The sequence below is a fragment of the Fusarium subglutinans genome (assembly GCF_013396075.1).
Source record: "Fusarium subglutinans strain NRRL 66333 chromosome Unknown NRRL66333_c0000027, whole genome shotgun sequence".
In the NCBI taxonomy this organism is placed as follows: domain Eukaryota; kingdom Fungi; phylum Ascomycota; class Sordariomycetes; order Hypocreales; family Nectriaceae; genus Fusarium; species Fusarium subglutinans.
The window spans coordinates 91,036-360,191 of NW_023502090.1; the positions used below are offsets into that span (position 1 = coordinate 91,036).

The 269,156-nt window shown below is 49.2% G+C and overlaps 89 protein-coding genes across 89 annotated transcripts; 43 read left to right on the forward strand and 46 right to left on the reverse strand.

The window, feature by feature from the left end:
- Positions 1-2,674: 2,674 nt before the first annotated feature.
- FSUBG_3063 (NADPH2:quinone reductase) lies at positions 2,675-3,713 on the forward strand (the record flags this gene model as incomplete). Its single annotated transcript, XM_036680904.1, has 2 exons — positions 2,675-3,409; positions 3,459-3,713. 2 exons carry the CDS (start codon positions 2,675-2,677, stop codon positions 3,711-3,713), a joined length of 990 nt encoding a protein of 329 aa, XP_036541311.1.
- A 170-nt stretch (positions 3,714-3,883) lies between these two features.
- On the reverse strand, positions 3,884-5,247 carry FSUBG_3064 (UDP-glucose 4-epimerase; the record flags this gene model as incomplete). The annotated part of the gene is made up of 4 exons (XM_036680905.1): positions 3,884-4,287; positions 4,337-4,787; positions 4,861-5,071; positions 5,219-5,247. 4 exons carry the CDS (start codon positions 5,245-5,247, stop codon positions 3,884-3,886), a joined length of 1,095 nt encoding a protein of 364 aa, XP_036541312.1.
- A 1,738-nt stretch (positions 5,248-6,985) lies between these two features.
- On the forward strand, positions 6,986-10,137 carry FSUBG_3065 (spindle pole body-associated sad1; the record flags this gene model as incomplete). The annotated part of the gene is made up of 2 exons (XM_036680906.1): positions 6,986-7,307; positions 7,352-10,137. 2 exons carry the CDS (start codon positions 6,986-6,988, stop codon positions 10,135-10,137), a joined length of 3,108 nt encoding a protein of 1,035 aa, XP_036541313.1.
- Positions 10,138-10,480: 343 nt separating this feature from the next.
- On the reverse strand, positions 10,481-12,920 carry FSUBG_3066 (ATP-dependent RNA helicase DBP4; the record flags this gene model as incomplete). Its single annotated transcript, XM_036680907.1, has 2 exons — positions 10,481-12,742; positions 12,792-12,920. The coding sequence occupies 2 exons, from the start codon at positions 12,918-12,920 to the stop codon at positions 10,481-10,483; spliced, it is 2,391 nt and encodes a 796-aa protein (XP_036541314.1).
- A 292-nt stretch (positions 12,921-13,212) lies between these two features.
- FSUBG_3067 (pre-rRNA-processing esf1) lies at positions 13,213-15,291 on the forward strand (the record flags this gene model as incomplete). Its single annotated transcript, XM_036680908.1, has 1 exon — positions 13,213-15,291. One exon carries the CDS (start codon positions 13,213-13,215, stop codon positions 15,289-15,291), a length of 2,079 nt encoding a protein of 692 aa, XP_036541315.1.
- A 445-nt stretch (positions 15,292-15,736) lies between these two features.
- FSUBG_3068 (uncharacterized protein) lies at positions 15,737-16,924 on the reverse strand (the record flags this gene model as incomplete). Its single annotated transcript, XM_036680909.1, has 5 exons — positions 15,737-15,986; positions 16,032-16,151; positions 16,200-16,281; positions 16,332-16,706; positions 16,831-16,924. The coding sequence occupies 5 exons, from the start codon at positions 16,922-16,924 to the stop codon at positions 15,737-15,739; spliced, it is 921 nt and encodes a 306-aa protein (XP_036541316.1).
- Positions 16,925-19,349: 2,425 nt separating this feature from the next.
- Positions 19,350-20,009, forward strand: FSUBG_3069 (uncharacterized protein; the record flags this gene model as incomplete). The annotated part of the gene is made up of 1 exon (XM_036680910.1): positions 19,350-20,009. The coding sequence occupies one exon, from the start codon at positions 19,350-19,352 to the stop codon at positions 20,007-20,009; it is 660 nt and encodes a 219-aa protein (XP_036541317.1).
- Positions 20,010-20,741: 732 nt separating this feature from the next.
- Positions 20,742-22,298, forward strand: FSUBG_3070 (dimethylaniline monooxygenase (n-oxide forming); the record flags this gene model as incomplete). The annotated part of the gene is made up of 3 exons (XM_036680912.1): positions 20,742-20,881; positions 20,952-21,525; positions 21,573-22,298. 3 exons carry the CDS (start codon positions 20,742-20,744, stop codon positions 22,296-22,298), a joined length of 1,440 nt encoding a protein of 479 aa, XP_036541318.1.
- A 1,243-nt stretch (positions 22,299-23,541) lies between these two features.
- FSUBG_3071 (Arginine metabolism regulation II) lies at positions 23,542-25,588 on the forward strand (the record flags this gene model as incomplete). The annotated part of the gene is made up of 2 exons (XM_036680913.1): positions 23,542-23,649; positions 23,705-25,588. 2 exons carry the CDS (start codon positions 23,542-23,544, stop codon positions 25,586-25,588), a joined length of 1,992 nt encoding a protein of 663 aa, XP_036541319.1.
- A 167-nt stretch (positions 25,589-25,755) lies between these two features.
- On the reverse strand, positions 25,756-26,109 carry FSUBG_3072 (ethanolamine utilization; the record flags this gene model as incomplete). The annotated part of the gene is made up of 1 exon (XM_036680914.1): positions 25,756-26,109. The coding sequence occupies one exon, from the start codon at positions 26,107-26,109 to the stop codon at positions 25,756-25,758; it is 354 nt and encodes a 117-aa protein (XP_036541320.1).
- Positions 26,110-26,700: 591 nt separating this feature from the next.
- FSUBG_3073 (alpha-1 2-mannosyltransferase) lies at positions 26,701-27,900 on the forward strand (the record flags this gene model as incomplete). The annotated part of the gene is made up of 1 exon (XM_036680915.1): positions 26,701-27,900. The coding sequence occupies one exon, from the start codon at positions 26,701-26,703 to the stop codon at positions 27,898-27,900; it is 1,200 nt and encodes a 399-aa protein (XP_036541321.1).
- A 296-nt stretch (positions 27,901-28,196) lies between these two features.
- FSUBG_3074 (uncharacterized protein) lies at positions 28,197-29,743 on the reverse strand (the record flags this gene model as incomplete). The annotated part of the gene is made up of 3 exons (XM_036680916.1): positions 28,197-28,668; positions 28,720-29,188; positions 29,239-29,743. The coding sequence occupies 3 exons, from the start codon at positions 29,741-29,743 to the stop codon at positions 28,197-28,199; spliced, it is 1,446 nt and encodes a 481-aa protein (XP_036541322.1).
- Positions 29,744-31,110: 1,367 nt separating this feature from the next.
- On the forward strand, positions 31,111-31,503 carry FSUBG_3075 (uncharacterized protein; the record flags this gene model as incomplete). Its single annotated transcript, XM_036680917.1, has 1 exon — positions 31,111-31,503. One exon carries the CDS (start codon positions 31,111-31,113, stop codon positions 31,501-31,503), a length of 393 nt encoding a protein of 130 aa, XP_036541323.1.
- Positions 31,504-32,215: 712 nt separating this feature from the next.
- Positions 32,216-33,048, reverse strand: FSUBG_3076 (uncharacterized protein; the record flags this gene model as incomplete). The annotated part of the gene is made up of 3 exons (XM_036680918.1): positions 32,216-32,560; positions 32,617-32,970; positions 33,043-33,048. 3 exons carry the CDS (start codon positions 33,046-33,048, stop codon positions 32,216-32,218), a joined length of 705 nt encoding a protein of 234 aa, XP_036541324.1.
- Positions 33,049-34,165: 1,117 nt separating this feature from the next.
- Positions 34,166-35,623, reverse strand: FSUBG_3077 (fructosyl amino acid oxidase; the record flags this gene model as incomplete). The annotated part of the gene is made up of 4 exons (XM_036680919.1): positions 34,166-34,484; positions 34,540-34,765; positions 34,814-35,129; positions 35,180-35,623. The coding sequence occupies 4 exons, from the start codon at positions 35,621-35,623 to the stop codon at positions 34,166-34,168; spliced, it is 1,305 nt and encodes a 434-aa protein (XP_036541325.1).
- Positions 35,624-38,869: 3,246 nt separating this feature from the next.
- Positions 38,870-39,339, forward strand: FSUBG_3078 (uncharacterized protein; the record flags this gene model as incomplete). Its single annotated transcript, XM_036680920.1, has 2 exons — positions 38,870-39,204; positions 39,252-39,339. The coding sequence occupies 2 exons, from the start codon at positions 38,870-38,872 to the stop codon at positions 39,337-39,339; spliced, it is 423 nt and encodes a 140-aa protein (XP_036541326.1).
- Positions 39,340-40,668: 1,329 nt separating this feature from the next.
- FSUBG_3079 (uncharacterized protein) lies at positions 40,669-41,652 on the reverse strand (the record flags this gene model as incomplete). The annotated part of the gene is made up of 1 exon (XM_036680921.1): positions 40,669-41,652. The coding sequence occupies one exon, from the start codon at positions 41,650-41,652 to the stop codon at positions 40,669-40,671; it is 984 nt and encodes a 327-aa protein (XP_036541327.1).
- A 571-nt stretch (positions 41,653-42,223) lies between these two features.
- Positions 42,224-43,008, reverse strand: FSUBG_3080 (integral membrane protein Mpv17 PMP22 family; the record flags this gene model as incomplete). The annotated part of the gene is made up of 3 exons (XM_036680923.1): positions 42,224-42,379; positions 42,427-42,810; positions 42,913-43,008. 3 exons carry the CDS (start codon positions 43,006-43,008, stop codon positions 42,224-42,226), a joined length of 636 nt encoding a protein of 211 aa, XP_036541328.1.
- Positions 43,009-45,012: 2,004 nt separating this feature from the next.
- FSUBG_3081 (acetylxylan esterase) lies at positions 45,013-45,982 on the forward strand (the record flags this gene model as incomplete). Its single annotated transcript, XM_036680924.1, has 2 exons — positions 45,013-45,426; positions 45,479-45,982. The coding sequence occupies 2 exons, from the start codon at positions 45,013-45,015 to the stop codon at positions 45,980-45,982; spliced, it is 918 nt and encodes a 305-aa protein (XP_036541329.1).
- Positions 45,983-47,019: 1,037 nt separating this feature from the next.
- On the forward strand, positions 47,020-47,361 carry FSUBG_3082 (uncharacterized protein; the record flags this gene model as incomplete). Its single annotated transcript, XM_036680925.1, has 1 exon — positions 47,020-47,361. One exon carries the CDS (start codon positions 47,020-47,022, stop codon positions 47,359-47,361), a length of 342 nt encoding a protein of 113 aa, XP_036541330.1.
- Positions 47,362-48,804: 1,443 nt separating this feature from the next.
- FSUBG_3083 (cercosporin resistance) lies at positions 48,805-50,938 on the forward strand (the record flags this gene model as incomplete). The annotated part of the gene is made up of 6 exons (XM_036680926.1): positions 48,805-48,947; positions 48,997-49,065; positions 49,122-49,616; positions 49,662-49,892; positions 49,945-50,231; positions 50,271-50,938. 6 exons carry the CDS (start codon positions 48,805-48,807, stop codon positions 50,936-50,938), a joined length of 1,893 nt encoding a protein of 630 aa, XP_036541331.1.
- Positions 50,939-51,225: 287 nt separating this feature from the next.
- Positions 51,226-51,861, forward strand: FSUBG_3084 (uncharacterized protein; the record flags this gene model as incomplete). The annotated part of the gene is made up of 3 exons (XM_036680927.1): positions 51,226-51,295; positions 51,353-51,739; positions 51,785-51,861. 3 exons carry the CDS (start codon positions 51,226-51,228, stop codon positions 51,859-51,861), a joined length of 534 nt encoding a protein of 177 aa, XP_036541332.1.
- Positions 51,862-52,004: 143 nt separating this feature from the next.
- Positions 52,005-52,941, reverse strand: FSUBG_3085 (uncharacterized protein; the record flags this gene model as incomplete). Its single annotated transcript, XM_036680928.1, has 2 exons — positions 52,005-52,761; positions 52,808-52,941. 2 exons carry the CDS (start codon positions 52,939-52,941, stop codon positions 52,005-52,007), a joined length of 891 nt encoding a protein of 296 aa, XP_036541333.1.
- A 727-nt stretch (positions 52,942-53,668) lies between these two features.
- Positions 53,669-54,658, forward strand: FSUBG_3086 (coq5 family; the record flags this gene model as incomplete). Its single annotated transcript, XM_036680929.1, has 3 exons — positions 53,669-54,022; positions 54,070-54,157; positions 54,207-54,658. 3 exons carry the CDS (start codon positions 53,669-53,671, stop codon positions 54,656-54,658), a joined length of 894 nt encoding a protein of 297 aa, XP_036541334.1.
- Positions 54,659-56,246: 1,588 nt separating this feature from the next.
- FSUBG_3087 (uncharacterized protein) lies at positions 56,247-60,558 on the reverse strand (the record flags this gene model as incomplete). Its single annotated transcript, XM_036680930.1, has 3 exons — positions 56,247-56,954; positions 57,007-60,152; positions 60,201-60,558. The coding sequence occupies 3 exons, from the start codon at positions 60,556-60,558 to the stop codon at positions 56,247-56,249; spliced, it is 4,212 nt and encodes a 1,403-aa protein (XP_036541335.1).
- Positions 60,559-61,427: 869 nt separating this feature from the next.
- On the reverse strand, positions 61,428-62,484 carry FSUBG_3088 (3-ketoacyl reductase; the record flags this gene model as incomplete). Its single annotated transcript, XM_036680931.1, has 2 exons — positions 61,428-62,288; positions 62,341-62,484. The coding sequence occupies 2 exons, from the start codon at positions 62,482-62,484 to the stop codon at positions 61,428-61,430; spliced, it is 1,005 nt and encodes a 334-aa protein (XP_036541336.1).
- A 382-nt stretch (positions 62,485-62,866) lies between these two features.
- FSUBG_3089 (ERG28-like protein) lies at positions 62,867-63,437 on the forward strand (the record flags this gene model as incomplete). Its single annotated transcript, XM_036680932.1, has 2 exons — positions 62,867-62,929; positions 62,988-63,437. 2 exons carry the CDS (start codon positions 62,867-62,869, stop codon positions 63,435-63,437), a joined length of 513 nt encoding a protein of 170 aa, XP_036541337.1.
- Positions 63,438-63,589: 152 nt separating this feature from the next.
- On the reverse strand, positions 63,590-64,833 carry FSUBG_3090 (galactose-1-phosphate uridylyltransferase; the record flags this gene model as incomplete). Its single annotated transcript, XM_036680934.1, has 3 exons — positions 63,590-64,585; positions 64,636-64,687; positions 64,733-64,833. 3 exons carry the CDS (start codon positions 64,831-64,833, stop codon positions 63,590-63,592), a joined length of 1,149 nt encoding a protein of 382 aa, XP_036541338.1.
- Positions 64,834-66,344: 1,511 nt separating this feature from the next.
- FSUBG_3091 (transcriptional adapter 2-alpha) lies at positions 66,345-68,082 on the forward strand (the record flags this gene model as incomplete). Its single annotated transcript, XM_036680935.1, has 2 exons — positions 66,345-66,397; positions 66,606-68,082. The coding sequence occupies 2 exons, from the start codon at positions 66,345-66,347 to the stop codon at positions 68,080-68,082; spliced, it is 1,530 nt and encodes a 509-aa protein (XP_036541339.1).
- A 518-nt stretch (positions 68,083-68,600) lies between these two features.
- Positions 68,601-69,017, reverse strand: FSUBG_3092 (uncharacterized protein; the record flags this gene model as incomplete). Its single annotated transcript, XM_036680936.1, has 1 exon — positions 68,601-69,017. The coding sequence occupies one exon, from the start codon at positions 69,015-69,017 to the stop codon at positions 68,601-68,603; it is 417 nt and encodes a 138-aa protein (XP_036541340.1).
- Positions 69,018-69,434: 417 nt separating this feature from the next.
- Positions 69,435-69,791, reverse strand: FSUBG_3093 (uncharacterized protein; the record flags this gene model as incomplete). Its single annotated transcript, XM_036680937.1, has 1 exon — positions 69,435-69,791. The coding sequence occupies one exon, from the start codon at positions 69,789-69,791 to the stop codon at positions 69,435-69,437; it is 357 nt and encodes a 118-aa protein (XP_036541341.1).
- Positions 69,792-70,312: 521 nt separating this feature from the next.
- FSUBG_3094 (uncharacterized protein) lies at positions 70,313-71,047 on the reverse strand (the record flags this gene model as incomplete). Its single annotated transcript, XM_036680938.1, has 1 exon — positions 70,313-71,047. One exon carries the CDS (start codon positions 71,045-71,047, stop codon positions 70,313-70,315), a length of 735 nt encoding a protein of 244 aa, XP_036541342.1.
- Positions 71,048-71,578: 531 nt separating this feature from the next.
- Positions 71,579-71,948, forward strand: FSUBG_3095 (uncharacterized protein; the record flags this gene model as incomplete). The annotated part of the gene is made up of 2 exons (XM_036680939.1): positions 71,579-71,764; positions 71,907-71,948. The coding sequence occupies 2 exons, from the start codon at positions 71,579-71,581 to the stop codon at positions 71,946-71,948; spliced, it is 228 nt and encodes a 75-aa protein (XP_036541343.1).
- A 153-nt stretch (positions 71,949-72,101) lies between these two features.
- Positions 72,102-72,631, reverse strand: FSUBG_3096 (tyrosin-phosphatase; the record flags this gene model as incomplete). The annotated part of the gene is made up of 2 exons (XM_036680940.1): positions 72,102-72,427; positions 72,517-72,631. The coding sequence occupies 2 exons, from the start codon at positions 72,629-72,631 to the stop codon at positions 72,102-72,104; spliced, it is 441 nt and encodes a 146-aa protein (XP_036541344.1).
- Positions 72,632-73,719: 1,088 nt separating this feature from the next.
- On the forward strand, positions 73,720-74,586 carry FSUBG_3097 (hydrolase-HD superfamily; the record flags this gene model as incomplete). The annotated part of the gene is made up of 2 exons (XM_036680941.1): positions 73,720-73,961; positions 74,010-74,586. The coding sequence occupies 2 exons, from the start codon at positions 73,720-73,722 to the stop codon at positions 74,584-74,586; spliced, it is 819 nt and encodes a 272-aa protein (XP_036541345.1).
- A 1,279-nt stretch (positions 74,587-75,865) lies between these two features.
- FSUBG_3098 (uncharacterized protein) lies at positions 75,866-77,245 on the forward strand (the record flags this gene model as incomplete). Its single annotated transcript, XM_036680942.1, has 1 exon — positions 75,866-77,245. The coding sequence occupies one exon, from the start codon at positions 75,866-75,868 to the stop codon at positions 77,243-77,245; it is 1,380 nt and encodes a 459-aa protein (XP_036541346.1).
- Positions 77,246-80,193: 2,948 nt separating this feature from the next.
- On the forward strand, positions 80,194-81,133 carry FSUBG_3099 (polysaccharide deacetylase family; the record flags this gene model as incomplete). Its single annotated transcript, XM_036680943.1, has 3 exons — positions 80,194-80,474; positions 80,539-80,903; positions 80,955-81,133. 3 exons carry the CDS (start codon positions 80,194-80,196, stop codon positions 81,131-81,133), a joined length of 825 nt encoding a protein of 274 aa, XP_036541347.1.
- A 4,866-nt stretch (positions 81,134-85,999) lies between these two features.
- On the forward strand, positions 86,000-88,410 carry FSUBG_3100 (transcriptional activator acu-15; the record flags this gene model as incomplete). The annotated part of the gene is made up of 5 exons (XM_036680946.1): positions 86,000-86,259; positions 86,326-86,383; positions 86,458-87,716; positions 87,770-87,981; positions 88,031-88,410. 5 exons carry the CDS (start codon positions 86,000-86,002, stop codon positions 88,408-88,410), a joined length of 2,169 nt encoding a protein of 722 aa, XP_036541348.1.
- Positions 88,411-89,403: 993 nt separating this feature from the next.
- FSUBG_3101 (interferon-induced GTP-binding Mx) lies at positions 89,404-91,811 on the forward strand (the record flags this gene model as incomplete). Its single annotated transcript, XM_036680947.1, has 4 exons — positions 89,404-89,517; positions 89,571-89,816; positions 89,871-91,043; positions 91,104-91,811. The coding sequence occupies 4 exons, from the start codon at positions 89,404-89,406 to the stop codon at positions 91,809-91,811; spliced, it is 2,241 nt and encodes a 746-aa protein (XP_036541349.1).
- Positions 91,812-92,325: 514 nt separating this feature from the next.
- On the reverse strand, positions 92,326-94,790 carry FSUBG_3102 (major facilitator superfamily transporter; the record flags this gene model as incomplete). Its single annotated transcript, XM_036680948.1, has 6 exons — positions 92,326-93,375; positions 93,425-93,917; positions 94,027-94,076; positions 94,127-94,259; positions 94,322-94,553; positions 94,610-94,790. 6 exons carry the CDS (start codon positions 94,788-94,790, stop codon positions 92,326-92,328), a joined length of 2,139 nt encoding a protein of 712 aa, XP_036541350.1.
- Positions 94,791-99,698: 4,908 nt separating this feature from the next.
- Positions 99,699-102,097, reverse strand: FSUBG_3103 (homoserine o-acetyltransferase; the record flags this gene model as incomplete). The annotated part of the gene is made up of 4 exons (XM_036680949.1): positions 99,699-100,728; positions 100,806-101,179; positions 101,324-101,377; positions 101,978-102,097. The coding sequence occupies 4 exons, from the start codon at positions 102,095-102,097 to the stop codon at positions 99,699-99,701; spliced, it is 1,578 nt and encodes a 525-aa protein (XP_036541351.1).
- A 435-nt stretch (positions 102,098-102,532) lies between these two features.
- On the forward strand, positions 102,533-109,904 carry FSUBG_3104 (regulatory RLR1; the record flags this gene model as incomplete). Its single annotated transcript, XM_036680950.1, has 3 exons — positions 102,533-107,227; positions 107,275-107,354; positions 107,402-109,904. 3 exons carry the CDS (start codon positions 102,533-102,535, stop codon positions 109,902-109,904), a joined length of 7,278 nt encoding a protein of 2,425 aa, XP_036541352.1.
- A 1,665-nt stretch (positions 109,905-111,569) lies between these two features.
- Positions 111,570-112,622, reverse strand: FSUBG_3105 (1-phosphatidylinositol phosphodiesterase precursor; the record flags this gene model as incomplete). Its single annotated transcript, XM_036680951.1, has 1 exon — positions 111,570-112,622. One exon carries the CDS (start codon positions 112,620-112,622, stop codon positions 111,570-111,572), a length of 1,053 nt encoding a protein of 350 aa, XP_036541353.1.
- Positions 112,623-119,248: 6,626 nt separating this feature from the next.
- FSUBG_3106 (cell wall integrity and stress response component) lies at positions 119,249-120,659 on the forward strand (the record flags this gene model as incomplete). Its single annotated transcript, XM_036680952.1, has 3 exons — positions 119,249-119,378; positions 119,431-119,690; positions 120,069-120,659. 3 exons carry the CDS (start codon positions 119,249-119,251, stop codon positions 120,657-120,659), a joined length of 981 nt encoding a protein of 326 aa, XP_036541354.1.
- Positions 120,660-122,183: 1,524 nt separating this feature from the next.
- Positions 122,184-125,765, reverse strand: FSUBG_3107 (uncharacterized protein; the record flags this gene model as incomplete). The annotated part of the gene is made up of 1 exon (XM_036680953.1): positions 122,184-125,765. The coding sequence occupies one exon, from the start codon at positions 125,763-125,765 to the stop codon at positions 122,184-122,186; it is 3,582 nt and encodes a 1,193-aa protein (XP_036541355.1).
- Positions 125,766-127,668: 1,903 nt separating this feature from the next.
- Positions 127,669-130,504, reverse strand: FSUBG_3108 (uncharacterized protein; the record flags this gene model as incomplete). The annotated part of the gene is made up of 4 exons (XM_036680954.1): positions 127,669-128,486; positions 128,535-130,171; positions 130,225-130,351; positions 130,408-130,504. The coding sequence occupies 4 exons, from the start codon at positions 130,502-130,504 to the stop codon at positions 127,669-127,671; spliced, it is 2,679 nt and encodes an 892-aa protein (XP_036541356.1).
- Positions 130,505-134,672: 4,168 nt separating this feature from the next.
- Positions 134,673-136,076, forward strand: FSUBG_3109 (uncharacterized protein; the record flags this gene model as incomplete). Its single annotated transcript, XM_036680955.1, has 1 exon — positions 134,673-136,076. One exon carries the CDS (start codon positions 134,673-134,675, stop codon positions 136,074-136,076), a length of 1,404 nt encoding a protein of 467 aa, XP_036541357.1.
- Positions 136,077-136,437: 361 nt separating this feature from the next.
- Positions 136,438-136,864, reverse strand: FSUBG_3110 (gmc oxidoreductase; the record flags this gene model as incomplete). Its single annotated transcript, XM_036680957.1, has 2 exons — positions 136,438-136,524; positions 136,574-136,864. The coding sequence occupies 2 exons, from the start codon at positions 136,862-136,864 to the stop codon at positions 136,438-136,440; spliced, it is 378 nt and encodes a 125-aa protein (XP_036541358.1).
- A 144-nt stretch (positions 136,865-137,008) lies between these two features.
- FSUBG_3111 (GMC oxidoreductase) lies at positions 137,009-138,734 on the reverse strand (the record flags this gene model as incomplete). Its single annotated transcript, XM_036680958.1, has 10 exons — positions 137,009-137,226; positions 137,273-137,359; positions 137,404-137,520; positions 137,578-137,617; positions 137,668-137,710; positions 137,765-137,924; positions 137,974-138,103; positions 138,149-138,428; positions 138,478-138,508; positions 138,557-138,734. The coding sequence occupies 10 exons, from the start codon at positions 138,732-138,734 to the stop codon at positions 137,009-137,011; spliced, it is 1,284 nt and encodes a 427-aa protein (XP_036541359.1).
- A 966-nt stretch (positions 138,735-139,700) lies between these two features.
- FSUBG_3112 (pyruvate formate lyase activating enzyme) lies at positions 139,701-140,927 on the forward strand (the record flags this gene model as incomplete). Its single annotated transcript, XM_036680959.1, has 3 exons — positions 139,701-139,873; positions 139,928-140,001; positions 140,140-140,927. 3 exons carry the CDS (start codon positions 139,701-139,703, stop codon positions 140,925-140,927), a joined length of 1,035 nt encoding a protein of 344 aa, XP_036541360.1.
- A 593-nt stretch (positions 140,928-141,520) lies between these two features.
- On the forward strand, positions 141,521-142,498 carry FSUBG_3113 (uncharacterized protein; the record flags this gene model as incomplete). Its single annotated transcript, XM_036680960.1, has 1 exon — positions 141,521-142,498. The coding sequence occupies one exon, from the start codon at positions 141,521-141,523 to the stop codon at positions 142,496-142,498; it is 978 nt and encodes a 325-aa protein (XP_036541361.1).
- A 236-nt stretch (positions 142,499-142,734) lies between these two features.
- FSUBG_3114 (adaptin ear-binding coat-associated 1) lies at positions 142,735-143,502 on the reverse strand (the record flags this gene model as incomplete). Its single annotated transcript, XM_036680961.1, has 1 exon — positions 142,735-143,502. The coding sequence occupies one exon, from the start codon at positions 143,500-143,502 to the stop codon at positions 142,735-142,737; it is 768 nt and encodes a 255-aa protein (XP_036541362.1).
- Positions 143,503-144,099: 597 nt separating this feature from the next.
- FSUBG_3115 (translation initiation factor eIF-2B alpha subunit) lies at positions 144,100-145,246 on the forward strand (the record flags this gene model as incomplete). Its single annotated transcript, XM_036680962.1, has 4 exons — positions 144,100-144,121; positions 144,172-144,220; positions 144,269-145,091; positions 145,145-145,246. The coding sequence occupies 4 exons, from the start codon at positions 144,100-144,102 to the stop codon at positions 145,244-145,246; spliced, it is 996 nt and encodes a 331-aa protein (XP_036541363.1).
- A 491-nt stretch (positions 145,247-145,737) lies between these two features.
- On the reverse strand, positions 145,738-149,025 carry FSUBG_3116 (TAD2-tRNA-specific adenosine deaminase 2; the record flags this gene model as incomplete). Its single annotated transcript, XM_036680963.1, has 11 exons — positions 145,738-146,143; positions 146,191-146,582; positions 146,634-146,709; positions 146,764-147,457; positions 147,697-147,983; positions 148,032-148,053; positions 148,116-148,129; positions 148,178-148,292; positions 148,345-148,583; positions 148,636-148,754; positions 148,807-149,025. 11 exons carry the CDS (start codon positions 149,023-149,025, stop codon positions 145,738-145,740), a joined length of 2,583 nt encoding a protein of 860 aa, XP_036541364.1.
- Positions 149,026-150,945: 1,920 nt separating this feature from the next.
- FSUBG_3117 (transcriptional regulatory) lies at positions 150,946-153,747 on the reverse strand (the record flags this gene model as incomplete). Its single annotated transcript, XM_036680964.1, has 3 exons — positions 150,946-152,959; positions 153,010-153,386; positions 153,727-153,747. The coding sequence occupies 3 exons, from the start codon at positions 153,745-153,747 to the stop codon at positions 150,946-150,948; spliced, it is 2,412 nt and encodes an 803-aa protein (XP_036541365.1).
- Positions 153,748-155,991: 2,244 nt separating this feature from the next.
- FSUBG_3118 (uncharacterized protein) lies at positions 155,992-157,651 on the forward strand (the record flags this gene model as incomplete). The annotated part of the gene is made up of 3 exons (XM_036680965.1): positions 155,992-156,009; positions 156,103-156,751; positions 156,804-157,651. 3 exons carry the CDS (start codon positions 155,992-155,994, stop codon positions 157,649-157,651), a joined length of 1,515 nt encoding a protein of 504 aa, XP_036541366.1.
- Positions 157,652-158,328: 677 nt separating this feature from the next.
- On the forward strand, positions 158,329-160,726 carry FSUBG_3119 (gamma-tubulin complex component GCP4; the record flags this gene model as incomplete). Its single annotated transcript, XM_036680966.1, has 2 exons — positions 158,329-158,955; positions 159,002-160,726. The coding sequence occupies 2 exons, from the start codon at positions 158,329-158,331 to the stop codon at positions 160,724-160,726; spliced, it is 2,352 nt and encodes a 783-aa protein (XP_036541367.1).
- A 963-nt stretch (positions 160,727-161,689) lies between these two features.
- Positions 161,690-163,297, reverse strand: FSUBG_3120 (uncharacterized protein; the record flags this gene model as incomplete). Its single annotated transcript, XM_036680968.1, has 2 exons — positions 161,690-161,915; positions 161,967-163,297. 2 exons carry the CDS (start codon positions 163,295-163,297, stop codon positions 161,690-161,692), a joined length of 1,557 nt encoding a protein of 518 aa, XP_036541368.1.
- A 5,940-nt stretch (positions 163,298-169,237) lies between these two features.
- FSUBG_3121 (SH3 domain protein) lies at positions 169,238-172,971 on the reverse strand (the record flags this gene model as incomplete). The annotated part of the gene is made up of 3 exons (XM_036680969.1): positions 169,238-171,048; positions 171,097-171,141; positions 171,198-172,971. The coding sequence occupies 3 exons, from the start codon at positions 172,969-172,971 to the stop codon at positions 169,238-169,240; spliced, it is 3,630 nt and encodes a 1,209-aa protein (XP_036541369.1).
- A 1,446-nt stretch (positions 172,972-174,417) lies between these two features.
- Positions 174,418-175,224, forward strand: FSUBG_3122 (uncharacterized protein; the record flags this gene model as incomplete). Its single annotated transcript, XM_036680970.1, has 1 exon — positions 174,418-175,224. One exon carries the CDS (start codon positions 174,418-174,420, stop codon positions 175,222-175,224), a length of 807 nt encoding a protein of 268 aa, XP_036541370.1.
- A 386-nt stretch (positions 175,225-175,610) lies between these two features.
- Positions 175,611-176,175, reverse strand: FSUBG_3123 (40s ribosomal s17; the record flags this gene model as incomplete). Its single annotated transcript, XM_036680971.1, has 3 exons — positions 175,611-175,709; positions 175,766-175,966; positions 176,029-176,175. 3 exons carry the CDS (start codon positions 176,173-176,175, stop codon positions 175,611-175,613), a joined length of 447 nt encoding a protein of 148 aa, XP_036541371.1.
- Positions 176,176-176,592: 417 nt separating this feature from the next.
- On the reverse strand, positions 176,593-178,023 carry FSUBG_3124 (mitochondrial ribosomal subunit domain protein; the record flags this gene model as incomplete). The annotated part of the gene is made up of 1 exon (XM_036680972.1): positions 176,593-178,023. The coding sequence occupies one exon, from the start codon at positions 178,021-178,023 to the stop codon at positions 176,593-176,595; it is 1,431 nt and encodes a 476-aa protein (XP_036541372.1).
- An 816-nt stretch (positions 178,024-178,839) lies between these two features.
- Positions 178,840-179,748, forward strand: FSUBG_3125 (queuine tRNA-ribosyltransferase; the record flags this gene model as incomplete). The annotated part of the gene is made up of 1 exon (XM_036680973.1): positions 178,840-179,748. The coding sequence occupies one exon, from the start codon at positions 178,840-178,842 to the stop codon at positions 179,746-179,748; it is 909 nt and encodes a 302-aa protein (XP_036541373.1).
- Positions 179,749-179,990: 242 nt separating this feature from the next.
- FSUBG_3126 (uncharacterized protein) lies at positions 179,991-181,149 on the reverse strand (the record flags this gene model as incomplete). Its single annotated transcript, XM_036680974.1, has 4 exons — positions 179,991-180,289; positions 180,341-180,447; positions 180,497-180,767; positions 180,819-181,149. The coding sequence occupies 4 exons, from the start codon at positions 181,147-181,149 to the stop codon at positions 179,991-179,993; spliced, it is 1,008 nt and encodes a 335-aa protein (XP_036541374.1).
- Positions 181,150-184,032: 2,883 nt separating this feature from the next.
- Positions 184,033-187,491, forward strand: FSUBG_3127 (histone deacetylase HOS3; the record flags this gene model as incomplete). Its single annotated transcript, XM_036680975.1, has 2 exons — positions 184,033-186,441; positions 186,490-187,491. The coding sequence occupies 2 exons, from the start codon at positions 184,033-184,035 to the stop codon at positions 187,489-187,491; spliced, it is 3,411 nt and encodes a 1,136-aa protein (XP_036541375.1).
- Positions 187,492-187,903: 412 nt separating this feature from the next.
- Positions 187,904-192,686, reverse strand: FSUBG_3128 (uncharacterized protein; the record flags this gene model as incomplete). Its single annotated transcript, XM_036680976.1, has 5 exons — positions 187,904-188,128; positions 188,192-188,734; positions 188,794-188,927; positions 189,578-191,908; positions 191,981-192,686. The coding sequence occupies 5 exons, from the start codon at positions 192,684-192,686 to the stop codon at positions 187,904-187,906; spliced, it is 3,939 nt and encodes a 1,312-aa protein (XP_036541376.1).
- Positions 192,687-195,455: 2,769 nt separating this feature from the next.
- Positions 195,456-198,824, reverse strand: FSUBG_3129 (Msb2; the record flags this gene model as incomplete). Its single annotated transcript, XM_036680977.1, has 1 exon — positions 195,456-198,824. One exon carries the CDS (start codon positions 198,822-198,824, stop codon positions 195,456-195,458), a length of 3,369 nt encoding a protein of 1,122 aa, XP_036541377.1.
- Positions 198,825-206,410: 7,586 nt separating this feature from the next.
- Positions 206,411-207,088, forward strand: FSUBG_3130 (Erv1p; the record flags this gene model as incomplete). Its single annotated transcript, XM_036680979.1, has 2 exons — positions 206,411-206,646; positions 206,701-207,088. The coding sequence occupies 2 exons, from the start codon at positions 206,411-206,413 to the stop codon at positions 207,086-207,088; spliced, it is 624 nt and encodes a 207-aa protein (XP_036541378.1).
- A 360-nt stretch (positions 207,089-207,448) lies between these two features.
- Positions 207,449-208,417, forward strand: FSUBG_3131 (PRE3-20S proteasome subunit (beta1); the record flags this gene model as incomplete). Its single annotated transcript, XM_036680980.1, has 6 exons — positions 207,449-207,482; positions 207,548-207,593; positions 207,650-207,664; positions 207,713-207,747; positions 207,799-208,039; positions 208,099-208,417. The coding sequence occupies 6 exons, from the start codon at positions 207,449-207,451 to the stop codon at positions 208,415-208,417; spliced, it is 690 nt and encodes a 229-aa protein (XP_036541379.1).
- Positions 208,418-212,300: 3,883 nt separating this feature from the next.
- FSUBG_3132 (PHO85 cyclin-6) lies at positions 212,301-214,570 on the forward strand (the record flags this gene model as incomplete). The annotated part of the gene is made up of 4 exons (XM_036680981.1): positions 212,301-212,517; positions 212,573-212,643; positions 212,989-214,338; positions 214,397-214,570. The coding sequence occupies 4 exons, from the start codon at positions 212,301-212,303 to the stop codon at positions 214,568-214,570; spliced, it is 1,812 nt and encodes a 603-aa protein (XP_036541380.1).
- Positions 214,571-215,279: 709 nt separating this feature from the next.
- FSUBG_3133 (uncharacterized protein) lies at positions 215,280-216,201 on the reverse strand (the record flags this gene model as incomplete). Its single annotated transcript, XM_036680982.1, has 2 exons — positions 215,280-215,785; positions 215,841-216,201. 2 exons carry the CDS (start codon positions 216,199-216,201, stop codon positions 215,280-215,282), a joined length of 867 nt encoding a protein of 288 aa, XP_036541381.1.
- A 480-nt stretch (positions 216,202-216,681) lies between these two features.
- On the reverse strand, positions 216,682-218,608 carry FSUBG_3134 (tyrosinase precursor (monophenol monooxygenase); the record flags this gene model as incomplete). The annotated part of the gene is made up of 4 exons (XM_036680983.1): positions 216,682-217,767; positions 217,816-218,082; positions 218,137-218,267; positions 218,332-218,608. The coding sequence occupies 4 exons, from the start codon at positions 218,606-218,608 to the stop codon at positions 216,682-216,684; spliced, it is 1,761 nt and encodes a 586-aa protein (XP_036541382.1).
- Positions 218,609-219,734: 1,126 nt separating this feature from the next.
- FSUBG_3135 (DNA-directed RNA polymerase I subunit RPA2) lies at positions 219,735-223,482 on the reverse strand (the record flags this gene model as incomplete). The annotated part of the gene is made up of 2 exons (XM_036680984.1): positions 219,735-222,962; positions 223,012-223,482. 2 exons carry the CDS (start codon positions 223,480-223,482, stop codon positions 219,735-219,737), a joined length of 3,699 nt encoding a protein of 1,232 aa, XP_036541383.1.
- A 3,333-nt stretch (positions 223,483-226,815) lies between these two features.
- Positions 226,816-227,664, forward strand: FSUBG_3136 (uncharacterized protein; the record flags this gene model as incomplete). Its single annotated transcript, XM_036680985.1, has 4 exons — positions 226,816-226,865; positions 226,989-227,061; positions 227,123-227,142; positions 227,253-227,664. The coding sequence occupies 4 exons, from the start codon at positions 226,816-226,818 to the stop codon at positions 227,662-227,664; spliced, it is 555 nt and encodes a 184-aa protein (XP_036541384.1).
- Positions 227,665-230,736: 3,072 nt separating this feature from the next.
- On the reverse strand, positions 230,737-231,867 carry FSUBG_3137 (beta-1 4-mannosyl-glyco 4-beta-n-acetylglucosaminyltransferase; the record flags this gene model as incomplete). Its single annotated transcript, XM_036680986.1, has 1 exon — positions 230,737-231,867. One exon carries the CDS (start codon positions 231,865-231,867, stop codon positions 230,737-230,739), a length of 1,131 nt encoding a protein of 376 aa, XP_036541385.1.
- A 1,132-nt stretch (positions 231,868-232,999) lies between these two features.
- Positions 233,000-234,265, forward strand: FSUBG_3138 (threonine aldolase; the record flags this gene model as incomplete). The annotated part of the gene is made up of 3 exons (XM_036680987.1): positions 233,000-233,075; positions 233,134-233,392; positions 233,443-234,265. 3 exons carry the CDS (start codon positions 233,000-233,002, stop codon positions 234,263-234,265), a joined length of 1,158 nt encoding a protein of 385 aa, XP_036541386.1.
- A 1,412-nt stretch (positions 234,266-235,677) lies between these two features.
- On the forward strand, positions 235,678-237,910 carry FSUBG_3139 (trehalase; the record flags this gene model as incomplete). Its single annotated transcript, XM_036680988.1, has 4 exons — positions 235,678-235,856; positions 235,921-236,580; positions 236,630-236,817; positions 236,874-237,910. The coding sequence occupies 4 exons, from the start codon at positions 235,678-235,680 to the stop codon at positions 237,908-237,910; spliced, it is 2,064 nt and encodes a 687-aa protein (XP_036541387.1).
- A 648-nt stretch (positions 237,911-238,558) lies between these two features.
- Positions 238,559-239,134, forward strand: FSUBG_3140 (DUF74 domain protein; the record flags this gene model as incomplete). Its single annotated transcript, XM_036680990.1, has 3 exons — positions 238,559-238,645; positions 238,702-238,732; positions 238,794-239,134. 3 exons carry the CDS (start codon positions 238,559-238,561, stop codon positions 239,132-239,134), a joined length of 459 nt encoding a protein of 152 aa, XP_036541388.1.
- Positions 239,135-239,894: 760 nt separating this feature from the next.
- On the forward strand, positions 239,895-242,679 carry FSUBG_3141 (dipeptidyl aminopeptidase; the record flags this gene model as incomplete). The annotated part of the gene is made up of 2 exons (XM_036680991.1): positions 239,895-242,505; positions 242,558-242,679. The coding sequence occupies 2 exons, from the start codon at positions 239,895-239,897 to the stop codon at positions 242,677-242,679; spliced, it is 2,733 nt and encodes a 910-aa protein (XP_036541389.1).
- Positions 242,680-243,136: 457 nt separating this feature from the next.
- On the reverse strand, positions 243,137-248,361 carry FSUBG_3142 (clathrin heavy chain; the record flags this gene model as incomplete). The annotated part of the gene is made up of 4 exons (XM_036680992.1): positions 243,137-243,496; positions 243,546-247,778; positions 247,834-248,205; positions 248,275-248,361. The coding sequence occupies 4 exons, from the start codon at positions 248,359-248,361 to the stop codon at positions 243,137-243,139; spliced, it is 5,052 nt and encodes a 1,683-aa protein (XP_036541390.1).
- Positions 248,362-249,695: 1,334 nt separating this feature from the next.
- On the reverse strand, positions 249,696-250,274 carry FSUBG_3143 (uncharacterized protein; the record flags this gene model as incomplete). The annotated part of the gene is made up of 1 exon (XM_036680993.1): positions 249,696-250,274. The coding sequence occupies one exon, from the start codon at positions 250,272-250,274 to the stop codon at positions 249,696-249,698; it is 579 nt and encodes a 192-aa protein (XP_036541391.1).
- A 442-nt stretch (positions 250,275-250,716) lies between these two features.
- FSUBG_3144 (major facilitator superfamily transporter) lies at positions 250,717-255,114 on the reverse strand (the record flags this gene model as incomplete). Its single annotated transcript, XM_036680994.1, has 10 exons — positions 250,717-251,261; positions 251,312-251,812; positions 251,867-252,137; positions 252,191-252,242; positions 252,299-252,375; positions 252,433-252,678; positions 253,108-253,670; positions 253,719-253,993; positions 254,051-254,266; positions 254,321-255,114. The coding sequence occupies 10 exons, from the start codon at positions 255,112-255,114 to the stop codon at positions 250,717-250,719; spliced, it is 3,540 nt and encodes a 1,179-aa protein (XP_036541392.1).
- Positions 255,115-256,051: 937 nt separating this feature from the next.
- FSUBG_3145 (DUF1640-domain protein) lies at positions 256,052-256,883 on the forward strand (the record flags this gene model as incomplete). Its single annotated transcript, XM_036680995.1, has 2 exons — positions 256,052-256,401; positions 256,454-256,883. The coding sequence occupies 2 exons, from the start codon at positions 256,052-256,054 to the stop codon at positions 256,881-256,883; spliced, it is 780 nt and encodes a 259-aa protein (XP_036541393.1).
- Positions 256,884-257,391: 508 nt separating this feature from the next.
- Positions 257,392-258,584, forward strand: FSUBG_3146 (d-3-phosphoglycerate dehydrogenase; the record flags this gene model as incomplete). Its single annotated transcript, XM_036680996.1, has 4 exons — positions 257,392-257,435; positions 257,517-257,731; positions 257,783-258,186; positions 258,243-258,584. The coding sequence occupies 4 exons, from the start codon at positions 257,392-257,394 to the stop codon at positions 258,582-258,584; spliced, it is 1,005 nt and encodes a 334-aa protein (XP_036541394.1).
- Positions 258,585-259,459: 875 nt separating this feature from the next.
- FSUBG_3147 (adenosylhomocysteinase) lies at positions 259,460-260,862 on the reverse strand (the record flags this gene model as incomplete). The annotated part of the gene is made up of 2 exons (XM_036680997.1): positions 259,460-259,908; positions 259,962-260,862. 2 exons carry the CDS (start codon positions 260,860-260,862, stop codon positions 259,460-259,462), a joined length of 1,350 nt encoding a protein of 449 aa, XP_036541395.1.
- Positions 260,863-262,286: 1,424 nt separating this feature from the next.
- Positions 262,287-263,527, reverse strand: FSUBG_3148 (translation initiation factor 3 subunit H; the record flags this gene model as incomplete). Its single annotated transcript, XM_036680998.1, has 3 exons — positions 262,287-262,848; positions 262,899-263,365; positions 263,462-263,527. The coding sequence occupies 3 exons, from the start codon at positions 263,525-263,527 to the stop codon at positions 262,287-262,289; spliced, it is 1,095 nt and encodes a 364-aa protein (XP_036541396.1).
- Positions 263,528-264,164: 637 nt separating this feature from the next.
- FSUBG_3149 (uncharacterized protein) lies at positions 264,165-264,882 on the reverse strand (the record flags this gene model as incomplete). Its single annotated transcript, XM_036680999.1, has 2 exons — positions 264,165-264,378; positions 264,437-264,882. The coding sequence occupies 2 exons, from the start codon at positions 264,880-264,882 to the stop codon at positions 264,165-264,167; spliced, it is 660 nt and encodes a 219-aa protein (XP_036541397.1).
- A 1,353-nt stretch (positions 264,883-266,235) lies between these two features.
- Positions 266,236-267,294, reverse strand: FSUBG_3150 (s-adenosylmethionine mitochondrial carrier; the record flags this gene model as incomplete). The annotated part of the gene is made up of 3 exons (XM_036681001.1): positions 266,236-266,984; positions 267,037-267,217; positions 267,277-267,294. The coding sequence occupies 3 exons, from the start codon at positions 267,292-267,294 to the stop codon at positions 266,236-266,238; spliced, it is 948 nt and encodes a 315-aa protein (XP_036541398.1).
- Positions 267,295-267,872: 578 nt separating this feature from the next.
- FSUBG_3151 (PTC7-2C phosphatase) lies at positions 267,873-268,955 on the reverse strand (the record flags this gene model as incomplete). Its single annotated transcript, XM_036681002.1, has 1 exon — positions 267,873-268,955. The coding sequence occupies one exon, from the start codon at positions 268,953-268,955 to the stop codon at positions 267,873-267,875; it is 1,083 nt and encodes a 360-aa protein (XP_036541399.1).
- Between the last annotated feature and the right edge of the window lie 201 nt (positions 268,956-269,156).

Genomic DNA, 269,156 nt, shown 5'->3' on the forward strand with positions numbered 1-269,156 from the left:
TCACAAGGCTGCGATGATATTGGTATTGTACAATTGAGGAAACAAAACACGACCCGGTACTTCCTGGCTTGACCGAGTGTGCAGTGGCCTCGCCTTTTGTCTCGAGGTGAGGTCCAGTAGGAGGCGGTTCTTAGTGTTACAGAATATGCCTGAAGCCGGGGGGGGAGCCTGGAGGCTGTGATACCCCACTGTGTGGGCACTAAGCCACAGCTGCAACACCCCACACATGTCTGGGTGTCACATCGTGTACTTCACTGGACATGAGAGCCTCCAATGAGACCTGATATCTTGTGTGTAGTCTTGATATCAAGGTTCAATAGCATTACAGACCTGTCCTACTGATATCTATGATCAAGGAAACAATCGCATCAAGTTCGGCAGTGCTGAATGTTTCATGTTTAACGTAAATTACACTTCGTTCTCGGCCTGTTGTCGTATGCGTGGATGCCCTGTCGTTGAGGTAAACGCCCTAAAACATGCACTCTAATTGAGGTGACGTATGGCGGCCCAAGGTCTAATGATAATCACTGACCCTTAGCATTGGACGAAACAATGGTCGCAAATCACCAATTCAACTGCAATGTCTTTCCAATTACCCCAATGAACATCTCAATACAATTATTAGCCGGCCTCAATAAGAATCCTCCGACGCACGCATACAGGGACACTCCCTGGACGAGCTTGCGAAGCTCTTCTCATGCCAAGCCGCCTGCACTGCCACGATCCTCTGTCATGACATCTGCTCCAGCTGCCACTGACACATGAAACCAACGCCCCGACCCCTGGCTGAAAAACTCTCGCGGCGATCACTAGGCCGTAAACAGGCCAGTTCGAGCGACGCCCAAGAATAAACCCGCCGGGAGGTTGGACCGACGCCTCCGTCTAAGAGGAGCTGGCTGGCCACGCGTATGCTGGCGTAGCCCTCAACCTAATTGAGACCTTCTTTCGAGACTAATGTGAGAACTTCTGTAGACGAGGTGTAAATGGGCTGATGTTGGAAGAATCCTTCTCGTTGTTCGTGTACAGTAACTTATAATTAGCGTTGGAAGTTTAGCCAAACTGTTGGAACAACGTTGTAGTTGACGAGGACTAAGCCCTTTGGGGGTAGCATCTCGAACATTCTCTTACACCTCATGGAACAACAAAATTACTACCTCGCTTCCTTATCGTCAATTCGTCATCTTCTTCTCCTCCGATTGTCTCAGTCGGTGTCACCGTACATTGACTTGAGGGAGGCGTAAATGTAATTATGCTTACTAACTCAATCGTTTACCCTAAATCCCAATACTTGGATTGATACTCTACATCCTCTGTTCAAGGCTGGCCTACAGAAATCAGTAAACGACATGAATGACATCGCGTATATTAACCCATTGAGAACTAGCATGGCGATCTGGTCAACAATCGAGATGCAGGTCTCGTCCAGAACTGACCTGGTCCCAGACGTGCCCATATTAGCTGTCAATTAAGTTCGCAACAGCCTTGAAACAAGCAATGCGCAAGCTTAACTTAGGCAAAGCCACACTCGGCATTTGCTTTGGAGTAGTAGCCAATCGACATGCCTCAAATTCATGATATCATAGAGTTGTCATTTCCTAGCCATTGAAGAGGGCTATCTAAATCATGACGACTCAGTCTATCAGTCCACGTTGGCTGAGGCATCACGAGGTCCATCTTATCAAAGCGCTGTAACACTGGCGCATTTCAGTGATACGAGGCCGCGCAAAGATGGATACAATAAAACATCCTCAGGGTTCTAGGCGTAAAATATCCGCGTATCCGTAACTATGGTGTAGACTAGCTCCAATAAGCATTGTGCATGTATCTGTGACCCCGAGAGTATCATTTAATGCCAAGTAGTGATATTTGAGCAGGTATATCACAATGAGGTTCTGAGATTGAAAGTTCCTTATCACTTCCACTACAAGCATGGATACGCATTTAGAGTTCGTTTCACGTTTCAGACCCCAGACTGAATAAGTATGTACCTATGATGATCTTTGAGGTCGGAGCCGGGCTATAGGGTAGCGTACTTGCTGTGTAAGTGATGTGGGTAAGAGCTTAGCCGTCCACCAGCACAGCTCAGTTTCAATCGATATAGTGGACAAGGTGGCTTATAGACTGACAAATTTATGTGTATTGAGTTTCATTATAATTTATTAGTAGACGGAATTACCGATAAGATGCTTACATGTATAAATGCTGGATGTTTATTGATACTATAGTATAGACGTAGTATCCTCCATACTATACCTACCTAGATATCTAAGTATTGTCATCTCCCTTCTGGAAGGGGAACTGTAAGCATCAAGACCGTCACTCATCCGAGTAAGCACTCTATCTAGTACCATATCGACCCTGTAACATAATTCGGGGTATTCACATCAACATCTCTTCTCTTCTATGTATATCCGAAACCGCAATCATGACGTGCAATCACCTCAGTTTCATTACCCCGCCATCATGGGCCCGATCCCCAATCCCCACACTCCTCCATCAAAAACCGCCCTCTTCCGACCCGACACATTAATAATCCCCAGTCCCGACACTCACCCTCATGGCTCAACCTCTCCGTCGCTCCCTGCTCAGAACCAGCACCATATCAAAACAACTCAAACCCTCATTCCCAATCCAGCGAATCTCCAGGATAACATCGCACTTCTCAACAGCAACAATGGCACCTGTACCTCCCAAGATGAAGGCTGTTCAGATTAACAAGAACGGCGGCACTGAAGTCCTCGAGTTCAACGATGTTGCTGTTCCTAAAGCTGGCGAGGGCCAGATCCTTGTCAAGAATCAGATTGCGGGCTTGAACTATATCGATACCTACTTTCGAAGTGGTCTTTACAAAGCGCCCCAGTTTCCTCTTACGCTTGGTCGTGAAGCTGCTGGTACTGTCGTTGACGCTCACTCCTCTGTCAAGGGTTTTGAGAATGGCACGCGCGTGGTCTTCATGGGAACTGTGGGCGCATACGCCGAGTACAGTGTTGTCAACGCTTCTGACGCTGTCAAAATTCCCGATGAGGTTCCCACTGACCAGGCTGTCGCCGCTTACCTGCAAGGTCTTACGGCATGGACTTTCATCCGTGAAGCTGGTCAGGTCAAGGCTGGCCAATGGGTTCTTGTTCACGCCGCCTCTGGAGGTGTAGGTACTCTGCTTGTTCAGCTGCTCCGAATTGTCGGTGCCAAGGTCATTGGTACTGCTAGTTCAGAGGAAAAGCTTGCGCTTGCGAAGAAGAATGGTGCGGAGTGGGTTATCAACTCTCATGATGATGTTGTTGCAAAGGTGAAGGAGATCACTGGTGGTCATGGTGCGGATGTCATCTTTGATGGTGTGGGCAAGGCTACTTTCGATGGAGATCTTGAGATGATTGCTGCCAAGGGTAACCTCATCTCTTTCGGCAACGCTGTAAGTGATGCTTCGACAACTTTCGCATATCAAACTAACAACAATATAGTCCGGCGCCGTGGATCCCGTGAGCCTCTTCCGACTTACGCCCAAGTGCGTCCGCTTGATGCGCCCCGTAGTCAACGGCTACGTCTCTGAGCGAGCTGATCTCGAAAAGTACACATCCGAGCTCTTCGACCTCATCAAGTCCAAGAAGCTCGAACTCACCATCCACAAGGTTTATCCTCTCAAGGACGTGGCACAGGCACACCAGGACATTGAGAGCCGAAAGACGATTGGAAAGTTGCTCATCAAGATCGATTAAGTCTAGCCTTTTTATTTTTGTTTTCAATGCGCTGTCTGTCTATAATGCTATATGGATGGTTCAACCATGACCAAAAAACATAAATCTTTTAATAAGTTTTCATCTCGCTCCGTAAACTGCAAGAGGCCTGCTCGCACAAAGGGTGGCCTCGGTCATCATTATATCTATTTTTATGCCTTGGAAGACTTGACAGCCTCAACCATCTCGGCGGGAGGATCTTGTCGGTAACCCTTGGGGTTGTTGCTGACCCATTTCCAGAGGTCATCGCAGGCCTTCTCCATGGTGAGCTCGGTCTTCCAGTTGAGCTCCTTGTTGGCGAGGGTCGGGTTGGCAGTGAGATCGAGAACGTCTCCTTGTCGTCGAGGTTTGACCTCGTAGGGGAGATCGCGGCCGACGACCTTGCTGAAGGCCTTGATGATCTCAAAGACAGTGCTTCCACGGCCGGAACCCAAGTTCCATGCCTTGACACCGGGCTGGTTCTCGCGCAGGTAGTTAAGAGCGACAAGGTGGCCGCGGGCAAGGTCAACAACGTGAATGTAGTCTCGAATGGCAGTACCGTCGCGAGAGGAGTAGTCTACCAGATGTTAGAAGTTGCGCAGCAATTATCCACAAGAAAAACTTACCATCGCCGAATACCAAGAGCTTCTCACGTTCGCCAGTGGCAACCTTTCCGAGGAGGGGAAGCAGGTTATAAGGAACACCAGCGGGGTCCTCACCCATGATACCAGTGGGGTGAGCACCACAAGGGTTGAAGTATCGCAGCAGAGCACCGTTCCATTGCTTGAACTCCTTGCCGGCCTTTTCCAAGTTGCTTCGCTGGGCGTTAACAAAGTCTGTGATAACGTCCTCGATCATGGACTTGGTGCGGCCGTATGTGTTGGTAGGTCCGATGGGGCAGTGCTCAGGGATAGGAATCATGTTGGGGAAACGAGTAGCATCGCCGTAGACAGTAGCGGAGGAGGAGAAGACGATGTTGTTGACGTTGTTGCGCTCCATGGAGCGGAGCAGAGAGATACTGCCACCGACGTTGACACGGTAGTACTCGAGGGGGATCTCGCCAGACTCGCCGACAGCCTTGATGGTGTTAGTCGTAGATGATCGCTCTGGTTGACATGTGACTTGCCTTGAGGGCAGCAAAGTGAATGACGCTGTCAATGGCAGGGTGCTTGGCAAAGACCTCGTCGATGGCCTTCTCGTCTGTGACATCGACCTTGTAGAAGGTAGGTCGGCGACCGCAGATCAGCTCGATGCGGTCGAGGACAACCTCTGAGGAGTTGTAGAGGGAGTCGACGATAACGACATCGTAACCGTGCTCAAGAAGGGCGAGGGTGGTGAAAGAGCCGATGTAGCCGGTACCACTGGGGGATCAATCGTTAGCTGGTGCTTCTTTGTCTAATGCGGCACCGTAAGATCCGTGTCGTGAAGCTTGCGACAACAAAGACAACGTCCGAGACCAACAAGAGACAGGAGGAGTCAGTGTCGCAAAGGGTGATTGAGTGGCGTACCCGGTGACGAGAACAGTTCCAACAGGCATTTTCAATGGATTCCTTTGTTCTGACTGAGCGATTCAAGATTGCGGTGAAAAAACACAAAGCAAGTAGAAGTCGAGGAGGCGGGTTGCGTTGAGGGATGGCGGGGTTAAAGGTCAATGAGTGAATGAATGGTAGGGGAAAATGTCGGGGATGGCGGGGCCGTTTCTTTTTTTTTTTTGGGCTCGCTCATTAGAAGGAGGGGAGGGGCTAGAGGGGGTTCGTGCTGATGTGATTGACGCTGCTAATTTTAATAGCGGTGGGACTCCAAGGATCTTGACATGCCCATGCTAGCCATGCCTCATGGAGGATTGTTCGGGGCTTGAGGCTGAATTGTCAGCAACGACTAGACTAGACTGTCGATATCGGATCTCATGAGATGATGAGAATGAGTCGAATGATTGAGAAGGAGTGGCAAATAATACCGCAGCATGGCATAGGCCCGATTGGATTACGCTCAAAAAGCGAGTTTACAATATGCGCTCCATTCCATACAACGGGCCTTGTAGACTATTAACGACGGTTTACCCGGCTTGTACTGAACCGAACAGACGATCATGGCGGGCGGGCAGGGTATTTGTGGAGTACGGGCTTCGTAACGTTTATATCTCTTACATTCTCTGTTGTACGGACTATGGAGTACTATGCCTGCACTCTACGAAACAATGCATTTTGAAGTCGGCAGTTGATGGGAGATGTAAACCTTGGTGTCGTCCATTCACGAATAATGACTCTAGCTTGCTCCGTAGATATCCATGCATTGATAGCGCTCTCTCCGAGGCTAAACCCGACCCTGAGACTTCGCATTGCTTCTCGTATCGCCCGTGAATCTAAAGGAATGAAGATATTAAAGAATGACCAAGAACATTCCTCATTTGATACAATTTTGGAGGAAGTCATCTCGTACTCTGCTCATGGTCGAGGCTTTAATGGACTGTGGGTGCGAGTCTCGATTCTTCACTAATAACCCTAAGTGAAGTCGAATTGGTCTCGATCAGATGCGGCGAAAATATGGAACGATGGCGCACTTTGATTTGCATTGATTTTACAAAGGTAGAAAGGTAAATTGAAACTCAACGAGGCAGTTTATCTGCCTGAGGTCTAGTAAGCTGAACCAATCTTTGCTGCTCATTGCGATTTGGACGCACTTTTGTACGACGCCAATGCACGTGATCACGTACACCAGCCTCTCGATTTGCGCCGACTAATCCTCGGCGCGTATCGCGTCGGCTGCATACAGCATCTTCGCGATAGCATCACAAGAAGTACCGACAAAAAAAGAAAGACGCCTTTCATCATCCCAGCAAAAAGAAACTCATCGCCGATACCGAAATTATTGCACTGCCACCATCGCGGAATTTTTTGACGAAACCTATCAGGACTCATTGTTTGCTAATCTCACCGCCACCAACATGTCTCTTTGTTGTGTTTGACTACAACTCAGCGCTTAGATTGGCCAGTCGAGCTGGCACACAGCAAACCTGCCTTTGTGAACCACAACTAGAGGCGGGAAGCTATTTGGTGGTGTTGATCTGATACGTCCGTGTGGTAGACACAAAGTCAGTGCTGCTATTTTCATCTCAGAGGACAAAGAACGACCACTTTCACACAGCATCATCTCAAAGACAACGGTCACGGTTTTCATGAAACAAAAGGACACGCCCCCTTTCAAATTGACTTCTTTTTATTGTTCAACTTTCTGTTCATACCACCATCGCTCAACTCTCACATCTCACCTCAACCATGCCTCCCAGAGTCAGTAGACGTAGCACCCGCCTCACAAGCCGGGAACCAGAGCAACAACCTACCAATGAGCCGCCGAATACCTTAGTGAGGCCTCATTTACCGGCCCTGCAAGGAACACCAAGTACACGGAGGCAGTACACATATGGCTCTGCTGCTGAACCACCGCCGAAAGTGGGAGCCGGTCTGCAGCGCATGGACCTAGGCAGTGCTGTCAACCAAGCCCTCGCAAACAACGTCGATGAAGAAGAAGAATTTGTTCAGCCAGCAAAGCCAAGGGCAGCGCCCGCAAGGGCAGATGACGCGGGTCCATCAAGAGACAGTGAGTGACATGGGCATTGCCTCGACAAATCTAACGTGGAATAGATACATCACGCTCGGCAACAGGCACTGCTCAGCAATTAGCGATTGGGAGAGATGATGATAGCTCGCGAAGTTTTGGGTTGGAAAGTGAATACTACGAAGATGCAATGATAGGATTGGTGCCACCCTTGACAGCAAGTATTGAAAGGCAACTTGCTGCCCCCAACCTAAACCCTCGAGCTCAACGAGACACGTCTGTACAGCGCAGCCTACAGCCATCTCGTCTAAGCGAGCAACACAGTCTTGAGACGCAGCCCAGTAGACCTAGGCTTACTCAACAAAGGCCACTCCAAGTCCCGAGACAAACACGGCAGCAATCGAGTGAACCAGATGAAGACGAGCCGGAAAATAGGGCTGCGCCTACTGCTCGTAGTAGGACTTCGGCGAACACACCAGCCCCAAACAAAACCCGGCAAAGTCAGCCCCGCCCTCGAAACTATCCGGTGGAAGATAGCGAACAGAGTGAAAGCTCTGCTGAAAGCGATCAGGACGACATCGAGAGCGACATTAAATATGGAGGCAATGCGAGAAAGGCCCGTACAGTCACTAAGAAGACTTCTACACGTACAGTTGCCAACCCAAGCCGTCGACAGACAGCACAGCAGCTATCTCGACACGCTGCTCCTGAGAGGAGAGATCAAAGAACAAGCGGAGGCCAGAGCCTTTTTTCTGGAATTGGTAGAACCGTTTCGCAATCAAGCGCATTTGAACAGGCCCGTCAAATTCCCCATGATCCACAAGAGCGTGTTTCGGACATTCAGCGAGAAATTCAGGAAGCAGAGGACCAAATCGCTCGTGAACGAGCCGAGAGAGCCGAGAGAGAACGAGCGCCGCAAATAGAGCCGTGGCGTCAATGGTATCGGGAGCAGATTGCTTGGTTATCAACACTGTGGCCATTCAATTTGATCTGGAGACGGCGCGGAGACGATGACTTTGATGATTTTGACGACGATCAATACAACGATGGTGGCCCTACGGATTGGCGGAAGTTACTAAACCCCATGACATATTTACAGTCTGTGGTATGGTTGGTCGATAAGATTATGGATCATTTCGTCAACCTTCTTGACAGGTTATCTGGTGTTCAAATCCGAGGTTCTCAAATCGAAGCAGTTGTCTATACTGTTCTCATGGTCTGTGTTAGCTTGCTTTTGGGAGTTTTTCTCTATTCAGGCATGGGAGCTGTGAAACCATCTCTACCGAGCATTCCAAACTTTGGCTTGGGTGATTTCCACATCCCGAACCCTTCTGGCTTTGTTCACAACGTCGGAGATATGATCCCATCGTTCTCAATGCCCTCAATGCCCTCATGGCCTTCATGGAGCAGGGGCGACGACGAGCATGATGTCTTTGCGGAAACTCCCATTAACAACATTCAACTTACAGATGAAGTCAAAAAGGCAGTAAAAAAGTTGACTTCGAAACTCAGTGATCAGAAGAAGAGCCTCGAGAAATTGGAAGCGAAACTGCCTCAATTTATCACCATGGAAACTGTCAATGGTAAACCGTCTATTCCCCAGCAGTTCTACCATGGTCTCCAAGATTATCTGAAGGAGAGTGGGAGCTTTTTGAACATGAAGAAGAAGGGCGGAAACTACGAGATCTCCACCGAAAAGCAATGGAAGGCTATTGTGGCTGGACTCGGTAAAGACAGGGATTTCCAGTCGAAGCTTAAAAAAGTGGTCGACAGCGGTATTGAAGAGAAGCTGCCTACTTTCTGGGACAAATGGTTCAAGAATAACAACAAGATTCTCGAACCGCTCGTTGAAAAGGCAATGGCTAAGACAAAGGCTGCTGGGTCAGGAGCTGCTTTCGACAAGAAAGTCGCCCAGATTGTCAATGAACAACTCGGCAAGCAAAACCAGACTGTTGTTACTCGAAACGAATTCATAAAACATCTTGGGAATGAATTGGCAACCCATCAGACGACAGTTCAAGCTGAGCTTCAAGACCTAAAGTCGGATATGTTGACTCATATCCAAGAGTCGATCCGTACTGCACAGTTGATGGCTCCCCAGGGCACATCGGACGCTGAGATGAGGAAACTCATTCGAGAGATCGTTGTCCAGACTATATCAGACGAAGTCCTTGGAGTCGGTGCCAAGGCAAAGATCCACGAAGACTGGAACACGCGGCTCAAGCACCAGGTCAACTTCTTTGCGGTTGGTGCGGGGGCTACAATTGACGACTCTCTCACCACAGGTGTATGGGACCCATGGAAGAAGGGCGTCGCTACTAAAGAAGCTCTGAAACGCGGTATCTCTGGCTTACATCCTCTCCCTGCCGCGGCAGCACTTCTCCCTTGGCAAGATGAGGGAGACTGTTTTTGCTCAGTTCACGACATCGATGGCAGCGGACGATACCACGGTGCCAGAATCTCCGTTCATCTTGGCCATCTGGTCGTTCCCACTGATATTGTCATCGAACACATTAATAAGAACGCCACTACAGATCCACTGGCTCGACCGCGACAGATCGAAGTCTTTGCTAGATTCGAAGACGAAATGGAGCGTGATCAGGTCTTTGCTATAACATCCAACTGGTTCAGAGACGACACGATAAATCGGAATGTGTCTGTCCCCCTATCCGACCAATTCGTCAAGATCAGCGACTTTGAGTACGTTGGCAACGAGCTGAATGACGGCGTACACGTACAGCACATCAAAGATCAGTTCTCCAACCTCGGAATCGGCACAGATCAGATCGTCGTTCGATCCATGGGCAATTACGGCGCGGTAGACCATACGTGCTTTTATCGTATTCGATTATTTGGAAACGTGGTGGAATAGCTGGTGTGAATACCCACAGATCAATAAACCTGTTGGCGCAGTTTAGACTTCAATGTGCTTTCTAGGCGTTAGGGATGGATGGTTGGTTCGTGTACATAGTCTTGTATGGGAGTGTGGATTATATACGCAAGGCATTGAAGCGTGGAGCTGGTATGGGAATGGATAGCTTTTGCTGAGAATGGTGCTACCTACAATTTAATCATGACTTTTCTGACGACGACATGTATCACCCCTTTCCAACGAATACTAAACTTGAACATTAACCCTGTGCATTTGAATTCGCAACTTTTGTCTATCCCTATTATATACAAGGCTCCAAAGGGTATCAAGCCCATCCACCTCCTTAATCCAGCAATCCAGTAGCAAGCGCCTCGAGATCCTCCAAAGTCTCCGGCTCGTCCTGCACCTTGATGACCCTTCCCTTGCCCCTGCTCTTCTTCTCGTCCTCCGAGTCGTCCTCGAACCACTTCTTGGCTCTCTTCTTGGGCGGCTCGCGGTCTTCCTCGCTGTCTGACCTGTCGCCGCCCATTGGCAGCGATCGCATAAGTGCCAGCGGGTCTTCGCCGCCGTCTGCGTTGAGCAGCATGGGTGCGTCGCCGTCGTCGTCGTCTGACACGATACCCATACGCTCTGCTCGCTCGGCGGCCTTGCGCTTTTCTCGCTTCTCGCGACGCTTTTGCTTGGCGAGAGCTTTGTCGTCCACATCTGCCTCGCGAACACGCGATGTCTCGTCCTCGACGAATTTGCGACGCTGTTCTTCGGCTGGGCCCTCTTCAACGAAGTCTTCCTCGTCCTTGAGCTCGTAGATAGCATGCGCGTTGCCGTCATCGTCGAATACGACTTTGGTTGAGTTGCCCTTGAACTTGAGCATCTTCTTCTTTGACTTGAGAGCCTTCTCACGACGTTTCGAGTCAACCACAAATGGTTCTTCACCACCTAGACCATCAATGACCTTTGCTGTGCTCTTGAAAGCGTTGTTTGCCTCATCGTCTAGCTCATCATCCTTCAGTACTCTCTTGACTGACAAGAAATCGCCGTCGTCATCATCCGACTTCTCATCGCCATCAAGCACAAGCTTGTTGTAATGACTTGATAGAACGTCTTGATTTGTGCGCTCAAACATCTTGTCGTACTTTGTGCGCACCTCGTTCTTTTTCTTTGACTTTTCACCACCTTCTTCCATTTCAGAGTCGCTAGACATGCCAGCACGAGGAGCATTCTTTATTTTCTTGATATCCTCGCCCTTTCTGAACTTGACCTGCGGTGTACCTGGGAGACCAAGACTAGCAGCGAAGCCATCAAGGTCTAATTTGTTGAATTTGAAAACACCCTTGTCTCTTTGTAGATGAATTGACCGTGTGTAACTGATGAATGCCTTCTGACCAAGGTACTTCAGATCTGGGTTCTGGAAGCACATGCTTTGTAGTTGATCCTTGATACTCTTCTTTTTCTTCTCCTTGACATTCACCTTTTGTATGGGGATCTTTTTCTGCTCAAGATTCTTCAACATTCCTGGCTCTTCGCTGGGGTCGAGGAACAGCACAGCTCGACCATTGCTTTGGTATCGAGCTGTTCTTCCAACTCGGTGGATATATGTATCTACATCCTCAGGACAATCGGCCTGAATAACCCAGTCAACGGCAGGGAAATCAATTCCTCGCGCGACGACATCTGTGGCAAACAAGCACGATTGCTTCGCAGCTGTGAATCTGTTTGTAATCTCCATTCGTGCAATTTGCTTCTGGCGGCCGTGAAGATGTAGCAGAGGAATACCGGGCTGAAGATGACGGAAACTCTCGTATACAAATCGAACTTGTTTGCCTGAGCTCAGAAAGACAATAATCTTGCTCTTCAAATTGGCCTTGATGAAGCCATATAATGTGTCGAGTTTCTCTGTCAGAGGCGTAATGATGTAGTGCTGTTGGAGGTTTGTAGGAGTGGCGCTAACTGCTGCTTCGTGAACAGAGACATATTCGGGGTCCTTGAGACTGAGACGAGCAAGATCTGAGACTTTCTTGCTCTGGGTTGCACTGAACATGAGCGTCTGTCGTGATTTGGGCAGATGCTCGACTAGCGCATCAACATCATGTTGGAAACCCATATCCATAATGCGATCTGCCTCGTCCAGAACCAAGAGCTGCAAGTTGTTGGCGTCGAAACCAGCTGTCTGATCAAGATGCTGCAACATCCGACCGGGGGTGCAAATCAAAATATTCATTCGCTCCAATCGTTCTGCCTCCTCCTTCAAGTTCTTTCCGCCGATGACCAAGCCTGCAGAGAAAACGTGATTTCTGCCAATCTTTCGAAGCACCTCGAAGATCTGGACCGCAAGTTCTCGAGTGGGAGCAATGATAAGGGCACCTAGTCCATCGTATTCGGTCCATTGAGCACGGTAGAGTTTCTCGAGAACGGGAACAAGGAAAGCCAGAGTCTTTCCGCTTCCTGTCTTGGCGGCTCCCATGAGATCTTTGCCCTTGAGAGCCAGTGGAATGGCGTGAGCTTGGACATCGGTAAGGGTCTGGAAATGTGAGGCTTCGAGGCCGGTGGCGGTCGGTACAGAGAGAGGAAGATGGGAAAAGTTCTTGATTTCATCCGATTTTGGGTCCTGAATTCGTATTAGTCAGAGCCAGACTGTTGTAAATTATATCTCCTACCAAATCATTCACTCGTTGCTCGAGCTGCTGAAGATCCTCTTGCGCTCTCTTGCGCTTCTGTTGGCGCTGCTCAGTTCGACCATTCTTTTGGGTTTTAGGCTCTCGCCCAGGCCGCGCATGATGAGGCATTTCAGGGAGTCACGACGAGATAGATGAAGAGAATTGAGGTGACGTTCTCTAGACCTTGTCGTTGGCGCAAACCAAAATCGAAGTCCAAGTCCAAGTCCAAAGTCACTGGAAATTTTTTGGAAAAGTCGCGGCGCCTGGCAATACCGATGGCCGACTGTGGGGCGCTTAACCAGAAGAAGCTTACCGCCATGGCAGAAAAGATTCACCGCCAAAAAATTGAATCCAACTGTTTTCTGCCCCTCCACTCAAGCAAGCTTCGCGAATTCACCACAACTAGCTTCGTCAAAACAATATGAAGAACGACAAGAAAACGAAGAATGCTGCTCCTGCGGCGAGTCAAATCGCTGATGAGCGATTTGCCGACTTCGAGACCGATCCTCGATTCCGATTGCCCTCGAAGAAGCAGACAAAAACTACAATCGACAAGCGATTCTCGCGCATGCTCAAGGATGACGAGTTCACTGCTACCTCCAAGGTCGATCGATATGGCCGAAAAGTAAAGTCAGACTCCAAGAAGAAGGCTCTGCAAAGGTTGTACCGCGAGGAGGACGAGGAAGAAGAAGACGAGGAGGAGGGAGGGGAGAAAGATGACATTGAGGTCGATGATGACGAGGTCGTTCAGCGAGAATTGCTCAAGGCGCACGAGAAATATGACCCTGCTCGTGGAGGCGGCTTCTCATCCTCTGAAGACGATTTTGATTCTGAGGAGGAAGAGTCTGACTCTGACGAAGAAGAAGGTGGCGCGCAAGTCGATACCGAGGGTGACATGCAGCGATTTCAAGACGAGCAAAACGACGTCGAGGCTGGAGAAGTGACGAATCGAATCGCCATTGTCAACCTTGACTGGGACCATGTTAAATCTACCGACCTAATGGCCCTCTTTAACAGTTTCCTTCCCGAGACTGGCGGCAAGATCGAAAAGATTTCAGTATACCCTAGTGAATTTGGCAAGGAGCGCATGCAGCAGGAAGAAGTTGAAGGACCACCGAAGGAATTGTTCAAGAACTCCAAAAACGACTCGGACGACGATTCGGATGATAGCGATGAGGAAAGCGAAGATGGAGACGAGCGAATCAAGAAGGGTTTGCTCCAAGAGGGTGACGATCAGGACTTTGACAGTGATGCGCTACGATCTTATCAGCTCGACCGTCTACGATACTACTATGCCGTCATGGTCTGCTCAAGCCCAGCGGTTGCGCAGAAGCTCTACGAGGCTGTCGATGGACGGGAGTACCAGTCATCCTCCAACTTTCTTGATCTACGATTTGTTCCCGATGATGTTACTTTCGATGACGAGCCCAGAGACGAGTGCGAAAAGGTTCCCGAGTCATACAAGCCTGTTGAATTCGTGACAAACGCCCTTCAGAGCTCAAAGGTCAAGCTTACCTGGGACATGCATCCTGAGGAGGCATCGCGCAAGGAGTCCATCAACCGTGCTTTCAGTGGTAGTCGCAACGAGATCGAAGAGAACGATCTCCGCGCATACTTGGCAAGCGACAGCGAAGATGACGATGGTCTGGAGGAAGAAGAGGTTGTTGAAGAAAAGGGAGAAGATGAGGCAAAGCTTTCCAAGAAGGAGTTGGCGCGTCGGAAAATGCGCGCTGCCTTGGGTCTCTCCGAGGAACCTACCAAGTCTTCCAAGAACGCCCCCGTAGGCGACATGGAGATTACTTTCACCCCCGCTCTGTCAGAGAGTGCACCTAAGAAGACAGCTGAGGAAGAGACAACAATTGAGAAGTACATCCGAAAGGAAAAGGAGCGCAAGGAGAAGAAGCGCGAAGCTGCACGAGCTCGACGTGCGGGTAAGGAGGACCCTGATGCGGAAGAGGAGGAAGAGGAGGTTGTCGAGGCACCTGAAGGCGATGCTGACGACCTTGGCTTCGACGATCCCTTCTTCACAGCCGCCGAAGACCCCGCAGCATCTTCCAAGACCTCCATCCGCAAAGCCGACCGTCTCAAGAAGCGCGAAGCCCGCGAAGCCGCTGAGGCCGAAAACAAAGCCCAGAAGAAGCAGCTCGAGAAGGTCATGGCCGACGTGGACGCAGACCAAGCTGATCACCTAGACCACTTCGACATGAACGAGATTGTGCGCGCCGAGAAAGCCAAGAAGAAGAAGGGCAAAGCCAAAAAGAAGGCCCTCGCGAAAGAATCTCGCGGCGGTCTGCAGGAGGACTTTAGCATGGATGTTGACGATGATCGTTTCAAGGCTGTATTTGAGAGTCACGAGTATGCTATTGATCCCTCGAATCCCAAGTTCAAGGCTACGGAGGGGATGCAGAAGTTGCTTGAGGAGGGTAGGAAGAAGAGACGAAATGCGGAGGGAGGAGATGAGGAGCCTAGAAGTAAGAAGGCTAAGAAGGGACGGAAGTAATGTCATAGATTCTGTATATTTGGGTAGATTGGAGTTGGGTTAAAAAGTGGTATTTGATAGCATAAATCATGAAGCATATACTGTTTAGTTCCTCTCTTCTGCTGGCGCTCATGCATGATACTCGATACATAATATTTCAACATTTCTCATCTCGGTTCTGTAGATCCCATTTGATATCAACACACTCTACGCATCCAGCGGCTTCTGCCCACTCCAAAAATGCATCTTCCCATAAGCATGAACTTTAGGATCTCTCATGGACTGTCTGCACTCTGCAAAAAACACCTCCATCTCATCCTTACCCCAGCCCAACTGCGGAAAATGCAGATTCCCAATCGCCGGGAAGAACTCCTCACAGGCAGTTCTATAATACATGCCCACTAATCTCATGACCCTAGCACTATTATTTAGCGACAACTCTCTCAGTAGTAGGTGATGATGTGACTTACTTGTCTTTTGGCCAGGTGCCATAAGGCAATTTGATATAATTGTGCTTAATGTTGACGAATCCTGCTTCGGCGAGATATTGGGCTCCGAATACTGCGGCGTGCGCGTTGGTTTCGTAGAGAGCGAATGCTTGAAGGATGATTTCTGTGAAGCGTTTTAGGGGCCAATCGTCGGGAATGCTATTGTCGTCTGTGTGGACTTGGCCGTCTACGTCTTGTAGCTCTACCCAGGCACCGGGTTTCATGTTTCTGGTATTGTCAGAGAGGTATGGAGCGTAGAGGGGGAGGACTTACGCGTATACTTGCTTGAGGAGCGATACAGGCGATTTGAGGATTGGGATCATGTTGCGGAGATGAGCAAAGTCAAAGTCATCGCCGTTGAGCCATTCGTCTTCGATATCGTCAACATAAAATCTGTCCAGGTTAGACTTGAGAGTATGTGTAAGCGCGAGTATGACTTACTTGACGTTTGGAGGTACCCATGTTGGTTGTATTGGACCTAGATCCAATCCCAAAACTTCAGCACTTGGATATTTCTCTCCAACTAACACCATTAGCATTATTATTCCGCTGCCACTCAATCATCTCACATACTCTCAATAGCCCATATCCCCGTACCAGTCCCCAAATCTGCTATCCTCTGCGGATTATCCCCAACCGGCGCATAAAATAACCGTCCATCCGTAGCCTCCAGCATCATCGCATGAAGCATATCTTCACGGTTCTGCTCCGCCTCATCGTTCGGTAAGGGATATCGTCCATGGCGATAACGATGATATCGGCGGCCATTTTGGTAGCTGTGCTCGAGCATACTGGAGCTTATGGATGTTGAGGATGAGCGAAGACTTGAAGAATCGTCGGGATCAAAGTCGCTGGCGGAGAATTCACCGTCTTCGTCGCTGCCACCAGCTTCGATTACTGCGTTGCCGTGTAATAGGCCTTGGTTATCATCGGGGGTTGGGTCTGTATCTGGAGTGGTGTTAGTTGTCATGCAATTGTCTAACGCGACTCATTTTCATCTGTCTTCCGACTCTTTCATTCTCAACTAAATGGCCCCTCTATTAATGCCCCAAAGTGAATGTCATACTCATACCTTGTTCATCATGCTCCGTCGAATCTGACTTTTCATGTAAAGGAGGACTACTCCTCGGACTCGCCCTTTTCCCTTCTGTATCGTGAGCACCCATGTCTTTGCCGTTTCTCTTCCAACAATCACAATGCGCCTCGACTCCTTGGGATAACATGTGGTATAAATACTCCCTCACTGAATGAGGGGGAGACAACAAAAAAAACCACGACAACATGCACAGACAGATATAACATCCAATTAGATCCACAAAGAAAGGCTTGTTTTGCTTCTTCCGCTGCAAATATGACAGGTTCCAAAAAGACAAGAGACAAGAGGGAAGAAGACCCTTAAACATGAGAAATTGCGTGACATATCAACTTACACAGACGAAACAGGATAGTCCTACCGTGCATAGCTCATCTTTGACTTGCCCGTTTACGTAGAAGCTATAAAAGCATTCTTTGGAATTCTTGTCTCTGGCTCTTCTGACGTCCTCGGCGCTGCAAGGCTAGTGCCTGATCTGGACCCTTGGCGTTGAGAGCATACCAATAGACACGGCACGAGCGAGATACTTTTCATGGTTAGATTTGACTTCGGGGTTCAAGATTAAGTTGTTGTCCGAGATTCTCGGATTCGAGTAATTTATGGAGATGGGAAAATACTGGCGTGAGGGTTTGAAGCGAGGTGAGGAAATAGAGTTGGCGAGATCGGGGGATAGGTAGGTAGGTAGATCTGACGGGGAGAAGCGAGTGCTGGGGTGTGAGTTACATACAGACTACTCCGTACAGTATCTTGAGTCCGGGGTCACTGGATATGGTATTCATGTCGGTGTTTTCTTGCCATTTGCTGATATGTCACTACGATTAGTTATATTGCAGCATGGCTGAGACAGTTCAAATGTTAACACTTCAAGTGACAGTGAACCATTCAGTTGATGACAGGGATCAACGCACCCGAAATCCTGGGTCTGGGCCAGCAAAAGAAGTATGTAACTTAGATGCAAGCTACCTAATTTTACGAAATTCCATCAACGTGGTTTATCAAGCCAAGGCGTAAATAGACATTAACAAGTCATGACTCTTTGAGTTGTTTGAATAGCGAGCTCACTTGGTCAACCTGACTCAATACAGGCCTCCAATAGGTGAAATAAAACTCGATCTGTATCAAGGCCATTTCAGAAGCACCATCTGCATCAAACTATTTATGGACAACTCGCCAGCATGACCGTATTACAATGCCAGTGTTGCCCCTCCTCATATGCACATGCAGTGCACATTGCGCGTTTACGATAAAATACCAAATGCATTGTCCTGCAAGTGTGAGTGAGTGAAGCTCCGTGGTTGGCAGCAGAGTAAGATAGAGATAAGAGATCTGTCCGCGTGATGGTGAAAAAGAGTGGGATATCCCGCACGATCCGGCTTCTCTAGCTGCCGTTTCCGTCTGATACACAACACCAACAAGTCAAAAGTCGCGATGCTAAGACTTTGACCGCCGATCAAATGGACTCTTTGACTGTAGTTGGAGCGGTGGACTTACGAGGCGAGGCTGTTGATCTATTATGCACAAGACCCAAAGCAATATGTGACAACACCATCGCAAGACAATTCGAGTTACCAGATTTCACGATACAACCTCTTCACAGAGGGAAACGAGACCATAGAAGGCTGGGAAACCATCTTGAGTTAGTAGCTAATCCTTGTCGCGAGTCAGATATAGCTCTTCCCCGCTCAGAGGCGGGAGAGACGCGATGCAGGCTAGCAACCCTCTTTGTGTTGATGAGGGTGTGATCGAGGCCGCATCAAGAGAGGCTGATGTGCGACCCCTTGAAAGCGCCAGTCGAAGCAGAGGAACACGGGGGAGAAGAGAGTGGTAGTTGTGATGGTTGTGGTTTGATTAGAAGCAGGTCAGAGTGGGATGATGATATCGTCTTATCTCCACCAGTTGATCACCAGCATCACCAACATCGCATACATCATAACTTATAGTCACTTACTGTAGAGGAGAAGCGAAATACCTTGGACGACACATGCAATGCACCCATTCATGATTCATCGCCACTGAAGGACCCCTATTGCAGAACGATCATCCCCATCATCACTCATTCTTCTCTCATTCTTCTCTCACCGACTGTCGGAGCTAAAGTTCCCAAGGCTGCGTCGCATCGAGATCGTGATGGAGGGGAGCCAATTTGGGGGTCATGGTCATGGTCATGGTCATCCATCACCCTCTAAAACAAACGCCACTTTATCTGTGGGGAAACGCGTGAGCTTTATGGGTTTTTTTTTCTAGTGCTAGGCATGGGTGTTACAAGACCTTGGAAGATAATATCTTTGTGTCTGGTCTTGTGTGTCGTTATGGTATTCATATTACTCGCTGCTCTCCTCCCGTTTCTCTTAGGTCTTCCTGCTTTCTACTTCTTCATCGTCTTTTTAATACAGGCCCGTGATAGTCTTGAGCTCGTTGATCCAAACCCTCCCCCAACGTCACCTAATATCTACTGTGACGAGACTGCTTGAGCCACCCACAGCAACCAACCAAAGGCAATGCCGCCACATTCAAATTCTCCTCTGCTTCCCATCTCCACGCCCACAGCCATCGCATCGCCATATGAGCAACCCCCTCCTCCTGCTCCCACGGCAGCGAACCATGTTCAGCGCTTCGCCATCACGACTTTTTCTGTCCTCCGTTTCGCCCGCGGTGTCTCGCTAATAGCATACCCGCGCTTCGGCCTCTGGGCCCTCGACATCGCACCCGATGGCTCAGCGTATATGCTCGCTAGTCTGATCGGCATCCGCGATATTCTCCTCTCGGGTCTTTTGTACACGAGCGACACTACAAACGCTGCGACGGACTCGGCTGCTCGTCGCGAGGTGACCCGTGCGCTTGCGACGAATTTGTTCAGCGATGCGCTCGATGCGTTTGTGCTGATATTCTACGCTGCGTGGTCTGATGATTGGGGAAATCCGATTGCGGTTATTGTCATCTCTGCTGTCATGGCTATCTTTGAGCATCTGACGCTGTGGAGCTTGAGCGAGGATGACTGGGCTGCGCATGAGTATGGGAGTCTGGGCGATGATAAGAAGGCGAGGATGAATGCTTGGCTCCGAGACTTGGAACGATGGGGTCCTGAGGAGTATCGGCCTGAACAGTCTGTTGGGCCATCTTCGCGAGCATCCTTCAGACAGTACGGAGCTATTGTTTAGTTGTTGATGAGCTATAGTATGGGCTTGAGGAAAAGTTACGTCTGTTGTGTCTGTTCTGCATGGCGTTGATGGTTGATCGTTTGGAGTTGGGAGGGCATGTCACATAGGTAATGATGGATCATGGCCATGTTTTTTTGCGATGCATCTGGTTATGCAGTTTATACCTTGAATACCATTGCTTTTGAGTCTGACATTTGTTGTGAGTGATGCCGGGTGGATGAATGTGTTTGGTCCGTGTTTTCGCATGCTATATCCGTATATATCGAATCGATCATGGCGATAGAGGTGATGATAGACTCGTACCGGCCTTGAATATAAAACAGAACTTACTGTAGACCTTGCCAAATCATCAGTATCACCTCCCGAAATCTTCGAGTCAGTCTAGAAGTCGGCAGATCAAGAAATGGCGTTGGAATCCATAAATCTCATACGGACAATCCCATGACACAAAACTCAATTACACCTCTACAACAAATCGGAGATGTATATATCACAACCCCTGCGATGGCGTGATATATTGCATCTGAGGCACAATCAAGGGTCTGGTCTGACAAACGTGCCGTATGTGGAGCATATCGGCCGCTAAAATCCTCCGACTCAACGACAAAAGGACTCTAAATCTTTTCTTTTTTCTATATTTCGCCTCCCTCACTTGTCGCATACACCAAAATTTTATGTCTTGCGCTTCTTCTGTCGTTACACTTGTGCTCTTTTCTGCATTGAGTTGTTACCATGTCTGTACCTCGTGTAAAACGTGTGGCGGTCATCGGCGCCGGGCCAGCGGGTGCTATTGCGGTTGATGCTTTGGCGCAGGAGAAGGCGTTTGATCTTATCAGAGTTTTTGAACGTCGTGAAGGGCCTGGAGGTTGTTGGTAAGTTATGAGATGTCTAGCAGACTACCTACTAGATTCTTAGTTAGAGAAACCGAACTAACAATGAAAGGATTGGTGATACAACTCAACCTCCTACAATCTCAAGTCTGGCAAAGCTCGCAGATCGTACAGCAGATGAGCAACTACCCATCCCTGATACTTTACCAACCCTTCTTCCCAAGTCTACACAACCACGCCATGAAGAATCATCCCTGTACCCCTATCTAGAAACCAACGTGGACACATCCACCATGGAATACACGCAAGAGCCCATCCCCGAAATCCGCAGTGAGAGATCAATCGGGATGCACGGCCCCAACACACCCTTCCGTCACTGGAAAGTTATGCGTGACTACATATCAGGCATCTTGCATCGTAACCACTACGAAGATCTCATTTCGTACAACACCACCGTGGAACATGTTGAGAAGACAGGCGATGAGTGGAAGGTTGTGCTAAGAAAGGAGGGAAAGAAGCAGGATTACTGGTGGAGCGAGACTTTTGATGCTGTCGTTGTGGCGAGTGGTCGTTACTGGGTGCCGTATATCCCGGCTGTGGAGGGCTTGGAGCAGTTTGAGAAGACGAGGCCGGGGAGTGTAGTGCACAGCAAGCACTTCCGGGGTCGAGACTCTTTTCACGACAAGGTAAGTTGTGTGACCTTGAGGCAGTGGTTGTGCTAATATGCGTGTAGAGAGTCGTTGTTGTGGGTGCTTCTGTATCAGCGGCTGATATCGCAGTTGATCTCGTCGACACAGCCAAATCGCCAATCCATTGTGTAACCATCGGCCACACCACAAACGTCTTCTTCGGCGATGTAGCATTCGACCACCCCAAGATCCAGCAACATCCTTCCATTGCTAAAGTAGTCAACCGAACAGTGCACTTCATCGACGGGACCAGTGTTGCAGATGTAGACCACATCATCTTCGGCACAGGCTACAGCTGGACCCTCCCTTTCCTGCCCTCCCTCCCCGTCCGCAATAACCGCGTCCCAGGTCTGTACCAACACATCGTATGGCACAAAGACCCCACGCTTCTCTTCGTGGGTGCAGTAGGCGCAGGTCTCACATTCAAGATCTTCGAGTGGCAAGCCGTCTACGCAGCTCGTATCCTTGCAGGCCGAGCGACTGTACCTTCACAGGAGGAGATGCGGAAGTGGGAAGATGAGAGGATACAGACACACGGCGATGGACCAAAGTTCTCTGTTGTGTTTCCGGACTTTGAGGATTACTTTGAGGCGGTGAGGGAGCTTGCGGGAGAGGGTGAGCCAGGGGTGGGACGCAAGTTGCCCAAGTTTAAGAGGGGGTGGTTTAGGGATTTTATAGCGGGTACGGAATTGAGGAAGGGTCTGTGGAGGAGGTGGAATGCGAAGGCGAAGGCGGAGCTCGAGAAGGATGGTGTAAAGGCGAGGTTGTGATGGATATGTTGAGTTTTGGGCCATATTCCGCATTTTACTTAGATCTAGAAGTAGTAGAGCAAGCAATAGAGAGACCGTATCGGCCAAGAAAACATAAAAGAGCATGCGGAACTATCAAGTTGGACATTTATGAGATTGTGTACCAGTAAGTTCAAGGTTCTGTGGAGGTTTCATGCCTCATCGTCATTTCTCTCTATTTTTACATGCCAGTAATCCAGGCTATGGGTCTCTGTGTTCCAGGAGAATGAAACATCTAGAAGGAGACTATGTAATACGTATTTCCAGGGGTAAACAGCTTAGTTTTGATAAACTGACGTTGTTACCCATAAAGCTTACCCCATACCCCGGATTTGCAGTGTGGAGCGCCAGGGGGATGTCATGAACTTGCCATGCCGGCAATGAATTTCCATTGAGTAATAGTATGCTACGATCGAGCCTCTCAAAAACTTGGAGGTTAGAGTTACACGAAACAGAAGACGGGGGCGTTCATTAGTGAGCATGCGGTTTGGGTGTGCACCCCGTATCTTGCCGGAGATCGATAGTGATCGGAGTGAGCCATGACTTCTGGAAGGTTTCTGACATGAGTTTTGGGGAAGTGAAAGTTTAAGTTCTGAGATGATAAGAAGCCTTGAGACGTTTCATGGTATTTCTGTTATGATGTCTAAGCTTTGATTGAATGCTGAATTCTTATCGGAGCTGGGTATGATAAGCGAGTGCCGAGATGCGAGTCGGTGGAGTATCGGGATCGATGCTTGGCTCCACCAAATTCCACTCGAGCTCTAGAATGTGACCCAGGATATAGATGTATACATGTATAGTTTCTGTTTGCACGTATCATAGCACCTTACAAGACATTATCCTCAGTATGAGAGAAACTACTCACAAGATAGTAAAGTGAAGAATATCGCTCAGAATACATGTCTCATCTCGGCTTCCAAAGCCTATCTCTCGATAGAGACCAATAGCTTCGCCTCTTATCAGCGTTACGTCGGTCACAGTGAACCAGGAATTAGCGCCTGTTAGTGGCTGATAGTGAATACACTTCCCCGCGTTTTTTATCTCGTCCAATGGTTCAGGGCCTGGAGATACGTTGCCACGCCCGGGCCCCCCATGTCCGTCCCGTTCTCGAATCCCCCCCATTAAGCACCAACACCTCCATGTTTCTTTACGAGGACGATCTTGTCTCCTTTTTCATTTCATAGCTCCAACCTCTTCGTTTTTGCCAAAGTGAGAGACATGCAAAATGCAGACGAAAATATCAACAAAGCCAAATTGCAGAAGAGCTTCAAAGACCAAGAATGGTCCTAATCCACGATCTCGCTCGGGCTGTGTTACTTGCAAGGCTAAACATGTAGGTTCAGTTCAATCCGCTTGTTGTGATACGATATCACATACTGACTATTTAGACAAAATGCGACGAGACAAGACCTGAGTGTCTGAGGTGTATTCGCAAAGGCGTCAAGTGCGGTGGCTACTGGAAAGAATTCAAATGGTCGTTCAAGCATCAACCAGGCGAAGTGAACTTCGACTTCGCAGCCCCAACTTCACCAACGTCTTCTCGGAGAAGCTCGACTGTACAGCCCGAACCATCATTAGTAGCGACGCCTTCTGCGTTATTCGATGTTCCGCTAGATACAGCTGCTCCAGCGCTGGCTGAGGAGTTGCCAATCGAAGATAACACGTCAATCCTTGGTGACGCGAATTGGACGACGAGTTCTTGTACCGAGTCGGATAATGATATCTTTGCACGGTCGAATTCCATCACTGAAGAGAATATAAGCGATATGACGGTTCAGAATGTCGAAATGACTTCTCAGGCTCTTACACCGACGAATGAATCTCAGTACTTTGAGGGAACGCCTCTCACTGTTGGTCTTATAACCGACACTTCATCCCTCCTCATCAGCAACTGGTTCGAGCAAGTCTGCACGTTATGGTCTGGTTTTGATTCAGACTCTAACCTCAATCGGAAGCTTGCTCTTGAGCTATGCACGAATTCGCAATCAGTGTTTAGTTCGCTGCAGAGCATGTCTGCTGGCTTCTTATCTACGCGATTACCACACATGAAGCAATCGGCTATGTATTTCTTGCAAGCAGCTACTGGGTCAGTTCTTTCAGAAGCAGACGAGATTATTCAGAACCCAGCTGTCGATAATATGCCCGCTGGTGCATTATTCTCGCTATTTTGTCTTGGAACGACGGTGTGTTGGGTCGATGCGAGACAACTAGGTCTACCATTCTTCCGATCAGCTCGCAAGATCCTAAACCGCCTCAATCGCCGCATTTCATCACTCTCAGCAAAGGACCTGGAACTCTTATCATTCTTCAACAGAAGTCTAACATACTGCGAAATGCTTCTCGCAGCAGTAAACCAAGACGACGCAGCTCTCGACGCCGACGATCCAGTCACAGGCCCTCAGACTGACTCCTCAATGCAACTAGCCGAGCGATACATGGACAACTCGCCACACCCGTGGACTGGCATTTCCCCGCTCGCATCTCAGCTCTTCGCGCAAGCGATAAGGCTCTGCCGAAGCTTCCGACGAAATCTCAAACTACCCAAAGAAACAGGACGGGACTTCCAACGAGCTCTGGAGGAGATCCAAGAGGCGCAGCGGTTGGAGGAGAAGCTTCTGGGGCTTGAGTTCCAGAATACTCTTTGTGTTGCTAACACGGGGGATTATCGCACACCGTCGCTTCATCTTGCGCAGGTCGCTGAGGCTTATAAACTTGCTGCGTTGCTGCAGCTGTATCAGACTTTCCCTGATCTGGTGGCGCTGCGATTACCGACTGATTCTGTGCATGCGAATAGTCGGCATATTCCTTGGGAGGAGTGGATAATCCCGTTGAGTCTTCGGCTTGTTAATGTTTTGGAGCATATTCCGCCCAATTCTGGCACACGCTGTATCCAGCCTTTGCTGTACATCACCGCGAGTACTGGTCTTCGCTACGATACTACGACGATGCTTGATATTTCTACCTGTTCATTCGATGCAGGCATTGGCTCGTCAAACTTCCAGACCGATCCCTTCTCCATGGACATGCTGGGCACTTCACCGCCACCTACCAACCTGATATCCCGCCTGTCCCTCGACATTAGCAACGCTCGGCATTTTATCACCGGCCGGCTGAATATGTTGGAGAGCAGCTTACCGCCGAAACCGGTCATGATGGCAAAGGAGCTTATTAAAGCGATATGGGATGCGTATGATAGCGAAGCACCTGGGTTGGCTGCGGTCCATTGGGTTGATGTGATGGAAGATAACAACTTGAGATCGATGTTTGGTTAGGATTGTAAATGAAAAATTGTTTATTCGATCAATGTTTGGAGTTTACAGGGAGATATCACACACACAGTATGAGTTTGAGTTTAGCTTGGGTTATTGGCTTAATTGAGAGCTTCACATAGGTATGAAGCATTCTAATCTATCAGATCCCGCTATCCAGCCCTGCCAATCTAGATATCGCCGATCTTTCGCGCACCAGTATAAAACGCCAACCCCGTATCCGGCGACGAGAAAGTCAGCGTAGCGCCATTGGGGATATAAAACACATCCCCAGCCTTGGCCTCGACCTTTTGGCCCGTCGAGTCCTCAATGACAAAGTTCCCCTCGAGGATGATCTTGCACTCGTCGTACTTGTATGTGTATGTGAGAGGCTCGCCCTTGTTGACGCGGAAAAGGCCCATGGCCAGGGGCTTCTCAGCGCCCTCGGGCGTGGAGTGGATGTCGCCGATGAAGGTGTTGCCGCCTGCGAGAGGGGGGATCTCGAATTTGGATTGGGCTTGGGCGAAGTGCTTGAAGGAGGCCATTTTGATAGTCTTTTGGAGGTTGACTTATAAGGGTTTGTTTAGGTGAAGAGAGGGAGTGTTTGAGATGGAAGTAGATTGCTTGATGCTAGATACAGACAACGGAGGAAAAGACCCTTTCATATACCCATCTCTCGAGCCTCATTCTTCCTCAAGATACTTACTTACTTACTCTAGTTTCACACATAAGCGGCGAGGTTAACCATCCCCAAAAACATTCATTCCCTCTTTGGAGCAATGTTACCGGAGTGTTTGCGGGGAATGATAAGATGGCGATAGCGTCGTTTTTCCTATTTGGGACAAGTTGTCCGGAGATTCCAAGATGGGTGGGGTTCTCGGGATGCGGAGGTCGCGGGGCGTGCAACGTCCGTTTGGAGAAGCGATTTCCGGTTTGTGAAATGTTAGATACGTGACTTGTTTTTACTAGAGGGAGTGATAGTGGGATGGTGGGTTGAAATGGGTGGTATGGCTGCTAGGAGTGTTGAGGGTTGTGTTAGTATATATGTGTTGACTTAGACGGTTGTTTCACAACACAAGTATCTTCTATTGTACTTGCTTGCATCCCAAGACAGTACTTCTCTTGTCTAGATCATCATGGACTTTTCATTATCCTCCTTCGGCCCTCACGAAGCCGTCATACTCCTCAGCATCATAACAAGCCTCGCCCTTCTCGGCTACAAGCTCAACGACATCATCCAAAGCCGCAAAAGCTTCCGCTACAAAAGCAACCTCCCTCCCGTATCATCAAACTACCAACCAAGCGACTACAAGACCCCAGTCCCAGAGCCCTACCCCAACTGGTCCATCGAAAAGACCAAGCCCCTCCCCTACAGAGCATTCCGCTATGGCCCCAACTACCAAGTCACCATGGGTCTGCGCACATGTCCCGTAGAGGAGTGGATAGAGCTGGATAATCACTATCCGAAATATCACGCTGACAAAGCTGCGAGGATCAAGGAGAGAGGGACGAAGTGTGTTGATACGCATCCTGATGCGTACCCCGCTGCTATTGAGCTTCTGCAAGAGTTGGCTGATTATCTCCCTGCGAGATATCCGAGCCTTTTTGAACGGACAGCCGTTGGAATCAAGAATAAATGGTCGGGCGAGGATTTTAACATTGTTGAGCGTCCATTAGCTGAAGATCCCATGGCTATCTGCTCACGTCTCATTCAAGATGATCTCGCCATCATGATTGAACGTCCCGATGGCCAATACTATCTCCTCGCCGGTGCAATTCTCCTCGCCGGCTTCTGGCGTCTCTCAGACAAATACGGCATGTCCCTCTCCGACATCCACACATCAGGCGACGTCCCCCATTTCAAGGAAAAGCTCGAGACCGGAATGTGCAAGTTCTTCAAGCGCCTTCGCCCAGAAACAGTCTACAACCGCAACAACTACTTCATCCAAGTCGACGAAAGTCTAGCCTGGAGCTGGAGCATCGGCAATGAAGACGCACCCTCCGTGAGCTGGAGCACCGCTGAGAAGGACAGAGCTGTTGAGCACCACATGTTTCGGTCTGAGCGACAGTCACTTAGGCGGTTGCCAAAAACTGGAGGTGTGGTATTCACTATTCGAACGTATTTTCACCCTGTGACGGAGATTGCGCAGGAGGATTACGTTCCGGGGAGATTGGCGAGCGCGGTGAGGAGTTGGGATGACAAGGTTGCGAATTATAAGGGCAAGCAGAAGTATGGCGAGGTTCTGTTGGAGTATCTTGATCGAGAGCATGAGAAGCAGTTGGCGAGGGGGTTGGAGGTTGAGAAGGAGGGTGAGATTAGGAGATACCCTTGGTAGATGGTCATGTCTGAGTTGATAGAGCAATTTGTGTCTGTTACGCATTATTTCGATAGATGAAAGAGCCATAAATGAAGCATTTACTTGGAAATTTACAGTCAGGCGTCTCGTGGTGAAGATTAACACCCATGGTCGGTGCCAAACTTGTTCAACCTTTCTGGGGGTCTTGTTCTTTTCAGTCATGTGCTCATCAACTTGCAGAATGAAGCCATCACGAGATATCGAGCTCAGAACTGGCAAGTATATCAGAAATAAAATAAAATCACTGCATAAGATATTCACGACTACCACTGCACTCAATTGACAGTCCATTTCCTCTCCCATCCTGGGAAGAATGGGTTCTCCGCCAATGTAGTAACCTCCCAATCCCTAGGGATCAACCCCTTCTCAATCTGCTCCCTCTCCCACTTCCTCAGCGTCGGCTTCGTAACATGCTCGACATGCCACGTCCCCTTGTACTTCATGATATTCTCCTTTCCCTCATTTAACACCTTCAGTACCAGAGAGGGAACGTACGGCTCATCTCTGAACTCAGTCATTGGAGTGAACAAGGCCTTGAAGTTGAAGACGATAGCGCCTGAAAGAGGCAAGCGGCGTAGGGTCTGCCAGTCAACTCGGAGAGAAACGTCATCCTCGGTAAGAGAGGGGTTTTGAACTTCTCGGGTCTTGAATTCGGGGTCTTCGGCGGGGATGAAGAGCGGTTGACCGACTTCGAGACCCCAGGATCCGCGCTGGATGGGACTGTTGGTAGGCATTTTAGTGAAGAACCTGTTGTTCAATCAGCAACGTATCGATGAGGTGGGGTTCAAGTTGACGTACCGGTCCATGCTAAACTCCATCTTCTCCTTGTAATCAGGCACTGTAGCGTGTATCTCGGGCAATCCCAGTCCAATCTTCTCACTCAGCTTCCACCCAACAGAGGAGCAAATCACACCAGCTCTGAAGCAATACCGCCCTGTCGCAGGATCCCGCAGTGTGAGCGCAAAGTCCTCGGGGACGTGGTTGAGAAGGAAGAGCAGAGGTTCAGTCTGATCAAGATCTTCCTTGACGGCCAAAATGTGATTGACAAATACTCTGCCGTCAAGTTCGAATGCTTGGGGATATCGCGCACAGAGGAACTGAATGACCATCTCCATGAGCTCTTTACATGCTAGCTCAGAGCCGGGCAAGGCCTGAAGGACATCTTTGCCGTGTTTTGCGTAGAGAACCTGTCGCTGTGCCACGCGTTCGCGATATGTGTTCTCTATCTCTAGCCAGAAGTCTGGGTCCATCTTCTTCAATGCTTTAACTAGTGTAAGTTTTTCGTCGCTGTATTTGAGGCCATGGAGTAGCACTTACACATGGTCTGGTGATAAGCCCACCGGAATGGGCGATATGGTCTCGGCATTGCCTTGTCGACATTGAAGCTCTTGAGAGGTTCTGGTAAAGGAACGCCTGACAGCTTTGCATAGTCGGGGAAGTCTCCAAGTCGTCTGATCTCACCAACACTGAAGCTAGTGAAGTTGAATGTGCTGGGACTGGCATGACGATAGTCCTCATCCAACCTCAGCAGCAGCTTTGATGCCACAGAAAGGTCAACATCGCCAGAGCCAAATTCTGGCGATATTTCAGGGAGGGCGTGTCTTTGCGATGGAGGATAGACAGTAGTATAGTCCACGGGAGCAGTCTTCTTTACAGGTTCTGGTGGGGGAGATGATGGATACGCATATCGATTGAGAGCCTTTCGCTTGTACACAAGAGCATGAGCCAAGAGACCCAAACACGCACAAGCACTGGCACAAAACGATACAACAAGTATAGTATGGACCGTGTTAGCACGCAGACTCTCGGAAAAGACAAGCATGATGAGAGAAATATCCTTCACGGACAAACGATGATAAGTATCGAGTAGTTACAGAGTCACGATCATCATCTACACAGCAGGCTTCTTTTTCTTTATGCCATACCTTGCGTCTACGTCAAGCATATCGTCAAGATAAACGCCAGTGAAACCCAAATCTGGTTACACTTGGAGGAGTGCCTGCGGGTTAACATAACCCTTTTGGGATGGTCGAATGAGAGAGTCGAAACGCGGGGTACAGTAGCGTTATCGCGGGAGAGGGTGACGTAGATAGTTCCGAGATAGGGGACGTATCTATGGCACGGATGGGGAAATGCTTTACGGTTGTGGTGGGTGGGGTTGTGCTTCTTATCGTCGTGTTGTTGATGTTGATGTTGATGTTGGTCAGATGATGGCTGTGTATGTATGTATGCTTCTGTAGTTGGTCAAGCACTCCGATACCCGCGCTGGATATGTATGTCCAGGTCATTTGCATAGTTCCGCGTTTTATGTCCTATAATCCAATAGCGGAAAGTGTTTCGGTGTTGGTTTGACCTTGTGACTGGGCTTGGGCAAATTTTGGCTAAGTTGACCCTTCACATCCATCCCTTGATCAGATATTGGCCCCAATCAGTAGTGGACTGTATACAATCTGTCTAGTCTTTTACAGACCCCAGTGCAGTTTATTCTTAGTCTAAGCTATTAAGATACTCGGGTATTAAAATCGGCTGAATGTATGTTGTTATGTCTCCAGGTCTAAGGATGGAAGTGTCCAGGGCCTGTACGTTGATGGAATCTTGCATTCAACCCGACTTGCATGAAATCCCCTATTCGACTCTTGGTACCTAATAAATACAGAGTATGAGATCTCCATTTTAAGAAATCTGGGCACTGTTCTACGGTTCACTCTGACGATGTTTTTGAAGAATTGTATATTGGACCATTGGTCTATTATACATATCTCCGTATTTATAAATCAACTAGCCACGAATTATCTAGTCAACCTGTATAATTAAAGAATATAACTGGAGAACAAATCAAGTTTTGATTTAATCTACTTATCTCGGCCTTGCATAATATAATGAACATGGACAACTTTTACAGCACTTACTCCAAGACCGTCCAAAAGTTGCTCATCGGGTATTAACCTATTGGTTTTACAAACCATCAACATAAAAAATCATTGCCCCAGATATTACTTAACAGCTCAAGATAGCAGTACAGCTTAACACCATAATTATCGGAGATACAGTTAATATACCCTGACGGGGATAGTGCTTATGTCCGCACGCCATGCCACGATATAGGGCTCTGACATTCATAACAAATCTTACGTGTTCCTCAACCTCATCTTCCCTCCTACAACATCACAAAACCCAGAAATCTTCAGAATGTGGGATACTTTCTTCTACCGCGGCGCCGTCGTCATCTCCGCCATCCCAGGCCTCATTGGCATCAACTCAATGTTCCGACCAGAAGCCACCCTCAAGATCGTCAAATTCCCCATCCCAACCGATCCCCAGAGCCGAAAGACCTGTTTGTCCCTCGCTCGTCTGCAGGGCGCGCGTAATATCGTCATCTCTTACCTCTTCATCAACAACGCCTTGACCGGAGATAAGAAACTCATGGGCATGGGATTGCTTGGAGCCCTTTTCATGCTGGCGACTGATGGGTTCGTGAGCAAATCGCTTATTGGGGGGAATGAGTGGTTTCACTGGGGATATATTCCTGTTTTTGTTGCTTTTATTGGTGGTTTGCTGTATGAGAGGAGTGAAGGATTGTAAGTCGATGGTTAGCAGTGGGCGACGGCGGACATCTTAGCCTCAAGTCTCATATAGAATCAATACTCAAGGGAGCGGCCTGTGTCTCAGTTGGAGATGATATCTCTTTTTCTCGCCTCATCTTGGTGACGCTGCTTTAACAGAGGATACAAATGTTGATAATGTAAAGTACGCGTTGGCTATATTGCTCTTTGAAATGGAACTTTCATTATCTAGCACTTCAACGATTTATCTGTGACCCAGCCACTACTACTTCGTCGAGTCAGATCATTCCATCCAGAAATTCGTCCCTGTTCATCCTTTGTTGCCAAATAATGCGTTTGCTGATCATTATTCTATATCAACCTGTGGAAATCTTTGCAGTAGCTGAGCTGTGATAGAAGTGTATCTAATGATGATGAACATTTCCAGCCGGAAGGCATTTCGACCCGGGTCCAGTATACTTGTAAAGGAATTCTATTCCAGGCCAGACTACCCTCAAAAGACCACTACTTACGACTGCAATATAACATAGAGAGACTGGACCAATCAATCGATCACCGAGGCATAAGTATCGCTTGAAGGTCAAGTAGAAGACCTCTTTTCTGCACAGAGATAACTGCCCCCCTCGAAAATCCACCTTGGTATTCCACTACCATGACCGCTTAACCATATAGAGCAATAAGATTCGGTAGAACGCATGGGTAAGATAACACAGTTGCAACTGTTTCTCACTTCAAGACTGGATCTCCGCCAATAAAAGCTCCAAATCAAAGAACTCATCCTCATTCTCCGATGAAAACCCTTCTGAAGACGGTAACGGCAAGTCCAGAGACGGGGTCAAGTACACTGGACTCAAGTCAAGTTCTGTAGCAAGCGTCTTATCCAGACAGACAGTCGTCCACCATAACCGAAGCATGTGCCCTTTGGTGATGCATTGGCTTTTACCATCTTGCTGTCCTGAGCTCTTGGGCTGGTATGTTTCTGGATCGTCAAGTTGAAGCAGCCTTGCTACTGCTATGCTCTGGCTGATGTAGATAACAGCTGCCTTTGGTCGGTTTGTAAAGTGGCAGTAATAAGCCTATGTGACGGTCAGCTACTTCTCATGGTCCCTCTGGAACAGAAACTTTAGCTTACCATGAGATTCAATGTCTCGAGGTTCTCCAATGTTAGAGTCTCTGAGATGCCAAATAAAGACACGGCCTGGCTAAATAGATCTAACGAAGCTGAAGACTGATTGAAATCCCATAGGCCATTTATCTCTTCAGACTCTTGTTTTGGCTGCTTTTCGAGAGTTTGGCCCAAAGCTAAGACAAGGGACAGTTGGCAGAACCAATTTCTATCGTTGGCATGACTTGTAGGCTGGGAGTATGTCTGCCGCATCCGATCTCTAAACTGTTGGCGGAGAAACCAGTGGTATTCACTGCTTACTCCTTCAAATGTACGCAAAAGATGCATAGCTTGCTTTTCTGGCGGAAGCTTTACTAACATCTGAGGCACTAACAAGCAAAATCTAAATCAGTATATTCTCTGTTTCGGGGTGTTTTTATCCGCTGCACTCACCTCCATCCTGGGAATTCAGATGAAAATTAACAAATTCATCTGCTTCACCCACTTGTAGCTGCTGACATGATTCAGTCTGTATATATGGATGTAGTAAGGCAGAAATGTCTGTCAACTTTTGTATAAAGACTTCTGCTGGACATGTATCTTTTATATGACTCGTGTCGATCGTAGGAGACGGCTGGCTTGTATCGAAGAGAGTGGCTGGATCTTCTGTTCCATCCAAGAAGCTGAACTGGCTATTGGTATTGGCCTTTGCTTCGATATCACGCAGATAACTCTCTGGCACAGTGATGAATTTATCTTTCTTTGGATATACGCATTCTCTATTTCGTTGAATGCACCGATGACATGGGATATCTACTCACATACGATCAACAATAGCATTGGATGCATGAGTTAGAATACGTACCTCCACTGCATTTTAACTTTTGAGAATGGCATGCTGTGCAGGCCACGAGCTTGCGACCCTGGAATTTGCCCATGTTTCTTTAGTGCGGTGTGATAAGTACCGAGATGCCGGATAATGACGAGTCACATGTATGATACTCCGCTAAGAAACCTTGAAGTTTCACGCTAGAGCCACCAAATAATGATATAATTAATCAACAAACCGATGTTTACTCTGGAGAATAAAAAGCAAAACTGAGACTATTTGTGGCTTTATACGGAAACCAACTCAATGACTGGTAAATGACCAATGGGCCATGATTAGTACCCTATAGGTACCTACTCAACTACGGCCAACTCTGACGCCGCAGTGATACCGACGAGCGGGCATTTACGGGCTTGTCCGTCTAAAACGGGGAATTAACGTCCAGTCCCTTCAATCAATGAGGAAATTAATAACTCAAAACATCGCCACGGAGAAGATGAAGTGAGGAAACAGAGCCGCCAGAGAAAACAACGCTAAATCCCGAGATAGTTCAAACTTTAGCGTTCCCACGTAGATCCATCCATACGAGCGGATCTCCCCAACTACTAAACTCACTAATTATTTAGTGCATTGTCATGTGATGATTTCTATTCCCTGTCTAGGCCTACATTGGCGGATCTACTTTGATAAAAGCTTTCCAGTCGTGAGATGTGAGTAAACTAAAATACCCACTACATCTACACCCCCCTAGAGACGACTACGGCTCCACGTCCAAGGCAGCTTTCCCTCCGCTGGAGCGTTTCTCCCCTTCCAACCCGTCAACTCGTTCAAGTCTCTGCGGGGAAAAGGATGAGGATCTTGGAAATCATCGGGCTTCTTTCCGAATTTCCAGCTCCAGAGATTCTTGAGGCCTGAATCAAGAGAATCCTCGAGAAGGTCAACTACGTACTTTCCAATGATTGGGAGAAACTTGAAGCCGTGGTTTGAACCGGCTGTTGCTATATATAGGTTCTTTGTGTCGGGATAAGGGCAGATGCGGAAGTTGAGGTCTGAGGCCATGCCGTCCCTGGGCAAATGGTTAGATATAAATGGTTTGATAAGGCCCAAATAGGATCACTTACCAGCATTGACGGGTGTGGACAAAGGGTCGATCTGCAAGCTCAGGGATCATTTCTCGAACAAACTTTCGAATCTCGACTTCAAGCTCCTTGGGGCATCCATCGAAAGGATAGTCACCCACTGAATGCAAGACCGAAGCGCCAGGATGCACATGGTTGAAATAGTTGGTCACCAGCCGGACACTGCATAACTTGATGAGGCCATTCTCATCAGGAGGAAATATAATGCCTACACATCATCAGCACTCCAATCATCACAAGTTTCAGTGTCACGTACCTTGCTCAAAGTCATCAATGATGGGGATGTCCTTGTACTTTTCAATCTCATGTGGCTCCAGCTTCATCACGCAGATCACCGAAGTCTCGGCTCTAACATCAGTCCTAGCTCCCTCAACAAGAGCCGGGAGGCCTGCTCCAGCTGCAACAATGACCTTATCGGCGCGATGAATCTCCCCGTTGGCGGCGACGGCACCTTTGTAGGTCCCGTCCTCGTATAGGAGCTCCTTGATCTGGCCTGCATGGCCGGTGATGTACTTTGCGCCATTCTTCTCTGCAGCTTTAGCCATGCGGAGAAGGGCTTGGCCTGAGGGGACCTGGGGCAGGTCAGTGCTGAGAATCGATAGATATGGAGTGTTGATTTTACCCAACCAGCCTGAGGACTGTACAGATTAGTCCAGCCCGGAAACTCCCCAGTCAAGGCAGGCCACTTGTCTCTGATCCTCTCAACGTCCAGATACTCCACTCCCTGTCTCCCCTTCTTCTCGGCCAAATCCTTAGCCTTCTCCAACCACTGATTCGTCTCCTCATGTCCCCCCATGATCCATCCCGACTCGCGATACAGGCCCTTGAAGAGAGAGTCTGGATCTTTCCACACGGCAAGGGTCTCGAGACCGAGCTGGGCGTAGTGCGGGTTGGGATAGTCTGCACGGATAACCTTGTTCAGGTCAGTGCCGGCCGAGTCGCGAGAGGGGGCCTCGAAACGATCGACCACTGTGATGTTGGTGTAGCCGCGTTGGATAAGATGGTACGCAGTTGAGGTTCCAAAGACACCTCCGCCGATGATAAGAACAGAAGGTTTACTACTCATGGTGAGGCAACTTGGAGAACAGACAGGTAGATGATGTGATTCTAGTTGATGTCTGCCTTTTTTTTAGTTGTGTTCTACGAAGACGCAGCTGAATATTTATAGCCTTGAGCTGCGAGGCTGCGATGATTTGCTTGACCTTTAGCGAGTTTCCATGATTCCCTATCAATCCCGTCTGATAACCTAAGTAATAAAAGGAAAGGAAAAAAATCCTCTGGTCTTGTTTTCTCATTCCTCCGCACTCCCCCGCAAACGATAAAGTTTGCGGTATCTCCAAACGCCCCCCGCCCCCCCGACCTAGAGATAACATTGATTGTGTAGGTAAGGTACTCAGCCTTAGCGTACAGCCAATTGTTAGGTCATCGGACCACCGAGCGCTAGACGCCGAGGCCAAGCCCAGCCCAGCGCAGAATGATCATCTCTTTGACGTCGGGTGTTGCTCGAAAAAGAAGAACCCCACCGACATGGGTCTCCGGCATAGGTTGCATTAGTGGCCGAACTGACACTAACTTACACGCATTAGTTTAATTTGCAGGGAGGGAGGGAGGGATAAGATGATAAAGTGCCAGTGCCTGTCTTTGGTAATGTTGCGTATGATTCGCAAGGAATACTTTATGGGTTTAGCGGTCTTGACCAGGGGGTCCAAGGTGATGGTTGGCGTTTGTCTCGGTTGTTGAGATTGAGTAGATGTCATCTCTTTTCCGGGGAGAAGAGAGTGGAGGGGATAGTCTATGATTGGCTGATTGTCATGATGTTTTCTCTGTTGCGCGATATCAGATGAAGAGATATCACATTCAGTCAGATCTTGTGGCGAATTTGAGATGCAGGGTCTTTTCTTGCAGTCAATCTTTCGTCATTGAAATGGTTTGTTCAAAATGCATCAAGGTTCACAGAGAACAAAGCGAGGTTGCTGAGAAAACATATGCTCATGGTGAAGCCAGTGGACGACTGTGACCGTGATCTGACTGTGTAACTACAAACACGAGATGGGATGCTCACAAACAGTACAGTCTACAGATGCCCCGATGTAAGTACCGCTTGGGAAACCGATGTCTAACCGCCCAACCTGTCAGAACCGGGACTAAACATCCGCTGTCACTTGTTGTCTCTTCAGCCTCCCCTCCCCCCAAAAAGTGACCTGTCCTATATCCCTACAGCCGCGTTCCAGACCCCCTCCCAAACACAACGTGGCAACCGGGAGTCACCAGGTACAAGATGACGTAGCAAAAGCCTTGGATTATCGTAGCATGCGTCAGAAAATCTGATCCGACTTTTTCGTGGTTGCAAGGGGTGGGCATCACGGGTCCCGCCCTTACATCTCACCGGAGTGGAAACACGGTCTGTACGCCCAGAGTTTTTTTATGTGCCGAAATCGTGTAGGTGTTTGTTGATCCCTACCTACGCAAGATTGACGTTTTTGTCTGGATGTACATATGCTGGATAGGGTTGCATTTGGGAGAGAACCCTTGCTTCGGAGGATGGAATGACTATTGAAACTTGGCGGGAAGTGTGCTGACGGTTTGAGACATGATTCGTGAAATCACATTCTATAGGTGATATCACGTTTTCCATTCGGTGACAGGTGATGGGAGTGAACCATGCAAGTGATTGAGATAACTATTGTGATGCCTAATGGTAGTGGCCGCAGAGAACAAAACAGGGAGACAACACCCCTGAAGTCAAGCACTGACAACCATGCCCTACATGCTAAGGTACGGGCTACCTACACATTCTGAAACCGTACCTCAACAGCAACTGACATGTAGGATCTGCACGACATGCAATTAATTTGCTTCTCCCGAGAAGAATACATCAGAAATTAACCTTCCATAACGATTCCATTTCTTCTCGTATCGCCCTCCCTGTCAATGTCGGGCCCTGTCCTGCCACTGTTATCTCTTTACTTTTTCCTCCTGTGCTGTACTGTAGTCTGTACCTAGCCTGTAGGTGTGGATGCACCGGGGCCTATTGGCGTATTTTTTCCCTCTCTCTCTGGGATACCGAACCATTGTTTCGGGTGCATTAGCGCCAATGTCTCTCTATTTTTTCTGTCCCGCCCTCTCCCTTTGTTCACCGCATATTTTAATTTGCTTTCCTTTGTGTAACCCCAAACTTGACTTGGGAGTTTCCCGGATGCTTCTGCCGGTAAAACATGTCCTCAGATCATATTCTTGTCCCTGGCCCTTCTTTTTGTTTCGGACTTGGCCGATGCGGGAAGAGACAAGATGGGGGGAGTTTCGCTCTCTCTCTCTCTCTTCGGTCAACTACCTTGGCGATATCTACAGATCCATTGCAGACTAGGCCGATGGCTCTATCGCGGGGAAGAGGGGCCAATAGCTCCGAATACTCGGGATTAACAATCTCTCACTGATGTCATTGTTAACAATGCCAGATTAAACTTGTCAGTTTTTTCGTTACCGTCTCTCTCACTTCCGCTTTCTCTTGGCGATGTCTCAGACGAGTCAAAATGCCACTTTCAAGTCCCGGCTTATTTCCTTTTTTCACCAAGGGTGCAGGTGGGCTAGACCTGGGCTGGCCTGTTTCTTGTCTTTGACGGTTCACACCCCCGGAACCACTGCCGATCCCACCACTGAGAGAAGAGAAAAGAGACAACACCATCTCATTCATCCATGAATCGGTCCCCCAAAAGTCCAGTGCTTCTAGAAGAACTAGCACTCCCTCTAAATAAGTAAACTTTAGTGGGCTGTGTTCTCTATTCTGTGTCTAACCTTACACTGAACTCAGTAGAGAGCGCTAAGTTGAACACGAGTCTGTTGTAGTGTTGGCCTTGTTGTCTCTTCTCTCTCGCATCATCTTGTCATTTACTTGCTTCTTTTGTGCTGCGCCGTATTTTCCCCTTTTGTGTGGCTCCACCCGCTCAGACAGACGCACCCACGCCCACGCCCACGCCCACGCCCACGCCCACGCACGGCACCCACGCAGGTAGCACAGCACAAAGGCTGGCTCTGCTCACTCTCATTTTTTGGGGGCGTTTCGCCCTTTTACAATTTCACGTTCCTTTTCAGAGACATTTTCAGCTCAGCTCATATCAGCTCATATCATATTTCCCGTTTCCCTCTTCCCCGGTCCATGTATATTTCCGTTTCTGTCCGTGTCTTATACTCGAGCCGCGCGTAAATTACCTACTCTCACTCACTCTGCACTTCCATCACACCTCGACCGGTCACTGTCTGTATCTTTATATCTCACACGACCACCTCATCGTACAATTGTTTCATCGTTACTCCAATGAATACTCCAAACAGAGCTGCCGTTGTACATCCTCAATACGACGCCCAGTCTACCCAGCAATTACACGCTATTGTTCAACATCTTCAGGTTACATCGAGGACTATGGCCAAGCAAACACCCGCCTCCGACCAGAAGAACAGTACCATCGTCACCGATATTGGCGATTATCTCATCCAAGCTGCGCAGGCATGGGCACAGATGACGGATGCTCTGGTGGAAAGCCGACAGGTTCAGCAAGCAGTAGTTGATGCCCATGAACACGCCATGGTCAACAATCATCTTTCCGATCTATCTACTGTCGTCTCTATGGATGTTGATCTTACAAAGCTCTCGTATGTCAGCACGGCCGACATCTATGACGTGACTGACAAATCAATAGCAAAATCCGCGACTTAACGGCGCAATTCTCTCGAGATGTGCATCAAGTCTGGCAAAATGATGCGCCATGTCCGGGGAAATCACCGTGACATATCAATCTTCGAATAGAGGTTCTTGGAATGGGTTCACTGGGTTATTTCATAGGCGTTTCTGGAATGATATCCGCATCCTGGTTGGAAGATTACTGCGTTATTTTCATTCATCACTTGGTCGCTAAAATTGCATACTCTATTTCCTCTCCTCACGATCATCGTCTCGTACCTCCTGATCTGACCTCTGCTGCTGTGATGTCTGTGATAATGATGTGGCTTGGCTTCTATATCTGGATACATTCGTTATCTCGACATGGACAATGCTCAACTAAAGGACGCATGAAAATTGCTCAGTGGATCAAGTGGCTTGAATCTATCCATAATATATGAAACTGCCAACGTATTCATGGACCTCACCCAACCAACAAATTCGTGGCATGACTTTTTGTCGGTGAGGCTCCTGACTCAAAGCCTGGAAGAGAGGCATATCATGACTCATGACCTTGTGAGATGAGGCGTAGGTGTATGTAAGAATGTTTTCATTCTTCGTCATCCATTCGTATGTAACAAAGAAACGAAAGATGATATTGTCCACTCCGCTCAACTCAACTCAGCTCAGCTGGGCTCAGCCTTATCACTCCGTAACTTGGCATGTCACATTTATTTATGTTTGTATTACCCAACCTTTCGGCATTTGGATTGGAAGGGGGCCTGAAATACACTTTGAGGCCACCACCCATGGATGGATACCCGCTGCAGGGTCTTGCAGCCTCCAACTAATGCATTATGCACAAACCTAGCATTGGCATTGGCACCTCAGCTCTGCTGCCTTGTAATGCCCTGATCGAGCAGCAGTCTGATAACCCGGTCCTTGGCCAGATTAAATAGACCCCGCATAAAAATCTGCAGCGTGAACCATGGAAAATGTTTGTGTTTCTGTTTCTTGGGGTTTGAAAATGCACGCGACATTTTCAACCTTCGATTTTGTCACGGGCATTCGCCTATCAGCTGAGTTGCCCGACCAACTTGGCCGTTGGCTTGTGCGATTATGTGTCCTTCCTATAGTAGAAGGTCTAAAATCAGATTAACTCAAGGCGACATTACAAATTATTATTGGTAGAAGGCTGTCTTGTACGGTGTACCTCGTCTACAATACAGATATTTGCTTTTAGCACGAGGTTGGAAATTAATGATGACTCAATGCCAAAAATGATAGTGAGGGGCAGCTTTGGCTCAGTTTATATATTCAAAAAAGAGCCCAGGGCATAAGGGCAAATAAGCAAATTCTCTGTTATGTCATGTTCCTTCACCACGCCATTCACTATCCAGTCCTTTACCGAGCCTATTCCGAACATAACCAAAACCGAATCCTTTCCAACTCCGGCCCTACTCCAAGACCTTGTCCTTGTCCTTATCCTCGTCCTTGTTCTCTGTAGGACCAACTCCGTCAGAGCTGGCCTCAGTGGTGCCATCTTTAATAACTTTACTGGCCTCGATATCAGACTTGAGAGGACCAGCCTCCGCCAGCTCGACATTGACAAAGTTAGGTTGATGGGTCTTAGTCTCTGCAGGATTGGCCTCAATAGGTCTGGCTTCGGGCTCAGACTCTGTAACAACAGACTTAGTTACAGGAGGCTCATCTGCGATAGGTCCAGAGCCGACAGACCTAGTAGTACTAGGCTCATGAGTAGCAGGCCTTTTGGCAGCAATTTCAGTAGCTTCAGGCTTGGCTATGACAGATTTATCACGAGCAGTCTCATCTGCGAACGTTGGCGCTTTTGGCCAGGTCCAGGACGCTTGCCAGAGTGCATCTGGTGCGATGGGCCCAACGACAACAGGTTTGGGAGTACCAGGCTCATCAGCAAGAGGCCTTTCGGTAACGACGGAGTCGGTAGCAGTAGTCTCAGCTATGACAGATGGACCAGAAACGGGCTCATCTGAAATAGTCTTGGTAGTAGTAGACTCCGCAGTACTAGACCTCATAGTATCAGGTTTAGCAGTACTAGGCCTAGTAGTAGCAGGCTCAGAAGTGGCAGGCGAAGACGGACGAGGCGTAGGGGGACACGGAACAAGAGATCTGGACTTTTGCAGGTCAAATCCAAAGTCATCTCGTCCATGCACTTCGTCCAACTCAGGGTGCTCAAATTCATCAGGATGAATGAGATTCAAGGGACCACCTGGATATGCCGGGGGCACCGAGTATTCAGAGTAGTCAGAATCGTTCTCGCTACTACTGTTTCCTGTTCGCTGGTCTTGTCCGGCGCCGTAGGGGTGATTGGAACCTCGGGCATTCTCAGGCTTGCGACGACTGCAGCAGCAACAGCAGGTCAAGACCTTGGCGATGAAGAAGAGAGGGCGAAAGTCAGGCATGTTTGCGGTTGTGGGTGGGAATATTTGGATGAGAATGTGTGTGCAAGAGAGAGTTTTGTGTGATTGTTTTGGTTGTTGTGTTTGGGTGAATGGGGTGAGTTTGAAGGTTGTTGAGACAGTTGGTTGAGGGATGAGAAATCTACCTGGTCATGAAGGAATACGAGAGGTTTATATAGAGGCAGGGAAACATTGATTATTGTCACTTTAGACGGCCGTTCAGCGTTTGCTGAGAGGTGTTTTCGGAACACTGAATAAGAGATCCGTTGGGGACTGAACATTTGGCAAAGAGAAGAACAATAGCCAACAATAATACAACAATGATACAACAATAGCTTGTAGTTGATACGTTCAACAGATCATCGCAACGCATGACTATCAAACAACTGATCTGCTGAAGGGGCGCTTTTAGCCCTTTTCAAACGCAAAATCAAACAAATCCAATCTCGCTGGTAGGTGTCGAATTCCTATGGACACTGTTGAATCGTTCAACCCTCAGAGCCTTTTTCCCCAGTGGCACGCATGAAAAATACAAAACCTGCCAAACTCGGCCTTCGCTTACATTGCGAACGATCTATACTCGTGCAGCCACTAGACTCATGTAAATTCCCCACAGAAGACCGATGAAGCTCAAAAACACGATTCGTCGATGGACAGGGATGAAAGTGAAGCTGATGATGGATGCAACAGGCCAAATCTTGTAGCCAGCCACAATGATGGGAACAGTTTCCTGCAAGATATTAGAATAGCCCGCAGATAGAGATTTTAGTGACTCACTGTCTTGATGTTGTTCCAGATTTGAGAACCGCCTTGACCTTTGAGCAGACCCATGATGATCAAAAACGCGATCGTGTTCATGATAGCTCCCGCAGTGATACAGTCAACGAACCACTTTGTCAAAGTGTTGCGCATGCTAAACTGAGGCTCTCTATCCTTGTTGATCTGCGCCATGCGCTCCTCGTAGCCCTCTTTGAGCTCGGGAGCATCTTCGGTAGGCTGCATCTCAAGATCACTCAGACGCCCGAGCTGTGGCCCTCTAGCAGCGGGATAAGCGGGAAATGTTCGCTCCAGATACCCTTGCCAGTGATAGTTTGGGGGAGCGGTCATTAATGTGAGGGAGACAAAGCGCAGAAGCTGGACGATGTCTAGGGAGACCGGACGCTGCGGAAATTAGCCAGTGAACTCTATGATAGCACTGATGCCAAAGTTTGAGATTCTCGATTCAAAAGATGACATTATGGCTGCTCATTTTGCCAAACTCACACTCTGCTGACGAGCCTCAATTATCTGGGCAAGGATATTAGAGATGGTCGACAGGCCCGCAGCCTGGAGTGTAGCGGCAACGATCGGAGACGGCATTTTGGCGTAAAAAAGCAGAAAAGAGCGACGGAATAAGTGAATATGAAGACGTAGAGAATGAATTGCTGTAAGTTATTGATGTCGATCTTTCATGTCAGCTTCAGATTGATGAGAATCTCGAAATGAGGTGGAGAGCCTCGTGTCGTCTCACGTGCGGGCGTTGGAGCTCGGGATAAGTAAGATCCGCAAAATGCAACCCCTTTTCCATCCTCGTATCAACTGCCGGGCTTTGAGACATTGGTAGTCGTCGAGATGAAAATGTCAATTTGAAATGGCTTTGGAATTTCTGAGTTTGGCGTAAGAATTAGGCTGGGGGAGTTTTGCCAAATTTGTTAATTCCTACCTTGGCCTGGGTACTACTATCAAAAGAGTCCGAGCTCGGCATGAGAGAGATGTTGTCGATTGGTTACTTCTTTCAAATTGAGCTGAGCATTCCCTTACGAGCGATAACTAGGTTGCTGAGATAAACATACTGAAGTGAAGTTATTCTACCGGACAACTATCAGAATCTCACCTCTCAGCCAGCAACCAGCTTTCGACATTGAGACTAGAAAAGTCATGAGGACGTGGGAACCTGAAATACAGATCAGATGAATTTCGTCAAAGCCTAGGATATCTACGTTGGAGAGGACAAGCCCATCTTCAACACATAACAGTCGTGGTCAACGCGCATTCCAACGTACGCTGAGCCTACAGTGTGATAATACCTACTTCCTAATCCTTGGGGGTAATAAAACTCAGACCTACATATAGGGTATCAAAAATAAACTTAGTAAAAGATATTCTAATTTTAGTAAAGGATACACTAAGTCTATACTAAACTTATCCTAAATTTACCTTAAGTTACCTAAGTCTTTTTGTTGTTTAGGATCAAGGTTCTGAGTTTTCTTTCCTTCCAAAAGACCTGTATAGTCTCCATTTTGAAACCGTCGTTCACAGCTCATCCGATTGGGTTCTCAACCGCCTCTATCAGCGTAATTGGTTTAGTGGTAAAATTCTCCGTTGCCATTCGAGCAGCGTCGGGGAGAGGGTTCGATTCCCTGATGCATTGAAATCGACGGTTGAGACGAGATGATTCTTTTGGTGTTGTTTCTTTTTGATTTGGCCAAGATTTGAAGGTTGAGGCATCTGTATAATGGAGTGAAGGCGTCGTGAAATTGTGAATGGAGAGGTTATAGCCAGTCGACGACACGGAAGGTGCGACTTCCTTCTATATTATCTGTGCGTCTCCACTTTATTGTTTGGAGCTATTATTATAGCATATGAGACACTTATTGAGCATTAGTATATGTTTGATTTAAACGGGTGTACCGATACATCATAAACAGAAATAACTTTGGTGGCCTGGGCATAAGTGCCAAACCCCCATCGAGCATCGGCCTCGTATTTGATGTTTGGTGTGACTATGCCGTGACTAACCTGCTAAGCTGATTTGGCTGATGTACACCGTCGAATACTATGTTCGGAAGAATGCTTTGCTGTCGTGTAAACGGAATCCTCATGTGGACGTCACAGCCTCTGGCCTATTAACAATGAGAGCCTGACTTGTAAGTTTCACAATTACCAGTTACCTCCCTCCAGCAAAATACCTCGATGCTTTGCTGAAAAGAACTATAGCCAATGAGCTGTGGCGGGTAGACTATAAACAGCATAAAGTTTCACGGGCAATTCTCTCTAGTCTCTTGACGGCCATTTCGCAGACTTACACAGCATTAACACCGCCTTGCTTTGGGACATTCATAAGAAGCAGTTATTTCTTAAGATGGAATAGCACCTCATGGCCTCACATAGAAACCTTTCCAGTAATCCCGGTGAGAACTCTGTGTCTTTGTGGAGCGGGAGGGATTGACTTTGGTCCTCCAAAAGTCAACAGTCTTCTGATGGATATTTTTTCACGTTAAGTTTGTCTAACCCTCTCCACGAAACTTAGATAAAATTCAAAATTCTGTATATCTATTCCAGTCTTGTCTATCTTGATTCCTTCATGCCATCCTCACCGGCAACATGCATTTCTTCAAGAACCTCCCCCTTCTCCTTCTCCCAGCAGCAGCCTTAGCTGGAGTCATCCCTTATGAAATCAGGAAAGGCTACGCAAATCCTAACACAGGACCAGGTTCAAAGAAGATTACGGATATTCAAACTCAAGAAGAGAGTGATTTCTTGAGTTTCAAGGGCACGCCACCTGGTAAAGTTGTTCAAGGCGGTGTCAAGCTTCGGATTCTCTCCGTCGGAGACTCTATCACTGTCGGCTTTGGAAAAGGGACAGACGGAAACGGGTACCGGAAGAGACTAGGGAAGGACTTGAGTAGTGGGAGCACACTATCCTCGTCGATGAATCGGGCTGACATTGTTTTAGGAAATGAGGTCGTTTGGGCTGGCACCGAGAAGACAAAGGGAGATATGAAAGACGGTCACTTTGTAAGTCTCTTACAAGTCCAGAAATCGATACATTAATCTAACTAGGTCATAGGCAGCCTGGTCCGGAAAAACAGTCCAGTATATCAACGACCACATTGATCCATCCCTTGAACAACGCCCAAACCTCATCCTCATCCACGCCGGAACAAACGACATGAACAGTAATCGTCAGATTTCCACTGATGGTAACCACCCTCAAGAAACCACCAACCGCCTCAAATCAATGGTCGAAAAGATGATTTCCAAATGCCCTGATGCTACTATTATCATCGGTATGATCACCGATGTCTGCGACAGAGAATCGTATCATTTTCAGAGAGAGAGGATAAAGATCTACCGTGATCATGTTGCTAAATTGGCAGCTGAACTCAGCTCAAATGGGTCTCACGTGCTTGCTGCTGATTTTGGGCCTTTTGATGATGCGCTTTTGAGTGATTGCGTTCATCCGACGCAGAAGGGGTATGAGATTCTAGGGGATTGGTGGTATGATTTTATTCATCAAATTCCCAAGGGTTGGATCAAGAATCCTGTTGGCCCTGACCCTATTCGGAATTAGGAAAATCGGATGGTAGTAGATCAGCAGTGGTAGGATATTTGATGGTTCATCTGATCAAGTTTTTCTGTCAGTATTATATCGCGAATAAGGCTCATATCTTGGTCGTGGTCATAGGTATACTCAGAATTAGACAGGCCTTCCACGGTTTTTGATTTGATCAAAGTAATTCAAAGATACGGCTTAAGTCTGTGTAATTATTGCATTATAGGCGACACATTTCTCCATCATCAGCGCCGGCTTCTGGTATGACCGTTAGTAGCTAGATAGGAAAAGAGTAACGTAAAACCGCTCAAAGCTTAGTAACCACCCCTATTTTCTTTTCCCTTGTATCTAGACTAGATCAGCGAGTAGTTTATGGATCTACTATTCTATGTTGCTGGGTTGCTTGATGCCGAAAGGTGAGGTTGGAAGACATGAGAGGCATCGCTAACGCACAGGACAATATAATAACATGTAAGTCGATGAGGGTGGCATTCGACCGTTTTGGGCCAGTTTCGAGTGGATGATTAACTTACATTTGCCATCGTGGTTCATTGCAGTTCCTAGTTATTAACCAATCGTCCGATGTTCTTTGTCGTTGCAAATGCGAAGCGTGAACACAAAATCACTAGGCGGCAAACTACGCAGGTTTCGGTTCGCCCAAGTTTGTGTTTGCATGATGAACAATGCACAAGGTCACTGTAATGCTTTCCGCTTTTCAATGTCGCATTATCTATTCACGTATCGGTTCACAGATATCAGATGTGAATGATTCTGATACACGTATAAATTTCACCTGCACATCCATTATCTTCTCTCTGTCAGTTCATCAGACCGGGCAAGATGAGTTATAGAGCACATTAGATCAGACTAAGAGCAGATCCAATACAGCTGAACATATATATACATTCCGTGGCACTCATCTCATCTAGATAACATATATATACCGTAGATCCTTCGCCTTCATCCCTTTTCAACCATCTCATCTCATCACACTCCCACTACTACACAGTACCTCTACACCCTTCACAATTTCAAGTACTATCACATACCGAAAAATGTCTTGCCAGAACAACAACTCCACCAACACCAAGGAGAACGCCGGCCGTCGCCGCAGCTCCACAGTCCTCGCCTCTACGGGCAACTTCGACAATGAGCCTGTTGATCGCAGCTCTGAAACTGTCCTGACTCGCAAGCAGAAGCGTGCGAATCGCCGAAGCACTCTTCGGATGCAGTCCGAGGTGGCTCCATTCCTTGGAATGAACTTTAGTGACGAGGAGGATGGGAAGGATAAGACTCAGGTCGGGGATAAGAAGGAAGACGAGCAGGCGAACCAGATGAAGGATGACGAGTCGAAGAAGGACGACAAGGATGAAGCTGAGGCTGAGAAGGAGAAGTAAGTTCCCCTTCCCTTGGCTAGACATGTAGAATCCGGTATTCTAACAGGTTAGCTGTCCCCCCATCTTCTTATAAAACTAACAAAACACCAAAAAAAGATCAAAAGACGAAAACGCAAAAAAAGACGGTGTTAGTAGACTGCAGACAGGTGTTTACATAACACCGCCAGCTGGGGAGTCAGAATTTACCGGCGAAGAAGAAGAAGCAGGCAGTTGGTGGACGAGGAAGATGCTAAATATCTCAGTGCGGACTTGGAGATTATCCCGATCTGCCTAGATAGCCAGGTTTTCCTCCCTCAGCGATGGACAGTCTTTTAATCTAGGTTTGCTTTGTTAGCGTTGATAGGTATTTTTATTGTTAGATTAGTTGGGAATTGATTTGACTTCCCTGATTTGTTCTTTGTTCTTGCAAATGTGCTACCATGACCGTGCCTTGATGCTATATCAAAATGATGTTCATTCGGACAGTGAGGACTAGCCTGTATTCATCCGCCATGAAACAGCCAATCGGTATCTTTGTTTCCTTTATTTACAGTGACTCAGAAAGATTAATGCCTGGCACTTATCACCAAGCAATTCAAAGAATGGGACTTTGTGATAGAGATTCATAAATTTAACTAGCTACTGTAAGACGGCTTAAGTTTTCGCCGTTCTGACAACAATCACTGTAGATCACCGATAAATACTGGCAGAGACTCCAATTATTATATAAAGTATTCAACGACTGTTTTTTATGATGTTGGCGGCGTGTTCTGTAAGGTGTGATCACACCATGGTGAACTTATACTTGAATGACCATGATGGGGATTATGCTGGATCATGCTGTACAGGTTAATCAAGATCGGGTTCGTCCAAGTCACAAACAAAACGCCTTGGATCTATTTATGAGCATGAAATGCATGAAATTAATATTTGGGGATACTTAACTTGGATGTAAGCACTACTTACAGCGGACACAACATCGGAATCCCCAGTTCTTCAACTCCGAGCACTTATACTCGGTCAGGTAACGAGCATATGAACATATCTTGCTGCGCTATAGTTATATACATGAATGATAATGAACAACTCTGAAAATACAGACAGGCTGACTCTATAGCAATTATTCTCATGAGTCTGGTTTGTTGATGTAATGCAATCTCCATGGGATATGTCTTACGATCTGTCGTCAACGGGACCATCGGCCCTTAAAAAGCCCCCCGTTCCCCGATCTCCCTTCCCAAAAAGGCCCTAAATCCCCCCTGGAACAGCCACACGCGTATGACCGGGCGTTATAAAAGCCCCCGAAACCCGGGATTAACGGCCGATAAACCATCTTTACCTCCGGCGCATCAGTAAATCACACTGAACCTCATCTCGTGCCCTTCATTCAATTTAACCTATTTCATGTTCGTTTATTGAATTTTGGGCATCCTTGAATGAATTCTTCAAAAGCGAAAATTAGTCATGGATGAGTGCCTCATCAGTCAGGACCAGGACCGCCAGGATGTGATGCAGAAGACGAGGGCTTGTACGAATTGCGCGAGGTTGAAGATGAAGTGTCAGTGGCCTAGTTCTGGCCCTGGCCGTGTAGAAAAGACGTGTTCAAGGTATGTTGTAGGATATTTAGTGTGGGATGAATACTGATTGTTGGTGTAGATGCTTGAGGATGAAGCTTGATTGTCAGGTACCGGAAATTACACAGCGACGAAAACGCGGCAAGTCAACGTACGACAAGCCCTCTAGACTGATTTATATAAAACTTGACTGACTGACTTTTATAGACGAGTCGCTCAATTAGAGAAGAAGATCGATGGCATCGTCTCTCTCCTCTCCGCAAACCAGCGCAAAGGCCTCTCCCCTCTAACACCAGAAAGTCCCCAGGAAGTCCAAGGCCACGCTCCATGTCAACCTCACTCTACAAACCACGACATGATGAACCAAATCCCCGACGACAGCGTCCGCTTCAGCACGGATGTTGAACTATTTCCTGGCTTTCGCGTCTCGCAGCAAGAAGCCTCTGACCGTCTTGATGTATACCGCAGAGACTACGTGCCGCATTTCCCCTTTGTTCCTGTGCCGAGCTCAATGTGTGCTTCGGAATTGTATGTTGAGTCGAGAGTCATGTTCTGGACGATATTGGCGGTTGTTTCACCGCTGAATGATAAGGTTCAGATGGAGTTTAAGGCGTGGTTTAGGAGATATCTTGCTGAGCATCTTGTTGTGAGGCAGGAGAAGTCTATTGACATATTACAAGCGATGTTGGTCTATCTAGCATGGTGAGTCTCCCTTTGAGTGGTCGTTTTCTTGTGCTGATCGATCAGGAACGACTTTCACTTTTACGGAGAGCTTCAAGTTACAAACATTATACAGATGGCTATAGGTCTAGTCATCGATCTACGGCTTGACAAGCACGCAGGACACTTTCTGGGGGGACCAAAGACGCTGCTTGGCGATGCATGGACGTCAATGAGCAAACACCCGCTTAAGATGAAGGCTCATCAGACAGCGGCCGAGAAACGCGCAGTTCTAGGTGTATACCACATCACAAATCTGTAGGCCAAAATGCCCTTGAGCTACTGAAGCATGCACAGCTAACAAGACCAGACTAAGCCCGTACTTCAGAAAGAGCACCATCTTCCACTGGAACACACATCTGGCTTCCTGCTGCGACAACCTCGCCGAGGCACGAGAGTTTGAATCAGACATATATCTTGTCTCTCTCGTTCGAATGCAACACTTGGCCGATCGGGGATTCAGTGTCATACCGTCCATTGATCCCTTCGACCCAACACCTCCGACATTCCACGCCGTAACCGCCATGGCCCTTGACACCGTCCATCGCGAATTAGAGAACTACTTTAAACTACAGCCCGAAATCGTGAAGCAAATACGTACGTCTCCCGAATTGAACACTGCACCAAAGTTAACAGTCACAGCTGGTTTCAGGGCCCACTACAACTCCATCCTCGTCCGTCTCTACGAGCCAATCCTCACCATGAAGCCCTCAAGCCTACTATCCACCGACACCTCCCCAACCGAACCCTTCCTCCGCACCGAATATCTCTGGAGATGCCTCGAAGCCATCCAAAACACCCTCGAAAACCACGTCACACTGGACCCCGAAAAGATCTCCATCCTCCCCGTGACAGTATCGTGCGTCCTCGCCTTCGTAACCGTCACAGCATCGCGCTTGATCATGGCCGAGAACTCTACAGACTGGGATCCCAAAGCTGCACGTCACCGTCTTCAATTCCAGGACATTCTCCAGCGATTAAGCGATCAGTTTGCTCAAGCTGATGAACAGGCGCAGAGGCTGAATAGGAGACGCAGGGTCATGGAGGATGGGAGTAGTGTGTTTCTAAAGTCGTGCTTCAAGGTCAGATGGATTCGACAGTGGTATTTGTCAAAGATTCCAGAGGAGGAACAGCAGTTGCTCGTGCAGCAGCCGCAGACTGCGGTGGAGAGCTCAAGTGCGCTGCAGATTAGTCCAGACTGGGCGACCAATTTTCAGTTTGACGATGAATTCTGGGCGGATTTGTTGACAGGGCTCGATATGGAGGCTTTTGATAAGTCTCTTGCTACTGTTGCAGCTCAATAGCGCGATTCACTCGTAGCGTGTATTAGTATTTAATGATAATGATCAATATCATCTGCCGTTCAAAGTCTGTTTTATGCCCACGCCTATCCCATGGTGTACTCTTTGGCCGGATGTGGGCGCCCGGACGGAGCAAGGATCCGGCGCCGAATCATACATGTCTCATTTCCCACCCAAAGCTCCCTCTTCAACATTCTTGCACCAAAAGCCAGAACCCATTGACACAAAAACATTATAATCTCGTCCCAGTTTCTTGCTTGCATCGTATCATTTGTTCTCCAACTCGTAAAATGGCACAAAAAGCAACTCGCGACTGGGTATACCTGGTCATAATCTCACTCCAACTCATCGGCATGATCTGTCCGTACCAACCGTATCGTCCACATCAACCTCAGGGCTCCCACTAACAAACCCCAGGCCTCGAATTCACTGAATTCTACCCTGACTCAATCTATTCTGCACCAAATGCCCCCCTCCACTTTCTAGCCAACGTCAAAGAACAGTACCTCTCCTTCTCAGGAGACCCCTTCTTCGGAGACAAGTTCCACGGCGCCTGGTTCCGCAGCATGTTCTTCATTGAGATTTTTGTCCAATTCCCTCTGGCCATTTACATCGTGCGGAACCTCGCTGCTAAGAAGCCTTCATCTGGACCTGTTGAACTCGCTGGTCTGGCGTATGGTTGCCTGACCGCTATGAGCTCCGTTGCCTGTGTTGCTGAGCTATTGGAGATGGGTTCTGAGTTGGTGAGCGTGGAGCATAAGAGGAACTTGGTCTGGGGGACGTATTTCCCTTATGCGCTTATTCGTAAGTTCCCATCCGTTTGTTGAGATGTTTACTAACAAGGTCAAGCTGGTGCTATGGCTGTCGATATGTATACACGACTGTTGCGCCGTGTCAGCACTGATATCAAGCCCAAGACACAGTAGACAACACAATCACGAAACGGCACTTGTATGACAATTAGTCGGTGTGGACTGTTGCCTCTAACTTTTCGCATTACTGTTCTACATTGCAAGAATCCCATGTCCATCCCTGACTCCATAAATGCACTGTACATCAAACCTGGACCTCAGTCCATTCTCTTATTCTGCTTTGAGTATCCCCATCCATTGCCCATGGTGCTCACTCCATATCCCAACGGCGTCGCACCCCCAAGAGCTCGTCCCTTGAGCCTCCTGGGAAGAATCACACCAAGAGTGTACATAGTAGCACACAGCACACCAGCGCCAAAGGACACGAGACTGTAGAACACAGTGCTCGCGTAAATATGACCGCCTAGGCCCTGCCATTCCACCTTTCCTTCTGTCTTGGGCAGCGCTGGTGTAGGAAACCATCGCACAGAGAGGCTCAACGGTAATGGATCGCCAATGACCAATTTTCGTGTATGCGAACCCTGTAAATGATGCAGTGGACTAGTACTATACGCAATCGCTGAATCCAAAACCCCGCTGTCATGAACATGAGTGTGATGCTTCGGCGTGCTGTGTAGCAACACGTTCATATGCGTGCTGATGTGTATATGGCTGAGTTGTAATGTGCCCGCGAGTGCGAAAACGACGGGGACGTATTCGCGCTCGGGGACCTTCTCGCCGACGACTTCGACTTCGACCGCTGGACGCGCAGGAATACGACATGATAGAGGCGCATCGGAGTGGATGTAGAATTCGAGGAGATGGAAGAAAGGGTCGTCTATCATGGCTATCGTGCAGTTCACTTCGCCTTCTGTGCCATAATTGAACTCAAGAGAGCGGCCGGTTTCGTTGCAGATAGGAAAAGGGTTCCATTCGATTTCGTGCTTTTCGTTTTCGACATGTTCGCCAGTTTCTCTGCGTCTTATTAGAGATGTAGCTGCAATTGAGTGATGACACGTACGAGTTACGGTTCATGCATTCTACGGGAATGGGAGCGCCGTAGTGATATGAGGGAAGACCATCTTCTGGATTCGCTGTGACTAGGGGCGTTAATGCGCCCAGGGCGACCAAGGCCCAGGCGATGGGAGCAATCATGATAGCGGTGGGGTTCGAGGGCGCAAAGAAGCGGTTTATGAGAAACCGCCCTCTTTTATTCGGCGACTTGAAGCGTCTATATCAAGCATCAAGATCATAACATGGCGATCAAGAAAGGTTGTTTTGCGAGCTGTGGAGAGTTGAGTCGAAGCTGGGGTGATGCCAACTAGGGACGGAGTATGTGGAGATAAGATGCCACCCTGGACTCGCAGGAGTGTATCACGTGTCAACTTCATTCCAGCGCCAAGAAAGGGAAGCATTTACAATGAACTTTATTACATGCTTTACATAATTGGATATTAAATTAGAGTCAGTGAAAATAGCAGTCTTTTCTTAGTACAAATGGGGAGCTAGGTTAGGAATTGGTGGAAATGTCTGCAGATACGAGACCCTGAGCCAACCCATACCAAAGAGACGAGGAGGAGCTTTTATAACAACTGGCGCAAAAGACTATTCAATTCTTACACAAACACTCACTATAGACCAGTAACCACGATAAAATGTATACTAAATTATGTAGGCTTTATTACAACCATTATTATCCCCTGGAAATACCATGTCAAGACTCCGAGTTAGTCTCCGTCCTCAGCGGTGACTTTTCGGAAACTTCCCAAGAGACTTATATATAACCCTTCACGAACTGAACATATTGTTAACAACAACTTAAACGAAATCCATGATCAACTCACTACAGCCAATTATATTAAGAACCTCCCGCTTCATCAGAATGACTTCCTCAGACACCGCAAACGCCCTCAAGACTCTCAGAGAGCACTATGACAGCGCTACCATGGAAGCTCAGATGCTGTACGCTTCAAAGACCATGATGCCACACTTGATAAAGCCTCTTCCTACACAAATGGGGATATCTGAAAAGACTTCAACGCCTGTGAAGTTCCTGGACAATGCTTGTGGAAGTGGTGTCTTGACACATGCGGTCCAGCAGGCTTTGTCTCGAGATGTACTCGAAAAGAGCACGTTTTTATGTGCTGATGCTTCGGACGGTATGATCAGTGTGGCCAAGAAGAGACTTGACATGGAAGGATGGGTTAACACGGAGGTCAAGAAACTGGACGCGACGGTGAGTTGACTTACAGCTTGACATGGCCAAACTAATGAGATATACAGAACACTGGACTCCCTGAAGATTCTTTCACGCATGTTGGCCTTGGTCTAGCACTCCATGTCATCCCTGATCCGGATGCCGTTCTTAATGGTTCGACTTCTCCATGAGCTCCTTAGAACAGAACTGACACGTACGTCAGATGCCAAACGCATCCTCAAGTCAGGAGGCGTCTTTGGCGCAACAACATTCCACAAAGACAATACATTCTGGCTCCCCGACATACGAACAGCATTCGCGTCATTCCCCTTCGAAGCCAAACTGCCCCAAGTCATGAAGATGCAAATGCACGACCAAGGCGATTGGACAAACCCCGCTTGGATCGAAGAGCACCTAAAGAAAGAAGGGTTCCAAGATGTGAAAGTGACGGCTCATGATGATAGTTACACTATTGAAAGTGCGGAAGATTATATTCTGCAGTTTGGAATGATGCTGGGTTGGCTGATGAAGACTTGGTGGAGTGAGCAAGTACAGAGGGAGCATTCGCTGGAAGAGGTTAAGGAGTTGTTAAGGAAGCATTTGGTGGAGAAACACGAGGGAAAGGGATGGGATATCGAGTTCAAGGTGATTTGTATGACTGGGAGAGTTGAGTAAGTAAGTCAGTCAGTCAGTCTGAGGTTGAGAGGAACACAAGCTTGGTCTTTTATATTTATCCCAAAACTCATAATTACTTGACGAGTAGAAATAAGGAGAAGATTCATTGTCAACCAGTCAACGGAAGAATAAGTGTAGAGTTCCAGTAACATGCTAGCATGCTAGTATCATTATTATTGTGACAGTTGAAAAGCACAACTTAACAAAGTAACCACCCTCTAATACACATTTTATATAATACAATATTAAATGTATACAAAACGAACGACACTGTATCTTCTAGAATACATTAAAATGACCGCTTTTGCCCTCCACCCCCCATCTAACCCTTCTAGTTATCGCACTCCCCAGAATACCTCCCATCTATAAAGAATGTCCTCCCCCATTTCCCACTCCATTTGAACGAATTACAGAGTGTTCTCCTCTTTTTTTGAACCATACCCCGACATCGGCAGTATGGCCGACCAACCCAAGCGAGTTTTGTTGTAGTTGAAGGTTCTGGCGAACGGTTGGTCTGAAACGTGGTACCCAGCGAAGCGGTTTTCGTGTATTTTTGTTTTTGTTTTTATGTATTATGCTTGCTTGTGCTGGGTTAAAGACTCACGCTGAGAGCGTGGTGAAACGTATTTGATATCATTGTTGATGATTCATTGCGTTGGTGGGTTGTAGGAGACCAGCTCCTGGATATAGGAAAGGAAAGGAAAGGAGTCGTTGAGTGTTTCAAGTCATAGCGAAGTTGATGTTGTGAGCGTCAAGTCGTCGAGACAAGTTGTGCTATATAGGAAATGTATTGTTTGGCGTTCGAGACCCGAATTATAAAATACTGCTCCTATACTAAGAAACAAAAGATTGTTGGAGTCTGCCTTGTCAACAACACCACAACCTCTCAATCTTATATATCCAAAATCCCTCGCCCCCCAAAACAATCCCCAAAGCCCGCTCCAAACGCAGTGAGGCCCTTTTGCTACGACTCGTTTTCAAGCGTGGCGTGTTACCCTTCGCCCTGGTCCTGTCCCGCAAAGTGAGGCGAACAACCATGCAGGCCTCACGCACCAATACCACCTCTCACCTCCCACCGCCTCCAAGTCTCACTATACAGGGCGAGCGGCATTGCAGAGTCAACGTAGCGCTGCATACACTGTCGTTGCCTTGTGCTACTGTACACCCATGGCCATGCTGAATCACTAGATATCGCTAGAGTGTCGGTGACAATATTGCTCACTGGGGTTGTCGGGGACACCGCTCTGTTAATGAGACGCAGCCTGATATAGGTCGGTAAACATATCTCTTCGCTGTTGCATTTCTTTCCATTCTTTTCAAAGGGGCGCCGTTTTTTATCAAACCCCCCATGTCTTGTTTAATAATTACATGTGTAAAAAAAACGAGAAAAACCCTTTGGTCCTGTACAGTACAACGCACCCTCATGACAATTGGCGCCTATAGCATAGCATATCCATCATCCTTGACAAAAAACATGTGGCCGCGCACCCCCAACTACCAACTAACTACTCAAAGCTTCCCAATTCTCTAGACTCTAACTAACTGGTGCTTGCTTGTCTTCTCTTTCCATCCATCCTCAGCTCGCTACCTATGCAAATCTGAGGCTTCCCGTCAGAACCCGTTGTGACAAACCATCCACCTCTCTCTTCAGCAGCTTCAGAACCCGCCTGACATCAGCAAGGTCTGCACCGCCGGCGTTGTTTCCATGTCCGGGTGGTGGCAGGGCGGCGTCGCATCTCTTGAGGAGGTCGGCTACAGAGGGGCCAATGGCACCCCCCTTTCCGGCACCTCCACGTCGACGGGCTTCAGCCACCCAGTCGTTGACGACATAAACGATAAGCTCAATCATGCGGTTTCGCACAGATCCACTGAAGCCGTAGTCTTGACTATCGAAGACGCCCTCCAGAACACGGACAATCATGTCATGGGAGACGCCCAACGTCAGGAATAGTTGGACGGGCCAGGTGGGATCAGCGCCGATTGTGGCATCTTGTTGGTAAGCCACTGCGTAACGGCAGAGCTCAGGAAGTAGGTCTTGGATAGGGAAGATGAAGCTGTCGAGGGATGTGCGGTGGGCGATGTTTTGGATCTTGCTGGTCACAGACTCGTAAGGCAATGGGGGCGATGGCATTCCTGGTTCTGAGTTCTCTAGGCGAGACATGACCTCATCGTGTGTCTGTTGAATCAGGTTGCTCCATGTACCCGAAATGGTCATATGGTTGCGGTAATCAGCAACATGGTAGATGAGCAGGCAAAGGTCGTAGTAGCCGGCTTGGTCGGCATAGTCGTTGAAGAGCTGCAGCATGTGAGTAATTGTCATTGGCTAAGAGAGAACAGTTGAAACCTACCTCGGAGAGTCCCTGAATCTTGCCCTTGAGAGCTTCCTCAATCTCGAGGGCCCTCTCAGGGTCGATACGGTCGTCAGCTCTCAAACGCTCCAGGAGATCATCCTGAATGTGGGCAATCTCAAGCAACTCTGTGACACTGTGGTTTAACAGCTGCTGTTGCTGTCGGCTAACACCAGTCGTTGAGACGTTGGCATTCGCCTTGGCCAAGCTGAGCAATCTGATTCGGTCCTTGATACTGATGGGGAAGTCGGAGTTGGCAAGCTCCGCCTGCACCTCGGCTGCATCAAAGAATCGACTTCGGTTGGTGTAGAACCGGCAGAGCAGGTCAGCATGCTCAATGTTTGTACCAGCAAGTCGCTGAAGGAAAGTAATAACGTGGGGTGAGTCAATAGCCAGGATTCGATCCGTCCAGCCTTGTTGGATGTACCATTCATAAAGGTCAAAGTGGAACACCTCGTCATCCGACCCGTTTACTACCTCGTAGGCCTCAAGCCTCTTGGTAGCTATCAATGTCAGCCTGCCATCGACCATTTCAGGCTCACTGCTTGATGCAGCGTCCAAGTGACTCAGAACGTCATGGATCATGTCGTAACAACGCTTGCGGTCGTTGAAAGCATTGGCACGAGGGTCTCCAGAGGGCTTGCCGTCGTTGACCCAAGACAGAGCTGTGTTACCCCTGTCCTTCTCGCGAGCGACCACAAGGCACAGCTGGATAGCACCGGCATAGTACTTGAGGGCGATATACTGTTCCACGGCGCTCTGAAGGTTGGCAAAAGTGAGGCTACCAGCAACCTTCTCAAAGAGCCTCAGGCTCTCATGGAGTAAGCTTCGCGACTGGTTTGTCTGAAGAGGTTGGTCAGATGCCCGCTTGAGCTGTTCCTGGGCCTTGAAAGTAACGACGTCATCTGGGCTACAAAAGCTGCCGCATCTCCTTCGAAGGGCGTCAGCAACAGTTTCAACGTTGGAGCCACTCTCGATATTGCGATTAACAATGGCCTTGACAAGCAGCTTGGCAAGATCCTTGCCGTCAGTTTGAGAAAAGAGCTTCTCGTATGTCAGCTCCTTGAGTTGTTGTTGAGCTGTAGCATCGAGGCGAGTGTAGATATCAGCAACCCGCTCATCGAATAGCATAAGCACAAACGAGATACCCTCCGAAATGCTCTCCATCAACTTTTGCAGGGCGTGAAGAGCTTGATGTTCGGTCTGGAGAGCAACTTCCTCCTGACGACTAGACACATGCTGGAGGTCAGATGGGCCAGACAAGCCTTGAATGAGGCCACGGTTGGTATCAAGGAACCTCCTCAGTCGCTCCAGGTTCTCCTGAACAGCATTCAACTTGGAAAGGGGAATCGTAGAGCCAATAGTGACACCGCCGTTAGCAGAAACACCAGGAGCAATGACTACTGACTTCCACAACTGGCGTACCAGTCGGGAAAGATACAGAGCTAGTGCGTCGTGTCTAGACGAGAGTTTAATGGAATCGGTCGTAAGGGAGGAGCTGTCGGTTTCAGCCATCGTTGGCTGTCCACCAAAGTCGACAAAGACGGATCGTGCTCGATCTTCAGTGGCCTGGTCGATGGCACGAGCTGCACCAGGTTTTGAGTCACCTCCGTGACCACAAGCAACAGCCAGAGCGGTAGTAACAGTCTCCACGCGGCCGTAATTATTAATAAAGCGGCGGCAGACCAGTTCCAACCCCTCGTCTCCAACAGCACCTCGAATAGCAGAAGCAAAGATGTCCACAAAGCGCCTTCGTCGGACGATGTGTATACCAGTGTTGGTGAGGATCGCGAACTCGCTAGGCGCATCGTCAAATTGCACAGCCAACTCATTACCGAAGCCGAGTGGTTGTGGTGCCGCTGCGAACGGTTTTGTGATTAATCCAACAGCCTCAGCTCGGCTGCCAATGTCAATCCAACTGGCAGATTCATGGTATTTGAAAGGAGATGTCGGGGACGTGTTCTTAAGACGTCCCGTCTCAGGTCCAGACACAAAGAGGGTATCCTCGTTGGGATTAGACTCTTTGCTCACAAAATCCAAGAAATATCCAGGGGCAAATCGAGCACCTTGTCGGCTGTAAGACAGCGAGGTGGATTCGTGATCAGTGATCGTCTCGCCGCCAGGGTAAGTAGATCGACGCGAGGTTTGACCAGGAGGGAACTTGATAAACTGAATCTGCATACTTTGGGGGGCCAGGTTCGTCGATGAACCATACATGTAGGATGCAGCACTGGTCGCACTGAAGAATAGACGGCACCCAGTATTTGTCAGAGCCATCAAGTGAAGCTTGGCCGCTTCCTGCTTAGAGATAGGGCTGATCGAGACAATGCTCACTTGGTCACTCAACAGCCTAGACTGGTTGATCATGTGAGCAATGTCGCGAAGGCAGTGGACCTTCTCCTTCTCAATAACCTTGTTCAGTCGGTCGGGGCCTTCCATATGGTATGTTCGAATGGTCGATCGGCTCGAGAGGGTATACACGAGGTTTCTCGAATCGTCGATCACGATATCAACAAGGTGTTCGGGAGTCTTGTGAGACCAGAATCCACCTTGCAATGTGACAACTGAGGACCAGCCGGGATTCGTATGGTTGATCTTACCGCACCTATTTGAAAACCACTTCTCCTCAGATTGATAGTAAAGTTCATTAATGTCGATGTCGTTGCTTCCTCCAAAGAAGATTCGGCCGTTGGCAGATCCAGTGATAACACGGACGTCGGTGCCACGAAGGGGGAGCTGCATTTTCGTTTGGTAAAGAGATACTGTCTTGGAGCCTGAAGGGGTAGCGGTGGCCGAGACACCTAGCAAAACAATGTCTGAAGAGGTCGCAACGACGAGGATATGTGTGATGGTGTTGACGAAAATGCCTGGTTTAGGAGGCACGAGCGCGACGGCTTGGATAGTATGCGGTTGGTCCTCGAACCCAATCAGCTCGGGGTCAGGGTGTGTATAGTCCCATAGAAACAGCGAGTTATCAATAACGACCCAGGCGTGGTTGATCTCGGCAAAGAGTCCCATCAGAGTCTGAAGCTCGCCAGCGTTGTAATGGTCGAACACTTGGTTTGGAATGGGGTACATCTGAGTTTTGTGGAAGGGGGCCGTCGCAGAATCGGCATTTTCAAGGTCATAATCGGACGACGCACCCTCTGGTCTCTGTTAGCTGGTTCCTTTTCATCCACTCTCTTGTTACCTACGTCGACAGTATGAATCCAAGTCGGGATACCGGCCATCAGACTGGAGACAGGTGTTGATGGCCCTGGCCGCCCTGACAACGGGGGGGACATTTTCGGATCGGAGAGGTGGCAGCGCGGTAGGGACAATCAGATTATCGTTGCCAGTTGTCCTTGGTGCAGATGGCGCAGTAGCCGCGACACTTCGCGATGACGAGACAGGCGCCGAGCTCTTATGCGAGACGGCCTGGTTGCTATCGTTGCCGGTGAAGAGCTGTCGGCGCACAGAATCAGAGCCCGACTGAAACCTCGAGGCGACGGCCGGCGTATTCAAGAAGGCGCCTGGAACTGGCCGGACCGGAGTTGTTTGTGGAAACGACATTATGGGCGGTAATATCGAAGCCCTCGGCGGGCCTGCGTAGCTTCACCAGTTTCGTTGCTATACCGCTGTAGGCAGATCGCGGATCATCAAAAGCGACGGACTCAAGGCGCGTGGATGGAATTGCGATCAATATCCCAAGCCCTCGTAATCGCGTGGTAAACCTCGTGGGGGTTCTTCGCTTTCGTCGCGTCGTCGTCGGGTTTTGAGATAGAGTCTATAGCGAGAGAAGTACGCTTTGAAGGTGATAAACAATTTGACGAGAGCTTGGGGAGGCTGGATATGGAGCACGGATTTTTCGCGACTGGGGCGTGACGCTAGGACCGTTTTGGTGCAAGGCTGAGAGCAGAGTAACCACGCGTCACGAAAGCTCAGAATAACTGAGAATAAATCTTGTAAAAATTAATGAAGCTGGAGACAATGTAATTGTTCACTTATTAACTACAGTTACATGTCCTGGTCCAACGACCAACTCTGTAAGCAAGGTGTACTGGTCTGTGAGCACGCAGGTTCTTCGATCCACCTTTCTGCTCTGCTCTACTTAGACAAATCCACACCAGACAGAATATGTTAATTTGTTGCTGAGCAAACACAGGTAGCCCAGGTTGTACAAGGCACAGGTCTCTTTTTTCTGCAAGCCAACGCTGCCATATATGCACGACAAACATGGAGGAATGTCTGAGGTTACTCACCCTTTACTTCACAGGCTCTGGGGCGGTTGCATAATTTGTAGTACATTACGGTTGTCATACCACTAACTATCTCTCATGACAGCTGAGTTGACCTCCACAGCTGCTATATTCCCCCTTTTCCATTATGTTCCGAGTATCCTCCTTGCTCCCTACTCCTTTTCTCATATTTTCATCTTGCATTTACTGCTTCTTGGCATCGCGAGCAGCCTTACGGAGAGCTCGGCGACGAATGTCTTCATGCATCCTCTTGTTGAAGAAAATAGTGAGAGGACCATTGGCACCAGGAATGTTCTCAATGAACCACAGCATGAAAGCATGGCTCCACCAAGGAGTATAAGTGTTGGGAGCAGTCTGGTAACCACCGAGTCCAATCTTGCCAAGGGTAGCCTTGACAAAGTTGCGGGCGTTGGGGACAAGGAGACTAGGGCGGCGGACCTTGCTCATGGCGGTGGTAACGAGGTGGCTCAGGACAAGGTACACATCGACATTGTGGTCAGCAAGCTCAGCGGAGAGAGCGTTGCTCCACTGCTGGAGGAAAGCCTTGCTACCAGAGTATGTCGCCAGGAGAGGAGTAGGAGTCCAGCCACCGAAAGATCCCATGGTGAGGATAAGACCGCGCTTTCGCTGCTTCAGAATAGGAGCAACAACCTGAGTAACTCGGAGAGTGCCAATACAGTTGATGGTGACAATGTTCTGAAGTTCTTCCTTGGTGGTCTCGAGGAAAGAAACGGGGATGCTGTGGCTCTGGCCAACGTTGTTGATGAGAACACCAACATCAAGACCAGAAATCAGCTCGCTCAAACGCTCGTAGTCGGCATCGTTGTTCTGGGAGAAGTCCATGTCAAGGACCTTGACTTGCAGGCCCTTTCCAGGGTACTTCTGTTGAATCTCGGCGGAGAGGCTCTCGAGCTTGGAGAGGGTTCGAGAAACGAGGACTAGGTTGAAGCCCTTGGCAGCGAGCTGCAGAGCATATTCCTTGCCGAGGCCATCAGAAGCACCGGTGATGACGGCCCAAGTGCCAGGCTTTCCATACTTGCGAAGCTACGAATACAATCGTTAGTAGAGCTCAATTGGGGGTTGCAGAAGCACATACGTTGGTGCCTCCAAGCACGAAAGCGCTGAGGACAAGCTGGAGATAGCTCAGAATCTTGGATCCCAAGAAGAGAGCACCAATACCAGCAAGACCCCACTGAAGAGGCTGCGGTACATTATGGAGGAAGTTTGTAATGGCGTCCATATCTGAAGAGTGCAACAGAAATAAGCTGCCTGTATGAAGAGGATGAGGAAGAAAGGAAGAAAAGGCGACAATCACAAGATAAGTAAGTACACTATGGATGGATGCCCCTCGGCTCTTGAATTGGGTCTTGGCTCTCAGGCCCGGACAATTAATTGAATTGAATTTTTAGGTGGTATTACCCCTGACGTTGTTGAGTTGGTCCAAGCTTCGCCGGCCTTTGGTCCCCGATTACAGGTCCCTTTCTCCCACCAAAAACAGGCCATCCAGCTCGTCTTACACCAAACTCAACCCGCCATTTAACTTCTACAACCATTGCAATAATAGTTGTTGAGAATCTCTGGTTACCACTTACTCGGTCCTATTCATCCTCAATTCCGTCGAAATGGATATCATCAAGTCTATCCTCCCCGAAGCAAAGGGTGTTCTACCCTACTACATGATCATCGTAAGAGCCACTCCCCCTACACCCAAGAATCAAATAAGATGCTGACCCCTCGCTCTAGCTGTCCATCATCTCGATCGGAAACTCGCTGCAGACGTATACAACCCTACACTTCTCCCGACGAGTCTACAACGGCAAATTCGTCCGTAACCCCAAACTCCCCTCCAAGACCGACAAGTTCGAGCCAGAGGATCAGATCAACAAGCTGGTTCCTGCGCAAAACGACCCCAAGGCTACCGATCAGCTTACTCCCCTTGCCGGAAGACTTTTCGGTACATGGACTCTCATCACTTGCGTTGTTCGATGCTACGCAGCTTATAACCTCCACATTGGTCCTGTTTACACCATTGCTTACTGGACTTACATTGTCGCCCTGGGACATTTTGCCAGTGAGCTCTTCGTTTTCAAGACCATGACTTTCGGTCTCCCTCAGTACTTCCCTTTCACTCTGGCTTCCATCTCTCTTATCTGGATGCCTCTTGTCCGTGACTATTATGTCGAGTACAACTAAATCAGGCGACAAGTGGTGAGACTGGTGAGTGGCGGTGAATGTAATATGTACACATGGCAGGCAAATAATAGATGCCCTGGAGTCAGCATGGCGACGACTTCTTATTAGATAAAAAGTTTAGATTTTAGTGTTTTAATGCTCGGGCTCTATGCCTATAGATTCTTGCGATATAGCTCTCCTCCGCAATTCCTCAAACGAACTGTGGCCTGCTCAGGAGTGATATCACGCTGAGGCTCTGCCAGCAGCTCATATCCAACCAGGAACTTCTTGACCGTGGCGGAGCGTAGTAGAGGTGGGTAAAAGTGCATGTGGAAATATGCGCTTTCCAACTCCTCTGGTGTTCCGTCAAGAGGCGCCTGGTGAAGACCAGAACTGTAGGGAAAGTTGCATTCGAACAAATTATCGTATCGTCGGGTGACTTCTTGGATGGCTTCGGCGAATTGGAGTCGTTCCTCGGGCTTGAAATCGAGAAGAGATCGGATGTGTCGTTTAGGAAGAACAAGAACCTCGAACGGCCATACAGCCCACCATGGGCATACAATGACAAACGCATCGTTCTCCCAGACAACTCGTTCTTGCTTCTCAAGTTCAAGCTTAACATAGTCGCCTAGGAGGTGTCGGCCGCCGTGTTGCTCTCGGTACTTGCTCATTTGCACAAGCTCCTTACCAGGTTCTTCGGGCATGGTTGATGTAGTCCAGACCTGGCAATGAGGATGAGGGTTAGAGCAGCCCATAGCAGCACCCTTGTTCTCAAAGATCTGCATATATCTATATTGCGCCTCAGGAGAAGGTGCAGCGTCCTTTGGCATAGAAATGGCCAGCTTGTCAGCTTCAGCGGCCCGGGGGTTTGACGGTGTCAGATGGTTGGCGTAGATTCGAGTCCAGTGCTCAATGACGGGAACGATCTCCTCAGCTGTCATGTCTGCAAGTGTAACGTGGTGCTTGGGTGAAAAGGTGAGCACGTAACACACGCCCTTGACACCCTGGGCTTGAAGCAGAAGAGATTCCAGGTCATTGGATGAGGCTTTCGCATCATAATCTGGCTGCTCTTGCTTAACGGCGCTGTAGTCGTTTACGAAGGCAAAAGTCTTTTCGTAATTGGGATTTTGGTCGCCAGCGGCTCGTGGATTACCGGGACAGAGATAACACTGGTTTTGTCAGGCGATTGAGTTGTTATGATGTGATGTCATGAGCGTACTTTGGGGTCATATTCTGGAAGTTTTGATGCGACAGCAGCCTCTTGCTGGCCTCTATTTCATGTCAGACGGTTCCTGATCGGAGCATGAGAAACTCACTGCCAAGGTCGCTTCGTGCGATGAGGCGATACAAGCAGCCATGAGTCCGTGAGGGGATTGTATCGACGGTGAGAAATGTCGTCAAGAATTTGATCAGGCATGATGATAGTGGGGTGACAAGTTGAAGTGAATGAGGGGTTGATGAGAGTCAATGAATATTTAGAGAAGGGTTCAGCTTTAATTTATTGCTGCTAGAAGCCGAGGCTAGCGATAGAACATACATGATAAATAGCTAACTAACAAAGACTCCCCGGCGATCCTGAATGGCGCGGTTCAACGGTGATATTCTCGGCTGTGTTTTCGGGGGAGTCTTTTTCCCAAACCAGATGTCCCCAATATTGAATCTCCACAGTCTGGATACGTCAAACTCGTCCTTTAGTGGCCGGAAGGATGTCAACATGAATACGTTGAAAAGAATCCCAAAAGTAGAGCAACTTACATGAGTCTTATTGCGATCTAGAATGGCAGTCCTAAGTTTTATGGTCTGTATGGCGGTTCGAACATTCTGGAGAACCAGGACCTTTTGGCACCTACCTCAGATATCTGAGTTACTAGATTGCTAAAGGAAGGGGAAAGACTTACGAGCGGCATCCTGGGCAACAGCACGTTCATATAAGAATCGACACATTTCCTTAGAAGATGGGTATCGGCCGTGAAGTCGAGGGTCTGCCGGTGGTGCTAATAGCTTTGGAGGCGGCGGTCGACGACATATTCGTGAGGGACGAAAGAAGCGAGAGAGTCTTGAAAATATTGACATATCCAAATACATCGAGTGTCAGAATGGTGATACTTCTCTTTATATGCATTTATCCTGTAGTTTTTGGTCGACATAGTTGTGCAGTGCCTAAACTGTGAACTAGATGTTTTATTTGCAGTTGACATTTGTGGCTCAGAGCCTATATCACGATTCACCACACAGAACTCAGCGTCTCTCCATACACCGGCCACTGAACTGAAGCATGAGTTTGTCACTTCCAGGCCGTGGAGACTCACGCTCGTATCGGGTCTCTAGATGCCAGAAGACTTAGGACCTTACATCAGATGAGAAACCAAGCCAAGGTATTCAAATAGTATAACTAAACTTATCCTAGATTATCCCAAGATATCCTGAGGTAGTCTTGTCTAAACTTCTCTGTTGCTTATTTAGGACTCGACTCTGAAGGTTTCTGCCATCCCCACGTCACTTGCCCATAGCGGGGATATGCGGCCCGGGGGGACTTCTTCCACGTGACTTATGATGATTCGAGCATGTGTGGGGTTGCTGCTAGCGGCTGCTGGCTCCCCATTCGAAACAACCTAATCCGCGCCCTGCAAGCTCAAGTCCAGTGCACTTCAAGCCCCAGCCCAGCTCCTGTCAGAGCAAGTGTAGATGCCATAGGCAATCAACAACATCCGCCCCTCGACAAATCGACCCATCACCGATTCCATCAACAACCACCTCAAACCGACTTTTTCCATCGAATTTCGCGTCGCGTCATCGTCCCCAACAATCGCGCATCACCAAAAACCTTCTTTTGCTCTTCCATCGCGCCTTGCGCTGCCTCGAACCCGCTGCTACTTCTAGACAGGGGGGTAACGACAAACCTCCCGGCCCGACATCGCAGTCGGCGATATGGGTGTGATACGCAAGAAAACAATCACAAGAGGTGGCGAAGGTGGTGTTAAGTACGTTTGCGATGTTTGCTCATCAGATATTACATCTACGGTAGGTCATCTTGCTGTGTTGCCTGTTGCCTGAAGCTTGTTTGGAAACGTAAAGACGCGCTTCGGAGATATACCGGCTAAACTTAACTCAATTCGATGTCATGATGGGGTTGCTAATCATGTTGGTGTTGACATAGGTCCGCATCCGATGCGCCGACTCCGACTGCAGTGACTTCGATCTCTGCGTCTCGTGTTTCGCCAAAGGTGAAGCAAGAAATGCTCACAACCCTGCGACACACGCTTTTCGTGTGATTGAGCAAAACTCATTCCCCATTTTCGATCGAGAATGGGGCGCCGACGAAGAATTACTCCTCCTCGAGGGCGCTGAAATATATGGCCTCGGCTCATGGGCCGATATCGCAGATCATATTGGCGGCTTCCGTGAGAAGGACGAGGTTCGCGATCACTACTTATCGACTTACGTCGACTCGTCTCACTTTCCACTACCCGAACGCTGTAGCCCTCACGATTGCGAATTGGCCAACGAAATACCCAGAGAAGAATTTCAGGCACGCAAGAAGCGGAGAATAGAAGAGCGACGAGATGCAGCTAAGAACGCACCCGCTCTACAGCCTAAAACAAAACCAACAGCTAGTGTTCCTAGCTGTCACGAGATTCAAGGATACATGCCTGGTCGTTTGGAGTTCGAGACCGAATATGCAAATGAGGCAGAAGAAGCTGTCCAATTAATGCAGTTCGATCCAGGTGATGGGTTGAACCCCAGGACAGGCGAGCTTGAACCTGAAATGGAGCTCAAGCTTACAGTGATGGACATTTACAACGCTCGACTGACACAACGTGTTGAGCGTAAAAAGGTTATCTTTGAACACAACCTTCTTGAATATAGAGAGAACACAAAGCTGGAGAAAAGGCGGACGAAGGAAGAAAGGGATTTGCTACAGAAAGCCAAACCATTCGCCCGCATGATGAACCAGCAGGACTTTGAGGAGCTCAATCAAGGTCTTCTTGATGAACTTAACCTGCGACAAGCCATTACGCAGCTACAAGAGTGGCGGAACATGCGAATCGGCGACCTTCGAAGTGGTGAAAAGTACGAGAACGAGAAAGCTTCGAGGATCCAGAAGGCAATCCCTATGGGCTCCATGGATCGCGAGCGCCTGGCATCTGCACAGAGGTCTAAGCAACCTCCTCCTCCTGAGCCGCCAAGTGGATCTGCTCTTCTCATCGCCCCAGAACTTCCTGCTCGGCTGCTACCAACGCCTGCTGCGGAAGTCAATGGCGATGTAAAGCCATTAACAAATGGCCATGCGGATGGTCTCACCAATGGCCAAACGAACGGCCAGGTCAATGGAGTAACTAATGGAGTCAACGGAGTAAATGGCCACGCAGCTCCTAAGCAGAGATACACGGCCCAACCCATCTCGGGCGTACAACCAATGCCCATGACCCAAGACACCGCGCCAGACTTGCACCTCCTCACACCAGAAGAGGTCAAGCTTTGCGAAGTCATCAGACTGCAGCCCAAGCCATATCTTATGATCAAGGAGCAGATCCTCAAGGAAGCTCTCAAGACAAATGGCACGTTGAAGAAGAAGCAGGCAAAAGAGATATGTAGGCTGGACTCGCAAAAGGGAGGGCGCATATTCGATTTCTTTATTAATTCAGGATGGGTGGGCAAGGCGTGATCTGGTTGTTTACTGTTTATAATACCCTTTTGAAGACGAGGAATGGAATTGGCGCTGAGCGTTTGCTGGAAATTATGTGGTATATGTTATGCTTCTGTGGATAGATGTCACCAATACAACGTTTGAAGAATTAGCTACTCATTTTCGAGGCTCCAATTAGAATTAGACGCTATTGGACTTGTCTTGAGTCGTTAGAGGGCATGAGGCCTCGACCCTAAGTGATGGAAATACTTGGACCAGTACGGGATATTGTAGTATCTGTTCCATAGGGGGTCTAAAACTTTCGCCAGTTCATAGTTTTATGTGGTGGGTTTATCCATTGGACTAGTTTTATGGTGATTTGTCTAGTCTCCTGACTCTCATCTGCCTCCTGATCCAAGTCAATTGCAACTTGGCTAGTATCTACTCAACCCTCAGAGTTATTCATAATGTGTTTCTTCAAATGAACCGCATCATATGCAATGATTAATGCAACCCTCGGCATCTAGGGAGTAGCAGCGTGGTCCAACAGATTTGCATCAGCATCTTCGACAATACGGAGGTGGTGGTACGCGAGTTTGGTTACCAACTTTCGAGTTCTTGGTGTTCCTATCGGCACGTTCGTTGATGGGCCCTTGTTCAAGATCGCTGTCGTATGCTTGGGGAGGCGATGGGCCCGGAGGCGCAATGCCTATAGGCTCGGGGTACAAAGGGTACAGAGGATACAGAGGATACAGAGGCCCTTCGCTCGGAGGTCCTTCGCTCGGAGGTCTTTGGTTCGGAGGTTTCGATGTTGTTGGAGGGGGACGTCGGGGACCCATGAGACACTTGGCGAATATAATGACAAAACCAAGCGCAACCATGATGCCAATAATCCAGGAAATAATGTTAATGGTGGACATTCCTGGAGGGCCATCTTTCGATTGGTGGACCTGGTGCTGTGTAGGGACGTCCATCTTGGGCTTCTTTCGGTCCTTTGATTGGTGAAGTGATAAGGGGGGAAATAGTATAAATGGTGAAAGTTATCAAGTTTCTTTGAGCTGCAGTATATCAGATACCATTGGCATATTTTGATTGACTGAATATTGACTGTGAGGTTATTTGGTGATGAGCCAGTCGAAAGTTGAGTTGGGTAGAAAAGGGGGGAAAGGTAATTGGCGGATAACCTCGATGATATATGTCGTGGATTCGAATGATTCGGTGACCAAGTGACGAGAGTTTCAAGTTGAGGCTTGTGAGTAGCAGCAATATGAGACTTCTATTGACTCGAGGTGCATGTGGCTAAAGTGAAAAGATGGAGTTCCAAAGTCTGCTCACCCGCAGCAAAGCGCAAGCCTCGAAGCCCGGTGAGGTCAGGGGCTTCAACACCTCAATCAAGCGATTGGATACGTTGAATCTGGATGATACATCTTGCGTCCTGGGTTATAAGAAGGCGGAGGAGTACCAATAGGCTTATAAGGTGGAAGCTCAGTATCGCGAGATCCGCGAGAGGCGCGAGATCCACGAAGGGAAATCGGAGTGTAAGACGGCGTAGGCTGATGGATGATCTCTTGTTGGGGGGGATTGACGAAAATGCTTTCATAGTTTTCCTCCCGATTCACCACGACGTCTCCTTGCTCTTCATCCACAGTCTGTTTTTCTGATTTGCAGCCATAGATGCAAATCCAGTAGACGATGCCCATGATAAGGATGGTTAAAAACCCCCAGAACATTACCGCGGTCACCTCCATGATGTCTAGTTCGATTTAGAATAGAGGCGTTTTTTGGTGGATGTGAGTCGAGGCGTAATAGAAAAGTAGGGAAAGGAATGATGCTGTCATGGATATGGGTCTGATTCTCTTATATAACCCGAGTTGCCTCTCAAAGTCAATCCCCAGGCCAATATTTTATGGTATTTGAGTTACTGCACTGAAGATAATTCTCATGAGAAGATAAGTTTAAAGTTGCTAAAGCTTTCATTTTCTGGTCCTCACACATTTCTAACTCTATTTCCTAGCATATACTTCTGACTGCCTAGTTCCTTCCAATCACGAAGCCATGAACAAGTGTTTGTGCAGAGTTACTCCCAATCTTACCCAGTCACAGCGAAGAGACCAAACCCTCTTCCAGCTGATGACCAGATGATCAAATCCCGCGAATCGTCGGCTATGGTCACTTCGTAGGGTAAGCCCTAGAAGAGCATTCCGGGAATGGAGTGTTCAAGGGCCGTACGAGTAGGCCGAGGTTCAGGGAGAGAGAGGTGCGCAGTGGGTTAAATCCCGACGGCCTCTTCAGCGTCCTTTTCGTCTGCTCGAACATACGAGGAATCCCCGTAGTTTTCCAAGACCTCCCGGAGCAAGACGAGATGGTGCTCTTCGAATGCGCCTGGATAATCCTTCAACTGATAGATCGCATTCTCAAGATCTACACTGTCAGATTTCTTGACCCATTTCCACCCATATCTTCGACCAATACACCTTAAAAAGCTCCCTGTCACCTGCATGAGAAGGATGCACCCGCCAAAGAAGGCTCCCAGAAGCATTATGATGAGAAAGACATGGAGGCCATCGCAGCGGGCAGGCGCCTCTTCCTCAGACTGGCTGGTCTGAACACCAACTCTACCAGGAAAAGAAGAGGGACGGGTAGAAGTGCAGGTGATGTGGGCGACGCCAACTATAGCGAGACGACTTGGGCTCACAGCGTCGGTGGGTGAAGGGGACTCGACATTAGCTGGGGGGGCACTATGGCCAGGCCCCAACTTCTTGTCTCCCTTTTCGGTTGCCTCTTCTTTTAGCGGTGGCCTGTTAGCCTTGTGGTCTGGTCTCTTGTGGGTGAATGGGGTCTTGGTGGGAACAGGAAGACGAGACTTGGTAGGGATAGAGTCAATAGGACCAGTCAGAGGCCACCCCGCAGGGGGGTTCGAGTGTGGTGACTTGGTAGGGACAGAGTCGCGACCATCAGTCACAGGCCGCCCCTCAGGGACGTTCGGGTATGTTGAAGCAAGCATTTCGAAGGATGAGAGTTTGGAGAGGGGTTTGAGAAAAGATGGCTATATCGAGCGCACTCAAAGAATCGGATTGGGTAAGTAAAGATGGACATGTCATAGAAAAAGGCATCATTTTATAATACTTGGGTGTAAGTTTCTGGCAAAGAGTTCCTTTCTTTTGCCCTATTCTCTCTCGACCAATTATGGAGGAGTAACTTACGGCCTTGTTTAAAGTTAGGTTCTCGAGTCATCCAAAGTTTCAGTATGCCCTGAGAGTATATCAGAAAGCTTTTACAAGTGGTTCCGAAGAAAGTAAGTATATAAGTCCCTCCGGCTGACCGAATCGCATCCAGGGGACATAAACTCCTCAAGTTCTACGAAATTCTCCCTCCAAATCAGTTATACTTTTCGGCCTTTGATCAAAAGCTCTCTCCCCTCGACCGTAGCAATACCGAAACTGTTCCAAACCTAACCACAACTCATATTCTCCTTAATCAACCTGAGACCATCAGAACATCCGACCTCTCTCACCAATCATTCACTACCATCGCCATGTCACCCGTACCAGACAACATCGATCAGCTCCGGACTCGACATGCTCAGGAGGTTGACTTCTACCACCCTTCCTCGGATGAATATGGCACAGCCGATCACACACCCGAACTCTGCTGGTGGTCGGACCCAGCGGACACGACAGAGCGCATCGCGGTCTTCGCGATAGTGACGGGCGTTCTTGTTGTAATCATTTTTATTATGTATCTAAAAATGCGCAAGCTGAAGATGGCAGCAATGGTGGTTTAAGCTGGTTGGCGAATGGTATTTCTGTTAGTAGACCTTTCTTCAACAGTCTCTGTGCTATTGGGCTAACATTTTCTTCAAGTCAGACATGATGTGGAAGGGAGGCCACGACTTCTCTATCTGACGACGAATATACATCACCATCATCACAGTACTGCTATCGTTGGTCACTCTCTTTGCCTGGTCCGGTCTCTCGAAAAGTCTTTGTCAAAACAGTGGGAAGCATGAGATGGAAGTAGGGGCTCTATCGGAAGACTCAACTCTAACTCTGTATAAATCAATAATTGTCCCACAAATCCTTAACGTATCCCTCTGTCAATCGTTCATCTTCTCCGTAAACCTCTTGCCATCCACAGAATCCCCTGTCCAGCACAAACACATCTTGACCGCTCTCACCCTTGGGGTCTTCACCCATAGACTTCAAAAGACCATCCCGCTCACGCAGGTACTTCAGTGCCGCACTCGGACCCCGCTGCTGACTCAGTGCGCAGTGGAACACAACTGTCTTTTTGTCCTTCAGGCGACGGACCAGAGTTGGCATCATGGCGTCGAGTGTGTGTGCGGGGATATTTGTTGAGCCCTTGATGTGCCCGCCAATGTGATCTTGAAAAGTCAGCTGAGCTGTCGCAGAAGCAAATAGGATCGAGAAGAAAGTTTTCTTTTCGGAAAAGGGGTTTGTAATGCCAACTCACCATTATCACGAACATCGATAACAGCGAATGTGGGATCTGTGGCGTTGACTTCCTCGAGGATCTTCTCAGAGAGGGATTTGGCCGAGAGCCGCTTGAGTGAAGCAATTGTTGTCATTGGGCGAGCCTGTGAACGGAAAGACGCGGCTATTCTTTGTAAGATTTTCATGCGAGAGTGAGGTTGAGTTGAATACTTGGGGAAAGGTACAGTACCCAAAATGGATCAAGATGAGGCTCATGTAGATCTGACTGAGGCGGAGCTAAATTTACTTTTTGGTCCTTGGCGGCGGGACCCCCCATGCGTGGCCAATCCTCACGGAGCAAGAAAGCATCAGTCAGACTTTGACAGGATATCAAGATAAACTCAATAAATAATATCCTAAACTTATAACAAATTACCTAAGTCTCATTATCACTTAGGACCAAGGTCCTGAGTTTTCTTTTCTTTTCTAGCTAATATCAGTGGTAATGATGGTGTTCTATAGCGTAGAAAGCAAATCAGGGGTATTGTTCCTTAGTCAACTTTATACTTTAATACTTTTATAAGTAAGACTTTACCTCGTATTAGGGTTTCTACGTGCTAGACTTTGCTCTTCTGTTACGAATCAAAAATGGGAAATCCTTGAGTCTGAGAAGCGAAACGCCGAGAGCAAGACCTATTAAATCAATATGACAAACTGTTATTTGATTGTAAAAGTCTCTATCTGGTAAGTTTTGCAACGAAAACTGGCTTAGCCTTTGGAGGAAACACCAATTTCTAGGTACTCATTACCTCTACAATGCTTTTACTGTATCACCGTGTAAGTGATTGTGCTGCCGTTACCCTGTAGTCACACAAGACACAGACGAGATCCCAGCTTTCTACCCCTGTAAAATGACATATGACGCACCAAACGACTGGGGCTGTTAGCTGACCATTGATCAATTCCGCACTGGCACAAACCTGGACTACAAATCCACTAACTAGACTAACAAACTAACTACCCGCTCAACCAAACACTCTTCTGTTGTTCTAGGCTCCTTGTTTGTTTTCATGACCTCTTTGTGAATTGTACGCTTGTTATGACCATCTCTGTTTGTATGCGACTGCCGCAAACGATTCGTACCGTAAAATTTACTGTCAACTCGCTACGACCACTTTCTTTACCTTGCACCACCAACTCAACATTTACCCCGCGACGATACAGACTGTACTCTACTGCAAAGATGGGCTCGCAACCGGAGAAGGAGAATGGACGTGTGGATCTTCGCCCTGAGGAAGTAATTGGAGATCTGGGTTTCACGCCTATGGTCAAGGTCGCCGACCCATGGACTGTTGACAAGGTGGTCAAGGAGATTCCTGGTGGTGCTCCCACTGAGGAGTCGTCTTCGCCGCTCCCTTTCTTCCACATGCTCGAGCGACTCAAGACTACCAAGCGAGAAGGATGGAGGCGATTTGGTATCTCTAGGTAAGGAAATTAGTCTCATGACTTCAAGACCTCACTGACATGCGATAGAGGAGAGTCTATCGCCGACCACATGTATCGCATGTCTCTAATCTCCATGTTTGCGCCCCCCTCTCTCGCCCCGAAACTCGACCTTCCCAAGTGCATGAAGATGTGTCTTATTCACGACATGGCGGAGCTACTTGTCGGCGACATCACGCCCGTCGACGGCGTTCCCAAGCCCGAGAAGAGCCGACGCGAAGCGGAGACGATGGACTTTTTGACCAAGAACTTGCTGCGAAATGTCGCTGGCGGCACTACAGGCGAGGACATCCGCGCGATCTGGCAGGAATATGAGGACTCTGAGACACTGGACAGTCACTTTGTGCACGATGTGGACAAGATGGAGCTTTTGCTGCAGATGGTGGAGTATGAGAAGCGCGGTGAGGGCAAGGTCGACCTTGGCGAGTTTGCGTACGTCGCGACCAGGATGACACTGCCAGAGATGAAGGCCTGGGGCCAGGAGGTTCTCAAGGAGCGGGAGGCATTCTGGGGAAGCAAGGAGCATGTCCATGGAGAGCAGGGTGTCGATGGAGGCGTTACTACTGAGCGAAAGGGCCAGCAGGATAACTACTACAACAAGGACTAAGTGATGGGATACGAATGTTTGGACTTATGAGAAGGATGGATGAATGATACTAATGAGTTGAGGTCATGGTATATGGCATAGAAGAGTTTGGACGCTGACGGGTTTTAGAGCGGTTCACGCGATATGAGGCATAGACTGAATAGAAGTTAAGGCAACGATCAACGATAGTAAGGCATACTTAACTCCACGAACCCGCCTCGTTGTGATGTATTTGAAGATCCCTGTGTTCATCATCAATTGCCTAGGACAACCAAGGATATTAAAGTAATTTAACCAAGACAGTATAGCAATGCAGATGAGCTCGACGGTCTAAACCTGGTATAGATAGGAGAGAAGGGAGACTTTCTGTCCTTTTGCAACTACGAGTTGTTCCTCTACTATTCGCTTTTCGATGCTCTTGGTTAGCTGAACCGTGCTGATCTCCATCAAGTGGACCAAACTCTTGGAATCAGCCACACAAGAAGAAGCTGGAGCTATAAGTCGGCAACAAACCGAAAGCTTGCCGTTCTCCGCATACCAACCATTCCTGACTGATTGCCCACCTGGACAGTCGCCAGATTTTGAGTCTTTTTGAGGTCTGATTCTCTCATCATACAGAAAACAGAGTAGAATACAGAGAGTACTGTGCTCTATCGCGGCTCTCGAGCAACTGCCGGGATCACTGCCAACTGACCAATCACACCTCGTCTCTGACGCTGGCCACAGGCGCTGGCCCCCCAACCATTGTTTACTTGCCCCGTCGACATTTTGCCGCCAGGACCATCTCTCTAGCTAATCCAATACATCATAAATCGATAATCGAGCCTCACTTTCAAGGCGGCATCTCCAAATACTGTGCGTGCATCTAAGGTGCCCTCCACTCTCACACGAGCGCCATACTTTTGGCTGCGTCTATTAGAGTTGGGCGCTTGCAGCCAGGCAGCCTCCCCCTCCATGCGCCCGTCATCACAAGACACAACCTGCTATCTCACCTAGTCACGAGGCGCTCAACAATATCGCCCATCGCTATCGCAAATCGCCCTCCGAGTATCGCTTCCTCGTCGATTGAAATCTCGTCTCTAGATCCGAATATTCGGTTTGATCTTACCCCAGACCCGCTTGTGCGATAGACCACCTGAGATGTGTCTCGGCTGCTGTTAAGCTTGGCCGTGAGTTACAGCTTCGCCTCCACTCGATAAGGCCATTCGTCTATCTATCGACCACGCGCGTGCGCGCACATACCGACCAAATCAGAAGGCCCTAACCCCCAGGTAGAATGACGATTCCTTCGCATTTCCACATGTCGGGAGGCTTCAATAGAGAAGGCGTGCACCCTGGCCTATTTCGCCCACCCATCTCACCAAGCTCTAGCACCAGCTATGGATATGCTTCACCCTACAGCACAGCAACCCCCGACGGACAAGCTACGAAACGAAAGAGACCTTGCCATGATATATCGCGATCTCAGGAATTTCGCTTCCAGGATGATTCTGATAGAAATGGCTATTTTGGAACGCCAGTGGCCCAGATGAGGAATGAGGAAATGCGGTACCAACTTGCTGGACAGCTTGATACGCCAAGTTCTGGTCCTTTTAATAGCGGTATTCTCGACGAGAGTATGTATTCGGACACAGATTACCGCAAGGCCCTTGGCTCAAAACGAACCCACGACGATGTCGATCATGGAGCTGGACCGACACAGCTGTTCAATCTGCCTCCTCAGCCGATGCAGTCCCAAGGCTGGGGTAGCTTCGCATTCTCAACTATAGGAGGTGTTGTTGGACGTGTATGGGAGTTTTGTAAAACAGGTTCATTTCGAGGTTTCCAGGCTGGCGGCGGTAAGGCCTTCACGATGAATTCCGGCAGGGTCGACGAGTTGGACCAAACACTATTTGAGAGTCAGCATCTTCCCGGCCGATTCCCGCCATCGCAAGAGGATTACTTCAACCAGCGTCAGTCTGATAACGCAGAACAAGGCGGCAATAGCGGCGCATCTACACCTACAGCACCCCATCCGAAACGAAGACATACAGACACGAAAGATGAACTTGGCAGGAATTGGGTCATGGTGAGTGATGAGAAACCAGCTGAGCCTGAACCCAAGCCTGAGCCTCCGCTGCAACGTCCATCTTATCGACCGTCCCCTCGATCACGAAACTCGGGTCCCTCCATGACTACAGGTCGACGCATCAGTGCCGCTCCATCAGCTCGATTCTCCTCTGCCTCTACGCCCGGTCAGCGACGATCTACTACCAATCGCCCGACTAGTCGTCTATCACACGCAGCAGCATCACCTTCTCCACGGCCTGCATCAACCGCGTCATTCGCGTCACTTGCTCCCCTCGCTTCTCCTCGGATAGAATCACCCAGCAGGATACCTCAACCCACTCGCTCCACTCGCCGAAGCACCATCATCTCATCGCCGATAACAAAGCCGTCGTCGTCGCACCGCCGGTCTCACTCTAATGCCTCAGTAGCATCAGGACGTACATCAGCAGAAGCCAGTCCCCGCCTGACCCAAGAAGCCAAGCATCTCGCCGCACGCCGTAAGATGGAAGAACGAGATGCAGATGTGCGGATCAACGCTTTCAACAAACAACTACAGGACATGATTCGCCAGGGTAGAGAAGCCTTGGGTACGACGATTGAAGTGGAGGGTAACTGGGAGGATGACCTGTGAACGACTCCAGCTGCCATCCATCCATCTACCTACCTTACCTCGTGACGACCCATTAGACATTTTGAAGCCACCTTCCTACCTCGTGATATCTCTCACTGATACCCTCATTTCTTTCGTTTCTTACTGCCTGGGCAGCATCGTTGGGGATTTTGGACTTTTCTTTTTAAGGGGGGATATTTTTTTAGTTGGGGAGTTGATTGAGGATATGGGCGTTGAAGCGAACGGAAACTGACTCTTTGCTTGTATCAGTCTCACACAGACACACACACACTCACAACTGACTGACTGATTCCTTGGCAGTTATAAATAATTGCCTGATTTATTCGTTTACCTCGAGGATCGATAACCTTGTCTAAATAAGCATAAAAACCTTTCTTCTCTTGTCCTAAACTCCTTATTAACTCCGTAGCGGATTACCAGGATGGATATCCGCGAAAACGGTGATATACCGACCCAGCTTCTATAATAGGGAAAACGTGAAGGAGATGAGTCGCTCCAATCATATGGTGCTTCGCTGTCAACAGGACGACCAGGCTGTCTAGGCTGTCTCCCTAGACCCGGGTTATCGTACCCGAAGCGGATTATCGAAGCCCCTAGTTTATTATTGCACGTTTGATATCATCTGGGGAACCTCACCTCAGGACAAATCCTTCCCGTTCATGGATGTTCCCTGCGGCTGACGGTCTTTGTCGGCCTTGTTGATTGTCGTCTTTTCGAGGTCCTCGTATTTGTTGTTTATGTGAGAACGTTAGTCTTTGTTAATCAGCCTTGGCTACGTCTTGGCAAGGCCAGCTCAGAGGGACACCGGTGATCGACCATTGGAGATGGGGTGCGTTGTTTTCTACTCTCCTTTATGCTATGGTGATAGGTATATGCAGTGCAGGTAGAATGGACTTGGCGTGGAGGTAAATATAGGTCTACCTTGTTGTAGATCGAACGGCTGAGGCTTGGAGATACCCATTTTTAGGCCATCGGGCTCGGGCTACTAGTTAGGGAAACATTTGATGTGATGGGAGTTGCATATCAGTAATCTCTCAGCAAAAGAAACCTGTGATGGCCCCATAAATGATTTGCAAGAAGATGCATGTTTGATGAGAAAGGGGGCTTACTCGGAGGTTTTGATGCCCGGCTGGGAGGTTTTATTCTTGGCTGGCTGTGGCTATCACGGTTATTATTACTGAACTGTTGTACGTAGTAGTTGTCTCTTTCTTTTGACCTTGCTTTTTGGTAGAGTCTCACTCTCCTGAAGATAAAGCATGCACTGTGGATATGGATGGATGAGTTCGGTTATCGACGCGAGACTAAGTAAGGTAAAATTGGGGGCCTTTTTTTCACTGTCTGTCTGGTTCGAGAACGTGAGAACAGACAGTGGACTCTTCGGACTGCACGGATATTGGAGAGAAGGAATAAGCTCTGGCTAATTGTGTCGAGTTGATGGGATTTTACTTGGCAGTGATGTTCAGCAATTTCTTCGGATGAGCATATTGTATCGTATAGACCGTCCGTGGTGTTGAGGCTGGCATTGGCGTACGTCAAGTGGCTTATTGTTTGTTGCTATCTAATGCAGTGAGCATCCCGTCTGCAGGCAGAGTTCATACATCAGATAGTCACGAGTGCAGACAAAAGAAGAGAAGAGAAACAAGGCTGCTCTTATCTTGGCGTCGTACGTGCATCTGCATCTTATCGAACCAATACCACAGCTCTGGTGAGAAAATAAAGCCTTGTCCATGTCTCTCCTCAGCTCGTCGGTGGGTAGTAAATGCTACTGTCCCCTATTTCGCGGCCAATCTACCAAGGTACTGACTGACAGGTCGGCGGCTACTCAAAGCGGATGCCCGATGGCCAAGCCTTTTATCCCATTCGAGGGGTTATTCTCCGTTCCTAAGTTAGGTACTGTACGTACTAGAGGTTTCACTTTTTGGTTCTCGTGAGACAAGCCCTGTTCGGTAATCGCGAAAAGAGCCAGACTAAGGTTAAGGTTACGTTAACGTTGGCTACCTTATTTACCTAAATTTTTAACCTTAGTGAGCCTTTCCAGGGGATGGTCATGCCCGAGCATGGGTATGGTCTAACTACCTACCCGCCCTGAACCCCTGGCCCTGGCCCTGGCCCTGCTGGCTTTTATCGTCTGTCCAATAGTGGCTGAAACTCTTGTCTTGTGAGCACATGGCATATGCTGCTGTAAGACTCACGAGGAAATAGATAATGCTCTTGTTGCTCTTTTTACTCGTCGGGTCGTGATACAAGAGTACCTGAGACATACAGTGCCCTGCACACGAGATTGGCTCGAGGATCGTCCCGCATTAGATAGCGCAATACCAGGGACATGGGTGTGGTCTCGTATGAAGAGCCATTGAACCACGAGATACGCTCCCATGAGGACGAGAGGAGGAACATGGCGTAAGAATATCGACTCTTTCGTCACTTGCACAATTCAATCATCACCAATTTAAATGCAAGGTTCCATTCCGTCGCTGCCAAGATTCCCGAGTCCCCAGCTCTCTGCATGCATACGATGAAACCCCAGGACCAGTCTCTGAACTCATAACCCCTGCTGCACTCTTTTATCTGCACCCTAAAGGACTAATACTGCACAAATAGGTACGCGCTATCAAGGGCCATAAGGGCCTCGTACGTCGACGGCCAAGGTTGAAGGGAGGGATACCCATGCTCATAGCTGCCACACCCATACCCGGCTTTGGGTGATTCAGCTCGGTACGGTTTGCGCTGTAAAGTCCAGCCCGTGAAAGGAAAATCTGAAGGGGACGAGAAAGAAGTATATATGAAAGAAGATTCCTCTGCTGTTCTAGACGTTCTCAGGTTCAACTCAACAGCCGCAGTTCATTCACTCGTTTCTTCACCTCAATCTCTCTTTTTTGAAGCTATTCTAGTTTCAGTACTGTCGTTTACCGTCCCCTTACTACACTCTATAATACCATCTCCTAAAAATGCGTTTCTCTGTCCTCGCTACCTGTGCCGGCCTGCTGCAGCTTGCCGCTGCCGCTGTCCCTGTCGGCGTCGCCATCACCAAGTGCACTGTCGACAGGAACATCGCCCTCACTTTCGACGATGGTCCTTTCGCCTACACCAACGAGCTTCTCGACCAGCTCAAGAAGTACGGCTACAAGGCCACCTTCTTCATGAACGGAGAGAACTGGGCCAACATCAACGACTACGCTGCTACCGTCAAGCGTGTCGTCGCTGAGGGTCACCAGCTTGGTTCTCACACGTATGTGTTTCATCATTGATAATATGCTGTGTGACAGTTCGTATAATGCTAACACTCACCACAGTTACAGCCACCCCGACCTTGCTACCATCAGCAATGCCAATGTCCGAACCCAGATGACTCGTCTGGAGGCTGAGTTCCTCAAGATCGTTGGAAAGTGGCCCACGTACATGCGTCCCCCTTACTTCAGCTACAACGCCAACACCCTCTCCGTTATGAAGACTCTAGGGTACCACGTCATCAATGCTGATGTCGACTCTCTTGACTGGGAGTACAACACCCCCGCTGAGACCAACACTGCTCTCAACCTCTTCAAGAAGGGTATCACCAACGGTGGATCCATTGCTCTCTTCCACGATGTCCACGAGAACACTGTCCGCAACCTCATCCCCAAGGTCCTCGACGCCGTCAAGCGCAGTACCCGCATTCGTGAGTATTCTCTATAGTCATTGTTCTTTTCCATAACTGACATTTCTCTAGCCGTTACTGTTGGCCAGTGCCTCGGTGACCCCGCTGCCAACTGGTACAAGACCACCAAGCGTACGAAGCGTGACTTTGAGGATGACGAGGAGGTTGAGGATGAGAAGACTGTTGATGAGCGCTCTCTGTCCGAGTACATCGAGCGATCTCGTTTCCGCCGTCACTCTCACCACGCTTAAGCGTTTTTGTCTGCCAATTCTCTGATGTGACTACGAATTATTGGATACATCATTGGAAGGAACTGCACTGCTCATATCTCATTTAATATCGCATATAGACAATAGAACCTGTCTCTATAATACACGGCCTCACAATTTAAATGTTCCTTCGTTTTACTGTGACATTACCGTACCTACCTTAGTATGAAGTGAACGCCTCAATTAAAGGTCCATTTAAGCATATCTCGACGAGAGTTTAAAGTCTTACTTGCACGCGATAGGTCCACTTCCACTAACACCCACCATTGTGGCATCCATCCTTCGCGAGTCAGCAATGCAGAAGCTTGGACTTTTCGACGCTTATCTCTTGATTGCATCACGAGATCATCCCGATTGCTAGCCAAGATGATAAGATACGAAAGACAATGCGCTGTCAGCCATTGCAGCCCAGTTTGTCCGACATGTGGAGTATTATGTATACGAGCATTGGCGAAGCAGTCAGATTCACTCAGCTTATGCCGAGATAGACGCCTTGTCAATCGACTTGGCTAAGCAAACGGATCTTTTGTAAATTCTTCAAGCACTAGTCGGCTATTACTTGTTTGAGATATCGATGGACGATCGTTGCGATGTCTTCGTGGGGACGAAAGACTTCGGGTCAACGCCTGCTGTTGCCTAGTGTCTAATCTCTCATCCGCTGACAAGAGAATATTGGACGCATACCCTGTGAGATCACGTTATTGTCATAGCAGTAACTATTCGATTCATCTGCAGACCAGACCTGATGCCTTTCGGACCCATATCGCGTAGCCTTACTCGGTGAACACAGTTCTTGGGCGGGCTCTCAGATATTTTTATTTTGGCGTCTGAATTACTTGATCTGGGAAGATTTACGATGTCTTGATCATATAAACCAGGCTAACAAGCTGTCAGAATTTTGAATGTGTTTAGATGTGTTGCTGGGTTTCAGTTTCAGAGTATCACCATGGTCCTCAGCGAAGGTTATGATCGTAAATCTTTTGATTTTAGTTCCATTGGCCTCACACTTTGTCGCAAGAAATATCATGCTGAGATCAATCGCTTCACAACAGCTTGCTAGTTTCAAGTCTTGGGAGGCTCTAGGCGATTCCAAGCAAAGAGTCATGGATTCTCTCAGGCTTCTTCAAGATCACATACCCCAACGAAGTCCCAAGATTGCAGGATGACTAACGATAAAACACACGATGGGTCAATGGTACGACTTTAGACCCTCCATGGCTTGGCATGTCTAAAGGCCTCCAACGTTTACGGCGTAAATTCATCTGCCGAATGCCACTACATCCAATATGGCAGTCCAGGAGAATAGCAGTAATATGGGATGATCAACGTGCACCAATCTCAACTCAACCCCCATAGAGTTAAGTGCATTATTCAGCATCTCATCACGGATAAATAGAAACCCTCCTGGAGCAGGCTGCAGCAGTAGGTTCGGCGACCCGACCGGAGTCTTGGCATTTCATCTACCGAATTTCAGCATCCCCTGTCTAGTAGGCGAAAGCCGTATAGAGTGCGAATAGAGGCTTAGACTTGAGAGCATTACAAAGGCAAGACTCACAGATTCATCTGCCAAGACTTGCCCTGAGTCAAGACATGCATAAATACATCTGACACAATTTCTCACTAGACCCTGACATTTTAAGCATATTCTCCCCTGAAACCTCATAACCTCTAACCAAGGGGCGTCTCGTCCCTTGATCCTGGTAAAATATCTAACGTACGTACTGTGACATTGACGCTCTGACGTGCTGCCTGTCAACTGAACTTTATTCAACACTTGTCATACAAGCTATCATGAGTTTATTTAATGTAAATGCAGGCGCCCTTGTATTTGGTGGCACGGCAGTTTCGTGTCTGAGACAGTCGGATTGGCGAGTGACCCGAACTCCCGTTTTCGGAATATAAGTGCGGCACGGAAGTGATTTTCGATGAATACATGCAAGGCCCCGAGATATTGCGATTGACCTTTTGAGGCTTGAAGAGGGATGATTGTATAATGTTATATGGGTAATGCAACGAAGTTTGTATCTTTTGAAGGCGCCTGAGTACAGTCCTATCACAGTACCTATCATTACCTTTAGATGCAGTCCAATCTGCTGGATCGGACGAGCTGGATATTTATGCAATCCTTGGTTAAAAGCGGTCAAAACCACCTCCACTTTACACTACTGATACCCAGATGAAAAGCATTCCCCAAGACTCTGATATTCGACTGGTGCCTTGTCGCTCTTCCAGAGTATTCGTGACTACTGCTGTTGTATCTCGTCAAGGTGTCCAAAGCTCTGTCTTTCATTATGGTAGTGTTCTCTATGAAATTTTGATCATAAGTCCAGGTTGACTCCAAGAGCTTCCAGCGTGATGAGGAGTACTTGCCACACAGCTTCTGTCGAGATAGCTTGTGAATATTTTATAACATAATTGATGCTCGAATTTGGTCCTCGAACCGCATTTGTGCTAAGATCTTGGCTATGTAGCTAGAAATCGATGGAGTTTGCTTGAAGCATATGATATGACTTAAATAGGCCTCTTTTCTGTTAGATCCATCGTGAGCCGTTCATTGATAGAGGGTCACCCTCTCGCAGTGGAATGAAGATTATACCATGGCCATAACACTTGGGTTCGCGGAAAGCCAATGCCAGGATAATCTTTGGAAACAGACGGCTGCCTGTCAGTAAGAAGGAATGAATGGCGACAATGGTTTCTTTCATTCTTTCGTCTTCTTAACCAATAGGCCACGGAGAAACCTTCTAGTCGGCCCAACGCCATTATACCAGGGTTGGTTTTATTTGACCAAAGGTCTAGCTTATTTACGCATAAACTTGGCGATATAAAAATATCGAAAGATATATGAATGAATAAATATATTAACATCGGAAGGGATGGTTCCGGCGAAATACGTACTCCCCTACAACCACCATCTGGAATATCTTGACCTTTTCAGATCCCATGGGTCATTGCAAAGCTTATGCTACGAGACAGAGATAGAGGGCTGCCAATGCAAAGAACCTGGGTGGGTAGGGAAGCACAAGAACTTGTAGGCATTATCTTCAGTAATAACAATGCCCTGGTTAGGTAGGTTTAGTATACATCAGTATGCCTTCAGACCATCCAATTTTGATGCCTTATCATAAAGCCAGTAGTTTTATTTCCTCCCCATGGTCGGTTCCTGGTTGGCAATGGAGCCTCCCCATGGCCGGGCTCATATTAATACTGCCTACCCAAGGTTTATTAGAGACACGAGTCCCTGGCTACTCGCCACGGAGTTTGCCTTTGGTCTTTGGGAGAATTCTGTTAGTGGATTGTACTGACTTGCATATTCGCTGCGGTTGGTTGTGAAGGGTGATGAATCTTATGGCGAGATTGTGAGGAACTACAGCGTCCTTGAGTCAATCTTGTTTTCTTTCTTTTCTTCGTTTCATATTCTAGTTTTCGTCCTGTGCCAGGAGTATATCTTTGAAATGTCTGCTAACCACGTCCAGGGAGAAATATCCTATATTTAGTAGAGATGATGTATGAATTTGAAAAAGTCGCTAGGGATTTCATCTTCAGAGCACAGGGTTTGGCTTTTCAGACATGTTGCTGGCCTTGCATGTATATCCTGCTGTGGGTGAATCTAGAGGACTAGAGGCTAGAACCCAAGTGAGTCTCTGACAGTGATGCTATTCCTCGATTTAAGCTAATAACCACAGCTCTACTCGTCTATGGACCTTGCTTACAAACCTGGGAGAAATTTGATAATGATAACTTGAGGCACATGATTGCACCTTGGCAGCCACTGTCCTGGAGTATGATATCAGTTCGTCGTTGTGGTGTTGATGGGCTCGCCTATGACGGGATCTCGGTGACATGCTCTCAATACGCCGGACAAAAGACGGGAATGAAGAGGATGAGAATTTCAGTGGCGTCACTGGGTCACGGGGAGCTCGTGCAAGTCTCGACCCTTGGCGTGGGTGGAATCGATCGATTAGTGGCGGAAGTCGGAGGGAAGAGGCCGCGCGACGGACCGAAAGTGAAGAATGATCGCGTGTGTTATCACGGGGAGTTGGGATATCAATACCAACAGTGAGATAAGTTATAGTACTGCGGTCTAGGTTCTCTGAGACTCAAGAATACTTTATCTGATCAAGTCTATCTTGAGTAAATACCATAAGTTTGTTTGCAAGTGAGTGAGAGACGGCTGTCGAAGCGAACATCGTGATAGTGAACTCTCTGATTCTCATGTACGTACGTAATTAGCCCATGTCGTTGACCCTTGTTCTGGATGTCGGGGAGGTCGGGGAGTTGTCGAGGCCCTTGATGGATCCGATGACCATCAACACCAATGAATGTAGCCGATGACCGATGGCCGATGATCCGTCCGTCTCCATATAATTCCTCAGAAACCGTCATCAAGACCCTTTCTTTGTCCGGGGAATGCAGGAGCATAAAGCAATAAGTTATGGAGACTATAAAAGAATAAGGTCAGAGTATTTTCAGTACCTATCTCTAGGTATTGCATCAGACACTCAGTCCCTATATCATCATATTCACTAAGTGCAAAGTCCCCGATACACCGACGTCCCGACACCCGTAATCAGAAATCCCCACTTGAAGCCTAGACCCCGAAAAAACAAACCACTCGGCGACTACCGACAACCGTGACCGTGAGAAAATGGCCACCCCGGCGGCCGTCTTAGAGCGTATCCATGGTCAAGGGGTGAACGAGTCACGACCGATTTTTCTCGTTCCCTTCTTCCCTAGCTAGAGGACATCGATTGACGACCCGCAACTGTCAATCTCCCCGTCGCTTCAACCTCCAAATTCAAAAAGGAGAAGAGACCGACGACCCGAAAGGACAGAGACAGACACAGAATGACAAAGTCCAAGGCTTCATCTCCCGGGTCATCGGCTTCCGCTTCGGCCACCCGCCGACAACACGCAACTGCCACTGCCACTGCCACTGCCAGACCAGGAAAGGCGAGGTCTTTGGCTTGTCGACAATGTCGCGATCGTAAAATTCGCTGTGACGGTGCACGACCTGTCTGCGATTCCTGCTCCAGACGCGGTCTCTGTGCTGAACAGTGTGTTTACCCTGAGATTGAGCATGAAGGCTCCATCGCTTCGTCGCGGAGGTGAGTTTGAGTCAAAGCCACAACCATCTCATCATCATCAGATAAGAGACTAAAACTTGATGATAGCTACATCCGTGCTCTCCAGAAGCGAGTCCAGGAACTCGAGGAGAAGGAGAAGCAGCTAGTAAGTCTTTTTACAACAAGTACCTTACTCATATCCCCCCCTTCGCTCAGGACTTTTACTCATACGCCCTCTAGGAATTAGTAGCTCACGGCCACAATGCCTTCGTCGCTACGACGCCTGCTCAAGAAGAATGGAGAAAACTATCTACCTCGCCCAGTGTTGTGTCTGAGCGTATAGCAAGACCTCCACGTCATGTTGATCATGCTCTTCCTCCAATTCATACCGACTCTGGCTATTCTTTGCCCAGCTTCTCTTCCAGAGCTGGTTCACTATCTGTAGTCCATGAACCAGCCAGCTACTACTCACGCCCGCACCATCTTATGGGCGCTAGTCCACCATTAACCGACGATCTTGAAGATGCTGCCCCGGCTAAGCCTTCATCGTTCGGCTCCTATTCTTCTAACGTCAAGGCCGCTTTGATGCTTCAGAAGATCACCCTTCCACCTGCGGACCTCATGGACGAGCTATTGGCAGAGTACTTCAACATTGACTGGATCACCATGCCCGTTATTCATCGGCCATCCTTCTATCAACGATATCATCGTCTCATTGCTGTTGCAAACTCTCGCTACCGCCGTGATATCCCCCTCGAGGAAGCCACCGAACTCGCAGCCACCTACTCCCTTTTATTAGGAATGCTAGCCATTGGTCAATTTGCCAAAACCTCGGTCACAGAGCCTGTCGAGTCGCACGTATCTCACGCCTTCGATTTTCACCAGCAAGCCAAGAATCTTCTCCTCGTCGACCTTCTATCCGTGTCATCTCTCCCCGTTGTCCAGGCTTTGGTTGTTCATGCTCGATTCTTGCGACGTGCGGGTGCAGTCCAGGAGAGTTGGATGTTGACTGGCATGGCTCTTCGACTCGCAGAAGGTCTCATGCTTCACCTTGATCTGCCAGGAAAGGCACAGGCTGAACGCGAGGAACGGAGAAGGACATGGTGTGCCTGTGCTCTCCTTGTCAGGATGCAGAATTCCCCAGGGAGCCAAACAAACCCAACATTTGGCACATTTCCCCAGGAAATCGACGACGAATATCTTGAGGCTTTTCCTCACAACCCCGACCGAATTCAACCTTGCGATACCCCTTCACGATTATCTTTTTTCAACCAAACTTTGAAACTGTACGATGATATTCTGCAACCTATTCAAGACTCTTTCAACCGCAAAACCGATTCTGGTAAAGAATCAGTCTCTGATATACTATCTGATGCGCTGAAGTTGGACTGCGATTTGGAAGAGTGGCACACCGCTATCCCTGAGCATCTGCGCGTCAAGTTCCCCTGCACGCAACCCGAGGCTATTTTCCGTCGCCAAGCAACTTTATTGCGCATGAGGTATGTTGATGAACTATATACGTATCGAGACACCATAAGCTAACAAATGACAGATATCTTGAGACCAAGGCTTTGATCCCCCGAATAGCAATTATGAAGCTCATCAACAGCAATACAACACAGCCAACCTCGATCATGGCAAAATCGATGCTCGCAGGACTATTCGAGTCATGCTATGCTGCAAGCGTGGAGCTGGAAGATATCATGGCCCGCGAGAGGAGATTGGTGACTTTTGACGGTCCTCCCGAGAGTCATTCTGCTATTGGTAAGTCAAGATATGGTTCTACTATGGCATTTATTCTAACTCGCGTCAGTTCTCAGCATAATCGGCATGACCCTCACCGTCTTGGTCCAGCATCCTCTCTTCAGAGATATCATCACCAATCCCGCCCCTGTCACTGAGGAAGCCACACGATGCCTCGCGACAGCCAAGCAATACACAACTTCAGCCCACCCGCTCGCCGAGCGTTTTGTCCATACTCTCGAGTCCGCCTTGCAACCTCCCTCTCGATGTGTTTCTCCCCGCGGTGTCTTGGACCCTGCCCTGGAACCAAAGTCTGTTGGGCCTGTGCTATCAAACTTGAGAGAGGCTCCTGGGGCTGTGGAGATGGCTCTGCTTGAGGCTTGGTATATGAGAAGGCAGGATCTCGCTTCTTGCGGTATGCCTGTTACGGAAATTGTGTCTTTGTGGTGATTGGTTATATATACAGATATACATGGGATCGGAAAAAGGATAGGCGTTTTTGTTTAGCTAGCGAGATACCCCAGCATGAATTGATGGAATGAATGTTACATTGAGTCTCGAATCAATTGTCTTTGGTGTTCTGTTCTTGTTCTGGCTACCTCTGGTGGCCGTGGCCAACAGGCCGGTATAAGTGGCCAGGGCGGACTTTTCCAGGGTCTGCGCATTTCAAGGACTCTCATCTGCCTGGAGTTATCCTTATTAGGGAAGAATTTGTATGTGTCTCTATAGATCATATCACGCCAGCCCCACTAGCTATGGCAGTTGGTTCAAGTTTTGCAGGGGTCGACCAACAGCCTGAGAAAAGAGACAACAAAAAGAGGCATTTGGGGCCCGTTTTCTGGGGATGAAACTCCACGATAGTAGCAGGGCGCAGCTGTCGGAGGCCGACCACCACATAAAAGAAGACAACTTTCTTGCAGATCAAATCTGATAGGCGCCTGCAAGGCAGAATCCGAGTCTCAATTGGTTCAATTTCAGACATCAATTTAGGTTGGTGTTTCGGTGAATGCAGCATCCCGCCTCCAGTTTATTCACTCATGCCTGGTATCAAGGCCGCAGATTGCGCCATTACATTTAATGGCATAGATAATTCAGAAGTAACATAGCCTCCATACATTAAAACTGTATTAAATAGAAGTGTCCAAATAGCTAGGCTCTGGTGCAGGGCCTCTAGTGAAGTGACGGCCACTTACAACTGGCAGCCACTGCAAGCACCCGAGAATCCTTGAATATCTATCTGTGAGTGATTCATAGGCCTCGAATAAGAGTTATTCAGGCAAGGTATAAATTCTTCCCTCTCTCCTGGCTCATTTCTTTTTCTTTCTCTTCTTCTTTCATCGCTAAATCCACACGGTGATCGTACATCCCCCCTCATCCCACGCAACCTCAACAGGTCAAACGACATACTCTATACACTCTTGCAAAGAACTTGGTCTTGTCAAGATGACTACCGCAAAGACAGTCAAGTCCGAGCAAGGGCTTGGTAATCGAGCCCTTCTGGACAAGATGGACAAGCTACGAGAGCTAGGCATCTCCAACATGGTGCCTCTCCCTCAGGTATGTCTTTCATGTCAGCTTGCGCCAGATAATCTCAGCTAACGTTTATTTAGATGGTTGTCGTTGGTGACCAGAGTGCTGGCAAGTCCAGTGTCCTCGAATCTCTTACTGGCTTTCATTTTCCTCGCTCAGTAACTCTCTGCACTCGCCATGCCACAGAGATCATCTGTCGTCGCGAGGAAACGGAGAGCATTGTTGTCTCTATCCATGCTGTCGATGCAGATGAAGAACAAGCAAAGTCCTTCCATCGCACTGCGACTAACCTCGACGCCGAGGAGTTTGCTCAGATCTTCCAAGATGTTAGTACTTTATTCTCTAGACGCATATCACATCTTCTAACATAGTCTTGATAGGCCGCCAAGGTGATGGGCATCAAGTCAGAGTCTGGCGATGGCTCTACTGGCTCTACTGGCTCTGCTTTTAGTCGCGATGTTCTCCGCGTCGAAATCAGCGGCCCCAACGAAGATCACTTGACTGTCATCGATGTCCCCGGAATGTTTGAGAACGTCACTCCTGGCGTCACCACCAAAGAAGACATTGAGCTCGTCAAGAACATGGTGCAAAAGTATATCCAAGAGTCGCGTACCATAATCCTCGCTGTCGTTCCTTGCAACGGCGACATTGCGAACCAAAAGATTCTCACTTACGCCAAGGAAGTCGACCCCGAGGGCAAGCGAACTCTCGGTGTTCTCACAAAGCCTGACTTGGCTGTTGAAGAGGCTACGAAGGCTGTTGTCGTTGACCTCGTTCGTGGAAAGCGACGTGATCTTCAGCTTGGATACTGTGTTGTGAAGAACCGAAGTGCAGATGACAGTTCTTCCAGTGCTGAGGAGCGAACTCGCGCTGAGAAAGAGTTCTTCTCCAAGGCGCCTTGGACTAAGCTATCCCCTGACAGACTTGGTATTCCGGCGCTCAAGGTCCGTGTCCAACAGCTTCTCATGGACCGAACCAAGAGCGAGTTCCCCAAGGTTCGCGGTGATCTTTCGATGCTTCTCAAAGAAACTGAGGCCCTTCTCAAAGATATGGGCCAGTCACGCAGCACCACTGAGCAGCAACGTATCTACATTGGACAGATTGCTGCTCAGTTCACTCGCATCAAGAACTGCGGCCTCGACGGCCAGTACAGTCGCGAGGCACTCTTCGACAACGGCACCAATCTGAAGCTCATCACCCGTATCCGTGAGACCAATGAGGAGTTTGCAAAGACACTCTACAAATGGGGAGAGACGCGCAAATTTCACCGGCCTGAACATAAGACCAAACGAGGAACCAAAGCAGTTTTCAGTGAACCTCGTGACTTGCTCAATCGTAGGGTAGGTATGCCGAAAGGCCTCAACAGGACGCTCGATGGCCGTAGCGGGCTATACCATCAAGGGACGTCTTTCCAGATTCCCAGTCTAGGAGAGGAGGATCTTGAGGATGGTGTTCTTCATGACCCTATCGAATGGCAAGACGAGAATACTGAAGATATCATGGAATTCATCGAGCGAGAGTGGCTTGCTTCTCGCGCTTATGAACTCGGCACCGTAAGTCCCCAACCTTGTCGAATCAGAACAAGTAGCCCCCTATTCTAACACGCTCTTTAGTTCGGTGGTGAGATGCTGCCCAAGAACTTCAAGGAGCAGTCCAAGAACTGGCCAAACGCGGCTCGAGCTCACATCGCCAATGCAATTCTCATTGTCCACCATTTCATCAACAGTGTTCTCGAGCATGCCTGTCCTGACCCGGACATTCGCGGGGAGCTCTGGAACTTCCTGGTCGACGACCTTCAATCCCGGTACAAGCGTGCCGTTGACCATACCGAGTTTCTTCTCAAGGTTGAGTTCGAAGGGAGAAGCATGACCTACAGTCCCTCTTTCGGCAGCGACTTGACCGACAATAGATCCAAGGGCGAGGACTTGGGCGAATTGGTCAAGAACGCCACACTGGATGGCTACGATGATTGCCAGTCAGCAAGCGAGCTTGCTACGTATGTTCGTGACGCTGTCGAGGGCAGACCCAAGCCTACTAACCTAGCCACCATCTGCCAAGACATTCACGATGTTCTTCTGACCTATTACGACATCGCCCGCAGTCGATTTGTCGATGTTGTCTGCCGACAAGTCATCGACTTCTTTCTCCTCGACGACACTGACGGTCCTCTCACCGTTCTGTCCGACCAGGTTGTGTTTCACATGACACCTGAGCAACTTGAGGCTATTGCTGGCGAAGACATGCTCAGCCGCGATCGCCGTGAGAAGTTGACCCGTGATGTGGCAAACCTGAAAGAAGCGCTCAAGGTTCTCCGTGGATGATTTTTTGATAGACTAGCCAAAGTTATTTGGTCTTTCAGTATGTCTTGAAAAGGTTAGAGGGCGATAGATTGCGTTGTTAGACTAAGAGAGAATTGGGATAGTATTGAGGTTCTCATAGATGGTCTGGCAGAAGAAGCCTTTTGTAAGAAGTTTGTAACAATAGACTGCGAATTCGAGTATCATCAGCCTTGTCATTGTTAGCATAAAGTAACGGCTGCCATTTCCAAGTGTGTTCTCGTAGACTCGTTGATAATTGACAAGCAGTTCTCGTAAGCTTTATATGTTTCACAATCATATGTGCTCAGTTGCATTGCCAAAGTCTGCAACTCATTGTATTCGTTATTCATTCGTACAAGTTGCGAAGCACTTCTGCTTCCAAGCCTCCAAATGTCGATGTTTCACTCGACAACTATGCAAAAACAAACATCTAAGGTATCATAGTCTAAATTTCATTATTCCACCAACGCCAGAGATATGCGAATCATGCGAACAATACCGATTTTGTCAATCCAGATCATTTCGTCAAGAGGCTGCCGACATCCTGCAGCTGGACCGAGTTCAACAGCGGAGGGGGTCCTCCTCTGTCTATCCGTCCCCAGCCAGCTCCCCAAGTGGGCGGTGGCTGTGGAGGAGTAGATGAAGATGCAGGAGGGCCTGCTGGGAAGATCTCATCCTCTCCTGTACCAGAGCTTCGAGTACTCAGAGCGATATCTGTACCACTGCTCGACTTGGCCTTGCGGTGTCTTCTCCAGATGCGAGGTCTTCGAAGCCGGGATGTCTCAGCCATGAGTTCCGGTGAGGTCATAATCCCAACACGATCACTCTTTCGGAAGTGGCTCATCCTGGATCTAGGATACGAGAATCCTGCGGGTTGACCACCAATAAAGGGGTTCCAAGCCCTGAGCTTTGGTGACCCAAGACTGATACTACCATTGCATCCAGAATTGTAGCTTGTGCGGGGTTCTCCAGAAAGCTCCTCCAGAGTCATGCCCTTGGTTTCGGGAATCAATAACGAGACCAGAGTACCAAACAGCATGAAAAGGGCAAAGAGTTGGAGCAGTCTGTGCATGTTTGGTGCACAATCGGTGCCTTTACAACCCTCGGGGGATCCTTGTCGCACCATAGGGATGCTGATGCCCTGCGCAATAATTGCTCCTATTTTACCCATGGCAGCCGAAATGCCATGACCGGTCGATCGATATCGGGTAGGGAAACATTCGCCAGGAACGATGAAAGTGGTCGTGTTAGGGCCAGCATTGAAGAGAAACTGGCCTACAATGTAGAGCGCAAGCAACCCCCCCTGTGAGAGGCTGTTGTAAGCAAATCCCAGGATACAGAAGATAATGGTGAGCAGGAGAAATCCGAAAACCTGCAGCGGCTTGCGACCAAAGGTGTCGACGCTAAGAATGGCAGTCCAGTAGCCAGGGAGTGATCCAGCACATGTCAAAATTATCATTCCAACAGCTTGGTTGTGAAGCTTTTCGAAAAGAGAGTTGCCAGCACCATAGCCCACTGCTTGAAGGACAAAGGTATTATTAAGGCCAAGACCATAGAAAGCGAGGTCCTTCACAGGAGTTAGCGCAAGTTAAGAAATATCCAACAATAGGACTTACCAAAAAGAACCAAGACAACGTTGTGCCTAATAGCATCTTGAAATTGGCCCATTGGCGGAAGAAGGAAATAAGATCAGACCAGGACGCACGCGGGACGTCAAGGCTACGTCCAGCTACACGCTTGCTCCTGACTTGATGAACAACGTCAAAGGAACCCTTAGACTTGCTGGTAACGTATGCTTTGATGTCGGCATCGGCTTTCTCGACGTCGTGCTCAACATCAAATGTATATCGAGGGGTCTCCGGGATAGTGATACGGTAATAAAGGGCGGCACAAGCAGGAATGGCGCCCACTCCAACAATAATTCGCCATGCTCGGTCAGCGGCCAGTCGGCACTCGAAACCACATTGGCTCTCGTCAGCAGCACCGATAAAAGCGTCCTTGAAAGCAACAGTAGTGATTAGGGCAACAATAGCAGCTGCTAGCTGTCCAAGTCCCTGCATAGAGAAGACAGCAGCAACCATAGCGCCGCGCCACCTTGTCGGAGCGAACCTAGCGGGATCTCAGTCAGCTTGAGTTGATCAGGGCGTGCTAGGGGTCTGGCATGAACTAAATCCCAGCCACAAAGTCTGAATGGAAACATGACAGCGAGGGCACTTACTCGGAGGTAATGACACTTGAGAGCGGGTAGTCGCCTCCAATTCCAATGCCCTGGATATAGTCAGGAAATGCTGCGAAAGGTAGAGTTTTTGTAGGCTTACCATGATGACACGCCAAAAGATTAGGAGACCTGTCGATCCCATTGCAGGGCTAGACGAGATGAGAGCGCAGCAAAGCGTCGCTAGGATAATGATACCCAATTCGACACCATACATGCGGCGTCGACCAAAGCCACTATTTGAGTTGTCAGTACATTCTTGTCTATGAAAAGATCGGTATAGACGGGTGATACTAACTCTGCTAGCCATCCAAAGACGATCATTCCCACCACAATTCCGGCACTCGTAGAGGCCTTGAATGCCTGATTGACTGGGTCAGGGAGATATCCATCATTGCCACTGAAGCCGTTTTGAGGGTTAGGATCTCCCCAAAAGACAACTCCAAGCAGTATTGTGATGAGGTTGATGGCAAAAATATCATAAGAGTCAAGGAAGAAACCAACACCTGCTACTAATACAGCGCGGACATCTAATTTGGTCAGCATTGGCTTTAATAATAACCTGAGAACAAGGTATATCACATACGGTATGCACCAAAAGGGACTTTATCGATCTCAGATAAAGCAAGACGGCGGCGAAGATTTGGGTCGGGGATGTGAGAGAAGTCGTTGAAGAAGTTGTGAAAAGCGTTATTACCACCCCAAGTGCGATCCTGCTGGGGGCCTGATGCCGGGGGAGGCAGCATGTCTCCGTCGTAGTCAGGCATTTTGAAGTTTAAGGCGAGTAAATATCGGGAGCGATGATATCCGTAATCGACGACATGGGTTGTTCTGTATGGGGATGCTTCGGGATGAGTTTCGCGATACCGATCTCCACCTCTTCGGGTGCTGCTCCGTCGAGAGATCAGGAATGCATAGAATCAAGACTCTGAATCTTTGTGAATTTCGCAGCAATTAATCCAACTCTTTGAATTGTTTTCAGCCCAGTCAGATCGATCCAACAATATCGTCGTTTCTTCAAATTATGGTTCGTGGTTGTTCTTCACCTCAGTTCAAAGGTGATGGTCGTTCAAGACGGTGTTCCAGTATCAAGACCAAAATCTAACTTCCTTCTAATCCAATACCCCCAAATTAATCGACGATGATTTATCGAGGGCAAGAGAGAGTTGTTCTACAGTTCAAGTTCGACATCGAATACCATGGATCGGGGTTTCGGCGTAGTTGACCGTCGGAGTATGCGGGTTCGTAAGTGTCGAGGGGATGCGATGGTTGATGATGCCGGTAAAGATAAGGGAAGGCAAGGCCCTAGCAATGTACAGAGAAGAAGAGGTAATAGAAATGAACAAAGTATGTATTACGTTCTCACCAACAACAACAACGATAATAGATGAAATGGGGAGGTGAGAGGATTCCAGACAGTTGGGATTGATAGAGAATACTAAGGTAACTACGGCCGGATATAGCGTGCGAGACCGTGCTTGTCAAGGTACAGTACCTTCCTTGTAGCGGATGGGGGATGCCCTGGGTGATGGTAGGATGGATGGGTGGTGGTTTTGAGGCAGGTGCAATGGTGGAGACGCATCTGCGCACGCCTTCCATAATGGAATCTCCGGCCAAGCCACTGCCCACTGTGGAAGCCGAGGAAGAAGCAAGATGGAAAGTCCACTGCACACCCACTCGAGTCTCCCCGAACCAGTAAGAGTTGAGCATTGGATGCAGACCACTGAGATGAATGGAACACCAAGTCACCCATGCTTTTAGAGAGCCCACAAGGCCCGCCTTGTTCGAAGCAGGTCATTCTGTTAACCTCCTCCTCCTTCGAGCATAGTATATGAGTCCGTACACGAAAAAAGGTCCAGCTCGAGAGAAGTCGATAGTCCATCTTGCTCAGGTGAATCTCAGCTTAGGGTCTCATACTCAGCTAGAACCCCATCCCTTCAGACTCACAGAGACTCCCTTTCCAAGCAGATGTACCCTTGCCCACCCCCTGCAATCCACTAAATCAGCATAGCCAATTGGAAAGCATCGGAGGTCACTGGCCAAACTCGCCCTGGTGGAGAGCATTCGAACCTAACGCCCGCGTCTTACACTGAGATGGCTGCCCCCCACTTGAGGGAACAGGGTCGTTTTTGTGTGTAGTGAGTTTCTGGGTGTGGTGAGATTTGGGCATGTCATTTACAGAGTCTGTTCAATAAGAGGCTTGCTGTCAATTGAGGCTATTTCGTGATTATTCCTACGCAGGGACATCTCGACCCTGGTTCGCTTGAGCTTTTTCAACTTCCAATTTTGACGCCGTGTTACAGAAATTAGATGTGATGCACTCCGTCAGACTTGACTTGTCAGACAAGGAAGACCCCTTGGCCCATGTTTTTCCAGAACAAACCACTGACAAACCCTGTGCCTAAGGCATCAATCCACGTATTTTCTCCAGGGAGCAAGAAAACTTCCGGCAATAAGTTAGGGTGTCAAAATAGAGTAGCCTAAGAGCCCCCTAGATTATTCTGACTTTTGACTAAGCCTTTTTGTCACTTACAAAAAATGACCCAAATCTTCTTGCCTCCCCTTGCATGGGAAGGCTTCCAGAAACAATAGAGTCGTTCCATGGATCCATCATCCACATCATTCCGCATTGGGCTCACCACTCCCACTCAATCTCACCACGGTCACTTGGTCGCAGATCTCGCCGAACGGCAACTTTCATGATTTGACCGGCGCTTCTTTCACTTCTATTCACGCCCTTTGATCGACGTCGTGTGATGGGATGGCCTGAATTCGTATCATACATCCGAAGGTATCATCACATCGATGACGACGGATTGAAAAAGATCGGCAATGTTATCTGCATCACACTCACCCAAACATCTTTATCGAATTTCCCCTCATCTCGTGTCGAGGCCTATCAACACGTGCAGTCCATCAACAACATTGATGACAGGAAAAAGCACCGAAACGGGCGTATTCTCTGCGTGCTTGTACGTAAACGCTACACATTGTGCAATCCGCCCAGACAAATACAGTGGGCTTATTCCATTACACAATCGTAAAAGAGCCTACGGACGGCTTCCGGCATACGACAAGATCACTCCCGACTGGGTCGTGCACGGCTGTCGTCGCATGAAGAAACACGGATAGCAGTGTAACACGATAAACGTGACTCTGACTCTGACTTATCCATTACTCAACCATGTGAAACGACACCGGGTTTCCTCTTTCTGATTCTCCAAGAGAAAACAATGACAAGGGCCCCATCTTTTGCCAGTTGCTCAGAAGAAACTCCACCAGCTCAGCTTCGAAAATGCTTCTAGCCGTATTCTCAAGTTTGCCACGGTATGCATGGATCTCAGAAAGAACAATGGCACTCGCCTGATATTAACGAAAAGAGTATCGCATTACGGGTCTTGTTGCTCTGTGCCTGGATTTGCTTTGCTAATGCTATCAATCTGCGACGCTTGCCGCTTGAAACCGTTACCTAAAGAATACCTCTAGGCAATTTGCTACAGATTTTTCTGTTAACTAGGTATGTATACACGATTTCTTGACTCGAGGCCAAGCAAGCCACTCCCTTCAACCCCCATCGTTTTCAATTTCATCTCGGTCGAGAATGAATTCCGACCGAATCGGACCAACAAAGGTACAACGCCCGACGCTTATGGATTCTCACCTCGTCTCACCACATCCAGATTCTCGCCTCGTTTGCCTTTTTAACTTCTCAGCTCTTGTTTCGCTTAGAATTTGACAGGGGCCAAGGTTTCGTTCCTATGTAACTCAACCAATCGGTGCTCCACGTGTGTTTACTTTCCACACGGCCCTCACTGCCTTGTCACGACTTCCGTATTGTGCAGTGCCTCACTTTAAATGGTTTACGAATCCTTTACCTCATAGGATTGTTGTAGACGATACCGTAGCGCTGAGTAATTCCTCTGTCAGTGGGCTGGTGGGCTATCAGAGTGTTCCACGTCGAGAAGCATCTGCGGTGCAGGCCTAAGTAGCCTAAGCGCATGTCTCGGTATGTAATTGGAAGAGCAGAGACAGAGTGCTTCATCATAAGACATTGGCAGTTCTACAACGTTCTCTTGTAGTTGCTACATGTGATATGGAGTCAGGACATGTGCCGAAGATACTTCGTCAACATGATTCACATTCCTATCTCTCAGAATTGCCTGGCAAGAGAGATACTTGGCCAGCGTCTGGACCTCATGCGAAGGGTTGAAAACCATTGCACCCTGTTCTTCTCATGTGCAGTGACTCTGATAGTGTGTTAACGTGTCGTGTTGGTTGGGACGACACCCAGTTCATACGGGTTCACAACAACATCCTACGCCGTCTCTTAAGACAAAGAAGGTTCCCGTAAGCCCAGAGTCACATCTAAATCTTCAATCCGTGTTTGTTGAAATGTATACAAAAGTTAATTGCGGCACCCGACAGAAATAGATCCCTCAACGGCCGTGACCTTCGAATCATGCAATCGTGAACCTTCAGCAGCCGGTAACACAACTATCGGGGAGAAATGCATCGAGCGTCAATAAGCGAAGTGCTGATGTTATTGGTGCATCTGCTCAACTTTGTCCTGTTTTCATCAATCTGCATTCCAGGCATGTCACCGGGGACGGCCTCATGTTTTAGCTTGGCCGCCACCACGATCGTTTAACGTGGAACATAGAGCGCCATGGACTCGGTGGCTTCATGCCGTGAATGTGACAAGATCAAATATCGATAATCGCGAATACCATTGTGAGAAATATGGCGGCATTCAGGGGGAAGAAGGTTGGTTAGTATGGCTAGCTAATAGACGGCACCACGGACAGGAAGTACGAGTTCAGTTAACGGACATTGACTACTGTGTGAACATTTCAAGCTTCAAAGCTTCGACACTTCTCAGACCCTTCTAGATTCTTTCATATAGGGTACTGAGATAGCCCTCGTCTCCCTCAATGTCTCGCACACATCCGTGGACTCGCGTATTCCTGTATCGCTAAGCAGTGGATGCGGTTAATAAGTGGACGGGTAACATCGCGATGATCGACTCGGCACTTGTCATTGATTGCATCGTATGGTTCCATTGTTCACCCTAGAACAACATGTGTGCGCATTCTAGAATGCTCGGATGGATATACCCACATGTCTAAGTACCGATACCGAGCTCATCTTCAGTGCCGAAGCGTAGCATTGTCTTAACTAGAATGTGAATTGATAGAAGGCGATCTTGGATGGCTTCTAGACCTTGAATTTTGTGGATTAGCTGCAATGGGTTCAAGCTTGCAACATCTTACGATGTTCGTTGTGCACTACAGACATCCCAGTTGCTGGAGTTTGTATGAGTCAGCGCTTCTCTCGCTCGTCCAGGGGATATTGAGAACTCCAATCTCGATCCCACAGTAACAATAATATTATACGAACTTAGGGCTCTACAGTTTGAAATAAGGCTCCAATGTGAATTTCTGTTAGACTTGCGCTGCCTGCCTAATAATCGGCGATGTTGCAGGCTATTCGTGCCTAGAAATCGTCACAAGACAGCCTGATCTGACATAAGACTCGATGAAACAGTAACTCAGTTAGAAGACAGCGCATTAGAAATACAATTGTACATATTTGAACTCGTCATCATGATTTTCATTCTTGTCTAGTCTTTTCTGCGGCACAACACCAGGCGCCATCCTAACATTACTCCAAGCGATCTACCAAGCAGTAATATCTTCAACTTCAGCTTCTCCAAATGTACTTGACTTGGTGATTTGTCCAACACTAGCCTCCTCAGGTGCTCCTCCATCCTTGGACATAATATCAGGCAGAACCTCCTTGAAAAATGAGAGGACGTAGTTGTTGACCTGCTCAAACTGCAACAAAAATGCATCGTGACCTTCAGGACTCTCGATTCGCTCGAGGCGTGCATTAGGTACGTGCTGCGCAATCTCCTCCTGCTCAGCAAAAGTGAAGAGGCCATCGCTCTCAATGCCCAAAACAAGTGTGGGTTGTTGGATCATAGCTAGTGCATCTGCGATGGTGTCTGCTCGGTTGCGTGACACGTCATGCGTGTCCAACTTACGAGTCATGGCAATGTAGCAGTTACTGTCGAATCGCGTAACGAACTTACGTCCCTGGTATCGTAGATACGACTGGGCAGAGAAATAGTGTGACTGAGGCAGGTCTCCTCCAGTGAGGCTGCCATTGGTAGGTCCATGGAATTGAGGATCCGCTACGTTGTCGGGCACAGCAGGTGACTCAGCAGTTGAGGCTGCATCAGTTGTGCTGTTCTGACGAGATATGGAAGTACGCTTTACAACATGGCCGTCGTTGTGAATATGGAAGTGTGCCTCAGAAGGAGTTGAGGGTCGGGGTCGACCTCCAATGGTTTGGACCTTTGATGGATCGGGAATGTTGCGTCCAAATCTCGATTCGAAGGAGTTGCGACTTCGATATGTGAGCAGAGCAGACATACGAGCCGCACCCAGACCAGTTGAAGGGGGGTCATCAAAGGCATAATATCCATCGTCGTACTTGGGGTCGGCGTAGATGCTCTGTCGTTGAGCCTCACCCCAGCTGATACCCCAAGCGCTGTGTCTGCTTGAGGTCGCGATAGGGACGATGCATCGGATGTAGTCCTTGCCAAAGTATGCCCACTCGAGCACAAACATACCACCCAGAGAACCTCCAACAACAGCAGCAAGTTGCTTCACACCTAGATCATCAAGGATGAGTTTGTGAAGACTATCAATGGTTAGCCACTGTTTCTTATTCAAGCGAAAATGAACGTCAGTGTCAAGATTATAAGAGCCTGAACTTACTTGACATCATCTCGAATTGTGGTAAGAGGAAACTCGGGTCCATATCGACCCTTGCTTGGGTCATTATCCTTAGCAGTTACTGGGCTTGCAGTGCCATAAGGACTGCCAAGACTGTTCATACAAACAATGAAGAATCTTGAAGTGTCGAAAGCTCGGCCAGGACCTCCGAGTAGAGGACCCCACCAGTCGCCCACATCGGCACTTCCAGTGAGAGCATGGCAGATTACCATGGCATTATTGCCCTCTTCATTGAGTTTACCGCGAGTTGTATAAGCAACCGGTAGATTATAGAGTGTGACTCCGGACTCGAGAGTGAATTCTGGAACAATCGCTATCTGCTGCTCAGGAATGAGGGCAGAGAACGGGTTCTCGGGCTGTGATTGCGTTCTTTCTTACAGGTATTCAGTCACTGGTCTTCTATAACGGCGAGGGGAGAAGGGCATGAAAGGGAGGAGAGAGGAGGGAAGAGAAGAGAGAGATGCTGAAGGAAGTATGCAGTGATAAAGGTAAATACTGACCATAATGTTGACGAGAATCGCCATTTGTGGTAGTGCTTTCAGCCATAGTCGCAGCTGGCATGATCGTATGAGGTTGTCGAAATCTCTCCACGATATCTGCACTGATGTACTTGTGAGAGGTTATACAGAAAGATCGGACTGGGGTCGCTCCGGGGTCTTGAAGTTTGATATTGGGGTCGCTCAATCTCAGAGTGACTCAACACGATAAAAATTGGGACTTTTCGGGTATAAATTTGTTAGTCAATAGTGCTTTAAAACTCAATTGTCCCAAAAGAAGTGATTCAATGAGTGTTTAGGTGAAAAAACCTGGGCCTTGCTATGGCGTAATTCTGGCTGGTCTCCATGAAAGCCGTGACTCAGCCAATTGAGATGCTTCCTTTGATGCACGAACTGGCCGGCAACGGAGGATGTGGCGATCACGTGCCGACGTGAGTCTGGGGAAAGGTTCGGCAATATCAAATTGACAGTTTCCGGATTCAATTCAGGTACAATAGTATAGTTTTCTATTACATAGCTCAATCTAAATGTTCAGTCTCGTCATGTCTACCGTCATACTAAACCGTGTATCATTCAATAAGCATCAAGCTTGGAGCCAAAGTGCCATTAATCCTGAAACCGACGAGATGAATAGAATCCCAATAGAGCGGTACGTACTGTTGAGTCCGCTGGAAGTGGTCCGTGCGGGCGAGGTGCCTGCCACTGGCCGACGGGCCTCCAGTGGTTGGCAGCCTCGTTTCCCCAGTAAAGGATAAGGCTGCCAAAACGTCGTGACATGTTAATTCCATCCGTGCTTTTGCTTTGTTGGAGCTTCTTGGCTTTATTCCTTTCTTCTCAAACCCATCGCGACTGGGCTCACCCAACGCAAACAACCAATCGCACACGTATCTCGCTTCTTTCTGTCAGGTCAGAAGATAATTGCGCACTCTTGTACTACTACCAACTTCTTTTCTTTCAGTCGTTCCCTTGTCAGCTTTGTCGCGACTACAACCTTCCCCACCCGAACTCCTTGTCGTCAAAAGTTAGTCTTTCTTCATCCACGCCGCAGCCTTGATAGCAACAAATGCTGCTCCCTCCGCTATCTTCGAAGTTCTCAACTCATTTTTTCTCTCTTCCAGACCTTGGCATCCATAATATCCGAAATTGCAGCATCGTCACGATCATCTAATGAGATAATCATCGCTTTCGGTTACGACTTCATTATCGCGAGTTATGCCTCCGGGTAAACGAAAGAGAAGTGATCGCCATTCCGTTGAAGGCGGCCGATCTTCGCCTCATCGACCCGGTGATACCGCACTTGGACAACACGACCGCGACGATAACATGGCTCGTGGTCGCGGCAGAGGGCCTAGAGGTCCCGGTCGACGCGATTCATCTCAAGGTCAAAACCGAGGACCCCCAAATCATCAACAGAACAATTCATCAACGCAACGACGGCCCGGCTCTTCTCATACCCCACAGCCGCCGGCGCCTCCTCCTCCTTCTGCGCCAGTGATCAAGAGACCTGCTTATGCGCCACCGCCGCTGTTGCGACCGCCCTCTCCGGTCCGTTCTAACTATCGCTATAATAATCTTACGGACGAGAAGATTAGCGCTTGGGCTGAGAGTGGTCGGAATGCAATCATCCAGCATGGAAAGCAGTCGCGGGATGATGTTGACATCACGGAGCTGTCAAGCTTGTTCCAAGAGTTTGTGCACACAGTTGTCGAAGCTCGATTACCAGCAGCCGATGCAGGTGCCTGCGTCAAGGAAATTCTTGGTGACGAAACGACGGAGATTATTAAGGATTCATACGCGTTCGCTCCCCACACCCTGTTTCTTGACTCTTTGTCCATAGTCATGGATAGCGAGCCCGCCATTTACAGGCCGACTCTTCGCGAATTCGTCCTGTCCTCTGGCGTATCGTCCAACCTAATGCGACAGGTGCTCGAAGCTGAAGTCTTACAGCGGATAGGACTTATCAGAGATAACTTTGTCAAACTAGGTATCAAACAAGCAACAAACCTTTTGTACCGACAAGCCAACTACAACCTGCTTCGCGAGGAGACAGAAGGGTATTCAAAGCTCATTACGGAACTTTTCACCACTAGCAGTGTGACTCCCCCTCCTCCTGAAATGGCAGAACAGACCTTCGAGCGAATCAAGGCTCTTATCGGTACCTTCGATCTTGACGTCGGCAGGGTATTGGACGTAACCCTCGACGTTGCAGCTGCTGTTCTCATCAAACAGTTCAAATTCTTCGTCAAATTTCTACGAGTTAGCTCCTGGTGGCCTCGATCTCATCTCAAATTTAGTGCCGCAGTCTATGTTGGTGGCTTACCCTTATGGGCAACCCCAGACTACTCGCAATGGACAACGACGGAAGACGATGAGAAGCTATTGGAGGAGAAGAAGCGAGTTCGAGATATTGCTTTCTGGGATCGAGCTCGGGAAGTTCACATGGAGGCTTTCTTTGAGCTTGGTGGTCGACAAGTCGCCGATTCCGACTCGCAACAACTGACAATTACCAACGGTGCCGAGGGTGATGATGCTGCCGCTGATATTGAAAGGCAGTGGGTGCAGGAAACCAAAACCCTCCCACCCCCTGGCAACAGAACGGCTGCACAACTACTCGGCTTCAAGTTGCGTTTCTACAACTCCGATGCTCGCGACCAGACAGATGTCCTCCCCGCCAATCTGTTATACTTGGCTGCTCTTCTTGTCAAGATTGGGTTTATTTCCTTGACCGATATATACCCGCATCTTTCGCCAGCCGATGAAGACATGGAAACAGTCAAAGAAAAGGAGATGAAGAGGATCGAGGAGGAGGAACGATCTTCTCGCGGTGGCCCGATGAACGCCCTTCTCATGGCTGGTGTCCTACCCCAAGGCGACGATGATAACCCCAATAGCTCGAATCTACCTAGACGAGAACTTCCCAAGAAGGTTGAAGCAGATACGAAGGAGGCTGCTACAGAGGCTGCAGACAACAAGCCAAAACTCCCAGAACCGTTGGAACAAAAGGTGGCTTTGCTCACCCAACTATTGACCATCGGAGCTATCCCCGAATCGCTCTTCATTCTTGGTCGCTTCCCATGGATCCCAGAGGTCTTCCCCGAAGTCCTCGAAAGGATTCATCGCATTCTTCATCATTGCGTTGACAAGGTCTTCCGCGACAGCCGACCTGTCGTTGTCGGCGAGACTGGATGCCCAACCAAATTTGTTCCGGATTTCGATCAGTCCGGACTTCCCAAAGGCAGTGTTCGATTGAGCAGATTGACAACCCGCAAATCTCTGAGGTGGCCATTCCCTGACAAAGTCGACACCAACGAATCGCAAAATTATCGATACTACTGGGACGAGTGGGCCGACAACATCCCTGTTTGTCAGTCCGTGGATGATATCTTCACTCTCTGCGGTACACTTCTCAACATTTCTGGTGTCAACATTGGCAAGGACGAGGCTCTGTTGACCAAGTTAGCTAGAATTGGAGCGAAGAGTCTTGCTGAGGACAAATCAGAGCACAATCTTACCCGGTGGCACGATCTACTTAGACGACTACTGATGCCAGCTTTGAGCCATACCAAGGCTAATGCTTCAGCTGTCAACGCTATTTGGGAGCTTTTAAGGCATTACCCCATGACCACTCGCTACTCCATGTACGCCGAATGGTTTGAGGGACAGATTTCTCGATTGCCCGCTATGAAGGCAGCTTTTGCAAAGGCCACGTCGGAAACCAGGGGCACCATGAAGCGAGTTTCTCTCACAAACTTGAGTGAAATGGCTAAGCAACTCGCCAAAACCAGTTACTCATCTCCTGGTATCGTTTTCAGAGTTGCTTTCGAGCAATTGGAGTCCTATCCAAACCTGATCGACGCTTTTGTGGAGTGCGCCAAGTATTTTACAGACCTCTCCTACGATGTGCTTGTATGGTCCTTGATGAGCTCTCTTGGCAAATCAAGGAGTCGTACTCAAGCTGAACACGCTCTCACTACCAGCAAATGGCTACAGGCCTTGTCAAGATTCTCTGGCAGAGTCTTTCGACGATACACAGTTCTTAACGCTACGCCAGTCTTGCAATATGTCAATCATCAGCTCATTCAGGGTAACTCCACCGACCTTATCATTCTAAAGGAGCTCATCACCTCCATGGGTGGTATTGTTGACTCGGTCGATTTCACTGACCTTCAAATTTTATCCATGGCTGGAGGTGAATACCTGCGACGCCATACTCTAATTCGCGGTCAGGATAAGCGATTCGAGAACATCAAGAGTTCAAAGCGTCTCATCCAAGCTTTGACGGAGTCCAGACTTGCCGCGCAGTTACTCATTAACCTGGCACAGTACCGACAAGCAGCTCCCTTTCAGGTGCCGGAAGATGAAGCCCACATCAAATATCTATCCTCGATGATTGACGATTCGCATCGCATTTTGGTTCAATACCTCGACTTGCTCTGGAGCAACATGGACCCATCGACTTTCGACGACCTTGTTCCCTCGATTCCTGAGCTCATCCATTCGTACGGCCTCGACCCTAGTCTGGCTTTTCTTATTGGCAGGGCGAGCCTTTCTCATCGCATGCATCCGTGGAAGCCAAAGAAGGTCGACGAGGCAAAGGAAAAGGCTCAGGTCACGCAATCTACAGACAAAGAAGGCGATGTTTCAATGTCTGATACGCCTGCTGCATCCGCCGGCAACGAAACACCCAGCCAAGAAGCAGTGCAGGCTGAAGAACAGGCTGGTGCTCAAAACTCACCAGCACCGAACACCGCAACTAATACACAACAATCACAGAAGTCGGAAGATTCCTCTCTTGTCAAGACAACATTACAGCCAATCGTGGATGCCATCCAAAATACTGTCCGTCCTGAGATCTGGCAGAAGATTACCCCAGAGCTCTATGCGAACTTTTGGGCTCTTCAGCTAGGTGACCTCTATTGTCCAGACAAAATCTACAGACAGGAAAGAGATCGCCTCAGAGCCGAAGAGGTCGCTATCTCGCGAGATCGAAGCGACATGTCAAGGCGTGGACAAGAGCGCAAAGTGGAAAAACGAAAGGAGCTTATGCAGCTCCAGATCGGGCTTTCAGAAGAAAATAGTGAACATCTGATGCGCCAGGCGAAATGGAAAATTTACCTGAACAAGCAGTTCCAATCCTCTTTCCCAGAACCTCGAGCCAAGCCAGACACCATCTCCGATATTCTACTCGAGCAATGCTTCATCCCTCGCATGCTTCTCTCCAAGGCTGATGCTGAGTATACATACAAGTTTATCAAGGCACTGCACGAAGGCAATGCCCCGGGCTTCCAGTTGATGTCACTCTACGACCGTCTATTTAACGCCAACCGCCTGAGGGCCCTTATTTTTACATCTACAGTCATGGAGGCTGAGTATCTCAGTCGCTTCTTGAAGCTGATTCTCGAGGATCTTTCGCGTTGGCACAAGAACGCGACAGTTCCCAACGAAAAGGACAAGTCAAGAGATCAGCCAAGACTGGGTGTGTATGAGAAGGAGGCCAAGGGAACACCCGATCAGCCCCGGCTTGGGTTTGCTCTGACTTTTGACGACAATGATAAGCCACTGACCTTTGTTGAACACGAACAATTCCGTGACTTGCTCTTCCGCTGGCACAAGAACCTCAATAGCGCTCTGCGTTCTTGCTTGGAGGGTTCGGAATGGATGCATATTCGAAATGCCATCACAGTTCTGAAGGCGGTCCTCGATTTCTTCCCGGCTATCGATTTTATGGCTACGAAGTTTTCAAGCCTTCTCCAAACTATTACCAAACAAGAGAGTGCTGCCAATCCCTCTCCTGATAGCGAGGTTGGCGGACGTGTCGATCTGTCTGTTGCTGCGCAGGGTGCCATGTCAGAACTTCAGAGGAGGAAATCCAAATGGGTTATGGTCCAGGCTTTCCGCCCTGGCGGTGTAAGTGCTACAATATTAGATTTATGGACATTACTGACCCTTAACAGGCTGGCGCTGCCCATAACGAAGCAGACAAGACGGCCAATTTGCGTGCAACTGCAGCGGAATTCAAGCCCGGTCCCAACAAGTACGTAGATCTCTCTAAAAACGACGTATCAAGTCTAACAAAACCAGGCAATCAAGAGGGAAACAAACGAATGCAGAGGAAGAAGACGGAGAAGTCAAGGATGGCAAAGACCTCAAGAATTCCGCGACAGATCCGACGAAACCCACGGGCCCGACCAAGGACTTGCTGCCAGCCAAGCCAGGATCATCTCGGGATTCAAAACGCGACCATACACCATCCGGTCCACGCGCCTCCAACAATAATTCTGGAGCCAGTGCTGGCGCGAAGCACGACTCTCGACCTAACACGCTTCCGGAACGTCCACCTCATACCCTTCCCAGTCGGCCTGACGTGCCTATTCCCGCGCACTACACTCCCGAAAGATTTAACCAATCCCGCGGGCATGAGCGTCGCGATGGTAAAGAGCCCAGAGACGCACGCTCTAGGGATTCTCGTGAGTCCAGGGAACCTCGCGATGCTCGAGATCAGCGTGAGCCTAGAGAACCTCGTGAAACCCGGGATCAACGTGATTCTCGAACTTTTGATCCTGCTCGTCCTGATCGTTCACGCGACTTCTCTGAACGACGAACGCAAGACCAAGGCCGGGAATCATCTCGAACTGACGGGTCAAGTCGTCGTGGCGAACATGAGCGAGACCGAACTAGAGATTCTAAGAGCAGTCGAGGTCACGATCATGGTCGCTTGAATGAAACGCCTACCCCAGCCCCTGCAGCTCCCGCTGCAGCTGTCGAGGCGCCTGAGCCACATATCAACCCCGAGCGAGCTGCGCTGTTTGCTCAAGACAATGAACGGGCTCGTGCACCAGACTCTGACCGGGCTAGTAGAGGTCGTAAGAACGCTCCCATGGAGCCAATAGATACCATCAATCCGGAGAGGGCAGCCCTGATAGGCAACAGAGACAACACACCTTCACGCGCCCCTCGGAACGTGCCACGAGACCACAACGCTCGCGTTCAATCTCCTCGACGAGGAGGTCGGTATGGGCATGAGAGCGGTCAGCCTGAAGGTGGACGTGAAGACCGACATGATCGCAACTATCCTGTGGAACCCCGGCCTTCTTCTGGAAGAGATCCCCGGGAGCGATCACCATACCGCGGCGATAGACCGATGGACCGTGAGGCTGAGCGAAGTTCTGGACCTAAGGGTCGCGATGCTTCTAGTTTTCATGGAACTCCTTCTCGGGTTCCTGAGCCTGAGCACAAGCCACCTCATCAAGATGATTCTTATGGGCGTCTCAACTCGATACAGAATGTCGCTGAGGTCCCTTACGGACCAAGCGGACCAAGAGCCCGTGGACGAGGCTCAAACAGAGGTCATGGTGTACCTCAAGGGCTGCCAGGTCGACTTGATGGCAGATTTGCTGGTGCGGAAGGTGAACGGCCTCCTACTCCAGATCGACCACCACCAACTGGCCCTGCGGCGTCAGGCAGAGGAAGACGTGGGTTCGAGCAGAACAATGGGCCTGTCACGCCTTCAGGCACGCCCAGCGGCCCTCAAAACCGGATGAGAAACGCCGGTCCTAGCCAGGGTCTGCCTTCTCCTGCATCTACTAATGCTACACCTTCAGGGGTCCATCCAGAGCGTCTAGCACAAATCGGTGGTCAAGTTGGTGCAGTCCCTCCGCCTCCTCCTGGGCCGCCACCATCTCATCCTCATGGCCATAATCATGGTCACAATCGTCAGTCAATGCCTGGAACTAACACTCCCGACCGAGGTCCTGGCCCTGGACAACGACAAACACCTGGCAGCTACGCAGGATCACCAGCTGGCGAGCCCAACGTACCTACTGGTCCAGCCTCCTCCAACGAGCGTGTTCGCAATGGTGGTGGGCGGAGGCAGCTGCAGGGCATCAACAGCACCCTGCAACAAGCGCAGGCCAACATGCCGGATGTAAGCCGGAGCAACAGCGGAAGAGGTCGTCATTCGCGCCAAACCCTTGGCAATTCTGATGCTCAAGTCTTGACCGGAGGTTCCCCCACTGCTACACCAGCTCAAGAACGGCAAGATCCTATCAGGAACGAATCGTCAGGCCGGGCGCCTGCCAATGGAGAGGAAAGCTCAGGCCGTAGCGAGCATGACCGAAGTCGCCGTGGTGACCGTGAGAGTAGGTCCAGCCGCCCTTCACGTCGAGGAAGTCGTGAACGAGAGCGGGATCGTAGTCCAGGCCGAGAACGTGAGGGCAAGGAGCATCGCGAATATCGGGACCGTCGATCAGGAGCTGGCGAAGGTGGCAGAGAAGAGAGAGAATCTAGGAGATCTAACAGAGATCAAAGCGGCGCTCCACGAGAGCCTATGGGCCCTCCTCCAACAGGTGGCAGAGACCTTGTCCAAGGTCGTGAAGGGCGACACAGAGGTGATGGTCAAAGTGGCCGAAGTGGTGAAGATTGGGGAGGCAGCGGTAGAGGAGGCGGTCGTGGAGGACATCGTGATGGAGGATTGCGACCGGAAGATCGCCGCGATGGACGAGAGGATCGTGGACGCAAGCGAAGAAGCGAAGAAGGAGGAGTCGGAAATTTATCGAGTGAACGTGAGAAGAGGCCCCGACGATGAAAGACATAAATTGAATGAAGCAAGGAAGTCGGCATGTTTTGAGTACGAGAGAACGAAAAGAGAAAGGAGAGAAAAGAAAAGAAAAGGGGAGAGAGAATATGAGTTTGATCATGGATATACAATAACGATACGACCCGCAGAAGAGAAGAGGACTTCGGACACGACCAAGCAGTCTGATCAGGAACGAACGGATGGACAACAGACGAGTCGCATTTCCAGGGCGTTTATCAGGACTTTTGTCACATTATGCTCCTTTTCGACCTTTGCATTATCAATCAGTACACATCTCCTTTTACTACTACTACAATTATTACTGCTTTTACACACATGCACACATGCTCGCTCCTTGGAGACTTCACTTGGTCTCAACAGCATTATTATATTGAATCAGTCGGTTTCAGCAATGCTTCGAAACAAAAGAGTTATATCAGACTCTTGCGTCTACTAGATTTGGCTTTTGGGGGGTTCAGGTGTTTTAGCTGCAAGGCGTTCAGGGAGTGCATTATACCTATACCCTTTGGGCGGCGAGTTTGCTTGCCTGTTTCTGTGATACAATTAGAGTAAAAGGATTTTGGGAGTCGGGTTTCTAGAGAGAGGCCTTGTAAAGTATTGTAGGATTCTTGCATTAGGGGGGATGAAACGGCTCAGGCAATTAAGCCTATCGAATAGCATCATGCTAGAAGATACTCAGATTTACGCACTCTTCTTACTCAGTGCCGTGTACTCTACTGTTGTTTGGCATGCCAGGTGAGGATGTAACTCTACGTTTTGAATGTCATCACTCAACACCTACAATCAGTTCCTACAACTATGAGTTTCAGTTACTTGCTTGTCCTACAATTATACGTGACATCTGACAACTTCAGCTTCTATTTCGATTCAGCCTTGGAAGACAGAGCAATAGCCCATAGTTCTCACTCCGTTTAGTTAATTCTTCAATACCGAGTAACCAAACCAAAGTGTGTAATTAATTTCACATGCATATCAGATCATCCACTCACTCAACCCAAAACCTTCAGAGTAACTTCATCTTGACCATGTTACTCCCTCGACGTCCCAACTTCACAATCACATTGTGTCGATCTCAGTCTCAACGTCATAGCCAACCACGCACAGAACAACACATTCACATCTCAAGGTGTGTCAGAAACACGCACCGGGTTCGGAACAGCCAGCGATTGATTGACAGAAACCGAGACAGGGTGGACACAGACCGAAAGCGAGCGTGTGCTTTACCTCATGTACTGTACTTTTGTCTCGTTATACAGTCTCTGCCTTGATTTTTGGTGTTTCTGTCCCTGACGATCTTTTCTCTTTGACTCAGTCAACATGCCCTGGTGAAACGCATCCGGGCGCCACAGTATCCACGTCAGATGCAGGGGCATGATGAGGAATTGATCAACGGGGGGTAAAATTGGATAATCCACATTTGAATATGCATCTTCTGTTTTAATCTGACAAATTTTTTATTTGCTGTTGGTGATATTTGTTCAGCCACGCTGACGATTGTAATTTAGAGAGCTAGCTAGGGTACACAATGCTGTGGGGGTATCGATTCCATGAGTGAGAGAGAGGTGAGACGTTAGAGTCTCAGATGAGAAAGCTTGATAATAACCAACGATCGGGCTTAGTACTAGGTGAAGGCAGCCAATGATCGCTTAGAGCTTATGCTTGCTTCTTTGTATATGACTTGTTCCATCGAAGAATGGCATCAATGAACTTCTTGCCGGGAAAATCAATGATGACGATCCCAGTCCTGGTGGTGTCCTCGTTATCTTCAAAGTCCTTAATCCACTGGCCAGTCATATCGTTCATGCCCGTGACAGTTCGGTTCATGGGCCCAGCTGCAGCCTCGATGGGCAAGACACCAACAGAGGCTGAAATGTGTGCCAAATAGAGGACCTTGTTGTCGAGAGGTGCTGTTGCAGCGAGTTCCAGAGCATCACGGATGGCAGTCCACTTCTCCGACAGATGGTAGATATCAGGAATGATCCATATGTCTTCTAAGATCATTTGATGACCTTCCCACTTCAGACCATATGGTCCTCCTCGAGAAGCTGGGAAGTTTTGAAGAACAAATATCTTGGAGCGAAGGCTACCAAGAGTTGGCAGGGGTTCAGAAGCGCTGTAGTTGTACAGTCGGTCCCCGAGTGGGTATTTGTTGAAGGCGGCTTCGAATGACAGAGTGTTGTTGTCTCCAATACCGTTACCTTCCTGCTTGAGACGCATGATGATCGTCTCAGAAGGGTTCCTATCCAGGAAGTCGTTCATATAGCCAACCACATCCTCGAAGCTGAAGCCGGTGTAGCCATTAGCATGGTAAATATGCAACTCGTCATCACGCACACGAGCGCGGATGTCGAAGTAACGAATACCTGCTTCCAGCTGGGTAGTCAGGTTCCAATTCTGACACTGCAGAACCTCTGTTCCTATCTCGTAGGTCATTGTGTCATGTGTGCCCGGTATGCTAAGGCTCGAGAGGAATACATCGTCGGGAATGTCGGCCATCCAGGTTGGGTTGTGAGCCAAGTCAGCATCGAAGCTGTAAGCACTCGAATAACCACGGTAGCAATTCCCGTACACCATACAAGGTGCGATGGAGAGAAGGAGGTATATGATGCACATGATGAAGAATGCGCCACCTCCGAGTATCATGGGAAGACGTCGGGTTCGATTCACAGGAGTCGAGAGACCCCGAAAGCCTGATATCGCGACCATATCGACAGGCTGAGTACGGTCGAAGCCGGAGGCGCCGGAAGGGACCTTTCGGTCAACTAGTCACATCGGCAGGTAAATCAAAGATATTATAGAGAGCTCCAGGCTCAGCTATTCAGTTGCGAGTACTGAAGCAGCTTTGCGAGGCTCAGTATGCAAGTATCGATGTTTGTTGTGAATGTTGATACTGTATTGACAAGGCTGATGATGCGTATCTCAAGGATCAGAGACGCATCCGACTTAGGCGATGACATAGGTAGAGAGAGCTAGGGAGCTTGGGCCATTCTGTGGTGCCACCTGCGACAGCTGAAGGCCGTGAGTGGTCAGCTCTAGAGCGCTATACCCCAGACAAGACATGACAAAGCATTGTGATATATGCCTACCCTAGATCAGCATCCCATCTGAAGATTGCACCTATAATTTCTTCTTGTTGCAAAAACCACATCCCATCAAGTAATCAAAACAGATATTTCGTCGCAAGTCGGACCTATGCAGCCAAAAGTCTCGATTGGGTTCGTCCATAAAGGTGTGTTTTGCGGCTCTGCCCCATTACCGCGACTAAGATCGCGACCGAGTGTTTCACGTCGATTAGCTCTGCATTCGCCAAAAACTCAAAGCCATAGTGGGAAAGAAATGACGCTTAAAAGATGATGAACACGCATGTCAAAAGCAGAAGAAGACCCAACAAGTAGGTTAGACTACCCAACCGAGCTTATATGTTTAAAAACTGCTCCATCGTCGTCGTCGAAAGCTGGAGTACATATCTCTTCCACATGCCGTATCTTTAGCGTTGAGATGCACGAATCAATGATATCAAAAGAGTCATAGACCACCGAACAATTACGTGTACTGCACAATGGGAAAACTACGAGTAGAGATACAGCAACACATGAAGTTGAATATCACACTAGACAAAGCTCCACGATACTGCAGTTTGCAAAATGCTCCGGAACCTTTGAGCGGAAAAACCACAAAAATCGAGCCTCTACACCCTCACGACGCAACTAACACCGACCGACTGCAGCTGGTGGCGGGCGGCTTGCAGATTGCGGACCCTGAAGTGGCATTCTCCTGGCGAAGCGACGCAGCCAAAGACGCAATAGCGACAGCGGTTAAGCTTGTCATTTGCCCGTGACAGCCTTTTCCCTCAACATGAAGGAATCATGTATTATCACTCCAGCATCATAGAGGGGAAAACAAGTACACACATGCAGAGGGGGGTTGGTTATACAGTACATCAAGGTTCGTCGGCTAAGTAAAAGACATACAGTGGTGCTTCGTGGCACAGCATAGAGCCGAGAAGTCACTGCGTTGACAGAAGGACCAGGCTATTGGCATGTGCGAATATGTCAGAGTTATCTTGGACAACGGAGGCTCAACTACCTACACAAGACAACGTGATACAGAGCAGTCGGTCTTGATGGCAGCGGTCAGAGGAACATGGCGGATGTGGCGGCCAAGATATTTATGGTGACAGCCTCGGTTTACGGCTCGATGATGCCGATACATGGCATTCACGAGACACAAGAGTCAAGAGTCCAGAGAATCGTGACAATACACCCACGCATATCATCGCTTGCGTGACTCTCCAAGCACACAGCCGAGAATTTGGTTGGGAATAGCGTCGCAGATTGAGACATTACAAAGCACCTTTGCCACGCCCGCCTGCCCGCCCGTGTTCATTCAGGCCAGGTCGGTCGGTTCTGACAAGCAAAAGGGTTCTCGAGGAAATACGATACAGCATGTAAGAAATCGGAAGAGCTAGCTACGCCATTGGACAATTGGACACAAGCGCGTCAAAGAGGGTGTACTCGTCTGCGGAGATAGGGTAGCAGTCACTGCACTTGGCGGCAGTTGGAGTTCGTGTTGGGCTTGATAGTGGGTGTTGAAGTCGGATACTGAGATATGTATGTGAGTGAGATTCAAAGGTGGTGTAGGTACAAGACATCCATAGCATAGTACATGAGGTACCTAATCTTGAGATAAAAGTGTGACGAGTTTATTGGACCACCAGTGACATACAAAATTAAAGGCGATGGTTCCTGGATAATAACGGATTGAAATATTACCCAAGTGCCAAGTTTTTGATCATCATCGTCGTCGATAATAAGAGGCTGCTACTATAGATACAAAGACAGATACAAAAAAAAAAAGCCCCGGATTTTAGATCAAGAGGCTCACAAACTCCAGCCATTTCTAAGCTTCTTCACCACCACTAACTATCGTGCATATCGTGCCATTTTCCACACAGAAATAGACCGAACCGTAGTAACGTCGTCTCAAGATGGACTAGACAGACTTCTTAGCGTGTCAGCATACCAAGGCTATCTACTAATCAATTGACTTTTGTCGCAAGTTAAAAAGATACGTATTCTCGAGTTGGTTTACGTGTTCAGCTGGACAAGGCAATGGATGGATTCTTTGTAAGTTAAACCCTCAAGCTAATAACCTTGAATCAGCTAGGCTAGACTCATGGAGGAGAGGACTGGAGCTACTGAGTAGATTGTTGCCTGGTCAGAACATCAAAGGTGCGTTAACTGGATCTCAGTCACACGACAACAGCGAGTCTCTCTCTCAGTGACGTCGAATCGTGAAAGGGAGACTCACTCCCGTATTGTCCAGTGACTGACTCCAGTAAAATGGCAAAATATTTAAAATTGTCAAGGGTTATGATCTGATGGATTGATTACACGAGAGCGGGGAGACGGGTCAATGCTCGTGTTATTGCAAGGGCAAGTTTCTGCGTCAAAGATAAACGGTCATTCCTGACACATGCTTGACTTGTATCCAACATGGAAACGACTCAGATAAGGACCAAAGAGAAAAAGAGGCTTGTTCAGTCTGTTTCTCTATCGAGTAAAGTAAACCGATCGCGATCGCTCGCTCGTTCGCTATCATGCGGGAATCTCCAAGAACATGGCCGAACGGTTTCGCGCATGTTATTTCATGTTTCTCTCCAACCTTATCCCACTTACAACCCTGTCAAGTCCATCATAACCCATGCTCCCTCTATCCCTTCCGCGGGCCGGGTCCAAAATGACTGAAACCACGAGTTCCACGGAGCAGGGATATTTAGATTTTGGTTATGGTCTGTGGACTGTGGAGTAAGCCAGAGAGATACATATTGCGAGATATTCACTGTTTTTGATGCCGATCAAACATCTTTGGGCCTCTAGACATATGTACATAATTCTCACCCACAACCATCATCTTGGTCTCTACTTTGTCCGGCGACGGGATCGTCTTGGTTAAAAACGCAAAACTTACAGAAAGGGGCCGGAAATGTCCCGTTACGGTAGGTCACCGTTTCCTAAACTGGGCGATGCCACGTCCAACGGCGCGACGCCGAACTCAGGCACTAGCTCATGTGAGTTGAGTTCTATCTGGGGATTGTATAGTAGTGCTTAGAAGCGGGAAGAGAGTCAAGCTGTAATGTAATGTGATACACCAGCGGGATGCACGGCAACTTTGTTTGTGTCCGCAATTGCTTCATTCTGTCGTCTTCGATTGAGGAGAAGGGGATGTTTTCTGCGCAATGAGGAATGGTTCGTTCCATAGCCAAGAAGAGCCGCTAGACTCACGATATCTATCGCGCGTTTGGAGGGTGGGAACAGTGGAGTCAAAACAAGATGATGGGCATGGGGGTTGTCCAAAAATATGCACCAATTACCAGTCCATTGGATGCTGTTATAATTCTGTCGAGTTATCTCAACTGAGATCTTGGGGCTGGAGCGCGAATTACCGTTCAACAGCTAACAGCAAACGCCGAGATCTTTAGAGGAGTTGTGTTTCAATAATCTCATTCTAGCGTTGTACGTTGTAAGATTTCAAGAGCCTCTGCGCATCATAACAAGAGGAGATGGCGCGGAGAAACAAAGAGTCTACCGTAACTGTGACTTTGATGTTTCCTCTTTTGAAGCACTGATGGAAGCACAAAGACAAACCGAGAGAAGAGTGTCAAGGGCTGAGATCAATCCGGATAAAGCGTTGCCGAGAAGAGAGTGAAGTGGTTGTCACTATCCAATTTCATTTTCTTAAGCCCATAAAGGTAGCGGCAAGCCAAAGCCAAAAGGTAGAAGCCCGCTGATTATATATTAGCATGCTAGACTAGAGGAGAAAAGGAATTGCTTAATATTTAGAGACTTTAAGAGCATTCAGTGAAAGATATAGACAGACAGAATGATGGTTTACAAGGATCGCCTTTCCCATACCACATCACCATACAACCACGAATTGCGATTGTCGGGCGGGCTCTTGCAACACTCCGCAACAGTATTAGTACATACGCACTTCTCACTCTTCGCTTCTATCAAGATCGCCGCTCACACCCTTGTCCAGTAGATCCCACTCCCTCTTGTCTGGCTGCCCCTGCAACTTCCACACGATATGACACGACACGCCCCCCCCTCTCAACCTCCCGTAATAAAACCCAACCAACCCAAAAAGCACTCTCACTCCCCTAAAACAACAGCAGCGCCCACTGCGCTCTCAGCGGTGACGACATCTGCTACAGGCATCATATGAGGCCACGGGCGCCTCGTGTTTTAGTGTCTTGTTGGTAGGTGAGGGATAGGGGAGCTTGCGAAACGAGGGTCCATCTTTTATCTTATTTCTAATGAATTTTTCTCTATTTTTTTTCTGTCTAGTTGTGAATGTGACTGAGGATCATATCAGATCTTATAGGAAAAGCCTTGTGTGTATCTCATAATATGTGAAAATCGTTTCGTCACTGTGATTCTGTGGACAGCTTCATACTGGACCTGTTGTTGACCAGCAACAACGCGAGGATTGCTTACCTCAGGTAATTTCAAGTCGATCAGTTGTAGCTACCTCTTCTGACTCAATCAATTTTACCAAGTTCCTTTCCTGCAATATCTATCATCTTATCTAACTCTTCTTCTCTTTCTACGCACAATTGACTTGTCCTTCATTCCTTTCAATTCGTTCCTTAATATTCTTTCATTCTAAACTCAATCCTTTTGCTACCACCTCATTTCATACACTCACTTGAACCTAAGAAAGACAAAAAAACAAAAACAAAAAAAAGAAACGGCCATTTTACGCCGAGATAATAACACTACTGTACTGCACCACCACCGTCACACCTCTTTTCCATCATCGTCCAACAATCACGCTCAAACTCAAAGGGAACCACTACCTGCTAGGCCATCGGATCGGTCTCTTCCCGCTTCATCTTGACTCCCACTCTCCTTGGTTCTTTTTCAGAGCGTGGAGCCTCCTTTGTCCGCCCAGCCTTGGCTTTGCAGCTGAGTATTGGAACCTTTCCATTTTTGGTCTCACGACCCCTGCGATACTTTGGGCGGTACGTACTGCACTGCTTGGGCTTTGTTGCCAGGTCGTATCGTGACCTCCAGTGCAACTCTATTCAAGAGTGTCTTTCTCTTTCTCTCTCTTCTACCAGGGTGTCAGAGGGAGAGGAGTCGTTGACAAACTATCGACTGAGAACCACTCCGAGGAACAACATCGATGCTTCTACAGGAATCAACAATCCAATTTATCGACATTGCCTAGGTTACTCCCTAGAACTTTTCTCGTCCGTCGCTATTCCCAGGCCCTCTTGTCTTCTCAGGTCGGGCCAAATTTGGTTAGAGAGCTCATCGCTCGTCTTCGTTCTTCCTTCCTTGTTTCCCACCCCGGTCGCTGCTGCCGCCGCCCCTCCACTAGGGCCCGGGACTACCGTGCTAGGTACAGATACCTACCCAGCTCTTACCTGATTTGACCACTCTAGTCGCTACTTCTCTCACACCTTTTCCCTTCCCAAATCTCCCCTTCTCGACCTCGACCTCTTCAGTTGTTACGTATTCCTACCTCTACCTCAACCTCTGCCTCTACCTATTATTTCTCAATCACACCCCAACCTCCCCCTCCTAATCATCTCCACGATATCTATTTCGTTGGCTGGGAATTGTTCTTTCTCTTTTTCTTTTACCCTTGTGGTGATTTTTGGATCTGGGATTCTTTTCGTCTTGGGATAATTGGCATTGTTCACGTTTTGGGATCGCATTGTATCGTACCAACCATTCGCTTGTGTTGGCAGCTGGAAATCTACGAGGATTGCCAGAATTATTCATCGACAACCATTTGAGCCTCCCTCAGGAAGCTCTCGACTCATCACTGTCACCCACTGGTTATCAATAATCACCCCTATCGATAATTCTTTCATCTCGAACCAAACACGATACCCGATCATCGCGAATCTCTATCCCCATCTTCGAAAAGCCACCGATCTCCCGGTGATTCACATACAGCCTGCTTGGTCACTTCATTGTGCTACCTTGCTCAACTCGGATCACGATTGACGATACCGGCTGTCTTGCTCCGGCGTCGGGACATCTACCCACGCGAAATCACACCTGCCGGTGGTACTACACCTCTCGACGTCAGACGTGGTATGGATTCGACCATCTGAGAGTTCTCCCGCAACCGTGTCATGTTATGAAAAGCCTGCTTCATCTCTGTTGCACCCGACCTCACATGCTCTCTTGCTCAGTCTCTCTGGGTAAAGGTGTGTAACGGTCTCCTTTGCCGGAGCTCTCCTCACTTCCCTGCAACTGGGCATATTCTGACCTTAAACCTGACCTAGTTTTCTTGACCAAGTCATAATCATCATGTCTCCTCTTTTCAGACATGCCCAGCAGGCTGGCTTGCTCTTCTTGATAGCATCATCATGGGCGCCTCTAGCTGCTACCCTGAACATAGAATATTGTGCCGACTACAATACTGGCGAGACCCCCAGGAGTATGTAACCCCTTCGCATACAACAGCTTCCAGCCTCTGACCATGTTAATAGATACGAGCATTTATCAGACAAATGGCCTCTGCCATGATTTCTGTATCAATGACTGGGCGTATGCTATTACTCAAGACAAGCTATGCTGGTGTTCGAATTACGCACCTGTCAAGTCAACTCAAGTGGACGATTCCAAGTGCGATACTCCTTGCCCAGCATGGCCCGCTGAAGTCTGCGGTGGTGACGGAGTATACGGATATGTGTCTCTAGGCAACGTCGAGCCTTCCGGTTCAAGGGGCCCTTCCCCCTCATCAACCGAAGTAAGTCAAATCCTGTGACATGATCATGTTTCGTGTTGTGATCGCCGCATATGCCGTGATCGGACGAGTGTCTGCCTACCCAACTCTCCACCTGTACATCTCAGTCCATTTAAACCCTTCTGCGGTTGGTAAGATACCACGGCTTAACAGGCAACCACCAGGCAAAACCAACCACCGTGGCCGTATCCAGAGTGACTGAGACAATACAGAATACGGTGACTATAAAACCATCATCCATATCGACCTCCACGTCTACGTCGAGCTCGGAGCCAGAAACAACCTCAACTGTATGCCTTGTCTCAACACGAATGTTATCTCGCCTCGGGAATCTGGTGATGTAATAAAAAGGTTTAGGACAGACACTGACTACGTATTTAGACCGAAGATGAAACCTCAGTTACGAGCACAGCCGAGGATGAGTCAACTACATCTTCATCTAGCTCGCGCACCTCTGTTCTCCAGACTGTCACGGCTGGCGGTACTATCAGGACCGTCACTGTGGCAGCCCCGACGGAGACTGGTGGAACGACCGCAAGCGAAAACACAAATGGCTCGACTACCGAGAAGAGTGGACTTGGCACTGGCCAAGTTGTCGGTATCGTGGTAGGCGTGATTGCAGCCGTCATAGGTGCCGCCGCCCTCGCCCTATTCCTATGGTTCCGACGAAAGAAGCAACAGAACGAACAAGAAGCCTATCAGGACGACCCCAGTGTTCGAGATAGCTCCTCGGGCATTGCACGACCTGATATGAGCATGGCTGGATCCCCTATTGCATCAGCCGCGGCAGGAAGCCGTAACAGCACCTTGCAAGTCGATCCCCGAATGGATCCATTTAAGCAAGGATTGTACGTTCGAAGCGCAAGTCATGAGAGCATCAACACACTACGAGATGACCACGACTATTCAAGGAGGATTCAGGCACCCAAAGTCCTCCGTGCAACAAACCCCGATCCAACGCCCGAACCTTGACCGACAAGACATTCGGTAACCCCGGAAATTCCGCTGGGCTCTAAAGGCCATCTTTTATAAGATGAGACTACGATAAGAGGCAATGGTCTATCTGACCAAGAGCACGGCATCATGCTGCCTTCAGGGTACTTTCTCAACATGAATCCCTGGAGTCTAGCGGAATTTTCTGGGATGGACAATGAAAGATGTTCCAGACGAGCAGATAAAATGGTCTCCATGGCCCATGAAGCACACGAATCTCACATTCTCCCGGCTCACTTTTAAAACCCGAAGGGGTATTGTTGCATTTCGAGATACCAGGAAGGCGTTGGCATTTTACAAGGGGGATTACATACACAACGGGACATGGGACGAACGCCCCCAGCCACTGGCGGGATCATGGTATGGTACATATACGAGCGAGCCAAGTAGCTGCTGCTTCGCACAGCACTATTGGAAAGGTCATGCATGACGGCAGAAACCAACGCTTAATTTTCAATTCGGATTTTATACTTTATGGCATCACGGCAACGGCGACCTCGACCAAGCAATTATGGCACAATGGATGAGGGACAGCGACCTGTGGAGGGCGTGACAGAGTCGCCGAGTTTGAATGGCTTACGTGGGCGCTCAGTGTTGGGCTTCAAAGCCTGGATATAATATGCAGGTCGTCGTCAGTTTGGGGTCACTTTTACGTACATAGAGCCAGCATAAATGCATAGGGCGACGAGGTTGAGATAGCGGCCAAAAGTATCCTCTTCATTTCTTGGTCTGCAACCACTGCTTGTACTTTTCATCTCTGTGACACGAATGTGATGGCTCATGCGTTTCAAGACGCTCACTAAAGAACTCGTGATGCTTGACGGTGAAGTTATCCGCCTCTTTCTCCATCTCTACATCCAACTCGTCCCCTTTCGATCCCCGCCCTATCTATGGCTGAATTTGAAACGCGAGGTAACATGAATCGCCCGTGGTGTCAAGCTGTCCACAGCCCGAATAGAGAAGAATTGATGTTCGTTAGGCGTATAACGCCACATTTGACGTGGCCCACGAGTTTGCAACTTAGTCATGAAGACGCACTATAGAGAGCCATAGCGGAAAGTGGGAGTACCGTTGAAACTAACTAGTTTATGGCTGGAGACGACGGAGTCTAATAAGTTTGTGGATATCCTTGTGGCTCCAAGTGATGAGCCTAGAAGGCCAACGTTGTGGAACACTTTGTAGACAGGAATATTACTCAAGGAGGTTAGAGACGGTGAAGCACTAGATCAAGGATGGGCATGAAATGTAAAAGCGAATTCCTGTCTTTTAATCGTATCCCATTTGTAGGGTAGAATCTTGAGCACATAGATACATGATGATATATATACGGATCCAAGACTCATGGCAATCCAAATAAACTATGCTCTGAAGCTTCCAAAATGCTGAAGCGAATTCCAAATCAAGCAATCCCTATGTTCCGGTTATCCTGCACCCAAACACCCTGCAAACCAAAGAAACAAATCCACGCTCCGTGCAAAACCTTATGCATCTTTTCTCCTCTTACTACTGGAACCGTGTGGGACTCGGGCTATTCTCGCGACTTAGACTCTCGAAACTATCGACCATAGCCAAGACGCGTGTTCGAGCTCGTTCTCGTGTGAGGGGAACTGCTTGAGCCTCGAGAAGTACACCCGAGGAACGATCTGTTTCGTGTGAGAAGCGTGGCTCTAGTGGAGCCAGATCTGGGTGGAGGAAGCCGCCGACTGAGTTGTTTGAGTTGCCTCGTGTGTGCCGTCTTGAGTGGGAGGGGTGGCCAGGAGATGGTAGAGGGGAGGCAGAACGTGATGATGACGGTGAAGAATCCCGGGAGCTGCGCTGGAAGAGAGGTTGAGGTGGCTGGAGATGAGGGGGTTTCGTTTGTTGTAGTGTTTCTGGAGGAGGTTGCTGTTCTTGCGGTGTAGGTTGTGGTTGATCTCTCTTCGCAGACTCCTCATCCTTCTGTTGTGCTTGTCGAGATTGCTCTTCCGCGAGACGGTGTTCCTCAGCACGCTTCTCATCCGTCAGGCGCTGTCTCTCTTCCTCAAGACGACGCCTCTCATTCAGCTGCTCTTGATCATCCTGAACAAGAGGCTGCTTTTCATTAATCTCATCATCCCTCTTTGGTTGCGCCACTTGTCGAATGCCAGCATGTCCAAGTTCGCGTTCATCCCGCTTCTCACGAATACGGACACCTCCTGACGTCTGACTCTCGTTATCTGGATCAACAAACTCAGCCTTGTGCGGCTCCATTGGCACATCGTCCTCTCGATCGCTTCCCTCCTCGTTGCCATTAACAACTCTTAAGCGTTCTCGAGGGACAGTGAACATGACCTGTACCAATCGCTGCTCAACAGCCTTCTCGATATCCCAGTCAGACTCAGCTCCAGGTTCGGGTCCGGCCCCACCAGACATCATCGCACCATGCGAATCGCCTTCAACACCTTCCCAGTCCTGTCGACCTTTCTTCCTTCTAAGAAGCTCGCCACGTAGGCCAACCAGGCCGGGCTCGTAATCACCAGCCACGGGCTCTTGATCGAACGAACGGCGTATACCAGACATATCTTCGCGGGACGATGTTGGGGTGCTAGCCCCTGAAAACACTCGCCGAAGAGAGCCTAGCCACCCCCTACGTGGCTTTGACTTGGACGGCGACGAAGGCTCATCATCATCGTAGCGAGGACCTCGGTCTCCCATAAGTAACGAAGGACCCTCTGCTTGAAGAACACCAAATGACGAGCGGGCTGTGTTGTAACTACTAGACGACGAACTGCCTGGCTTAGGGTGCTCGGCACCAGCGGCTAGGAACGCGGGAGCGAGGGGGTTTAGTTGACGTGCTTTGGCCTTGATGCTTTCTGCTGCGCTCCGTGCTGACTCGGACAAGTTTGATCCGCTTCGTGATTCATCATCTCTCAGAGCAGCTGAACGGGTCGAGTTATGCCGCGTTGGTGAAGAATGACCCTGGCTGTGACCCACGCTTCCTTGGTTCTGGCTTCGACGGCTATTCATGCGCGCAAGCAAGCCTTCAGCGCTATCGAGGTTCTGTACATTCTGGTGTTGGCTTCGTCGACTGTTCATGCGTGCAAGCAGTCCTTCCGCAGCATCAACCTCAGTGACCCAATCTTGAACCTCTGGATCATGTCGTGGGCTCTCAGGGCTAGGTGTTGCCGAGGCTCTATTACCACCAGGAGTCAGGCAGATGGGGTGAGGAATATTATTCGGACCCACGCCTGCGACTGGAGTCTGGAAAGGATCTGAAGGAACCTCTGATGTAGGAGTCGGGACGTGATCGTAAAGGCCTCGGTTATGATAGGGTTCCTCTTCATCGTCCTCATAAATCGGATGAATTGGACCCGGGAAACTTGTTGGCCGTGGTCCCGTCGGTATATATCCTCCTCGTGACGGTCTTGCCATAGATTTGTGTGGGATGTGAAGTCCAGGATGACCGCTTCGAGCGCCCCTCATAGACTCGTAGCCTAGAGATCGCTCGCCAGCAGCATAAGGGCTTTCACCAGTACCATACCAAGGGGCACTGTCGAGCCCCCAAGGATCATTTTCCATCATCTCGGGGTATTCGTTGTTATAGTAGTTGGGATCTTGAGACAGCGCCCTGACAGCTTCCTCTCGGTTGCTGATATGCCGTTTGCGTCTCTTGTACCAACACAGAGCACCAATGATGATGCCTATCAGTGCAGCGATACCAAAGCCTAGACCAAGACCGAGGCCAAGGCGCTTTGAGTTTGATCCTTTGTCATCATCCTTGGGCGCGTCGTTATCATCATCCGATGAGCTAGAGGCGGGGTTTGTGTATTGGGATCCCCATGAACCTGACGTGATATTGTAGAAACGAAGTGTTCCAGATGAGGCTTGACGCTTCACTTTCCGCGAGGAAGAGCCCGAAGACTCCCACCCGCCATAGACCATGAGCATATTTCCTGGCAACACTGCAGCGCCATGGCCGTAGATCCCATTGAACTCAGGTTGTTCTTCAGGGATCTTCCACTGCCACCCGCTGTAGATCTCGCTCATCTCGAGAATGGCAAGTTGTGGTTCGGCGGGGGTGTTAACATCGCCAACCCACCCCCCTATAACAATGATAGAGCTTCCATCCTCGCTGAGTGTCGCAGTATGCCCAGAACGACTGTAGACATTATCAGCAGTGTTTGTGCTCCTGCGACGATTCTGAGAGCTCGTATCTTTCACAGCAAGGTCTGACTTTGGTGTATCAACGTTTGGAGCTTGAATATTGACATAACTCCACGACTCCGCGGGAAGATTCCAGACAGCGACTGTGCTCATGTTGATGAAGGCTGTCTTGGTATGTCCACCAAGAAGTACGTAACTCATCTGCTGCGTCACAATGCCAGATTTATTGGTCATTGAGGGCGTGAGACCAGTTAGAGTAAAGCCTGCAATGGGTGTTTTGGGTCCACCACTGGAGGCGACGCTCATCTCATACGAGGTAAAAGCATCGCTATCATGAGGTGCGAGTCTCAGCATCGATTTGGTGTAGTTGGCATTGCTCTGCCAGTTCGTCGCATCACTTCCAGACTCGGGTGTTTCGCACATTCCTCCATAAGTATAAAGAGTTGGCTGGTCCATGTCAGGAGCGAGGCTGGAGGAAAAGGCAACGGTGCCTCCGAGGAAATACGGTGCACGACGGGTGTCGCCGCCATTCTTGAGACCCCGACGAGACCACTCGCCTTGGCCGTTGCTATAGTCGAAGCTCCAGACATCTCCGCTACCAGATTCGCAGTCGCCGGCATAAACGAGTACAGAGCCATTCGCTGTTCTCGCAGCACCAAAGGCAGTGCTCTTGGAACTACCGTCGAGAAAAGGTAAGACAGTATCATTGCTTGCGGGCTCGAGGCTGACCTCATCCGCATCGATGCTCTTGGAAAAGTCGAGGGATTGAAATCCAACATTGCCCGAAGCTGTTTGTCGAAATATGTACGCTAGGTTCGAAGCACTACATGGAACGCTACCGTCGACGCATGTTGGATCGGGCATGAGAATCTCCGTGGGAACGTATGGGAAAGTTTGCGCGGCAGCAGGAGAGGCGAGAAGAAGTGTGCTGGCGCAGAGGAGGAGAGTAGTAGAGATTGTCATTTTGGGCATTGTTTGCGCAGGCCGACAGCTGCGGGTGATCGTTGGAGTCATTGCGGTTTCTGCGAAGTTGAGATGAGTCGCTAATTCAAAGGGCGCAGGCGAAGCAATCGCAGTCGCTTTTCCAAGCGTAGTTTTCTCGCGGACGATGATACTGAGCGCTCAGAGCATGGCCATCACCGTGTAGCTCGAAAGCTGGATGGTGTCTCGATTGCAGTTGTTCACTTCCCCCAACTTTCCTACTCTGAGTAAGTGTAGAGTCTGGGAATCTGCAGTGCGAAAGAGTCGTATGTGTTCTTTTGATCGACACGAAGGAATGTCCAAGGGTCTCTGCGCAATGTCTCGGTCTATGCGCACCTTGTTCAAGACTCTCAATATTGGCCAGACCTGCTAATAATGCTAATGCAAAGGCCTCAAGAACAGGCCACGAATGGGGTCGATGTCCAGGTTTAGATTGGATTGTAGGAGAGCAAGCAGAGAGTCAAGAGAGAGAAACTGAGCGGGAAGAAAGCGAGCACAGACACAGGCAGAGGCAGAGGCAGAGGCAGAGAAAGAAAGAGAAGGAGCAGGGATGAAGGGATCTCAGCAGCAAGGTAGGGAAGGTAAGGTAAGGGTAAGTGCATCCGGGATCCAATGTCAATATCGTACTATCTATCAATCAATCACACAAGCAAGGTTTGCGATTAGACCTATCTTGTCAAGACTCGGGCTCAAAATCAAGATCCTATTCGCGAGAGTGTGAATGACTTGCCGCTTTCTGCTTGACGAGGTGATTGTTGATGATCGTTGGCACGACAACAATAGCTTGTGGGACCATCACTCACATCAGAAGCTGATGGAGGGGCCCTCTTTAGATCCTTGTTGGCTACCTTACGGACGGGAACAAGGACATGGGTAGAGTGAAGAGGAGGCTATCACATGCGGAAGCGCCACAGCAAAAGACTACAGTACATGCAACATTCAACTGCTGATTTCTAATTGTTTATGTCTGCAGTGACTGTTCGTTGTGGCACAATAGCGATAACAACAAACTGCCTGATCAGTGCCTCCAATGCATTCAATATCCACGGCTTTAACGACAATGGCGGTTGTGGCTTCAATTGTGGCTGCCCCGGTAAAGTTTGGTAGGTGCTCTAGGCCTAATGCTAAGCCCATCCCATCAAGGAAATCCCTGTTTCGTCTATCAACTCACCCCAACAACCAAGCCATCTGCACTCGTAAGCCATCCCTCCCTCTCTCACTCTCTCTTTGTATGTCGGAATCGATCCCTTTGTTCTCCATATGTCACATGTCTCGGCTTTCAAGCTTACATTGTACTCTTTGTTCCCATGTTTCAGTTGTAACTAATAGGTCAGTTGTAAAAGCCTTGTCCATCTTGTAGCGAGTTGTAACCCTACTGCGGATTACAAGGTAAAGGTCATCCGGTGTGGAGAGATCGTACTACTTCTTGTTGCCCAATCAACTATCACGGAACTTTAAATCCCACGATAGAGAATATGGCGGACCAGATATATCTTGAACAAACTCCAAGTAAGCAATGGGCATTGCCAACCTTTAGTCTTCATCGTGAGGCGATATACCATACTTGATGCTCTTCGCTCGAAATAGATGTGATATCTTCATAATCTGTCTTGGTCCTACTCATTGATACCAGTCACCAACTCGCAAGCAATCCTCATTAGCATTAGAATTCGTTGACTGTATAACTAACTATCCGATGTAACAACCGTGTAGGGTGATAATATCAACACAATCGATAACATATCCAAATCCAATACTGTCGTGTTTTTCGGTTTCCCAATCCTCCATCATCTCCTTCCAACCACCCCCGCGTCTTCAAAGCAACACAGCCTGATAGCTGGCATGTGTTTGGGTATCAATCACACTATCGAAATCATGTCCACCTTTAGTAATAAATCTTCTCGCTCCAGATAGGAGGTCGTGCTCCCTCAGTGTCCCACTCGATATGGTTCTTGTCGTTGAGAGTGCAGCCCTCGTCTGAGATGGGGATCACCTTGCTTGTGTTGAGCACCTCCTGCTTGGAAATACCAGCGGGGTCGGCAGGGATCCAGAGAATAGGTGTTTCGCTAGTGACTGAAGGTGGGAAGTAAGCGTCTCGCTCGACCTCCTCAGGATACTCGAGTCCCATGTTACGCTCATGAGGTACCAACTGGCGCATGGTGGCGTAATCGGCGTAGACCCATGGCTTGAGCCACTTGGAGAAGAAGTTGCCCTTCTTCTGAACGCTATCAGTACCACCAGGCACGAACTTGCCAACACCATGACTCTTGCCAGCGCCGTTGGAAGCACCGTTGGAAGCGGCACCCTCTCCATTCTGGACTTGTCCATCCTCCAACTCTGAACCTTGCAGGCTTCGCTGAATTCGCTCCTCCTCAACCTCGAGAGAGCGAGGCAAGCTGTAGAGAAGGGGGTTGAGGGCCTTGGCGAGGGAGATGTGGAACAGGATGGTGAAGACGAGGAAGGCAGCCATCAAGACAGCAGGGCCGGCAGCCTTGGAGATGATGAACATGCCGACAAGGCAGACCTCGGCGAGGTAAACACCGACAAAGAGCTGCTTGAGGGCACGAGGGTAGATGAGACCTCTAGTATCGATCTTGGTCTCGGTGACAAACAGAATGTTGTAACGGTAGGCGAGGTAGAACAAGCCCATACCGATGGTAGACCAGAAGAGCATGACAGGTGCAATAACAGCGTAGACGATGCCTGAAAAAGGTTAGCTATGTTCAACGCATGAGTTCAGGGGTTACTCACTAATGACTGCGATGTTGGTGTAGACGGGCATGAGACTTCCCCAAGTGAGAGCACTAAGAGTAGTCCACTTGTTGTACATGGATCGTGGAGTGCTGGTCAGGAACTTGTACAAAAGGTTGAAAATGATGCATCCAACAACTTGAGTCAGGACGCCGACGGCGATGGTCAGACCCTGAACAATGAAGTAAGAGATATAGAAGTTGGAGGCGGTAGGGATGGAAGATGACAGCATGCTGAAGACCTGACTAGGTTCTTTAACGATTGTCGCGATTGACGAAACGAAACTGTTTGCCAGAGTCTGAACCAGGAAAACCTGGATAACCTGGAAAACGAAGTATGCGTTCTGGGTGAAGAGCTCGGCTTGAGAGATAGAAACACAACCAGCCTGCTTGGCACAGAGTCGCATGAAAACGGGAACCAGGGACATAAGAATGGAGAGAGCAACGGAAGGCAGAAGACCAGAGACAACACCTAGAATGACAGAAGGAATATCCTGGATCCAAGTAAGGCCAGGAAGAGTCTTGATAGTGTCGACCTGAGCAATAATACCAACGATGGCGACGGGGACAGCCCAGAAGATGATAAGAACGGCAATGATAGCGTAGACGACATATCGGCGAATGACAACCTGCCACCAGGGGAAGTTCAGGCTCTTCCAGACAATCTCGTCAGGCTTGACACCAATGAAACGAGGGGCCATGTGGAGGGCATGGTGGTGAGTGGTCGTCTGGAAAGCAGCCTGAGCATCAGATTGGGTGTAGAACTCGACGAACACGGCAGAGTGCTTCTCATAGTTGCCAGCGAGCCAGTCAGCCTGGGCATTGTCGGCCTTGGGAATGAGGGTCTTGAGTTCCTCACGGCCCCATTCAATAGTATCAACTTTCTTGCCGACAAGTCCCAGAGGGCCAGTACGGTGTGTAGGCCGCTTCTTAGGGGGAATAAAGCGGGCAGCGAGGTCTCCGGACTCGGGGTCAGATGGGGCAGAAGCAACCTTCTCGGCTTCAGTACCCGACTTCTTCATGGACTTGATGCGTTCCTTGTTGCAAAGCTTGAGGAGCTTGACCTCTCCCTTCTCGAGCTTCATGGCGGCGTCGTCGCGCTCCTCGATGATCTTGTCGAGGTCCTTGGTGTCACCGGGGATCCAGACATTCTTGACCGAGTCGTTGAAGAGGGTGCGAATGCGGGCCTCATCGAGATACTCCTTGGGAACAGAAGTGAAGAGAACGGTACGGGATGAGATGCGCTTGGCATACTGGGGGGTAAGAAGGAAAGCCTGTCGCACGCTAATATAGAAGATGCACTCGCGCATGATGGTGTACATAACAAAGCCATAAACAAGCCAGGCAATGAAGCAATGGGCGTAGAGCCTGTTCCTCTGGGTCGAATCATCAATGTTGACATTGGCGTATGAGAGAATCTCAAGCTGCTTCTTTCCGTTTCCGCCAGTGGCATTGACTGGGAAGAGAACAGGCCAGGTGAGGCAAAGACTCACGAAGCAGATGGTACAGCAGATGCGAAGGAATCGAATGAAGAGGTAGGCATCGAGACTCTGGTGCTGAAGAGCGTAGGCATCGGGAAGCTTCCAAAAAGCTCCAATCCAGTTGAACAAACCACTAGGTAGCGCGGGACTCCGTTCGCTGCGGAGGTGTTAGAGTTAATATTCAGAGTTCAGTGGTGCATTGAGACTTACTGTTCGCGCAAGGAGCCCAGATACGTCCTAGGCGCATAGAATCGCCTATTGGATTTACGAAAGACAAGGAAAACGAGGAGGTAGACCCCCGATACTATGAGGACGGGAACGAGAGTCGAAACCATGCCTGCGAATTGTTAGTTTGGCGTCGCATTATGAATTATTCGTTCATATACAACGTACCCGAAAGCGATTGAGGCTGCGTTCCTCTCGCACCGCCCGAGTTGCTCGTGTCGGGGGCGGGGAGGTTGTCCTCCAACCAACTGATGAAGTTTCCCATGATTGCAGTCCAGTTGCAGTATCTTGGACTACGTCAGGGGGTGGATGATCTGGTATAAGCCCTTGATTTAGGCGATTATAATCGGTTGCTGGTTCTCGACTCGATTAATTCGACGCGCAAAGTCGTCAAGGTTGTGAAGTGACGTTATTAGGAAGAAATTGAAGAAATTAAGTTGACACTTGGGCCGCGTCGTCCAGCTACAACTCAGCAAGGGAGGAACCTCAAGCTGTAGTGTTACCTTGACCCTTCCGTTGGCGGGGGGCGGGTGGCAGTTAGTTAGGTTAGGTTGAGATAGGAGGCAGGCGCGTTCCAATGGAATCTACGCACTTGCAACCAAAAATTAGGAACGAAGAACGAAAACTCGAAGAAAATAGAAACAAAAGGTGGGATGGTGCTGGCGGGCTATATGTAATTAACGTATCCAGTAGTTAGATTAGACAGGGAAAAAAGTTGGTTTCCTCAGATGTTGGCTAAGGTACGGTAGCTCAGCTCATGTTGTCAGGGGTGGGTTGGGTGTGTGTGAATCCAATGGGAGGAGGCTTGTAGCTTGTGGTAGTGCAAAATGCAACCAAAGACGAAAAGCTTAGCACCAAGAGGACCCCCTTAATCAAGGTGAAGTCATGTCTCAGCCCAGCAAAAATACAGCAGAGAATCGCGAAAAAGAAGTAAAAAAAACGCGGCTGCTTGCAATTTATGCTTCCCCTGAACCTGGAGGGATTGTGGCTGCTTTATACCGTCTGTTGAATTCCTCCATCTTGGCTTCTACTATAGTTGCTGAGAGTATTATCATAAGATATCCCGCGTAGAGGTGTGATGCCATGCATCGACGTCAGGGTGACTTGACAAGCTGGCATCGCACAAAGTGCTGATGTCGACGTCACAGTGTAGCGCCCAGCCTGCAGGCTCATCGCCAAGTGCCTGAAGGTCTGTCTGTCTGCTGGGAAACACAGGCCAAATCCTGGTTTGGGGCTAGGTAGTTCGTCACTGGCCAATCGCTCGCTCCCTGGTGCACTCCATCATCAGCGAGCGGTAGATGGAGTGGAGAGTCTAGGCCAGAGGCCAGGGCCCGGGCACTCTATCTCTCTATCTGGAACCTGGGACAGCTGGCCTTGGAAGGCATTGCAAATCACTGCCCTTCTCCGAATGCAAACTGATAGTCTGCAGGTATGGGCGCTTTGATCCCGGACGATAGCACGGGGACAGTAAAACGAGAAACCGGTAAGACTTGTGCAATACGCATGCGATTTGTGGGATTGATATGAAACGAATGGTAATTGACGGGCTGGCTGGGCAAATACGAAAAATGATACTCTAAAACAAGACCCTGTTTCTGAAGAGTATGTAATTCATGATCCCATTGTCACCCCCAAAACTTTATTTCTGGATATCTCCAAAAGGGTCAGGGCTGCTCTGCGTACGTACGAAATCAATCCTCCTCCTCAATTTCGGCTGTTGAAGCTTGGCCACGGGACAAACCCACTATCCGCTGCGACGTGGACACCCCATCCCGCTGCCCTTGCGCTACTGTAAATAGTCACTCTCACTAATGTTCATTCGGTGCTGCGTGATGTGATGCCTCAGTTCACGATGCACGGGCTTACGGACAGGGGCTGGCAGGGAGCCAGGAAAGAATTTGGGCTGTAACAGAGTGAGTCTGTGAGGCTGTTGCCGATGTTTTACGGCATCTCAAGTCTGGACTGGGCCATTCTGTGCCTCACGAGTATCACGGCCTCGATCTAGATCATGCATCAACTTCTTTTTGAATGTCGAGTTCAGCTACTGTTGTCGATTCTTCACTCGATCAAACAGAGGCACAGCCACGACGCTCTCCCGTGTTGCCATGCATGCACGCACACACGACAGTCTACAGAGACGAGACAGCTTGACAGGGATCGACTTTCTATCTGGATATCGTGATGTCAGATGCATCCATCAACACCACAACCACAATCATTGAACCCATCCGCCATCGAGTTAGTGGGCATGATGAGCACAAACAAACACTCTCTGTCTCTGTCAAAAGTCAATGAATCAACCCCAGTGACGATCCGGATCGGAATGTTAATCGTCTCCCCTTTTAGGAATTGGGAGTGTCTGCCAAGACTGGAAATCTCCGCTACCTTTTGAGACTCTTTCATCCTCATTCTCATTCTCATTCCCGTGGCGCAGCCCAACTGACTCCCTCACTTCGGAACATTCAGTCCCGTCCTCGACGCCAATGACATCAACTACATTATTAGCTTCGTTTCCTTCTCCCCCCGATCTCCAGGTTAAATCACGTCTCCCCATAACAGTAGCTTCATGACGATCTGACTTACAGTGCAGTCACTGCATCTGCGATCATAATTACCTGGTGAGCTCCATTGGTTTGTTTACTTGGCTATCACTCTTGATCATTGCGCTACTGTTCATCGAGCAAGAGTCGCTCCATTCATCCTTTGTTCTTTTAGTCTGTCAAGGTTGATGCCGACCGATGTCTTTGACTCCTTTTGACGACATCATGACTTTCTCACCGCTTGGCGATAGAGAAACAGCAGTCGTTTCTTCAGAACTGCCTCAAGATCTGACAACGAAAATACTACTATCACAACTTCATCGACGTACCCCAGTCAATCTTTCATTCCAAAAGGCTAGACTCTCCACAAATATATGCGCCATTCTCTATCTAGCCCTAGCGCGATCAGGATGATGCTGGTTCAGCTGAAATGGTCTGCTCTGGCGTTAAGCTCTCACTCTCTTAAACTGGCACTGACTGGGCCGAGGTACGTGCCTGTAATTTTATCCTGACGCATCAACCTTCAAGATGTCGCGGTTCGACCAATGAGATCTCCTCTGACGTGAATTTATTGAATTACCACATGCCTCCCTCAATTTTGGGCTTTGCTTTGCTTTCCTTTCTTTGCAGCGTGGCCATGGCCGTTACCGCAAACGTCGCCTAACAAAGCATATTGCGGCTGCACAAACTGGGCCTCCTATTGCTGCGTCACTATTACGGACTGCTCTAGAACGTTGTTCCCGTCTGTAACGCGTCGTGAGAGTCAAGACGAGGCCTCTCAATTGCACAGCCCTTTGTTCAACACAAGCACAGTCACGTGTGCATTATCGTACTCCCATCGGCTACAATCCCTTGGTTGTCTTTTGGATCTGAGTGTCGGCATTTGTGTTTCACCTTGTGGCTGTTTGCTTAAACATTCCTGGTCTACTCGGCGTATGGTTGCCTCAATTGTTGTCATGTATACAGAGTATGTCAAGTCTCATCGTAGAGAACCTTGGTAACGAGCCGCTTGATTGCGGCCTGGAATCTGGGCTTGGAACACAAAGAATGGCTTCAATCCAAGTTGCCCTTGATGAAGCGTACATTCCCTTGGCTATGCATCAGAAATGTAGCACTCGACCCTGCATAAAGAGGCGAGCTCCTAGTGCACGCAAAGCTGCGATGCCTTCTGTGTACAACGGTGAACAGATGTTTGTGTGAGGTGTCAACTCTTTGCTGTTGTACCAGCTTGGAACGTAGGCCGAGATGCCAGGTTGCTCTTTGGAGGAAACGAAATAACAGATCCGTAAATCGATACTCCCGGCTGGATATGCAAGCATCGGCTCACGCTTCATTCATATGGACTGTGGCTCACCATCACGAGCAGCTCGATTCAAGATAAACTAGTTTGTGAAGAGATATCCTATCGATTTTTATGGCTCTTGGACAAACTTTTGATACTCAACAGTTGACCAAGGTTTGTGAACGGTAAGGTCATTGTATTTTTTTGATACTAAAAAATTGAACCTCAGAGCACCTTAATTGTTGATGGCCTAATGCATCTAATGCTCGGGGTTTCCGATGACTCTTTACCATAAAGACAAAGAAAGGGAACAATTTGACCGTTTTCGAGTCTTTTGATTGCTCTAACAATGTCTATGCGCCCACCATGACCATGGCGAATTGCCCTTTAACAAAGAACTGGTTTCTTTGTTCTTTGAATAGCATCACATCAATCACCCGGCCCTACAGGCGCCAACATTGTGGCAGAACCCTAGAAATATTTCTTTATGTCTTTTTAAGAATAGATATACCTACGATCCTCTCAAAGAAACGTCTTCCTGTTCAGACCTCTGTTCTACCAAACTGTGACTCTCCTATCACTCTGTGCCAACATCTGTATTCTAGTTCACGATGGTGTCTTTGCGAGCAGCGGGAAAGCAGAAGGAGAGCACTCAACCTCTGTACGTCCCTTCTAACGATTACGCGACCTCCTACAGATCCAACTGGTTCACTCCAGACAATGGTATCTTAGACCCTCAAGATCTCGAACTTCTACAGCACATCAACTGCTCCTACTTCTCCTCCGGCCGTCCTCCCACTCTCCTCGCCCTCAAGCAGCATGCCCAATCTCTCACCAACATCATCCGCAAGCTTGCTCCGTCTACTACCACCCGTCCTGTAGGCACCGGGGAGGTCGATTCTGGAAGATGGATCTTCCACAAGAACGAGGCTTTTGACTGGCTGAACGACCTCAATACTCCTTATGAGAACGATGATCCGTCTCATCATGATCCTCTGTTTGCTCTTCACAATGTCGTCAGGTCTGAGTCTGAAGTGCACGGGATCGAACATCGTTGTCCATTGACACAAGTTGAGGATTTTGGTCCTTCGGCCAAGGAGGGAGATATTCGTCGTCCTTATATGACACACCACGACCTCATCATGCATGCCAACGAGTGTCTTGAGATCATCGATCATGAGTACTCTTCTACTGGCGGCTTGATGTCGATCCTTCCAACTGGTTTCGAAGACCCCGATGATAAGAGAAAGAACCATCCTCTGAGAGAATCGCAACTCGAAGCTGCTCGCAACTGTCTTCTTGGTCAATGGATTCTTCATCATCAGCATCTCGTCGGTCGCATGCACGAACTTGAAATCAACTACGCCAACGCTCTCGACGTCCTCAAAGGAGAAGCCATCGTACCGCAGCAGATGCTGCACCGTGCCGGCGCTGATGGCATCTCAGGGGGTCGCGAGATTGTCTATCCGCAGGATAAGTACATCCTCGTGAACTGCGGCGAAGATATCAGAAGCTACATCCACCGTCTTCTGGATGTCGCTGAAGCACAAATCGAGCAGAAGGAGAAAATCTGGAAAGCAAGCGGTGTAATTGGCGAGCGAATCTGGAACGAAGAACGAGGCGGCAAAGTTTACGCCAGAGGCATGGTCCCTATAGATCTTATAAGTCGCTTCTACCGCATCAAAGGCAAAGGCCATCAGTCTCCCCTATTTGTCATACCAGCAGCCGGGCAACATCCTGGTGTAGAGAGCACAAGACTCATGGAGGATAGACCTACCGTGGTATCCATCGTGACTCCAACTTGGCCGGAGCGTGTGTCTGCCATCGAGGCAAAGAACAAAGAGCGTCTGGAGAGAGCGGATAAGTTGGTGTCTGAGAATCAGTTCCTGGTTCGTGAGATGGCTGAGATGAAGGATAGATTGGCTTTTCAGAATTCAGAGATCAAGCGCATGCATGATCAGTTGGCTTGGTATGAACAGCACACGGAAACTGTTGGCATGGAGCCAGAGGATTAAGGATGGGTTTCTTCATTGTCCATTGACATTTGGGGTTCGTCTTGGAGTTTGACGGATAAGAAACTGACCAGATGGAGAAATACAGTCTTAGATATGCACAATTTAACAGAACGGTATTATAGGCCATACGTTCATCTCCATTTGTTGGTCGTTTCGCTACATTGAGCATACTGGAGATAGGCAGAATTGCTGTATTATCACTACCTCATCTAATTCGTAGCCTATGACCATTTCACCCAGAAAGCGTCAAGTCCAATGTGAGGAATACATCCTTGATAACCAGAATACCGACCTGCTTTTTTTTTCTTCCTTCTTTTTTTTGACTTGATCTATATGTGCTATCCAAGCATGATGGATGTGGTCAAACGGTTGTTCGCGACCTAGGCGGGAAAGGAAGTCGTTCTCCAATACGGCAATCCGATTTGGCTGATTTAATCATGTCGGCCGCCTGGTTTAGTTATCAATATTAGTTCTTTTCTCAAGTATTGAACACTTACCTTTTCAGCAATGGCATAGACACTGGCTTGTAGGTGAGCTGATGGAATCAGGGGCATAACACTAGCATCAGCGATACGCAAGTTGCATGTGCCATACACCTTGAGCTCAGGGTCGACAACTCCTCCTAGATCAAGAGGCATCATAGCTGCTGTGCCTGAAGGATGTCTCTCTGTCGTGATCTTTTCCATGACATGCTTCATCAGCGTCTCGTGATCTGTAGTATCAAACGCCGATTCCGCTTCGGGTATGAGTTCTTTCATGGCATTGGTTTGGACCAGCCTCGTGTTCATTTGGAGACCAAGAACAATAATTTCGCAATCAATCGGGTCGGAGCAGTATCTTGGGTCCAGCTTTGGCAAATCGAAGATCGAGGAAGATGAGGGACGGACAGTGCCGCGGGAGAAGGTCTTTTGAGCAGCTACAGTCAACTGCCCCTATGAGTTGGCCATGGTCTCAAAGATTCCTGTATCATTGCTGAGAATTTGGTCTAGTAGAATCTTTTTCTGGACTTCGTAGCCCTTCTTCACAGAGTTGGGGATATTTGAAGGAATGCCATCCCCTGAACTCTTGTTCATGAACTGTTTCCAGTCATCTGTTGCAGATCGAAGACTCGGGAATGCAACCGTGTTTATGAGAGGTGCTGTCCAGGGGCCTAAATCTGTCAGAAACGGGTATCTCTCTCAGAAATATGTGCTCACCTGTTCTGTTCCGTATGTACTCCTTGGCAACTTGGTCGTATACATCATCGGTTATCTCATCACTCCTGAAGTATGATTCATTGCGATCTAGACCATTAGTATACGATATCTATCAGAAGTAAGGTACTTACAGTAGTAGTTAGCATAGACCATGGGATGATCCTGAAGATTATATCCAACGCCAGGAAGGTCAATCTTGACCGAAATGTTGAGCGACTTGAGACCATCTGAAGGCCCAATCCCCGATACTTGAAGTAAAGTAGGCGTAAAGATCGCACCGGCCGAAACAATTACCTCTCTGGTACAAGAAATTGACCTCGCCTTGGACTTTTTGATTGGAGCAAACTAACATACAAATTAGTAACCACCTCATCTATTGTGTCACTTGATCATACCTCGACTCCCATAACTCTCTGACTGGAGTTGTGTGGGCTATTACTATCCAAGACAAGTTGTGTAACAGTCTGATTGGTTGCAATGTGCAAATTGTACCTCGAAGATGCCAAGTTAAAGTGAGCTTCCCTGGCATCGAACCTCGTCTGATTATCAGGATGCATGCTTGAGGGGAGGATCATGGCCCCTGCGGCTGTCCCATTGTTCACATCACCAATGATGGGCAGACCAAGCTCTGCAAAGCCGTCCAGAACGTTGGCTGTTCTCTAGTCAGAACACGCAAAGCTTTGACAGCGTGAAGGGCTTACAGGATTGGTCATAGAAGTACTGAGGGTAGGAGACGTGCACTGAGCCATTGTATCCATGCGCAGCTGATTGAGGACGTATGTGAAGTTCCTGGGCATCATGAGGCTCAACATTAAAGGTGAATTTCTCAGACTGCCACAAATCAGCCTCATTCTTAAAGATCGGTTACACACTTACCTTTTTGAAGTAAGGAAGTAGGTCATTCCAAGACCAACCCTTGTTACCCAACTTTTCCCAACCATCATAATCAGACACTGAGCCTCTGGACCAACAGAGACCATTGAGGATGGAACTGCCACCAACAGCCTTTCCTTGAGGAATTCCAACATTCTGGTTGTTGAGATAGGTCTGGGGCTCGGTGGTCAACCCCCATTGGTATTTTTGCCATCCACCTGACCCGATTGTGCCCGGGACAGGAAGAAGGCCTCCAGGAATCGAAAGATCCCTCGCGTCATCCCTGGATTGCGATTTGTCAGTTGAGATCTGGTGGGTTGCGAGAGACGTACAAAGGACCAGCTTCGAGAACCAGGACCGAAACTAGGAACACCATTAGTGAGGCTCTTTGAGTCTATTGGTATCAAGTACCTGCTGGGTTTTCGGAGAGGCGATTGGCTATGGTTAGACCTGCAGTACCACCTCCAACGATGATGTAGTCGTAGACGTTACGCAGCTGTTCATCTGCAATGTCTGGGGTCACATGAAGGCTTTCGGCCAAGGGTAGAAACAGGGCCAGAAAGGGCAACAATAAATTTCCAAAATGCATCCCGGGCGACCTAGTTACGAGAAGGTGTCGAGTGAGCCAATACAATGTTGGTGATGCTGCGGGGATCTGCTTTTCAGTAAACTCGCTACCTTATTTCGGTGGGAGAGTAAACAAACAAACCCAACTTGTGAAATATAAGTATTTCCAACACTCCAATCATTATGGGGATCTGCCACTGCCCGACAACCACCAGGTGGAACTCACACAGATCTTATCTCCAAGAGCTAGGATGAAGTTCTAACAGCAAAGAAGTCCTAAGCTGGTCCCGAATCCTTTTGTCCTCCCTCATATGTATCAATAATAATGTGGGATAGTCATGCCATGATCTCTGTGTTAGGGTATAGAACTATAGAACTACTATACTCTTACTCATGCTGAACTCGCCAGTATACTCGGGTATTCGAATTTCTCGCATTTATTTGGCTTAGAGATCCTAATATTCGGTCGCATAGCCCAATATTTTGGCTTGGTGTTTACACTGCATTATTTTCTGGTGATATCTCCATGTTCACACAGTGAGTTCAAGCTAATAAATTTAGAACCCTCACTTAACAAGAAAGGTCGGCTGTTTTTCATTTAACAAAACCCTTGAGAGCTATACATACTCCCCCAGAGCAGATATTGTAGCATTTAATGTTTCTCGTGGCCATGCCCATTTGATTCATTTCTCGTCTCTCATTATAGGGTAATCGCTTGGCTAAAGACGCTGCTCCTATAGACCTGACTTGGACAAATAACAAGTGCGAAACATCCTCGTTGTTGCCTACTTTAGGTATTCAGGATAGAAGTATAGAATCGCCTTCTCTTGTAACGGGCTTCGGAGATAACTCGAAAGATTGCTCATTCGTGACTGCTCCCCATCATCTGGAGAAACGATGACTAAGGTAAGCCACCTATAGATACAACCTCCCTCAACACCAATCAAGATGAACCAATTGTCACCATGATCAATACGCGATATCAGCCATGATGTTGTCTTTGTCAAGGCGATGGGCTGTCAATGCTCAGAAAACCACTGTAATAGCTCCCAAGATACTCAATCGTTCTCTTCATCTTGCTCCCCCGTTCCTCCTTGACGACTATGTTCCGCGATATATGACACTCAGTTCCCGCGACGCAGCCAAGAAGCGTTCTTTGGCGTATGCTCACCTTCGCAATTGTAATCTATGTCCGAGAGAATGTGGCGTAAACAGGTACGACAAGACAGGCATGTGCCTCATCGGAGAGAAGGCGAAAGTCAATACAATCGCTCCCCACTTTGGTGAAGGTCAGTTCATCTACTGCCCATTGCGCTTCGCTCTCGGCTCGCTGTACCTGATACTCCCTTGCCTGTCAGCTCATTAGCTCTTCGTTAGCTACTTATGTATCACGTTCTTCTCTTCAGCCTCTGACTAAACTCGTACAGAACCGTGCATTCAGGGGCACAATGGTAGTGGTTCCGTCTTCATGAGTGGATGTAATATGCGGTGCATCTTTTGCCAGAATTACGATATCGCACATCAACAAAACGGAATGGACTTGACCCCTGAGGAATTAGGTGACTGGTACATCAAACTACAAGAGGTTGGCAAAGTACACAATATCAATATTGTTACGCCTGAGCATGTTGTCCCACAGGTGGCGTTGAGTATCCTCCATGCGAGGGACCAAGGCCTGACAGTTCCCATCGTTTACAACACATCGAGCTTTGACTCTCTTGCATCCCTGCAGCTGATGGATGGATTGGTCGATATATACCTTGCTGACTTTAAGGTGTGGAAGTCAAGCACCTCTAAAAGGCTACTGAAGGCCGATGATTACGCTGCAACAGCCAGAGAGAGCATCAAGGTGATGCACGCTCAGGTCGGTGACCTGTGCTTCACCGGAGACGGGATAGCAAAAAAGGGTTTGCTGATTCGCCATCTTGTTATGCCAGGCAAACAGGACGAAGGAGCCGAAATCATGAAGTTTCTCGCAAATGAAGTCTCTACAGATTGCTTCATCAACATCATGGAGCAGTATCATCCAGACGCTCATGTCGGCAAACCAAAGCGAGCAAAGTCGGACGGCAAAGAAGAAAAGCAGGAGGTCCGATACGCAGACATCAACCGAGCTGTCAATGCCCAGGAAATCTCCTCAGTCAGGAAAGCCGCAGAAGAGGCTGGGCTATGGCGCTTCAACGACCCACCGGGCCACGATGGGTTTGCAATCTGATGAGAAGCAAGTCGCCTCTCATTCGACTGTTGGGTTGCACTGAAAATGAAACAAACCTTGCTATGAGGCTGTCAATCCAAGCCAACAACGGGGACTAACAACGCCACCTCCTGGTCCGAACAAGCAATTGGCTTGGCTACCTTATTCAATTACACGGAGCGAAGACAAACCATATGACCTGCTGTTCTAGACCCTACAGCCTCTCTTTCATGTTCCTGACTGCCAACTGAACAGCCTCCAAAGGCCAAGACTGACCAGTCTTATTGACGGCTTGAGTTGGTGACTCTTTAAAGTGTGGCCACCAGGCACGGATCCATCAGAATAACCAATGACTCTCACTAGAAGAACCCTCTTCCAAAGAATTAATGGTCAAGCGCCGGAACTCGCTGTTTCGCTTTGTCGAGGCGAACACAGCGACAAAGCGAACAGACCCCTCATGTACAGTGTGCTCTCCTCGCAGTGGCCTTTGTCCACGGTGGAGAGGAAATGGAGGATGAGAAATATGAATATCTAGTAATGATGGATGCTGTTTCTCTCAGAGAGAATATCCCTTCTTTACTACTATCATTATCAAAAACTCAAAATCTATCAAGATGAATACAACTTTTACAACAACTCACAGCATGGTCCAGCTACCACCAATGGATGCAAGAATCACTCCGCCTCCCGAGGAGCTAAACATTGCTATCCCCAAGCTACAAACATGCCCTATCCTCCCACCTTCACCTCAATTCCTTCCGGATACACCACACCCAGACACACCGTCAGTCTGCAGCCCTTCTTCACGAAGGAGACGCCGACGATCTTCCAGCTCCAAAAGCCGTCCTACACCAGAGAGTGTTAATCAGCAGCCCTATGCCAACTCTCGTCTTATCTTTTCACCCAGACCTTTTGAAAATCTCTATATAGATCGAGCATATCTTATTTCATGTCTCCAGCAGCAGGCTGCCCGAGCTGCAGATCTTATGGCACAGTATTGCGCCGTGGACGCGCAGCTTCACAACCTTGTTGGCGATAATGGCCGGCGAAAGCTGAGAAAACAGCTGGCTCTGCTGAAGTCTAAGGCCAACCAGGCCGCTGAACAGGAGAAGGCCATCTTCTCCCGCCTTGGTGAACTGTTCGTTGAAATCAGGAGCCGAGAGACTTGGGCAAAGACATGGACTGCCGAAAGCCCTAGTGTCGCATCACCCGTCTGCTTCAGTCCCGTTTCCTACGGCATTACAACTCCTTTGACACCTCTGAGCGGCACTTCTGAGCACTTTAATCCCATGGGCTACTTTGGCGATATGCATCAGGTTTACGAACCACCATACATTCACCAGGAACCGATGCCATATGGTCTAGAAACTGTCGACGAGGCCGCAGAAGATATCTTTGGCGCCGAATCTAGCTGTGACAGCGTTGAGTCCGAGACGACCCCAGCAACTCCAACTGACGTTGTGACACCCTTCGTTCAGGAGAATGACTATGGTTCTGAACTTGGAGAAGAGTTGAGTGAGGAGCGGTTTGTTGCGCTTAGGGAGAGGCGGCTTAGTCTTCCCTGTCTTCATAATGCTTGGCCTGAGGCTTAGGCACATCGGTGCACAATTGAAAGGCGTTACCGGGTATTCTGTTGATTTTTCAAGCATCATACAAAACCACGGAACGATCATACATGTTGATTCATAATATCAAGTTATCATCATGTCACTTACCATTAGTAGCATCAATTTGGCTTTCAATGTTTAGCATGTCTTAGTGTATATACTATGCTGTGTGTTTTCTTTTCAAATCATATCGCTGATGCACCAATTTATCCGTGAAATCCTTAAGCAAATTCTCCAAATTGTCCGTCGTCAAATCCAAGATCTTTGGCTGATTGCTTCTGCTGCTTCACAGCATTTGCACTTGGTGGAGGTGGTAATGAGAACCCGCCTGATGAGCCTGGTCCAGCAGGTGGTGGTGGTAGCGCAAATGACTGAAGATCACCTCCTGCTCCTGAACCAGATGAACTATCTTGTTGTTTGCGTCTGCCGAACTTTGATCCGCCAAAGCTCACAGTGATAGTCTCGCCATCTTTGAGGCTGTAATCTCTATGCTCCTCTTTCTCCTTCGTCGCAGCCGGTTTGCTCTGTTCGCCCTCCCACCCTAGCGCCTTTCGCGCCTCCTGAAGCGCAATGCTCAGATCAAACGCCTCGCTTCTCTCCTCGAAACCAATACCCAGGATAGCCTTTCGACCCTGTGGATCGCGCACCGTCACTGCAAAGAAGCGGCTGCTATCGAGGACTGGCTCTACAACTCCGGGAGCAGTATAAGGCGCTGCGGCGAATAGTTGGCCCGACGAAGCATCTTCCAGCACAGCGTCGACTTTGAGCTTATTGGTTGACGACTCGGATTCGTAGGCTGTCTCGACAACGCGCAGGCGGGCAGTGAAGATATGGCGCTGGGGCTCGGCGGTCCATGTGCTGGCAGAGTAGCCCTTGGTAGAAGTAAGAGGAGGGATGTTATAGACGTGGACGGCGTTGGCGACGAAGAGAATGCGCTGGATGGCGTCGTTGGGGAGGGCAGCGCCTGTCGCGGGATCGAGGAGCTCCATTCTTAACTAAGTTTATCGTTTGTGACTGATAGATGCTTGCACTGAAGTGAATTGATTTTTTGCAGTCGAAGTGAATAAAAGTCAAAGATCAAAAGCTATAGAGGTCTGGAGTGAAGACGGAGAGAGGGGTGTAGAGATCGGAAGCGGTGGAGGGGCAGCGCGGGGCACTTTTGTTCAGGGTTCTGCTGCAGGGTAGTCAACTTAGTGGCGACCTCTAGATATCAACAGGTTACAGCACGTTTATTGAACGATGCAACGCAACTGGTTGATCTTATTTTCCAGACGAAAATATACCTGTGTTTCGATCTGAGCCGCATGCTTTTGGTTTGTTCCCATCGAAAAGGCTCCTTGCTGCTGCAAATCAGAGCTACCTAAGGTACCTTACGCTTCTCGATCACCTGGTGCAATTACAGGGGACCTCAACTGTAAAAGACCTGTAATTAAGCAGTGCCGTCACTTTCGGCCCCGCTCCCCACTTCACCCCGCCAAACCAGCTCCGACAGATTGATTGATTGACTCACCAAACCCTTCAAAATTCCAGAATAGTATCATCTCAACTCCAAATCGATACCCCCGATATCTCACACATCCTCTATTATGGCCACGTTAGATACAGCAGGTCAGCTACCCCCGACTGTGAACATCTGTCTCTCTGCTAACTAATCTAAGCCGCTACTCCGGCTGAGCAACCTCAGGCTTCGTCGACCTCAGATTTCGAGTCCGTCTCCAAACCCACCCGCTTCTCACTCCTCTAATAGCCTGCTAGTATCGTCGAGACTTACCGCGGCCTTCTTGCCTCAGACCCATATCTCACCAAGCCCGTTGCCGCCATCGAGTCCCTAATCGCTCTTCTTAATGCCCACCCTTCTACCACCGTCTTCGAGATCCTCGACACCGTCAAAGCGCACTCCGATCGCCTCAAAGCCTCCGTTGCGAACCCCGTGCCCCTTTCCGCAGGAACCGACCTGTTTCTTCAATACCTCGTCTCGTCGCTCCGTCAGCAGGATGGCAGCTTTGAGGCCGTGAGGCAACATCTTCTCCGAAACGGACGCCTGTTTGCCCAGCGTGCTAATGCCGCGCGAGAAGGCATTGCAGACGCAGGATGGAGGCTGATTCACGAGGGTCAATGTATTCTCACACACGGCGCCTCGCGATCAGTTGTTGGAATTCTGGAGCGTGCTGTGCAGAACCTCGGTGCAGCCAAGTTCAAGGTTATCTACGTGCGAGAGGAAACCCGCGTTGAGGAGAGTGATCGCATAGTGCGCGAGCTTCGCTCAAAGGGTATTCCTGTCGCCGAGATCGCAGAGGCTTCAGTGGCTTATGTCATGGGTCTCCTGCGCCAGGTCGATATGGTGATTGTGGGTGCTGAAGCTGTCACATCCAACGGCGGTATCATCTCTCGAATGGGTACTCTTCAGCTTTCTAAGCTGGCTGCTCAAGCTGGTCTTCCGTTCTACGTTGCTGCTGAAACACACAAGTTTGCGCGCAAGTTTGTCATGGACCAACGGGATATTGGCTTTAAGCAGGAAATCTTGGACTTCAGTGTTGATAACAAGAGTAAGGATACAGTCGATGCTGTCGACTTTACTGTATGTGGTCCCCAGATTATAGCTCCCGATCGAGTTGCTAACTAGTTAAATAGCCCCCCGACCTTATTTCCAAGCTCATCACCGAGAATGGGATTAAGCTTCCTGGCTATGTGTTTGAGCAGCTTCTCGATATCTATGGTAGTCTCAACGGTTGAGAGAAACGGACAAAGCACTAGCAGCGCCGCGCCCATTCTAATATTAAGAGTCGAAATGGCGTGCTTTCATTCATCACCTCATTCTTTGGAACGATTCCGCTATTATCACGAGCCATCACGAAATATGAGCTCAGGACGGGTTTGGGACAGGATGAAAGATGCTTAACATGGCTGATGTCACTGATGTCACCCTGAAACTTGGAACGGATACACACAACAGTTGGTATCCGAAGGTCATGACGTTGCAAGAGACAACATTTGCTATCATCACAGAGTAGCTGGTTTCGGTATGGAGTTCAAAACATAGGAGTAAATAGAGATGGTCATGAATACATTTGCTTTCTCAGGGAGTGACTCTCCTCCTTCAGATTCCTCTCGCAACAGTCGGGGCCCATACAAATGACCAAACTCCGGCATGCATAATCCCCCCAACGGCTCGTTTATGATATGAAACCAATCGTATATATCGGAACAAATGCCCTAGTCGATGCCTATGCATCTCGGACCAATCTGGCTCCCACCCATGCGTAGGGATAGTTCCTCTGATACCAGTTGACAAAACTAGCTCGTCCTGCAATGCGTGGATGTGTGGCCCACGAACCACCCAAGACGACGTTATGCTTGCCATCAAAGAAGTCAGTCGTGTAGAGAGGATAGAGCGACATGGGCTCAAAACCCTCATGTCGCTCAAGTGGCGAGCTCGTCCATTCCCAGACGCCGCCCATCTCCGACTGACCCGCAAGCTTGTTGCCTCGGGAGGTGACTGGCATAGGATGCCAGTGACGGAAACCAACGTTGGCTTCCGTAAGGTCAAAGAATAGCTCGGAGGAGCCATCCTTGACCAAAGCGGAGGAGCTGGATGGCGGGGTCTCTTCAACGCCGTCGTTGACAAGGTGACTGCCACTCATTAGTCTTGAAAGAGTAAACGACCTCGATGGACTTACCCATTGACTGCAGGGACCGTCTTTGATAAGGTACGCTCGGCCTCGGCTCTCTTCTGCTTGTTAACATGCGCATAGATGCTTTTAGCTTCTTCGAAAGTTGGAATTCGGCCGCCCATCCAGGCTGCACACCCAGCGAGCTCGTCGTAAGAAGCAAAGACAGGCCAGTCAAGTGCATACTTGAGAGGAACTAGACCATAAACCGTTCTGACAAACTTATCCTGAATGAAAGAATCCGGGGCCTGGCTTGCGTGGTGGCCATTTCCATTAGAGTAACCATTCGAATTTCCATTGGTATGACTGCCGTTAGTGGTGCCGTTTGTGTAGGTGTTTGCAACGGACGACCACGAGGCTGGGATATGCTCGATCTTAGAGCTGTACAAATATCGGGCATACTGTGACTTTGATTAGGACTAGAGGACACTTGGCAGACGAATTACACATACCTCTTCATTGGTGATAGCTCTGCCCTGAGCTTGGAAGGCATGGACTGCTGTCTGTCGCGCAGGCTTCTCATTGTCCCTGTTCGATAAAGTTAGTCAAGGTTTACCTTTGAGCATACCGATTCAGACTTACCAGCCAAAATGACGCGAATTATCAGTACCATCCTCGGGGTCATCCATTCCCAGAGTGATGGTTTGTTCAGGGACATCGAACCATTGGTTAGGAACCCTAGCCTCATGTGCTTGCTGAGCCAGCTTTGCAAAATCAGGCTGTACGGCATGCGGAGGTGGAAGCGTTCTGTCACTCTGGAGCATCATATAGAGTAGGGTCTCAATGTGCATCAACTCATGCTCGAAGCCAACCCATATGGCTCGACCAATGTCTCGAGAAATATTGTCTTGGCCATTCTTATACAGGTTCTGAAGACGAGATCTGACCCTGTCTTGGTAGGTCATGATCTCTTGAACTGATGGCCATTCATCAGGAATTTCAGAGTGAGTATGACAGTGCTCAGGATTGTCCACATCAGGGTCAATACCTCGCTCAAAGATGGAGGAGTAGGCTGCAGGTTCAGTCGGGGCATTGCCAGTGGTTTTGGTCAACTGGATGTCGAGGAAGGTCGGGATATGACCAAGGTAGAAAATGCATGCATTTCGCAGCTTGATTGGCTTCTCCTGGAGCTCCTCATCCGGCATCATATCCTTGGTTACTACATCCCATGCTTCCCACAGTGCTTTCCAGTCTTTGACTGTTGGCAGTGGCTCTGCGGCGTAGAGGGAAGGAATCAGGCTGAACGGCATACTGGACTTTTGCAGGAAATGGAGGCCTAAACAATTGTTAGTCTCATGTCACTAGATTCCCTGTATTCTCGATATAACTTCAGCTTGGAGCATGTACCCCCACGTCATATGGGTCCATTCCCGAGTTTGGACTCATGCTGCCGGCTCAGCTGGAAAGGGAAACCCTCCTTGGAACGATTCGCGGGGTAATCCGGGGATGCATGACCCAAAGGCCTCTGATCGCGTGTTTCGGGTGGGACATGTATCATGAGAGAATGTGACCTACCATACTCATCTCCCCGACTCCATCGACCCATCTCGGTCAATCCTGCAAGTTTCCAGAGCCTGTCCTTCTCAGCCTCGGAGTATTTGAGGCTTTGCTCGATCTCTATGCGCTCATGAGGCAAAACTCTCGATCCGAGAGCATCCGTTGGCTGGGTGGGAGAAAGAAAGGCCTGGTGTCGTCCACCTTCAACGTCATAGACGTATTCACCGATGACCCTCCACTCATCCTTGCTGAAGGCCTCTTCACCAAGGATCTCATTGGCATTCTCAAGACCATTCAGAATGAATCTACATGATGTCAGTTTTCGGTCAACCAGACAGAGCCAATCAGCTTACTGATGAGTTACCCCCTTGGAGTCTGTATTAGAGAACTGCGGCATTAATATCGAATTGTGTGCTCAGCGCTGGATTGCAACGTACCGTTGTATGCATGACTATACAGCTGTTAGTATAGCTTACGACAAGCAACATAGTTGACTTACTAGACTTGTGCCGGGTTGCTACAAGAGTCTACAGCAACGATCATGGAATCAGATGGTGTGAGTACTTCTGCAAACCCTCCCAAGAAATCAGCTGCGCCGTCTCGGGTGAAGTTGCCTGTAATTCTCACGTTAGCATCTCGAAACTTGGACGACCGGTGTAGGCGCACCAATACTGGAGCCGAGGTGGATAATGCACTTTGAGCGGTTCGTGAGAGAAGGATGCTTGAGCCATTCCCTCCCATCATCGTATATACCATGAAGACCGTGACATGAAACATATTTGAAGTCGGGAACTTGAGCCAGTGTGCGCTCAAGCTCTTTGAGAGATAAGTCGAGAGCAAAATACTGAATGGGCTTTTTAAGATCCTCGAATGCCTGTAGAAGGAGACAGACCTTGCGGAGGTTTCTTTCTCATAGTTAGTTGATGATGTCTCAAATCATGGGGGAAATTGACCAACCCGCTTCCCAGCTCAATCACCATGGAACCCTCTGGGATCTGACTGGCGATCTCCGCTGAGGACTTCTTCAGGATCTCAATCTCATAGTTTGTCAAGTAATACTCATCCAGATACGTGATCTGGAGTTATATGAGTAACAGCAGCGGGGATCTCTCAACAGAATCAACATACGTCCTCGAATATCTGTAGCCCCTTCTCGTTATATAGAAGAAGGGTTGGAAGCTTTCTTGGGCCCTTGTCAGGGTTGAACATGGAAGTAATTTGTTCTTTCAGGTTGACTTCGACATGTTCACCACGAATATCAATAATACTAGGCAAAGCTGACGATGGCTTGGCTGTCGTCGGCTTTACCCTTTGAGGGGTAGCTGAAGCCGTTGTGATGGAAGGCATTGCAAAGCAAACACAAATTTAACAAACAAAGTATGGCTTCAGGTGGGAACTTGATGCTTGATAGAAGCGGATGGACGGGGAATATGTGGTTTATAAGCTGCAACAAGAATCGTCTCAAAGGGCGTGGCTCTCGTTAATAGTCCTCCCACCATCTCAATAGCTCCAAGGTACCTGAGCACTTTGGCCTCCTCAGTGGAGAATAGCTCGGAAGACTCCTCATGGCTTGATCGAACCGCCCGGTCAGGATATCCAAGCAACGCGGGGGATGGTACACTATTCTTAGTTCAGCGAATCGTCATAACATCGAACGGTCTAACGATGAGACTCTGCGCCAGGAACCACGGTCCACTTGGATCGCAAGGGGAAGCCGGCTGTGCCTCAAAGAGAGCAAATGGCCCTCCTCATACAAGCTTCGGCGCGGCGGATGTATGCTACGTATGTACTAACGACCTGCTGCCTTCTCCATGTGAACGATTCTGAAATAAGTTTGTCATGACATGCATTCTCAAACTGGAAGACATCAGCACTTGTGGAGCGAGAGTGGGAGAGAGATGAGGAACTGGCAAATCAATCACGAGAGTCAAGCCCCACGCCCCACGCGCGTGGGAGCGTGATGTCGATGTGGAAGCTCACCAGGGCAAGTTCTGAGCTTGAGCTTTGATGGGTCGAGAGGCGATCGTTCGGTAGGAGAAAACGTCGGTACCAGATGCTCTAGTCGTTATTGGGGCTTTAAGTATCTATCAATGTTGCTTGCCGTCCTGCATGGTGTTTCGGAACTTCAGCCTTATGTTGCGTGATCTGAGAGCTTACCCCAGATGTTTTGAAGCAACGGAGATCCGTACCTTAGGCTGTTCCTGTTGCCCAAATCGATTCCCTGCAGAGCCTCGGTACATACAGGTTCGCTTTGAGCCGCAGGAAGAAAAGTACTGTACATATGTAACCACTGCCTTGTAAACCGGTTTGCACGGGTCATCGACTTGTCTGTTGTCGATTGTACATGGGACGGGATTCGCTCCATCTCGATAAAATGGGACTTATTCAAGTTGGTTTGTGAGGAACCCCGCGAAGCTGCCGCAGATGCCAGCTCTAGGCTCCTCTTGGTAGCTGGGCTGTCCACTAAGACATCTGGATTTGGAAGCAGTACACAAGGGGTGAGCACTAGGCGCAGTGACTTGCATTTGCCGGTCTTGGTGATCCATTTGGTGACTTGACCCGGACGTCATGCTATAAGTAAGCGGGCTCATCAAAGCTTTGCTGTCGTGTAACCTTGAAGCGTCGGAAATGATGAGTGATCAGTATTGCCGAATTGAAAATCGCACGGCCGCCTTATTTCTCAGCGGTAACGTCAGCTGTGTACCGAGCCTATGCGATTCGGACCGGTATGTCAATATTCATTTGTGGAAAGATTCCATATCATATCCCAGCATGCATGGATGTCTGTTTGTTAATGGTGTTGAGAGTGGAGAGAAGAAAAAAGGGTTCCATTGATTAATAAGAATCGGCTGACTGAGGTGTTTCTTTAGATTGTTCTTGGAAGGTCCCGTCTACCTTCCCTAGGTACGGAAGGTAGTAGCCAAGGAAGGCACACGTCGGCGAATTTACGTTGCGCTTGCCTGATGTCAAGATGCTTCCTGTCTCTGCCTCCATCTCAACAGCCCAGGGCCTCGAACTCAAGCTTCACTGCAAACACCTCACTTGCTTCACTTACATACATGGATGCTACAAATACACTCGTTGCATAGAGGTGGCTACTACAAACATGTTAACATAACATACCAGATGCCAAAAGATCAATGCTACTACCGCCAGTCTAGCTGAAATGAAAACACCCCATAACTAACCATATTCCGGCCGTCAATTCATTATCCATCTATTCACCATATCGAAATACTTGCCAAACAGAACTCCAAGGCCAAGCATCTATCGATTCGGCAAGGTAACTCTCAGAGAACCGGCGCCTGAGAAGCCCTCCAAATCATCCAATATCCAACTCATCCGTCCCGACTCCAAGATCTCGACATTATCCAATAAGAGCTTTGGTGTGTCCATCGCTAATAGTTCTTCGTCAACCCCAGGCAGCGAGAGTTGGCTCTTTGACGTTGAAGAGTTGGGCTTGGAGGGTTCCTCTAGTATGGGTCGTGGCGAGTTTCTCATCTTCGGAGACACTGACATAGGGCTTATACTTTTGCGATGCGCATCGTATACTCCTCGGTGCTGTCTATCTTGCGATCCTGTCTGGTAAGGTTCACTCCCGTGGCCAACTCCGCCAAGCCTAAGACTTAGTGATCCCTGCCTCGAGTTCTTGGCTTGTGTAAAACACCGGTCTACCGCCTCAAGGTTATCCAAGTATCTTTGAGAGCTGGGCAAGTAAACTGCAGCTCTCCGCAATGCCTGACATGCTATTCCAGCCTGCCCTTGTTCGAGTATACTTAAATTCTCTTCAGTTTGAGGACTCTTAGCCTGTTCGCTCCCCAATCGATGGCTCCTGTCCATCTGCGGAAAATGGTGAGCGTATATAGACATGAACCCAACGAGCCAGATGGAGAATATTGACAACGAGGACAAAGGTAGCTTTTCTTTGCTGAGACCAACCAAATCGATGATGTTACGAGATGATTCGAAGATATCTTCTGCACTCTCTTCCCAGAATCGATCTGGCGCAAAGTTGAGTACAGTTTGGTTGGCTATGGGCCCCTGAGGCCTGCGGCATTGCAGGGGCAGAAACGGAAGATATTCTCGATTGAGAACGATATGACAAACCGAGGCCAGCATATGTAGCGATACGTAGGTGTTGGTAGCCTGGTGATTATCATGTCGGTAGTAATTTTGTCGAGATAATCTGAAAGTTTCAGGGAGATCTTTGTCGAACGCAACTATCTTATCTCGCAACTTGTAGAAGGTCGATCTGGTGTCCCAAGGAGGATGGGCTTCTTGTGACCGACCCCCCATCGAACTATACCTCGAAATCTCGCCCCATATCTCAATCAACTTGACAAATCGGCTTAACGTGCTATCATCGTTGATCTGAGGCCGACTAGATCCTTCATGTGGTTGTAATAGCCCAGTGTAGACTTGAAGAGACAGATCAAAGGCCATTTCAGAACATGGTGACTGGATCAACATGCTATCGACTGCAATGCTTAGCGGTCGATCGCTCCCGCAGCTCATCAGACGATCTAGAATGAAGCAGCTGTACATAGTCCGTCTACGTGTCTCTCTTATTATCGCAATCTCTGGTGATTTCTTCTCGAATCGGGTTGTGTCGGAAGCCTGGTTCTCCAGTATAGCCATCCGCCGGTCATCTTGCTCTAGCCCTATCAACTTGGCCATGCGAATAGCTATCCCAAGATACATCCATGCACTAGAGTTGTTCTCTTGGCTCCACTCGAATAATCCAAGCATCAGGAAAGACTGTATCCTTTCAACCGTGAAAGTATCCATGATTGCCCTGAGGGGGCCCAGAGCTGTTGTGAGTGCGGTAGCAAAGAAATCCGAGGCGTACAATGGTCCAGACTTGGCTTTTGAGGCGGGAGATCGGGTATTTGAGCTATGTTGACTTGGTAAATGCGTTACATATCGTACCAGATCGGGATGAAAACGAGCTGTAAGCATCAAGATACCAAGCAGGACCAAGTTCAGTTCTGACGAATACTCTTTCCCCTGCCCTGATCCGCTGCTCATTTTCTCCTTCAAAGATGGCAAGTGAAGAAAAGGCAGTTCTGTGGCATAGTGTAGTTTGTAAATGTTGAGCAACTGATCCCATAGATCCGTCGTTAAAAAGGGGTATGCGAGCACTTCGGCTGCGTACACGGCTGACTTTTCGCTGCTCCATCTGGGTTTATCATCCACTTTCCTCGCTCGTTTCTTCTCCTGCTGTGGTTCTTTTTCGGCTTCACTGTTGCGGGGGAATCGTTTCGTTTTGGTGGAGGAGGAACTGCTTCTGGATATTGACACTGATGTCCTCCTTTAACACACGTGTCGCACGGGGTGTTGCCTCCATCATTGTCACACTTGATCTTCGATCTTCGACATCTCAGACAAGCAATGCTAGATCGAATCGGTTGTTTTGTTCGTGATCCCCTGCTTCCAGCTTTCTCAACCGAGATGGAGGGCGTGAGTCTACCCAGAGAGTTATCATCACCGGCGTCAGGTCTAGACTGCTCGTCATATTGAGCATGCCAGATTGACGCTGGTGACGTGCCCTCATGGGCCGAAGATAATTCTTCGAGCTTTCTTTTCGGAGTTGTTGAAGCCTTTGGAGATACGTTGGGTTCGTTGTCACCCTCTGGGTCTGTAGGCGAGAGTATAGACTGAATACGGAGCTGAGAAGCTATTTTGCCGATTTCGTTGCTCTTACAGAGCTGTCTTTGTGGTGCAGAGTTAGATCGGAGGTTTGAGTAACTCTTTTTAGAAGTGAATAAAGGCTATTATTTGAGCCAAAGGTTCTGAGAAAGGGGAACAATATGTCAAGAAAGCGTCAACTTCGTTGGAGATTTCATGTATGTAAAGTAGAGAAGAAAGAACCAGCAAGTCGATGCTTTGTATGGGCTACAATAGTACTTATGTAGAACTAACCCTAGGGAACTACTGATCTAACAAGGGTCGCAAGCTACATATAGAAAAGGAAGACGAGATGAGATGCCCGAGCCGACTTTCATATGGTCAAGCCGACTTATGAGATCCCATCATCGGTCCACGCACCCGAATGACTAGTCCTGGCATGGCAATGTCTATACGGAAGTGCATAAATCTGGGCAAAGTGACAGCCGAGGAGCTACTAGACAAGGTATCGTGGATCCATTCCTGCTCTCACTCTTGCTGGAGGTGTAGTCTGAGGGCGCCGAAACAGGAGTTCTTACGGAAATATGTGCATCGAAAGGCGCCGGCTACGCTAGGAAAGCAGGGAAAACTAGATTAGTGTGTCAATTCCGAGTGTTTGTGGCCGTAAATCCGAGTTTGACAGTTGTGTAGCAGAGCCTCAAGGATCGCGAAACTTTAACCGTCCAAGACGAGCTTATAAGTGACCAAAGACACGTTGACAGTTCAAATTACTTTGACGCGTAAGTTTGTTAGAGATCGAGTTCCTTATTGTATTCCTCATAGCTGACTTGCATGTTCTTGCGCAACTCCTTGGACATATATCGTTGGAAATGCTCGGGAACAAGATTTATCCAGTGGATAACGGCTTCTTGACCTAGTCGTAGGAGGTTTACATACAGCAGGTACGCCGATGTGGGAACTGTATGGGGTTGAAGATATGGAGAATATATCGCTACGTAATGATGGGGTAAAAGAATATGATAAAAGAGACGAAAGTGCGCTGTGGGTTTGTTTTTCAAGACGCCGCCGGCCGTCGTCTTGGCCTGAGTGGGGGTCTCTTCACGATGTTGAATTGAAGTGGATGAGCCTCAATTCTCCGTTGATGGTTCTCGGATGCCGGTATAGCACTTTACAGGTCGATGCATATTTGAGATCAGCAATCGACCCGTGTAGCTATATAGATATCTACCAGGTCATCCGTGTAGTCAATAAGCTGGAAATATAAGGATAAAGAATAAATATAGAAGGGCAAATGGAAGTACATTCACTACCTTATGAATAAAGTAATGGATCGGATTAGCCCCCGTAGCTTCGGCCGAGCCATAGCGTGATGACCGTAACTGGCAATTGAAATGAGAGCAGCAATTTATGACCAATTTATATTCAACTTCAAGAGGCTCCAGACTTTTAAATCTGACCTTGGGTACCCATAAGGAACCCCATTGCCAAAAGACATTGATGTATGAAAAAGTCGGGAATAAGTCTATGGGGATTATGGGCACGGAGACGGGACGCACGTTGTAGAAGGTCAAAAGAGAACAGCTTTGATCCCAGGTGATAAAAATGCGCACACACGCGTCAAAGGTCGTTATAGAGAAAGCACCCTAAGGTATCAGACTCTTTGATAGGTAAGTAAAGTAACCTTCTTCATCGCCTCTAATAAGCCAGATTACCTAACACATATTGTACATACTAACACAAGAGATGGGATGTTGCCTCTCAAAGTCAAACACTCGGTTCATCATAATCCCGAAATGCGCCTCAATATTTGCGTGGACTTCATTTTTTTTTATGTTGAGCGGCAAAAAGCTGAGCTGCTTCCCAAAGCTCCTGAATGAATGTCACTGCCAATTGCCGACTGCCATCAAAGATCCATGCCCCGTTACAACGCCAAGATGGACTAACCTCCAAGAGCGGGAGTCTGGACCCTCTGAAGCAAAAGCCAGGGAGGGACTTTAAGCTTAAGTGCTTCGCCCATGTGCACACGCAATCAACCTCTAAATTGTCTGTTGATCCCGTCATGAGACGACACTTTTTTCTCCCTCAACAAAAGAAAATGGCCTTTTTCATGTGTCTACTCTACTCCCCAGACTCAAAATTAACTCAAGAATGGCCAAACCTAGAACAATGTCACTCCCCTTGAGTGGCGACGCCGCGATGCCAGGATCATTTGCTCCCCCAACCAATGAATGACGTCGATCGCCTCAAGAGGCCTCACAGCTCATCAATAGAGCTTCTCACCGCACGAATTTAAGCGCCGACAGACGCCCACCCTCTTTGATGAGGATGCGCTAGATCACACAGCTCTTCAAATCAAGCTCCTGCAACAGCCGCCCAACTTATAGCTCTGTCGCATTGCATTGACGCGCATCGCGCTTGTCTTGAATTGTGTGTGTTTCCTGCTGGTGGACCGAATGATGCTGTTGCTGTCATAAACCTGAACCAACCTGAACCCGACCCCTCCATCACATCACGTCTTGCGACTTTCCGAGTTCCAGGATTTCAACAACTCTCCCCCTTTTCTCGTCTTCTACTCGTTATCCTAAACCTATTCTTCTTTTTGTATTGCATAATACCAAGATTGTATTCTTTTCTTTTTCCATTCATTCATCCATCCATACATACCAGGACCAGAGAATCGCAATCATGTCTTCTGGACATAATGTAAGTCCGAAAATACATTTCAGGCGCATCTTGGCATGCCCATGACGTTCTCCCTTTGCCGCCACTCATGGATACTAACAAAATTTCGAATAGGATCCGAAGCTCCTCTACGCTGTAGAAGGCATCAACGCCTACCACATTTCCAATGGCAAAGAGCAGTCCCTCACTCCCTCAGGACCTCAGACTCTGTCCCTCCTCATGGTCCCGACCTCATCTGGCTTTGTTGAACCTTCAGGCAGTGGCTCTGATGGCGAAGAGGACTTCTACCTGCACCTCCACCTGCCTCCTGAGCTCGACCTCCCTCTTCCCGCTACGACCCAGATCTACCACCAACCACCTACGAGCTATTTGATTCCTCGCTGGGATCTCGGCCCCGATAGCGGCGCTTTCACCAGGATCGAATTCCCTCCCACAAACTCCAGGCCCGGTGTTCAGGAAGATGTCGATACTTTCGAGACCATCCTTGCCCAGTGCACTGCTTTCCTTGAACGAGCAGCTCCTCCTCAGCCCCCAAGGCCCTCCGAGAAGGCCCAAGCTAAGGCGCGCGAAGCAGCTGGCGAGCAACTCCCCGCTTACAACCCAGCCGACTATAACCCTGGAGAAGGATATGTCCAGGGCAGCCATAGTTCACATACCGGAGGCAGGATTGTTCTTATCGATGAAGAAGACGGCAGTGTCCTTGGAGAGTTGACCGATAGCTATCAAGTGGTGGAAGACAGCAAAATCAAACCCGGTTCCAAAGGTATGTATTGCAAAATTGATGGTCATGCTTTAGGATGTTAACATTAGTGCAGAGCCTGTCGAGATTGCTCTTCCTACCGATGGTGGCCAGAACATTTCTGTGCAGCCTGTGTCGCAGCCATGGGCCGAGATGGACATGCACCCTGCGTATAAAAAGTCAACCATTGTGAATAGTGCAAGCAAGGCATCTCGCCTTATCGTCACAACTTCCGATGTTGTCTCTAGAACCCTCCAGAGCCAAGCCGACAACTTCACCAAGAATACAAAGCCTCTCGCCAAGCCTGTGACATTTGCACCTACAACGCATGCGCACATTCGCCGGATCAACAACTTCTCCAACAAAGCAGCCACATTTTCGGCAACCACCGTGGGTACTATCGGTAACATGGCACAGAACCTGGGTGCAACTGTCACGCGTCGCAAAGATGGTAGAGCCAGGGGTTATGACAAGGATGGCAATGCAATCGATACCTACAAGCCAGGTGTTCTGAACAAGAGCTTGATGGCCTTTAATACTGTCGTTGACGGTATTGAGCAAGCCGGCCGCAATCTACTCACCGGCACATCATCCAGCGTGACAACTGTTGTCGGCCACCGTTGGGGTGAGGAGGCTGGCGAGTTGTCGCGCAATCTTGGCGGCGGTGTTAAGAATGTGGGACTTGTCTACATTGATGTGACAGGTGTATCTCGACGTGCCATCCTCAAGAGTGTTGCTAAGGGCATGGTGGTTGGCAAGGTCAAGGGTGGTGGTGAGATCATCGTGGGAGGCACGGATAACAACCCCAACTTCGAGACAAGAGAAGGCAATGGCCAGGGCTCACATAGCACATATGGCGATAATGTGAGTATCGCCAGTGGATATGATGCCAATGGCAAGAAGCCTGCCAAGGGACATTACTGAGGGGTGACGATATCGGAATAGCGAAGACATTTGGCTTGATTTGGCGTGGTCTATTTGAACCTATTGCTAGGCGGTAATGGGAATCAATCATTTATTAGTTCTTAAATCCGTAAGACTTGAGCAGAAACCTTTTCAATTGAACTGTGACGAAGAGTGTTAGACATGAGGTGTGAATTCTGGTGTAAGTGATGTATCAGCACAGTACGAACTAGGTATCAAGTTCACGGTACATAGATCGCGGGGCAGGTACGATTCTTCGCGTCGCGCTCTCAGGAGCTTCACCTCGAACTCGATAAAATATTGATTTCTTCCTGTTAATGTCGCGCTATGTTAAAGCCTAAAGAGCTCAACAGTCACAATAAACGAGAAGCCTTTCCCTCTGAGCTTGAATTTGGCTGAACGCCTGTGATTGGGAGTCAAGGCTCAAACTTGGAGCTTTGGATAAATCTCAAGGTCAACATCATCAACAATACATACCAGACGCACAACTGCTTGGTCCATGTGCCGCTTTGAGCTTCTTGGTGTTATCATCATTATCTTGCGTGATATCGGGGATTCTATCAGGTCAAGAAAGGCTAAAGATCGGTACCTTTCCTACCATTGTCGTCCTATCAAACATCACCGCTAATTATACCAAGCTCCGAACCAGAACCAGAACCAGAACCAGAACCACAGCCATGCTCCATGAAATCCTACTCTCCCTCTCGGGACATCCCTCCCCCCTCCTACGAACCGATGCAACTCAACCTCATGCCCTCTCCGGCGTATCACCAGCCGAGCGCCAACTCCTCGCCTCGGCTGCCCATCTCAGCGACGTCCACATCAAACTGATCAGCTACACGGCCCAGGTAGCTAACTCGCACCCCTCGACCATCTGCCGAGCTGTCGCAACAGCCATAGACTCCATCCATCTAGCAGCCTTCCAGCGCAAAGTTCTCAATGTCGAGGCGAGCATATTACAAGATGACCCGGATCTGGTGGGAGCGTATAATATTGTCCCCTTGACGGCGGTGATAGGCGAGTTTAAGGACTGGACTAGGAGGATGGAGTGGCTTTGGGAAATGGTGCAGTTTATGCTGGTAAAGAATAAGAAGGGGGAGACATGCCACGGCGCTCAGCTCATGGATCGTCTGCGCCTTGAGCTGCAAAGTGGGTATAGGGATGTTCAAGAGGCGGCTATGAGTCTTGTTACGGTGGCAGAAACAGCATGGCTAAAACAGGTTTCTGCTTGGATATTATACGGAAGACTTCCGAGCTTTGGGGGTGACGATTTCTTCGTTCAGAAGGTCCAAGAGTCCGAAGAGGTAGGTCTTGTTTGGCGCCTTTGCAAAACATTGCTAACGGAAGCAGGAGTATATATCACGGTCCAGTCTACTGCCAGCATTCGTGACACCAGCTACAGCTTCATCCATGCTCTTCATCGGCAAATCTCTAAATCACATCCGAGTCAAGAGCAGCGTTGACTCAGGCCTTCGTGGCCTAGATCACCTATCATCAAAGCTTCAGGAATTATCCAGCCTCTCCTTTCCACTAAAAAGCACCAGCTTCTCGAGAGCCATCATTGCGGTCCGGATATCTCTGTCCGAAAATACACTTCAGAAACTGCTCCCGCTAGCCAAGGTGACGGAAATGCTACAATTATTGCGAGATTTCTTCCTACTCGGTCGTGGTGAATTTGCGATGCAATTGACCCACGAGGCAGATGAAAAAATACGCAGTCGTTGGAGGCGAGCAGATAATTTGGCTTACGAAAAGGGTGATGGTCTAAAGAACGTGACGGTCAAAGAGGGTGAAGTTGCAGCGGTTCTCGCAAGGACATGGGCTGTTCTAGCATCTATGCAGGGCCAACATGCTGAGGAAGATGAACAACTTGAGCTTGCTCGAGACCTTTTACGACTAAATCTCACCAAGAGTAAGGCGACTCAGAATTTTGGCTCAGGTTCAGGTCTCAGCCATGATGCTGCAAGCCTCTTATCCGAGTCGCCTTTTCGCAACCTCCTTTTCTCTGTCCCGTCTTTGCTGTCCGTCCATATCCCACCACCACTGGATATGGTACTGTCACCATCAGACATACAGATATACTCTTGTATCAACGCCTATCTACTATCAATGCGCAGAGCGCACATTCGGCTTACGGATCTCTGGAAGATTACATCCTTGAGACGTCAATATCCAACCGCAAAAGGTGACCGAGAACATATTATCCTTCTTCGAAAGCGTTGGACGTCTCGGTCGTCTTCAATGCGTAGCTCTTGGACGACTGCAAGTGCTGCCATATTCTTCCTAGCAGAAACAGAAGCATACCTCCAGACTGAGATTGTTGCTGGGCTATGGGAGGGCTTCCATGAGTGGTTGACAGCCAATGACCCCAAGCATGGGCAGTCTAGAGCACCAACACCAACCAAATTACAAGAAGAATCAGGGGGTGCTGATATAGATGGGGAAGAGGATGATGACTTATGGCTAGGCAATGAAAATGACAAGCCTACAGCTCAAGATGATACTCCCAAAGCACGAGATTCAACGCCTCCCCAAGATCCTCAGACTCTTTCAACAGCTCACCGCCTGTACCTTCGTACTCTCATTCATCGGCTGCTTCTCACTCAGCCAACGTTTACCCAGCCTCTATATAACCTCCTCATCCACATTGATCACCTCGTCGCCCATCTACATCGTCTGCACGCTATCTATACATCTATAGACCTCGAGACGGATGCCGGCGTAGTCGATGCCTTTGTCGACCTCGAGTCTGAAGAGCGTGACGTTAAGCGCCGTCTCCACGACATCGAATCCCGTGTCCGCTCTGGCATCGAAGATGTCGTCGCCGCCCTCCGCGCTCTCGAATCCGACCCCATCTTCACAGCCGAATGGGAGGGCGACACAGCTCCCGCCACTGCAACTGAGGAAGACGAAGATGATCAGCGAAACGGCAGAGCCCGGGACACAGACGATGCAGAGGAACGAGGTGGCTTCACAGCTGCACGGGTTGGTGGCATCAATCGTCTGCTCATGAAGCTCGACTTTGGCACATGGTTCGGCAGACCAGACGGCCACGAGGATGTCGAACAGCTGTAACTCGACCGCTTCTGGCGTCTCTGCAATTATCGCGTGGGATGGGATAATGAGCTGGTCAGACTTACATGGACGTCAATGGCAGACTTTCTCATGCCAAGGCACGTCTGCAGAAATGAAAAAGAGACGGACGTTTCCCCCGCATCTGTGGCGTTACGGATGGCACGATTCCCACGTCCCCCGATGCATCTCGAGCTGACTTGACAGGGGTTGCACATGGGGGTGGATGAGGGTTTTTCTTCCCGCTATCAAACCCAATTGAGTGGATGGAGGGGACTGGACTACCTTGGGCATTTGAGTTATACCAATGGACCACGGAGACATGCAGCTGCAAGAAAATTTTGCGCCATATCACCAAGAACTCTATCAATTTCGCCTTCGTGTCAGGTCATCATTGTAACTCTTCTCAATCGTGCAGCTTTAGCCTGATCATAGCGTAAACTGGTTTTGTATGTGTTTCGTACAATCCACTAATTCTGTAGTGATTCAATTCTCTCCAAGCCATACCCATTTTCATATCTGGGGTCAAGAGGCGTAGTCCAATCCGGGGTAAACAAAGACACCGGTTAATACCAAGCCAGGCCAGATCATCAATCCTAAGTTGGGCTTTCCCATTTCTCATAGCCCTATCCAAACAAAACTCCCGAGCGCCTCGCATGCTGCAATCGTGGGGATGATATTTCGTATCCCGCAAATGTCCGTCCAAAAAACCTCACAGCCCAACCAGTCTGTGGTGGGTGAGTACAGTAGATAACAAAACAAGAAAAAGTCCAAATATGTACATGTCTGTCTGTTCATGACAGGATAAAAGGTTTGTTAAAACAAGAAAGGTAGAAGGATGAAAATCGTCATCTTATACCAACATATATAGTATCCTTTCTGAAATAGAATTATTCAGGATTCCATAGGGGTTGGTAAGAAAATATCAGGGAAAGCGGCCGATATTATTTCCGATGTTGCTAGACTTTAATACGCAGCGACAGGCTTGCGTCCAAATCTGATTGCGCCACGGCTTGAAGAGTGTTCTTCAGAGTGGCGTCGCTGGAAGAAGCTGTGCATAAACGAGCGAGGGTTTGCATGGTTGACGTCGCCAGTGTCCCTACGGATAGCTCGGTGTGAGGGTTTCTTGGCTTGCCATCGCTCCTTAATGCAGTCGTCAACCAGGGAAATAAGGCCAGTGGCGATGATGACACTAAAAGCCCTGTTAGTTTAATTACAATAAAGGAGTTTCATCATGACTTACTCAGCCACGTCAGTAATGGCATCGATGATGCTACTGTCACTAATCCAGATGTAGCAAGGGGTAACCCAAGCTCCAGCCATCTCATCGTCCAGAATCTGGTTGGGACTTCGCATCTCAGGAACGATATGAGCGACGGGTGCGCCATGTCCATCTCGAACAAGGTGGAATGAGACAACATTGAGGTTCTTGTCAATTACACGCTTCCAGGCGTATGTGTGACCCCACCACTCAAACTCGTATCGCTTGTTGGTGCGTCCACCTCGTCGTGCAATATCCACGCGAGCATAGTTGCTGAACTCAAGCTTAATTCGGTTTGTGGGTACCATTCGTGCCTTGGGCTTAGGCGTTGGCGAGTCTGATTTCTCCGTATGATGCGAACCGGACCATACGGAGGCGTTATCAGAAGTTGTAGAAGCGTTGGTACCATTGCCGAACTTAAAGATTGAAGAGTTGCTGGAGGTCGGTCGATGAAATGGAGTAGCCATTGTCCGCATAGCGGAGCTCATTGACCTTTGGAGGACAGGCCGTGCTGCAGCGACAGTACTGGTTGGCGCTGGAGCATATGCGCGCTTAGAGTTGCAAACCTCTCGGCCAGAGTCGCGGCAGTAACGGCGAAGAGAAAACTCTCGGCGAGCCAGATCGTGCATGCGCAGGTGGAATAGCTGAACCGCAAGCGTGCGTCGTGTATGTCCAAAAGGAACAACGGTATCGACACGGAGATTCATGTTGCCGTCCGAAGTACAATCGTCATGGCGTACGGCAAGTCGGTCCAGTGAAGGGAAGAGACGGCCAAAGTCTTGAGGTGTAGACGGTCGACAGGGGCGTTCGTTAGAGGTTCCGCGATAAGGAGGCAACACTGGAGGGATATGAAGTGACTCAGGGTCAGATAGAATGTAGTCCTTGTCGGCATCTTCCTGGTCATCTTCTCTGTCGTCATCGTCATCGTCTTCATCACCGCTTTCCTCCTCCTCCTCTTCTTCTTCTTCTTCCTCCTCATCCTCAGTTTCAAATTCTACCTCTTCGCCGCCAACTGGCAAATCTCGGCACAAGGGTGTCATTTCAGATAGGACCGAGTCGTATGTGGCGATAGAGGAAGAGGTAGTATTGAAGCTGCGCTCAACTGTTGACTTCATGGCTGCTGTAGGTCTGTTCCCTTGAGCAACATCAAGACACTTATTATTAGACCCGGAAGTCGAGTGAAAAGAGGTAGGGGCCGTTGATTGAGAAACTTCTGAGAAGTACGAGTCGCGGCGTGAATCAGAATCGGAAGGGGCTGGAGATGTACTGATGACAACTTTCCGTTGTCGCCGTAATGATGGTTCGGCTGTCATTGTGCGATAGTTATCAATTGAGTAAGGTAGAGTGTTGTGGTATCCAGAGCGGTTGGTGTTGAGGGAGCAGTAGAGTTTAGGAGTGCGTGTAAGTGGTGTAAATACTGAGCTTCAAGTAAAGATGCCTGGAGTAGGGGTGTGGCGAAGCAATACTTGAGTTTGTTTGTATGTAGTCTGTGGTATATGACACAGCCAGCTTCAATCAGGTTGAGTCAGAGTCGAGAGTCGTGAATTTGATAATAGCGTAGATGAGGAGACAATCGAAAGGGATATATCTTCACCTTAAGTCGGTTCTGCCTTGGTATGGATATGGATGGTAGACTAACGGCGGACGTTGGTCGTAGGTGGGGAGGGGGGCTTATTTGGTACCGAGCCTGACCTTAATACGCAACCAGTGGAGCTGTCGAGAAGCCAGGGGTAAGAAGTGTGTTCAGGCAAGGACTTGGACTCGAGGCCACATCAGGAACCTGGCGGGACGGACCACTTTTGGACCACCTGTCAACTCGGGCCACGGCGGGGGGAACAGTGAGAAGTGGAAGAAACACCTCGCCTCGCCCCGGCCTCAGACCTCATCTTGCAGACTCGTGCTTAACCTTCAATAGACACCCCCTAGTGTCCATTGTATGCAGCCAGTAGTGACACTGTTGCAGCCCTAGTTTCTCTGGGCTGCACTTTATTATTGTTGGCTGCAAGAGACAAGTAAGGTATCGGCAAAGACTGAGCAATACGTTGCGTTGCCATTAATTAAAGCATTGCTACCGTAAAGTCAACGGTGGGCAGACAATCGGGTCACAGACAGCGCCAGAAAAAGTTGGTCACTCTTAGGGAGGCGACTTCAACGGTAGGTGGCTGAAAACCCCAGGCGATGCATTCCAGATTTTGACACGCAACCGACTGTCTGTATCGGGGACAGGCGCCTGAGGCACGGCGCTCTATAGTAGGAAGTAGATGACTCTACTAGTCCTATCCGCGGACTGTATAGCACGTCTTTCGTGGGGGAGCAGAGCCCAAGACTGCCCCGGATGAGATCCCTAGTGTGCATCGGCCAGTGCTCGGCCACTAGAGTGAGCAAGAGGGTGCGCGTGTGAAGACTTTGTGACGGCGTACCACACGGGGACAGGCCACAGCTAGGGTGCAATGGCTGTTTGGAGCTCATGTCGAGCTCATAGTCACACCATGGGTGGGCTGTTTCCTCCGTCCCGTCGATTCGGTCTTCCTGGGGTGATGGGTGACAAGCGTTTCTCAGTCAGGATGGCGGATTCTGATGCCCGCCGATCGATGGGATCTCACTGAAATGGTGGTCGATCAAGGGTAGCGTCAGTAGAGGTCTGTAAGCTTGATTACTAGAGTTGTCTCGACTGAGGCAATGAAGATGGTCGTCGACAGAACAGTTTTTTTCCCCAGGGTGGTCTCGGACCAAGACCGAATAATTATCGCACTTCTGTGCTTCGTTATAGGTCATTGCCTGCTGTACGGAGGAGGGATGCACGGATAGAAGAACACAGATCCGTTTCTCTCCATGCTTGGAGGACCCCTAACGTTACCACCCGCCAATCTTTCACCACCACGCAAAGCCAGCTGTGCTCCCCTTCAGGTTTCCCCACAGCCCTTGTCCTCTGTATCTCAATACAGTATTTGGTGGAGCGAGACGTGCGAGGCTGTTGAAACTCGGCTCGTCGTGTGTTGGCTTACGACCCATTTATTCTTGATCGCTGATGAATCCGAATAAGCAGGTAACGTGCCCTGACACTGAACGTCTCAGGATCATGACCCGAAGGAGGAATGGCGGATTTCTGGGACACGTCCCGGCTGGTTGAGTGTGTGCATGCATGTGTACTGTATAGCCCAACATTAGTACTGTATTACACGGCAGACAAGCCCTGTAAAGTCCAGTCAGTTGCCTAACAAGGGTTCGTTTGTTGGATGTTTGTCCTGATTTTGGAAGAGAGTTCCTGACTTTGTGATTGAGATGAGGAGATGTTGTTTATCGATGATGCCTCGCTTAAGTCACGAGGTGATTTGAGTCATTTCTCCTTCCTCTGTTTCTAGATTGTTTGCCAATTACCTATCTTCCCGTGCCTTCCTTCATCTGCTGGTCTGATTTACATCGCGGAAGGTGGCAGCTGCTTCCCGCCCAATCATGGTGGTCGTGATAATAGGTGTCTCAGGCTTCAAGACATGCCACCTGAGGCATCACAAATGCACATGCACAGTAAATATTTCCGTTTAACATTCTATCCGAGTCAGTCAAACGTCAAAGATGTACTGTATCAACTTCAAACTTCTGGTTAATAGGTAAGGTAGTAGTCATCTGAGTTTTTGAGAAGTTACCTACTAACCTACCCTGCCTACCTAGTACAGTACCTATTCCTGGCTCTGTGTATCATCAACTACCTACGCCAGATCCTTGCATTTTTGGGTTTCCCTCACCATCCACTACTACTCTGTACCATTTCAGCTTCCACCAACCAAGCCTGATCTCAACCATCCAAGTCAATTCTTCACCCAGCATTCATGGATCTCTTTGGCTTCTCTCATTGATCCAGAATGTCCAAGATCACCCCGGTGACCCCGGGATCTGATATGCAAGGCCGATTGGATCCCACGGCATCTCACCTCTTCGTCTTTTCTCGCTCAGGGTTGCACATAACCTTGGATAGGTATTTAGTTCGGGTCTACCGCTAACACTAGATGCTCATGATCGAACGCGTCAGCCTTCTCTGTCTGCCGTGTCTGCCTCGTTAATGAGGTTGAAATTATCTATTCGCTGGCAATGTCGGTGACGAGGCTGTAATGATAATTCAACTCAACAGAGCCACATCCTTTGACATGGCCTGCGGTGAATGGGATTGCCTGGCCTGGCTGCCATGTCCTCTACTCCGCCATTGACTAGTTATAGGTGCTTCTATTTAGGGAGATGTCATGACAAGGGTACGCTAGGCAAGAGCCTAAAATTATCACTGATGGTCCATTATCAAATTCACTATCCACAGTTTACAGCATCAGCCTCGGCGATTTGTCTGCTGCGCCAGATGGATTTGCTAAGCTGCCTATAGGTTTAATTGACTCACTCAAGTCACTGCAACTAGGTACTGGCCCGTCCCGCTCCATACATATCCCGGCGTCGAGATTCACGTGGCGGGTCGGCCAACTCATTCATGACTGAGCTGGCCCTTGATACATACTTGCACAAGATGGATGTCATGGGGCGGCTCGTTGAAGGCAGAATCACGAAGCACGACAGCTATGTCTTCTTCTTACTGTCGTCACAAACAGATCGCCAATATGGGGTTTGGCGGATGGAACTCGGTATTTCTCTGAATTCGATCTTGACACCCAGGGAATGCCTTGCCTTGGAACCCAACACCTCCATCATCATGCGTCCTAGCGTGTAGGACTTGAGACGCCATCGACACTTTGAAGCATTCGGGTTTCATACACGTCACTATTCGTCGCTACACTAACAATTTGAGAGTGAATCGTACAACATTCTGTACACGCTGCCAGACTTTCTCAGTTACACGGCCGACATGATCTTCAACCCAGGCTCGAACACTGTTTGTCGAACCCTACTTGGGGAAGCAAGAAAACTTTAGGACCTTGATCCTAGGTGATAGAAAGATTTAGGCAAGTCAGTCAAAGATTAGGGTGCTCTTTGGTGAGTTCATTCTGCCATCCTACTTCAACCTCTGACGTTTTCTTGCTCCCAAAGCCCTGCAGCTTCATCCCACTTCTTGGTTCGCATCGCACGCGCTAAACATGCAAGCCAAAGGTGATTTATGACCACCAAGTCGATCCATCGAGATGCAGTCCTTGCTCATGTGTTGAGAGCCCATTCGTTGTCGGGGGCTCTGGCCCCTGTTTAATGAAACGATTTGGCCAATCGCAAGGTCAGTCTTCTCCTCTGAGCCAAAGGAGCACGCAAACTTAGATCATGTCCATGGCCTGCGACTCAATTCAATCGTCAAGTCGTCGCATTTGGAGGTCCCTTGGCATTGCGCCGTTCCTGTGCCTGACCATCATGAGGCCGCAATCTTGGAACGAAGGAACCGTCTGCTAGAATCTTGAAGAAGCGGTGTTTGCTTACAGCATCCCGTTGGCTATCTGGCTGTCCCAATCAGAGCAGAGGCAGACACATTTCCACTTTCGTTCACCTACACGAAGCTGTAGCTGCGGATACACCACTCATCAGAACCTTGTGTCGTCATGTCACAAGCACCGCAGCTTCTTTGGTAAGCTTCAAGTCTCGAGGTCACCGAGCTGACCTCACTTTGTCTCGGGCCAGACCCAATCTTCTCCATCATCTCGACCTAAGCCGCTTATTAGCGCAGTTGATCTGTTTCCTCGTCCATTTTTCACTACTGCACCTAGCCGAGACCAGCAGGTCGGCTTGACGTAATGTTACGGGAACTAAGCTAGCGATGTGCTGTAACTTTCAAAATGCAGTTACTCAATCCAGAAGTTGAAAGCATCATGGCCCTGAGATGATTGGGCTCATAACGAAGGCTTCCAGTGAAGCTTAGAGGCATATACTGTGTAGAGTCTGGCCTCAGAATCGATAGCCGCCAACAGCATCTCGACAATGATAATCGAGCGTAGCCACATAACCCAAGTTCTTCAGGCTGAGAAATATCTGACGCCTCACTTTCCGCCTGAACGGACGGCTGTTTTCCCCGCGCTTCTCTTCATATTCACGTGTTGGAGATGGAGGTACCGGCCCGTCGGTGGAATATGCCACCATCAGGCTCTTGCACAATGAACAAGAAGTACCCTTGAGGCGAGAACAGTCGATGCATGGGTGATTTGGCTGAGTTCCGAATGGACAACAGCCGGACCTTCGGACCCTGCACCTTTTCTGCCGCCTCTTCCCATGCATCTGCATATTGTGCCCAACAACTTGATGGGAATCAGCTATTTGCTGGATCATGAGTGTAGGTCTCTGATACGCGAGATGTTGTGTACAAGTTGTCCTGTGCGTTTCGACGTGGGCCATGGCCATCCTTTGCCTGCCGCCGTAGACCACGCGATTCAAGTTGAGCATTATTCATCAGGCATTAAGTTTAGCTATCGCATCCCGTGTGCAAGGTATCTTGCTAGTCGCCATGAAATCCTTTCCCCTATACTTCCCGATGCCATGAAGGGGTGACCTGACTAACAGATCCTATCACTCCACCCATGGTCACGGAATCTGCTGAGTTCACTCATACCTTTCCTGCTTACACAAACTTCAAATCTCGAAGCTCCAAGACCTCGTGCCCACCATCTTCTTTTCCCTGATACAGTCCCATGCGAATTAGGTTCCCTTTTAGGTAACATGTAATGCGCTTTTGCAATACCATCCACCTGTCAAACTGTCATCCAACATATGATTTGATGCTCAATTCTCCGCCATATGAAGATCTTGTCGATCGAAGTAACGAAAGACACGGTACTTCCTTGCGCTTATACAATGTAACTCTCCAAGGCCTCAGTTGTAGCCGGTCAGAGATAGAAACGTGGCCGTGGAACCGCTGCATCGACGGCCGGGCCGTGCCTGAAATAGATGATGTCTCGGATTCATGCGAGACTTTGTTTAACAGAAACGATCATGGGATTCTCAATGTGTGAGGTGCTGAAAGTGAATCTGAGAGGTGACACAGGATAAGACGCCTTGGTCGATACCTAACATAGCCTACTGAATCGAACTGCTTTACAACTAACTAAATCTCTCATGTTCCACTCATGTCCTACAGTTTCTTATCTGAACACACGCCTTGCTACGCATCGTTTTCTTCTCCTCCTGTAACGCTCTCGAATCCTGAACCCACCACTCAACGCCTGAGGATACAGCCACGGCCCAACTACCTTTCTTGAACTCGTCCTATTATTCGTCGTCATCATCATCATGGACATCTTTTCCTAGAGATCGCCATCGCCCTCGCTACGCCATCCACACCTGCACTAGGACTGGCTGTTCCAGCCAACCCAGCTCCGCGGCATGACGCGCCAGATCTTGACCTCTCCGCTGCGAAGGTCGTCAAGCTTGAAGCTTTCTACCTTGACCTTCTTGCTCTCACGGCCTTGCTCCCATGCGCGCACCTTCTTCTTGGTGCCATCCCACTCAGATACTACAGCGACGTGGTCTGGTTTGCCCACCTCGGCAGAGTACTTTGCATGCATAGGACCATGCTTGCCTTGGAACTTGGCATTGCGGATTGTAATGATGTCGCCAGCACGGATCACGTCGTTCTGTTGAGTCGATGCATTGGCCATATTTGAATAGACAAGAGCACCATAGGCACGAGTGCCAACAGGAGGTAGAGCATCCTTATAAGGCTTGAGAAGTTCTAGAACAAGACCTTGGGGAGTGCCGTCCGCGACGACAGAGTCTTTCTTGGCAGCTACAGCCGTCGAGATGTGGCGACCAAATCGCTCATAAAACTCTTCCATCTGATCCTGGCGGAGGGGACGCGGCGGGGGCTCATGGCGTTGCTCAAGCTGAACATCTGATGCATCGTAGGGGTCGTATCGAATTGTCAAGAAGGTTTGTGAGTAGTCTTGATATAAGATAAAGATTTCGCGAGTTATCGTCGTTTGTTGGCCGCCATTGGTAGACGTCGACTCTTCGGCCTCAAAGTAAATATCCTTACGTCCCTGGAGAACTGGAGGTACTTGGTTAGATTGCTTCCACCAGCCACTCTGGATGGCCAGGTCCAAGTCATTCGCAATAAAACCTGACTCCATCGACATTGATGGTCGGTGGACATCCATAGATCGTCTGTTTCCGGCAGCAGCCCTCGAAATGTCTAAAGATTGGCGCCCTGAGGTGCGACCTGCTGGCACACTTGGAGGAGGAGGAGGTCTTCGATCTATCGGAGAAGTAATAGATGGCGATTGGGGGAAGATACCCTCCTCTTCAATCTTGGGCGTCCTGGGGGCGTACCCATGTCCTCCAGGAGGTGCTGAATAATTGTAGGGGTCATAGTCTTCTTCCAGACGAGGCGACTGAGGCGGTTGGGGAGGAAGTAGACCTGCAGGAGGGGGAGGGGGAGGTGCCGCGCGTGGCACGTCAATAGACTGTCGCTTGTTATCCGTAGGTGGAGGCGGTGGAGGAGCAGCGCGAGGTGTATCAATTGATTGCCGCATATTCTCAGGAGGCGGCTGCGAAGGGACAGGCGGTGGAACAGCTCTGGGAGCCGTGCCTGTAGGAATAGGGGGTGGTAGTTTAGGAGGAGCATCGGAGACTGGCGATAGAATAGTGTTATCTTCAAGGCTTGATTCACGGGCGTGTGACTTCAGAGCATCTTTATGGGGGACAGAAGAAGCAATATCCGTATCGTAATCACCCTCGTACTCGGTAAGCTCCTCAGCTTCTTCTTCACCAGCCTGAGGAGGTCCCCTGGTATGTTGTGCCTGAGAGTCTTGGGTGGACTGTCGACGAAGACCACCTGGTGGAGGCGGGGGAGGCGGCCGACTCTGCGCTGGTAAAGCCGGTGCAGATCCAGGAATAGGTGGCGGCAGTCGACTTAATCTATTGCTAGCATTGGTTTTAGGAGATGTAGGGCTGAGCTCCTCGCGCGTAGGGGACAGTGGTGGTGATCTTGCAGGCAAGTGAGGGGGCTGGACTGGCGGCGGTGCCATAGGAGGAGACCTCACGGCAGCTACAGGGCCTTCTCGGTCGCTCTCACGACCACCAGAGAGCTCATCACCTGACTGGGATCCTTCGGACTGAGACTTCACGTCGGTGGGAGGTGCGGGAGGAGGAGGGCGAGCTGTACCTAGTAAGTATCATCATCTTTTTCAAGTGGGCGTTAACTTACATTCGGATGGCACAGGAGGAGGGCCTGCTGGATCCCGAGGAGGAACTGGGTGACAGTTAGTATCCAAACCATCCAAGGTCTCGATATCTGATGGTACATACTCGTAGGTGCGGCGTGAGGAGCAGGAGTGATATCACTCTCTGCTTCCTCCTCTGCCATCTCTGCATGCTCTGGAACTCGGGGCGGCTGAGACGGAACAGGAGGTGGTGGTGCTCGGGCAGCTGGCTCATGTTCCTCAGGCTTACTTGAACCGCCAAACCCAGGCAAAGCCATCATAGTAGGAACAGGTGGTGCAGCATGGCTATTTGGCGATGCCTCCTCGACAGTTTCGTCGATCGACGTTCGCTCTGGCTTTGGGGCCTTCTTCTTTTTGGGAGGCGGCGCCGGCGCTGGCATAGGAGCACCAAACATACCATGGAAGCCCATACCGCCACTCATCTTGGCCATTCTCGCCCGTAACTCCTCTTTACGCCTAACCTCAGGATCCATTTCCTCGTCATCTTCATCCTCTTCCTCGTCCGCTTCCTCGCTATCCTCTTTTCTTGATGTTGGTGCCTCGGGAGGAGGACCCGAGTGTATAGGCAATGCAGGTGCTCGCGGTGCATTCCTAGCCACACCATCACTATCATCCCGCTCCGTTAAGTCATCATTGCCTTCAGTTGTGTCACCCGCGCCAGACATGTCCGCCTCATTGCCATCATGGACAGGTTCCACGGCAGGTCCCTTGGAAGACCTACGGCGTGGAGGTGGAGGCATGCGATTTTGCCGCGGTTCGTCCATAGATGTTCTGGCATCAGTATCCTGAGTGTCTTTGCGCTCAAGGGGAGCATGAGGCTCTTGAGGTGAAGCCTCCGCCTCAACCGGGGTATCGATATGGTCGACACTCTCACGCTTCTTGTGAGGCTTTTTTGGTTTCTCTTTCTTAAGAGCAGCATCGGCATGTCGTGCTGCTTGCTCCTGCTGCTGCTTTTGAAGCAGTGCAATGCGCTCCTTTAAACTTGTAGGCTTAGGTTGATCTTCATCTTCGCCACCCTGACCTTCACTAGGAACAAGTCCGGCCCTCTCGGCCTGTCCTTGGGTTTCTGCCTCCCGTTCCTTGATTTCAGGATCCTCCTCGCGTCGGTATACCTTAGCGGTCGGGGTCTGCTGTGGTGGGGGTATGAAAGCATTGCGACTGGGAGGAGGAGCCACAAACGGCTTCTTTATAAAGCCTGTACCCGAGCCAGCCAGACCACTTGGCTTGAAGGGCGCAACAGGAGGTGCTGCAGGCTTGTTAAACGCCGCAATGCGATCCTTGAACGAGCTAGCAGAAGGCTTCTCTGCCTTGGGGGGAGGTCCGGAGGCCTTGGGCTTTGGCGAAGCGGCAGCCGGAGCTTGAGGAGCGGGGGCTGGAGGCTCGGGCTTAGGAACTGCAATGTGCGGGGGAGCTGTAGCCTGGACGGGCTCGGCGGGCTTTGAAGTAATAGGCTCCGGGACGGCCGGGGCAGCCGGTTCGGGAGCCGAATGTTTATGTACGGGTTCATGGGCTTTTTCGATCTCGGGCTCAGGTTCGGGCGCGGGGATTGAAGGAGCCTCTTGTTGAACAGGTGGCGGTGGGGGAGAAGCGATATCTTCGGCGGGTTGAGCAGGTTCGAGCTCTTTCTTAGTACGGGTTCGAGCTGGACGAGGAGGTGCAGTAGGCTCAAACTTCTCGACAAAGTTTCGAGGGAAAATACCCTCTTGCTTCACGCCGTTATCGTCGACATATTCCCCGCCATACCAGTCGTCGTCCTCCTGATCAGTAACAGTGATGACCTGGCCGATACTAAAGTTGAGGTCGTCCTCATGAGGCGATGAGTAGTCGTAAATGGCCTTGACTCTGAATGGCGCGGCCATTTTTGCTGGTGATTGATCCTCTTCTGGAAGCTCTCTTGCAGGACAAACGCTGCCCGAGGCTGGGATCAAAGCTTCTCTGGGCGTGTGGCTGTATGGAGCAACAAGGTTATAGTACGTGGATTAGGTATTCGTAGGCTAGTAGGTCAACGGGCAGCTTTGCTTGCTTGCTTGCTTGCTCGCTTGATTGAGTGTGGGGCGCGACAGGGGGGCGTCGTCAGCCTGTGGGATCAAGTGAGGCGGGGGAGGATATAGCGATGAGGTGTTTGAAGGCGCAGTCTATGTAGGAAGGCGATTGCTCGGTTTTTAATATGCGATAGGAAGTATTAAGTGGGAATGGATGCTCGGATCCTCAAGAGGAAAAGCACAAGAGAGAGATGAGATGCAGGTTGCAAGGAGGAGGGTGGTGTTTAGCGGAGCATAGGCATAGGTAGGCCTGGAGCTGGGGCGTTTGTCGACGTCAGCGCTATGAGCCCGTCACTCCGACCATCTCACGGGTAAAATGGTACTTCCAGTTTAGCTGGTAGGGAAGTTTCCAGTTCAGTTATAGTCGGTTGATGCCTAGTTCCGATGATGGTCGGTCATGACTATCACGATAAGACTTACGTTTCTTTTCAGATATGGAGTGAATGGCCGTGATGTAAGACAGGCAACAGAGTCTACATAATTTGGGAAGCAATCACGAGTTTATTTTGGGCGCATTGGCTTCGCATTGTGCTTTATCTTTAATTCGCGGCGTCGTACGTTAGTTACCTCTTACTATGGCCGAACAGTCCGAAACCAAGGCTCAAGGCATGACAACATGGGGTAGCTAACAGAAACACTGGCTGGGCTAGGGGAGGAAAGAAAACACAGGCCCCTGACCCTAAGTAATAAAAATATTTAGGTAAGCCTAGCCTAAGTTTAGGGTGCCCTTTACTAAGTTTATTTTGACACCCTCTATTAAGGTCCGGTGTTTTCTTGCTCCCCGAGGCTGGGCTTCTAAAACAAACTAACCAATTGTCCATGCGCTGTAGCAAGCATCATGATGAACAAACACTGGCCTGTCATACTTTGAAACCATTGCTTATACCGTTTCTGTCATATAAATGTAACCAGATGAAAAAAAAGTGACTGGTGACTACTGCTCTTTGTTTGTGGTACAGTGCATCATCATCGGGATCCATGATGGAGAGACTCGATTCTTGTTTGATTGGTTGACTGGACTTTTCAATGTACCGAGGCCATCATTAAAACATTCACTAATAGGCTATTCTTCACCACTAACCTACATTCGTTATTTTGTCATCAGCCGATAGTCAGTCAGTCTCCCCTCCTTCAGTGGATTGCCACTTGTAAAACAGAAGCTACCTTAGGTAACAGAGGTTGCGGGGCCTCAGGGCCATATCTGGATCTTTCCGAGCTCCAAATTCGAGTTGCCTTTTCTCAATATCATAGTACTCATTCATCATGGCCTCAACATCTAAACAACCCCCAAAGGGTATTCTCAAGAAGCCCAAGTCTATCAAAGAACGAAACGCCGACCCCAGAGAAATCGCCTTAGAGCACGCCAAGATCATCCAACATCGTAAAGACCTTGAAGCAGAAATCCTCGACAGCTTGGTTCTTCTCTCTGAATACCCTCTCATCCGCGAACAACCCTACAACGCCTCCAACCCTTCTCCATCTGATATCGCCGACTTCAAGGCTCATGTGCGACTCTTTCAACCTTCAGACTACGACGACCTCGTGATCGAGCGCAATGTGAACGAGCTTTGCGGTTACACCCTCTGCTCGCGACCACGAAGGAATATGGGTCCTGGCGGCCAATGGAAGATTTCCAACGGGAACATAATGAAGCGCGAGGACCTAGAAAAGTGGTGCTCCAGCCAGTGCGCCCGTCGCGCTCTTTATGTCAAAGTGCAGCTTCATGAGACAGCTGCCTGGGAGCGGGCCGGTATCCCAGCTATTGAGATCGATTTACTCGACGAGGACAAATCGAAGGAAACAGAGGTCGACCGAGCTGCCCGAGAGCTTGGTCAACTTAAGCTCGAAGAGCAAAGACACGCAGCTCGAGATGAAGCCGCCCTTGCTCTTGAGCGGGGTGAACCAGATGCATCGCAAAGCAAGAGCAAGAAGATGAACATCACACTGAAGGAGAATGATCCTAAAGCGCCATCCACGGCATCTGACAAACCAGAAGTCTACGATGACGAACATTTACTTGTCGAGGGCTACAGAACAAAACTCAACCTGGAGGATAAAAAGAAGGATTGATGAAATCATGGTTCAGGTGGTCGTAGCATTTATTCGTAAAATAGGCGTTGGGCGACTCGTGTATCATAAACAGGGCCATAATAAGGATAAGATACCCCATCATGACACTACCAAATACTGGTCGCATCGATGTAGACAACAACATCACAATCCCTCGGCTCAGTTCCTGAACGTGCGAACTGGCCTTGGACAAGGTCATATTCACAGAAGCGAGGGGAGTAGTTGGCGATCAAGCGTCATCTCTGGAGACATCCAGAGAATCGGCGACACCTTGGGGGGTCGAAAGATCTTTCTTTGAGACCTATACACTCACTGTCCTAAGACGCCAAGTAGTGAAACCCTGTAAATGCCAGACACCCATCATAATAATCCCAAATACCAATTTTTTAGTCGCGGCGAGGAGGGCGGTCGCCGTATCGTCGTCCACCACGCTCGGGAACCTGCTGCTGAGTGACAGGGATGACGTTGACGGGGATAGACTCGAACTGCATTTATTGTTAACATCTCGTCCAGTTTGTTCGAATCTCGTAAGGGCACATACGCCAAGGTGCTTGAGGAGATCCTTGGTCTCGCCATCGACGTCGAGCTGGCCGCTCTCGGAGTTCTGGGCGAAGTCCAGAGCAGAGACCTCAGGAACGTACTGATCCTTGCGCTCACGCTCCTCCTCCTGAAGCTTGAAGGAGATACCGCGGACGGGTCCACGCTGAATTCGCTTCATCAAGTGGGTAGTGTAGCCGGCAATCTATAGCAATCCTGAATTAGTCGCTGCCCTCGGTCGTTTTTCGTCGAGCCGGTATTTCTAACCTTGTTGCGGAGGCGCTTAGAAGCAATGATAGCGATCTCATCACAGATACGCTTGTTGGTCTCGAAGTCCAGGGTGAGCTTGGGGTAGTAACGCTCAATGATGACCTTGGCGGACTTCTTGACAGTCTTGGTGCGAACGCGACCCATTTTGGCGGTATTGGACTGTTGGACGTTGGGCGATAGGTTTGAAGAAAGTCGCTGGTGTGAGATTTCCGCTACAGCTAGAATTTTGGTGTTGAGTGGGTGGGTCGCTCTTCCCTTCCGTTAACCCTAAGCATAATCACGTGTGTGTGTAGCGAATCGTCTCCGCTTAGCTAATTGATCTTGGTGTATCAATCTGCTGCATGATTGGCTGAAAATATTATTCATTTATGCAAGCTTGCATCCGTTTTCATAACGAGTTTGAAGTATAAGGTAATCTTTATGAAAGACGAACAGATGTAACTTGGGTAATTGCTTCAATTCTATTTGTACAGTTGTTTGGTACATATCCTCTCTAAATATCAGAGAAAGCAAATGGCATTGATATACATCGCCTCAGCCCTCGTCCATGACTCATGCACTTTATTGCTGGTTGTTGTTATGGAGGCCGTAGTTCTGGGAGCTGCTCACAGCATCATCTTTGGGAGTAGAAGCAATCTCGTCACCAACAAGCTCATTAGCGACACGCTCGGCTCGCCAAGGATCAGCTTCTTCACTCGCTTTCTTGGGTGTTTTTGTCGCATTGTACACTTTAGCACGGCCCTGAGCTTCCCTAGCAATAAGTTGGGCCTCATTGTCGGCCTCTCGGAGTTGCAGCACGACCTTTCCACTAGGGTCGACTGTTGCAGTCTCAGGGCTGACATATGCTTTGGCACCACCAAAAGTTGTTGTGTCAAGGTGTGTAATACCAGTAAGCATCTTCTTGTTCTGTGAAACCCTTTGACGGGAGTCTCTGGTATTGAACTCGTTGTCTCCTGGGGGGGAGTCGGCCACGAAACCACCAACACCAAGCTTAGCAGGTGAGGGGCCTTGCCTGGGGTAAACTACTCGAGAGAGCACAGGAGTGCGCTGTTTTTGAGGTCCGTAGACAGGGTGGTTCTCCATGTAGGAGTTTGTCCTCAGATAACTAATGCCAGCAGAGGGATGGCTAGGAGGAGGCCCAGACTTTCCATAAGGACTCTCGGCAGCCGCATTGTCTCCAGCGGCGAGGAAGGTCTGGATAATGCCAACAGGCTGGCCAAGAGGAGCAAGGTCAAGGAACTTGGAGACCAGGTTATATAGCGTAGCACGATCACTTCGCAAAGAGCGCACATAGTCTGTGAACTGATCCTCGGTGATGTCTCGAGCCCGGATTCGGTTTGGTGCGGTCTTGCCCTGTTCCATGGCGGCCGTGGCTCGTTTGGAGTTTAGAGAATCAGCAAGTCTCGTTTTGAGCAGCTGTCTGAACTCAGCTCGCTTGGGTCGCACTTCTTTTTTGAGATATTCGATAAAAGCACCCTCGGTCATCCTAGCCAGCCATGGTCCTCTGAACTTCCATCGCTTATCATCAATTCGTCCTTTGCGATACTCGGTAAAATCGAGGTCCTCCTCAAATACGGATTTTCGCCAAGCATCATTCCTCACAGATATGCCACTTCTCTCGGTTCCTTTGGGAATCGTAAGGGGAATTCGCATTTCCTGGAACTTCTCAAGAGAAAGAGTATGGTCGGCAGCAGAGGCGAAATCAGTAACGCTCTCGATAGAATCGACCTGGTTGACTCGGATCAAGGGTGTTGAACTCGTTAAGGTGGACTTGAGAGGAAATGGTCGCTTGAAGCCCCAGTCACCCTTTTCCCGGGACGAAAGAGGAGATGTGATGGACTGGTGCCGCGGGTATTGTCGTGTCATCGTGGGAGACTTGTGATCGCCAATGTGCAAGTTTGTCGACTGAGGCTCGGGTAACGGCTTTGGGAGAGAGAATAGTCGAGAAGATCTCAACAATGCCCCTCCGGGCGAAACAGCGCGAGACGTCATTTCGACTCAGAGGCCGTTTGGCGAGCTCAATTGGCTTGCCGTTCTGGTATCTTCGTGTCGAGCAGTACCCAGGCGTATAGCTGAAGTCGACGAAAATTCGCTGGAGGTTGAAGCTTGGGCGGGATCTACCGATAATGGCCCGGAGGGTGCCTCGTTGACCAATCAGCTCAGCGCTTCGATCTTCTTCTGACAGCACTGAGCCCCACTGAAACCCTGTCTCTCATTGATATAACTTCCATTTTATTCAAAAACCCGGCCAAGAGGCTAACACGACGAAGAGGAGAGGAGCGTTTCATTATTTTTCTTCTTCTATCGCGGCATACTTGGGCTAAAGCAGATGCAAGCGGTCAAGAGGATGGCGTCGTCATCAAACATTTACAAGTCACCTGCCCTGACGCACGAGCTTGTCGCAAAATGCTCCGTGAGTCTTACAGTGGTGATGGCTTCATTTAGGGGTTGAGGCCAGGGTCGAAGGGTCTAAGACTAATACATATATTTCAACGTAGACAACAAGAGCTCGGGCATCAATACTGACTCTTCCTCATGGCGTCGTACAACTTCCTATGTTCATGCCTGTTGCAACTCAAGCATCTCTAAAGGGCATCACCCCTGAACAGCTTGAAGAGACTGGTTGCCGTTTATGTCTAAACAACACCTATCATCTCGGCCTGAAACCAGGACAGGAGGTCTTGGATGCGATAGGCGGAGCGCATAAACTTCAAGGATGGAACCACAACATTCTGACTGACAGTGGAGGGCAAGTTTTTCTCCACCCTGATGAAAAATTCCAGACTAACATTGACATGTAGATTCCAAATGGTCAGTCTGCTAAAACTTGCAACTATCACTGAGAAAGGTGTCGAATTCCTGAGCCCGCATGATGGAACACCCATGTTACTCACACCTGAACATTCCATGTCACTGCAAAACAGCATCGGCAGCGACATTATGATGCAGCTGGACGATGTCCTTGTCACAACCTCTCCTGACAAAGCACGTATGCGCGAGGCCATGGAGCGAAGTGTGCGCTGGTTAGATCGATGCATTGCAGCTCACAAGAAACCAGAGTCCCAAAATCTCTTCTGCATTATTCAGGGAGGTCTCGATCTCGACATGCGACGAGAATGCTGTCGCGAGATGTTGGCCCGTGATACACCGGGTATCGCCATTGGTGGACTGAGTGGTGGTGAGGCCAAGGCTGATTACTGCAGAGTTGTAGCAGCTTGCACAGAACTGCTCCCTGACCTGAAGCCGCGATACGTCATGGGTATTGGCTACCCTGAAGATCTGGTCGTGAGCGTTGCGCTAGGTGCCGACATGTTCGATTGTGTGTGGCCAACGAGAACAGCCCGATTTGGCAATGCAGTCACAAAACATGGCGTCCTGAACATCCGTAACAAGAAATACGCTACCGATTTTGGGCCTGTCGAAGAGGGTTGCAACTGCATGGTCTGCAAGCCAACCGCTGATGGAGGGATGGGTGTCACTCGAGCATTTGTCCACCACAACGCCTCAAAAGAGACGGTGGCGGCGCACTTGCTGACCATTCACAATGTCTATTATCAATTGAATCTTATGCGACAAATTAGGGAAGCCATTATGGAGGACCGATTCCCTACATTCGTGCGACAGTTCTTTGCTTGGCTTTATGCGGATAAAACAGAGTATCCCGAATGGGCAGTTGGAGCATTGAAGGGGGTCAACATCGATTTGACAACGGAATAGAAGCATATACAGTAATCAAGAGGCGTTGGTAAAAAGTGAATTATGAATAATGAATATGATTCTATATACGAAGGTGCTTTAAATGCCAAGGATATCCTGATAAGACTGCGCATTGTTCATGAGTTTCCCTACAGCACTTCATTAAATAACCCGGATAAGTCGTTAGATCCACCACGTCTTCTCGGAGATGGAAAATCATGCATTATCTCCATCGCTTCTCGGTTCAATCATCATAAGTGCTCCTACAGAGCAATAGCCAGGGCAGCAACGGCAGCGAGGGCAGCACCGAAGCCGACACGGGCAGAAGAAGCGCTGTTACCGCTGTCGGTGCTGGAAGGCTGAGCAGGGACTGTGACTGTAACGGGGTCATTGTTCTGCTCGCTAGTGGAGGCATCGTCCGAGGCTCCAGTCTGGCGAGAACCGGAGTCCTCGGTGGTGCTGGCCTCGTTGGTCTCGCTGGACCCAGAGTCTTGAGTGCGGGTGACAGAGGGGGAGCAAACGTCGTCGAAGCGGTCGCAGAAAGTAGCAAGGTTCTTGGCGACTATTGCTGGGTTAGTCTACGCTCAGATCGTTTAATCAATGAGACACATACCAGAATAGGCGGTCTTGGGCTCGCCAGTTCGGGCCCAGTCAGCGCAAGTGGAAGCATACTTGTCGAGCTCATCGGTCCAGGTTCGGCGGGAGCCAGAGCCACGGCAGCTTATAAAATGTCAGTATATCTCAATTTCCGTGTAAGTGAACAACTTACCAGTAGCACTCGGCCTGCTCTCTGGCAGGAAGATCAGTGAATTGACGATCCTCAGCTGTGCAAGAAGTGAAGATATCGAGCATGTATAAGCAGGCTGCAGCATATGTCTGCTCAGCAGGGCTGGTGGCGGAGGTAATGGTGGAGAGATCTTCATCGTCTGAAGTTGCTGTAGGACTGCTACCGCTGGCAGAGCCACCAGAACCACCAGAACCACCAGAACCGCCGGTACATCTGGCGTTCAATCTGCAAGCGCTGTACAGAGTGCCATAAGCTAAAACAGCTTGTTAGCACATTTCCCGTCACGACCAGAAGCAAGGCTCACCTTCGTATTGAGAGGTGTTCTCAGGAGCCTCATCCTCGAGGTAGTTGGAGCAGACTGAGTAAAGAGGAGCAGCGTTACTGCTTCCATCACAGCATGCGCAAGCAACGAGGGCCGAGGGATCAGCAGTCGCAGCAGCGTCGAGACCACCAACAGAAGAAACACAGTCCTGGACAATTCCAACAGCTTGCTGGCAGGTCGAGTACTCGGGGTCGGTAGGGTTGATGGCGTTGTTCTGGAAGACATGAGGACCTAGACCAAGGGCAGCAAAAGGCATCGATGTGATCTGAGCAGCGGCACCGCTGGCCAGGACGGAAAGAACAGCACCCTTCATTGTGAGAATTGGGTATTCGAGATATGAAACTGGTGAAAGTCGAATGTCTTGAGACAATGTTAGGGGTCGATGTCAGGGCCGAGGCAAGACAGTCACTTGTACAGATGAATATGAGCGAAAAGCAGCAATTCCTTCAAAAAGCAATCCTCGGGCATGAAGGGCCGACAGTCGGGAATTTATTCACGACGCCCGGCCTGAGCTGAACAGAGCTTCCCTTTCCTTTCCAGGGTCGGCTCATCGCCTCGCTCCATTGACAAACACAGGCTCCAGACACACAGGACGCTAGGAAGCTTGCGGACAGGGTGATGAGCTAGCTCCGGGCTTCACGCAGCCACGAGGCAGAGCAGAGCAGAGCAGAGTCTCCAGGTGTTCTGGGGCCAAGACGACCAATTAGCTAGGGCGGCATGGTGCGGCTGAGATGTGATTAGCAGGATCTCTCTGAACTGCACGCAGGAATTTGGTGGTCAACGTCGGTCGCCTCTTAGACGCAGAGTTGCAATGGGACGGACGCTGGAGGCAGACCAGGGGTACCCTGCAACTGGAGACGATTCACGAAAGAGGAGTGGAGGAAAAAGCCACTCGGGTTGAGATGTTCTCTGAGTCTGAGCTAACTAGCCCAGATAAAGTCGACAAGGCTTTGCAAGGGCTTCAGGTGGCCCCAGCAAAAGGACCACAGCTCGTCCAGCCAAGGACGTTGAATGTCAGGACGATGAGAGTCTGGGAGAGATTGCAATGCCGTTTTCCGCTCGTATTGTCTGGGCAGACGTAAACAATGTGTTAAATCCATAGGCTTGGCAAATCAAGGGTATCGATTTGCTAATGCTGTGTCTCCTTGCAGAGAACGAGCACAGCATCTTTTTGGCGTTTTTGTGAGCACATCGTTGGATGTAGAGCCTGGAGGGTGTACGCCCCTGCCGATGGGCAGATTATGGCTGCATCATTAGCATCAAATATCGATGAGTACCTTACGTCCTATTACTCAGTGGCTTGATCTGAGGAGAATACATACATATTCCAAGATCAGCCAAAGCTTCCTTCATACCAGCACATGTCATGGATCCAGTGAAAGAAATTCCTCAACTTGAAGCTGGTATGGATAGACATGACCTCGCAAATCGCTCAGCCCTGTTTGTGATGCAGGGCACTAATTACAGTATGTATTTAACCATTTAGTCATAACGGGAAGTTTATTTTAAAGCTCATTTTGTTGCTGACCACTAACAACAAGGTAGCACGGATACTCGGAGCAGCTCATTTTTTATTTAGATCAGAGGCGGTTGCTTGCAGCATGTCACTTCACTCACTCTCAATTCAATCTATTGAAGCCTAATCGGAGTTGTCGGCATCTCAGGCAGTCAGGCAGTCAGTCAGTCAGTCAGTCAGTCGGTTTAGTTCTGCCCTCCAGATCCTGCAAATTGGGATGAAAAGAGACAGACAGCGGCTTTCATCCGAATCCTAGCGTAGTAGCGCATCCTTCAAAACGCCCGACCAAGCGGGAAGTTGGGAACAAAGTCAGCCTAGCGAAAGAGACAGGACCGTCGATAGTGGACCAGAAATGTCTCGGCAACATGGGGCTATGGGAACTGGGGTCATTTTAAATGTGAGGGGTCCAGTTGTCGAGGCCCACGAGGGACCTTGATTGAAGAAGAAATGAATTTCCGTAACTGGAGAAAACTCGCTGTTTTTGTTAGCGGGGAGTCCAACGTTTCGTTTCTTGCTCGCTCAGGTTACTCAGTTGAGCTTGGGTCAGGCAGGTCAACACACCCATGTCACACTCTGGGCTTGGGCTTGAGTGCATACATACATGATCTTTATGGTCGTGATTCTAGACTTGGCCGACTTAACGGTAAAGTGCTGTCTGTTTGTGTCATTGGCAACCATTTGATCTCGTATTCTTAGGCCGTTGGCTGTAAATACTAGGGTTGAACGACTCTGAGCTGGCAATCAAGCATAGTGATTACCTACCTAACTTCGATCAAGATTTAGTAGATAATTTATCGCTAACTTTAATTTATCTAATCTTCGAGAGCTTCCGAACCAACAGTCTAAGCACATGCAGCCTACAAAATAGAACCCAACAATGGACGCATACACACGGATATAAGTCCTGGGTATACCACTGCTACCATGAAGCTTTATGATATCTGCAATATGTGAATCACTATATATTATATAGATCGTATTATTATTCTATACGAGATAAATCTTGTCCCGTAGTATGTATGGTCTTATAATAGTCAAAGAGCACTCATCAATCGGAATTCGACAAGTTTGCTGCCGTTCTGTGCGACAAATATTCAGGGGTTGATGAGCTGTTACCGTAACTACGGATACTTGCCTGTCTTTTCAATCTTGTCATTTTGTATTCCGCTCACGATAGACTTTCCTGTGCGTCAAAATACCCGGGAAATTTCTCCGTAATGTCGCTATAACAAAATACAATCTCGCTCAGCTATCTGCTCTATTTCTTATAAACGTCGTGAACCCCTCCGATTAGAAGCGTAAGCTAAGGTACAGGTAGGTATCTCACTGTTATTTACTAGCACGCCTAATGCGGTAATGCTCAAAACACAACAGCGTCATAAACTCCATCCACGTGACCCCAACGCGTTACTCCAGACGCGATCTGGTCCCTGAACAAGGGGGCAAAGACGTCACCCACCGACATCCACATCTCGATCACAAAAAGGTTCAAGCCCAAGCACAAGCCTTCCTTAGACTTAGAGGACCTGCCTTTGGAGCTAGTATTCCAAAGGCGACCAAAGGGGCCAGTTGGCTCTGACTTTACCTCGGCTTTGCCCCATACCTTAACTTACTTACCTCCACTGCCTTGATCAACCCCGCTACAACTTTGTTTCATACCATTCCGTCGACTTCAGCCTCATGGCTTCGCCAAACCGCCCATCGCTGTCGGTTCGGCGACAGTCTTCCGCACGGAACCTCAGACAGCCTGAACATGACGACTTGACTCAGTCCTTAAACCAACTCTCCATCTCCACTTCGCCCGGCCGAGCTCCGTCCCGCCTCTCCTCCGAACCAGCTTCTCCCTTCCGTCCATCGGGCCGTCGCACGTCACAGTCGCCTGCACCAAATGCTCGGGCTCTGTCCCGTAGCCCGTCCCGGAGCCGCGAAGCTTCTCGGGACACACCTACACTACTACGAAAGGCGTCTATGAACTCGTTGCGCTCCTCTAACGGTATCGGGCCAGGGTCGACCCCTTCGAGACGTTCCAGTGTGGTGCATCACATATCCCCAACTCAGGCCAAGTCCCCTCTATCGTCTACTCCTCCGGTCCTGGAGAAACCTCGACCAACTGCGATCTCCATTGCACACGACAATCTGAGCGACGAGCTGCAGGCGCATCACGGCGCAACATCTACTCGCCCAACTCAGATGATCGTAGTGCTAAACGATGCCGTCTATGGACATCGCTTCTCCCGACCCCGAACTTCTCGTGCCGCTCTCGGTACTATCGTCGAACGCCCGGAACGAATAAAGGCAGCTGTGCTGGGTATATCTGCAGCGTATGTCCGGTTGGGTGGAAGACATTCTGAGGGTGAATATCCACTTCACCCAAAGAGAGAGGCTGAGGATATTCATGGCATTCCATTTCGGATACAGAAGACAGAACGTAGACTTTCTCTTTTGGCACCAGCTGTAGTAAATGTGCATGGGACAAAATGGATGGAAGAGCTCAAGATGATGTGCGATGCAGCCGAATCGAAGCTTGCAATGGGGGGAAAGGAGCTGCAGAGACCACAGATGAACAGAGGGACTGAGAAAGCTGACAAGTTGCACGAAGGTGATCTCTACCTTTGCTCGGAGTCTCTGAACGCCATGGAAGGTGCGCTAGGGGCTGTTTGCGAAGCCATCGACACTGTTTTTGGTCCTGGACCTCAGCGGGCCTTTGTTGGCGTGCGGCCTCCCGGCCATCATTGTTCGGCATCCTATCCTTCGGGCTTCTGTTGGGTCAACAATGTCCATGTTGGTATCATGCATGCAGCTCTGAACCATGGGCTCACGCACGCCGCTATCATTGACTTTGATCTTCACCACGGGGATGGTTCTCAAGCCATTACGTGGCAGCACAATTCTCGAGGAAACAATGCTGCTAAGAATGCGGCAGCATGGAAGAAGTCTTCGATTGGCTACTTCAGCTTGCACGACATCAACTCGTATCCGTGTGAAATGGGCGATGAAGAAAAGGTTAGAAGCGCCAGCATCTGTATCGACAACGCACACGGACAGACAGTTTGGAATGTCCATCTGGAGCCTTGGAAGTCCGAGGAGGAATTCTGGAAACTCTACGAAACCAGGTATATTGTGCTCTTGGACAAGGTTAGAAACTATCTCAAGAACCAGGCGGAGCGATTGAGAGAATCAAACTTGCCTCCAAAGGCTGCCATCTTCTTCTCTGCTGGCTTTGACGCCAGTGAATGGGAGAGCGCAGGAATGCAGCGTCACAAGGTCAACGTGCCGACAGAATTCTATGCCCGTATTGCCCAAGATGTCGTCAAATTGGCGGCTGAAGAGGGACTTCACGTTGATGGTCGAGTCATCAGCGTGCTAGAAGGCGGCTATAGCGATCGAGCTTTGTGCTCTGGTATCCTAAGTCATCTCAGTGGACTCGCCGGAGATCAAACTTATGCCCAAGAGCCAGACAATGTTGGCCGTCTTGGTGTCGAAATGGGACAGAAGATTGGATCACTTTCTGGAGACACGTCATACAGTTTCGAGCAAAAGCCGTCACTGGACTCTGTTCATACCTACGACCCATCGTGGTGGTCGCCATTCCACTTGGATGAGCTCGAGGCTTTGATGGAGGTTCCAAATGGCCCAGCCAAGAAGCCGCAGAGCGCTACCCTCCCAACCTACTTCTCACCAACACAGGCATCAACGGCTAAGGTCTCAGATCCCATCAAGATGCGACGTAGTTTGTCCAACTTGGGGGCGTCTATGACCAGGCCTCCATCGCCACCTCCACCAGAAGTTCCTTGGGCCATTGCCACCCATGAGCTCAGCAAGCTCCTGGTTCCCTCTACTCGTCAAACCGATAGCTGCAAGCCAGAAGAACTGAATGCAGAGGCAAGTAAGGCGAGGCGAGATCGCCAATCAATAATCATGGGCATTGACCCAAACCCTCCTCCTGCTGCCTCTTCTTCGCGTCCAACCTCGCGCATGTCTCTGCGTGAGAGGAGAGCCAAGGCAGCACCTCCTCCCGAACCAACCACTGAAAAGGCGCCCACAAGCCGCAGAAGAACCATGGGTGCTGCCCCCATCTCTTCAGACAAGGTTAGTTATAAACTGTCATGTGATGAAGCCAAGCTAACTTCTACACAGACGGTTGCGCGTGGTGTCCCTTCGAGGATAAACAGTGGTGAACCGGCAGTGAGGAGGACCAGTCGTCGTCTTAGTGAGATCCCGGCATCCCTCACGACAAGAGATGTATCACCGGGCGAAGCAGATCGGCCTGAAGTAGTGGAACACGCTCGTACAGTCCCAAACTCACCCATGGCTACGAAATCTGTTGCCAGCACCAATCCTCCAGTCAAGAAGGCAAGGACTTCTACTGCCCCTCGCAAGGAGCCTGCACCAAGAGCACCTCGGGCGACCAAGAAAGCTACCACTACCGCTGGCCCTTCGCGACCTGCCACAGCGACGCAGAAAGCCAAGTCGCCAGCCAAGGCTTCGAAGAAGGACGGTGCATCTAGCACGGGCGGTGATGATATTGACAGCATCACTTCCGGTATGAAGAAGGTTCGAATCAACCTGATCACCCAGTCTCAGAAGGAAGCCAAAGAGCGAGCTCGCCTTGAAGCTGAGAAAGCCAAGGGCAAAGAATCCTCTATCACATACAAGCCTGCCACAGCATCTTCCAGTACTGAGCACTCATCATCAGCCGCCAACCACGATCAAACCTCCGCCAGTGCTTCTGTCAAGACGCAAGATATCCCTCCTACTCAACCTGCACCAGTTCCTTCACCGCCTACCACTGCCTCTTCGAGCAGAATTATGTCTCCCTCACAGGAGCAATACGCTTTTGAGTCTACTGCGCAAGTCACTCAACTCATGTCTCCTCCCCTGAGTTCTCCTGCCATCCCCTCTGTTTCCGTACACCCTAGCACGGATGCAGATGATATCTTTGTTCCTTACCAACCCGAAGGCCCTGCCCCTGAGTCCGTTGCTCAGAGCGAGCCTTTGAAGTGGCTTCCACCTAACGTACCAACTCCATCTGAGCAAACGCCTGCCGCGACACCTAGTCCGGCCAAGAAGAGCAACCTTTTCCAATACACTTCCGGCGGTATCCCATTTGCCCCCTCGCCCGGGACAGGGACCAAGTGAGCTTAAGCACACGGAGCAGGATGTTAAGCCAGAGCCAAACCCGCCGAATCCTATCGAGGAGATTCCCGAGACGCCTCAGCATTGATTAAAGACGACGCTGTTTCTTTGGACATTTGTTCTTCTGATGTATGGCGAATGCTATCAGATCTTTCACATCACTGCTTTGGACAGTAGGATACAAGTGGAAGATGATATCCCGAGTTTTGTTGGCATGGTGTTTCTTTTTCTATCAGAGCTTTACAACACATCCTTCTCATGTCTGGATGTAGTCTTCTTCTTTGCGATACCCTATTCCCATTTCTCTTCCTTCTGGATCAGACCCGTTCTTGTCTTGCTCTATAGTTCTAGTCTTGTTTAATCTATGACCTTATGGCTTTCTATTATAAACCAACAGCCCGACCATATGTATCTTTTACGGGAAATTCTCACGGAACGCACTCAGAGGAACACTGACTTCCTCAACAGTAGCTCTCGCCGTTCCATCCACGCCAGAGTTGGGCGTTCTCTTAAGACACCAAACCTCGTTGACGCCCAGACTCTCGAGATAAGTGACTGTCCGGGCATAGTTGGTGGCAACCTGTGCAATACCATGACTATCATCGCAGAAAGTGAACTTTCCTCCCAATTTAATCCATTCCTATGACCAGTTAGCTTTTACTCGGATATATATATCCCACATGATGAGATGATGTCGACTTACCTCAGCAATTATCCTGCCAGGATACGGTTCAGCAAGTCCCTTTCTCAGTCCCGCGCTGTTAACCTCAAGCCATCCATCCTGTTCCCTCGCAAGAGCCAGATTTCGCAGAATGCGCTCCCAGACGCCCTTCCACTGCCGAACATCCCGGGCTGGATCCTCGCTCATCAACCGCACGAGATCAAAGTGGCCTACAACGCGCGGGCGCAGCTCCTTGAGCATGTCGTGCTGAAGATCGTAGTAATCCTCATAGAGCGACTCTTCAGTCTTGCGACTGCTTGCGTCACGAGCTGTGGCAAACATGTCCTTGTTGTAGTCAATGGGAGTGCTGTGGACGTAATGCACTGAGCCGATGAAGTAATCAACGACAGGATGCTCAGCGAGTTTGCGAACGTGTGCTGCGCAGTTTGGACGGATGAACTCAGCCTCGAAGCCGATGAGGATGTGAATCTGTGAGGCATACTCGCGCTGAAGACGTTGAGCTTCTGCGAGATATGCTTCATGACGAGGAGGAAGAGCTTCTAGAGCAGCTTGAGGGTTATCGAGCTGTGCAAGGTTAGACAGTGTATGCATGTATGACTGATAAGCTAGATGATGACACGAACCTCTTCAGGGTAGAGATCACGTAGATCATAGCGAGGCATGTGCTCAGTGAAGCCAATGGTCTTGTAGCCAACAGAAATAGCATGTTTGACGATATCTTCGAGTTGGTCTTTGGCATGGCCAGGGCAGAACTCGCCTGAATGTGAGTGTAATGTAAACGCCATGATATGTTGAGTTACGTATTAGACTGAAAAGAAAGATAGATAGATAGATAGATAGATAGATAAATGGGAGGGGGGGAGAACAAGCACGAATCTCAGGTCGCCAAATGGTTTTTATTTAGACCAAGATCAGCATCGTCAAGGAGTTGCCATGTAAACGAGTGGTTTGGCTGAGTTTTATTAAAGACTCATCAATTTCAAGACCCTTCAAACTTGCTTTGATAAATCGATTAATCCATACATGGCTGACTGAAGCTGGGGGCCCAGAGTCTCCACAATTCATTCCCCAGTTTCTGGTCAGCTACTCAAATAGGCTTATTTTTCAACCACATGCACGAATACTCTATCTCTACTTGCCAAGAAGTTTCCGAGCCCTTCCCTTCCTTGTTGACCTCGTATATTCACAACATGAAGTACATATGTACAATTGCAGTGTAGGTAGATATACCATTAAGTTCATAATCCTTAACCAATCGCTTCCGTCCAACGCCATGCCATGCATTCCGAAATCCATTAACCAATACCAAACTTGTATATGTAATTCAAGATCCATGCCGAGGGTATCACTTTCACGACTTTTCATATGTCGCTACATCCCCGTAAGAGTATACCCCAGGCGCCATACTAATGTATCGCCCAGGAACCAATCCCCCGCTCTTATCAGCACTTGTTTGCGAGACCATTGGTGGTCTCGCTGCTTTTCCTTCGTCCTGCACGATCCCGATCCCGTAGCTTCGGGTTCCCGCGGCTCCCTTGCTCCATCCAAGATGGAACGTCCTTCGACGAAGGCATCGCGCTAAATCGTCATCTTCCATCCATTCTGCTCCGTCTGGTAAGCGCCACCACAATGTTGAGTCTGCAACAAGACTTGCTTGAGCGGCGATGCTACCCGGGCTCTTGCTCAGAGTCCCACGAGATGCCGTACGTAGCGAAAGGAGTCCGAATGCGAGCGTAAAGCCTAGTAGCCCGATGAGGACAAAGCTTTGCACACTTCCTTGCATCAGACGCGGGAGAACATAGTCAACCGAGGCTGGAATATCGGTTGGAGAATCATCACGAGCACGGAGCTTAGATGACAAGGGCCGGCGTATCAAGTCGCTATTGATTGCCTGCGCGGCAAGGATTCCATGCAGTTGACGGATCGCTTGAGAAACCGAGTTCTGTCTCTCGGGCATCGCAATACGCTCCAAGGTTGTCTGTAACCTCGAGAGCACCAAAGTACGAAAGAATGCGTCGAGTCCGTTCATGGTTTTGTTATCAGCACCAACATTAGCGAGTGCTTCGTAAACACTCGTGATATCCGCCGTCACATCCGAAGGCGCCTCACTCGATGCATTCACAATGGGAATGGCATTCGTGTTGATAGACAGGTCCTCAGTGCGGAATGTTGTCAAGACATCAACATCGACAACCGATTGATTGCACATCATGACAGAAATCATACCGTCATCCGAACAGCTGCCCCAGATATACTTGAGGGAGTATTTGGAAGAGAGTTGTGAGCATGAAGACGCAACAAGTGCAGTTCGAGATTGATCAGATCCGCAGACGGGTTGCTTCGTGGATCCTCCCAATGGTACACATTGCCAATCCACTCCCTCGCCTCCATAAAGAGATATCGTCTCGCAGGTGAGCTTGCCCCTCAGGCTTGGGACTTTGGCCACAAGCTCTGTGTTTGGAAGTGGCCACTCGCTTGGGTGGTCGACAAGCGAAACCTCTGGAAGAGCGACATCCTCCCATGTCCATCTCGGGTACTTGGGAGTTTCTCTCAGGAGCACATTTGCGATTGTATCGCTATCGATGGCGGTGCTCAACGATTTAGTTGTCGATACAAACTGCGACCCTGGTCGGAGCTCAAGGTTGGCCCTTTGTGCCTTCTGAGATACAGCAAATAGTCCCGCAGTAAAGATTGGCATCAACCAGCCAAGCATCGAGGTGCACTTCGCAAGAAAAACGGCCCAATCTTGGTTCTTCATGGCCTTTCCAGCTGTATGCAACCCAAACTCATTCATGTACGTCAGCCCCAAAGACTCCTGGAATCGGCATTTCGAGTTGGCGAGCTTCAAGAACGGGGCCAGGCGTCGGTTGTCGATATCGATTCGGGCCCAGAAGACAGCGAGAGCGGCAAAAATTATGGTTGGAAGACAGGTCCAAACGATAAATATGCTATCGTCGACTTCTAGGCCATTCTCATTGCCTTTCAAGTTATAAATAACACAGATTCCAACAATCAACGCAACGGAAATAGCAATACTGATGAGCTTGGTTCGGGTGACTTGTGTCCATGGCTGGTATGTTCCCGTGGGCTCCTCAGGTCGATTGGAAGGGTTCATGCCGAGAGCACCACTTCCTCCCCCATGTTGTCTTAGCTGAAACATTTCCTCAGGTCGACGTCCCGGTTGTTTAAGTTCTGTCGTATACCATGAGCCTGCCAACCTACCAGCAACAGCATTCATATCTGCATGTCCAGTTCCGGATAGTCGTGAGAGAAATTGCTGGCTACTTGTCAGAAGTGCCGCAGTTCCGGCGGGAGAAGTAGGGTCTCGAGGCGCAATGCCTCGAGGCGACGGTGCATGATACAACATAGGAAGAAGTATGCCAGAGATGATGAGGAATACGCCAACCATAGCATGTAGGACGCCAAGCCTGGCTCGGAGTCTGGTAGTGCTGTCGACATAAATTTCGGCGTGAAAGACGGCAGTAGAAAGAACGATCTGAGCACGTAGGAGAAGCTTGACAACGATAGATGCAACGACGAGATGGTGACGGTTTCGAAATGCTTTAGTTAATGCTTGAAAGCTCCCAAGGCTAGGATAGTCGAGTAGAATAGTTCGGTGCGCTTGCTTGCGGCGAGTTTCGTCAACAGTCGTTGGTCGGCGATCGAGAACAATCCATGGCATATAAAGCAATGCTTGAGCTTCGACTCGCGCCCATAGAATGGCCATGATAGAAACAACTTGATATATGTGAGCACTTAGACGAACGAAGATCCCAACCACACAGAGTAAGGACCCTGACGATCACTCACCAACAACGGGCCCAAAAGTCCACAGACCCTTGAGGCTGCTGTCAACTTCATTATTTGAAAGCCACCACATCACTACCTCGCCAATTACAGCCAACATTATGGACGCGCAAATGAATATGCTGGTTACTCTTCGGCGCAACCACCAAGGTCTCCAGCCATTGTTGAGAGGGACCTCTGTAGCATCTAGATTATCGGTTGCACGGCTTGCATCGCCCCACGATCCAGGTGTATGAGGCGGCGTGTCAAAGTAAGGCGTCTCGAGAACTGTTTCCATCATATTTGATGCCTTGGTTGATAATCGAGGGTCTGTGGGTGCTGTTGCACCAGGCATGCGCGGCGAGCTGAAGCCATCGCTGGTAGGAGAATTAGGGAATTGCCCCCTCTGTAATGGACCTGGACTTGGCGGATAGAATGGACTGAGAGGAAAGCCAGGGCTCGAGGGACTGTTGAGAGATTGGAAACTGGCTGGACTGCGCGGACTTGAAGGGCTCCTTGGCCCAGGTGATACTCTTGCGATGGGCGGCGAGAGAAGAGGTTGAGGAATTAGACGGGCTGTAGAGTTGGTAGGCTGTGTGGAAGGATGTCGGATATAACTAAGGCCAGATGATGATGCTGTATATCTGGAGTCGTCGTAGGGACCAACGACGATCTTGTCGTGATCGGCGTCAGATGATGGCATACCCATGGAATTCCATGGTACAGCCATGTTTTGTCACTACAGTGACTGAGGATCTATTAAGACAATGAGGAGAGTGGGAGAGGCTAAGTTGGGCGAGAAGCCTCAAGACATGATACATATGGTGAACCTCGAGATGTGAGGTTATTCAGTGATTAGCAGTTGGCAATGTAACAGTAGAAACAAGCGTGAGTAGGGAGTAATCGAGAGAAGTTGATGCACTATAGGTACCTTAGGTACCTTGGTAGAAAATGGACGAGGTAAAAAGGAAGGAATCAGGAATACACCAAGATATCAGAGGAAAGGAAAGAGCAAACGTCAGTCAGTCAGTCAGTCTAAATCGGCTCGTTGTTGCCGCGCCACGCCACTCTAGATCCTTTGGACCTACAAATACCATGGAAGGCAAGGTACGGATACTCTCCCCTCATAAAGTCACAGTCACAGTCACAGTCACAACCTTTACGCCAACAAATAATGCATTTACATACAACTTAAGCGCCGCATTCTGATGCTATATTGGGTCGATAGTCTCTGAATCCTCGTCCATAAACTGCTCTCAACCCCTGAAAATGGCCCCTCACCTCCACCATCCGCGTATGTATGTACAAGAGCTTTCATGCCATGCGCAAGAGGAGCAGTGCAATGCGACTCTAGCATGATAGGACCAAACTAGTATTAGACAAGCTGACACTCACTAGCAGCCTGATCTGATCCTTCTCTTCAGTTCAGCTCGGCATCTCCATCTCCATCTCCATCTTCAACTGAATCAACCGTCCAAGGCTTACGCCATCAAACTTTTGGTCCACCGTTATAACCGCGTCGCTACCTGATCTAACTACGGTACCTGCAGACTCGTTGAGCTAGCATCGTGAAAGTGAATCATCCATCGAAACCTAGACTGGTCTGATTTCCCCTCTTCTTATTTTAGCTCTCACTGGCCCCAGAAGAAGCCGGAGTAGCCAAGCTTCGCTTCTTTGTCTAGTACTCTTAAATGCATCTGTCTCCGGCGCTTGGCCGTTTCTTAGCTCCAAGACTCCAATATAACTAACTACGTTATCTTTTCCTCCCACTTTCCTACTCTTACCATTAATAGCCTTTTCGATAGTTTGTGACGCCACGCGTCAAAGTCTTCAAGACGGCCCCTGAACTTCGGATGAACGCAATGGGTTGCTAGTATTTATCAAGTTAGTAAAAGGAGACAAGAGGAACAAAAGAGGGCAAAAATCTCCGTAGTCTGCCCACGCAAGGTCAAGCAAGAAGCAGCTAAAAGGCCTCGACAGGGAATATGATATATCATGCGAGATGCAGGGTTTGCACATGATGAGTCTGGACTCATCCATCTTGACAATCAACCTGGCCTGTCTTGACAAGCCTGAATCCAAGAAGAGACAAGACAAGACAAGACAATGCTCCTCCTAAGTCCCAAGACTGAGAATCGAGTCTAATCAACCCCTGTCCTTGGCCCCCAGTCCCCGAGCGCCGCACCGTTGGCGCCGTCGCCGTAGCGTGGCCGACCGTCAGGGTTTAATGCAAGGGGAAATTACTCTTTCGACGAGTCAATCGCTACATGCGGGAAGCCCGCTGCAAATGTCTTAGAAGCTCCGCCAAAAGACGCTCATTTACACATGAAAAGTCTATTAGCGATAAAGTTGTACGTCACCAGGTATAGCTCAGCCAAGGATCATTCCATGAGACAGAGATCACGTAAAAATGGCCGTGATCAGCCATGCAGACCATCTCGTCCGAGCAATCCGCGCCCAATAGACTCGGCATATCAGCCTTATCTAGACTACGATGTAACCTCTCAACATACCAAACCTGGCAGGCTGCACGCCGAAGGGGGATCACGAGCATCACGGGTAGTGACATGGCCTAAATATGTATGTACGCAAGATCAATCATACAGCAGACAATTGCCATGTTCATTTAATCGAGAGAGCTGAAGCTAATGTAGAACGGGGACAGACTGACTAGTTAGTCAATGTTTGGAGATGTTAATACGAACATTTGTATGAGACGGGCAAGACAGAGCATGCATTCACGAGTATCCATTTCTTTCTTTAATTGGATTTCTTTGGTTTCTAACGTTTTGAAAAGTCTGAACAACACCACCGCTTTCCATCGCTCTCCTCAGAAGTGATAAAAAGGCATACAAGTCATGGACCAAACACACAGAAAATAGTCCTGTTATATACAAGTTGACATGTATCCTATCATCCAGAACCTGCTCTCATTGTCTGCTGTCCCGTCCCAAAACGCCTGTCTAGATAGCCAAGCTTTTCACCTTCTCCCCGTTATCCCTTGCCTCGCCGTCCCTCCTCTTACACATGGACAACTCATTTCTTCCACGACAAGATACAATAAACAATGACAAGAGAAAAGAAAGGTCAAGAGCATTAAAAAAAGGTTGGCCAGGTCGCCAGGATGGAGCCGAACGAATAAGTAAAAGGGACGTGGGGGCTCTACCCCTTTGGAGGCGTTAGGCGTGAGGGGGGAATGATGTAGGGCCGGGGCAGCCGACCGGTAAGTCTATAATGAAGAGCAAGGCACATGCCGCATCGTCGTCTCAACATGATGAAGAAAGAGCATGGTGAAAGGAAACATTTCGAGTTGGGTTTGCTCATGTTGAGCGATTTTCGTAGTGACTAGCTGATCACCGCGTCGTAGTGGTAGGAGTAGTCATCACAATCCACCTGAAGGGTATCGAAGTGTTTTAAAAAAAAGAAAAATGGTGCACTGGTGAAAAGGTATAGATTTTTTTTGGTGTATGGTTTAAGGCGATCAGCCGTCTGATTTGGATCAGTTCCATCCAAGAGAGTTCTCAGCAGCAACAGGCGCAGAGATGTACGCTGTTCGTGCAGAGTTGCCCATTCCACTGCGTCCACTGCCATGGCTGTCACGGCCACCAGGGTGAACCTGGCCTTGCTCAGCATGTGTTGCGCCATATGCTGAGAAGTCACGGCTCATCAAGGCACCTCCCATGAGCGCAGGGCTGCCGTTACCGGTGTACTGCATCTCAGAAGAACGCTGGCTGCTGCCAATGGAACTAGCACGGCGGTGGCCCAGTTGCTTCTTGCGCTTGTATCGCCGGGCGACCAAGAACATAGCAGCGCCATACATGACGCTGAGACCAACAGCACCAACAGCAATACCAGCAGTGGTGGCCTTCTGCTTAGCAGACTTGTCACCCTCGCCACTGTTACCGAAGACATCTTGGTTGCCACTGTTGCCATCATCCGAGTTACCATTGCCTGTGTTGCTGTCGGTGTCCGAGTCACCAAAGATGTCGATCTTGGTGTTGATGACGGAGGTCAGGTTACGGACGATCTCAAGATCATTGTTGTACAATGGGGAGTTGGGGGTGATGAGATCAGCCTGGAGACTGTCGATCATGTTCTCGGGATAATGGATCTTGGCGAGAGCAGTGATGTATCCCCACTGGGCCTGTGTGTCAAGAGGAACAATCTTGCTAATGAGAATGCGGTCCTTGGAGAAGCCACCAGCATCAGCAAGACCCTTAGGGAGGTACTTGAAAAGCTGAGCAGCTGCGACAGTGTTGCGAGCCAGGAACTTGTAGTTGAAAGGGAACAAGAAACCCAGCTGGATGGGAACAGAGCCTTCAGGGATAGGCTGGTTGGGGTCGTTAGGAAGGATAACACGGGGAATGTTAGCAGGAAGGCCGGTGGAGGTTGAGGTCTCAGTTGGCTGCGAAGGCGCGGCGGGGATAGACGTAGGCTCAAAGACAATGGTGGTGGGCAGCCAGTTGTTGGTGTTGGTAAGAGTGGCAGTGGGTCGGATGCTGGTGACAGGAACAGCAGCTGTGGGAACCAGAGTAGTAGGCTCAGGCTCAGGCTTGGTCTCGGTTTCAACAGGAGCTTGCGAAGTGGGCGCAACTGAAGGCTGCTCATCTGTGGGTGCAACGGCAGAGGTCTGCTCTCCTTCGGACGCAGGAACGCTTTGAGTCTCAACGCCAGTAGCAGGCTTGGTAGGCTCAACGGTGGCAGTGCCGTTGGTCTCCGCATCAGTCTCGGTGGCAGGGCTGCCGGTAGGAACCGAGCCAGAAGCTGTCTCAACAGGCTTGGTGGCAGGCTCGGTGGCTGGCTCAGTGGCAGGTTCAGTGGCGGGCTCAGTAGCAGGCGCCGTGGTGTTTCCTGAGGGCTCATTGGTGGCACCCCCAGTAGGGATAGCAGTCTGGGTGACGTTTGTTGGCTCCTCAGTGTTAGCACTGGTAGGCACGGGGGCGCCAGTGGTTTGAGGCTCGTCCGTAACGTTAGGAATGGTCTCAGTTCCGTTGATAGGCTCGCTGGTGGGCACAGGCGTAACATCGATACCAGATGTCACCTGAGGTACAGTTGTGTTAGGAGCATCAGTAGGTGCAACACTGCCAGTTTGGGGAAACTTGGTGGAGGGGTCAACGAATGAAGTAAGATCCGAGGAACCGCTTTCGGACTGTTTAGGGGGAGAAACAGTTGTAGGAATCACAGGCGAAACAGTGACCGGGCTTGAGGCCTCAGGAACAGCAGATGTGACATCAGTAGGAACAGGGAGGATATCAGTAGGATCTGGCAGAATACTGGTGGGGATGATCTCGGCAGAGCCAGTAGTCTTAGGCTCGGTTGAAGGGACAGCAGAAACAGTCTGCTCAGAGCCATTGGGGGCAGCAGAGGTAGGCTGGCTGTCCACGGGAGCTGAAGTGTCCTCAGGAGATGTCGTCTTGACATCAGGCTGGTTGGGCAAGACGGAGCTGAGAAGTGTCTTAACGGGATCCAAGATACCATCCTTGGAAGTCTCACCAGCATTAGGGGCAGCGGTGGTCTCGTCAGCCGGAGGGCTAAAGGTTGGGAGAGTCTGACCTTCAGTTTGAGGCTTAGAGGCGTCACGCTGAGGGTCCTTGGTGGGTGTTCCGGTCTCCTCGGGTTGAGGGATAGACTCAGTCTGGTCAGGGGTAGGGTCCTTGGTCTTGTTGTCAGCGGGCTCAGCAAGAACCGAAGACAACAGAGTCTCGACAGGATCAAGGAGGCCCTTGGAAGTGGCAGCAGGCTTCTCCACAGCTGGGCTTGTGGTCTCCGGCTCAGCGGGCTTAGCAGTCTCGGTCTCGACGGGAGCTGGCTGAGTCTCCTTCTGGCTGTCGGTCTTGGCTGGCTCGACCTTCTTGGTCTCGGTGTTGACTGGCTTAGGCTCCGTAGTCTTAGAGTCGGCAGGATCAGCAACAACTGAGGAAACGATGCTCTCAACGGGGTCCAACAGTCCTTCCTTCGTGGTTGGGACCGCAGCAGGCTTGGTCTCTTCAGGCTCAGTCTTGGGCTTCTCAGTGGTTTCAACTGCGGGCTCCTGGGTCTTGGTCTCAACAGCGGCAGGCTTAGTCTCCTTCTTAGGGTCGGAAGCAACGGGGAGCGCAGATGTCAAGATGCTCTCGACCGGGTCAAGAAGACCCTTGGTGGCACTGGGCTCCTCGGTCTTGGTTTCAACGACAGCGGGCTCGGTCACGGTCTCAACAGGGACAGGTGCCTCGGTCTTAGTCTCGACGACTGGCTTCTGTTCGGAAGTCTTGACAGATGAAGGTTTCTCGACAGCGGGTGCTGTGGTAGCTGCGGGCTTTGTCTCCTCCTTAGGCTTCTCGGTGGTAGCAGGTTTGGCAACGACATCGGAAGTGGCGGCAGGCTTCGTCTCCTCCTTCTTTGATGCCTCAGTCGAAGGCTCCTTAACCGCAGCTGCTGTCGTCGTGGCAGGTTCAGCGGGCTGGGCAGCTGTCTTCGATGTGACGATACCACTGGGAGCTAGGAGAATGCCAGTATCGGTTTCTGTGGCAGCGTCGGTAGAGACAGCAGGTTCCGTGGTCTCGGGGAGGGCCTCGCTTGTTGTTGGCTGGATGATGAGTGCAGGTGCGCTGGCACTAGGTCCAGACTTCTTGAAGCCCAGAGGCAGTGTTGGGTCGAAATTAACGCCATCCTCCTGGCTCGCTTGTTTTCGGCTGTTCTTGTCGATGAGGCTCTTGATGAATGAATCAGCAGGCCCCCGCTTTTCTATCACAGGAGCTGGTTGGTTCTCTGGGGCATGGTTCTCGACTTCTCGCTTGACTTGTCGAGGGATGTACATGCGCGGTCGGTTTGCTTCGACAACAGAGGAAGAGGCCAGAGCCAGGGCAACAATGAAGTTCTTTGCGTGCATTGTTGATACTGTTTGGTGGTTGAGACTGAGTATTTACAGTGACGAGGATCGGATTGGGTGAAGATGAGTATGCTGATCCTATTGTTAGATTGAAGCCTTCAGTCTCTACATCGCTAGACTCACTGTCAGGAATAAGTTTCAGCGAATGTACTTGACTATTAGGTCAACGAGTGTAATCTGTTTAGTCGTATTAGTCGTCGTTCCGTGCCATGATCCGTTGTGTAATCTGGTGTCCACCCTCTTCTTGGCAACATTATTCCTTCAGACAGATGTCGATACCCGGAACACCACAGCCATACGGCACGAAATGAAAGTCCAACTCACATATAGGTTGCGTAGAGCGTATGTATATGCGATTCCAAAATCAATTCAAAAGAGTGACTGACGAAATATCGTCAAATGTGATTCAAACAGACGCGTGTCGTTCAGATTAGGGTCCGTTACGGGCTTCTTCTTTCAGGTATCGTAGTCTTGGCAGATTGTCGGTTTGGCGAGGGATATTATTAAATCAATCGTTACGTCGACATTTGCTGATTAAATTGCTAGAACCTCCAGAGGTCCTACTGGCAGCCAGACTCCGTTCGGTGCAGTTGAAAGGAGTGTGAGGGAGTCAAACTCGTAAACGGGTCTCGCGAGGGATCGGCTAGCAGACGCAGAAGCGCTGTCGAGAATCGAAAGTGACGGTCGACGACGCCTTTGATGCTTGTCGATTGGAGGTGAGGTCGGTGTGGAGAGAAAACGAGGGAACGGGAAGGAGAGTAGAGGTATGTAAGTACTAGATGTAAGAAAAGGCTGGAGAAAAGAAGGGACAGCGAGCGACAGGGCCAACGAGCGAGTGAGCAAGCAAGTACGGAGTACAGTCAGTAACCAACCAGGCAATGGAAGGAAAGGAAGGAATGAAGGCGAATGGGGAGATGGGAAGGGCATGGAAACACGACAGGGACAAGGGGACGAGGGGACGAGGATCAAGGGGGTGTGTCCCAAAACCACCAACATCAACACCAAGCAACCAGCATGGGTCCACCGTCCATGTGGATGAGAGAGGATCAGTCAGTCAATGAGCCAGCCATTGAGTGCAGATGCCCTCTGAACTGAACTGGGACTGAGGGGCACCTAACTCAACATGGATAGTGAGCGGGCACTCGTCCCTTCGTACAACACCTAAAACCTCCACTACGAGACTTTTTTTTTAGCACCGGGATCGTTGACTGAGCGTTGAGAGTGAACCTGAACCAGAGCCAGGGCGACCAGCACGGCTTCGTGCTCCGTACTGCCATTTCAGGTGGACCTGGAGAGACGAACAAAGGAGAGGACACCATCCACACCAACCCCCTTGACCTTGTGCGGGTACTCAAGGGTTGGGCGATAGGTACAAGGCATCAGCTGCTAATCTGCTGTAGACACAATGTACCGGACAGTTGGTGTGAAGGTATTCCCCTAACAGCAAGACGCAGAATGGCTCAGTTGAGAGAATGCAGCGTCACCTCTGGGAATGCTCAGCGCCTCCGTCTGCTATTGTTGGAATCTCTCGGGAGCTACCGTAAAGCCAGCCAACCGTATTCTTCAAGGAGGCTGCATTCGCAAACGCCTTCCACCGTTGATCGCACCCGTTGAAAGTTCCTGACGGCTTCGGTCAGAGGCGCCAAAGACTGCTCGAACCCCTTCAAGCCTCGGACTGCCAATGCACAACGAGCCACGCTATTGCGATAGCGGGTTGCCTAGCGGCAAGTAAAGCCAGCACAACCGCCAACCTGAAATTGCGCACCTAACAGAACGGGGCTTGGTGGGTGTGCAGCCTGTGCCTGTAGGGGGTTTTGAGTCCGTGAACCAAGAGCCAGGGTGTGGCTGAGATTGCTTTGTTGCAGCGGCACACCATCGAAGAGAGAATGGTATCAATGCCTGGACACGGCACAGTTGACTCAATTCATTCTGGCTGCTGCTGTCAGCAATAACAAGATAAGCTACCTATAGAGTGTGAATCGATGCGCCTCTCCTTTCCTCAACAATGCGGCCCCATATGTTGCAAGTTGGAGAACCGGTATGCTGGAGGGCAATGGTGAAGCACAAAGTAAACACTCATCAGTGACATGATTTGCCCAGCGCAGGCCATGCTACAACAGTGCCGTTGGTGGAAATCGACGGACCATGTCGTAGCGTTGAGTCCCAAACACTGGCTCTGTCTCTCATCTGCCGGGGGGCCAGCCAGTTCAAAGCTTGTGGAATGCCAATCATTATGCAGTGAAGTTGGTGAGTTGTGCAGGTTATGCAGAGCTGTGTGAGTTTGGAGACACGACCAGTGCAAAGCTTGATGGAGCCCTGATCTTGAAGGGGGAGCGTCACAGGTGAGAGTTCTCATTGGACAAATTCAGAGTTTTTAGACAACTATGGCCTAGCTCAGTACAAATATCGACGACCCCGAAACCTGACACGTACAACGTGGTTATCGTATTCATCTGCATTACGAGCATTACGAAAGCTTGCGTGTGCACGTTTTACATCTCCAGTCTTTTTGCTTCTCCCTCTCGTTCACAAGGGAGACGTTCCGAGTTGAACGAAGATTCTGACAGGAAAGCTTGCCCGTGTACAAACTCCAGAGTCAAATCGCAATTCACAACTCGATTCCGCAATCCACTTGTGGTTCTCGTGCTGAAAATCTTCAAAGGGGGCGATGTGACGGCTGTGATAGATTCAATGCATTCAAAGATGATCTCGCTTATAACTTAACCTACCCGCCTTGTCGTTATCATCGGCAGTTCATAATTGCTTATTAATCACGAACAGGGCCATTCTTGTCCACCCCGACTCATGAGTCTTATTCGTGGCTGGTGTTGTACAATATTTAACCGTGGCTTATGTTAACCAACGAAAAACTCTGGATGGTGAACGACAGCGCGTGGAAGAGGTGATGCAACCACCCAGAGAGGTTTCACACGCGAGTGAAAGGAAGCACGAGACGATACAAGCTTGTGTCCCCTACAATACCCTCTCAGCATGTGTGCCTATTATCAAGAACAAGGTACCGATCAATGAATGATCGTGTATCGACTGCTAACCGCAATCAGCAGCCTCCCGGCCAGCGACGCCTTGGTGCGTTCCCTGTTCCTCCCCTACTGATGGTCAGGGCCCAAAAAGAGGGCCACCCCGTGGCCTGGATAGCGCCGCGATCCAGGAACCGACTTGTGATGAAGCCGACTTGATTTTTGACGACAGGGGAAAAGCCCAATTGCACTTGAAGATCAGACAGGGAGACCCGCTCGAGCAAAGTCTTAGCAACGGCTAGCTTTGTCTCGGCAGCGCCACTTGGACCTGGGGGGCTTAAGCCTTTAATCATCACGACCCTGTTCCCTACCGTTCCGTGGCATGCGAGACTGAAGACTCATCATTGTCGGTACAGTACCTGGCAGGCCTAGGGCTGGTCGTCATTATGTGCTCAGACTCTCCCTTGTATCAACATGAGCGATTTCATACAAAAAAGAAAGTATTATTTGGGTTTGACTTGGGTCCGGATGAATGATGATAATATATCGGACACAATCAACCGGTCTTGCAAGCCATGTCTTTGACTCGAGATTCTCCGTGTCCAAGCGAAATAACTTGACAATAGAATGTGACTGTGGCTTGACCGGGGCCTTATGAGAAGGGGGTCAGACAACGTCCGCCATCACCTCGATTGAGTTGATGATGCCGATGAGCTTGTGTGCAGCAGCGAATTCCACAACTCCACGTGGGCGCTGGAAAATGTAATGAATTTGCACACTGTACTCCGTAAGGTACGGACAGAAAAAATGCTGTGGTTCGGTTGGTTGAGCGCCCGAGATTGCGCGTCGGTCTACTAATATTTTTTTGTATTAAATGTCTCACGCGCAAATCTCTACTGGACTGATTCCTAGTGTGCTTCCACACATGGTTTTCTCGTGTTGTGAGTTGTGATATGCAGAGATCAGTTCAATTTAGGGTTGGCTTGGTCTGTTAATAAACTCCCTTCTCATCTCGGGCTGTCAACTCCAAATGATCCTTGGTCACGGGCTCCTTCGATGATCTACAGATGACTCCGAGATCCTTCCTTGATGCTTATGTACTGTATTGTCATCCTGGATAAGCTTGGCTAAAAATATTGACATTCGTTCTTTAAAAGACGCAATCCTATCTGGTTTATCTCCACGGCACCTCTCTCGCCTGAGCGTCCTGGTCATCCACCCCGTTAACAACTGACATTTATGCATAAGATCGCCCTCTTCAATTTAACTTAGAGGCCATTTGACTCTAATCTATCCGTATCTAGTTATCTTATTACTGTCTTTCAATGTTACCGTCGTATTTCCCACTTCGTCCCATGTCGGCCTACTTCTCGGCTGTTGGTCTTGCTCTAATATCCCCACAAACCTTCGGCGCGTGGTGCTCTGCCTACCTTATGCCTATACATAGAATAGGCGCCAACAAAGTTATCTAGAGTTGCATCTGTCCTGTCCATATCCGTATTCTGCTATTGCATGATAGACGGAGATTGATTCCGTGAACCTTCTTTCCGCCCTGTTCTGAAATGCTCAGCCACTTTGCATAACAATTCTCTTCAACTCCCTCCACCGTCTGCGGATAGAATCGATAGACTGACTCAAATTCTCCTAGCATTCACCTGAAGCAGCCAGCATCGTTAGTTTCTTCTGGCTTCATCAAAGCAGAGGCCGATCATGGGCTATTTCCAGCTCCAGAAATACGAAATAGTGGTCCAGGGTCTCACCAGATTGGGATGTCCGTGGCCTAATCTGGCCGCAATTTAACAGGCCCTCCCCTGCAGCTTAAGTGAACAGCTGCCATTTTGGTGGTCACGTTGTTTGACACGATCTCAACTTCAGTGATTCGATTCTCTCTCTCCCGAGCATCCGCTTTGTTTGTTTCTACCGCTTCTTCTTGGCCAGCTTAGGCAAGGTTTGGCTTGGTCCATCTTGACGGTTTCGTTGCCAAGAGACTCTACATGCTCATTTAATCTCTATCCATCTCCTTATGGACCCGGATGACCAAAACTGATTCAGACGTTTTCCCAGGTTGTGGAAACTGCATCGTCTCATTACAATCTCTCCTATCAGATCGCCCGTGTAAGCCGCTTCCACCTACATGCCTCCACCATCACCACCACCGTCCAGGTTGCTTTCGCCCTACCGCTCTTGAATACGGGTCCAAGCAAGCGTTGTCTTGTTGGTATTGGCGGACGTCTCCCTGCTTGACCTGATGTTTATAGCCCAGTTCAGTCGGTAGCTGACTCTGCCTGAAACGAAACGGGTATCCCTTCGAGAAACATTTGAGAGACAGCCGACTCGGTAGCGTAATTTGCATTTCCAGCAAAGATCCCTCCGGCTCTACCGTCCGTCCTTACGCAAAGACTAATGATAGGAGTGCCTCCTGAGACGAGGCCGCCAGCGGCTCGCCTCGCTAGATTCGGTGAACTATCACTTCTTGAAACAGCTGAGTCAAATCCCCAGGCTCGGTTGTTTTCTATCAATGCCAGCAAAGCGGAGAGGCTCAGCTCCTCGGCCTATCCTGGTTTCTTCAGCTTGTGGCATGATCGCGATCCATACTAACATGCCAAGGATATTGCTGGATGTCACTTGACGGCAGACATATACATACATACCAAAAGCAAGCTAGGACATCCAATGTCATCATGTTAGAATTCGTCTTTATGCTCTTTGTTGTGGCCCTTTGTTTGTCATTCGTCTTGGTGGGTTGGTCTGCAAGGCTGGTCACATCCAATCACCAGGCCAAGGTCTAGCCTCTTCCTCCGGCCTTAAGGTGGCTCGTGTTTATGAGCCGCAGAGTATTACTATAAGTATCTCCTCCAGCAGGTCGCCGTGTGCATTCATACAGATGGCTGATACTTTTTGCATGCCGATAACTGCCCTCGCCGTGATGGTCTCGGGTTAATCGGACTTAAGTATGCGAGTGGCTTTCATATTGGCGGTCCCTCCAATCTGCTAGAGACATCCAATAACCCGCGAACTAAGACATGCATAAGTCTATTCTTTGTTCTAAGTTCTCCATCTTGGCTGGAATGGTGTGTCGATTGAGCCTCCAGGCCATGCATTTCGAGTATCTCTGTCACATTCGCAAACAGGGCTATGCGTATTTGAAGGAGTGATCGAAAGCAAAACAAGCCACGAGGCAACTCTGGAATGTGACTTGGATCTTGGTTTCATATATTGTCAGCCTCATGGGAATAGTAATGACTCTGGTTCTACTATTCATAGGTCTGTCTCTTGTCTGATCAATCATATCGCGTGGCAGTTCCTTGGCTCATGGGTTTGATGACAATACCCATGTTAGTCTGTCTTTCGAGTGAAGTTTCTTTCTACTCCGTATATTTTCCTTGATTCAGTCATCTAGTTTAGTGACTAGTCACTTTCTGTGTCCATGTTCCCCTGTGTTGTTGTACGATCTTGATGTTGGAAAGATGTAACAGCCTTGATGAAGGACTCCTACAAATGATGCTAACTGACAAGACTTATCTAGCACTCTCCAACTGTTAATGGCAATGTGGTTAAGCGACTTGGATGTCGTCTCTCGCATGTAATGCCATAATTGTTCCTGGTCCCAAGTGGCGGGTGTCCTCAAGCTAGGCATATTGCTCTTGCGTTCTACTGTTTGGAGTTTGTGCATCTATCATCCTGACTGTGTGAGCTCGCACGATGTTGTTCTTCTCCTTGTGTCTATATATCCACATGCTTCATCGCGATACACGATTATGTTAGTGGTGAATTGTTACAGCAGGTCATAGCTTTCAAGCGGTCGATTCATATCCAAATAGAATTAACAGTACAGGACTATATGTACTTACCAAACTTTACCTTGAATACACCGTCTTAGTACTCTGGTTGAAGAATATTCGCTTGTATCTAACATCAACAAGCTGTAGTCAAAGCGATACGATCAATCCGGATTCTACTATGCGTATAGGGTAGGCGCACTGACAATAGAATCAAGTGTTCCAACACGCGGCACCAGACTGTATTAAGTTTCGCCGGCAGATCTTAAGTTCGTATATGTTTGATCTTGTCGTTTACGGGGGTAGTAGGTGCACGATCCCGTTGTGATGGCCCTCCAGGGCTTCATATGCTTACATTCACTCAAGATAATTTGATTTCATATGATAGACTGAACGCTATGTCGAGAGAAAGACAACCATAAATCCGAAGCTTTGCTTCCATGACACCTATGAAGCAAACATTCAATAACATTATCTTGAAATTCAATCGTCATGCAACTTCACATATGTAGTTGAATGTCTAACCTCTGTAGTGATCTTATGCTCCCCGCACCGATCTTAACGGGCGTCCGTCCCGGCGACGGCCGGCCCCACCCAGCCACTCATGCCACTTTATTCTGGGTGATCTGGCGTCTCATTTGAGCAATTAGACCCCTGCTGCTTCAGGACTCCCAGGGTCTCTTGCTATAACTGGTTCGTTTCGCCCAGAAGCTCGTTCGATAGAGGTCCCTGGTGGAATTTATCTACGTACTAATTATCGCGAGCCATCAACTCAAGCCTCTGGAGGATTTACCTCTATCTCACTCCTTTTTAACTTCAACACTTAATCATGGCTCGTCGACAGCATTTAACACTGACCTTTATCCTGGTCCTTGGAGCCTTCTTTACCTTGTCCTATTTCTTCTCTGGACCCTCGCGCAGTATTCTTCCTAAATACCAAAATGATGTTGAACTGCCCCTGAAAGAAGCCCCTCGATCTGAGTTCGCTGCTGACCTCGGCGCTCTGCCTGCTGGTCTCCTCGATGGCAACTCTATTGCGCCTAAGCTCGAGAACGCGACGTTGAAGTTTGTTGATAGACTTTCCCCACGACTAAACGCACCACTAACACTGCTTCACAGGGCTGAACTTGGCCACGCGACGTGGAAGTTTCTCCATACGATGATGGCACGATTCCCCGATAAGCCAACCAAGGACGATCGAATGGCTCTCGAGACCTTTATGCATCTATTCGCCCGACTCTATCCTTGCGGCCAGTGTGCGGCGCATTTCCAAAAGCTTCTCGCCCAGTATCCGCCGCAGACCAGCAGCCGCAACGCAGCGGCTGGATGGCTGTGCTTCGCCCACAACATTGTCAACGAGAGGGTACACAAGCCTCTCTTTGACTGCGAAAATATTGGCGACTTTTACGACTGTGGCTGTGGTGATAAGGACAAGAAGGAGGGTGGTGCAGAAACCACAGCAGCTGCCCAGGCCGAGGGACCGGATCAGGAGCTACATAAACATTGAAGAGCTAGAACATAAAAATCCACATTAATGTACAAGTATTTCCGTAGGAGGACCACATTGAAAACAATAACAAGGTCCATAACATCATAATAATAAATGTACCAAGAAGTCGGGGTGCTGGTAGCCTGGTAGAGTCAATCCTCATCTCCATACAAAAGAGGAGATCACGTGAGAGATCACATGACCTGATAGCTGGTTGTCCGGCGCGGCTGCGCGTTCAGAGCTGCCTTGAGCTTTACTTGAGCTCCAGCCTTCCCCGAGTAGCGAGCAACGACCACGAACCATTACGAAGCACGACTCCAAAACGATCGATCAACAAACACCTTTGAAAATTCAAGATAACAACACTAAATTGTCATAATGGAGTTCGGTAACGCTGGAGTATTGAACGAGGGTGCGTTAGAGACTCTTTCGTCATAGCTTGGCCTTGTCGATATGGAAGCTTACAGATATCACTAGATGGTATCCATGTCGATATGGATCGCCTGAAGAAGGGAGAGGTCAAGTAAGTATTGAATGATACATCCTTTCATTGAGCGCAGCTTGCTAACATGCTCAAAGCCTGGGAACCTCGATGTACGTGCCTCCCTAATGATGCAAACGGCAAAGCCTAACATATCATAGTATGGCGGTTACTTTCAAGGATGGCGTTATTCTTGGTAGGTATCTCATGCCTCGAAGAAAGTGCATCTAGTAACAGTTATCCTCAGGTGCGGATTCGCGAACAACAACTGGTGCCTACATTGCGAACCGAGTGACAGACAAGTTGACGAGAGTACACGACACTATCTGGTGCTGCCGATCTGGTTCAGCTGCCGACACACAGGCTGTTGCCGACATTGTTCAGTACCAGCTCGGACTATTTGCCATGACCAATGGAAAGCCTCCCATGACACAGACTGCCGCGTCAATCTTCCAAGAGATCTGCTACGCCAACAAGGACCGACTCTCGTACGTTCCGCCAACCTATTTCAAGTCAAATCGAAACTGATACTAACAATCATCTACAGGGCTGGTCTCATCATTGCTGGTTGGGATGAGCGATTCGGTGGCCAAGTTTACTCTATCCCCCTGGGCGGTTCCCTTCACAAGCAATCGTATGCTATCGGCGGTTCAGGATCGACTTACATCTACGGTTACTGTGATGCCAACTGGCGAGAGGGTATGGAGAAGGATGATGCAGTCAACTTCGTCAAGGGAGCCTTGAGGGAGGCTATCAAGTGGGACGGTAGCTCTGGTGGTGTCATTCGTATGGTCGTCCTCACCAAGGACGGTGCAGACCGACACTTGTATCTCCCTGATACCGACTACGCCGTGCGGCACGAGTAATTGTCCTTATTGAACAGGACAAAGTGAGGAAAGGAGAAACGACTTAGCATGAGCAGTGCTACTATGAAACCCGTCATGACAAAGGGTGTGCGAAGCGGGGGAGGCCTTCCATGGGCGCCCCTAGCTGATGCTGAGGTAAAGAATGAAGAGCATATGGTCAGGCTCTTCAGAGAACAGCCAAAGATAGATGCTGGAAGCGCTGTACACTAGATAATGGGAACAAGAAAACCAATACATCTACCGACCTCATTAGGAAACAAATCAGGATCCAATATGGGAGCGGAACGGGATATGCATCGGGCCGCGATCCAAGTCCAATCCCCGCAACATGTGAAGCTGCGATTAGGTTGATAACGTGGGGTAACATTGCTTGGTTGCAAGCCGCTGGAATACGAGCCTCCATGGCGGTGCAAATCAATTCGAAACAACCCAAATGAATCGCTTTCCAAAGCAAGGCGGACATAGATAAGTGGTGGTGGCTATCTAGATTGTTCACCGCTCTTCTAGAATGAGGCTTCTAGTGATGAACGAAATTGGTGTATCAAGACTTGCAGCAGAGTGGACTCAGGGCGACAAATGAGGGACTCACGAGACTTGTGTGGTTATGCGGGAGTAGCTATTTCAGCTGAACACTTGTCATGTGCTTGAACGGCAAATGCTCTTTGGTTCAAGGCGACTGCACAATACGCCCGTGCTTTACTCTACTGACTCTGTCTTGGATCTTGTTGTATACCTGAGCGGTGAACTCTGGAGTATCTCATGATTTATATCAACCAGCGATAATAGGCCGAGACATTGATTGACGAAGATAGGGCACGTGTACATCCATGGAAATGAGAGAAGATCGCTACTGTAAGGAGCCTTTTTTTCAAGTGATCAGGGATCGTAAATTCTTTCTCCTGCATAAGACTCAATCGTGAGACTGCAGCCCCAAAAGAGGTTGCAACCGATGTCGGTGGCCCTTTGTATATATCCGGTGTGGACCCTTGCCAACGGAAAAAGACGCAGGAGAACCCTATATCAAGTTTTGTTTTCGTGAAAGTTCCAAGATGGTAGAGGGATGCTGCGTGATGAATGTGCTGAGTTCTCGTGTTGATAACGGATTTGTATAGTTGAAACGGTCAACCTGCAGATAACCGGTATTCAACATCTTGGTTGTCCACTTATTCCAAGAGGGCTTATCAATTCACAAACTACGTACCTTCGGTCGATAAGTTACCGAACGCCGAGTTGGAGGTTGTTGATGGCTGTGGTGTGAATCAGGTTGAATGATGATTTGGATGCTGAACATTCACTGATACCTTGGTAGTCAAGGGGAGGCAAGAAACCCACCACCTCTTTTCTAAGTTGGATGATGGAAATACTCATCTTACTTGTACCTTAAAATAGACTTGGTGGGGTTTTGGATACTTTTTGACATCTGAGCTTAGGGATACAAGTTTTCTTGGTTTACGTACTGAACAGGACATCAACTGTATAATAAGAATCATGATTGTTACTCTTCTTATCATATGCCTGATGAATCGAGTTGAAACTGCCAATGATCCGTTAAAGACTGAAGATCTCACTCATGTATTGCCTTTTGAGTTATCAAGTTTTAGGTCTTCATGCATGACAACTCTACGCAACCGCACCGACTTTCCTATTCCCGAAGTTGAGTTGTAGAGCCCGTTTTTCGAAGAGTTCGGCTCTTGTTGAAAATATCACCTCACTTGTTTGTTTCTCAAAGAGGAGAGTGATCACACCCACGTGCGTCGATCCTTGGCTCTGGGCTGTTTCTGGAAATGTGGAGGACTACTTCAGACTGACAAGACACAATGGCAGTCCTTGAAGCTGCCATGGAAAAGAGAAAGGATGAAATACAGAGCACGATGTCATTATTTTGTACATATCTCAGTCTTGCCTAACAAAGCCTGTCATGTCGTTGTCAAAACCCCTGATCTACAATCACTAGCATTTGTTTAGGAAGGTATGGTCCTAACGAGTAAGCAAAGCAGGAAGACACTACCTAGGTAGACAGCTTCCCTCGTACCTTCCATTAGGTACTAGGTTGGGATAGATAAGCAGAAGCGATGTATCAAGATCAAGGAGGAAGGAAGCGCTTGATGGATTCTTTCCTTGATTCAGAGTCGACTCAACAACTTTCCAACCGTTTCACTGCTCGCCAAGAGATATTAAAAATAGCCTCTCTCCTTTCCTCTTCTCCACCGACTACCTTACGCGTATCGTTGTTCCCAAGTTATTGCTGGCTTTCTTTTCCTTCTTTTTACCAAGTCTTACGTACCTCGAGACATGAATATCATATATTGAGTTGTTGGTCAACTCGTCCCCGTCTCAAACCCACTATACGGCGAGCTCGAGCCATTTCAACAGGTCCAACGTCTGACCTGGAGAGTGACCCGTGAGACCCCTACGCTAGATTCAGATCCAGACCAACCCCAGCGAACGGACCAAAAGAGCACCAAAGCCTCCAGGCCAAGCTATTTTGGTCGACCGAGCCAAAATATACCCCAAAGCCGTGTCATTCGATTCGCTGTCGTTTCTCCCCCCTGTAGTGAACGGGGCTTGAACCGAGAATTTTATAGCTGTGTTTGTCGAACCTCAGTGCTCGCTTGCGTGTCGCTTTGCTGGGCTCGGAGCTTACAGCGATTTATTGCCCACTATTTCCTAGCAGTATCTCTTTATTGGCGTGGTTATCATAACGAAAACCAACGTGGTGAGATGAACTGCTTCTAGTATTCGACATCCGAACACTTAGAAGACGCACCCACAAGTTCAAGCTTAGGAACCCTTAAGCCGCAGCCGATTTCGCATCATTTCTTCAAGGAAGTGTCAATCGACCAAAAAGCTCTGGACTTATCCTCAGCTAACGCGCTCCGGTCCGGTGGCCGCTCCTCGCCGTGTCCGTCGCCTTCTCCGGAAAACACTCCAGTCTTGGAATCACGCTTCAACATTACCTAAGACAACCAATAATCGCTTTCTATCCTTTGGTGCTTGTCACTCTTAACTTGACTTAACCTCAACCTACTCCGAATCCAAAGAGGCTCTTCGAGTATCTCCCTGAATCAACTCGCACGGTAGCTTCTTTTATATCATTACACCCATATACGCTTGCGACTCCCTTTGCCTGGTTCAAACGAAATCTGCTTTTATCTGCATAGCCTTCGGTAAGTGCGCCATATGTTTGCTTCATTTTGATGTGTTTCATGTGCCCAGTTTCATGTTTGCCTTACCATGTATTATTCCCTTGTGTACCACACATCGTCACCCTTCATCAATACATACCAGTTTGCCAAACCTGGTGAAACCCGACCAGGGAGGAAAATTGTCGCAAACACGCGGGCGCCTGGTGAATAGTCTCAGGGACCGAGTCAGCCACCCACCCTCAAGTTCTGAATGGCTGCACAATGGTGGCATGGGGTGGTGACGTCGTCGGCCTGTGCTTTCAAGACGGATGCGAATTCACAAACGCCACTACACTTGCCATGGCCGACACATCGGACATATCGTTGGACCTCCACTGGTTTCAACGACAACGACACTGCAGGTGGCGACGAGATGGACGTCCCGCCGTCCTCGTCATTTGAGCAATTGCCTATGGTATATCAGACTATACCATGCAAATCCGCATATTTCGTGCCTCGAATGACGAAAAGCCATGGGCATATCCTTTGCACATCCTCTTGACAGGATATGATCGACGACGAATGACACCTCATCCCCCACCCAACAAGAATTCATTCTCTTGATGGGACCCAGAGACAGTTAAAGTAGCCGTGGATTGCACTGGGACACCCTCGAATTGTCCAGAAAAAGAAAAGATGGCAAGCAAAGGGGAAAGGTGAACCAAAAAGCACTCAGAACCCTGAACTGTTGCAACAAGATGCACCAATCAGACTTGGGAGAAGCACCACTGAGCTGGTTCCGAGATTTTGTCGGGGAGAATGAATCGGCCTTCACCCCACCATCCCGTCGCCTCGACCACCACTCGGTACCCGCTGGCTTACCCACGAGGGGCGGGTGCTTTGCTCTGGTGCGCTATGAGGACCACTCATTAGCTGCTGAACGCCTGGGCATCCACTGGACGACGCCAGTTGCCAGTCAGTCAGGCTGACCAGGAGTCCCTCATTCTGGCTCCAGTGACTGCTCACTCAGCCTCCAAAAAGCCTCCAGCATCCACTGTCGGGCTTGTCCTTGTCCTTGTCCTGGTTCTGGTTCTGGTTCTGGTTCTTAGGCGTCTCCACCGGCCCGATCCTCTCCCCTCCTCTACTGCACGCTGTCCCCTCCATTTGCTTGATTCTTTTCGATTTCCTCAACTCGTCTTGGCTTCTGACATCGTCATCGCCTCCATTCTGCATTGCCTCGACCTTTTTCCACAGCTTGAAATCCCCAAGAAGCGATATTTATCATATACGATATTGTTTTGTGTGATATTGACGACTAATAGTTTGTTTTTATCTTGTCCTGCAGTTTAACTCGTCGTTTACGATTTCACTTTCTTCTGCGAGACCAGCGACAACAACGATACCCCTCCGTTTCTCTTAATAATAACGTTCGCTTCAATCACCCAGGAAAGTCTGCTCGACAGCGATGTTATGGCCGCTGTGATTGGCGACATCATTTCAGACACCTCATATCCTCATACCATGATTGCCAACCCCTCCCTACAACATCATCACTCACACGACTCTTCCTCTTCTTATCGATCCGGCAGCCGATCACGACGCTCCACTACCCCGCGAGCGCAGCGTACAGCAGAACTCGCCGACTTCAGCAGCAACCACAGCTCTGCGACGTGGTCACACGCGCCTGTATCTGCATCGGCTTCAGAGTCAACTTCTACTCCAGTGCCTGCGGGTCACGAAACCGCCCACGTGTCGGCCACCGGCGGAGCCTCACGCTTCCCCTCCCCGCCTCCATCTTCATCGCCCGCTGCTGCTACCGGCCCTGCTTATGCCGACGATGCAAAGAGTCCGTCTATGGCATCTGACGCGAGGGACTCTGGTCCCCTAGGTCACGCTTCCCAGCCCGGCCCAACTTCTCACAACTCTTCTGCTCAACAGCCATCTCCTGCATCCGACGACTTCCAAATACCCAACCCTTCTTTTCCTCTCTCGGGCGCATCGTCGCAAACGCCAGCACAAACTGTCATACACATCCGTGACCTAGCGCATATCCAGAGTCTGGCCAGCGCCGACCTGCTATCTGGCAATGGCGGATCCGGCATCCTCAATGACCCGCCTCTGCAGCAGATGAAGTATGAGATTAGTGGTATGCCCATAGGGGATATCATCGAGATGGTTGCTGCTTTACTAACAAAGATCACGACCACCAACGATCTGCAGCACGATGCAATGCAGCGCAATGTTGCTCATCAACAACAGGCCAATCAGTCTGGGGACAACAGCGGCAGCTCGATCTCATCGTTGAACCATTCAGTTCTCGCTTTCCACGGCAAGAATGTCCCTGCTATCACCATTCTCAGCTACCTCTCGAGAATACACAAATACTGCCCCACTACCTACGAGGTTTTCCTCAGTCTGCTGGTATACTTCGATCGTATGACCGAACGTGTCAACGATATGGTCACGAGGAATGAAGAGAACCGACGGCAAACGCGGTCACAGCAACCAAACTCAACGTCTCCTCAAGACACCCCTATGCGCGGTGAGGGCATGGATGTGGACGAGAGTGACTCGGACCTGGCAGATGACGACGACGAGGAAATGGCAGACTCGGCTCGACCAAGCCGGACAAGCAGCCATAGGGGAGCTGCTACCCCTACTGAATACAGTGGTATTGCAGCGGCGACATATTTTGTTGTTGACAGTTTCAATATACACCGTCTCATCATCTCTGGTGTGACATGCGCAAGCAAGTTCTTCTCAGATGTTTTCTACACCAATTCAAGATATGCCAAGGTATGTAGCTACGCTCTGCTCCTCCTTTCTCGATGAGATGAAACTAACGACACAATAGGTTGGTGGTCTGCCTCTGGTTGAACTGAACCACCTCGAGCTCCAATTTTTGCTCCTCAACGATTTTCGATTAGCCGTTCCAGTGGAAGATCTGGAAGCGTATGCGACTATGCTTGTCGAATTTTATGCACGAGAAGTAGTGGCCAAGCAGGGGGGAACTGGAAACACTGAGTGAATAAAGTCACCGAGTCAATGCCAGATAATGTGTTACCCTTACAGAGCTACCCGCATCTACGATGGATAAACGTTGATCGCCTGCCTTAACCGATGAATATGGGACTGACTCCGATTGCCCTGGCAACCGAATACTTCAACCGATGCGAGACACACAAGGCCGATCTCCGAAAAACAAGCAGCCATTGATCAACCTCACCACTGGTGTTTGTTCCGATTATAGCTATTGACAAAGGCCTTACGGCCCTGCTTATCCTGTATGGATAGCTTATGACGACTGAGAGGGGATGTGGAGGAAACCGAATAGCTTTTACAGGGCTGATTCCGTGAGCGGAGTAGTGTATGACTTTGTTGGACATGTGCGATGTTTGAAGGGCGGGTCGAAGGAGCGAGCAGTGGGCTGCTCAAGAAAGCTGTATTTCTTGCGTAGACTGGGGTACTTATACAGACATGGGCTACGGATATGGGTACGGGAGAGCCAACAGAGGCAACCTGTTGGTTGGAAGATGGGGTTGAGGATGTTATTTTTTTGTGGTACGCAAACATTGGAGTTGACGGTGTTTTGGTAAAGAGGCATTTGCTTACTTATACGTATATAGTAACGTAACCTGCATGACTCTCTCCTAGCGCATAGGTCTCGAACAGCGATTCCTCGATGGCCAAGTTGACTTTGAGATCCATATCAGCAAAGTATGAACTATGAATGTTGCCTATAGTCTCGTCCTCGGCGGCTCCCATGTCTCTGGGTGATCAAACTCAATAACAGAGTTCTCCATCTTGATGCCAATCTGCCACTTGGACCAACCAGGCCAGAAGTTCTCAAACTCGCCCGTCAGCTTGCCATCCTCATCACGATGCTGCTCAACGTCAAACCAGCCCAACATACACTTGGATGTAGACTGCTGTGGAACGACAGAGCACCATTGGTCAGTACCAGGCAGCTCGCCCTGACTCCCAGAGCCTTTAGGGAGCGGAGGGAAGACTAAGGTGGTGTCGAAGCCCAAATAGTTCATCCATGACGTTCGGAAGGGAAACGACGGCGCATAGCGAATGGGCTTGAAGGTGGCTTGGAAGAATGGCGTGGGATCTGGTGAGGCTGACTCAAAGCTAGTTGGGTCTGTGGGCAATGTATCGTGAGGATATACTTTGACAGTTGTCGAGCCGTTTGAGTTGTCAGTCCAGTCGAACTTGGCGAGGTGTTTGGGGACGTTCCAGTCTAGATACCCTTCGTTAGTAGGTGAAGAGAGAAGGTATCGAGAGAATGGACGTACTCTTTCTACCGTTGTAGCACGTATGTTTGTGGGAGACATAAATCCTCGTAATTTTGACACCTTGCCCTTTCACTCTCCTCCCATTCTCATTCTCTTTCTCATACCCAAAAGTCCCCGGTGCAAGAATGAGTTCATCGTAAGGTCCGACAGGAGAGTCTGTATAGCGAATAAGCTGCAGCATACTCAGACCTCCAAGAGCTTTCTGGTCTCTAGCAAAGTCAGATTGTCCTTCAAGGGGCGAGTAAGCCATGGCTGGAAGTCCTTCTTTGGCTTGTGAGGGAGATGTCCAGAATATGAAGGCGTAGATATCGCCTTTGAGGGTCCATGGTGGAGGAACCGACGGGATGTGTGAGTCTGCCATGCGGTGATATTCGAGGATGTGGATATTACAGATGATCGTGGGAGAACTGGAGAGATGCTATATACTGCTTGTGGCGTTTTGATATGACATGGCAGCTGAGATGAGGTTGCATCAGAGACAATACCAAGTCTGGGTGTCACAAGACTTGTGACCTCGGACCTGAAGGACAAAAGTGCTTGAGATGAGTCTAGCATGTCTTAGCGGGCCTATAGTCCAGTTAATTTTGGCACCTTGGCTTAAGTCGATCGGTTTTCTGGCTCCCTGAGGACTATGTGGTGCTGTGCTGTGCTGTAAAGCCACCAACTCCAAGTCTCCAACTTCCAAAGACATCAAACAACCTCGGCACTGACGAATAGGTTTCCTAGACTAGACTAGCTCAGTAAATTCAATTCAATTCAATTCAACAAAGACTTGTCAATACCTCTTCTAAACATGTCCCGTTCTACCTGTTCTTTAGCCCTAAAACCCCAATAGACTCATCTAAGAAGTGTCTATCTTGAACGAATCTCGACCATTCTTATGACTTGAACGGACAATTTCAACACGTAGTCCACTGACCTGAGTTGAATCCACAACCCTTCTGAAGTCGGCCATCACACAGAGTTGAAGCTTCTGTCGTTCCAGCAGATAATACTCGACGTCTTTGAAACTTAGGCTGGGAAGATCCCCGTATATGACCCTTTCTCTGAGTCGAGATTCGATAGGCAGTGCTGCTGTGATCACCGAGTCTGACGGGCTTGCCATGAGATTGCCAGCAAATGGGATACCGCCGACATAATGGGAGGCTTGCTCACCACAGTCGGTAGGCAGCTGTCCCAGGTAGAAGTAGATGGTGTAGGGGCCGGGAAATGCCCCCATATTTACCAGGACCGCGATAGTCCATTTGATCGTGTAGTCTGTCGAAGAAATTCCGCCTGCCATCATAATATCCGTGCTCGCCTGAAGACCGACCGCAGCTGAACCTCCCCACCATTCGCTCACCTTCTTTTGTAAGTCTTGCCGGACATCTTCCTTCTGTTTCCCCGTGAGATCAGTGTCAGCATACGTGTATCCGAAAGCTTCAGTTGTCCTGGCTGAGTCTGAGTTCCAGAAGGTGCCGTCAAGAGACGCAAAGAACGGAGTCAACGGAGACTGAGAGTCTTGCATCTCCCCCTTGAGAGTGGTGAAACTGTTTTCACCCGCCGGCATCGGAGTGACCCATGAGTACGGGTTGAGAGCTTGCCATATGGCAACTACTCGATCTGTCATGGTATGGTGAAGTAGGAACAGTGGATCGAACGAAGACAAAGGGACATATGTCATGTGTCCTCCAAGGCCGCCGTCGGTATGAATAATGTCGTGAACAGATTCGATCGAGTCTGCTGTCGACAAATTCTGCGTAGCACCCCACGCCTTAGTCCCGAAGCTGTTGAAGTCCTTGTAACTAGTCAGGAGCTCATAGAGGCGCCGTTGTATCTCTGGAAGTCTCGATAGTAGCGCAGCATTGACCTTTTCGTTGTCAGATGGCGGGTCGGTTTCACTCTCAGATACGTTGGGGGCTCTCTTGGTCTCGTCCCAGTCTCTCAGCTAATTGACAGTCAACGGCGGGTTCTTTTGCAACGTGGGGACACTCACTGGACTCCAAATCATAGCAGTTGCGTTCTTTGGATGAAACCTGTACGAGTAGAGAGGGTTGCGTATCTCCTGAACACCTCGAGGGCCCCACTGGGAGATGGTCGCATTCCAGAATACATCAGGAAAATGTGATTCTCCTTCAGGGGGAGGCATTGCCCAGTCCCAATATGGCATTCGGAAGTCGCGTGCAGCATCTATATATGTTTGCCGATCGGTCCCGTTAGGAAACATGCCGGCAATGACATTGGCCATTCGATATAGCTCTTGCTATTCCATCTTGTTAGCAGAAGGAAGCATGAGGAATAACAGGTCTCCCCTTACCTCAAAGAGAGCTAGATACGGCCGGTGCCACACTGGGAAGAGAACGGAACTGTGAGCGCAATAACCAGACTGGTTTGCTCCTGGGGCTGCCTCAACACCATTCCATGCCTCGAAGGGAACTCCGTGAATCCCTGAACAGACAAAGGTATCAGTAAGGCCTCCTCACAACGTTTTATCTGAGACAGTGTCACGTACCAGCGATCTTGTACCACGAAGCAGGGTCGTCCTGACTGACATCCTGGAACATACTCATGGAGAGTATGAACAAGTCCCATTTGTATCGATCGGCCTTCATCTGTCGTATCTCGAGCCTCAGTGGTGTAGTGCCATTGCGAGTCTGAGGCAAAGCCTTGACGACGATTGGCGCATCGGGGTCTTGTCTGCGTGTGAGCGAGTCGATATCAACGCCACCGTAGTTGTAGCTCTGCGCTGTGACGGCAGCGAAGAGCAGCCAAGCGAGGATGATACGCATGGTGCTGATGCGGATGTAAAGGCGTAGATGGCCCAAGTTTGGGTAGGTAGGTACCTCAGTAGGTCGGTATGCCTAAGTTGAGTACCTTAGAGAGATTAGGTAAGTTGAAGCAAGGCTTTATCTTCCTATGGAAGGGGAGGTGCAATCTTTGTCGGCTGCTGCACCTGTTGGGCAGGTCCAGCTATAGATGGGCCTAGGTACCTTGCTCGATATATAAATTATGTCTTGCCTAAGGCATTGAAGAGACTCGATATGACCTCGACAAAAGACTAAACTAAACAAACAAACACCAAGTCAAGTCAAGTCAAGTCCAGCCTAGCCATGGTTATATAAACAACCCAATGCTGTGGTGACTGACTGTGTGCTATCGCTGTTCGTTGCACCACTTCAAGCTTCTAACCTTGCTCCAGATATACCAGGGAAACACTGCCCTCCTCTATATCCTCCACTAAAACTCTCTATCTCTCTCTCTGTGTGTGTGCAATGTTATTGTCATATGCTACAAAGGATCCACGTTGTTGTGTACCTCCTGTTCTGTTCTCAGCCAAAGAGACAGACAGTAGCAGATGGACGGAATCACAGAGCGGCTTGTTACATTTTCCCCTCTTGGATCACAAACACTCCTTTCATCTTCCAACAACAGCTGTCTCCCCAGCTGCCATTCGTCGATAGTCTCGGCTACTCGCAGCCGCCTTATTCTTTTCGTATCACTTGGTTTCCAGGCCAAGGCACACGGCAACCGATTGTCCACGTTCCCAGGCTCCATTTGCTCGGCGCTGCCCGATGCCGAGGTGCCGCGGATTTGTATCAGTATGTGTGTGTAGCTGCCGTCACTGGTGTCATCTGCTTATCAAGCAGAAATATCTGGTGTTGATGGCTGGGTCTAAGTATGATGTCGAGTAAAGTCGGTGAAGACATCTCGATAATTGTCCGTGAGTAAGATATCAGAAGGCATCAATGATGATATTTCGTCTGCTAGGAGAAAAAAAAAAAGCACTTGCAAGTTCTAAAAGGTATTGTCAAGTCATACTCGTATTAACATGATGCACTATTGTGAATGTACAGGGCCGCCGCCATATAAACAGCTCAAAGGAAAAACAACAAATCATCAGCACAATGTATCCCTCTATTTTCCAACCCGAACGCCATCTAATGCCATAGGTCTCATCGGACCCTTCCGAGGCTCATCGCCACGGTCCACACGGTACTTGAGCTTGACACCCATCGCAGCAAGCTCAACATCAAGGAACTTGAGCGCACCAGGGACAACAACCTGCGTAGTGTGGTCACCTCCGACCCACGAGTTACCGTGACCGTCCTCCCAAATCTCACCCTGGATCTCGGTAAGGTCGATGCCCTCCGCGTCGTCCAGCTTCACCGCACAGGCACGGCATCGTACGATGCTCGCGGCCTTCTTCTTGCCCGGCGCAAACTGTGACACTGTTGGCTGCACAGAGAGGAACGAACCACATCGGCGGCAGATCCACGATTTCGAGTAGTCAGAGCAGTTGAGCAAACGATCTTGAAGCAGGAAAGCAGTTCCGTGTGCCAGCAGAGCATCACGCTCCATTTCTCCCACACGAATACCACCACCCCTCTTTCGGCCCTTAATGGGCTGACCGGTCGTAGGGACGACTGGACCCGTGGTTCGTACCTGGTACTTGTCGTTCACCATGTGTCGCAGTCGCTGGTAGTAGACGACTCCGATGTAAATGTCAGCTGCGAGCTCCTCTCCAGTGATGCCCGAGTACATGGGCTCATTGCCGTGGTAGTTGTACCCAGCCTTCATCAGCTGGTGGCCAAAGTAATCTCCTGCCGTGTTCTCTTCGTCAAACTTGAACGGCGTCGAGTCTTGCGCAAGGCCATGAAGCGCGCCAGCCTTGCCTGCCAGCGACTCCACAAACATGCCTATCGTCATACGAGAAGGGAAAGCGTGGGGGTTAATAATAATATCGGGGGAAATGCCAGTCTCAGAAAAGGGGAGGTCCATCGTCGGCCACTTTTGCGAGGCGACACCCTTCTGTCCGTGACGAGAAGAGAACTTGTCACCAATGATGGGCGATCGGGGAATACGGAACTTGACGGAGATTGTTTGCAGAGGCTCGTTACCTGAGTCGGCTCCGATCAGGCGGACTTCTTCGACAAACCCGTTCTCCGAATCCTTGTACTTCTCGTAGTGAGTGATGCCATCGAGGTTCACCAGTTTGCCGTTGTAGTCGGGAGTCACGGTGTGCCAGGCACAGATGACGTCTCCCTCTTGAATCAGACGACCAACATGAGGCAGACCATCGTCATCCAGCATGCCCTGGTACTGAGCGCTCACGTAACTGTGCGGGGCAAAGCCAAAGGCCTTGGTGACACTCTTGGTGGCCTTGGTTCGAGAGTCGTCCTTGAGTGAGATCTTCTTCGTCTTGTAGATTGTACCATGGCCAAAGCCTCGCTCGTGAGCACTCTTGTTGAGAATCATAGCGTCATCCATGTCGTATCCGGTATAAGAAATGACAGCAACAACTGCGTTCATGCCGTTGGGGAAGTTGTCGAAGCCATATGTGTTGTGAAGAGGTGCTCGCACAATGGGTGTTTGACCAGTTTGGATGCGATAAGACTTGTTATCGGTTCGGTAGCGGATGGCAGCGCCAGGAGTTCCCATAGTTTGCTTACCCATCTGACACTGGTACATGTTTCGGGGAGACTGGTTGAAATCGGAAAAGGGAGTCATGTTGGCGAGAATCGAGAGCATGTTTGTAGGATCGAACTCGACATGTGTTGACTTGCCAGACTCGATTTCCTGAGGCACAACAGCAATAGACATGTAAGGCTGCTCATAAGGACCAACCCAATCCTCCTTCTGAAGAGGAAGATATTTGACAGGTCGCACCATTCTTGCGGGTGTTGATGTCATGTAAATACCCGGATAAGATCCACCCCTGGATGGAGGAACGTAACCAATTTCAAGTTGAAGAGGAACCCCATGAGTACCCTCAACTTTCCAGTATCGGAAGCAGTCCGCAATTCTGACAGACTCCTTGGGGGTACAGAAACCAAGAATCTTGCCATCAAGCATGACAACGACATTCTCTTCAGTCGAGGCCGAGGAAACGTCAACAATTCCGAGCTCCTGAGCGAGAGAAGCAATGTGAGACACATCGACGTAGTCAGTCATGATCTTACACTTGTGCGCAAGATGGTTAAGAAGACCGCAAGGAGCACCATCAGGGGTGTGGACAGGACACATAAAGCCCCACGATTCTGGGAGCAGCTTTCGGACGGCCGTAGTCTTCAGTTGGGCGAAGAAGGCACCACGATGCACCATGCGGAAATGACTGATGAAACGTAAGAAGTTGAGCTTCTCAGCTACGACTGTGAAACCGGCTGTTTGTTGCAAATCAAGACCTGAGGCACTCTGCAAGTTACCCGTTGATAGGAAGTATTCGAGAGCATTTCCAAGGTTCTCGTTGGCTTTGCGGAAAATGTTGTTAGGGAATTCCTTGCGGAAGTCCTCGGAGGTGAAGGCAACGCCGGGGTTCCTTCGAAGGTAATCACGCAAAGATGCCCGGACGTTGACGCTGAGGAACTCATCGAGTCTCTCCTTGAGGATCTGCCCATACAAGAAACCACCAAGCAAGATCTCCTGGTTCTGGACGGCATCGGGGTTGTCGACAGCACAGTCACCAGCAACAAGCGCGTAAAGCTTTCGGATCATGAAGAGAAGCAGCTTAAACTTCTCCTTATCCTGCTCTTCAGTAACATCAACATTTCCAAGGTGAACCAAGACAATTCTTCGCAAGAACTCGGTTCCAACCTCGAGGTTAGTCATGGTGTCCGGCACTCCCATAACAACTCGGAACTTCTCGCCCAGGTATGCTCTTGTATCCGACTTGCTGTAGAGGTTGTATGACTTGTACGTCCGTAGAAGCAGCTCGATTCGGTGTGTCAAGAAGGTGTTCTCGGTGGACTTGGAGCCAGCCGGACCAACCAATCCCTCGAAGATTTCGCGATCATTGGTCTCGACCAATGCCTTGAGGATCATCATGACGGGAACAAGGTATTCGTTCTTGCGCCATGAGAAACGGAAGGTCATGTTTCCGTCGCTGAGGTAGTGGAGGACGTTGGTCTGAGAGGTTTCGTCGGGGCGAACTGCACGGAGAATGATACCGTAGGGAGTGTAACCAGGGCCACGATTCTGGAAACTAGGTCGGTTGATAGCCATGGGGAAGTTTCGCTTGTTCAGCTGCAGCATTCGAATAATCTTCTCAATACCGTTCACGACAAAGTATCCTCCAAGCTCCTCGGATTCTTCCTTTCTCTCGACAAGGAGCGCGGGCGAGTTGTTCTCAAGATGACATCGATTCGACTGGTACATGTGAGTAAACCCCCCGAAAAGCAGAAATTGGTATGCAAACCTTGATCATGACAGGTACTTGGCCAAACTCTCGAGTAAATTCAACTGGATCTCCGCCGTTGATGCGGTACTCGAGAGTGGCCGAGAGCCTTCCTCGATATGTTACATGGCGTTCTCTGCACTCGGCGGGGAAAACCTGACGGTTCCGGGCCATCTTATTGGAAGGGGGCACCTGAGGCTTCTGAAGGAAGACGTCTTTGTATCTAATAGTGAGGCGATTCTTGCCATCTGGCGAAGCTCGATCGTCGCCATCGAGGTATGTTCTGGCGCCAATGTCGGCTATACCATGCGCCAGCAGGCCTGGCTTGCCATCGTCGCGAAACAAGCCATTGAAGGACTCGAGATGAGGGTCGACGGCTAATTGGAGAGCGGGATAGGCAGTGTGATCCTTGGGAGGGTTTCGGAAAAGGTCCTCTCGGCGCAGGGTGTGGAACTGGTGATCCCACTCGGTTTCGGTGGCCGAGGGTGCCATGATGACTGGTACTCTAGAGAATGACCTAGAGCTTCAAGAATGGCGAGACTCGGTGTGATGTCTTCTGAGGGATGGCAGTAATTCCAAAATAAACGGTAGTAGAGTCAATCGCAGTAGAAGAAAACATTCGAAGAATCTTGCCAGCCGCTGTGAACAATGAGAAGCGGCAAATATATTGGTAAGACCGCTCGCAATCGCAAAGATTGAGGCTATCGCAGCGCAGAAAAAAAAAGTTCCCAGCCAGAAAAAAAAAGTCAAAGCTAAGCTTAGTCATTGACGTTATCTTATCAGAGGTGGGGTGGTGAGCCAACCGAATGAGGAGCAAGCATCAGCGAATGCGGAACTGGTTCTGTCAATCAATCAATCAAGCGATTTAGGTGTAACATATGAATTCGGCGGCATGAGTGGTTAAAACGGTTGATTGCATTCATAATTAAACACGGAAACATAAATTTCAAGGCCGGTTAAGTTAAATGAAACACCCTCAGTGTATCAGTATAGCGAATAGCCCGGCCCTCTTATCCTTGCGGAACCAAGCTCCCACAGAGGCAGCATCGCGAGCGAGAAGATTACATCGTTCCAGGATTTTTAGCTGGAGGCGATAATAGACGAGAATGATGACGAATTATCTACCGTTTCCCAAGTCACAAGGCATGCTTAGCAAAGAAAGTTGGCCCCTTTGTGTTGCCAATCACCGCTCCTGGAGCATGAAGGCCTAAAGCTGGTGCCTGGGAAATAATTTAGGTACGACGCTGACTGTGTAAGTCGAAGATGGGGGTTAGGACGAGGTTTGCAACTCGAAAGGTGGTCACGATTCGGCCTTTTTTTTGCCAGTAACAAGGGCGGTGATGGAGAGGCCGGAGGTACTGAAGGCCACTGAAAGTGCACTATCAGCTACTAATGTAGTTATCTCCGGTGGCGCAGAGACAAGCACCAGACATATGAACATGAAGCACGCCAGACACTCCGGAGTCATACTGGGCTGCCACCTCCTTGAGGAATAAGGATGACGAGACGTACTTTGTCTTGCAGCCCAAAAGCGAAAGCTTCCCAATTACTACACGAATAAGAGCTGGGGTTACAAGCCTCGAATGCGATGCTTGCAGCAACTGCAGCCCAACCTGCATTGCAGTACATACAAACATACAGGTACCATGTCCAGGATTTAGGTATTAAGGTATTGAATGATGGTCCTAGAGATAAACGCTTTGGTGAGACCTCGGCTGGTTTTAACCAACTTCACTTGATTTGCAGGCAAGAGTCCAACGCGCTGTACTTGGTCTTGGTCCATCAACTCTCTGTGCACATTCTGGAGAAGAGAGTACTTTCACCCTACGATCTTCTCTGCATATCTTCCTATCTTCACAGCTACAGCTCCTCCTTGAATCATCTCGATGTCAAGGTGACCTTGGGGTCATCAGATATCACGACTCCGCTACCATAAGTGCCGTTGTGCAGGGCAGCGATTTATGTGTGGCTCACCTCACACCCGGCAGCAACTTTCCTCTTGCAACCCTTCAAAAACAAAAGATATAATCGAGCTGAATTATAATACTACACTCAACAAAGGTTTGTAGTTTCGAGGCAGCGGATATCCTTGATCTGCAGGTCGTCCAACAGCTTGACTCATCGTCCCGTTATCAACAACGCACGCCTTATTACTTGGTACTTGTGGCTGTCCGTGGGTGTTATTGCAGCACAACGTTGAAGCACCTCAAACCGCCCGTATTTGAAACTCCATTGCACGATCCAGAGGGAGCTGCATTGCCCAGGAGATCTCTTATACGCTTTCAAGGCCCATAACCACAAGTCGAGCTCGACCTGGTCAGTTGAGGACCTCGATCAGATCCAGTATTGATCGCCCACCTCGCAGTCTACATACGTCTACTTAACTCATCGGGTGGGTTTGTTTGCCGGCTCCCGTTCTCTCAAGACCCTGCAGCTAACCGTGAAGCACTTTGATTTTAGGAGGAAAAGTCAAGAGAATCGTAATATTCAACTCAATCGTCTATTCACCAGCCCATCGTTCGCCAACCGCTCTGCCTTGCATCGACAAGGACCCTGCGAACAAAATACAAAGACACAGCAGCGCTCGTTAGGCGCCCTCACAGAAGCCCTTGACTTTGAGCACTGACGTCGACACAGTCCTGGTCTCCTAAAGCCCTGCGTGCCCTGGTCGATCATCGCTCCACTCAAGCAAGCTCTCCTCTGCTCAAGCGAATGAAACGCCGCAGCGCCTAGCCCACACTGCTGCCACCTCTGGCTGGGCCAGGTGATTGAAGATTGGAATGTCACAACACCCCGCGACGACTTGCAGTCCCCAATCACTACCTTTTGGCGCTCCCGCTCACTGCTCATCCCTGCACGAGCTCTACCTTGCCTTAGGCCTCCCGACCTGACCTGACCTGACCTGACCTGGAGCTCGAGCTCTCCTACTGCCATCGAAACATACCCTGGGTTAGTTAGCTTACCCTGGGTAGCTAGCAGTGGCATAGCTGCCGGTCTCACGGCTGCCAAGTACCTCGACCTGCGTTGAGTTTGATATTCGCGCTTATCCGTACACTCGACTTAACCATCTACAGCCCCAAATCTTTCTCGGTAACCTCTCTGGGCTCCTTTGGCGCTGCATCTGCGCTAAAAGCTACGCTACTTGCGCCGCCAGGCACGGGTCGTTCCCACCACTTCCCCATCCCTTGCCCCCTCGAGGCCCCAAAGGCTCGTGCCCGTTGGTGGTCTCGCTGGTGTCTTTTGGGTGCCCTTTCTGGCGTCTCTAGGTGTTGACTGTCTCGGCCGTCATCTCGTCCCAGGTGGGGCCCTTTTTTTGTGCCTCCGCCTAGGCGTCACCTGTGCCAATCTAGGTACTGCTCCTCCGTCGTTGCACCACGAGCCTCTCCTCCTTCACTATTTCCATCGCCGCTCGAACCCGCCTCCGACTCCGACGCCGACCTTGTTCCAAACGCCTAGACGCTGGCGCGCACAACTTTGCAGGTGCAGATGTTACTTGTCGCCTGTCACCGTCATACAAGTCGCTTTTCCTGAACCGCCATCCTGCTGCTCCTCTCGCTTCTGTCACCTTGGACCACGACCCTGCATCTGAGCACCAACAAGAAATTGTCCGCCCATAAAACACCCCGCCCACCACATCTTCTACCGTCTTTCGCGAAACCGAGACATTTTGTGTTTTTCTGTCAAAGAGGAGAAGCTTTCAAAAGAAACGGCATTTCTCTCGTTCGTCTTTGCGACAAGCTGCAGCGTTCTTCCAATCAGCACCCCCGCCTTCACCCGACCGCCTACCGCAGCCCGACCAACGTTTTTCGTGACCCGATAGCAAACATGGCAGGGTTATTCCAAAGGGTCTACAATTGGCTCATGCGCATGTTCTGGTAAGTAGCCATAATCGTGAGGTTGCTTCCACGGAAACCAACAGAAAACTCGGGTTCATTCGCGACTGCTGTTCTTCACAGGTGCCGCAGCTTTTGAACGCACATGCTGATAATGACTCCCAGGGCGATGGAAATGGAAGTGACGATGGTTGGTTTGCAAAATGCTGGAAAGACATCGTTATTACGAGTTCTCGCTGTAGGTTCCGACACGTCGTTTTTTTTGCTTGACCGCTTGTAGCTGACTGTCGCGCTTGTAGGGCGGTGAATTCACTCTCGAGTAAGCGCTTCCCAATACTGGCTCTTGCCATGAATCTCCTCGATCTCGCTGCAGCCTGTCCGAACATATCAACTGTGTCATGTGGTCTCAGTGCTAACCCCAGATGATAGCTCCATCCCCACCGTTGGTTTCAACATGAAAAAGGTACAGCGCGGACATGTTACCTTGAAGTGTTGGGATATTGGCGGCCAGCCCCGGTTCCGAACCATGTGGGAAAGATATTGTCGAGGCGTAAGCGCCATCGTCTTTATCGTGGATATTGCCGATACACCATTGATTCCCCAAGCGAAGGAAGAGCTCCATGATCTCATGAGCCGCAAGTCGCTTGAGGGTATACCACTTCTCATCCTGGGGAATAAGTCTGATCTTCCGGACAAGCTTTCGGTGGATGAGTTGATTGACGAGCTAGACCTGAAGAGCATACGTGGTCGTGAGGTGTGCTGCTATGGTATCAGCGCGAAAGAAGAGACAAACCTTGACGCAGTAGTCGAGTTTCTAATGAAGTATGCCACGCGACCATAATCAGCGCCATAACTCGCTGGTGTGGTGGCTGTAACACTCGCTTTGGGATGTTTCCACGCCCTCTGACTCAAGGAGGTAACAAGCGCACAAGTCTGTGCTAGTTGTTCCAATGACTGCCAGACAAAGGCTTCTTTGCTTGCGTCTCAGGCCAACAACAGAGCACAAGACTGGCTTATGACAAGCGAGTGAAAAGACCAAGGGTAAACATATATAAATTCCTCTCTCACGAGCTCATGGTTTTTCCAGGTATCTGTTGGCCCATACGCAGCTTTTATCGGGGTTTCGAAGACTTCTTCGCTGTTCTCATGTCGCCACTAACCAGGTCCTGGAAAAACCATGACACTTTTCTTTGTTAATGGACGGAGCATAATATTGCATAGTGGGAAGAAATCCAGCACTGGCTAGACAGGAGAAAAGGTCTTTTCCCAAGGGATGCCGTTTTTGTATATGGAATTGGCGCTCGCCAGTCCTCACTGTTTCTTTTTGTTATTCACTGGGGGCCTAGGCGCTGTTGCCATTGTTGATGGCGCTGTTGTTTCTGCTGCTGTTGACGATGATGACGATATGATTCTTGGATGTTGTTTTTCTGCTTGGAACATACTTTGATCGAGTAAAGCATGGGCAGTTGTCGGCCACAGCTTGTATAAGTAACCTGCGAGCGGCTGACTAGAAACGGCTGATGACTGAATGATTATGTCGTTATGAAAATGTTCGTTCAGTTTTTAAGCCTGGTAGTTGATGGGAAGACGCGTATGTTTATAGACAAGGGAACCAGATCCAGAACGAGTTTCGAGTTTCAAGGTATGACTGAGTTTTGCTTTGTTAGTGAAAAAGAGTGGCAAGAGATGGACTCTTTCGGAGTTGTATCGCCTAAACCCGCATTGGTTGAGAGGAGAATGAGCGACTTTAATAGGCATTGAATGGATTTTCAACACTTGACTGTTTGTTGGAAAGAATCGAATGTCCCAGATGACATGGGTCGAGTTGTCAATGTGAGGCGGAGAAAGTCCAGGTGATGCTTGGGTGTGGATACTTATCAACACCCATTTTCACAGCCAAGACACTTTTTTTTCAATAGAAAAAAGCCCAACAAGTAAACCAGAAGCTGTAGAGTATCGCCAAATTCTAAAACAAACAGAGAGAATGAAACCTGCAGTTCAAGAAAGTACGAAAGAAGAGAGGTGAGGGAGGGGGTTGTTGATGAGGGAAACTCTAGGAGGCTACACACGGACCACTTGATGCGTTGGCCAACTCATCGCTGCAGTTGACAAGCGCCGCACGCCAGTTTTGCAGTGGCTCATCGCCCTGTCAATCCCGCCTCGCATCACGCAGCGCATCGCGTTCCCGCCCGCACCCACACCCCGGCCGAGCGAACGAACTGGTGAGGATCTGAGGTGCAGCAGGGAAGGATATCGTGGGTGCCTCTGACTGGGTGTTGTCGTTTTCTTGAACGGCCAGGTGCTTCCGATGAACGGGTCCCTTTCCTAGATGGTCGCTTCCATGTCTCTAAGCCTTATAGGTGTGAGTTATTTCCGAGGCCAATGGAGGAAAGAAAACTTGGGACCTTGATCTTAGATGACAAAAAGATTTATGTAACTTGGCATAAGCTTAGGATACCTTCTGTTGAGTTTATTCTGATGTCCTAGATCAAGATCTGATGTCTTCCTGCTCCCTGAGGCGAGGGATGTCTATTCCCTGAAAGTATTGTCTCTTTCTAAGCCGGGGTGATCTATCGTGCTGCAGCTTGTTGCTCGAGAGATCGTTGTTGATGGGTGAGGAAGTAAGGACAGCCTATACGAATAGAACAGATAGTGATAAAGTCTGGCCTGGAGCAAGTCTGGGTGACATTCAGCTTTGATAATTTGAAAGGGATGAGCGATTGCGCTGAGGTCATACTGCACACTCGGACAGCCCTCGGGAGCTCCGATCAGACGGGGACGGCGGTGAACGGAGGCGGAGCGGAGGGCTCTATCGGTACGGGGGTGGAGACGGGGTGGTGAGATGGTTCAAACAGCGCAACTGAACGTCCTGTAAGATGTCAGTGAGCCTCAATGGATAGAATTGGGAGGCGTATTGGCATATGGTCCGAATAGAGTAGAAATAGAAAGAAGAAAAAATTATCGTGTGGGAAAGGGTCGAAATTATTACTTCCTCGTACGGAAATGGAATGGAATTCGAGGTTTGGAAAAGGTGGACTCGGGCTTCTAATTGGAGCGCCGTCAACGACTGTGAGCGAATCGAACGTCTTGCGCTAGACAATGGCTTTTCTGCAAATGGACATCCCTCACACGGCTCAAGTTCCGAATGACTTTTGAACCCCTGATATAACCGACCCTGAGATGCTTATTGGGAGTTGACACTGAGGCTATCGTGACTGGACCACCTCGTAGTCCAAGAGTTCAGGAGCTGCAGAGAAGGCGACGCTACATGACGACGATCAGCTAGCGATTGGATCACGATGTGGCTCAATCATCGCCTAGACGAGAGCTGACCTCAGAAACTGAAGGTTGATGTTGCTTTGCTTTGCTGTTGCTGATTGAGAGTTGTGAAGGTGGAGAGAAGTTGCCCAACGGTGGATTCTCGACGATGGATGGATGCCTGACTTACCTTAGGTAGGTAGGCCACCATTAGCTGGGCAAGTCCAGTGAAATGGGCTAGGTCTAGGGAGAAGGTTGTTGCCGTCACAGGGCCACTGTTTTCGGCACATTCCTTCCTTCCTCCCCCTTGAATATTATACGAATGTGACTCCTTCCCTTCAGAGGGGGGTCTTAAATTGATCAAGACACACTCCAAATCGAACCCGTGACGATAAAGAACAATACCTAACAGTGTCTGGTCAACAGTAAAGTATTCATGTGCACGAATGTCAAAGACAGTTCGAAGATTCCGTACCGAGGCGCAGTTACTCCAAAGATGAGGCTTGGGAGTTGTTGGAGGCTGAAACACTTGATAATTGATAAAGGGGTATCTCGATTCTCATAACTAACTCGTCCATAAAACATGAGCCAAACCAAACCAAGCCAAACCATGCCTAAATACATTTCTCATAATCATCCGCCACCAAAGATAAGTTCATGGGTAGTCACTAAACCCCGCGGTCGTGCCACTTCGATCCAGCATATATCGAAACCTCTCGCGATCCTCAAGCAGACAAGTTGGGAGGTCGGCATTATTGTCTAACCGAGCGAACGTATTCTCTTTACGCCCCCATAGGTCAACACCTTCACGTATCGCACTTGCGATGCGATCACGATCGCGGAAGGATTCGTGGTTCATCCACGCATGCGAGAAACTAGCCATCTTGTTCAGGAATTGGTCTATTGTCGAAAAGCACGAGCTGCAGTGCCAACCGGCATTGGCCAATGTTCCCTTTTCGAATTCCCTGAGCAGAGGAATTCCTGCATCCCCAGTTCTCAAATTCCCAGGAAGAATGGTATTACGCATGCCTTGGTAGTAGGTTGCCTGTGGGAATGGCCACTCGGGCCCATCGTGGAGAAACTGGAAGGAATAATAATAAAACTTGGACGAAAGGGTCAGGCGACGAGGGAAGTTGCATGTCCGAAGTACGAGCAACGTTGCAGGGCGCAGAATCTCGTCGACATCGGCAACTAGAATGACATCGCCTTGAGTTGGTGTTTGCTCGCCAGTGAGCTTTGGGAAGACTTGGTCGAACATAGCGTTGCGCTGTAAGTCTTCTCGATCCCAGTGACGCAAGGGCTTAAAGTCTTTCGGGTACTCGAGCTGATGATAAATCATCTTGTCATGGTAGGGCTCAAAGCGTTTCCAGTTATCGCGGATGACAAGGTCCTTTGGGCCACCCTGAAAGGTAAGTGGCGCCTCAACGACAACAAAATAATCGACATAATTATAAAGGGTCTTTAGTCGAATCTCGAGAAAGTCCAGTTCTGTGTTGACCATGAAGAGGTCGTAAATCTTGCGGTGACCGTTTGGCGCATCGGGATGGGGTTTGAAGACAGTGTAACCATGAGAGGCGCATAACGAGCGAGCGGCATCTGATGCGTAATATTCGTGATGCGACCTTGAAAAGTTGAGTCGGGGAAGCGAGAGAGATACGCTGATATCTGTATCAGTAATGCGATGGACGTGTGAACGATCGAAGAACGGCTGCTTAGATAGAAGCACGACCACGCAGACGAGGGGTATCAACGAGAGGAACACACGGTAAGGCACGCGAGAAGCCATGATGAGAAATTTCGCACATCAAGAGAAATGAGAGAATATGTAAGAAGAAGATGGTTAGTGCAACAGGGCTGCTATAACATGGCCGCAGTGACATGTGTCTAATAACACAAGGTCGCATGAGGGAGCAATAAATCGGTAATCACGGCATCTTGTCTCCAGAAGGATTCGGGAATCAGCCCGCTAATACTTCGATATTGGACTAAGGCACGCCCTCAGCCTCAGGATCAAGGGATGGTCAGGCCGTTATAGTTTATACGAGTTTGTTTCAATACGACGTACGCAAGGCGTTGCTTCATTGGCTAAAATATCTGTTCCTGTCAGACTATGAAGCCGGCAATCTAACAAGCGTCGGCAGCTGAAAACAGTGATAAGCACCGACGCCATGTAATATAAAAAAGTATTTGAGGCTTGTTTAATCTACCTAGGTAGTTTGATAATGACACTCTCCCAGGGCTGATAACGATGAACGGGCTGACGCAATTTCATACGTACGTACTATTTTCGATTTCCCACGTGAAGACGGGATAGTCGTAGCTCGTATAACTAGCACAGCATTGAGGCCCGCTATTACTCTCATCCCAATGACGATCAAACAATGCAAAAGACACTAACTGAATGGCTGAACCCAGCCAAGGCCTCATTACAAAGCATCTATAATCAGAGCTAGAGACTTTATAAAGAAGATTCTGCTTGTACATACAAATGAAACGGAAATAAGCACCGTTTGATAATGGTAGACCTTTGAAGTTGATTACCTAGCGTTGTGAGGGAGGGGAGGCTCCATTAATGATATCGATATCGCTTCCGGAGCCGAGACGGGGGCGGCATCGGCTCTTCCAACGGCCAAGGCTCGCTCCGTGTTCCCCTCATTACCTATCGACACGTTTTTTGTGGAGGTTGTACCCCGTTCTACGCCCTATATTTGACTTGACTTTATTTGTTCCGTTCTGCGGAGATTGAGAGACTCTTGAGTATAATCCGCTCTTATATCATGATGAGCCGTTCTTCTCGACTTATCGTGTTCTCGGCAGTTCGCAACTTGTCACAATATCCGCTCCGATCTCAATCGATATCTTTAACAGCTCGCCCAATTCTTTCTTCACAACGGACCTTTAACTCTTCATCTGCCAAAATGGGAGACGCTATCTCTGAGAAGCCTCATAATGCCTGGCTCGGTGCCAAAGGGCCTGCAGCTCTTGACCTCCGCAGTATGTAACTCACAAACAAGTTGAGATGCCAATGAGATTCTGACACTAGTTGGTATAGGCGATGTGGTGACAACACCAACACCAGCTATGTTGGAAGCTGTCAAGTCATGCTCTCTACTTGACGATGTCTTCCAGGAGGACCCTGCTACAAACGACCTTGAAGCCTATGTGGCGGAACGCACCGGAAAGGAGGCGGGTCTTTTCGTCCTCTCGGGAACAATGGGAAACCAGCTCGCTCTTCGATCTCTTCTCACTCAACCTCCTTACTCAGTGCTGTGCGATTACCGTGCTCACATTTTCACCGCTGAAGCAGGCGGGTAAGTACTAAAAAGATAGTCCTAAGTTTAGTAAGTTGACAATTTTGTAGCACTTCAAACCTCACAGGGGCTCAGATTCAGACTGTCATTCCTAAAAATGGTAGATACATAACACTTGAAGAGATCCAGGAGAATGTGACTCTGGATGACGATGTTCACGGTTGCCCTACACGTGTCATTAGTTTGGAAAACACTCTTCACGGCATGGTCATGCCTCTCAGTGAAGTCAAGCGAATTTCTGAGTTCGCTAGAGAGCACGGCATTAAGTTACATTTGGACGGCGCACGACTATGGGAGGCAGTCGTCTCTGGAGCAGGTTCTCTGACCGAATACTGTTCTTACTTTGACACCATCAGTCTCTGCCTGTCCAAGGGTCTTGGTGCGCCGGCAGGAAGCGTTATTGTTGGGCCCAAAGCCACACTGAAGCATGCCCGTTGGGTCCGCAAGTCCATTGGCGGCGGTCTACGACAATCTGGTGTTCTCACATCTGCAGGACGCATCGCCGTTGAGCAGACCTTTGGAAAGTCACCCAACGGCCAAGATGGGCCTCTCAAGGCATCTCACGAGATGGCACGCAAGGTCGACGACCTCTGGACGAGCATGGGTGGCACAATCGATGAGCCGACGGAGACCAACATGGTCTGGTTGAACCTTAAGGCGACAGGATGCAGTGAGAAGCGGTTCATTGAGATTGGCGCGGAAGCTGGGCTCAAATTCATGTGTAACCGGTTGGTGACGCACTACCAGGTCGCGCAGAATGAGGAGGAGGTTCTGAGACGCTTGAAGATTGTGTTTGAAAAGGTTCTAGGTGAGGGAGGAGATTCCAGTGCCCAGCAAAAGATTGGAAAGGGCAGTGTATATGTGCCCCAATAGATGAAAGGATAGACTGACTGGGTATTCGATCTACAGCTTTGCTCTTTCGGTCCTACTCCTTACACATGTTAGTGAACCACTATGAGATGTTTCAGCTATCGAAAGATTTTTATAGTAGACTTGTCCATATAAGGCTGCTCTTTAGAGATATCATCACGATTAGCGCTAGATGTTGACCGGCAGTTCCTGGTGTTAGTCACTAACGGTATTGTCTCGGTCAATTTCTTATGATCAGAGCCAGGACCAGGATCATGATCGACGACCTTGCGCAAACTATATTGACATCTCAGAACTATTCAGGCAGGTGTCAAGATATTTGACGGAATTGCCGAGACTGAAGCTGACGATTCACTGCATCACCAGCCTCAACAAGCATGGGGGAATTAGTCATGAAAATAGGCATCTGTCGGTCCTATTACATACACCGAGAATCAGTACTAGATCGAGGTCTATCTACCGTCCATTTGCTGGATCTTGTTCTCAACGGGCGAGCCAAGAACGCCGCTGACACTTGTCTTGGGCTATGCATGCACTTGGTCGAATTGGTTTAATTGGTTTAATTCCGCACCCTGCGGGAACGTTTATTCCCAACGCTTGAGGCCTCGTTGGAGACTTGGGACTTGGGACTCGGACTTGGGATTTCTTGACGTCACTGGCCAATCGGTCAAATAAAGCTCCAAGCAGCGTGTAAATGATGCCGAAGCTAAGAGGGGAGAGTGCGGGGAATAAGAGCAGAAACAAGGATTAGATGCAGACGTTTCTCCACGTTTGGTTTTGTTTATTTTCTGTGGCGTCTGGGGTGTAGAGGACATCACGTCACAGAGAATATGACTGATTTGTATTTGATTACTGTAAAATCATAAGAGAAGCAATATTTTATTAGACAGCAGTTCAATTGGACTGAAATTTAGTGAGTAGAGGCTCTGGTTAGGTCATTCATCTTGGTATCATGATGCAAAGTTGGATTTAAGCCCCTTGGCAAAACAAAACAAACGCTAACTTGCCTGCACCATGAACCTTGAACCGCATAAGCTCGTAGTGGAGGTGTCAAGAGTAAATGGAAAAATGTGGAAAGAATGGATAATGATCGTCAAGCTGAGCTCTTTCTTTGCTTTAGCAACCCCCGGCTTCCATCTTCCATCCCATTCTTGGCTGACAGGTATGCTAGCAACTAAACAAACCCATGACAGGCTCATCAAATCCTGTTCATGTTCACTAAATATCATGTCATGATTCTTCTTGGCCTTGCCGAGTCACAAGCTTTATGACTCTATGCAACTTTAACTGTATATATAAATATACTCTCTCTCTCTCATCCCCTCTCCTCCTTTTGAATACCACCCTACATCTTCCCTACCCAATTGGCACTTCTCAGTCGCTTTCTTTATCTTGGAGGAAGTAATTGATACGTGATGCCGTCTCCACGACATATCGCTGCGGCTTTGGCTGCATCAGCGACAACCGTATGTGCTCTATACGTGAACGGCACTGTCGTTGCACCCTGCGACTCGCCAATCTACTGCCATGGAGAGATTCTCGAGCAGGTCGAGCTTGCCCAGCCCTTCAGTGACTCCAAGACATTTGTCGACATGTAAGTAATTAACCGATAAACAGAATCACTATGAGAGCCATCACAGATACTAATTCCCCTCAAGGCCAGCTATTCGCCCTCTGAGTGAGATCCAGGATGCTTTCGAAAAGCTGGACAAGCCGCTACGTAACAATTCGGCTCTTACGGAGTTTCTCAGTGACTACTTTGCCGATGCTGGTGGTGAGCTCGAGGAAGTCCCAGAAGATGAACTTGAAACAGATCCCAAGTTCCTCGACAAGATCAACAACACTGCCATCAAGGAATTCACACAAAAGGTCATCGATATTTGGCCCGATCTGACTCGTCGCTACGACCAAGATTCCAGGAACTGCAGTGATTGCCCCAACAGCTTCATCCCTGTCAACCGATCGTTCGTCGTTGCTGGTGGTCGTTTCCGTGAGCCTTACTACTGGGACTCTTACTGGATCATCGAGGGTCTTCTTCGAACTGGTGGCTCTTTCATCAACATTGCAAAGAACACCATCGAGAACTTCCTTGATTTTATTGAGGAGTATGGCTTCGTCCCGAACGGCGCTCGTATTTACTATCTCAACCGATCTCAGCCCCCTCTGCTGTCTCAGATGATCAAGGCTTATATCGGGCACACCAACGATACCGATATTCTTGAGCGTGCCCTGCCTTTACTTGTGCAGGAGCACGAGTTCTTCATGACTAACCGTTCAGTTCCGGTCTACATTAACAATGAGACTTACTACCTCAACACGTATGACTATCGATCCCAGTGCATTGGTTGCTGCTAACATGCTCTACAGATATAATGTTTCCAACACTCGACCACGACCCGAGTCGTACCGCGAAGACTATGTTACGGCAAACAACGAGTCTTACTACTCGCCATCTGGTGAGGTTTACAGCGGCGGCCAAGAGCTCAACTTCAAGACAAAGGAGACTCTCTACGGAAACCTCGCCAGTGGTGCTGAAAGCGGTCTCGACTATTCCGGTACGTTCACAAACTTGATCAAAATTGGTTGTATCTATTATCTAACAATCGCATAGTTAAGTGGGTGGCCAGACCCGATGATGCTATTCGCGACAACTACTTCCCTCTCCGATACCTCAACACCAGAAACATCATCCCTGTTGATCTCAACTCGATTTTGTACGGAAACGAGATCGCCATCGCCGAGTTCTATGAGCAGACAGGCAACAGCAGTGCCAGCCGCCAATGGCGTGAAGTCGCTGCCAACCGCAGCTTTGCCATGCACGCCTTCATGTGGAACGAGACTCATTGGAGCTACTTCGACTACAACTTGACTTCCAAGGCACAGTCGATCTTTTACCCAACCGACAATAACACTGCCGAGATTGATAAGGAGAATGCTCCCAAGGGCAAGCAGGTCTTCTTCAGCCCTACCCAGTTCTATCCCTTCTGGCTGGGTGCTGCCCCCGACTATCTCAAGAACAACCCATACGCTGTCCTCAATGCTTACAAGCGTGTCTCTCACTACCTGGATACTCGCCAGGGTGGTATTCCTGCCAGTAATGTCGAGTCGGGACAGCAGTGGGATCAGCCCAATGTCTGGCCTCCACTAATGCACATCCTCATGTCAGGACTTGAAAAGGTCCCTGCAACGTTTGGCATCATGGATCCTTCTTTCATCGAGGTCCGTAGACTGGCTCTTCGTCTTGCACAGCGATATCTGGACTCAACTTTCTGCACTTGGCGCGCAACTGGAGGAACAACTTCAGATCTGCCCCGAATCCAGTCAGCGGCTAAGGGGGCTGACGGCATCATGTTTGAGAAGTATGCCGACAACGCTACCAACGTTGCAGGAGGCGGTGGTGAGTACGAAGTCGTTGAGGGCTTCGGCTGGACCAATGGCGTTCTGATCTGGGCTGTTGACGAGTTTGGCAACAGACTGAAGCAGCCTCAGTGTAACTTCACTGGGGATTCTTCTCATGAGCGTCGTGATCCCAGCAGTGCTGTCATGTTGCATGCCCGCGATGCTGCCCGCGTTAAGAAGTTTGGCAGCAGAAAGAGGGCGGCTGAGAAGACTGCCCATAAGAGGTCGAGCCGTCTGTTTCACTTTTAAGATCTGATGGTTGTTAATGATTATATGATTGAAGGGTACATATTATGTTAGTACTACTATACTTGATAGCGTCTATAATTTGTCTAGTATATCCAGAAGTTCGTGTAATTGAAGATATAATTGTGTCGGCCTTGCCCGAAGTCACGGCCCTACCTCCGGACCGCCATCGTATTGACCGTATTGAAATCGAATATGACAATGTTGGCTGATTAAATGACCGAAAAGTAAGTAGGTATGAAAGCCTTATGAGGCAGGACGTCATCACGTGGACATAAGCTGAACAGCACAGCCACCAAATGCGGATTGAACGAGGCGATGAGGTCGACCACTAAGGACTCGATGTAAACTGTAGGGCCAGCGAATGAGATATTGAGACAACAGCTCCAGTCATGTCATGGGCGGACGGATACGATGAATGCGAGAATTGCGTGTGGGGTGATTGGCGGTTAGATCGGCATCACCACAATGGCTGGGCGTTATTTGGCTTTCAGCCTTGGATATGGGATTGGGGATTGAGGTGTTTATAGGAGTATAAAGATGGAGCTGACCCCTTGATTGTGTATAAAAGATTGCATACATGACATCAGACAAAATCCTATCCTCAATCTTCGAAGTACTACTACTGTTATCTACACTCACACCGTCAAGATGGTTGGTTTTGGATCATCAAAGGACCAGAAGAAGAACCATGAGGAGGTTGCAGATATTCCCGCGCACTTGTCCGACTTGCACTGCGTGAGTACTCATTCTCTCATATCTCTGCTCAAGATAATCTGACTTACACGCTATAGTTCACCGAGACAGACAACTGTATAACCACAAGTCAGTCATCATCATCCCCAACTCTATCCAACTCTATCCAACTCCACTAACACACCCCCAGCAATGATGGACCTCCCCGGCTATCGCATCACCAAAGTTCTCGGCGCAGTCTACGGCATCACAGTACGCTCACGCAACATCGCCGCAGGAATCGGCATGGTTATAAAGAGCATGGCAGGCGGCGAATTGACCTGGTTCACTTCGATGCTGTACTCTTGCCGCAACGACTCTATCAGCCGGGTTGTGCAAGAAACGAAGAGGAGAGGGGGAAATGCCATAATTTGCCTGCGCTTCGAGACCGGAGATTTGGGAGGCTTTGCACAGGCGAGTGCGTATGGGACTGCTTGTGTGGTTGAGAAGATTGAGGGCGCCAACGTTGAAGCGCCTCAGTTGACACATTAACTTCCATGGTTTGATGTTGAAGGCGGAGATTGTGAGGATAACCCCTTTGTAATTTGCTTCAGTAGTATCACTATTCTTCTTCTTCGATAGAATTGCTTTTTATCAATTTGAATCATCCTTTTCCTACATAAGGCTTGTCCATAGACCATGAGCCCACCTCAATCGCGATTACAATACCCCGGATTTCATGAGTGGGGCGCCATCCGGGATATGGAGGCCGGGGATGGATGATGCTGCATGTGCCGGACCTCACATCGTATCGAGGCAGTTGAAACACGATACAGAGTGACTAGCACTCAATGCCATACATTTGAAGAAATAAATGTATGAGGACAGATTGATCGAAACAAGCCCTCAATGAGAAACTCACTGATCGACAGCTTACGTCATCAGAAGCTTTGCCCGATGCGACAAGTTGGCACGAGCACGAGCACGAGCTTAGACTTAGACGTAGCATTAGCATCAGCATCAACTAGCATAGCCCATCATCCCCTCGCGTTGGTTATTAGTCTCTATTGACAACCGAATACAGATCCAATTGACGCCTCGTTTCTTTCTCTTCTTTCATCCACAACCATTTCCTGACTCATTTGTTTGCTCTCACTAGCCTCTCGTTATTCATTTCATTCTCCGACGCTCGCTTCCGCGCGCACCGCAACATGCCCCAGCACCAATAAACTAGACTCGCGTACCACAAACACCACCAACAACCAACAGGATATACAACGGAGGATACCCTCCCCTAATAATAGCTTCAAATATGTCCCCGTTGAGCCCTGCCAGCGACCGTCGATACTCGGACGATTCCATCTCTTCGGCTTCGACGACGAGTCTTGTGTTCGATAGGATACAAGAGAAGACAATGATGGACGCTTCAAGAGATAACACCGATTCTCGAGCCCTCGAGGACGATGATCCCCTAAAGGAAGAGGATGACCTAGAGACGGGTCCTTTCCTCGGTCCTGGAGCTTCCCTGCATCACGAGCCCATGGATAGAAGATTGCGACGCATTCTCATCATTGTCGGCTCTGTCTTTGTAGCAACTTGGCTCATTGGTCTCGGCGCATTCCTCTATTTCGGTTCATATCATCACGAGAGCGATACCGAGCACGACCCTGATGCTGCGACTCGAGGTTCAGGAAAGGCCGTTACAATGGATCAGCTCTTCAGTGGCTTCTGGCAGGCCAAGTCACACAGTATCAGCTGGATTGGCGGTCCTGATGGAGAGGATGGTTTGCTGCTTGAGGTTGGAGCTAGCGAGAAGCCATACATCGTTGTCGAGGATATCCGCAGCGATAAGGAGGCCAGGTCGCCTATCGACACAGACGTCAAAGCCTCCAAGTCGCGAACATTGATGAAGGACAACTTCTTTGTTTACGAAGGAAACCAATACTCTCCCGAATGGAACGAGCCCAGCCCCGATCTGAACAAGGTCCTTCTCGGTGTCGAAAAGAAGAAGAACTGGCGTCACTCCTTCAGCGCCATCTACTTCATTCTCGATGTCGAGACTCAAGAAGCTGAACCGCTCGTCCCTGGCAAGCCTGATGCTCGAGTTCAGCTCGCTACTTGGAGTCCCAAGAGCGATGCCATATCATTTACTCAAGACAATAACTTGTACATCCGAAAGTTGGACGATAAGAAGAATGTTGTCAAGATCACCGAGGACGGTGGCCCGGAGTACTTCTACGGTATTCCCGACTGGGTCTACGAGGAAGAAGTCTTTGGTGGCCGCAGCGCTACCTGGTGGTCTGACGATGGCGAGTACTTGGCCTTCCTTCGCACAAACGAAACGGGTGTTCCCGAGTTTCCAGTTCAGTTCTTCATCAAGCGACCCAGCGGTACAGACCCCGAAGAGGGAGAAGAGGCGTATCCCGAGGTTGAGCAGATCAAGTATCCCAAGGCTGGTGCCCACAACCCAGTCGTTGACCTGCTCTTCTACGATGTGTCGAAGAAGGATGTCTTCTCTGTTGATATCGATGGTGCATTTGCAGATGATGATCGTATCATCAACAATCTTCTCTGGGCCGGTGGCAAGGCTCTCGTCAAGGAGACCAACCGTGTCAGCGATGTTCTCAAGGTCGTCCTGATCGACGTTGGTTCTCGCCAGGGCAAGACTGTCAACACTATCGACGTCGATGAGATTGACGGTGGTTGGTTCGAGATCTCCCACAAGACAGCTTATATCCCTGCTGATCCTGAGAACGGTCGTGATCACGATGGATACGTTGACTCTTATCTCCACGAGGGCTATGATCACCTGGCTTACTTCACTCCTCTCGACAACCCTGAGCCCATCATGCTTACCAAGGGCAAATGGGAAATCGATGATGCTCCCTCAGCAATCGATCTTGCAAATAATTTGGTCTACTTCATCGCCGCCAAAGAGTCATCTATCCAGCGCCATGTCTACTCTGTCAAGCTTGACGGTACCTCTCTCGAAGCTCTAACTGACCCTAAAACTGAGGCTTACTACGACGCTTCCTTTTCCAAGGGTGCAGGCTTCGTCCTCCTGTCATACCGTGGACCCAAAGTTCCCAGCCAAAAGGTCGTCTCCACGCCTTCGAGTGTCTTTACCTACGAGCGTGTCGTCGAGGACAACTCCGAGCTAGCCGAGCGTGCCCGTCGCCACGAGCTTCCTGTTATGCAATACGGCACCCTCGATCTTGGTGATGGAGTTGAGGTCAACTACGTTGAAAGACGTCCCCCTCACTTCGACCCTAAGAAGGAATACCCTGTCCTCTTCCAGCAATACTCCGGCCCAGGCTCTCAGTCTGTTACCAAGAGATTCTCAGTTGACTTCCAAGCCTATGTCGCCTCAGCCCTTGGCTACCTAGTTGTCACTGTTGACCCTCGAGGCACAGGTTTCCTTGGCCGCAAGCACCGTGTAGTAGTCCGCTCCCAACTCGGTGTTTTAGAGTCGCAAGATCACATCGCTGCTGCCAAGTCTTTCGCTTCCCGTCCCTACGTCGATGCCGGTCGCCTGGCCATCTGGGGCTGGTCCTATGGCGGCTTCACCACCCTCAAGACACTTGAGCAAGACGCTGGACGTACTTTCAGCTATGGCATGGCTGTCGCCCCTGTCACTGACTGGCGCTTCTACGACAGTATCTACACCGAGCGTTACATGCGTACACCACAAGAGAACGCCGACGGCTACGACATGTCCATGATCGCCAATGCCACAGCTCTCGGCAGCAACAAGCGTTTCCTTCTTATGCACGGTGTTGCCGATGACAATGTCCACTTCCAGAACTCGCTCACGCTGCTTGACGAGCTTGATCTTGCGGGTGTAGAGAACTATGATGTTCATGTTTTCCCTGATAGCGACCACAGTATTTTCTTCCACAACGGAAACCGGATTGTATACGATAGTAAGTTTATACCTTTTAGATGTAGCAAACTGGGACTAACAAAGGGCTCTAGAACTTCGTAACTGGCTCATCAACGCCTTTAATGGCGAGTGGCTCAAGATCTCTAACCCTAAGCCTCACAAGGATGGCGTCGAGAAGGAGAAGCGTGATATCGATGCAGTGTCTTTGGTTTAGAATAGCATTTCGTAACAGTGTCTGGATTGCATTATGGCAGATTAACGGTATCATCATGGCGTGTCACAGCGTTGCATTAAAGAGACAAGATAACAATGACAAATCAATGTACTATCATACAACATACAGCAGTCCGACAGAATACATGCGTCTGACTGCGAAATTTAGTATCAGAACTTCGTCCTCCAGTCTACCACAAAAGCCCTTGAGGCCAATCGCTCAAAATCCTCCTTTCAACGCCCCCACGCGCAACTCGCGCGAGAAGCAAAAATATGATTACAGGATCTGTATCCTCGCCAATAAACTATCCTTTTCTGATATCCGCAGGCGGGTACGGCGGGTACGAATCCATTTTGAATTTATTCTCCTGCCCATGAACAAGATACTGATTATGCGCTACCGATCCTCGGATATGATAATAGGGGAGGCAGCGCCACGTCGGTACCGGTACCTGCATCTAGAAACCGTAGCCGGTGGGCTGCGGCGCGAAGCCGTTTGCTTGGCCATATGGTGCAGGCGAGGGTGAAGAGCCCATGCCACCAGGTCCAGCTGTGATCATGAGTCTAGAAGCGCCGAGGATTGGTGTGTTGTCATCGGTCTTCTCCTTCTCTTGCTCCTTTGCCTTGCGGGCCTCATTGTCTGCCTTCAGAAGGGCGAGGTCCTTTGTTTGCTGGGCAAGCATGTTGATCATGTAAGGCATAGAGAAGTCCATGAGACCATGGCGCCATGAGAGCTCCAGAACAAGGTCAGGGCGGATGAGCTCGTAGCAAGCGTACAGCATGCCAGTGTAGCATTCGCGGTGGCCAATATCGACAAACTGGAGATGTCAGTATATTAGAAATTTCCAGGTCTCGACTGGTACTTACATATTGAAGGAGGTCGCTGACAATCTCGGTCTTGGCAGAGAGGGCAGCGGTCTCGATGGCGTCCTTGTAAAGCTTGTCCTGCTTAGACAGGGCAATTGACTTCTCCCATCGCTTGTTCTTACGGTAGATGGAAGCAGCAATTTGGCGGAAAAAGATGAGGTCGTGCTTTTCCAGGCGGCTGGCCAGCTCAGTAGCATCGTAGTTGTCATAGTTCTGAACTGAGTCACGTAGGGTCTTGTAGTCCTCCTCCTCGATGAGGAGGTCGTTGACAGCCTCGTTCACAACACGCTTGTTCTGAGTTTGCACGTTGAGCAAGAAAGGCTTGATGAGAGGGAGGTCATCATTCTTCTGGAAGATCTTGACAACGCGGTTAACGTCAATGCGAGGGGTAAGAGTTGCAAGAAGATCAGTGATGAGCGAGGGATGCTGCTCAACATAGAACTTGATAGCACGGTAGTAGATCTCCAGGTTGGCAACCTTAACCACGATCTCCTTGAACTGCTGGTGGTCCCAGGAGTTCTCGGGTCGCTCGATGACGGCAAGGGCAGCGTTGTCAAATTCGTCATAGTGGTAGTAGCAGAAAACCAGCTCAGGCCAGAGGTTTGCTTCCTCGCAGGCCTTGATCATCTTGGGGAGATTCATGCGAGACCAGAAGATCTTGATGTGCTCCATGAGGCGGTCGGGATGGTACTTGGAGAGGGCGATACCAAGCTCGGTGAACATTCCCATATGGGCACGCTCAAGGCCAAGACCTTGCTCGAGGAGGCTGATAAGCTCGTCAAAGTAACCATTGCGCTCGTACTCCTTGACTAGGGTCTGCAGTTGCTCAGCATCGACAATCAAGTTGAGACCGCAAATCTGGGCAAGTCGGAATTCCTTCTTCTGAACACAGGCCTCGTGAACCTGCTTCCACACCTTGATGTTGTTGGCCTTGCGGGCACACTCAACGGCAGCTTGGTAGTCACCAAGGTGAACAAGAGTGGTTGCCAACTTGGCCCAGTTAGAAATGCTAGTGTAGAAGATCTTGGAAGCCTCGAACAAGCCTTCCTCATAAGCCTTGTCACCAGACTCCTCAATGTTAGCAACGTTGGTAGCTCGGAGGAAGTCCTCAAGCTCGGAGAGCTGGTCAAGGCGAGCATAGGAGAAAGCCAGAGCAGTGTCGATGGCAGGCTCACGGAGGGTCTTGCGACACATGCGCAAGTACTTGACAAGGTCCTCGTTCTTGCCGGCGTGGGTGGCAACTTCAATGACCTCCAGGTAGTTGCGAGGGTCCTCAGCCTTAATGTAGGACTCGATAGCATCAGAAACACGGAGACCATCAAGCTGAGCCTTGGCAACCTTGCTCCAGACCTCGGGCAGGTCAACCTCTTCGGCATAACCCTGGGCACGGTCGATGCTGACGATGTTCTCGATCAGGACGTCAACAGCGGCAGACTTGTTATCAGCCTTCTTGTAGATCTCGAAGGCTTCCTCAAAGAGGCCAACCTCAATGCAGGCAGTGGCGATTTCATCGGCGTTGTAGTTGTCGAGCTTGTGAATGTAATCCATGACACGTCCCTTATCAGCCTTGGCAGCAGTGAACATAAGCAAGTTCTGAAGATTCTGGTTATCGCTGAAAGGTGAAGGCTCGAGAACAATCTTCTCAAGAAGTTCAATAAGCTCGAGAGGGAGATCATTCTCAAGGAAAGCAGCAACGGCCACGGAGACCTTTGCAGGGTCATTGGCCTCGGGAACCGCGGTCGCGGTGACTTGGTCGACGACAGATCGTCGGTGAATGTTGTTCTCACTCAGCACGAAGCCCCACAACTCATTGTCAGATCGCTCCAAGAGATATCGCGCCTGGGCTCTGTACATGGAGTTCTCGTTTGTAATGCTGACGAGCTCCAGGTCGTTCTGTCCCTTGGAGTAGGCAATGTAGGCTAGGTTGGGATCACGCTTCTCACAGTACTTTCCGACTGTCAAAGTATCGTATTGATCGTTTTCCTTCAAGAACTTCTCTGGGTTGTTGTTGGAATCAATATAAATTTTGGCAAGAGCATTGAAAACAGCTTGCTGCTGGTTACCCTCGTTAAGGGTCTTCTCGAGGAAGGGCAAGAGAAGCTTGAGTCGGTTTCGAGACTCAACCTCAGAGACAAGCGAATCAATGCTGATAGCCTGTGCGTTAACGGTCTGCAGCAACTGCTTAATGACATTCTCGTCGCAATCGACATCCAAAAGGCCTCCGATGACTTCGGGAGCTCGTGTAGGGTTCACAGACTGGACGTAGGTCTCAATAGCAGAAAATTGCTGGTTCTGGTACAGGTACAGAATCAAGTCGTGAACGAAGTTGAAACGATCGCAGACGATGATCAGAGGAAGCTGCTCGGGCAGCTTGGCTTCCTTAAGGAAGTTCTTGACCTTCTCTGGGTTATACACGTTACTATCGCGGCACAGTCGCTCAACTTCGTTAAATTGGCCCATCTTGGTAGCAGCCTCAATGTACTTGAAATGCACGTCAGGGTCCTCAGACAGGTTCACAATGCTACCGAGGTAGTAGAACAGACCCTCTGCAGTCTTGTACTTCTCAAAGAGATCAATCAGGCGAACGGCTCCCAGGAGGTCGGAGTACTTGGTGGCGATAGTAACCACTGACTGCAGGTTCTGTCGAATGTTCGTCTTCATCATGGCATCTAGACAATCAAGGGATTGCTCAACAGAGAGCTTGCCGAAGAAGGTAGTAAGCCAATCGGGGTTGAAGTTGGGAGAGCCAGGAATGTTGACAATGACGCGCTTAATGGCTTCAGGGTCCTCATAGAGCTCCAAAGCCTTCTGAGGAAGGTTGGCCTGCTCGCAAAGTTGGGCAATGCGAGACTTATCGAAGTGAGTGAACATCTCATTGCCCAGAATAGCCTCAGCAACTTGAGGAGCATGCATGAGGTTCATCTCGAGTAGTCGGGTCTGAAGGCGGGCATGCTCAGGCTTGTTCTCCTTCAGCGCATCCAGGAGGAAGGCAGTGGCTTGTTGGATCATACCCTGCCCTTGGAAGATGTCGCAAACACGCTCCAAATCAACCAAGGAGCCCTGCTCGTTATTAGCCAAAGCACTGGCAAACTCGGCACCCTTCTCAGGGTTGATACGAATGATGTGCTGAAGAAGTTGGATGTAATCAGGCTGATAGCCGGTCTGAGCCGAGTACGGGAGAATCTTATCAAACTGGCCTGTCTCAGCAAAACCAGCAACGACCTTTGCGGGGACCTCCGCCTTGAGGTAGATGGTAAGGGCCATGTTCATATCGTAAGGACGGACCAAGTCTCCGAGCGCCTCAGAGCAGTCCAACTTGCCCTCCTTCAACCACTTCTCGAGCAAATGCTTGCGGTTCTGCTGGAGGACAGGCTGTGCAAGCTCAAGGGTCTCCTCGCGGTTCAAGGCGCCCTTGTCCAAGAGCATACCGAAGTATTGAAGTGTGAAAGCCATCTGACCAGGTTGAACAGGAAGGCGCTTGAACTTCTCAATAGTCTCGGCGCTTCGCAAGAAGCCTCGCGGGGAGTTGGCGGCAACCTTAGCAGCCTCCAGATAACTTCCGGCGTTGAACAACTGCTCGAATTGGCGGGCATAAAGGTTATCAGCACCGGGTAGTCCAGCTCTTGAGGCCATCTTGATAGCCATCTCTGAGTTGGCGGGGTTCTGAAGAAGGTATGGGATGATGTTGTTGTCGTCGATGGTCACGAAAAGAACTTGACCCTTTCGGTTGATGCCAACAATACCAGAGGAGCCGTCGTCTGTGCATGTTGTGAAAATCGTCTCGCTAGAAATTCGGTTCATGTATATGCACGAGGCAGTCTCGAGATCATAGAGGTGGATAAAGCCGTACTTGGTCACCATGTAGATGACGCCGTACTTCTGAGAGACCTGGAGAGCGACGGGGAAATCGTTGGTTGCTTCGGGGGGGAAGAACATGTCGACAGCCTTCTTCTGGAAAACCGGATTCGACTCGGGATGGTCGACCTCGACGATGTGAAGCTTGGCGCCGGTTGCCGTTCGTACAGCGAAACTGAAGAACTTGGTGTCTTGGGGAGCACCTTCCAGGCGAAGGGTACCGAAGGCGGCGGCATGACCTTCTATGGCCTGGCTGATTCCACGATCTTTAGAGTAGAGCTGCATGGCACCAACCACACGGCCCTGCTGGGATGAAATGCCAACGACTACCATCCACTTGCCATCGCCGTTAACTCGGTAGTTGATGATCTGGCAGCCCTGAAACGCCGTTAGCACTATAATCCCATTTTAGTAGCGGATGAAAGCGGCTCACTTGGAGGTTATCATTGCGCTGGAAGACCTTGACGGGGGCATCTTGACCCGCATCGTAGACATTCCAGTGGAAGACACTGGTTGTTGTGACAAGACCAAGCTCGTTCTCACTGATCCACTTCCAGAACTGCACATCCTCGTTCATGGTGCAGGACTTGAGCTTCTTCTTTTGCTCGAGGTCGAAGATCTGCAGCGTTCTAGACTGAGCCTTGAGAGCAATAACCTGTCTGTTCCAGTGCATGATGGCACTGTCGGCCTTGATCGGCCGACGGGTTACGTTGTTGCCATTCTTGAGCTCAATAATAACAACCTCAGGTTGGGCAGCTTCGTTCTTCTTCTCTCGCACACATACGTAGGAGTCGGACTCGAGTGTCTAGCTTCTAGTTAGCTCATGACATTGTTTATCGCGACCAAGTAGCTGGTGGCATTTTGTGGGACATACGCAGGAGTTGAAGCCAATGCTCTGCGTGTCCACGCCAACATTGGCGAGCTGGACAAGCTCCTGAAACTTGATGGGCAGAGTCGGCATGGCGCCGGTGTGGCCTATGATGAGGTAAAAAGGACCTTTCTCAAATCGACGCTCCTAAGCTCGAGTTCGGTCGAAAGACTGGGAAGAAGAATTGGTATCGATCTCGGATCGATCGTCAGTAATTATGCTGGGGCTGCCTATGGTTGGCGCAGTTTGAGCTTCCATACGCCGCGTGGCTGGAGACGAGATTTCGAAATAGAGAAAGCGCGAGGAATCGAAGAAAAAGAAAACAAAAGCGACGACGTGGAGATGCGAATTCCACTGATGGGCGCAGGCGAATAAGTCGTCGAGAGGGAGGATCAGGAATGGGTGTCGAAGGTGTTTTGGTTAAAGGAGAGAGCAGGAAGAAGGTTAGGTTAGGTCCAGGTCACTTTGGGTTACGTTACCTGTTCTGTTTGGTTTGGAAGGAAGGAGCCACAGGTACAGCTGCATCGAAGTGGAGAGTGGAGGTGCAGCACTGCACCAGAGCAGAAGGTACGTACCTCCACTGAAATTCGCGTGCCTGGAGAGCTAGCGTGCACTGGCTCACACTGGCTCGGGGTGCCAATGCTGACAGCCTATTTCAGGAGCCAATAATTAGTCGCATGGCGCCTTGATTTTCCGAGCCGGCCGAGATTGAGTCAAGCAGGCTTTCGTCATCAACAAACAGGCGCCAATCGTTCAAGGAAAAGGGGGAGCTTCAAAGTCCAGATTACCCTGTATCTATCATTTGGAATTATAATGATTCAGTATGAAGCCTTTCAACTAAAGTAAAGGACGATATCTTGCTAGAATGATGATCGCTGGCTGAAAGCGAGGCTCAATTTGATTTTCGTCAAATTTGTGGTTAAATTTATTCTAGTCTAGAGACTGGCTGTAGCTTGTAGCACAACAGTTTGAGTTCAATTGCAGCATGATGCATGTGCCAACAGATCTGACAGGGACGCCTGTAAACTTATCCAAAGGTTCGTGGAAATAAACGAGGAAGAACAAACCCGAGAATAATCGGAGTCATATTCAGTACACCATACCCCTGCTAGGGAAGGAAAGAAAACACAAAACCTTGACCCTAAGCGATAAAAATATTTAGGTAAATTTAGCCCAAGTTTAGGGGATCTTTGATAAGTTTATTTTAGCACCCTAGATCAAGGTCCGGTGTTTTCTTGCTCCCCGAGGCGGCACTGTTCATATGGCTTATTAGAATCTCGAGAAACTATTTCCAAGGTGCACAACCACTTACACAGGCAAACCATATCCTCATCCGTTTGATATGTGCCAATTTATATCCAGACACCATTTCAGACTTTATTCGCCCAAGCTCAAACATAATAAGCAAACCAAACTTCAACATCCAACTACGATAGATGTTCCCGATCAATATGATGTGTAACAGCCGCCTCATCTCCTTCAAACCCTTCGCAAAACGGACACTTGACCGTCTCAACGCCAGCAGCACTCGCAGAACTCCCCAAAGCCTCATCAAAATCCGGTATGAAATCCGCCAAACTCCTTGGTGGAGGCCCAGTAGCAAACTCATCGTCTTGCCTCACATCTGTGTATCGCATAGTAAATCTTGTTGACTGCGTCTGACCTCCAGCATCTGCCGTCGCTACAGCTGCAGCTGTGTTGCCCATTCTCTGTACTCGGCCCACCTGGCCATCCTGTAGTCGCACTTTGATACCTCGTGGATGATTGCCCCGCGTGAGTATATCCTGCACTATTCCTTTTGTCTCCTCTCCTGTGGGCTGGTCTTCTTTCAGAATGATAAATACTGAAGCTCCAGGGATGACTTGTTGTACTGTTGGGACTGTGCCTGATGCTTGCTGTGGTGTTGCAGGTGCGCGAGATGGCCGTGATGAGTCACCTCGTTGGTTATTCTGCTGTTGACGTGGGGGGCGAGGTTGCCGATTTCGAGGCCGGTTCGGCCGGTTCATCGTTGCAAAGAATGATGCCGAGCCCTTGAATGATACAAAAGTGGCTTGTTTTGCTACCAAAAAATGAGATGGCAAATACACCAAGGACGTAAGGATGGCAGTCTTGGTGAGGCTAAAGCTGATTTGACGATGCATGAGTAACAAATAAGGTATTCAGTGTTTCTCCAATGAAAAAAAATTACCCTGCAGCAAATCGTGACACAGCAAATGCATATATCACTTGCAAACACAAATACAATCGACATTCGAAATTATATTACAATGAGAAAAGAGGATTGATTAAACTATAATGATACAATTAAGCTGAGATTATCATACTATTTGTTGCCTCTTTTTAGATGACCTATGCTGCGCTGTTCACTCATTGCCCCCAAACGAGTAACCCTACGTATATTCAAATTTCACCTTGTGCTTGAACCTCAAACCCTTTGCTATTTTTCCTTCAAGCTTCATCAGGGACAGGGGAAGGGGCGGGCTTCTTTCTGATATCTTTCCATCCCATTCCAAAAGATGAAAGAACCATGGCACAAGACGTGCCTACAGCAAGCAGAAACGTCGCACGTACACCTTTGGAGTACGACCACAACACCTGCGGTAAATCCGCTCCAGATACAACTTCACTAACTGCTCCAGCACCGGCATCGATGATCATGTCAGCGTTGATATCGGGAAGTCTTGCAACAAGCTCATCACGAAGCTCATGAGTGAAAATGACATTGGCAGCCGTGATAAAAATCGCACTGCCAAAAGTCTGCGAGAAAGTCAAGATTGCCATGGCTATAGGCGTAACATCAGCATTTGTGTTCGCCTGGATGGCTATAATGGGCATCTGTAGACCGAGACCACGGCCAAGACCTATCAAGATCTGATAACCGGCCCATGTAGCTGTGGAAGCGTAGGGGCCCATGGAAGAGGCCAGACCGAAGCCGATAGAGGAGAGGACGCCGCTGGCTGTGGCAAATGGAAGATAGTAGCCAACCCTTTGAGCTGTCGTCTGTTAGCTGAAGGACTTGAGGTTCCATACCAAGATGACTTACCAAGAGCGCCACTCGCGACGGCTGCGAAGATAACGCTGAGAATGCTGGGAAGAAGATTGACACCACTGGTGAAAGGTGAAGCATTTTTAGCCGATTGGAAATAGACAGGAAAATAGTACGATGCCACCATCACCGTGGAAAAGAGAAATGACTGTGACAGACACGAAGCCCAGACTTCTCTTGTGCGCACAATTGGAAGAGGAATCATGGCCTCTGAACCAACGCGATGCTCCCAGTATATGAAGATAATGAAAAGAACACCGCCGCCACAGAAGAGCCCAATGACAGTTGCAGAGTCCCAGGGATACTCAAGACCACCCCATTGAAGAGCCAGTAGCAACATCACTATGCTAGGGCAGAACAAAACGAAGCCAGTGAAGTCGAGTTTCGTTTTCAGAATCTGCATGGCGCTTTCGTCTCTACTGGCTCGGTGATCAGGCATATGGACGAATAGAATCAGAACCGCACAGATGGCGCCGATGGGAAGGTTGATATAAAAACCTGTATGAATAGTCAGGATTCGTAAAGCCTTGATAAAGGATGAACATGACTTACACCATCGCCAAGTGGTATACTGAGTAAAAGCGCCTCCTATCAAAGGCCCACTGATGAGTCCTAGCTGAGCAAACCCCATGATAACACCAACAAGAGACGGACGTCTATGAATAGGAACCGCCTTCGCAATCATAGTAAGAGCACCATTCTGAATACCAGAAGAGCCTATTCCAGCGACGGCTCGACCGATGATCAACATGGCAGATGACTGGGCTACGCCGCAAATAAGACTGCCAACTTCGAACACGAAGAACAGCGCTAAGAAAGTCCACTGCAGGCAGTATGTGAGACTCTGTACTATAGGTCGGGCTGGAGCTTACTTACTCTTGTGTTGAAGTACATGTATATTTTGCCGGTAAGTGGTTGTAGGGCAGCACTGTGACATTTCATGGTCAGCAAATGTAGGAGGATTTAACCTAGCGCTGACCCTACCTAGCAAGATTGTATGCACTGGCATACCATCCTATGTCCGGTAAAGAATGAAAGTCCGAAGTTATGCGCGGAACAGCCTGAATATACTTAGTATTGAGTGGAAACACCAAGGACTGAATATGCAAAGTAGGTACCGTTGAGATGATGGACATATCTAGCAGCATCAAGAATGCAGCGAGCGTAAGGGATGTCATCATGCTTGCGAGCTTCCATCCCGATATCCATTCAGTTTCCTCCTCCTCAGTTGTGAGTTCGCCATCGCCATCTTCTGATTTCTCCAGCTTCTCGTCTTGAGCGGGTTCGTTCAAGGTCGGTGTATTTGAACGTGATTCAGTCTTTTCATCATCGCCGCTGATTGGGTGCGGCTCGCTACGCTCCGTCTTCGACGTCGGTGTAGTCATATTCTCACGTTCAAATATAGACCTTCAGACAAAAGGAGTAGAGTGAGTGGTTGAGCCTTGAGGCTTTCAAAAAGTTCCCTGGCATCTTGGGGATACCGCATTCTTAAACAATTTGATGAAACAGCCATATAAGACATAAGCACTGTCTCTTCTAAAGAATTCGTAGTGTACTTTCTAGCCCAGGGTTCATTTGTTGTGGTGTTAAGGCTGAATGTGGTGCCAACGGAGTTGGGTATCACTTCTGGAACGGAATTCCGCTCAACTATTGAGCTCGCAGAACTAATTGGACCATATGCTTTTCTTGGTGCTTTCCCCCCCAGAAGGATTCGGTACAATATTATTTCCCGATATCCATGCGTTAAGATACTACAACTCCCATGGCCCAAAAACGTCGCCCATCCAAGTTACATCACCAAAATCAATCATATTCATGTTCGCCATGTCCATGGATGCCTGAGCCGCTGAAGGTGGAGGAGGCGTTGGCACCGGCGGACCTGCTCCTTGATTTGTCGGTATCGAAGATGCATTTCTGAGGTGCCGTGATAGTGTAGGTTCCCACGAAATTCGAATGTTGTTCATCATCTTAGCCCCCATAGCAAACACCGTTTCTTCACCTTGACTTGTTTTCATCTTGTAGACAGAATCCAGCCGTGCGAAGAATTCAACGACTTGGTCCAGTAGTATAAGTAAGTCTGCTGTATTTCGGACAAACTCCTTGTCCCAAGCAGGATCCTCAGACGTAGTAAGTCGATAGAGGGCAACCTGAACTTGAGACAGCTGGATATAGATAGCAAAGGGTGCCCCTGGAACATCTTCTGGAGGTATGCCAAAGAAAACGTCGTACCATGATCTTATTGTTTGAAGGCAAGAATACATGCTTTCAATTCGCTGATTGACTGGGATGTTTTGCATAAAGAGTCCGACGGAGTTGATTTGAACCTCTGTCGCGAGCGAATGTGCTTGTAAAACCGCTGGAACCTGTCAGTATGTCTTTCGCTAAAAATGCATGTCAGACTTACGGGTTATAGGCATATTCGCTGGCAATCCGTCTCGGACTGCTTGGAGTTTGGCAAGTAAGCTCTTTCTGAAAACATACGTGGGCGCTGAAGATGACTCGCCCATGACATCTCGAACGAGCAGTTTCTGTGCCTCGTCTGCAACTAGCTGATACCTGACAAATGCGACCAGAAGCTCGTCAGATAGCCATAGTTTGTCTCTTTCAAGAGCTTCCAGGCAATCACTCATATGTGGTGTCCATTGGAGAGGATCCATCTTGCCGACAAATGATGACATGCTATACAGGTCAATGAGATTTATAGTCTGAGTTATGGTGTGAGAGAATGACACTTACACTGAAGTCAAAAACCACAGTGACACGACAGCTCGTCTTTCTTCTTGAGTGCGTACCCGAGGTGAAGGGGGACGTCCTCCCCCCATCTTGAAACATACTGTGAAGTATTGTTCTTCAATAGGAGCTTTGGTGAGACCAAGGTCATATGCAAGCAAGACAGCCATTTGGCAAAATGTGATGATAAACGGCCTGCCTGGACTTGAAGTGGTGGCAGCCCTAGATAGCTAGTGTCAGAACATGCTACGACGAGGACATTGGTGCTTAACTGACCATGAAATATAACATATGAGTCCCTGAAGGCAGTCCATAGATCTCTCATGGTTTATGATAATTCTAGTGGCGATTTCTCGGCGCACTTGATCTTTCATCTTCATCTGCTGCTCAACACACATGGAGGTGATGTTCATAATACATAACCACAAAAATGGCTTCTCCTTCCGGAGAGCCGCGGCTGTAATATCTTGTGGTAGAACCATGCAAGGGAAGTTCTTAAGCCATTGTTGGAATTTTGCCAGATACAATTCAGCCTCTTCTGGGGTGGGATCAAAAGAGGTGGAGGGATCTTCACCAATGCTGGATGGGGAGGTATTGGGCTGGGTATTGGCTGTGCTTCTTGAATCATGATTATGAGGTACAGTATACGGACGAGGATAACTTTCTGAGGAGGAGGAAGAAGAAGCAGCAGCAGTGGCTAGTGATTCTAACCGGCTAGTGAGGTGACCCATGTTGGAGGAGTTCATCAAGGGGCTTGAGTCACCAGGACCTGTGGAGTGCAAATGTCCATTTGATGGCTGAGAAGCGCGTAGAATAGTGACAAGGTCTTCAAGTTTCTCTTCAAGCTGAGCGGTTCTAGAAGACGTTGACTTTTTCGCAACTCGTTTTCGCGAGGTTGCCATTGGCTGACATGGTTTGCCAAGACGGTGGCATCTTTCACAATCCTGGCCAGAAGCTCTCAAGATACACTTGCATTTAGCTCTTTGGCATGCAGTGCAAGCTCTTCCATAGCCAGCGGGAGTCCCTGTCGTACTAGAGGTTGCAGAGCCTGGCAGTTCGGGCGGTGCCATGGCTCCAAGGTTGTGTAACTGCCGAGCCAAGAGACTATACGTATGTACGTAACCAAACAGACAAACAAAGAAGTGATGAACAAATTCCGGTTGCGCAGTAGGGCTGATAGGAATTCGAGAAACAGTTTTGAAGGGCTTTGGTATGGGAATTGAAGGAAACCGGAGTTAGGGAATGCCGGGGGGTTAAGATAACGGAGTTCGGAATTCGATTAAATCCGTATTACTAGATCCAAGCACTCGCAATTCTATGATGACCCGAAGTGCAGTGGATGAAGCCATTGATTCGGAGAGATTTAGCTAAATCATGACGCACTATCAATCATAATGGCCCTGAGATAATTTCCAAATATGTGACGTGAATGCTTCTGTTTTCATAACCAGCTCCCACCGGAGTCTAGCCAGCTCTACGGAGTACACGCCGGAGATTTTCCTAGCAGTACCTACCTACCCAGTACATACCTGGGAGTTGGGCTCTGTATGGTGGTCACTTCTACCGACGCAACCCATTATACACAAGCATGGTTAGCCCTTGCAAACTCTAGGACGTTCAAAGAAGGCGAACAGGCGATGTGACTCGAAGGAGGAATATTTTATCTTGGATTGAATTCAAGACGATCTTTCGAACGGCATTAATTTTATCTAAAGAATAGGGGACAACAATATCTTTTGTCGTTTGCTTTCCTGGTCTCAGATCTCAGGGTTATACAAGCCAAATCCGCCTTCCCTTAATTGGTCGTGAAATCTGCCAGCTCGCCCCTTAATTGGCTGGACATACCTTAGCTTTAGAGGCCAATCAAAGCCGGTGTTTCCCGCTCTTGTCAATTAACGTCACAAGCGTATCTCGGGTCACTTTACCTTGTAGATTTCTTCTCAACTCCATCTTCATCGCCGACATCGCAGCTCCCGATAACCATAGCCAACCCCGGCAAATATTAACATGGCCGTTCCATCTGTCGCAGCAGCTGAGATGCTGCCTCGATTCCTTCTTCCTCGTCTTAGCTGGGGCGCTCCGCTCTCCGTATCACGGGCGACACGGCCATTTGTCTCTATCCCTTCTAGCGATCAAAGGAGGTCATTCGCATCAATCCAGGCTGGTCCTGTTCCTAGACGTCGCTCTCCTCAAGCCGACAGTCCTATTGTAAAGCGAGCGTTCCATGCGACAACCATCAGACAACGAGATCACCACTTCGATACGCTCAAGTTTGTTAAGCGATTACAGGGTGAAGGGTTCACTGAAGAGCAGTCGGCTGCGATGATGAAGGTGCTGAACGATGTTATTGAAGAGAGGTACGCTCTATTTTTTAATCATATACTATGTCCATACTAACTGACCATACAGTATCCAAAATCTCACCCGAACAATGGTACTACGCGAAGATGCGGCAAAAGCAACGTACACTCAAAAGGTCGACTTTGCCAAGCTGCGTTCCGAGCTTCTGTCCGCCGATTCTACCGAATCCAACACGACGCGCACAGCTCACGAGCGATTGACGAACGACATTGCCAAGCTCAGCAGTCGACTGCGCGACGAGATCAGCCGCACACAAGCCAGCGTGCGCCTCGACCTTAACTTAGAGAAGGGCCGTATTAGGGAGGAAGCTGTGGGCCAGGAGCTCAAGATCAAAGAGACGGAGACAAAGATTGAGCAGGAGGTTGCTGCATTGAGGGAGAAGCTCGAGCAGGTCAAGTTCCAGACACTTCAGTGGCTTATGGGTGTGTGCACCGGTTTTGCAGCGCTATTACTTGGTGCTTGGAGATTGCTCATGTAAAGTCTGGGTGCATTGGGTGAGTGTTGGTTGGAGTCAGGCGGGTTGGAGTTGTATAAACAGTGTTCATGGTTCACCTTAACCTATAGATTTTCTAGTGTCAATTCAAATTTGTGCGTAACATACCGCTTATATTAACTTGAGCTGATGCAAATCGGTTCAATTTACATTTCCTCTAACAACTCCTCATGCTGTAGTACTCTATAGTGTTGTCCTCGTTATGGTTTATTGGCAAAGAGCTTTCAATGGCGCCTTTTAACAACAACTCAAGGACTCAACAGAACACACCCCGCCCCCGCCCCCACGTCACCCCGCCATAGACGGACATTGTATGTCCTTGGATGGGGTCATGGGGATGTATTATCTGTCGGCCTGAAAGCCGAAGGTCCTTTGATAGTCCGACCGGACAAGAGAGGTGTGACTCGATATTGTATTAGATATAAACCCATTTTAAGGATCTCCAAAGACCCAACCTCTCCCCAATTTTCGATATTCTTCAAAATTGTTAAATATGGCAGATAAACCCAAGGTCCTCTTCCTAGGCAGTACCAAGCAGTAAGTTCTGTTCGTACCTCAAGGAACATTGAATGTTCTACGTTCTTCCTCTACGATGTTATAGTTGACATGCTGCTCTAGAGCTCATGAAGAGTTTGCCTCGCTCTGCGAGATTGTAGAACCTGTCTACCCAAAGTCAAATGAGCGATCTGCTTTTATAGAAGAGACCAAGTCTGGTGCTTTCAATGGAGTCAAGGCGATCTACCGTACGAACAAGTCTGTTGGCATTACTGGACTCTTTGATGCTGAGTTGCTGGATGTATTGCCCAAGTCTCTCAAGTTCATCTGCCATAATGGTGAGTGATTCGAGTGCACCGTGACCATGTTTACTTACTAATATACTCCAGGTGCCGGATATGACCAAATTCATGTCTCTGAATGCACTTCTCGTGGTATTCGTGTTTCGAACACACCCACAGCTGTAGACGATGCCACGGCTGATATCACTATCTTTCTTCTTATCGGCGCCTTGAGAAATATCTCATCCTCCATCTTCACTCTACGAGAGGGAACTTGGCGGGGTTCCCCTCCACCATCGCTTGGTCATGATCCTCAGGGTAAAGTGCTAGGCATTCTGGGCATGGGAGGCATTGGTCGCAATGTTGCACGCAAAGCCCGCGCTTTTGGCATGACTGTGAGATATCACAACCGCAGCCGTTTATCGCCCGATCTGGAGGACGGTGCTGAATATGTTGACTTCGAGACACTTCTCAAAGACAGTGATGTGTTGAGTCTCAACTTACCCCTGAACGTGAGTCTAGTCATGATTAAAGATTATATTCGGGATTCTGAACTGACGCTTCACAGCCCAAAACTCGACATACTATCGCAAAACCTCAATTCGACATTATGAAGCATGGCATTGTAATCGTCAACACCGCTCGTGGTGCAGTGATGGACGAAGCTGCTCTCGTCGAGGCTCTTGAATCAGGACAAGTTGCCAGTGCTGGCCTTGATGTCTTTGAGAACGAACCGGAGGTTCACCCAGGGCTCTTGAAGAACAGGAACGTCTTGCTTGTTCCACACATGGGAACGTGGACTGTAGAGACCGAGAGACTGATGGAGGCTTGGGCTATGGACAATGTTCGTCTAGCAGTGACAGAAGGAAAGTTGAAGAGTATCGTTTCTGAGCAGAAGGATCTACAATAGACGGTAACTTTGTCTGTACATCAACGCCTTAGCGGTGTAGAGAGTCTCGGAACGTATAGAATGGGTAAACAAAAAATAGATAGCCCAAATGAATTTCTATTATGTTGCACACGCATACCAAGCTAATCTAAGACTTTGGGTACTTGGGATGAAAGTCTTTCATCTCTACTTATACTACCTTAGATCGGATGATAGACTGCAAATAACCTTAAATCTGCTCATTTGACTTTAGCTGGCTACCTTACATTGAAACAACTCAACGGTTGAAATAAGCGTTGTAAAACAACAAACCCCGAGCACAAACAATACAAGTTGGCTTCACCCCTATGCTCCGTGGAAGTGACCCAACAGTCAAAGGATACAATAACGATAGAATCACATGAGAAGCAATAATTTTAGAGTCAGAATATCTCTTTTTGAAGTTCTACTCTATCCTGGCCACGGTTGACGGGCCTACCTGTATCGAGTTACCATCTCATCCATCCCTATGGGGGAGGTCTCGTCTTGGTCATATCCGTCCATATCATTCCATTCATCATCCATTTTTATAATCTCGAAGGGGGGAATCATGATTAGCAAAAAAGCCAACGCCATTTTGTTGAAAAAGCAAGATTTTTTTGCCCCTCCCTGCACCCTGCGAGGAGTCTTCTCTTTGATGATTTAGAGAAGTAACCCAAATAAGCAGAAACAAAGAAGAGAAGAGAGAAAAAAAATCAGAAAACCGCAGATGTCCTTGTAACTCTCCCAACCCATATGCCATGCAAGTTCATGCTGTTGAAACTAGAATTTTGCCGATTGTCATGTCGACAGAAGAGGGAAAAGTTCGTTACACGTAGGAATCCAGTTGAAGGATCCTGGGTATTGATTACACACGCTTAGTAGCGGTAGATATCGGCCTTGAAGGGACCCTCGACGGTGAGGCCGAGGTACTCAGCCTGGACCTTGCTGAGGGTGCTGAGCTCAGCCTGGCAGTGGTCAAGGTGGAGACGGGCGACCTCCTCATCGAGAATCTTAGGGAGGACGTAGACACCAACGTCGAGCTTGTCGGTCTTGGCGAACTCGACGTACTTCTCACCCCACGCCTTGTCGGCGGCCTTGTACAGCATGATCTGGGCAAGGACCTGGTTGGTGAAAGAGCAAGACATAACGAAAGAAGAGTGGCCAGTAGCACAGCCAAGGTTGACAAGACGACCCTCAGCAAGGAGGATGATGTGACGGCCGTTGGGCATGAGGAAACGGTCAACCTGGGGCTTGATGTTCTGGACAGAGCTGGCGTTGGCCTTGAGCCAAGCAACGTCAATCTCGATATCGAAATGACCAATGTCTGTTTACCAATGTCAGTGATGAATCATGGGGTGAAAGAGTGATATAACTTACTGCAGACGATGGCGTCGTTGGGCATAGCCTCGAAGTGCTCACCAGTGAGGATATCACGGCATCCGGTGGTGGTGACGAAGATTTGGCCAACCTTGGCAGCCTTCTCCATGGTGGTGACTTGGTAACCGGCCATAGCAGCCTGGAGAGCGTTGATGGGGTCAATCTCAGTGACGAGGACGCGGGCACCCATGCCGTGGAGGGCCATGGCGCAACCCTTACCGACATCACCGAAACCGGCAACGACGGCGACCTTGCCAGCAATCATGACATCGGTAGCACGCTTGATACCGTCGACAAGGGACTCACGGCAGCCGTAAAGGTTGTCGAACTTGGACTTGGTGACGGAGTCGTTGACGTTGATGGCGGGGACAAGGAGCTTGCCATCCTTGAGCATGCGGTAAAGGTGGTGGACACCGGTGGTGGTCTCCTCAGAGACACCGAAGCAGTCCTTGAGCATCTCAGGGTACTTCTGGTGGACAAGGGTGGTAAGGTCACCACCGTCGTCGAGGATGAGGTTGAGCTTCTTGTTGTCCTTGAAGGCAGTGAGCTGCTGCTCGAGGCACCAGTTGTACTCCTCCTCGGTCTCACCCTTCCAGGCGAAGACGGGGACACCAGCGGCGGCAATGGCAGCAGCAGCGTGGTCCTGGGTGCTGAAGATGTTGCAGCTGGTCCAGGTAACCTCAGCACCGAGAGAAGTGAGGGTCTCGATGAGGACGGCGGTCTGGATGGTCATGTGAAGGCAGCCAGCAATGCGGGCACCGGCGAGAGGCTGGTCGGCAGCATACTTGGCTCGGGTCTGCATGAGACCGGGCATCTCATTCTCAGCGAGCTCAATCTCCTTGCGGCCAAAGGCGGCCAGAGAAAGGTCAGCGACCTTGAACTTGTGGGCGGGAGCAGACATGATGAATGGATGTGGAGGAGGAAGGGATGAAAGGATGGATGAGAGGAGAAGAGAGAAGAAGAAGAAGAAGAAGAAGAAGAAGAAGAGACTGAAAAAGTTGAACGGGAAGAGGAAGAATATGTAGGTTGTAGAATCAACAACGAGATAACATTGGGCGGGGCAGAGAGAACTGCTTCTATGGGCTGAGAGCCTCTGGAGGGGCCTGGAGGGGGAGGGGTTGACCAGGGCCCAGCAGTGTCAGTGGGGTTTTTTTCGCGGGCGGTGAAGTCAATGGACGGCAAAATGAGGGGCAGAATTTTCTTCTGCCATTGAGGCCCAGCAATTTTGAGGCGGGGCAGAGCAGAAATGCACTCCGAGTCCAGTCGATCTTCAGGCTAGGTACTTGTAAGCGGGTGGTTGGCTGGGTGCTGAACCTGGTACCCTCGAAGAACCTGGTGGTTCCATTTGAAGCGCCAAAAGGTACCTCCGAGTTGAGAGTGGATCTCAGGGACTCGGAGAACCCACCAGAGGAAAAAATAACGAGGTAAAGAGGAGCTTTCTCATGATGGGAAGCTCCTCCAGGTCTTGGTACGAATACGGGACTAGTGAGAAGGAGACCACGTTGATTTTTCTCATTCAGTGAGTGGGCAAATTGCTAGACTCTTTTCTACTGTCTGTAGTGACTATCTGCTCATCAATTGATTACTCCGACTGTGCATATAATTTGTAACTTGCTTCGTACATACAGATGCAGCTTTGGCTGACTTTTTTGACTCGACCCTTGATATTCCCCGCTCGGAAGCCGAGCACCGCTTCACGCGAACACTACGGGTCATTGATCGTCTCCAAGCTACGAACAGACCGACTAATCTGTATATCCGAATATTCTGAGGGAGAGCCAGCTCGGAGGCACCCTTTTGGTCTCGTTACAAGCCTCAGGATGATACCAGGCTCATCAATTTGTTTTATGTACCTTTTCGGCGTGTAGTTATAAGTGAGATGAGATATTTATATATTGAACCCCTGGTCTTGGATCAACCATGAACCGCCTCAAATCCCGAGTTTATTTGCCGAGTTCACTGAAAGATAAAATAACAAAGCGACAGTACCAATGAACTTGTAAACGTAAAATTGTTTCAATGCTCTCAGACTAAGAGAACTTGCTTGCAGGCGCTATCTACGAAGCCAGCATTTTATGACCAAGGCAATGCTACAGTCGTGTCCATCTCTTCGTGACTCTTCAACATCAACACATCAACGTCAGGCTGGCCCATCATGTGCTCATCAAGTGCTCCTCTCTTTCTCTCAACGCTTTAAAATCTAGACCAGCACTCGACATTATTCGACATTGTCCGGAACGCCGCCAATGCAAACCATCACTGAGCGTCTCGTATTCCTGAAATCCCTCGAGACTTTTTGAAATCCCCGTCTCGCCCGTCCTCCATCTATTTTGGCATCAAGTTCTCCCGCACGGCAAACATCTTGGCACTGACGTTGGCTGTGAATCCATCCACCTGCTTGCTGTATTGCTCCACCTGCTTCGCGTTCAGCATACCCTCCAGTCTGCTGGGCTCCTGGGGAAGCTTGAACAGTCGCTGCCACTCATCCTCGGGGAGAGGAGCCTGCTTGGCAGCAGCACGTTGGGCGTTCTCAGCCTTGCGCTTGGTCTGCCATTGTGTGATCTTGGTCTGCTCACGACCGAGTTGTCGCTGGTAGAATTGGAAATTGTTGAGGTCGGTATAGTGAGACTCGATGCTCTCGAGCAGAAGATCGCAAGTCTTCTCGAGGAAGGGGTCGATCGCAAGGTCGAGGTTGTCGATAGAGGGGTACAGAGGAGGCTCGAGAGCGTTGCGGTTGAGGTCATCCAACGATGAGGGCTGCTCAATATCGCCCTTCACGGGAGCGGAAGGGATCTGGTGGAGGAAGGTTGTGAGGAGGTGAGAGTTGTGGACGTTGACAGGGACCTCGGTGAGGATATCCTTGAAGGTGAGCTTAGACTTTTGCAAGCTGTTACTGGTTAGTATCTGTCTCCGGTCGTGGCAATAGCATCATCGTACCTCTCGGTTGTGAACTTGCCCTCCTTGTAGGCGCTCATGAAAGCAGGGGACAGGCGGAAAGCCCGGAAGGTCAGGTTGCCCTGAGAGCTCTTGCTAGCATCGTGGACGAGGGCGACAGTATTCTCGTTGGCGCTTTGGTAGTGGAACTGGTTCTCGATGAAGTTCAAGTTGACAAAGTTGCCCATGGTGGCACTTGTGTACCAACCAACGTTGTTGGCGTCGACGTTGACCTCCTTGAGGTGTCGGATCATCTCATTTTGGTAGTGAATGTTGTTCTTCTGTCGGGGAGCAGCAGCGGCGATCTGCGAAGCATCGTTCTGGTGGCTGTCGGTCGTAGCGGGGTCGACAGTAGGGAAAGGGAACGTGTTGGTGACCTCGAGGAGACCCTCGTTTTCCATACCAACAATAGCTCCAGTCGCGACAGAAGGGAAAGCCGAAGAGCAGTGCTTGGCAATCTTCATGATAACCTACACCACCGACTGAGGTCAGTCCCATTCCCCTTTCTTTACTCGTTCTTCAAGAGGGGGTCTCAAAGACCAAAAGGTGGGGCATATTCAACTCACCAGAGCCTCGACTTGAACGGCCTGGAAAGGCGCAGCAACAGGCGCATCGTTGGGAGCGTCCGCCATATTGACAAAAATTCGGGGGGAGATATTCACGGTGCCGCGAGAGAAGGAGAGAGGTTCGGCGCTACGATCGCGAAAGAGGCGGGTGGTGTTGCAAGGCTTCGGGGCTCTGAAGGTGGGAATATCGAAACTTTTCGTTCGTGTACTCATTTGTGGGCTGTGGGATGTCTAGGCGGTGAGTTGCGGCAGATTATATATCCCGCGATTGACGTTACGAGCCGACCTACGATCTTCGTTTATCACCACCAGGTCAAGCATACGGCGGCCACAAAAGATGCCTTATTTACTCTAACTTGCCGAAATTACGCTCGCTATCATGATACGGAATGGATGTGTACTTTGTCTCTCATATGCGTCTTTTCGCGGTCCGTTCTGAGCTGCGGCAAATTGCCCTCGTTCTCAACGTTCTACAAGCCTTCAATGCCATCAGCTAGAATATCTCGAGCAATCTAAAATCTAATTATTGTTTTATCTCGTTTATCATTCTACCGTCTAACTCGTTTTCAGAGCAAATCATCCTTTCCCCCCGAGCAAACGCCATTCTTTTCTGTTTCCGTGTTTCTCTAAATCCTAAAAACCGACACCCAACGCCTCATAAGCCCCCCGAACAAAAGGTTTCAGAAGTCTCAAACCTTGTCGTCTAATCCTGCCAGGGGGTAATCTCCCAGCTCTCGGCATTGTCGCGGATGATAAGTCGATGTTGATCAATCTTCCAGAATGCGTACAAGGAGCGAGTTGCTCCAGCGGCCTTGCGATGAGCTGGGCCTGTACCACCCTTCTTAGCATCTTCCCGTGAACGCCAGACACAAGTCGCCAAGTTGGCCAATTCTGAATCGGGTTCTCCAAACCAGTATCTGTTCGTGTCAAGTGTCAATTCAATGGACCTATGCGGAAGATGCACTTCCAACTTACTTCAGGAATCCACCACTCGCAACAGCCTCAGCATGTGCCCCCTTGTCAAGAACGCCGAGGTCAGCATATTCGGTCTCCTTCTTGATTCGTGATCGGAATGCCACGATATAGAAAGACGTTTCTTTGAATGGCTTTCCAGATTCAACCGCAAGACGCTTTACTTCTTCGATCACCTCTGGCCAGTTGAAGGATTCTGTATATGGGGCTGTCGCATAGTCGTCGCGAAGAACTCGGAAGTGAGTCAGGGCTCGTGCGAGGAGCTCATTTTCGTTGTCAAGAGTGTCGAGGTCAAGCAAATGCTCATGTTCCGTGTATGGTGACTGGATAAGATATCGGTGGTTGGCTGCGAGTTCCGGGCTGATTTCTCTCACTTCGACTTCGGCAGCTGTTTTGGAGAATACGTCGAGTGAGGATGCAGGAGCTTTTTGCACATCCGCAGTCGCCATTGTGGGTTATTTGAGTTCGCTGTGTAGTTGAATACTATGTGCGCAGTCAAGACAGAGCGAAGTGGTTTGGATCTCGACACACAATGGCAGAAGATGGGAAGGGAATATATGGAACTACGAGTCAGGGCGCCGCGGCGGCGACAGCGAGTCATTGGCAATTTATAGCATTCGATACGTCTTTACAACCTCTTAGGCAATCAAGCCTTGAATAACGTGCTCAAATGACACCATTCGAGCCGGACGACGACCGTTACACATGTGGGTCGGTGAAGACTATCAAAGGGTGTTTCTGCCGGTAGTTTTCGAAGTTACTTACTTGTTAGTGCGGATGGTCGGGCGTCTCAAAAATGGCACTCCTCGAACTAGACCGGTCAAGACTTGTTGACCGAGTCAGCCAGGCGTGCTATCTGAAAAGTCGGAGAACTCTGCAGCTCGTATTTGCTAGAGGAATACTACAAACGGCTTTGCAGAATAACGATGTACACCGGAATTCTCGTTGTCTCTGAGAGATCCGGAATCTCGCGTATCAGAGACATGTATCTATGGCGACTTCTCGCCAAATCATGATGAAATACAGGGATGGGCTACAAGTGATGAGCGAGATCCTTCCTTCACCGCCATAAGAACGCTTCTTCAACTATTTCACCGGTCTCGGGCATCCATGGAAGGACAAGGCGGAGAGTCGGAACAAAGAAGGAATTATACTTTTGTGTAACCAGGGGTCCTTGATAACACGGACGTGAGACTAACGCAGGCCAAACTGCAATGACATGTGCCTGCGATTGGCGCTAAAAGAAAATGGCCGACGGTACGACCCAACCGACCATCTTGAATTACTACGACACCATACAGATACAATACTCCATACTCGAGGTCAGCCGAACACTTGACAAGAATAACTCTTTGTTGGTAGTTGCTAGTTAGATAGTTGATCTACGCACTGAATTCCAAGAAGCATGCCGTAAACTCCCAATTAAAGTCAACTCTTAAAGTTCTAAGAAGCTTCGTTTGCAAGCTTTTTTTTTTTTTGAAGCAACATGATTAGAATGCATGATCTGCCCCTCTGGTTACAGTCTAGCCCTGTGGAAGATATAATCTGGCATTGTCGAATGAATTCACTGGATTACGAGACTCCCTCGGATTGTCGCACATAGCTCTCTAAAGACGTCAGAAGCCACGGGGATGTCGACATCCGATCTACGATCGTGCTCGTTGATCATTGTACAATACCATAATTATTGTAATTATGTGATATTATCCTTTGGGGTCTTTGTATCAGTCAACTGATACATAAATCGCTGGAAAATATGATCGAATGTCTAATTGGTCTATCACAACTTACATCGCACACCATCAGAACGGACCATCATCCTCCACATCTGTCTTTCCCCTTCTCAACCAAACTTTGGCCATCTCATACGACCCCAGATAGAGTCCACTCCCTAGCATCGTCCACCCGGATCGCAGAGCCGCACCCCGGAAGAATCCCCGCACTCCCTTCTCTTGGTAAACCTCCTTCGAGACAGTCCACGCCCCCTTCTTTGGTTGCTTACCCTCCATCTTGGCTGCGACTTCGCTCTGGCCTTGTGTCGAATTCTCGCTCTGGTTTCCGGCGCTCAACATCATCCTCGTCTTGACGACATCACTTGGTGTCGTTATGAAAGCAGCTATTGACCCAGCACTTCCGGCACTTAAACCCGTAGCGAGCCCCGTCTCGATCATCCCAGGCTCCGAAGTTCCGGAGCCTCGCGATTTCCAATATGTTGCTCGCACATGCTCGAATATAGGAAATTGAAGAGCTGTGAATGGTAAATTTCGTGCGACGAGTGCTGTGTAGCCTGTAAAAAGGCGACGTGATACTCCATCACCGGCCAGCTGACGGAATGCTTGCATGGAGGTGGAAGATCCAGATCGTCCAGCCCCATGACTATCATTTTGTAACATCTGAGCATTTTGCTTGATGACCTCTGCTGGTGCGAGGACTAAACAGGATGCCATCTCTGCGACCCCTGAGGCTGCTGAGTGGACCAAGGGTTGTGGTAATGGCGTCGCATTGCCGATGATGCGTTTGGCACTCTCATATGTCGAGAAGAATAAACCCGCTGTGAATTGTGTGAGCCAGCAATTCCTCATATTCCGTCTTCCAATACACACCTGCTGGAAGCGTAGCCAGAACTACACTTCCAATGCCCTGGTAGAGTCCTCGTACAGCCCATATGTTCTTTTTCGAGCTGTCCGAGTATGTCTTGAGGTAATCTTGACTTTGCAGGCGAGTCTTGATGGTATCGAGAGGGTAGACCAAGACATCCACTGTAAATGCTGCAATAGCACCAGCCTATAAGTGTGTAAGTAAGTGTATCATGATCAGAACTTTGATTACTTAGCCAGTCTCACAATATATATGTCTGACATGATTTGCCTCAGACGTCTACTGCATGCATCGTGATGGTGAATTTCTTTCAGGTTGGTAGCGAAATATGGGCTCTCCTACACCATGAGCTGGTGATGTCATGGTTGTGTGCTTATATCCACTCTCGGGTTACCCTGCACTTCAACTCATCATTGAACCATTTTGAGCTCACAGCATGTGAGAAGACGTAAAATAGCGTCGATGAAACACTTTACTATATGTAGTTTTGATATAGAATTGGATTGCCTCCTTGTCATAAGCCATAAGCAAGTCAATTTATCATAAGGATAATTCCATATCGAGTTCAGCATCTCACTCATCTTCTCTGATAACTCAAGTCAGATTATATAAATCAGAACTACTTTTAGAATTAAGAATGTATATGATCCCATCTCTTTGACGCCAGCCCATATACAACCCCATGATTCAAGCAAGCCGGCGCTTCCCCTGTCGTCTATGTGACTTAATGACTCCAAAACGTCCCAAGATAATAAATCACCAAAATGCTTGCGTTCCCGTCTTTATAAGATGTCCTCTGCTCTATCATAAAATCGCGCCGTAAATCGAATGACAAAGCAAATCATAGCTTGCTCTTTACAGCGGGGGTCGTCTCGTTAACTACTGCTACCACAACACAAATATCATCGACTTTCCCGCCATGCCAGTTTTCTTGGGGGTAGTATTTATGGACCTCCTTGGCGAATGGCCCATCAAGTTTTGTGTTGACGCTGGCTCGCTTGGCGGCTGTCACGATTTCCGTAGCGAGTGCGCTCTGGAGTGTAGCGGTTCGTTTGCCTTCGGAAGCTTCAGGGAACTCAACCAGAGGCTCTAGCGAATCCGCAACGTGCACACCACCAGCATCAGTCATTACCCAGGCGCCTGAAGATACCAGAACTCGACTGGCGATTCGTAGAATATCTTGGTTAAAGAGATTGTCTAGAACACCGTCGGTCGCAAGAATAAGAATATCGCCGTGACGGAGCGCGTGTTGGGTAACGTCAGCATCCCTGGGAAGGTCGCTGAGCTGAGCACCACCAAACGCTGCCATGCGAGCAGCAACGCTGGGAGGTACGAGAGATAGTTGGAAAGGAGTATTGAAGGCGTGTGTTTGGGGTTCGGAATATGTGTGAACTCCATTGAGTCGAAGTTGTAAGAAGCCGGAATCACCAAGGTTCGCAACCTCCAAGTTTCCATCTGCTCCAGCAATAGCCACACATGCTGTGCTTCCGCCAGCGCGTAGGCTGTTGTCGTTGCAGATTGCTTCGTACCCCTTCTGCATCAATTGTCTTGCTGTCAAGGGAGGCCCTGAGCCAGTCTGGTGTTCGTGGGCAGCCAATGCCATATAATCGCAAAATCCGTGTGAGAAATCAGCGGGGTCGACACCGGAATCTACCCAGCCCCCAACACCATCAGCAACGCCAAAGGCTACTGACCCGGAGTCGTTGATCCGGCTGACGAAGAAGGCATCGTGTCCAGATTCGGGTCGAGCGGAAGGTCGTCGGTTTCGAGGGGGTTGAATGCGATTGTATGGGTTGAAGTGGAAGACGTGAGTGGAGGGGTCGTATGGCCTGTCCTTGGCAATGAAGGAGGATGCGACATGGTAAGAGAATCGAGGAGCATCGGTGGAGGTGGAGTAGAGTCTGGAGCGATGGCACGAACTCATTGCGACGTGAGGATGAGTACGGAGTCGGGAGCAGGATTGCGTCGGAGCTGGTACAGTTAGAATTGAGAGCTGTTGAGTGTTGTACGGGCAATGCGACCAACCCTTAGCAAGCGTTCGCAATGAAGCCGTAGCAAGTCGATTGTAGGGTGTAGCCATGGAGGGCTAGAAAGTGGATCGTCCAGAGACGAAAATCAATGCGAA